At 41.6% G+C, this 288,358-nt stretch overlaps 4 protein-coding genes across 16 annotated transcripts; all 4 read left to right on the top strand.

Moving 5' to 3' along the window:
* Positions 1–74,417: 74,417 nt before the first annotated feature.
* ATP5MC3 (ATP synthase membrane subunit c locus 3) lies at positions 74,418–77,949 on the top strand. 2 transcript variants are annotated; one of them, XM_054207753.1, is made up of 5 exons: positions 74,418–74,552; positions 74,626–74,713; positions 75,686–75,763; positions 76,134–76,327; positions 77,703–77,949. In XM_054207753.1, the coding sequence occupies exons 2-5, from the start codon at positions 74,675–74,677 to the stop codon at positions 77,815–77,817; spliced, it is 426 nt and encodes a 141-aa protein (XP_054063728.1). In that variant the 5' UTR covers positions 74,418–74,552; positions 74,626–74,674; the 3' UTR covers positions 77,818–77,949. The 2 variants fall into 2 exon arrangements, with proteins under 2 accessions (XP_054063728.1, XP_054063729.1); XM_054207754.1 differs by having other exon boundaries at positions 74,510–74,534.
* Positions 77,950–82,094: 4,145 nt separating this feature from the next.
* ATF2 (activating transcription factor 2) lies at positions 82,095–132,423 on the top strand. Of its 11 annotated transcripts, XM_054207748.1 has the most exons (15): positions 82,103–82,207; positions 85,951–85,984; positions 91,826–91,894; positions 92,633–92,702; positions 94,000–94,093; positions 95,052–95,148; positions 96,809–96,927; positions 98,994–99,122; positions 104,985–105,163; positions 105,485–105,599; positions 105,778–105,864; positions 115,159–115,308; positions 117,347–117,553; positions 123,283–123,388; positions 129,752–132,423. In XM_054207748.1, exons 6-15 carry the CDS (start codon positions 95,100–95,102, stop codon positions 129,976–129,978), a joined length of 1,368 nt encoding a protein of 455 aa, XP_054063723.1. In that variant the 5' UTR covers positions 82,103–82,207; positions 85,951–85,984; positions 91,826–91,894; positions 92,633–92,702; positions 94,000–94,093; positions 95,052–95,099; the 3' UTR covers positions 129,979–132,423. The 11 variants fall into 11 exon arrangements, with proteins under 11 accessions (XP_054063725.1, XP_054063718.1, XP_054063722.1 ...); XM_054207741.1 differs by lacking the exon at positions 94,000–94,093; XM_054207742.1 differs by lacking the exons at positions 82,103–82,207; positions 94,000–94,093 and adding an exon at positions 82,303–82,488.
* A 17,403-nt stretch (positions 132,424–149,826) lies between these two features.
* On the top strand, positions 149,827–258,418 carry CHN1 (chimerin 1). Of its 2 annotated transcripts, XM_054209105.1 has the most exons (13): positions 149,827–149,880; positions 174,264–174,302; positions 178,349–178,404; positions 185,790–185,821; positions 186,654–186,767; positions 202,573–202,861; positions 225,182–225,259; positions 238,893–238,977; positions 251,133–251,306; positions 252,017–252,094; positions 253,257–253,394; positions 254,421–254,526; positions 257,495–258,418. In XM_054209105.1, exons 1-13 carry the CDS (start codon positions 149,862–149,864, stop codon positions 257,664–257,666), a joined length of 1,380 nt encoding a protein of 459 aa, XP_054065080.1. In that variant the 5' UTR covers positions 149,827–149,861; the 3' UTR covers positions 257,667–258,418. The 2 variants fall into 2 exon arrangements, with proteins under 2 accessions (XP_054065080.1, XP_054065081.1); XM_054209106.1 differs by lacking the exon at positions 225,182–225,259.
* Positions 258,419–272,740: 14,322 nt separating this feature from the next.
* CHRNA1 (cholinergic receptor nicotinic alpha 1 subunit) lies at positions 272,741–284,569 on the top strand. Its single transcript, XM_054210137.1, has 9 exons — positions 272,741–272,953; positions 274,775–274,920; positions 275,075–275,119; positions 276,009–276,118; positions 276,349–276,544; positions 277,146–277,383; positions 278,534–278,757; positions 280,049–280,288; positions 282,248–284,569. The coding sequence occupies exons 1-9, from the start codon at positions 272,911–272,913 to the stop codon at positions 282,377–282,379; spliced, it is 1,374 nt and encodes a 457-aa protein (XP_054066112.1). The 5' UTR covers positions 272,741–272,910; the 3' UTR covers positions 282,380–284,569.
* Positions 284,570–288,358: the final 3,789 nt, after the last annotated feature.

Genomic DNA, 288,358 nt, shown 5'->3' with positions numbered 1-288,358 from the left:
TGGAAAGCAAACAAAACCTAGTGTCTCCCTTCTCCTCCCTTCCAAACCCACCTCCTCACCCCAGCCCTAGCTTATATAGATAATTCACCTTTACACAAACAACCCAGAAGGCCCAGCAACCAGACACTTTTTTAAATAAAGTGAATAAACTGAATTTGTTGAACAGGGAGGGTATGCACCATTCCCTAGTCCCACTGCTTTCCACTGACCCTACACAGCCATTTTCAGTGACCCAAGCTCAGAAACCAACATCGCTTCTGCTCATCTGAGCTTCCGTTTCTTACAAGGTTAGTTCACACTTAAATATGATGCAGGACTAGGTGAGCAGATACATCGGAGAACATCTCCAGGGACTATATAGAGAGCCCTGGGCCAATAGCCCCAGGTCAACACCCCCGGCCACAGCTGGTGTCTGCCCATCCTCATGCTCACTTTTGCCTGTCCTATTAGAGACCTCATGAGCATGAAGACATTCTCCCTCTGTGAATGCTGTATGCATTTCTTTATGCTTTACCAGGTGTTCTCTGATAGCAAACATCTTGTACCTTTTGCTTGAGGCGGTGTTCGCTCCCTTTGATTCCCTTTCAGCAGAACTCAAGAACCTGCAGGGTCAAGTCCTGTTTTCTTAAATTAGGAGATGTGCTGACTAAACGACGTGACTAACCAGAAGCAGCCAAGAACACATGGCCCAGCTCTTTGTGGTAGAGTGCTGGAAAATTAAATGAAAGGAATGTAAACATTTTATCATCACATCCCACATGAAAAAAGATTTTAAAATGCAACAATTTATGAACTTCTTTTGTGGATCAGAAGGATTTTCAGGCCATCAATATCCATGCTATTGTGCTGTCATTGCCTAGGACTTGTGTGGCCTCCACAGCTTCATGCACTGAATAAGCACTTCCCAATATTTAAAGATCCCCTTTGCCTGTTTGTAATCCCTTTCTTTGTTCTGTTTTATCTGAAAGGCACTGTCTGACTCTTTTTTCCTCCCATCCCAGGCCCTGCTCACGTTTTTAACGAATAAAAACCTGCAGACTGGAGTTGTGATGTCCATATTGCTGCAAGAATCTCCTCTGTGATTTCTGCAAGGTTGCACACAACCCAACTGAACGGGAACCCAAAGTCTGCTGCCAGTGACTTTCCTGAGATCATGGGGAGTGTGAAGGAAGAGAAACATCAAGCTAGATCTTGGCTGCATAATGCCGGCTACTGGAGGAAAGAGAGGGCTGAAATCACAGGTGGCGTAAGAGGTAAGTCAGGGCAAGTGCCTGTATCAGAAACTAGTCTGAATTAAATGATCAAAACCTAAGATAGAATCTGGTACAACAAAAATAGAAACAGAGCAAAGGGTAGGACAAAATGTATTCCTTATTGCATCTCAGCTTCAAATTATCGTTAAACGTGTACGTTAGGCTGAACCTGACCCAACCTGACATGCACCAGATAGTTACACCACGACTTCTGTCACTGCTGGTGACTGGTCCAGCAATAGTGCAGGGCTTGAAAAACCTGGAAGAATGGTAGTTTTTAAAATGTATATATTTGTATTTAAAAAACCCCCTCTCATCATATTCTTCATAAGAATCTAATTATTTCACACAAGAAACATGGAGGATATATGCATATATTTGTACCTATATGTAATACAAAGGTAGTTAACAACACCTACAGCACTACACTTAGCTATTACTTCCTCGGCACATCTTAAACCGAAGCCAACCTGGTGGTTTGTACTATTCTGACATGACATAGCAGAGAACATCCCATCGCAGTACTGGCACTCTTGTCTGCCTTCGCTGAAACCTTGCACGATTGCGCTGCACCAATTACGCTGTCCAGAGGGCCATCACGAGTTTCCCTCGTCAGTTCATGTCCTCCGAATCCTGCCAGGTCACGCTGGCAGGGAACAGAGTGACTCCAGGGAAGTCAGGGCATTGTGCTAGTGATGAATTTGGCCCTTTGTAAAAAGAGACTGGTATCCCTCTTTTCCCTTTATTTCTCTCTCCAGCAGGAAATTTCCATTTCCAATCTAGTGACTCACGCAAGTCTCTTCATCTTTTTAGCTGAAGCTCTCAGATGAAGATGAAGAGCAAAAGCTAAATTCTAGAAAGCAACATAAAGGGGATGCCAGTTATGATTAGGCTAAATTTAATGCACTCTCCCATGTATGTTAATGCTTTATGTACAGCTATACATGCAGCTAAAGGGATTGATAGAAAATAGGCTGAGAAATGGAAGAAAATGAAGTTCACAGAAAAGGCTGTGTTTCCCCAAATGGAAAGCATTTAAAGATTGGGAATTGCCTCTTTCTTATACCCATGTTTCCCTCCCAACTCTATCAGCCAACTTTCTGCTAACCCTCCCTCTGCTTTTAGTTATCAACTTGCTTTTTTTTATCCTGTTCATAGGAAAAAAAAGCATGCAGACAAGAATGGAAAACAGAATTAGATAAATATCTGGTAGTGTTTCATGAGCAGTATATCCTAGAGAGAGCAACAACAATCTAGATAAGGTTCAACTTTTCTTTTTGCTTGCTTTAAGGACAGTTGTTTGGCAGCTCCACACTTCCCATGTATGCTTTTCAGTTTATGTATAAATGTAAACTTCCTCCCCTGAGTATCACCCCGCAAAGAAATAAATAATAAGGGAAAAAAGTTTGGGGGAGAGATTTGTAAATGATAAAAATCGTATGCATCCATAGTAACAAGTTTTGTATAAAGATTTTTAAAGCAGCCTTTTTACTCTCATGCGTAGGAAACGTAAAAAGCGATGATTGCTTTTTTTTCACAACCAGTAACTACACAGATAGATATGCGGGGATAGGGAGGGACAAACAAACCCAAAGATGACAGATCTGTACAGAATGCTGTTAGTATGCCAGATCTTATTACAGAGCAGTGGGAGGCCTTGTACACTACGTACCAGCTCTATGGGGACCTCCATATTTAAAACAAGATGAAAAAAATGTGATTTGAAAAACCCCTCATGGGCAGCCTTCAAAGGCACAGACAGGTTCTGACTGGATTAACATTTATTGACTGTTTAAGCCTGCTTTTTTGCTTCAGGACAGAGATACACGAGTTTAATTGCGGAGGCTGTTCTGCCAACTGATCACCAGAGTGGCAACCAAAGCTTTACTAATCGGTCCTTCATTAAAGAAAAGTCTCTATTACAAAACAAATTAAGCATGCTCTGATCCTAACCTACAGGTCCAATGGCATTACAGCAAAGTTTAAGCTGTTAGAGCACTGAAAAACTTATTAAGGTTTAGCGCTGAGATAGCACTTTTGTATTGATTTTACAATACACAGGTATTATGATTTATGGAGTGCTAGTGTCACTCTAACAAGCTGAAGGACACACAATATCATCTCCAACATCATTAAAATTCAGAAGCCTCTAGAACTAACTCATCAACCACTGTACATTGTCACAGACTATAGAGCTGTATTCCGGTTGGAAAATGCCCTAAGCTTTCCGGACAGTTGTCTTCCTGAATCATTTAATTAGAAAAAAAAAAAGAAAAAAAAAAAAGAAAAAGTATATGTATAAAAAAAAAACCCCAAACTCTGCATACATTTTAAAAATTAACTAATTGCAAATGCCTCTTTCACGTAGCAAAATGGCACTATTATTTAGTATCACCTATAGCAAAATGAGTTTTTCTGCCTTCCGTTGCCTGAATACTGGAGTCCCGCTATTAGGGCTGTTGGAAATAGCTGGTTAATCCAAAAGGAAAGAGGAAGGCTTTGGCGCGCTCAGTGAAAGCCGTGCATTATTTCACCTCGTTCTGTCTCAGGAATGTTTTATTTTACGGAAGTTTGGCTTGTCGTGTCCGTCCCCCCCCCCGCCCCCGCCCCAGACCAAAACCTCCCTCCCAAAGTGCCCGCTCTCGCTTTTTTTTTTCCCCAAGAAAAGACAAAACCCGGCGCTCCCGGCATCGCGCTCCTTTTAAAAACGCGGAGGAAGCGGCGTCCGCTGTCAACGGCCAGGAGGGAGCCCCCCATGCGGCAGCGCCCGCCGGCACCGAGCCCCCCGCCCCGCACGGCGGAGCGGTCCCGGCCCCGGCCCCGGCCCGGCCCCGGCGGTTCCGCGGTGCGCTGGAGACCCCTGTCGGCGGCCGGCAGCAAGGGCGGGCCGGGGGGGGCCGGGGCCGCTCCGCCCGCCGCAGGCAGGAGCCGGGCATCGGGCCGCGGCTGGCAGACAATCCCAAAGGTGAGCCACGCCAAAATACACACCTTTTCTCCTTAAAAATGTTTCGGGTTTTTTTTTTGTTTTGTTTTTTTGCTTGTTTGTTTGGTTTTGGGTGGTTGTTTCTTTTGCCCAGGTGTGTGCCTGCCCTTCCCGTAGCGCAGCAGTCGAGCCTCCGCTGCTGTACCCCGATTCTGAACCGCTACCGCCAAGTTAATGTTTTAATATTTTTACAACGTGCTGAGTAGAGGCACAACTTTGCCTTTCTTCTAGCGATATCTAAGCACAGGAAATCCTCCTCCCGGCATTTTATAACTCAGCTCATTGAACGCGTGCAGATGACAGTAGTGTCTACAGCATGGGAATGGATCTGGGCTAGCTGAAGGAATTTATCTTGGCAAAATCCTGTTTTACTATCCAGCGGTGCGCTAAGTAGTTGCTATTTGTAATTATATCGATAGGAATACTCAAGCCTGCTTCTTCTCCATGTTATTATTCGTGCAGCCCACATGTGGTCATTTACGCCAGCACTACCAAATCGTTTAAAAAAGGAATGTAGGAATGACTGTACAAACCACCTGAGTACCAAACCCATTTGTTTTTAATAAGGTGGTGTAAGATGCCAGGCATTATATAATAAGAATTTCCATTCTTTTGCACCGTGATCAGTGATAGCTGTTATTTCCTACCTCCGTTCATGAAAAGTGTCATATCGTTATTACATTTGCTATACGAATATAATCAAATATAGAAACACGTGTTCCACTGCCGATCTTTTGTGTGCGCAGCTCCCCTTACAAGCTGTGGGAATGTTTCATGTGAAAGGACTTCAAAGTCGGGCGACTGGATAGCTAAAGCTTTTTAGAAAGCAGCCTTATCTGAGTGTCCTAAATTAGCAGAGCCTTGTAATGTGCCCCGTGCTCTGTCTGGCATATACATGTTCATTTTCCTCCCAAATTCTGACACATCTAAATATTTTTTAGCTTTGGGTACACTTGAAAGCGTCGTTTAAAGATGCAAATACTTCCCAAATTATTTTTCTAAATAGAGTTAAACTGTAGCTTACTGATTACTTTTATCTTAAACGACCCTTAGAGCTCTTCAGATTTACCCCTTACACTGATGTGAGTCTTAATTCACCCAGGAGAGCCTCCCCATCTCAAATCGCACTGATGCCCAGCAGAAGTACGTTCAACGTAAACAAGATCAGAATCGGTCCATAACGTGTGAATAGCACTTGGAAGTAACTGAATGAAAACCCCCACAAAAGTATAAGTGAGCGTTTCTGTCTGCTGAGAACTGCAGTACCCTCCTTTTTTGAATCTCTTACAAATCTACGAAAAATCCTGCCAGACTCAAGTGGTCCTGCAAAATGCTACTCCGCTATGTACAGCAGAGTAAAATCTAAAAGAATAAATTATTTTAAGTCTTCTTAAAATTATGACAATGTATCTATCTCACGAGGATTAGATGTTTTCCAAATCAGTGTTAATATGCATTAGTCAATGGCTTATTGGAGTGATTGAAGTTGTTTATATTTTGTTGCTTATATTTTTAATAGCATATTATTTCTAAGGAAGGGAGAAAAGGCTTTTCCTCCCTGTATCACCAAAGACGCCCGATTGCAAAAATTCAATCAACCCTAAAATTAAAATTAGGAGGCCGGATCGGCACGAAAGCAATTGTGTTATAAGTCAGCGTTCAGATGTTATTGATAGAAAAGCTAATGCAATACATTTTCCTCTGTCACACGTTTCTGGCCCAAAGCAATTTGCCAACGAGCTAACCACCTCAGCATAAACACCGGGGAGCCCCCGCTGGGTCCTGGAAATCCCGCTTGTCTGCAAGTGCACAATATACAAGGCAAATCTCCATAAAGCTCGGTGCCACAGTTGAATACAAACACTCCTCAGGTCCTGCTGCGACTTGGCAAACCCCACCGGACAGCTGGAAGCTGGGAGGAAAGGAGCCGCTGCCAGTAACGGGTTACCAGGGATTGGCAGCGCAAAGTTTCCCGCAAACAGACAGTGGCCGACATTAATATTTTGCTGGAGGATATTGACATGATATATAAAATATATATGATGACACACGGTTGCATTTGATATATATTTGACAGGATATAAAGCACAGTGCCTTTCCGATACGATCCGTGTGCTTGGGTTTAGGGATTAAACCCTGAAAAAACAGAGTTTGTCCCAACCTTAGGTATTACCTCACGAAATCAGATATTGCCCTAAATGTCATTTCATTGCGTATCAAAAAGATTTAGCATACTAAGGGTCACGAATGTGTATATCTAACACCTTTGCAGCTGCAGTTTGCCATAGCTCAATTGCATACAGTCACTCTTTCATTTTCTTTCTTGGAACCACTTGCAATGAAGTGCTACCGGCGATCATTGAAAAAAAAAAAGATTGCTCTTTTTATGTAGCTTGAATATACAAAATGGTGCTTATCTGCATTCCAGCGTAAAGAATGCCTGAAAGACAATTCGAAGGTATAAAAGAAACAGCTAAATTAGGGATTGGCGTACTCGATCGTCATTAGTCTAGTGCGAAGAATTTTTAACGTAAAGAAGCTACATTTTCTAACTGTGAATAAAAGCCGGGTGTTCTCTAAGTGTTATAATAAATTAATGCAATATAAACAGGTACACTTATCCTCTAAAGAAGCTTATTAACCAGACTGCTAGTGCTGCAAAATTCAGCATACGGTAAACAATACTTTTTTTTGTTAGAATAATGACATACCGTTTATTCTTTTATACTATGCAGCACTTGGGGACCACATCCATTTACCAAAATAATACCAAATTAGTACTGCAAATATTGAAATCAGACCTTTCAGACTAACCAGTGGCCTAATTTTCTCTTCAATCTGCTCTTAATCTCAATTCATCAATAATACTGCCTTATTATAGGACTTTGACAGCGAGCTAGGGCTTTTGATAAATTATACATCTCAAGCCAGATTTAAAATTTGAAGCTCAAGTGCTAATTATCTGTACAGGCCTAGTTAATAACGAGATTTCTTGTTAAGTATCTGATCACAGCATGGGCATCATTTGTCAAGAACCTCAAGTCTACCTTGGAGACTAGCTCTTCGAATTCTCCCTTGCCTACCATATGTAAAATTGGGATCTTTGTTTCTATAATAACCTTTTATTAGGAAGCTGACATAATGATTAAGTTCGCTGTAGACACATACAATGAGTTAGACAATTACCCTTGCTGCTTTAAACTACTCAGGCTCCTAGCAAGACAAAATAATTAATATTGAATTTTAATTTGATGTGTTCCACATTTAAACCCCAATTTGCAAAGTACACCTGGAAGGCTGCCGCTGTTTCCTTGCAGTTTGTGCTGATGAAATAAAGGCTCCTGCAGCTTGAATGTAAAAGCACAGAAGGCATGATGCACCACAATCACTTCTCAGTGGAGCAAAGAATTTTCGAGCATTAATGGGAAAGGTAATTACCTAGGTCTAACTTTATAGCCTTTTCTCTAATGAAACTATAATCTCCCAGGCCTACATGGTTTAAGCATTTACATGATTTTAACGATTTCACTGCCATAACGGTTGTCACACGTGGTAATTTAGAAACTCGGGGCCTTGAAACAAAGATGCTAATTATATTTCTATATTTTTATTATTAGAAATAAAACCGGACTGTGCAAAGTGACAGAACCATAATAAAAACAACCGTGGGCTGCATTGCCTAAGTGGGAGGAGGTGGTGGTGGTGCGGGGGGGGGGCATATTTGTTTGCAGGAAAAAAGGCGCCCGAGAGGTTTCACAAGTGTACCTGTTAACTGCGCCGTGAGGTTTAATTCCCCTGGGCTTTGGCAGCGGGGAAAAGTGTGCGACAGGCTCCCAGGAGCTTCAGTCACCCCCACGTGAGGCAAAACTCCCATTGTGCCCACTTGTGTAGTCGTTCCCTTATTAAAATACAAACGGTTCTCAGCCATAATCGCCTAAAAGACATGTCACGTAAAGACAGCATCGCCCTTGGAAGGTCCAAGGAAGGAGTCCTGCAGCCCTTCTCCTCTACTGGTCCAGTGCTCTCCTACAAGTGCTACCGCAGCCCTCACGGCAAAGCCTCTGCCACAACTGGCAAGCGCTTTCTCCCGTGTACAGATGAATTCGAGCCCAAACCATGTGGGGAAACGGGCTTATTGCCTGATGGACTGGACGGAGCAGCCATTTGCCGGGCGTATCCCGTTGCGTGGTTCCAGCTTTTCAGAGCGGAGCCTCGCGTGTCTGCTGGGGTGGGACGGGGCTCCCACCCCGCTCACATCATCTGCCCTTCGCAGCGTTTGCAGCCTCCCCACTGCACCTCTCTGCTAGCCTCTGCTTTTACTGCACTGGGCGGTTTGGCTACCACCTCACCTCTACGTCAGACCTGCAGGCTGATTTTACTAACGGCGTCACACCATTAATAAAATCAGCTTTCCCAATGACCTCATCTCCGGGGCTGGGACCCCAGCAAGTGCCCTGCCTTTACTCAGCTCTAGAAGGGCTGGGTGGCTTCCTCCAGCCTTGGCTTTTGTCTATCCTTGAGAACCTCACAGCTCTAAACGAGCTGAAGTCATCGCTGCTACAATTTCCAAGGTAATCTAATTTGATGTTCATCATCACGGCACAGCTTTATGTTCCAAGACCCGCTCGCATCCACTAGCCGTGGGCATCAGGTGCAAAGTTTGGATCCGTACCAAAATATGAACTTTCCAAAAAGGCGAATGTGCTCCTGCCTAATGCAGATACCTTCTGATTATTATCAGCTTACAGAGGACACAAAATGATACATTTAAACAGAAAAATCACAAGCCACTTTGCTGATAGGAAGGTGAATCTCCATCTCATTCAGAGTGTCAGTGGGGAGCCAGAATTTCCGTTCTGTGGAAAATTCAGACGTTTCAGGTTTTTTCAATTCTTTACCGGAATGAAAATCCAGGAAGATTAAAAAAAAAATATCAAGATTATTTCTCTGGCAGCGTCACTCCTGCTGGTCAAAAAAAATAAGACTGTAAGTTGTGTCTCTTGGGTCACAAATTCCAGTGAAAGACAGTGTAAGAAGACATCTAGTAGAACAACCTCAGAGAGGTAAGCTCTGAAAAATCCCCAGGGAGTGACGGGCCTGAAAGATGAAGCCATGGACGAAGAAACATGGACAACTTAATATGGTGACCAAACACAAGATTTCTACTTTGGCCTCTTTGCATTGATAGGAGAAAGACCAGATGAGAGCCTTTCATGAAACTGTATCGATCCTTTTAGCCTGGGGAGGGAAATACCGTTGCCCAGCCTGGCACCAAAGCGAGAAGGAAAGGAGCTGCCAGGCTGGGGAGGGGCGAGGATGTAGTGGTCGGCTGTGGGGGTCTGTGGTTTTTCTTTTTCCCTTTAGGAAAAGGAAGAATTAAAATCACCTCCTCTGCCTCAGCTCAAGGAGGACACTGCAGACCAGAAGGAGCTCACGTGGCATAATAACGTGTGATGATGGCAGGTAAAAGCTTCTTTTATCAAAAGCTTGAACTTATCAGTGTCTGTAGATCAGCACTTACCACTATATATAAATTCAGAAAGATAATTCCCAACCTTTAGGGATTCAAAATCCAAAGGTCCTCTCTGGTCCACTGACAAGGAAAAACCTTTTCGTAACATTTCCACGGTGACTTTTTCAGCGTACCCTAGGTGTTAAAACTGCTTTGGCTTTGTTTGCATCAGCCACAGGGCAGACAGACTAACAAGAGACATGGGCTGGTTACTGCCTGCGCTCTTGTTGGCACTCTTCCATTACGGAAGGTAATTGTCTCGTCTTCTTTGACTAGTGAGCGAGGTACCTGAAGTTTACAACAGGGAAAGGGTACGAAGGGTACAATGGAGGCAGCGGGAGAAACAAAGGTGCGGTGGGTTGTCACCAGTGAAAGCCCGTGGTGTCCCGGTGCAGATCCCAAGGCAGCCAGGAGGTGCTTTGGTACCTCACGGACACGTCTGTGGATCTGCTGCAAATCACCCATGTCCCTGTGCCACAGGCCAGAGCAGCATCTTTCCCAGCTTGTGCTATCCCAGGAAACCCACAGGCACGCGTGCAGACAGACACATTTAATTAAGTTGTCTACTGCTGCGCGCCCTGCGCTCATAACTCACGTCAGGTGTGTCCAGCCAGGCTGTTTATCGCGAGAAGGGTCGCTGTGGCCACAGAGCTTCACAGAGCACAGTACATCCCCGCTCATGGTGTGGTTAGTGTCACTTGCTGTGTGATAGCACAAAATCCCTGTCTCTGGAAAGCAGGGAAGCTGAAGGACCCTCACACGGTGCAAGATTGAGCTACAAACTCCTGTAATTCCAACAAGTTACAGACTCCTGCACTTTCCCCACTGACTTGTTCACACCAGGAAGCATTCACGAGCTATGTTGGTGACCAGAAGACAGGTCTTCTGCACCAATCCCTGTGTTTCCAACTCCTAAACTGGGCTGTATCATTCAAGGGGGGAGCCCTGTTAGTGTCCTCTTCTCTTTGCACTGTGAAGGAATACACCAGGATGCTGGATACTGAGGGAGAAGCCTTGTACCCCAGTTTTAAGGATGTCGGCACTAGGAAAATCAAGTGCTTTATCAGTTTCATCATTAGATGACATTTTATCTGATCAGATTTATTTTTTTTTCATTAGAAAGCATAGAATTGCGGTAATGGGCAGATGTTAGAAAACATGAAATTAGAAGGTGCATTATTAAGATGGTCAGCAGTGACAGGCATCTTCCTTAGCTACTCCGGTATAGCCCTTCGCTAGCGATGTTGCCTAATTAGCCTCTATTGCTTACCCCAGGGAGGGGAAGCCCTGAGAGCTGCCACTCTCCTGCTCCTCCTCTTCAGGATGACAAACAAAAGCAGCCAAAGCGGCTGCTCTGATCCACTGGCTCCTTCAAAGCTGAGGACAGAATGAACCCTTTCTACTGCTTACTCACTCCTGGTTTATGTATAATATAATTTATAATAGATAATATATATATATAATTTCCACTCTAGTCTCTAAAACATCTTGACTACCATTACTACTGAATACTTTAAGCAATAGATTCCTGCCTTTTGAAGATACTTTGGAAACCTCATGCACCATGGCATAAAAAATGATGAAAATTTCTTAGTAGATTCCTGCCTGTGTCTTTCTATAGGTTTTATAGAAAGAAAGAAAAAAAAATGATTCTATTAATATTGGAATTCACAATGGGTTATCTGTATTAGGAAATTTCTAACAAAAAAATTCTCATCAAATTTTGTTCCCATCACAATTAAGAACTTCTTCACAGCCACAGATCTTGCTGAACTGGAAGTCAGAACCAGCGTTTTTTGGCATGTATAAATGATGTAATAATCAGGCTCAAGATGCTAGATGTAAAACAACACTGGGATAAAGTCACTTTTGACTATGTGAAAAAGCAGGAGAATTTCAACACTATGCAGCAATATATAAAATTCACAAATATTTACTAATGCGCTCAGGCAACACAAATCAAACATCCCTTTTTTTCTTTAGACGTACATTGTTTTTATCAGACATCATATTACCATGCAATAAAAAAGCCCAAATCACTTATCAAAAATACTGCCAATGAAAAAATGGGATTGCCACTTTGCTGGTGGTCTTAGCAGATAAAGCAAAATTGCCACTATACATCATCCTTAAAAGAAAGACAATACCAAAGGGGAAGCTGCCAGAAGGTGCCATTTTCAGATGTCAAGATAAGGGATGGACGTGTGAATTAATGCAGGACTTGTTGCATGTTGTCTGTAACAGGCAACCTGGTGCCCTGCTAAAGCAGACAGCGATGCTTGCGCTTGGATGCGTTTCCAGGGTGTATAGCTGAAGGAACCTAAAAGAAAGTTGAGAAAACAAATACTGCGTTTCAGAATATTCCTGGAGGCAACTGCTGTGGGTTCTTGATGGTGCTGTAAGCAGTCCTTTAGGAGCTGTATGGAGAAACAATGCAGAGATTGGATCCTGGGGGGGTGCGGTGGGGGGTGGTATCCATTGGAAAAATCCATTAACCCTAAGGGCATAAATCGAGAAACCACCTTTGGCCTTCCTGGGACAAGGGCTTCTAGGAAAGAATCACTGGTGTCCGTGTTGTGAAAAGGCTGTGTACGTACCGTATTTCTGATAGCGAGGATGGGAGTGCTGGTGCCGTTATGCAGAGCAGCAAGGTTAGTGGGCACTGCAAGAAACGGTGACCGCATCAACAGTAATGCTGAGAACTGCAGTGATTGTAGGGACTGGTGGGTGTTTCATTGGCAAAACAAGTGCCCGCCAGGGCTGGGGTGGGTTTCGGCAAATAAGGAAGCACAGTTTTGGAGCGTTTTTTTTTTGTTGTTTTATGTATAATTGTGGTATGCGTCGAGATTACAAGGAGTGGTTGTCTACAAAACTAGCTGTGCTCTTCGGAGCAAGGAAAGGACCATTGGGAAGCTGTGAAGCAGACTTAGGTTTGCCTGGGCTCGCACGTAACGTCTTTCTGAACCTTTCTGTATGTGGCTAGTGCTTGGGTTTGTTGGACTTAAATACATTAACCAAGACTATCTAAAACCTCAGCTGCGTTTAAGGGTACATTTGCACCTATTATGGACTTCTAAAAATGGATGGGAGTTAATCAATTTCATTTTGACAGGAAAATATGCTTGGCTGAGTGTCTGAGAAATTAAAATTAATATCCTTCTGGCCACTAACTTTTCAAAGAAGTTACTCTCCAGCAACCTAAATCCTCTTGAACATGTGTCGTTCTTAAGCTGAAGAGCGTATCTATACCACCTAGCTTTCCTATGTCCCTACTTCGTTACATTTTCAAGTTGCGGTGTGTTCTTTCACTGCCAGAATTGTATTTCTGGCAAATGTGCAAACCTGCTGCCAGCTGGTCGCCTTGCGCTGGAGCTGCCTCACGGCAGAGCTACCACAACATGGAGTCTCATTAAGTTTTCTGTGTACCTTGTCTGATTTAGACAGATGAAGTGTCCAGAGCAGAGGTATCACGAACAGGATGCCTTGGTACCCTACAGAGCTGCTCATGCACCCTCTGCTGTGTCCTCAGACCACTGCAGAGCCAGCAGGGACAGGTGAGGGTTGCACTGTATAGCTGCAAAATCAGTTCTGCTGTGCTCCTGCCAACATTAAGACATTCCTACAAAGCCCGTATGTGCTAAAAAATAACAAAACAACCCTAAAGAATTAACATCCACTCCCACAAGTGTAAATCCAGAAAACTCCTACTGGGAGTTGGGGGTGAGGGCGTCTGTGTCTATACTGAGATCATAGAATCATAGAACGTGCTGGGTTGGAAGGGACCTCTAAAGGCCACCTAGTCCAACCCCCCTGCAGTAAGCAGGGACATCTTCAACTAGATCAGGTTGCTCAGAGCCTCATCAAGCCTGGCCTTGAACACCTCCAGGGATGGGGCATCCACCAATGGACAGTGGACAGAGATGCCTCTGTCTATACTGAGACAACTGAAAACAGAATTTAAATGTTAGTTGTATTCCTTCACCTGTAACATGACTGCACTTGAGTTGGCCCTAGAGATGGTTTTAAGAAAAGAGTGTTGTAGTGCTAAACATATTTAACTGCTAAATCTTTAACTGAATTTTCACCGGTCATGTACGAAGCCAGAGTAATACCTGAGTTACAGTTCTACTGACTTACACTCTTCACGAATGAAAGAAGGTGAGATGACTTGCTAACTGGTGCGGTAATTAATCTTCAAGAGGGTAGAAGATACAACATTAAATTGGAGCTCGGGTTACAGGGATGAAATCAAATGAACAAGTTCAGTGTCTCTAATATCTTACCACTTATTCCACAAGCTGTCTAAGTACATCAAGAGATTTAATTAATGCTGAGATTCCCTGATCAGTTGCAGAAAAAAGACAAAACAGAGCGTATGGCAAAAGAGTCCTAATCAGGCTGACCTGCTGTGTGGTACCAGCATTATCGGCGTACCCTACATGCACACTGCAGATGTTACACTGTCTCTGCATCAGACTCTGCTGAAACTGAGACCTACGCCACAAGTTCCTGTACTCAGAAGGGCGTTTGGAAGAACCTGAGAAGACCTTAACTGATCAATTTGTCAAGGAGAAAATTTTCACCGTTAAACTTTAAAGGCGAAAAGAGTTTCTGGTGAAACACAAGACTCTCCCAGCGCGTACAAGCTCTTTTTACAAATGAGCCAAGATTTCTGTGCCGCCCACCCACTTCCCCAATATAAACCCCGCCAAGGACAAGCCCTCTGGAGGAACGAGGGAAGCTTGAAACGTCTCCGGGTGGGAAAGGAGGACCTTCTTCCCTTGGCGGCATCTGACTAGATGGACGAGTTTTCCCCCTCGGAGCCAACAGGTCAGCAGAGAGCCGTGCCGCACAGGGTCCCCATCCCTCCTGCCCCAGCTGCGGCTGCCTGAGCACCGCGGGAGAGGCAGGGTCAGGCCTGGCACGGGGCAGCACCTTCAGCTTCTGGTTTAATTACCTGCTCTTTTGACTTCTGCAAAAAGAATAGAAGCATTTTTTTTTTTTTTTTTTTTTTTGAACAGTGCCACATTCAGAGAGAAATCACGGTGTGCTGGGGAGTTTAAGTGGGGCATGGTTTATTTAATTCTCTCTTCTCCACATAGCAGCTGGGCTTTGTAACCCAACTCATTTAGGTAGGAAGCTTGTTTTTATTCCATTAACGTGCAGCATGAATGTCACGAGCCATAGCTGATAGCAGTGACCACTGCCAGAAGGTCATCAACATTTTTATGTTTGTAGATTCACAGTACTCCTTATTATGCCTGCAAAACACATAGCAGTGGATCCGCACAATTTATTCTAGAGCAGAAGCTACTTAATGCTCCGCTATGTTAAAAATGCAAAAGTGGAAAAAACCTGATCTTGCCTCCATCGCTCAGACAGCTGCCGTCACTGGGGAAGGACGGAATTCAGAGGCGGTGACGGTGTTTTCTGATGAGCTATTGGCACATTAGAGACTTACCGTGTTGACCTGGGGAGGAGCACACCTGTTCAGTCAACCCTTGTGCGTGATAACGTATGATAATCGTGCATCAGTGCTTCTGGGGACTCTGTCTTTGCGCCCAGACTGCCGAGAGATCGTGCCATCTATAATGCCCACATGAGTAAGCAGGGTTCTACGTGCTGAATAACGTTGGAGCTTGTTCGTTGCTCGTTTTCACGTGCTCAGATGGGCAAGAAGTTGACAAGGCCTTGATCTAAATTCTCATTGATCTTTTGATTTCAGAAGAGCTGTAACAATCTGCAGCAGCTGAGAATTTGGCCAGCTTGTCTACATCACATTGGTTGTTTAAGGACCAGGCAGAATATTGTTTTTTCTTTAGAGGTTGATAAGTTCAGTCCTCTGAAGAAGCTGTTGACTACCATTAGTAGTGGGTTCATTTGTTCTCTGCTGGACACTGCCAGCCAGCAGGGGTTTAGGCTGTTGTGCAGCTCCCAGCTCAATTATTTCTCAGGGCTCTTTGTTTAATATAATGGGGTCAAATTCAGACTGTAGGTGGCTGATGATTTCTGGTCCAATTTACAATAGCCTGTCTGCAAGCCCACCTTGAATCCAGTTAATCTCTTTTGTGAAATAAAGTGAAAACTCTGCAAAGTGTTCAGTGTTTTGGTCCAATATTTGGTTTTTATTATGTGAGCTGGTTAGCAATTTTTCCTGTTCAGAGTGGCTATGACATATTTATGCAGCTGTGTTGATAGAGGAATTATTTTTATTTCGCATATTGCAATGCACTGCAATGGGAAGTCTTTCTGCTGAAAGATGAAACCAAGAAATGAAAATAGGTTTAGTATTACCAATATCTACCATTAACTGGTTTGTGAACCTCAAGTTTACAACTAATCGAATATTCCTGATCACTGTCAAGAGTGTGATTTGGTCTTTAGGAGGCCACAGTACTCTGGTTTGGCAATATATAGGCATTGCATTGTAGCTGACCAGTTGGCTCTTTAAAGCAGGTATTAAGTTGCCACCTTGGCTGGCTCACAAATACCGAAAAGGACTGTGAGCCTCAACTGCTCCAGCTCAGCCCAGATCTTTAGGGCTGAAAGACCCAACGTCTTCTGGAACATCAACGGTGGGAAGTAGGTGTGATGCTTACCCCAGGGATCGCACAGATCCCTCTGGGGATTCAAGGACCTTTGTGGAATAAACTGCTCCATTTATTTTCATGTGTTATGGGAGGGCTGAAACAAAAGGCCTCAATCTCACACTGTCTAAACAGAGTAGGGATGAGAGTAATTATTTTCTGGATTAATGCTCTAATCCAGACTGTATGGCACAGCAATCCAGAGAACACTTGACATTTCATGATTTTTACCATGAGGCAAATAGGTAAGACCTTAGGAAAGCTTTAGCAATGGTGATCCAGAATGCAGGGTACGCCCCTATTCCTGCTGGGAGATAAAGTGATTCAGCTGGACCTGGTGCAGTATGTTGGAAATCTTAGTCTTGCTCAAACAACAACATCTAACTACAGAGACAATTTATGGCAGATTTTGTGTACCGTCCTAGCGGTAGACGTAACCACGCGCTTGCAAAGACGGAGCAGTAAGGCTTTGCAGTTTTCTGGTATGTAGCACCTTTTCCTCTTCGGCAAGTGTTTTTTGTTCTATAGCAGTCAAAGTAGTAATGACAACCCTGTTCCACAGCAGCATCTGTGTTTAATCTGAACTGTGTGTCACACTACTCCATATTGCATTCACTTCAGTCCAGGCGTGCTTGTTTCTTTGGTGCGTGTGCAGGTCTGAGCACTCGCCATTTATTTTGGGGCAGGAGAAAGCGGCTGGCGTTCTGCTTATATTGCAATTATCTGGTTTTACTCGCTTACAAATAGAGAGGCTTCATTTTAAGCTGTATTAGGAACTTTGCAATTTAGGGATGATTTTCAAATATAAAAAAAACCCAGCAGAGTAAGTGACTTAAAATGTAAACTAATGCAAATATAGAATTCTAAATATATTTGATCTTGTGATAAAGTAAGGTCCATTTGCTGATTCCACAGTTGTTGGAAAAGGATAGAAAAAAATTCCCCTTTGTTTCTCTTTGTAGATAAAGACATAAGTGTCGATGCTTTGCTCATGAGATAAACCTTCTTTGTGGCATTTATGGATGCAACTTGCAAACGGGAAAGGAGGTAAGTAGGAAAAAAAACCCACAAAGCTTACTATTCAGAAGGAAAACGAAAATAGATATTTTATCTTAGAAAGTTATCTCAGTATTGAGTAAATAAAATGTCAAAACTAACTGCAGTCCTGGGTCGGTTTCTGTTCAGTTCTTTCTCAGGAAAATTGAATAAAAAGTTGAAACTGAATAAAGACTATGAGGAACGTGAACGGATTCTCTAAGCTGTCAGAGGGCAGCAAGCTTGGAAAGACACCGGAGAAGTTTCTAGGCGACTCTATATTTAATATTTATATTTTACATGTCTTCATTTCTTATCTGTAGTGTTATCCTTATTCCATATTTCTGAAGTTGTACTTTGAACATTTGTATTTAAGTTCTAAAAACTCTCAGAATTTTGAATAAACAATAAATATTTCCTTCCTTTTTCTTCTCCCTTTTTTTTTTCAGATGAGCATCCTTCTGTTGTCCTTTCCCTCTCTTCCAATTCCAGTTGCTAACGCACAAGTAGTAGAACCCAGTCTTAAGAAAAATTGAGAACCCCGAAGACAAAATACCTGAAAAGCCAAATGTGAATAAAATGCATTGAACTAGCAGTTTGGTTAAGGTTTTGGTGTAGTGTCTTATGTAAATGTTAGTCAATGGAGCATTGGCAAAAGCATAAGATGAGCAGGACGCTGGCTGAACAGCAGATATTTAGCTGAGCTGAATGAGAAATGTATTGGAAAAAGGGTACTGGTTCGAAGGCTGATCAAATCTAAAGAGTTGAAAAAAAGTTTTCATGATTACCTTGACATGAAACAGATGTGTTAATGACCTCTGCAGCTGATGCAAATTTGAAAGGCACTGATGGTTTGGAACAGGTCTGGAATATTATATAGGCAGAACTTAAGGAAAAAAGAAGTTTGAAATTTAACAAAACCGAATGCAACATTAAAAAGAATTCTTGCTGCAATCTGGAATTTCATCAGAAATATCCGATGAAGCGAAAGTCATCCTTTAATCAGCGAGTACGTACAACTCCCAGCCACCAGTGCAATAGATCTGGTAAAGATGTAAACATTTGGGCTCCCTCTAGGTTTCTGCACATTGTTGTATTCCAGGACATAGGTATGCTCCAGGTGTCCAAGGCTTGTCTAGGCTAGTAATAATAAAGCTGAGGAGGATATAGGGTACTGGCTTTGCATATAGCAAAGAGATAAAAACAGAGAGAAAGAAGATTACATTTAAAAATTGATGCCAAATAGAAAAAGACCAATCTCAGGCCAATCTAAAATGTAAATGGAAAATTAGAAGAAGGTGCATCCAACTCACCAGAAACCTGAGATTTAAATAACATTCAAAAGGAAGCAGAGTGCAGGGAACACGTGTGATTTTAAGGTGGATCACTTACAATGACATGACTCTTTGTAGTGTCAGAGACCTGGCTTCAAAGCCCTCTCCAGTGATGTTTTCTTCATTTAAGAGTTTGGCTAAATTGCAGTAGCACCTTTTCCTTGGGTGCATCGTCAGCTCCAATCAGAAATCAAAACTGACCACTACACTCGGTATCCAGAAAAGACTGTCAAAGCCCTCCCATCTGCACATTGTGGTATTAACTTTCTGCAGACTCGCAGTCTCACAAATGCGGTTCTTGAGATATCGGTTATTACCTTTTGGATCCTCTCTTTGCATATCTTTGCAGAGAGAAGAGGGCTTTCCTAACATCTAGACCTCAGCGTATTTTTCATGAATGCTTAGGAAAACTGTCTGCAAGCATGAAATGGTTGAGGAAGAGAGTACACCAGCACTGGGGGAGGAGAATGCATTGCCATTAGGAAGGATGAAGTGTCCCTGTTTTGCTGTTTTTATTGATAGATACCCATGAGCTGCCAGACCCGTACTGCCCGGAGCTGCTCCTGGAAGGCATCTAAGAATGGGACACTGTGGTTTTCAGATTCCAGGGTGGAAGACATTTCCCTGAGATTTCATGTGTTTTCCATTGGTTTCTTTCTAGCTCATTGGAAAAAGTGGCAATGCCAAACAGCTGGGGAAGTTCTCAATGCTCCAGGGCGACTATGGAGATAGTAGACTGCACAAGGTGCCTTCAGCTTACTAAAACCTTCATGCTGCTTAACTGCTGGGTATCCCCTTAAAGGAACAAGCTTGAAAGATTATATATCATCTTTTTTAATTGTCAGTCACTTAAAAAAAAAAAAAAAAAGGCCACTGTCCATCTGAAGCACTTTGTATGCATGAGTCACCCTTCAGGCACCTGGTGGAGATAAACTTCTCAACTGTCAGAAAAAACTGCTGGACCTTTTGGTACAAAAGATCATCCTCTTAAGGATACTTAATGGCTGGGTAGCAGTCTCCTGTGTGAATGTATCCAAGTAATTATAGCTTAAAGTTATACTAATCACCCCTAATAGAGATGGACTGTTCCTCCTGCTGTGTCCCTCACTGCTCCCAGATGAGAACTATCTCAACAATTTGGGATTAGCAAAAACAATCGTTATACTATTAGCTTCATAACTTTATTAACATCACTGATTATGGAACAGATGGATGAATCTTAATCATTCTATAATGGAAGATTAAATAGCTTAAATTATATCAATCATATTTGAGTCTTTACTTAATAAAACAACAATTTAAGTTGGGTCGTCAGTAGAGTTTGACCCCGGGGCCTTCAGATTAGCAGCCAAGACTTCCTCCATTAAAAGAGTAAACCCATTAGCTGCTTGCAGTTGTACACTTATATCTATGTATGCTGGCCATTAAAATATACGATGCATGCTGTGCCAGTGGATTACACATTGAATTTTGAGATTAAGAATTCCTAGGTTCCTTTTGTGCCTCTCAGAAGGAGTTTTGCCCCCTGAACAGAGTAGTCAGTGAGAAACGGGTCAGCTGGTGACAGTGTTCAGTTGGATGTTTTACAGAAAGCTTCTATAAATGTTCAGGTATTAAACGACTTTATAAAAACGTCTGGTTCGGTTATCTTTGGTTCAGAGACGTGTAAGAGCCAAACATGCATATTTGGTGTGTGCACTTTGAGGTCAGGGCAAAAAAGAGAGTTATTGAATTCCTATCCTGTCATTACGAGCAGAATGTAACTACAGTAGAAACTGTGGGGATTGATTACAGTATACTTTTTGTCATCTACTTTCGGTAAACTGCCTCGCTGTAAACAGAAGGTTTTAGAGGTGGTTTTTTTTTTCCCTCTGCATCATTTTTGCTGTGCCACCTGAACCTTAGGTAACCTCAGATAGATACTCTTCATGACCTCCCCTGGGGTCAACGCTGGTTCGCGCTGACCCAGAATCCTAACTGCAGCTTATTAAACCCCTTCATCTGCCACCTTATTAGTCGGCTTATCAGAGACAACACACCAAACTGTACTGAGGGTGGCAAATGGCACTACTGACTGGAGAGGAGATGTAATATTCTCTGAATATCTAATGAAAGGTCCATCGGAGAGTGGTTCATCAAATCTCACGTGAAAAAGAAATCTTCAGTCTTAACTGTAAATTTGAATGCAAGATGTTTACAAGGCCAGCCTTCAGCAAGCTTTAATTTCATGAATGTGTGCAGAGAACTGATCCGTTTGTTTTTGTAGGTAATGTTGGACTAACAGAAAAGGCACAGCTCTCGCTTGACACCGTCAGCTCAGGGCTGCAACTCCAAGCCAGGGGGTGAAGCCTGGTAAGTTAAAGATCAGCCACCGATACGGAGTTTGAGAATACCACCTCCAAAAGCAAAAAGCCCAAGAACACACCGAGGCATGTGTTTGGTGCCAGCTTAGTGGGAACAGAAACGACAAATTCCGCATCAGAAACACTTCCTGTGGCATCATTTGACTCCTTTGGGCGGGGGTGTGGGTGTGTGTTTCTAAAGACAGGCCGGGCTCTAGTTAACTTTGGAAAACTCCCAATAAAAGGTACAATTGCAGAGTAGCTCCATAGCTGTATATGAAGTGTTATAATTCTGCAAACTTTGCAAGCTTGCCCATCAGTCTTCCTCCAAACTTTACACACATACTAAAGATTAAAATTTTATTTGGAGATGTCATTTCACTTTACTGCGAATCAGTACATCAGCTCTTCTATAAGTGCACTCAGTTGCTCCCTGAAGAGGGAGAAACTTAGCAGTGGTATATATATATTTCCTGCTCATTGCACTGTAAAAACCTTTGGAGAACTGATACATTGATTAGCACAAGTCAGAAGTGCATCTTTGTCTTGATCAATACATTTGTGTGCTGTGGACTTGCTAATGGCAAGTGTCAGAGCGCCCACCTGTTCGGAATAATTGCAGGATACAAGCATTAACCTATGGAAAGAGCGCGTTTATTGGGCACATAGAAAAATTTATGATCTTCAACTATACAGCCTGTGCAATAACACTGACTGCCAAGCAGAGAAGAGATAGTTCAGCTGTATTAAAATAGCAGGTAAATCTGGAGTCTGGGGTTTGCTCCAGGTATTTAAAGACCTGAGCAGAGCATAATGAAGGAACAGATGCACCACTTCAAGCCAGTGTGGTGCATGAGTAGCCTCAGAGGAGCGCTGGAAAACAAAATGAAAAAAAGATACAACTCTGATCAAAAATACATATATTTAAAGGTTCAGAAATCACACACACCCGTTTACAGAGACCCTCTGTATGGAGTCTTCGAAGTCTGATACAGAGGCGCTGTAACTAATTCATGTCACTCCCTGAGGATAAGTACTTTTTTATGCTCTTGTAAATTATTTTATTTCTTAAAATAGCTTTTCCAGGTGAACTGAAACACTGAGCGGGTTGCTTTTAAGTACTTGGATACTTCCGACTGGCCGTGTTTTTCATTTTAAGCTCACAAAATGGAGGAGGAGCTGCCCTTTTTTGTTAATCTTCTAAACCAGTAGACATAAAGTTCTCACTTGAGATTGTTAGGTTGACTTGTTGGCAGGCAGGAATTAAATATTTCCCAGGAAAGCACCTAGCCACCACAGTAAGGTTATTCTAAGATAAGCTGCTTTCAGTATTTTCTACTGCTGCTATTCTACACCAAATGGCATATTTCCATATTCAGCAGGTGATAACTATTGTCTGGTGGTTCCACATCTCACTGGGTAGAGGTTATGTCTAACTTCTGGTACTTCAAGGCACAAATCAGCATGACTTTCCAAGCAGAACAGAGGAGACTCAGAACAGCCGAACTGCAGGGAGCCCTGGACCAGACCTGCCCACGTGCCTTTCTTGGAGGAGACAAGAGATGTCTAAACACGTCCCGATGTATGGAGATGGAAAGGGGTTTACTTAGAATCATAAAATCATAGAATAGTTTGGGTTGGAAGGGACCTTTAAAGATCATCTAGTCCAATCCCCCCTGCAATGAGCAGGGACATCTTCAACTAGACCAGGTTGCTCAGAGCCCCAGCCAACCTGACCTTGAATGTTTCCAGGGATGGGGCATCTACCACCCCTCTGGGCAACCTGTTCCAGTATTTCACCACCCTCCTTATCTCTAGTGTAAATCTTTTTTAGTTTTAGTAACCCTCTTTTAGTTTAAAAACATTACCCCTTGTCCTGTCACAACAGGCCCCACTAAAAAGTCTGTCCCCATCTTTCTTATAAGGCCATAATAAGGTCTCCCTGGAGCCTTCTCTTCTCCAGGCTGAACAATCCCAACTCTCCCAGCCTGTCCTCATAGGAGAGGTGCTCCATCCCTCTGATCATTTTTGTGGCCCTCCTCTGGAACCTCTCCAACAGGCCCGTGTCTGGACGCAGTGCTCCAGGTGGGGTCTCACCAGAGCAGAGTAGAGGAACAGAATCACTTCCCTCGATCTGCTGGCCACAGTTTTTCTGATGCAGCCCAGGATGCTCTTGGCTTTCTGGGCTGTGAGCGCACATTGTCGTCTCATGTCCAGCTTTTCATCCACTGGTACCCCTAAGTCCTTCTCAGCAGGGCTGCTCTCAATCCCTTCATCCCTCAGCCTGTGATGATACTTGGGGTTGCTCCAACCTAGGTGCAGGACGCTTCACTTGGCCTTGTTGAATCTCGCAAGGTTCACACAGGCCCACTTGAGCCCGTCCAGGTCCCTCTGGGTGGCATTCCATCCCTCAGGCGTGTCAACCGCACCACTCAGCTTCCAACTTTCAATAAGAGACAGCCTACGTTGGACTGAGCTACCCTGAGTATCCCTAAATATTTCATATGGTTTTAGGGTTGAGTCCTGAAACTCTACAGCTGCCAAAGCTATGGCCAAGGAAACAAATTGCAGGAAACAGTCACCTGAGAAAAGTGCACAGTCAGGTGCCGGTGCCCTGAGCAGATGTCCTGACTTCTCTCAAAAGAGCCTGGCCCAGAAAAGAAGAGTTGCTTGATCTGAACCCAAAATTTTTGTTGCTGCAAGAGGATCTCTTTCCATGTTGGAACAGCTAAACTATTGTTTTTTTCCCAGTCTGTTTAAGACAAAGTGTTTCTGCAGCCCTGTCTCAGAGACCATAATGTTGTGGCTTTCTCCTGGCCCCATCAACTAGATCACTTTATCAGCACAGAGCAGGAAGATCAGGACTTGCATATCAATCTGTGGTTTTAGTGTGATTAGGACTCAGGGCCTCTACTAAGTTTGTCACATGCCTTTATAGGTGAGAAACATGGGTATTTGAGATTGTTCTCTGAAACCGGATGCATTGAGGTTTTCTAGTAGTTCCATGGAGATGATGTAAAAGCCTGGGCTTGGGAGGAACCTTCTTAATTATAGGGTAAGAGCTGCCACCTGGATTCAGACCCAGCACCTTGCTTTATTCCTTGAAATAAGGCCAAATGGGTAACAGTAGCCTAAAAAGCTCGTATAAGAGAAGTTAGTGGGGTGACTGTTCCTCCTGTTAAAGTAAGAAAACAGTGATGAGGAAGTGTAATGCTGAGTTTTTCCTCCTGGGTTTCTGTAGTGCTGAGTTTGCAGAAGAGAGAATGTGCGCTTTCAGGTATCTGGGAAGTGCTTTTAAGTGTTTCTAACACATCTGTTAGAGCCTGAAAATGCTTTAATTACTAAGGACTAAGACTGGTAAGGGTTGGGGTTTTTTGGTTTTTAGCTTCTACTAGTAATCTGATACTCTTTTATGTTCTTAGTAGTTTCCTATAGTCACCCTGAGGTTAGCTGTATAAATAACAGAAACTCACTCACCCTAATGTGTCTGTTAAAAGAATATCAGAGGATGGGGTACTATTGCTGTAACAGAAAATAAATGTAATGCCATTGTTAACAGCATGTAGTGCTCCTGTGATCCGCAGAGGTACAAAAAAGTAAGATGGAGTTTAAGCAATGATTAAAGGCGAACGCTGAATTGATTGAGCAGCAAAGCGACCTCCTTACCCTGTAGTTTTGCTGTTTACATGAAAAATCTTTTAAATACTAGTGTTAATCTAGCTTTGTTTTCACTAGCTGTAGGCTAATGCATTTGTTGTTAAGCAAAAGCCATCCCTTTTGGATGTGGCAAGTGTCTGTACTAATTGAAAAGACCCCTTTGGGACTTGGTCTCCATACAACTGGCTCTCTCGGTAAAATGGAGAGCCCCAGGTTCTGAGGCAGCCTTTAATTAAATGTAAGAATGTTTCGGGAAGGTAGTGATAAGTACCTCGAAGCAACTACATTCTGGACCTCGCCACTGAGCTAGATCAACCCTCTGGTAAGGACCGAAAGGACTTCTTGTGAATCCAAGAGAAACGGCCTAAGGTAAGACGCTGGTGGCACAGGTTCTGGGAGAGCATTTCAGATGCGCTGATTTGTCTGTGGACTTGGTCTGGGGAAATACTCAGCTTTTGTCTTCAGGCTTTCCATAGTAGCATATCTAACACAGAAACCACAATGCTGACTTAGTACGCAGTTGTTAGTATGAAATGCAATCAATTGGATGTTCTGCTTTACAGTAATGACTGTATTTCAGATGGGAACTATGCTGTCTAGGTGGATGCGGGGTCTGTCATGCATCTTCTGTACCTCAGCAGTTGCCACAAACTTATAAAACCCCCTCTGGTTCTGGGGGTAGAAAGCTCTGAGTTGAGAAGGTGGGATTTTAGGTGTGGTGTTTAGTTATAACAGGCCCACCTTTTCATCGGCTAGGAGGAGGTGGCTGTTCAGTTTGTCACATGTGTGTCCTTCCTTCAGTTGCAATTCTCTGGTTCCTTCTACAGTTTAGTCTGTGGGAATGGGAGTCAGGTAGCACCGGGTGAAGACACCAGCAGACCACGCTTGGGAGGCAGCTGGGTATCCAGGGAGAGCTAGCTTAGAATCCAGGCTTGGACAAAGCATGATGTCATACACCACGATGCCCGTTTCATTGGTGTCACCTGTGGGTGATACATGCCCAGGAAGAAGGCAGTTTCCTGCTTGATGAGCATGGGGCGTACAAAAGCCTATTGCAGGTGATGGAACTTCTACACAGGTATCCATACCCTTCACGTTTAGTGTGTTTGCCTGCAGTACTTAGCTGCTCATAGGTACCTGAAGTCAGTGCATGAAATTGGAAGCTGACAATGTACTGTAAACTTGACCTTTTTTCAGCCCGTACCATGCAATAGAATCATCCACTACATCACATCTGCTTGCATTTTCTTACATACCTTTTACAACAAAACCCAAATTACGCTGTAAGGGTGGTTCCTAAGAACCAAGACAACTTTTCAGTGTGCTTTTATTCTTGCTTTTATTCTGTTCACTGTGTGGGTCCGTGCCAGTCTGCTTGATGTTCACCTCCCGAACTGTGTAAGGAATCATTGCCATAGGCATTTTATAGCATTAGAATTTGTTACTCGTAACTTATTCATATTCAGATCTGACCTTTTGGGGACATGCCCCATGTAATAGAATCTTTCGTTACATTGTCTTACATAAAATTTTTACACAGAACCCCAATCCCACTGGATGGATGTTTCCCAAGAACTGGGAGAAGCGCTTAATGAAGGAATCGTTGCCATAGGGGTTTTGCAGAGTTACAGCTGGTTGTTGTTAACGTATTCGGCTTGGAAATTGCCTTTATACTGTACATGCAGATAGGCAAGGTGAAAAAGGGAGATTAAATCTCAGTTAATTTTGGACACCTCTGAAACATTCTTCTTTGGAAACTCAGAGCACGTTTACCTAAGCAAACCTTTGGAAAAACTGAGACTGTGCTTAAAGCACTGTTTGACCATCAGTTATTTAACCTGCACGATACCTCTGAAGGACAGGTCCATAAGCTTAATTTTCATCAATTTATACATGAAAGTAGAAAGAAAGCACTAAATGACTTACTGACAAGAACACAACAAACACATAGCCAAAAAAAAAAATTACAAACTCAAATTTAAACTTGGGGCTTCCTGGCGTGTCCTGTCCTTCTTTTTACAAATCTTTTGACTCAAAAAGTCAAAATGTGTAACACATTTGGAATCTGCATTGTTCCCAAACTGGAAAAAAATGAGAAATGATGATCAGCAATTTGTGTTTTCTCACTGAAAACTTTTTCTTCAATGAGTTACTCGACACACGCTCTGTTGCTGAAACAACCCTCAAACTGAAATGGAATATGCCGTATGCAACTGCCTTAATTGTGAGGCCATTCTCTTCAACATATGTTTGGAAAAATTGAATTCAGACTTTGCAGTAAATGAGCTATTCTCTGAATGTTGCCTACAGCACAGTTCTGCAATGATGCCTTAACATAGGGCATGTCTGTATGAATACATACATACGTAAAAGGTTAAAATTCTTTTCTCAATTTTAAGATGAATTCAGACAATGTTTCACAGCTTTTCTCTGTAATGATATTCTGCAGAACACTCTGAGTAGGAGCGGGAGGAAAATAAAAATACAGGAACTGCCAAATGAACATTTGACTGTCAAATTCAGTAACCTAACTCTGACAGTGGCCAATAATAGATGCTCAAGTGAGAATTGAAAGAAAAAGGACAGAATTAATCCTATCTAAAAAAATTAAGCAGCACGGAGGCTGTTTGTGCCAGATGTTTCCCTGATTAAAACATCAAAGACTGTAAGATGCAAAGGAAAAATTTGGTGTAGTCAACGAGGCTCTTTCTCGAATGTGTACAGAAATAGATGTCATGTGCAAACAGTTTCTCTCTCTCCTGATTTCCATGGGTTTTTAGCTTCTGAGCCTGCAATTGACAGATGCCCAGACTGAACGTGAGCCATGTGGCCTAGATCTGAGGGGGGGCTGCAACAGTTAAAAGTCCAGGGTGCCAAGGTGTTACGAAGTCAGAAGGATGCTCTCGCTTTCCTACCCAACATCACCTACAAGACACAAGGGGTTTATGTTTTCCAGGTCCAGGTAGGTCTGGAAATGCTAGAAGCTTAAAACTAGGAGGGCCACCAGAGGTCTGTGCCCTCTCTCTCACCAGGTGACCTGCTCTGCCAAGGCTAGCAGTAGTTTTTAACATGGATGAGCATACTCTTCCTCAAAGCTGTAGACTAAAGGGGATGGGAGGATTTTGGTTGATAGGTGATGGAGTTGTTAACAAGGTCTTAATAGTTAAATTCTGTTTTGAAAACATTCATCCCCATTCCCATCTCAACTGCTGACTTCTTTCTTTGGTGGCTGGAGCACTTTTTCCATTATATATAGCCATGGCTAACAAGCAAGCATATCTGAGAAGCAGGGGATAGAGTATCCCCTTATATTCTAGCACAGAAAAAGGTCACTTTGAACAAGGGAACCAGTCACCCAAAAGAATACCAGCCCATAGAGACCCTGGGTCGGACACTGGTGGCCATCAGCACCCAGAGGAGCCACGAGAGAGCGGTGACTCCAGAGTCTGCAAATGCATATGCGCTTTAGTCTGGTCATGCAGGACAACTGTCTGCCAAGGAAAACTTCTTTTTCAAGCTAAGATCAGATCCCTTTTAGGTTTGCCTCCTATTATTTTTTTTTTTTCTCCACATAAGGCCTTTTTCAATCTAACCATAGCAAATCCCAAGTAAACTGTTTAGCAAATGGATGATAGTAAATGTTCTCCCAGCTAACCTTGGTCATAGATCCAAACTGGTGTTGCTGTTCACATGGGCAGGATTTCAGGTTGGTGCTGGCTATTGCTGGGAATTTTCCTCTGCCATGTTCCAGCATTAAAGTTTCATGGTTCTGGATTGCGATACTATTTCCATTTCTCCCCAGCACGAGAGAAAATACTAGAATCCTGGCTTGCAATCTGTCTCACTAATGCTTAAACTGGTGTTCGCAGCCCTAAGGGCTTGTAGGCAATTTAATTACATTCATTTCATAATTTCAAGTGATGGTATTTTGTAAACATTTTTAATGTATCATCATTAATATGCTAAGGAAAGAAATCTATTTCTGCCAGGAAAGAGGAAATAAATCTTCACTATCTCTTTGGTCCACTAGTTTACATTTAGAATAGAACACCTTTTCTGAAAAGCTGTTGGAGACATATGCTCCCATTATTATCTCACAGTGATTTATCACTAACTCTAAAATAAACATTATATCCAAGTTACCTGCCTGCTACTGCCCTTACTACGCCATTTCGAAATATCTTAAAGAACCAGCATACGAACGTTTGATGTGGCTTTGTTTGGCTTGGGGTTTTTTTGCCTGCACTCAGTTTTTGTATTGTTGCCACGCTTATTTTTTTCAAATACTTCAATTACTTTCATACAGAAGTAAGAAGGAGAGAAACAAATAAAAACAAAACTGCCAGCTGAAATCCTAGGTAGAGAAGGCAAAGTCCCACACAGAAACCAATACTGAAATGTCCTTATTAGAAGGATGCCGAGTTGAAAAATTTTCACATCCTAGGGGAAAGGGAAAGCTCACTAAAACATACGGTGAGTTATACCCTTAAGGCCGAGAGGATCTTTTCACGTATGTATTTGGGGCTGGGTGAGTCAGCGCAGCCCTCGGTAGCTGGAAACAGGCATAGACCATGGTCTAAGGGGTAATTCTGCTGTCAGCTGCCCGGCATCTCTCTGCTTTTGAAATGGGACATCAGTTCTCCGCTTTCCAGCCATTTTCGCAAGCAACAAATAGCGCTATTTCCTGCAAAGTTGAGAAGAAGGTGTTTTCTTGTATTTGGAAGATCAAGATGATGCAAGGCGTAAGATAAGTGGAACCTGTAGTCCTTTGCCTTAGTGGTGCCTGCCTTGTGGTTAACTCGTCACAGGCTGCACCCGCTTCAGAACGATGCCATTAAATTATGGATATTTACTTATATTTGGGGTAAGAGTCAAGAGTCCCTCTCAGTATAAGGGATCCTATTATGCCATAGCTGTGTAAACCAAGAACAATTAACAGTTCCAAAACAACTTACCTTGAGTTGAGGTTAAGGAAGAGAGCAAGATAAAGAATAGGATGAGGTTGGGGGGAAGTTATACAACGGTCTGGCTATGTTTTAAAAGAAAAAGCTGGCTAGAAACCGCATGAGTACTTCCTGAAGGCTAACATTATTTATTTTGGTTTTCGATGTTTGATCTACATTGCAAATCTTCTCATTCTCACACTCTGTACAGAATTAGAGTTCAATTAAGGAGTTTGGTCATAAGGTGCATCATTGCCCCAACTGGAAAGATGAGGGGAAGGAGGGAGAAAGGTCACTACTCAGCCCTTCATTACTGCACCGTTTTCTCCTTTGTTTCTGGTGATCATTGCTGCAGTAAAATTTGTTAATAGCTATGTGAGGGAAGCTAGCCAAGCTGAGCTATCTCTGCTTTCTCACTAAGAACTCCACCCAGTGTCAGTAATTTTCCCTTGGGCAGTGGATTAATCCTGAACATTTAAGATACTTTTTTCCCTTTTGGAAAGGCTGTTTTAAGGTGCATAAATGTCACTGCGTGAAATTACTAAATCCTGCTCCATTCTGTGCTTCCTGTTTGTTCTGAGGTTGTGCAGTGACAAAACTGTACAGAAATTCTTTCTGGGCTGGTTATTTTAAAAAATAATAAATAATATAATCACCATGAGGTATAAAACTCCACTGAGTGCAGCGGAGACTACTGCTTTAGGGTTATTAGAATAGCACGTCTTGGTTTTAAAGCATTGGGAAGAATTGCTTTTTTACTGTGTTTATAAACTGATGGATGCAAATTCAAAACCTGGAGGATTGCCTATAGATATTTGCCAAATACAGTATAACTGATGCTACGTGGTCCTAGAGCAATGTTGCATCTTACTCTGTGGAAGTAAGCCCTGAGTGGCATATTTATTTACTTCATATGTTTATATTTTTCAACATCATCTCTCTAGTTATTTTTTATCTGGTAGATTTTTAGTATAAAATATAGACACGCATCACAGAATGCCACAGTAGGTTTTCCTGGCAAAAATGCACATATCCTGCTAGAACACAGGGGCTGAGGTTAAAAATAGTTAGCATGTGGCAGTGCAAGATAGGGGTTTGGGACTTTAAGATCCACTCTAATTATTCACTAGACCAGTATGCTTCTGTCGTCTTCACCAGTTCAGAATAACACTTGGAAAAAAAAACAAAACAAAAAACAAGTGACCCTCACTATCATACATAATGTGGCAGCTTAATTGGCAAGAAGAGGGTGAAAAGTAGGCTAGGAAAACCCTTGGAGACTGATGGAGCATATTTCAGTGGCTTCATCAAGGTAATGTTCCCCAGGTGATTGGAGGCAGCAAATATTTCATCAGGAAAAATATAAAGGTGCTTCAACTGCAGAACCCCGAACAAATGATTACAAACGCATTTTTTTAAGAGTCTTTCACATTCTACATATCAAGAGGAAAAGTAGAAGAAAATTATTAACACCCATAAATTATGGTGTCAGTACATCTAAAAATAACTTGCATTTGCAGTGAGGTTTAACTCAAATAGGTTTTCAGTTGTAATATATGTTTGATTTCATCAAAGAAGGGAAGCAGCCAATATGTATTTCTGTGCAGGTTAGCATGTAGCATGCCCTCTTGCAGACAGAAGAGAAATAATACTGAAGTATCCTTAATTGCATGGTCACAGAACCTATCTAGACCCATCAGGCTCACAAAAGCTCACACTTGTTCAATATTCAATTTACAGTCAAATTTTATAAATACCCTTTTAAGTGGAAACAATGTAGCTACTACAAGAAGAATTTCAGATTAAAAAAAATCACAAAGTAAATGAAGACTTTTTTTTTTTTGGTCATGACTTTTTAGATAGCACAGTAAAACTACAAAGAAAGGAATTTCTAGAGTTTCCAGGACAAGTATCCCGGTTCTTTTAGACCCAGATTTAAATAAATAGTCAAAACTTTAAATATCTATTTTAAACAAAATTCATTGTCCTATTATTAGAAGAGGTATGTGTTCCCACAACAATATAAGGTTAATTATTTATATTTTCTCATTAATCTTTTCTGTCAAAAAGACATCATCATGTGATTTTGCTTTTTTAACATTACTAATGTCTACGGTGGCGACTAATGTAAACTACTGTTTTGACCTAACAAAATGCGTTCTGGAAAACTGGAGAATTCTCCTGTCGTTACCTGTGCACATAATGTAGGTTGTTATCACCTAGATTGTTATCATCTAGATTAACTCGGGTACTGCTTCAAAATGACTTAATCATATCTGAAATGGAAATATGCTAGCTAGTTGTTAGTCGCCAGTTAAAATAATTCCTGATGGGCAGTGACTAAAAATATTTGAGGGTAATGGTGTTTGTCCCAGTCTTTCAGACCATGTGTTTGCATCCCAAAATCAGACATCCTCATGTATGCTCTGAGCAGAGGGTGTAGAGTAGCTGAATGGGTCTGGCCTGAGTAGTTTTTGTTTCAAGACAGGTCTACAGAAGATCTGAGCATGGATATCGTCCATGCTACTGGAAGAACAGGAATTTGATTTCGCATCCAGGAAAAAAAATAAAACGGGAGTTTTGTCTGATACTGAACTATAGATACTTATGATCGCCATGCTCAGTACTGAGATACCATCAGGGATATAATATTTGTACCTTGCCAGTTGTCATGCTTCCCCTAATGTCTACAGCTTTGACCTGAAAGAACACAGTGCCATTATAATGGGCCACACACCGTCAGAGATGTCTCTTCCCAGAGTTAATTCTTATGAGAATTTTCAAGGCTGATACGATTTTCATTCCCGAAGCCAATAAATAAATAAAAAGTACAAGGGGATGTTTCAATTACACAAGTCTGTCAGCCTATACAAGGAACGTAACATTTCTTAAACTGACTGCTGTGCTATATGTTAATTAGTCATCACCAGAGAATGAAGGGCTCCATCAGCAGGCAGGTGCACAGGAGATGACGTTAAAGGAATATATATGCACAGATTCTCAAATCTAACCATCTTATTTGCAATCTGTTACTGAGATGGAATTTAGTTAAACGTCTTGAAGATGTACGAAATAGCTTGCGGAGGAGGCACCGGCTCTTAAGTAATTGGCAGCAGCGCTGGCTCATTAGAATAGCCTCTCATCTGACATGCCGAATGTGCCCTGCGTTGAGCTGTTCAATAATCAACAACCAATCGTTCCTCTTTTCACATCACTCAGCATGACAAATCAGTGATATTAACCACACGGGTTAAGGCCAATGCCAGTCATTGTTTACATCACAGGTTAGCCAATTCTCTTTCAATCAATACAATGTCTCTAAAAAGACAATACAAATAGACTGGTGGTGTAGTCTTCATAAAAATCACATGACTTCCCCATGTTTTAAAAAGAAAGCAATAAATTATAGCTGTGCAAAACAAACGGTGGTATGAAACTGGCTATATTTAACGTGAAGAACGTAGGGACCGTGTTGCTGAAAGGAACTGGTCACTGCGTTTGCCAAGACCGGACTTGTAGGAGATACCCAAACCTAGAGTTTCAGAGGAACATGTGATTAAAAAGTCCACGTGGAGGGAGTCCCTTAGCTTTTCTCATTCTGAGTCACTTGTCAGCGGTGTGTTCACGCTAATAATGCCCAAGCCCTTCTTCTAAGTGTTGGGAGTTCAGTGATGAGGAGCCCGGGGCATCCTTTTCTGCATCTGCTACTTCCCCTTGGTCAGCGCTGAAATTTCGGCTGCTGTTGTGCATCTCTTATTCAGTTTGGTTAGGTTCCTCTCGACCTCGCAGCCTTACGTAGTCTTCACCAAGCTGAATAATTTAGATATCTGTGCATGTTATCACCTCTGTGCTTACCCGTGGTCAAAAATCGCTGATAAATAAGGAAAGCAAAACAATAGGGTCTTCAAATAGTACTATTTGCTGCTTTACTGTGCCGCCGTTAGCCATGAGAGGGTCATCCCTCTGTTCTGGCATAGAACAGCACTGGGATTTTCATTCTTTCACTTCCTAACTTCAGGAACAGCATTTCATAGAAATGTAGCAATGAATCAGGGAGTCTAATATTTACTTGGGGACAATTAAATCCCATATTTTCCTTATCACTAATTTGGTAAGCAATAGTGATGGAAATCCACAAAGTACCACAACTATCACAAATTTGAAATGCTGATAATGTGCCCGTGCATGCTAAGCATACCAAGTCCTGCTGAGTCTGTTGGTTTGGAAAGAGCTGCAGGCTGAGCGGAGCAGGGTGATGTGCTCTGAAGGTAGCTGAGAGCACATGAGTCATGATTCTAAAGAAGGAGACTGGAGAAAAGGATAAGGAAAAGTAGTGGGTAATATTAGGTATTTCTTGAGCTCTCTGTTCTTCAACGACGTGTAAGATCTGACAAAGAGACTTTTCTGTCGTTCTGCACATGATGTTTCTGATCTGCCAAGCTACAGTTCTTGTCCCTGTGGCCAAGGACATGGCAACCATTCAGCTTGCCTACTTCAGTCCCTGGCTTTCCCACTGACAGCCAAAGTCCTGCAGTTGGTTACCTCCTGAAATGAGCACCTGCCATCATTTTTTCTCCAGCTTTGTTTTCACTGATAACAGAGCAACACACGAGCAAGGGAGGGCTCCCTGAGTCTGTCTGCAGGCTGAGCAGTAACACAGCTCTGGTGACCTAGTGAGAGTCTCTCACTGCTGCTCCTTGTCTCTCTATTCTCTCCCTTCCCTCCCTTATTTCTCCCCCATTCTGTATAAACATACTAACTTAATTTCAAAAGTTTTGACAACATTGCATTTTGTCTGAATTTTGACTTTATTTCCTGTTTCATTTCTGGCACCCAAAGGTTTTGTTACGCTGCTTTTGGCGCTTTCTTTTACGTAGAAGACAGTAGAAATCTATGCAGCATATTTAAATATCTATTTCTATAGTATGGGCACTGGAGAAATCAGAAGGCAGAACAAGGGACGCTCAAAAGATTCAGTAAATATGCATAGTGGCTGTCGTTCAAAGTATATTTATGCAGACTCCCAGTGGCCTGTCTGGGCATAGCTAGGCTCCCTTGTGCAGCACGCCGCACCACTGTGGGAAAACACAGTGCGGGGGGAAGTTATTTGCTTGTGATGGGAATGACATAATAAATACACCCCGAGATGGTCAGCGCATCTATTACTGTGCCTCGGCGAGCTTGGGCATTTTAAATGTCTAGCCATTTTTCTTTTCTTAACGGCTCATTTTACATACAGTACATCATCGTACTACTGACCTTTTCTCTTCTGACTCGCGCTGATGACATCATGAAAATGACAAGATTAGCGGGAGCGATGGAAATAGGTGCTTATCATTGTACAAATTAGCAAAGAGCTGGCAGCAACAGGAGCAATACGATAGGTTACTACGTCTGCTCTGGTGCAGGCGAGAAGACCACATCCCAGCCATCTAAAATCGTCAATGAGAATTCAGTCGGGGACAAAAGCTCCTGTTTGCCCAGTGTGAGAGCATCCAGATGGAAATGGCTGATTACCATCTAGTAAAACACGGAGTTAAAGGTATTAAAAAGCCTATATTTATCAGTTTCCATAGATAAATGGCACACTTGCTACAAATATCTCATATTTTAAACGTGGAGCTTAGTCATATTTTCTGGGCTGAATTTCAGTAATTACTTCCACATAACGACCTCTCCACTCTTTTTAATTCCCTTACTCAACTTTACAGTCATAACATGCTTTAACTGTATTTCATGGTGGTTTTAAAGTTCTCATAAAAAATACAGGGCTCTTGTACTATCATTTGAAATGCATTGATACTCCTGAGACATTGGCCTTGACTCGGTATAGTAACATTATTAGGCATGTAGCAAAGCTTATTTAGTAGATTCACACCCACGCTTAAAGTTAAGCATGGTCTTAGTACAATACTGAACTGGGGTCTTGGAAACATAACTCTGCATGCTGATTTACTAGGATGGTGCTGTAGAGCGAGTGAAATAGATAAATGTATGTCAGCTAGGTAAGAGATGTGGAAGATCACATAGAAATGAATACTCGTGTAGTCACACTCTGGCTATGATGGGAATAAAAAGGATATTTTGAGTTGTGTTACTTGGGTGATCTGCCAGCCCAACAGACCTCCTCTGGCTTCTATTCTTGCCAATGCCACCCCACAAAAAAAACAAACAAAAAAAAACCCCAAACCTGGATGCTGTTTTCTGTTTACAAATTTGTTTTCTGGGCATTATCAGAAGTTGCAGATAACTATGAAATAGATGAGGTGAGGATTAGACTGCCGTGGGTCATTCCAGGGCCTCTCAGGTGCAGCAGGTGTTGGCACAGTCTTGCGATGACTGTAGGTGAAAAAGGAGATTTCAGTTTTCTTAATAACATTGCAATGTTATTTTTGTGGTGGTTTTCTTATACCTGCTGAGAATGTTTGCTTTTTATCATTCATGAACAGGTGAATGTTTCTGTAAGAAAAGGCTTTTCCTTTATGCTCAAGAATATAGTTTTTATTACTTTGAGACCCAGATTGAGGGAGGAAGTCAGGGCACAATCAAAAGCCCAGGAAAAAACCCATCGCTCTGGGGAGGTCACAACGTAGTAATAAGGCATGTCCTTCAATGATCATCGTGACTTTAAGGGGAATAATGATTTAGGATCATCCTCATTTGCTTTTTCAGAATTTCCTGTAGTATTCTTTTGCCTTGTGTTCTCAGCACTCTGGTAGATCGTGCACGTGGTGTTAGCGAGATTGAATGAGCTGTACTGGATCGTGCTCTATATCTTTATCGTCAGAAAAAGATGGCAGAAAAGCATCTGTTTTTCTGACCGCAGGCATACTTTATCTGTGTGTGCATAGCTGGGGGCTATATGAGATTTCTTTGCTCTGGTGGTTTGGTAATTCCAGTAGCAGGTAGCTTTGGCAGCATTTCATATCCGTAATGGTATCCGTGACTGTCCCTCAGTGAAGCGGATGTGTCCATTTCTATCCATGATCCTTTTATCCTTATTGAATTACTGGAGCACGCTAACGTCAAACATGACTCACACTACAGACTGGGTGATGGCCTTCATACCACTGTGCCGTGCTGTGGTTTTCCTACTGCTTCTAGATCTCCCTGTGGATAGCAAAAGAAATCTATAGGCTCCCTGCCTGGGTTGGCACCTCCCTGGAAAGCAGCTCCACGCAGCTGCTCAAATTAATTGGCATATATGGGAAGGGACGGAGCAAAGGATTTTTGGAGGGACACCGGCTTTAATATAGGGCTCGTCTTTCTCTGCAGTCAGTGAAAAGGGAAAGGTCTCCTCCATATTCAGTTCCTGTTTCTCAAACTATTAAGTGACCGCTCCAGGAGTCTAAATTCCCCTTGAGTTTTCAAACTTTTTTTTAGCAGGCAGCTAAAAAGTAGCCAGCTATGACTACACAAACAACAATGAGTATCAACAGTCTTATTGCAAACAAGACTAGTAAGACCAAACAGGGAATTGCCAAGGATCATCAGAGTACTGTAGTTAAATGCAAAGTAAACCCCAAATCTCCCAGTATATGAAAATGTGACTTTCGGAAAATGTGTCCCGGGTCCACTCCCAACTTTCTGAACTCAGCCAAATTTGCTGTTGGTTAAAGTGCTTAGAAAAGCACACGTGGAAATTTTAATGCAGAGCGCTTTAGCTTTTCATTCTGTATCTGACAGGAGATGCTTCCGTTTGTGTACTTCATCTGTCTTCGGAGAAGTGTGGGTGTGAGTCTCTTCCCATCACAGCCCGTACGGGCAGCCTGACCGGACTCGCTTACCAGGCTGGCGTTAGGCTTTTGGAGATCCCTCACTGTATTTATGTCTTGCAAAGATCCTATTGCATTGTCAGCACTTAACACCAGATAATAATTCTGGAGCCAGACGCTCCCATCACAGGCCACAAGTCACTTCTATTGATTTCAAATACAGCGCTGCTTTTATCTCCACTCCATTCAGGAAAGAGTGTAGTTGGGTCACCCTCACTGTATATATCATTTGAGTAATACAAAAAAAGTAGCGTATTGGAGGAAACTCTTGTACAAAGGCGATGCTGCTTTATACTAATTCCTAGAATGGTGCACATAAAAAGGAGAACAGATTCTTTTCCTTCGAAAGTGAGATAATAATCCCAATGAAACAATAGGGGTATTGTCACTGCCTTAAATATGGGTATGAGGTAATAAATTTTCTTTTTCAATTTGTAAGTCTTTTGAGCAGCTGCTTAATATTTACTAGCTTTCATCAGCACCAAGTACCAATAGTTAAGTCTTAACCTCAAATTAACTGTGTAGAAAATAAACATTTTCAGTGAAGAAGACTGTCTCTAAGAAATCTAGTTTGAGGTTCCTTCCCCACATTCAGAAGAAAGAGAAAAATGTGTATGGAGTTAGCAACAGATACCACACCACCACACGAGTCAGTGAGGCTAAGGGGCAGATTTTGGCTTGCTTTTGAAGCAATCTGAATGACTAAATTGGGGGGGGGGAGGGGAGTAGAAGGAACTTTTATATATATATATATAAAAATATATATATATATATAAATATTTTGCGCAAAAAAAAAAAGTTGTTATTAATGCAGCAGTAGAACCTTAAGTCACAGACAGACATGAGGCATGGCTGCTCGTAGCAGGACCCAGATGCCAAGGTAGAAAAGATACATAATGCTTCCCATAGCAGCATCTGGCTTTTTGGCAGAGTCTACACACTTGGGCATTGATGGCTCTGGATTTGCTTCGTAGTCTTTCGAACAGTTGGATTGCAGTGGCCCTGGGCAAAACTGCAGAACCTCTTCATTTCACACATGAAACAGCACATCATTTCACATAGCATTTCCCTTTTCCTAAATAAATTTCTCACCACCAGATAAGCAAAAATTGAACTACCCGCTCCCTTAATATAAAAATATTTTAATATTGGGGAAAAACCGCAGAATCTTAAACGCTTGCTCTTGTGTTCCTTTTTTTTTTTTTTTTTTTTTTTTGGTGTGTGTGTTGCAGATCAACCACTGATCATGACTGTATACACAGGCTTGGGAAATATCCAATGCAAGTATGCCCAGCCTGCAAATGAGAAAAGGGCCTAAAGTGCATGCATATTCTTGCGTGTCCTTAATGGATGTAAGCTAGTAGTATGTCAAAGTAAAATACATTCTACTGATATATAATGAAGCTCTCTCTTAAAGCAAGTTACGGTAAAGGACAGAATCACTATATTTTCATTCTATACCTTTCACCGAAAGCTTTTACAATTATATTAAATATTAACTCTGTAGAGGTTTAATCCCAAGCCACAGCAGCAGCCTTAAGGTTAATAGTCCTTTTAATTAAAGGATAAGTCAGTTATTGAACACAGAAGCTAATCACAAAAGGATTACCACTGAAAATGAACATAGTCTGTGCAATTAGTCTGATAATTAAGACTTAAGTACTGGACAGAGATCAAAGTGCTTGTAATCTGCAATAAAGTTCCTAGAGTTGTAAGGATTTTCAAAATGTTAGCTCGAGCTTTATTGCACCTTCCATTTATTGTGTACCCATGATAGCAGCAAACACATTTTCCCAATGGATATCAGCACGTATAACTGCAACAGCTGTTACTACATAAGCCTGGTGTTTCTCACAATATGATTACTTTGTCAACGACTACCATAAAAGGTGGCATCTGTATTCATCAAACAGAGTTATCAATAAATGTAAAGCCTTACAACAATTAGAGATCTCCGAGGAAGAACAAACCCAACCAAAAAAAAAATGTCAACTACACTATTTAATTACTAAGATTGTTAATCAATAAAATGCCTTCATAACTTTTAATTAAATTTTTATTTGAACTGGATGTTTAGAGAATCCGATTCTTTGTTTTCGTTTCATTTAACAGTCGCACTACTAAAGTACTGGTGGCATCTGTGAACAGCCATCCTCGGGGGGACACTTCATGTCTGTAATTGCATTTTGTCACCTACAGAGGGTGTTAAGAATCTTGTTAAAAATAAAGGAAATAGTTGGGAGACATCTCACTGTAGCCATTATTATAGTGCAAATTACCAGGTAGAGCAATCCAGAAGCTGTCAGGAAAGGTTAGTAAGAAAGAGTGTCAGGAAATCAACCATTCAGCAATTCATCATGGCCTAACGCTGGCTCTAAAATGAAAGCTTTAAAAAAAGGCATTGTTTTATGAAGTAAGGGACATTATCTTTCTTTTTTTTTTTTTACAGCAGTGAATAAAGATAACAAGGAGAGTGGTTCTCTTATGAAAGATATAAAGACATAATGATGAAAAATGTCGATTATTTTATCACACAAATTTGCAGGCAAGGTAAAAATGAGAGAGAGGTTGTTACAGTTGAAGGAGGCCATTGCTGTATATTACCTCACCTTTATTTTTATATTTATTTTGGAATGTGCAGTCTGATTTTTGCAATCCTCATTCAGGCAAAAAAATGACAGGCTTTCCAGGTCACTAGCCTAGTCCCTAAAGGCTCTGTAAGATGTCATGAGAACAGATAAAATTTGCTTTTCAGGAAGTTTTTACAAGTGCAGTCTTGATGCTGATTGTAGCACGGGTTGCCTTTGTTCTGTTCAGGGATATTGGAAGAGTTTGTTGCCATTTGTCTCACTAGCAAATAAGTGTATTTGCCTCTTCCTTTGACTTTCGGATTTAGCTAGACAGCAAGGATCTTCTGATGTTGACTATCCATGATGATTCTCCACTGCTGTAATGCCCCTCAAGTGGCCATAGCAGTTCTCCGTTACAAACTGCCGTTGTTACGGTGCCCTGTCCGAGAAATGCCATTGCTCTTATTTTGGGTTTTGTTGGTTCACTTTGAAAATCACGGCAAAGCACCGGACACAAAAGTCAGTCTTCTATATAGCAGTTAAAATTGTACTCTCTGGGGCGGATGGGGGGGAGAAAGAAACCAAACAAAATCCCCCTCCAAACCACTAAAAGAATGAATTAGTAAAATGTCAAGAAAGAACAGTTTGCGTAGGATAGTACCATTTTCCTGGTTAATTCTGTCTGGGTGGCGTGGAAGAAGGGAGAGCAGTTTGCTGATGGGAGGGGAGAGTTCCCATAGGTTATGCAAAGAAGAAATAAAGTATACATGTACTACAAATTCAGAGTACTGAGAGGCATAAGGAAGGTATGTTTTATTTCACTGTGTTGTTAAAGGGCCTGAAGAAGGAGACAGATGTAATGAAGAAACCCCTGTGAACCGACAGGTTGCACGTGTAGGTGTCTTCTGGTTCCCGTTCTAGGAATAGATGAACTGTCATCAAACCACCCATCCTACTGCAGGACTTGAACAGCAATTGAAGGGGAAAAGGAGAGCTTTCTGGATCATAGGGGTACCTCGAAAAAATCAAATTTACCAAATTTGACCACTGATAATGAAGACAAAATGAAGTACAAGGGAAGCAACTACAGATTACAAGAGTTACATTAAAATCCTGAAGGAAAGAAAGAGCTTTTAGCTGAATTGGTGGAGAAAGAAATCAAAAGTCAATAACCAATGAAATGTTTTAAATTAGCTGTTGCTTATGCCCTCTCTTTTCTCATTCTGTTGCTGTTGTAACCATGATACCTTCTTGCCCAGCGTAAATGTAAAAATCTGAAACTGCAGTGAATTTTCTAGACAATTTCCTAGAATTTTCTAAACAAATTTTATAAACATCTGAATTGTTAGTCTTTCTTTTTTCTTTTTTCCCCTCAGACCCAACATGTGACTCTGAAATGTGAGAAGATATTTAAAGCATGAAGATAGCAATCTCTCAAAATTTAACTCTCATGTTTTCTTGTGGTTTTGAGGATCTATTTCCTTACATTCAAAATTGTATGAAAAATCAACAGCTGCTTGGCAATTTCTTAGTCCTTTCTCAGAAACAAATCACAGCACCTAGCTAATTTCTGATTTTTTCTATCAAAAAAACATATGCAAAACAATAAAAACATGAAAAAAGTAGTAGAAAATTAATCAAATCCAAAAAGCAAAAATATCAGATCAAACACTTGAACTGCACAAATTAGTTTATTAGGTATCTCCTGACTTAAAGAAGAGTAAATGATTTGAAAGTACCCCTACACTAATGTATACATAAACACACATGTATCTTGGTAGTTCAGGGAAAAATAAGTTTCAGGATCTCCTATTTTAACTCTATTGACATTGGAATATCTATAGACTGCTTTGTGTAGTTTTCTGCAGTTACAACGATGGGGGGGAGGGGGAAGGCAAAATTGCATACCTTGTTTGTAGTTTTGTTTTATTGTTTCTGTCAAACCGAGAAGGCATCGACTCAAAGATCTGAGACTTCAATCCACTTTCTACTGACATGAATGGCAAAATTACCACTCATTTCACTGGTGGAGGACTGGGCTCTTTGCCAACAATTATGTTTTGGTATTTTGGCCAAATCACATTACCACTAACGTTGATGACAATATTTTTATTGACATCTATGGGAGCAGAAGTTTAGGCAAAATACTAGCATTCATTTAATAGCCATGCTTAATATTTCCATTTGCTAAGAGGAAAAAGTAGACAAAGGCATGGTGTAAATGTGCTGTTCAGAGGCCTAGTTTCTTGCCAGCATCGATGCAACTCTAAAATAGCTTTGCAATACATTACTTAAGAAGCGGAAAACCTGGTAGAAAAGAAGGTGACCAAAAATCTGTCCTTGTTCAACATATGAAAATGTCACAAGAACTATCAGTGGCAAGGGATGGCACTGGAGTTAATAAATAGAAGTTAAAAGACAGTTGTCTCAGATTGAGGGTGTCCCATAACTCTAAGTGATACCTGGAAGACCTGTGAAGATAATAAATTGAAATAGTAACAAGCAGAAGGCTGTATAAGAAGGCAGCTTGAAGCATACCACACTTTACTGAAGTCTCTGAAAGCTCTTGGTGTGCTGTACAGCTCTATATAAAATCATGTGAAAGAATAATACAATTATCAATTAATGTAATAGGGTTAAAATTGAATTATTCATGATTAAGTGGCAGAAGGGTTAATTACAAGCACAAACTCACATCAAGTTTGTATTGATGAAAAAGGTTTGCGCTTATATACAGCCTTAATGCAGTGACAAGAGCTAGTCTTCATTTGCAATGTTAGTGATATTTACTCAAGACTTTTCAGAATGGAGCACTCACTTCTCATAGATATAAAAATACCCTTATGAACAGATAATAGCATCAATCACTTTTAGTGTTTGGATGTCAGACATGTATGAAAACCCTGCTAACTACCTTCAGTAAAGAATTTTTAAAATTACTCCTCAAAATATATATACATGTATTTTAATTCACAGGAGGACAGATTAAGAGAACGCTCCTTCCATGACACGTTGGATGAGAATCTGTCTTGTTGCAATGCTAAAAATTCTCAATCCATCAATTAAATGCAGATTCAGGGCACCGTCTCATATTTCCTTGTCAAATAAATTATGTCTTACATCAAAGACCACACAGATTCCTACTTAACAAAACAGGGGTATGTCTGAATGTATCATAAATGTGAAATATGAAAGAGAACAAAATGAGACAGCCAATAAAACGTAAGATTTGTTAGTCAGATAGCATATACCTTAGTGTTACCAGCACTCAGAATTTGTGATTAAGGAAATATTCTTAATTTGTCACTAATTTTCCCCACAGATTGAAACTTTCTTATCATACAAAACAGCAAACATGAAAACAGGAAAAGTAGCAGATGAGATTGTGTTTAAATGTACATGTTTATGTTTTATTATTTAAAAAATTCTCTTTTTTTTCCCTCTCCCATTCTCCTTCCAGTAAAACACTAAGCTGGAAAAGGATACATACTGTCAAAGGACAAAGTTTGAAGATGATATAAAATTATTGAGGGTAGTCAAATCTAAAACCATAAGTAGAATTTGCCTACAGTTTTCATAATAACTGTCTGGGAAATAAAAATTCATGTCATTAAGAGCAAAATAACATGGAGAAATCAGCTCTAAGCAAGCTACTGCTGCTCAAGAAAGAAATCTCAGATTGGGTTGCTTTATGAAAACATGGATTTGGCATTCCTTAGTTTTCATACAGCAAACACTGCCAGGAATAATTTGGAAATAATTTCTAAAGAAAACACTGAACTGATTAGGCCTCTGATGTCCCCACGCCTTAGACACACCTTATTGTTCTGGTCAGAGTATAATAGAAAGTTACAGCAGAATTAGGAAAAGGAAGAACAAAAGGATGATCAGACACAGAGTGGTTCCACGCCAATAATAACTGTACAGGTTGAGACTTTTAAAGTTTTTAAAAGCTACCTTAAAAGATGACCGAAGGAGATCCAATAGCAATCAATGATAATGTGAAGAAAGCAAAGGTTGTTCATATCGCTCGTAGCAGGAAGACTAGGCAGCATACATCAAAACAAGGTGCATTTAAAATAGACAACAAAACCAAACAGAATCACAAGTTCCTTGCTATAGACTCAAAAAGGGATTAAACAATTTTGTAAAATATAACTCCACTGGTGACTAGGAAATACAACAATACAGATGCAATCTCCGTGGACGCACCACATGCCAAATCATATGATGCGTTCCAGGTACCTGCTTCAAACCACTGTCAGAGGTAGCCCAGTAGGATGGGTGGACCTTCAGTCTGACCCAGGATGGAAACATAAGAAGTTTCACTGACAACCCTGATCTTCAAAGAAATGACTGTACAGCGAATGCAGCCCTGAGCTCTAATCAACATAAAAATACACTAATAATGTGCATTTTCCTTCCAAAATGAAAGTTCCTCATTTTGTTTCCGGTTATTAGGATCTCAGGATACTGAAGCAGCTTTTGCAGATGAAGAGTCTAAGAAAACTCTAGCCAAACAAGAGAACCAGCTATGAGGTAAGAATTTTAAGGTAGGTAAGTAATTGGATAATATTTTTTTAGCAGTCTAGGTAATATGCTGTACCTTATGGATGTTGGCTCCTGCCAATAGACATTCACACTGACATTAAAAACAGGTTAGCGTATGCCTTGTTTTCTGATTAAAAAGGAAGTTTCACTGTCTATAACTGATCAACAGTTAATTCAGACACGTTCATAAACATCTTCAAAATCTCTTTTTTTTTTTAGTCTCCGTACGGATAGACAGTCACCAACTCATCATCTGGGACCTCACTCCCTATGTTGATCTGATACCACCTGGCCAAAATGGGATAAAACAGGCAGTAGAAATTCTCTTTGCGATCCATGCATCAAGCCTCTGAGTTCTTGGCAAGGTGGCCTGTTTCTTCAGACTGACGGTTAGCCTGATATAAAATCTTCAGATGAAGATGAATCTGCCATGTGGAAATAGTTCCAGTGTTTAAGTACCCTTTGCACTTTATTCTCACTTTATGCTTTACTGTCTTTTTTCCAGTCATTAGATCTTCCCGTGCTTGTGCCGCTAGCTTAACTGTTTTATAAGTATCAGACATCTTCATCTGTAGACAATTATGGACCATGATCAAGCTATTTTTTAATCCACTGAGGATAAACTAAATAGATTAAGCTTATTACAAATCTCTATGGAATGGTAGGTTCCCACTTCTCAGGGTTGTTTTTCTCAGAGGTTTTCTGATATGTCAACAGACTTCCAAAGGGCATGTACATCCCAGAAACTGCCTCAGAAATAGGTCTGATGCCACGCGTATCACTATTATTACCATCCTCCACATTATTCTCAGTATTTCCATCTACATTTTGAAGAATCACATTCGGTCTTTCTTTGGCGTTCTGAGACAATTTTTCCAGCTGCTTTTCAGCCATGAATTCCAAATCTTCATAGCCCCTACTTTCCAAGGCAGAGTTCTCCATCCTTCTAACAACTGATGCATTGCCCACAGCTCTTCATTATTTCCTTTGTTTCACTTTCCTATTTCTCCTTATACCTAAATAAATATTTATATGGGAAAAAACCCCACCTTCCCACAAATTAAAATAAATCGATATGTGAATATATGATTTTTACCCTTAATCGTTGAAAGGAAGTCACAATATCTGTCTATCTCTACTGCTATAACAACATCTTCCAGTTGAGAAGGAGGTACGATACAAGGAATGTAGCATGAGAAGGAGAAAATACTTCATTTCTTAATTACGCTGTGAACTTTTTCTGCGTTTGACAATTTCCCTCCCAAGAGAAATATTCAGTGTATGACCCGCTGTGCCTAGCTATAGGCGCAAACACAGCATAAATATATTCACAAACATAAATGAAGCATATGAATTCATAGAATCGTAGAATGTGTTGGGTTGGAAGGGATCTTTAAAGGCCATCTAGTCCAACCCCCCTGCAGTAAGCAGGGACATCTTCAACTAGATCAGGTTGCTCAGAGCCTCATCAAGCCTGGCCTTGAATGTCTCCAGAGTTGGGGCAGCCACCACCTCTCTGGGCAACCTGTGCCAGTGTCTCACCACCCTCGTTGTAAAGAACTTCTTCCTAATGTCTGATCTAAACCCACCCTGCTCTAGTTTAAAACCATTGCCCCTCGTCCTATCGCTACATGCCCTTGCAAACAGCCCCTCCACAGCTTTCCTGTAGGCCCCCTTCAGGTACTGGGAGGTCGCTGTAAGGTCTCCCTGGAGCCTTCTCTTCTTCAGGCTGAACTGTAATAATTATGGCAGTGGTGGGAATATAAAGGGGATGGCAGTTCATTACACAGGTTCCCTAACCTGAACTGTTTGAGCGCATGTCCGTGTGATCCTGCAGAATGTAGGCCTCTTTTGGCAACCAGACCTTACTACAAGCTTCATATAAGAAATGGGTGATTTTTTCCCCCCAATCTGAGATCAGACACCAGTGATCAGGCTTTTACAACCTTTCAATAAAGTTATTAAATTAATAGCAGTAATAGCATGCCTCATATTCATGAGAAGGAATGAATGACTCAATCGAGTTGGTTAAATTGTTCAGCTGTGTGCTACATCAGCCTGATATTTTCAATCATATCAAAGTCAAAATTTTTCCTGGGAAAGGCAGCAGTGCACGGTCCTATGTGGCGGAGATGAAAGCGGTGGGGTATATGGGTATGTAACTTGCAATTGAGTTTATGGTATAATGCACATGTACAATTTCAGGAGCTGTCTGTCTGCGGTTTGGTCAGCTGCAGCCTCTTAGGGGAAGGAGGGAGACAGGGTGCCCTTTCACAGAGGCTTCATTTCTGCTCCTTTGCTTTATCTTTAATCTGGAGTTACAATCCTTGGGCTGAGAGCGAGAAGTGTTTTTCTTCTGTGGGGAAAAAGATGAAGGAAATCACAACCACCTTACTGTGATTTAGTGAAAGATCCATCTCATCAGCTGTGAGAGAAGTTGAACTGATAAAGAAGAATACATATAAAAGGAACTTTTCTCCAGCTGTATCAAACATCACTTCAGATAATATCTCCCACGCTCAGCAGATACCAGTAAAGCTCTGAAAGCATTTTCTTTCCCTCTTTCTGCCTGTGTGCCCATTTTTACAAGAGGAAGCATGAAGGTAATCTATTTTATATGCTCTTAACCATTCAGGAAGGATGAAAAGCTGAAAGCCAGGACAAAACCCTCACCGATGGCACCAGGTTTCACCTACCACTCTGTGAAGATCAATATCCCCCGTTCATGAGGCTGTTTGAGACTTTGAGGGTAGAACATACTGTCACAGGGAGACTGCACTGAAGAGGAAATGTCTCTGTATTTTTAATTTTTAAAACAGAATTGTAACCCCTAATTAGCTTTTCCCAATACTCGTTTGCGAAATAGTACAAACCCGTGCGGTACAGAGCCGGGGCAGCAGCAGCGGGGTGAGGGCACCGCACAGCGAGGACAGAGCCGGGCTTTACTGCTCATGGGTAGCTTTAACAAGGGGAAGGTACTTGAGACACACATCTATCTGTAATGGCGACATTTTCACTATGCCATAGCCTCCAACATAAATAACAAGCTTTTGTTTAATTTGTTTTCCCTTTGGGGCCTGTCCTGAGAAAAGAAAGGTACCAAGGTATGGCTGCTCTGCTGGCTCCTTTGGTTTTGCACCAAGGTCAGTGAACCCCTCTTTCTGCCTATACCTTAATTGCTAAATGTCATATTAATGCTAATCATTCCATTAACGTCTTAACTACAGAAACAACAGAGAAATTAGAAAAATAACCCAAATACTTTCACTATTTAATCCCATTTATTCCTTCTCTAACACATATATCTTGGTATGTGGGCTAAGAAGAATGAATTTCCATAAAAATCTTCTGAAATTCTAGCCCAGAACAATCCAAACGGAGGAACCCGACTCATTCACAGATATGACCACAGTCTTCCACAACATATTCTCTTTCTTTCATTTTTTTAAGTTCTCTGAAAACAAGAGCATGAGCCATGAACTCATGAAGCTGAGAAGGGATACCCAACAAAGTGGAAGTAATGCTCTTTCTTGCTCAGTAGGCCTGGATAAAATTATGCTTTTAGGGTTGGAAATCCTTTTTCTGTTTGTTTTTCCTTTTTCAGTCTGTGTTTCATTTCAAAGATTGCAAATGGGGAAAAAAAACATACTATGGTGTTCCCATCATACAATGCTCTGAATTGTTGAATAGCAGTAGTTGGAACCGAGGAGATGGCTGAATTAGTAATTCCCCTTCGGAACTCCTTTGGGAGTGTGTAACATTGCCGGTTTTTTGGATTGGTATGTAGAGTATAACCATGATGGACTGTGATTGTCTGCATTGCTGAAAAATTATTAACATTGTAGGTCCGCAGTGGACTGTCACATTCTTGCATGGATGCAACCAGCAGTGCAAGACATCCATGTGCTCTCATCATCTCTACCAGTGAGTGAGAAACTTAAAATTGGGAAGGGAATGAGGAGTAAAAACTATAGGGCTGAGGATTACCTGAGTATTTGTAAAAGGTGTCCCATTTTTACCCAGAGATCTTAAAGGGACAAGATGGACCTACACAACTCTGAAGAGTGGAGTTCCTCAGGGGTCGGTATGGGGACTGAGGCTGTTTAACATCTTTGTCAGCGACACAGACAGTGGGATCAAGTGCACCCTCAGCAAGTTTGCCGATGACACCAAGCTGTGTAGTGCAGTCGACACACTGGAGGGAAGGGATGCCATCCAGAGGGACCTGGACGGGCTTGAGAGGTGGGCCTGTGTGAACCTCATGAGGTTCAATAAGGCCAGGTGCAAAGTCATGCATGTGGGTCAGGGCAATCCCAAGCACAAATACAGGCTGGGTGGAGAATGGGTTGAGAACAGCCCTGAGGAGAAGGACTTGGGGGTGTTGGTGAATGAGAAGATCAACATGAGCTGTCAATGTGCACTTACAGCCCAGAAGGCCAACCGTATCCTGGACTGCATCAAAAGAAGTGTGGCCAGCAGATCGAGGGAGGTGATTCTGCCCTTCTACTCATCTCTGGTGAGACCCCACCTGGAGTACTGCGTCCAGCTCTGGAGCCCCCAAAAGAAAAGGACATGGACCTGTTGGAGAGAGTCCAGAGGAGGGCCATGAAGATGATCAGTGGGCTGGAGCACCTCTCCTGTGAAGACAGGCTGAGAGAGTTGGGGTTGTTCAGCCTGGAGAAGAGAAGGCTCCAGGGAGACCTTATAGCGGCCTTCCAGTATCTACCATGGTAGGGAGGGACTCTTTACCAGGGAGTGTAGTGACAGGACGAGGGATAACAGTTATAAACTGAAAGAGGGGAGATTTAGATTGGATATTAGGAAGAAATTCTTTACTGTGAGGGTGGTGAGGCACTGGAACACGTTGCCCAGGTAAGTTGTGGCTGCCCCATCCCTGGAGGTGTTCAAGGCCAGGCTGGATGGGGCTTTGAGCAGCCTGGTCTGGTGGGAGGTGTCCCTGCCCAGGGCAGGGGGTTGGAACTAGATGATATTTATGGTCCCTTCCAACCCAAATGATTCTATGATTCAGGGACTATAAGATTTAGATTTCCAAAGCAGCCAAACTTTGTTAATGCCTATCTCTCTTGAAATTCCGTCTCAAGGAAAAGGTGCGGTTTCCATTTCATGGTATCTCTGTTAAGACTATGTAAAAGTTTGCTTGCCTGATTTGATGATGACTGAAATGTGGACATATCTGCAGTCCAGCACAAGTGGAATATTCATTAATAAAATAGGTAAGCACTAATCTGTTTAAATTTTAAGCAGCCACACCAAAAAATATATCACAGCCTACTGCAGTCTACTAAACTAATTGCTTTCTAATTAAATTCTCCACAGCTTGTCTTCGGAAAACTGTCAACAAGCACCCTTCAGTATTTGCTTAAGGCATTTTCTGGTTTTCCTTTAAATGGGATTGAGATTTTAATAAATAAAGTGGGGATTGCTAAGAATAGAAATTGCAAAGCAGTTTTCTCATATTACTCAACCTTGCTGTTACAGAGCTGTTCCTACAATATTTTGTGTTGGTTTGGATTTTTCTGCATATTGACAATTAATGACAACATATCTGCATTACCCGAGTTTAAGATTGTAAGTACTTTGAAATCTATGACGTTTTATCTGTATTGACCGGGAGTGATATTACGTTAAAGAAACTCCGTCACCTGTGGATTCACTGTAGATCACTGTCCCCACAGACACAGAAGCCAGTGAGTCACAAAACTAATAATTAGGACTCCTAGCCGAGGTGAAAAGCTATTGCTTCATGGAACTATTTTCCAATCATCCTCCTTCCAGCTGAGCTGGACTAGTGACACTATAAACTGGCAATTAAAAGACTCAAGTTTAAAAATACCTTCAGCTTCCCAGGTCCCACAATGGCAAAGGTTAAGTGGATTATGTGGAGATAATTCACTCAGCTCCAGGGGGAGGGTGCCGATTGCCTGGGCTGTTGGTTACCTCCCTCTCCCCTCCTCACTTGCTGAAGCAATGATTGTTCCATAGTGTCAACTTTGCCAATGTAAAACAAGGGGGAGAGAAAAAGCCTGGAAAACTTTCCCAATGGACGCTGCAATTACTAATGGGCGCTGACTGGTACTTGCAAACTTTACTTTGATACAGCCTTGAAAACTGAGCCCGGAAGTGGTCACTACTCCTTGGCTAACATCTCAACGCTGCTAAATATTGACCGTTCGTGCAAGTCTTCCAGTAAATGCACCCTGTTTGTTCAAGGGAAAAGAAATATGAACAAGATTGCTGGCCTTCCATGAACGGCTACCCTTCCCTGTGCTCCAACTGAATTAAAACCACCAGTTACACCTCTAGTTGTGTGGCAACACCTACACAGTGTTTCCAATTAGCTTTGTAAGTTTTTAATCAGTGACAAATGCATTTTTGTAAATTCAATTTGCCTTTTATTGCAGCACCTATAAAATGTCTTGCAGCATTCCGGAACTTTGTGAAGGTTTTACTTGCTACTGACATAACGCAGCTGTCGGACCTACAACAAAGGCTAAGGTTTATGAGCAACTTGAATTAGGATGTAGGTTAAGCAATTAAAGTTCAAGGAGGGGGAGGGGGAGATGGCTTTCCAAAATTTGCACTTGCCAATGTGAAAAAGCACACCGAAAACATGCTGCGTACCGGGACGCACAAAACTGAAGTGGTTAAGGAGGCCATACTCGGTTTTAAACTCACTATTTTGAGAGAGTTACATATGTGAAAAGGTCACAGAGATTTCAATAATAAATCTGCACTGCTATTTGTTTTCTTTTTTAATCAAACTCAAATGCATCCTGTTAAAGGGCTGAGTGATTAGATCGTAAATCTGGATGTCCTTGAAGATGATGAAGAAAACGCTTATCTGTAAAGCAATCATCATGCTGCCAGTTCTATCATTTGCACATTTTTACAGGTGCTGGAAAAAATGGTTTAATTTTAAATCATTTGCTTGATTTTTCTAGGTAAGAAAAAAAGAAATCTTGCAGAATTTACAGTTAAAGGAGCAAATGGGTTACTTGTGACATATGGAAATGACCTATTACATCTAATCTTCTGTATCTAAATTCAGGGTATTAAAACAATCAACATTCAGAATAAACATGAATTAATATTTCATCTTAGTGAAACTCGACACTCAGTACATTAACTTCTGCTTCCAGTTATAAGATACAATGCTCTTAAATTCAACAACTCTGAAATTAGTCAGTTTTAATGGGGCCTCAATATAAATTTGCCTGACTAGCTTTTAAAAGTAGAGCCAGTCCAAATAAGGTTACTAACTCCGGTTTTGGAATATTAATGCATGGAAATCCTTATTCTGTGGGGTCCAGACCAGTACATATTGTGCTAGATTTCTCATTTCTTCTTTTTTTGTTATTTTTTATTTTCCTTATATCTTGATCTTTTTGCTTCGTTTGTCAAGTATTTATTCAATACTTTTGGCAGTGTATTTTTCTGTTGTAAGCATGATTGGGATATTGCTGCAACTTCTCCACTGTGCATTTGGGTCTTACAGCTGTTTTGTCACTTTGTCTGAACCCAGATTGTGGACACGGCGATGGCTAACACCAGCAGCGTATTTTGCTATTGCAGTGTGAGAAAGAAGTTGGGAAAGGAATGTCTCTCTGGAACTTTATTCAAACAATGGATGTGGAAAATAAGGTTTTGGATTTATAGACGTTCTTACAAAAGGAATGAGATATGGAGCAATATTTTGAGGTGGGTAAACACGTTTTGTCATTTCTTGAGTGACCTATTTCCACTTTAACTTAAACCCCATCCAGTTAGATTAAACAGACGTTTTGATTTCTGGAGACTTTTGATCCGTGGAAGTTAAGAGCTACAAGATACACCTATCTGGCACTGATGCAAGTGCCAAAATCTGTCTCAGTGGAAGCCAGCACAGAGCACGTTATCTGATGACAGTGGAAGTGTTGCATTATTTACTGCATAGAATGTCCACCCCACAAAGATTAATGTGTTTGTTTAACTTTGTTCTGTCTGGTTAACTGGTTCTAGTCACCGAAGATCCTCATATGCATAGAGTGGAACATCAATCTGTTTTATTTTCAACATATTTTTAAAATTACTCGCTAGATTGTTCACTAGTTGAAAAGGCATTATGGTAAAAGCTTATTGTGCTTTACAAAGGTCTAAAGTTTCTAAATTATATTTTTCCCACAGATCATAGTGAGCAGAGGGTAACAGCATCATTCAATCATATGTATCTAACTTTGCTTCACACAATTTGCTTTAACTGACACTTATAAACATTATTTTTATTTGTTTTGTGGTAGATCCTGCAATCTTTTGCTCATAAACACAAACACTAACTTAAAATGGAGTTCAGTGAGCCAGTTTTGAACTGCATGCAGAGAAGATTAAAAGAAATAGTACAGAATCCTCTCCTGGGAAAGATCAAATGGTGACTAAAATGAAAGCAACCTAAAACTGTAGTGTTTAGCCCAGAGGGGGGAGGGGAATTGGGCATTTAGCTATAATTAACACCTTCTACTTACACTCTCCAGCCTTTCAAATGGATTGTTTTCTATTATGGGTAGTTGCTCAGAAATCTGAAATCACTTTGATTTAAAAAAAAATAGAATCAGAAAAAAACACTATCAACTACTATAGATAAATCTAAAGGTTCGGTCTTCGGGCAATAGTTCTGTAATCTTCAGACATCTATAGTCAGCCATAAAGCCATCAAGCATTAACTACCTATGCAAATACATTATTTCTGTGGGATTATGTGATTGCAGAGAAAATAAAACTTTTCCCTACTTTCTAAGGAACTTGTACTGAGGTTTTCTTGGGCAAGGACTATATTAGTTAATCTGAAGTTTGAGATTAGCAACTTTAACCAGGCTAAATGTCTTAAAGACTCTTGGTGCTATTTCTTCATTCCTCCGTTATTTCAGCCAATGTTGCTTAAAAGCATCTATGTGACATTTTGGACAAAGTCATTGTAGCTCTTCCTTTTTTCGGTTTGTTTTGATAGGTAAAGCACCCAAAGAAACTGAAAAGCTGACAACCTTCTTTACCTGGCTTTCAGAGGCCTTGCTCAGTGTTTTTGGTGTGTTGCAAGATGGAATCTGAAATGCAGCTTATTTTCTCTCCCCCTCTTCTATTATGTATGAACCCTTGTCAGGACATTGCCTACTGATCATTCAATCCCTCAGTTTGGTCCCACAAAGTACTTGTTATTTTCCCTAAACAGCAACAAATGTGTTGCTATTTTGTATCAGCTGATTTAAAGAAAGATATTTCCTGCCTTTATGAACTTTGATTTACATGTTGCTGCTACTACACTCCTTTGGCATTTATAAATTCATATCCTGTGTAGGTTCATATCCTGCCCTTCTAATGCATTGCAGGTTGTTAATGTACTTTTTAAACTGGTGGAGATAAATGTCAGTAGTACATCAGTAAAAATAAATTCTGGTTCTTATGTGTATTAAAGAAAATATAATCCATGTATTCCAAGCTAACAAGCCAGTGGAATTTGCTTCAAAATCTTTCCCTAGCTGCAGAAGTGCCTCAAAATCATCACCTCTCCTTTTACTCTCTCCCACTGTGCTGTACAAGGAACCCGAAAAGCGTGAACAGAGCCCAGATGTATCCTGCGGAGTTCACTGCTCACAGTCAACCTACCCCTCCACGACATACGTGGTGATTCTGATAAATCTGTGCATAAATTGACACACGTAGCCACATAGGATTATAAATGTTTTCTCTGTGTTAGGCCAAGAAGACCTCGAATACCAGGAGTTTTGGAGGGATACGGTGGGTATGGAGATATCAGTTTACCTCTTGATTTCGGTTGTCTGTGGTAGTGCACCAAGTATTCCAGCATGTAAGAAGCGATATGGTATTTAAGAAAGAAGCTAACAAATCTAAAATTATACGACTGGTTCCTTTCTCTGGATGAGATCTACAAGATACGTAGATTTGTTTCCACTTTTTCTTGTTTTGTTCCTAAAGAAAGGCTGTTTTGACTATAAACTTATGTGAAGTAATTCCTTCTTCGGTAGATAAGGTTAATACTTTCTGTCTAACTTGGTCTTTTGTGCCTAAGGGGTGTAACACATATGGTAAGTAACAATAAAATACTGATCTGACTGTACAATTTTATGTAGGGCATGTGTGCCTAAAACCTGAGCAATAAAATTGCCTTTCCTGCTCAGACAGAATTGTATATGCCTGTCATACTTTATTGGTTGTTAAATGGCACATACACTTATGGATCAACAACCAAAAGCAGACAATCTACAGTATCATTACATATTTGTCATTTTCAATGAAAACATAGAGGAGTTTTCTACACTTGGGAAAATTAAGCTATAGGAAAGTAAACGCTCGTGTTGCTTATGAAAACTTAGCATGTAGAAACTTTAACCGTTCAGTATTAGTGTCAAAAAAATGTTTCTGATGTAGCTATGGAGAGGGACACACCTAGGGATCAGAAAACATCGTTGCAGAGCAGTAAATTTTTTAAGAGAAATAGTCGCCTTTTTGAAACGCAGCCAAAAATAGCTTATAGATCCAACAACTCAGACCCATTCTAGTTACATTAGTAAATATCATGGAATTCATTAACATGCGGTGACTAGAGCTACCTGGAAGACAAATAATATTAAAATTACCAAGTTACAATAGTGAGCCACTCACTTGGTTAGCCTTCTGAATTCTGAAATTGCTGGTTCTTTTCCTGTGTGGTAAACAATTCTGGTAAACTATAAAAATGATAAATAATTTTCAAAAGAAATTGGATATAGCAAAATGGGAAAATTGAATGAGTTAAATACACAGCGCAAGTATGCTTCAAATACTCTCAAACAATCCAATAACAAAAACTAATGGCAGTGCTTTTGAATATGAATTATTAATATGAATGCATATGAATTAATCATATCACATGCTGCAAACCAAACTGCACTGCTGTTTTCATGAATTTTGTTTTGAAAAAGTGTGAACATTTAATTAATTAGCCTAAGAATTAGAAGGCATTTTAAGGGTGGTAAACAGAAGACATGATCCAGTTACATTGGTATCCATCTTCTGCCCTTTCTTCAAAGGTGGCTAAAATGACATTTGTTCAACAAAATAAAGCCTTATGACTTTTGCTTAGCCCACAAGGCAGTAGAGCACACTGAATAAGCCATTTGGACACAGTAACATTGACCTTTATCAGAGAAACTTTTGGCCGGGAAAGATAAAAAAGTTTGAGTTCTTTCTTTGCAGGTACTAAAAATGTTTGACCAAGGCACAGCCCCCAAGCAAATAAGAGAGGACCACGCTTACCTGGATACTGGAGAGTGATTTGTCATTATTCTAATGCCACCTGAGGTAAGATTTAATTTTGTCATATTCTTGACACTAATAGCTAAGACTATAGGAGTGACTGTGACATGTAAGCAAACAGAGAGTGGATAAATTAAATGGCTTTTGGTGACTAAGTATAATTTACTTATACAACGCTGTGAACGCTTCAGATGGCATGTGTCCACCTCCCACATGCCAGGCGTTTTAACTGGATCCTTAGCAGGTTATATAGGCTAAGAGTAACTTGTAGTAATGCTTCCTTTCTCCAACAAATAGATGTGTGGTACCACAGAGGCTCTGAGACCCCTCGCTTCCTTTTGTGCAAGACTACCAACAAAATTTTTGATCTTTTCACTGCCTGCAATATGAAGTGTCTATAAGTGCCATTTTCCCCAATTTTACTGCTGCTTTATGTTCATTAGAAATTATGTAATTAAAGTCAGGCTGATGATCATAGTTAGCTTTTTTTCAGTTTTAGACGTCTGTCTTTGAGGTGAACGGAACTGAGATGATCGTGGGCAGGAACTGAACTGCCGTGTTTGTTTTGGCTGTGTTTACACCCATGTAAGGTTTGGAGCAAGAGAGAGTATCTTCCATCACAGGGGCTGATGGGGTTGAAGGAAAAAAGGCTTCAGGTGCACAGCCCCTTCATCAAGTCTAAAATGTCTTTGTTAGGGTGATGTTGGTTGGGTGTATACACTGGCTTAACTCTCAAACTCCTTAATTTTGCTGTTGTGAGAAAATATGGGAGAATAAGCTTAAATCCAAGCTGATATAACATTTTTTGTGCAGCTTTATATTACTTTATACAAAGTGACAACAATATAGGTGTTCATATTTGGTAAATATTATTACTGAAGTGGGTAAAATGTCAGGTAGCCACCTTACATGTTCGCTGGCGTCTTAGGACTCAATTAGGAGTTGTTTAACAGAGGTTCTCTATACTGCTTTACCCCAGCAAAAGCTATAAAGAAAATCTAGAGCTTTGGAGATGAGCTGTATTGCTTTATATCCAATCTTCTCCTACAGGTTTTTTCAACAGTTGTAAAGTTCCATTTTTCTGCTAGATTTGAAGGTTGAATAAGAATATTAAAATATCTGTTAAGGAGAGATTTAATAATTCCAACACTTTTAAATGCTGTCTGCAAGTCAACTGCAACAAATGGTAACTCTGAAATGCGTTCCAACATCTTTCAAAATGTTAGGTTTTGAGTAACTACGGGTTTTGTATTTGAAATGTGTTTTCCCACAGAACTGTGGTTTAAGTTGCAAAATGAGAAACGGAGCCTGCTAAAAAACTTTGGAGCATGCCTTCAGCTTACAAGATGTGATGGCCATGGTCTGTGTAGTCAGGTCTCAGATCTTATTTCAAATACCACTCGCGCGTCCCATGTATTTTTCACAAAGCTGTAAATACGATGCTACTCATTTAATTGGGGGGTAGACAAGAGTTGATTTTGAAGAAAATATGAACATCTGAACGCATTCAAGGATCAGTCCTACCCTCAGATATTTGTCCTCAGTTCCATCTGACAGTGCTAAAAGTTTTGTCTGGGTGTTTGCAGACAGAATTTGGCTGACAGAGGATGTGGAGTGTATCAGTGTAGAAAACGTCCAAGGTTTGTGCAGCTTAGTCACTGGTGCTCCCTCTGCTGGTAGTGAAAGATAAAAACAAAAATACAATCAACAACATTGGATTTATAACTGTTTCATAATACAAATTATAATATTCTCAGTCTATATGTGTAAATTAGCTAATATCCACAATTTCTGTGTAAAACTGAGTTCTGTTTCATCTGGCTGTTCAGTATGGCATAGCTACTGCAATGTCATGTATTTTCAGCGATGATTCTTTTTATAAAGTACCATACTACCTCATGTAAAAGAAAAAAACACTCATTTTGAAGCAACCATTAGATCAAAATCAGGATGCAAACTAGCATCCAGGAGAGTTTATGCCCAAAACTCAGTGAAAGTATGGCCAATACCCTGCTCCCGACTGAAATTGTTCAGGGGTACCGTAAGTGAAACAATAAACAGCTTACTCGGGAGATGTATGTGCATAGTCTTCATATGTTTTCCCATCCAGGACCACACCACGCCTCCTACTAAATCTTTTTTTTTAATACCATGTGAGTGAAAGGTCTTATTTTCATAATATGAATTTGGTAAAGGGCTAAAGCACCGAATTACAGTTTACTGACAATTCTCTGAACGAAAACTCCCAGCCAAGGCAAGTGGATGCAATGCCATATTATTTTAGCATTTAATCTGTGTATGCACCTTCCACTGACTGTTATACAAGTTGTACATGTGCATCTGAAAGAAGAATCTAAGCCTGAATTTAGTGTTTAGCACACAGCCTGTACACACACAGGAAAACACATCACAATCTAAGTTTTGAGCATTCAGAGACAAGGAAGGTATGTTCCCCACTCATTATCCTCTAAACAGAAGAAGTTAAATACCAACCGCCACATGCCCTTAGATCACAAGAAAATGTGTATCTGCTCTTACTTTGTTTTTTATGGATAAGGGAGCTTTCAGGAAAATGTAACAGCGCAGCTAAAACTAAAGCTCTGAGTCTACTTAAGGCACCTAAGTGAAATAGGTTTTTTGGTCTCACATCAGTGCATATTGCAAAAACATTTCAACTCAGTGGATAGTCTCCATTTAAGCTGAGCTTTCTGGGCTGAAGCAATACAGAGATCTACATGACTACATTACTTTCACCTCAAGACATATTTATGGCTGTGATCTCTCAAGGATACACTTGGAAGCAGTGACATGATAACAGGAGTGCTGACTACATGGTTGCATGCAGGTACATAAGGAGCCAGGCTTAGATTAGTGCTCTGAGCTACTAACATTAAAATACAGTTTTCTGACAAATACAGAAAGGCTTTCCAATTACTTGTAATTCTGACATTGGTAGTCCAGCACAAAAACACCAGCAGCAGCAGCAGCGACAGTATTTTTTAGAGGAATACAATGAAAGCTATAGTTGAACTATATTTCCAGGTTCTTGACTTTTCCTCTTATAAGAGAGAGCTACTTTAACCTAATTCCAACGCAATTTCCATGTGGGCAGTGATCCTCCAAGGAAGCACCACATTTTCACAATCACAGAAGAATGGTAGACAGTAAAGAAACAGTAAGTTTAAGTGAGGTTAAACTTTTAGTATAAAGACTAGATGATCTCTAGAGGTCCCTCCCAACTCTGAAAAATTCTGTGATTCTGTGAAATTCCGTGAAAGTTACTTCACATGTTTTTCCAGGAGAAAACATTTATCAACAACAATCCAAGACCACCACCACCCCTATCAGTTTCAAAGTAAAATAATAAAAGCTTGAAGACTGTCAGTTTTCTACACAGTATTTATGAGTGGAATTTAGCGTAATCTTGCTCAATCTGATATCTTGTGTAATAGACAGAGAGACAGGATACTATGGAAGCAATGTTTTCTCTATTGCGCTCTGGACTAAGACACTGCTTTACTGCAATTCCTGTTAGGCAGAGTTTGTATTTTTTGTCAATCCATTGGTTTCTCTCACCAGGCGAGAAATTTCCACAGTGTGTCTAAAAAACCAGGGGAAAAAGCTCCCCAGAGTTCTTCACGTCATGCAGCCTTGCACACCTGAATTAGGTGTCAATCATGTGGGTATTTTTTGTAAATGAATAAATAAAAGCAACTTCTTTTCCTCACCACACCAAACAGTCCACTTCATGTTAGGAGGCCACCTTATCTCTTATCTCTGGAGGTACCTTATCACATCTTACAGGGGAGGCCATAAGTAACTTTGTGGAATTTTCTCCAGTGGACAAAAAAGTGAAGTATTTTAATATAGGAGACAGGATTTTCAAGAGTGTGTAGGGACCTCCCAGACTTCAATGAAAGCTGAATTCCTTGGACTCTTAACCCTTACTGACCTAAAATTAGCATTTTATACAGTTCTTGAACAGCAAAATGACTCATGAGCAAATTGAAGTTTGTGATATACAGAAACGTAACTAACAGAACCCTATTCCAGGACTGGGAGGTACAGGATATTTTGCACTCCAAGAATGATGTTTCTGAAGATGAATCCTTAAGGTTGAAAATGTTCCATCTACAATCCCACTGAGTAACGCTTCCTGAATGAAGTCATGGCGTTACTTCTGGGAATAATTCAGCCCTGGAACTTGGTCATTTTACTATTTTAAATCAGACGAGCCAATATCTTTAACACACTTGTGCTATGACTGCTGTTTACTTGTTTCCGAACCTTTAGTGTTCTGACATTTACTAAATGCCTGTTTGTAGTTACAAACACATTTTATATTTACTCTGTGGGAAGTTATCATTGGAATATATAGGGAAAATAAGATTAAAAACTCAAGGACAAAGACTCCTCTGTAAAGAAATGATTAGTGGTGTGCTATTGGAAAGGGAAGACTGACTGACTCTGTTCTGAGTCGTGCAGAAAGGCTAGCTTGCCGTGGCAGTCCTTCCCGCAGCCTGCTGGGCAGCGAAGCCAGCAGTTATACCTGCTCCATCCACCAAGACAGGTCTTCCCTGCTCACTCAGGCATCCTGCACGGCATCCTACATGCTGGTGGCGCCTATGCCAGGCAGCACTCTTCCTGCACCCTCCTTCTCCGTGGACAAAACAATGGAGGATAATTTCTCACACTGGAAGAAAAACTTGGCTTCCCTCTAGGCAGGCACCTGGGCCAAATTTAGTAATTGCTTTAGAAATCTAGTGATTAAATGCAAGATGATTCTGTTGTACGACATGCAGTTTAATGACTTCAGCTTTTTTCCATGCTGCATGGGTACATTTGGTGAAGATTTTTAAGCACCAACAGCTTCTGCTAAGCATTAAAAATGCAAAGCGTAATATAAGGATAACAGGTGCAAAAGCAGTTCTTTAATGTTCTTATGTGTTCCTCATGAGTTATGTGGATACAATATAATCAAAGGGGGTAAGCTGCCACTTTAATATACCAGTGTAACTTCTAATTATGAACTCTGACAGAAGCAGTGATACAGCTACTCATTTCTCTTTAACATTGTTTCTTATGAAAAGGATGGCTTTGCTTTGCTGTATTTCTCGCAGCTAATACTATAATTTGGGTTTCTGTTTCTCAGAAAATCCTTCTGCATGAAAAACAAATGCAAATGTCCTTCTTATCAGTATTTCTTACTGTTACCACAAGGCAAAAAGATACTAGGTAGCACAGAAGATTAATTGATATTAGACCTGTTAGTCTACTTCCATTTGTAGTTAAAGTATAATTTAGTATTAAGTCCTTTTTTCTTTTTTTCTTTTTTTTTTTTCTTTTAATTCTGCCAGTGTAGTTGGTTTTTTATGATTCAAAGAATGTCTTACTGATAAACAGAGAAATTAATTATGTGATGTCCTTAAGTAGTTATGGACAGCCAAAGGAGGTCCTTCCCATAATTTGACAGCACAACTATATCCGCTGTCCTGTAACAGAAATAGTGCATTTAATGTTACTTATTAAATATGTGTCTTCCCAGACCAACGTCAGCAGTAACGGAGGCAGCGTTTGCCTCGTCCTTGCAGGTATGCATCACGTGTAGTGCTTTGGCCAGTCTGGTTTTCAATGACTGAATCACAGGGGTTTTCCATTGTTTCCAATTTGCAGTAAAGTCCATTGAAGATCCAGTTTCAAATTAAACTGACAGCTCCTCGCTTTCATTATAGTACATCACCGAGCTCCCAAAAAAACACAATTTTGAATAGAAATACCAGGAATCGATTTTTCCATTAGAGTTATGTGTAAACTTGCGTGTTCTTCACAATTTAAGTAATTATTTTATTTATCGTTATGATTTGTCAATTATACTTTCTGTGCTTCCCAGGATTACTACTTTATCTTTAAAAGTTTTGGAATGTTTTTACCAAGTGGACATTTCTGAGGGATGCTTCTGAACTCAGATGCCCCCTAATAAACCATAAAATGAATAGATTAAAAAATAGATCTGATTATTTAGGCAGCACACAATTGTCCCCAGTCCCCTGCAAAAAGTAAAAGCAAGTGTTGGTCCTAAACAATTTGTAACTGAAGTAAAAATGTACAAATGCAGAATGTGGAAGGAGAGCAAAGTTAAGTGACTACTATGTGCACTTTAATGAGATTACTGAGTTAGTTGTTGATTTCTCAGCCTGACTAGTTTCTAAACCATCGATTATCCTTTAAAAAAGATTTCAAGGCTGGAAACAAACACAGAAATAGAAAGAAATTTTCAGCATCACAGAGTAGCCACTAACTCCTTGAAATTCAATGTTGTAGGTGAGAAGGAGCTCAGTAGGATAAAATAAGCTAAAATCTATTATTCAGGAATAAGATTAGAATGTCTTATAACCACTCCTTGTCTGTGAATACTTTAGAAGCTGGTCAAAGAAAAAGAAGTAATCTATTGTTAAAATTGATGGAGAGTACAGACTGATGGAGAATATTCCTGGATGGCTATTACTAGCCTTATTTTTTTTCTAATGCTGTATAGAAATATTTTAAAATATAAATTCTGATAAATGCAATAAAGACATTTTAATGTACATTTCATGATACGTTCTAAGGTTCTAACAACATAAATACATAAGCATACATATGGTTTTCTACTCATCTTGCAGCTCACATGAAAATCACTTTCTAAATTAAAACCAAAACCTCACTTAGGAATTTCACTTTCTTTGAAAACTATTAAGAATACTCCTGAGTCACACCCATAGCTTTCTTCTAGCACAGAGCTATAACGCAAAGAAAGTTTCCTCCACTGTTTAGGGATTGGTTCTCCCTTGAAGCCTGGATAAAATAATTCTGATAGCACCTGAAGGATCAGCAGAGGATAGCGCTTCAATTACAGGCAAGAACCTGGGCCAAAAAGGAGCTCTCCTAATTCTCACAGTGCTCATTACCTTTGGCTTTCTGCCTTAACAACTGGCATATACTACATCAGGTGTATAAATGTTCTGTGTGGTTCTTACATCTTCTCCATGCTTAGACTCACTTGGCAGTGCTCTGCACCTCCTCCTCTGCTGCCTTTTACCTCATGAAATCATTATGTCATTTACTTTATGTAAAGCAGATCCAAACCACTTCTGAATTACAAGTCTTTGCGTGGCACCCTCTTTGCAAAGGTGTGAGTGGCCACACTAGGGGCAAGCAAACAAAATTCTTTGCCCAGAATCAGGATTTCTGAGCTGCAGTTTCCTCCATTTTTATAGTGTGGATGTTTTAACAAAAGTTATAAAAAGTATTTGTAAAAATGACCTTTGTGTCAGTTTGCCAGTGAAAAATATTCCTATCTATAAGGTGCACAGATCTGGAAAAGTCCAGAGGATAAACTCAAGCAACATTCTGGTTTTGCATCTGGCTTATATTAGTCGATAGCATATAATGTGATAGTACAATAGAAGTAAAGAGCGTGTGGAGGGATTCTACTACTCAGTTACCACATCTGTCTCTCTACATTATCATCATTAGAGTATTTAGATGCAATTTATCTCCCTTTCCATTTGAAAGATTCATGTTCCCTCCTATGAACTGGGCATCAGCCCAACCGTGATGGGTTGTGTCCGTAGGGGAACGCCTTCACTTCGACACCTGCTATTAGCCATCATCAGCCCAGCAAGCTCTATTTTGATCGTTTATATGTTTGCAATCTTTATCCAAGCAGGGAAGGAACCGGTGCATGTTTCTCTGATGTGGAAACAAGAGAGGAAACTAGGGGAAAGAAAAAGAAAGCTATGTCTACTTTTCCACAGCTGACAGATTTCACAGCTCAGACATATGGAAATTTAGCAAAGCTGGGCTCTGCTGCCATTTTAATTAAATACAAATAGAGAAGAAGGATGCTGCTGGGGTTAAGGCCATTGGCTAAGGCACAAGAGATCAAGAGTGAGTCACTAGCAACTGCCACAGTCTGACACTGGGCAAATCAACTTCTCTGTGTCCCAGATTTACAAAATAGCTTGTGTATTTAGACTTCATGTTCCTCTGGGCAAGGATTGGCTTTTATTACATTTTTCCCAGCATCCAGTACCCTGAGGCCCTGATCTCAATGAGGTCATCTGGTTATTATCATAATACAAACAGTCCCATCTACATCTCTGCTCTCTGGCCTCGATCTTACCCAAAAAAGTTGCATGTAAAAAGGAACTGAGGAAAAATACCTAGATGAAGCACAGGAAATTTTCCTTTCAGGTCAAAATCTTAAACAAAATATCGTAACTATTTCTGTTACGTTAGGACCAAATCGCTTATCACTAATTAAGGAATAATGGGGAAAAATTGAGCTGAAGCAACTCACTTTGTTGTCCAACTCCCAGGCATTCACGGCAAAATCAAAAAGCACTACGGTAATCAGAGGTTCCGTTAATTGAGTCCCATCACTGTGATTTAAAACAAAAAAAAACAATGGGCAGGGAGTACTGTTGCAGTGCGTACATTGTCATATCTGTTAACTTGTTTTGGAGATGGTTGTTAAAACACGCTTTGGAGGAAGGTACAATGATCTGTATTTTCTCAGTCTTCCACCAGGGAGAATACTGTAGGATGGTCTGCACTTCTGTTAGTCTCATATTACTGGGATGTGTAGGTGGGTGTGATGCCTGCAGTATGCGTAGGCATTCTCACGCGAGCTTTAATCTAGAATCTACCCTGCGCAGGCTGCAATGACACATCCAGTTGCAGTGTACACAGATGTTGGATACAAAAGAAGTCTAATTTGAATCAGGAGATCTGGGTTCTGTTAGTGACTCTGCTATATATTTCCTGTATTGCTCTAGGCAAGGCATTCAGGGCCTGATCCAGCCTCTATTTAATTCCACAGCAAACTTTTCTCTGGCAGCACTATGAGCTGGATTAGACTTCTAGCCTATCACTTTCCCAGGCTCTCCATATTCCTCAATGGTACAATAATACCTACTCACTCCGTAGGTATCTGGTATGGCTTAAACCATTTGCCTCTAAAGTGATTTGCTACTTAAGCACAGCATGAATATGCAATTGAATTAAATTCTTGGTTCAGCAAAGCCCTCAAACCTCTAATAAGCTTCAGTCAAGGAAATGTATACTGGAGAATTTTATATGCTGTGTCATTAGGTGTTGATGTGTAGTCTTAAACATGCAAGAAGGTAAATAACTTCAGTGGAACTTCTTAGGGACCTAACATTAAGTATATGGCAAAGTACCTTGCTCAAGGCTGTATTGTCTTTCATTAGCCATACACATGTCCTTAAAGTTAAGCATCTGCTTAAATGTATTGTTCAATTCATCCCTAACAGCATAATACTCATACGCTTTCTAGCATAGTGTACACAAACATTTGAGTCTAGAAGATACTAAAAATAATCTACATTTGATTATATGAAATGTCCAAATAATGGCTTTTTTCTTTCTAGTATATCTAAAGAAACACAGAAAATGTAAGGTTGTGTAGCCCACGCGAATTTCCAAGAATCTTGGTTACCCTATAACCCTTTACTTTTACATAACATTGAAATCACAATACGGATGTGTATTTTGAAGTAATTGTGTTGGTGGTCCCTTCATGCTTTCTGAACATCTAACAGTTAGCTAAGCAAACACACGTGACTGATTAAAAGAAGAAAGGGAACTATTTTTACAGGGACCATTAAACTTTAACTGCCATCTGGCAGGGAATGATTAGAGAAGATCAAAATTAAGGCAGTCAACACAAATACTGTGTGGATACCTCAGGGAATTAATGTGGATAGAAGACGGTGGACTTGTGGCTATGTTAAGAGACAGACAGAGAAGGAAGTGGTGAACACATCCTTTATGACTGTTGCCCTAATGGCCATGATCATAGCAACAGGAGCAGAGAAAGAAGAAATCAAGAACACCTGGGAATAATCAGACGCTTGCTGTCATAAAAAAGAAAGTTAAAGCATTATACAAGAGCCACACCGTTCTTATTCCCCAACAAGTCAGGAAGGAAATTTTTATTGTGGAGGTGTGTTGAAGTTGGCAGGTAGTTAATATTCAAATTAGCCCACTATCTTTACACAGGCATTTTAAATAGGGTCTGTAATAAATCTTTTAATTGAATGACCTTATGGAACATGGACCTGTGGTTAATCTAACTGAACACTGGATGTCACTATTTATACACACTGTTAGTCATTTTAGAGGCATTAAAAACACAATCCGGCCACAAACTGGAACAATCCAGCCATAGCTTTTTCAAATCAGCTATCTTTAATTATTGGTGTTCTTGAGATAGCAGTTTCAATGAGCCAAAAATTCCAAGCTGTGTAAACAAACACAGGTCACTTTTTACAACTGCTCCACTGCTTGCCCTGCCTATGCTGCCATTAGGTGATCCCTAACAAGAGTACCATGGCTGATTTCATTTTTTATGGGGAAGATTTGAGGTTTGAATAGAGAGATAGTGGACTGGCTGCTCACTACAACATCTCACAGCTGAGACTCTTACCAGGCAGCCAGATTATTGTCTTATAACTGTGCTGTTGTGACTGGTAAGGAACAATCAAAATACAGCTCACCCAAAACCACAACAAGCCCCTACACCAGGCAGCTCCTGGTCTGACTGCACTGGTATAGAACCTTCTTCTCACCCCTCAAAAGCTATTGCTTTGGAAAACTCCTGGTCCCTCAAGCATCTGCCCTGAGGTTTTTCATTCCATGGCACTAATAACATAGAGCTCTTCTGCCACTCTGTTCCCCTTCCATGAGGGATGGGTGATTTCCAAGGAATATAATTATTTTGAGGGAGTACTTTTAGGAGCCAGGGTAATGGAAAAAAAAAGGAGAAAAGAAAAAAAAAAAGAAAAAAAGAGAAGAGTATCTGACTCCAAGTGGTACATAAAACAAATCAGTGCTAAAGGTCCAGAAGGTCAGGTTAGCTGCCAAAAAGACTAAGGACAGAAGACATGTGACAGGAGGTAAAGATTAGGAACAATTGATACAGTAATGTATTGTGAAATGAGACTGGCTATTTTTATTCCTTGAGCTCAACACAGTGTTCTGAAGTTTGACTTTTCAGTAGCATGAGAAGCACATTAAGTATGCTTCAAAGCGTATGAAGTCTTGTCAACTGTACCTGATTTCATAAACTTATGCTAAACAACAACCACAAAAAAATCAGAAATGTACATGTTACTATTCTTTCCTAAGCCCTTTCTAGGCTTATACAGTACAGAGTAATTCTGCCAACACAAGTAATCTGTTCCGTGGGGCAAAACAGGAGTCAAGTGCAGCTATATTAATATGATACTAATGCTATAATATATTAATATAATATTGTGTGTAATATATTATAATATTTATGTATCTTATATAGAGCATTACATATAATACTGAATTTAATAAGCAGTATTACTTTTGCTGTTCATATGTGCCACTTTACAACTGGGTGGGGGCAGAATACGCCTTATGCACAAATCTGTTCAGAATCTGGAAAGCTAAAAGCTGTGATGCAAAAAGGCAACGCTCTATCATTCTCTCCTCAGAATATACCATAGACACAAAGCAATCAAGGGCCACCTGAAAAAGCAGTGCAGCTCTGGTAAACTTCTGCAGTTTGTTGCCCCAGCTTTGATGCAGAAACCTGTTAAGATTGCTCAGAGCATGTAACAGCCTATGGCTCTCTCCTGTTAACAAGGTGCAGAGCATTCATGCTCCACATGCAAAATTCCAAGCACTGAGCCAAACTGAAAGAGAAATACAGTAGACATTTGTTGATTTTTTTATAATGCCCACAAGCATCTACAGATGTGATCGCATGTAATGAAGCATGTGGTCTTAAGCTGCAATTATTTGCAAACAGCAGGATCTCCTGGCAAAAGAGATGGCACTTGCTGTGTTATGAAAGCTGTCCCTCTAAAACCATGTTTGGTTAGCACCTATGCCCTGTTGAAATTGGCATAGATAATTCCAAGTGGGAACAATGCCAGCACGACAGATGGGAGTGAATGCAGGCATGCCAGAGAACCAGTATGTTCATCAAGGCTGAATATTAGGGACAGAGTCCTTTCCAAGAATTTAGAAATGGCAGGCTGTCCGGAGTTTCTGTACTTTAGGTACAGAATATAAGAATGTATGATCTCTTTCTGTAACTATAAGCAAAATTAATTATAGTAATTTAAAAATAGCTCATCTGAGCCATGCAAAGCATGGCAGTAGTCAGCTGAATTAGAACAACTGTTTCTCCGGATTCAGACTGGCACCAGGTCCTAGAGGGCAGAACCTGTGCCCTGGAGTCAAAATGATTCCACAGGTTTTCTGCTAAGTGGTTCAGACTGAAGAGCTTTTGGACGATAATGAATATTCTTCATTTATGCAGTGCCTTTCAGACAGTGATCCCAAAGCAATTTGCAAGTGTAAGAGAATTTAAACTCATAGTTGGAAGGTACGTCATTTACAATTAAGCAAACGAATCCTGCATGTATTAATGGACTATAGTCCCATCTCCCCTCCCACCAGGGATTATAAACTGGAACTATACTCTCTGTGGAGAGGGTGGAGGAAAACAAAATCCTTCTGCCACAATCCTGGCAGACACATGTGTTCCCTGCTTTTTCTCCTTACATGGCACAAATAGCTATACCAGATCAGTTATCCAAAATGCTAATTTAATCTCCAAGCAGGAATTAGTATTTCCTATGTTTTGTGAGCACTGGACAGTTACCTTTCCTACTTCTCTTTTCAGATTGTGAATAGCCAAAATATATTGCCCCAAAAGACTTGCCTAGGAACATTTACATGATTCTGAGAACAGGAAGATCAAAAAAAAAATCAAAAAAAGTAGCTTAGGTACTATTGTTTAAAAACTAAGAATCTGGTGTTGCAATTCCCCTTGCACAAAAAGCCTGTACTTCCAGAAGAGCACACTAGCAAAACATCCCTCCATTTGCGGTTTCTTCAACTTCAGCAATCAAAATTTATGGATACTTCTGGAAACACTGCGTCTAATATGCCAAAGTCTTGGCTGTCTGTGCTGTTCTCTGGACCTGTGGTTTATCAGAAAGTGTGTATCCTACAAAAGGTGTTGAGTTGCCAACATTGCATTCTAACCAGTGCAGCTAATAGCATCAATTTACAGCTGAACTTTGTTTTCTGTTAAAAATATGTTTGATACTATTAGTAGGAATAAAAAGCATTGCTGAATTCATTTTCATTTAATCCAGTGATATTCTATAAACTCGGAATCTATGTGTGTGTTACCGAGTCAACTGACTGACCGTTTCAGGTATCAGCTGTTTTTTGCAACACAGCAAAGAGGAAGCCTGAGCCAGCCTTGGGAAATATGTGAGTCAGCTGAGTAAGACACTGTAGTTAAGTGAGTTTATGTTCTAACGTAATACATGAAGAGGTACTTTCATTCCAAAAGTTCTGAATTTTCCGTGTATTTATAAGAATTACTTTGATTAAGCATCAGTGGATTGTTTTATTAGTGCTTTTCCTCAAAAGTAAATTTCAAAAAAATACTGGGTATGTACATAATAATGATTTTTAAATACAGGAAAGCTCCCCCTGAATGTGGCGATCCTGGCACACACGGTGTAATAGATGTGAAGCATAAAGTGAAACTATTAATGAATCTAATGTTTCCTTTCACTTTGAATTATATTGCAAATACAAATAAACATTACATTAACACATGGAATCAGAATTTTTTAGACAATTTATAATTTTTGCTGACATATAAAATGAACTGGAAAAATACAGGATTACCTTCCACCTTGTGACGTGCTGGGTTTCACAAAAGGGTGGCTGTATTTTTACATATTTACACTGTCATACAGCATCCTGAAGCTAACCAGCAGAACCTGAATGCTGGACAACAGGGCTTGTTATCCAGAGTGAGAGCTGGATATCCAGCTCTACCAGTCTTTTCTGGCAAGGCTGCCCTAGAGCCTTGATCTCACTTTCTACCAGAATCCAGTAGGTACAATGAAAATGAGAACACCTCCTTTCCATGCTGAATTTCTGCTGTAGTAGAATGGTTTTCCTCTTGACAACATCCCATTTCAATGTATAATGGCTATGGTAGTAGTAGACCCTACTATATATAATCATTGTGCCATTTAAAGCGGATCTTAGAGACCCAAAAATTACATGACAAGGATTATAATGATTTTCCATTCAAACCACATCAATGGTCTCAATAGTATTAGCATACTTTCAGAATCTTGCTAAGTATGAAAATGATACGATGCTTGTGGTTACTGCCATCCATTTCTAGGACTCGGGTGTTAAAACAATCAATGGACTGTTGAGCAGTCCTAAATTAGCCCTACTTTGTTAATTGCCTTCAGCTCTCTACTAAAAGCAGCTGTTGAGACTAAAAGAAAACTAATTTTAGGAAAAAATAGCTTGGGTAAGTACTCTGGGGGACAAAGAGCACTCAAGAAGCAGGTTGTCCCTTTCAGCTGTAAAAAAGAAGTTTACAGTGATGAGAAAAAACTTTTATCATCTGCTTTCCTATAAAGCATCAATTCCAATCCAGCCAACTCAGCAATTAAAACACCCAACATAACTTACATCAAGATTTGCCAACTACTAATAATCAATAAGGTAAACAGGTATCAAGAGTGTGTTAGCAAGAGATTTTCTACTTAAAGCAGAGCCATCTAGTAATGGCTTCATTCCTTCTTCACAGAGCTAAATTGGTTTAAATATTCTGAAGCGTATTAATTCTGCTCTATATACCTTCTTTCCACAAGCCATTGCTCCAGTTACCTGAGAGGACCTATGCAGTCCTGAATGGGAAGACTCAACCACACGGTTGAATGGAAGACGCGGGAACGCAAGATGCTCTCTGGATTGAAACACAGCCTGTGTGTAAAACACTGAAAACCCCTGACTTTGTAAATCAATATCAATCAATGCCCTGCAAAGTACATCATAAATTTGGAAGTTCTAGAGAGCTAACTCTGAGGTAATAACACCACTTTACGTTTTAAAGCATTTCACAAATATTAGGACAATCTCAGGAGGCCTTTGATCTGATTTCATCCTTTGGGGCTCTTCCAACAATTAAGGGTTATTGGAATACATTGGTTTTCCAGACACATCTCCTCTTCAAAACAGGTTTTAAAAAAAGACTAGTGTGAGCACATGACATGCTTTGAGGTAATAATCCTCCACTGGGAGATAAAATTTAACCTGAAGGAATAGGTTTCGATCTAGAAGGAGAACTTTTTATTTAGATTTTGGACAATGGGATTCCTCTGACTAGCCAAGATTACTCCTTCAGCAAATATAGAACAGACATTCATCTTTTATAAGTTACTAATAATAAATGCTGAATTCTTACAGACCCTTTGGTGCAAAGCACTCTGGACATACTCATTTATTCAGCATTGTCCAGGATTTTACTTGTTCAGTTGAACCAATCTGCAATTGCCAAAATTCATCTGTACCTGGAGGAAAACCAACCTGTACCTTCCTGGCAGCCATGCCAGTTTACAGGTACTGTGCCCAGTTTGCTTATTACCTGCTTTCTGGATGGAAAACTAAACAGGTATAAAGGCTTGATAGATCTCTTTAAGTCACTGGATAAAATGCCATTTGGATGCAACGTCTGTTCTGCTGATACTCGTGTGTTGTAAGAATCGCAGTCTGATATGTGTAGATAGCAACTCGTTTCAGGGTTGCAAACTGAAACTGCATGTCACTGTTGGACTGAGCCGTTACACGGTGTACCTAGGAAATGAGCCGCTCAGCAGCAGAGATGAAACAGACTGTTGCTTTTCCAAAAATAAGGACAAAATGACTGGGAGCATATTTATGGTTTCAGGGGAAGTTCTTCAGAAGGCTCGGGAAATCTAGGATGATCTCTTTCCTTTCTGGGAAAGGAGAAGGCCACACTAGTGAACCACAGCCAGTGGTCACTTGCTCTTCTTACTGCCCTGATATAAATCTGGCTCAGCAGCTGGGAACTGTGGGAGCGAAGTGGAACAGCTCTTTAGGCACTGCTCAAACAGCTGCACTCTATCTTCTTTGCCAGAAGAAAACTGGGGAGGAAACCTCCTCTGGCAGCCTTGGCTACTGCCCATGTGCAAAACTGGTCCTGTCTGGGAGAGACAGTTGGAAAACTGAGAATCTATTCTAAGAGATTTGGGGAGATTAAGATAAACTTCCAAGTAAAATAGAGTTTTGGAAATGTGATGAACAATCAGAAATCACACTGCTCTTTAGTGCACCAATGTACTTCCTTGGGGACCTAGCAGCAACTAAGCAGATAGGAAATGGCATGAGATTAACAGAAGTCAATTTTTATAAAGAACTGCTTGAATTAAACTGAACTTGGGCCCCAGAGACCAGTAACTGCTCTTCTAACTCCTCCTGAAAGCTACAGCTGAGTTGTGCATGTAAAATACAACATCAGCTGTTGTGCCTTAAAAGCAACAATAAACAAGTGTTTAATGGTGGTTTTGACATTGTTCAGATCAAACAGCTTGCGAATGCATTTTTTGCAAAACATTCCAGGGTGGGAATTATGACAGAAGAGGGCACTTTCTTCGTGGAAGAAGAGGGCTTCCATTTAACATTTTGTTGAATCCATGCGACATTGTGCTGTGCATACACCGGAGTGTAACGTCCGCTTTGATCTCCATTCAGGAGAGCTGTGGGAAGATATGTTTCGTGCCTCCAGGTCCACACCACTAGGTTCCGGAGAAGAAAACATGTTTCTAACTGCTTGCTTCCACCCATGAACAAGTGAATTTCTTTGTTGCAAATGGCCTGTGCTTGCTACACTTCCTAATGGAAGTACACTACTTCAGAAATGGTGTACTTGGTATGTTAGTGTACAGCAACATGTTACATTCCAGTCATTCCACCAGTAGAGCATCCATATTTGCTTTAGGGTTTTATTCATGGTGCTGGAAATATTTGTTACCACAACGGCATGTAGATTGAAAATTTTTTTTAGGTGAAAAGTTCTGCCTAACCACTTAGGGGTTTTGCCATCGACACTTATTTCTTACTTGGTGTTTGTCTCCACTCGACAGGCACTGCAGATCTGCCCGTTCACTCCAATTCCCAAACAATGGGTGTAAGGTGTGAAAGGAAATAAAGAAAACAAAAAAGGAGGCAACTTATAACTTTTGCTGGCCTTTATGGACTCCCTTTTTACTGCTACTAAGACTCCGGACACACCCCAGAATCAAACCATGTTCTCTGTTGGGTTTGAGGCAGCGAGCAGAAAGCTGGGAAACAAACTGTTCTGTTGTCTCTCACCTTAGGAGCTACAATGGGTACAACTCCACTGTACCTAAGACATTGCATTCTAGGTTATAAAAGCAACATTACCAGCTGTGGAAAGTGGCTATTAATCATGTTTGTTAGTGGATGTTCAAGTTACAGATACAGAGTACATCTCAGCTGTGTGGCACCTGCGGTTTAATCGGTGTCAGCAACATCAATAGTCAATGTAAGTTTGCAGGAGGCCAGCAGCTATCTCTTAAGACACTATGTGTGTTCCTATCCCTAAATAAAGTGTATGTATCCTCTTACTGGCCCCTTTGGAGACAGTTTGTGGCACACAGATTATTTTAGAATTTAAACTTATGGCACAGATTGTATCAAATAAAAATTTTGCAAAAACTTAAATATATGTTTCCCAGTGTTTTATCCAAAACCATGGATTTTTCTGCATTTTTCCTAGTTGGCACCAATACTAACAACAGTGATAAACCCCCATTAAAATAATGACCTCCATATCAAGTGAAAAACACTAAAGAACATCTAAGTGATTAAAGCAGGAACCTTGGGAACACATGCTCAGCTCAGTGATGATAATCTTGTTTCGACAAAGCTTGACTAAAAAGGATTTTTTTTTTTTTTTTTTTTTTTACTTGGGTGTGAGCCTGTTCATCATGCGAAAATGACTAATTAAATAGCAGGGACTTTTTGAACACTTGCAAGTGCTCCCGGAGGCCCCATCCCTGGAGGTGTTCAAGGCCAGGCTGGATGGGGCTTTGAGCAACCTGGTCTAGTGGGAGGTGTCCCTGCCCAGGGCAGGGGGTTGGAACTAGATGATCTTTAAGGTACCTTCCAACCCGAACCACTCTATGATTCTTCTGCCTGTGAATCCTGCCCCGCGATTTGGGTACCTTTCTGCGGCGTGTGACCGCCCCGCACCCCGACAGCAGCGGTTGCAGTCAGGCACCACCGTCCCCGGACCGTGCTCTGCCTTTTCCCCGACCAGGCCGGGGACGGGCCGCGGCGGCGTCGCGCCTCCTTCGCGCCGGGCCGAGCTCAGGGGAGCTCGGCCCTGCTCTTTAAACCTCTCCCCGTTAACGGGCTTTCCTCCCTCCACGCTGCCGGGGCGTAGCGGCCTCACACATCCCCTTCGCTCTCAGAGTGCCAGCCGCCACTGCCCCTAAACGCGGGGCTACGACAGCAGCAAAGCCGCCAGGCTGGGTCTGCTGTGTGGTGCTGCGCGGCCCTGGCTAACGGCCCTAACGGTCACACCAACGGCCTCGCCTCACCCCGCCCCTCCGGCTGCCCCGCCCCCGCCCCGCCCGCCGCTGCCCATGGAGCCGGTACAAAGTGACCTTGTCGCCGCGCTCCCGCCCCCTTCCGCCGCGCTGCATCCGGGCGCTCGCCGCCCTCCCCCGCCGCGCCTGCGCAGAGACGCCCCCAGCCCGTCGGCCCTGAGGTGCGGCAGCCGGAGCGGGTGAGTGGCGGCGCCGGCCCTGCCATCCGCCCCCATCGGCGCCTCCCTCACCCTCCTCTCCCTCTCTCCGCAGAGATACCGGATTGTGCCTCCCTCCCCGCCCCGGGACGCCTCCCGCGAAGATGTTCGCCTGCGCCAAGCTCGCCGCCTCGCCCTCCCTGGTGAGTGGGGGCGCAGAGGGCGCCGGGGCCTCCGCGTCCCGGGCTGCAGCGGCGGCGGCGGAGGTCGCGGGGCGCCCCGGGGGTCGGGCGGGCCTCTGGGCCCCGCGGCAGGCCCTTCGGACGAGCGTGTACCGAGGGCTGCCCGCTCGACTGGGAAGGGGGTGGGGGCGAGCTGCGGCAGGGCCCGGTTCTCCTTCCCGCCTCCTTGGCGTAGGCCAGGGCCTTTTGCCAAGGTGAGGGGCCTTCCCACAGCAGCGGAGAAAGGGGAGGGCAGCGCAGCGAAAAAGCTCTCGGGCCTGGTGCGGTCAGCGCCTTGTTGTAGGTCAAACTCCAGCCTGTTGCTTGTCCTGTGCGAGGCTGGGATTTTTTTTTTTGCCCTTGCAGAGACAAGGGTCTGCCCTGCTTCAAAATGTCCTCTGTAGGCTGCAGAACGTCTCATTCTGCACGGTGCGGTTACAGGTTTCCCCTGCAGGAAGAGCTTTGTGCAAGAGCCGATATGACCTTAGGCTGCTGGAAGCCCAAGGACACATGCAGGCCGCTTGTGAAAGAGGATTCATTCATTTATGCCTTGCTAGATTTAAAAGCCTGGGTTATGCCGGTGCATTTAACAACTTTATAATTGATTTTGATGGGTTTTATTTTTTCATTTCAAAATGTACATTACTGCCTGCTGGTCTTTCTGGCTTTTTTTGTCACTGTTTTGCTATGTTTTTTGTCAGTATAACGCATGTACAAGTTCATTGAATGATGGTAGCTATTTGTAATAATGTCTCCTGAAAACAGTGCTATCAAATTACATGGCAGTGTTTGCTTCTGTATCGTTTATTTTATATCCAGCTATGCAAAGATTGCTGTGTTTGATGTAAGACAAATGGCTTAGCAGATAATAGCATTAAAATCTTACAGACTATTGTATGGGGACAGTGGTGATCAAGTGTTGCTTTTTTTATAACTTTTTTTCTCCTCTTGCAGATCCGTGCTGGATCAAGAGTCTTGTACAGACCAATTTCGGCATCTGTGTTGTCTAGGCCAGAAATCAAGAATGGAGAGGTACCTTATAAACAAAATTCTGTATCTTCCTAAATTACCTGGTGAGCCTAAATGTCCTCAACCTAGAGTTCACTTGTACTAACTCAGACATTTATAGTGTAAAACTTGCTTTAAGTCAAACACCTAATAATACTTGTTGCTGTCTTGCTCTTTCCCCTGGGTAGTCTTTCACATTTAATGTTGATTGCTTTCAGGTGGAACAGGTAACATCATGATTTTTTGAACTCTTAGCTACAGTCTCATCGCTTGGAAGAGGAACTAGACATTGGATCTAACACAACTTTTAAAGCTGCAAAATAACACTATCAAAGTGGTCATAAAGAATGATCTATGTCTGAATATAATGCTCTTTCATGTTTTGTTTTCTTAGGGCAACTCAACACTTAATGGGGCCCAAAATACTGTCTCCCGGCTAGCACTTAGAGAATTCCAGACTAGTGCTGTCAGCAGGGACATTGACACTGCTGCCAAATTTATTGGTGCTGGTGCTGCCACAGTAGGCGTGGCTGGTTCTGGTGCTGGTATTGGAACAGTCTTCGGTAGTCTAATCATTGGTTATGCCAGGTAATCAATCTCTCTCTTACTAAATTCTTGAATTGCATGCAGGCCTATCTTGAGACAGCACCCCCCAGATGTAGTAAGGATGATGGCACTGTAGTAAGTTCTGTTAATAATTACTGTTAATGATAGACATGGCTAAATAGAATCATATGAAACTGTAGTATATTCATCAGGATGGCTGTATTGTTAAATTCAGAACTTTGTACACTCTACCTGGAGAAGAGACATGAAAGAAATGCGATCATTAGACTTGGTCAGTGTATCAGTCACTGAAGTCCAATGTTCCAGCATTCAGTTCCAGAACTGAATTAAAGAATCTAGCCTGGATCTTTTCCCCTGTGAGAGGGAAAGAGAGGTCCTAAACAGAAACTGTATGGAAACTGATCATAAGTAATATGAGTTTGTATGCTTTAGGCTTAGTAGTCAGGATTGTTACTTAGAAATGGATGCATGATAAATTTTTCTAACACGTGTAGCTTCGCATCTCATAATATGTAATTACTTTATCAAATGGTAAATTCCCTCTAGAAATCTGAGGGGGGTGAGGCTAGGGATTTTATAGTAGGGATGAACTTCTTGCAGATAGGTTTGCAATGTTCCTGTAATAGGAATAGTTCATATGGAAGAGCAGAACTGATACAGGCACAAAAAAGCTTTACTGAAGGTTTCATGTTCTTCATTACTCTTTCAACCAGTTAAGATGTAAATCTTGTTTCTTAAGAGATTTTTAAGTCCTACTGAAGACAAGGAAGTTCACTTTCCAATTGAAACATGAGTGTTTTCGGTACAAACTAATGCCTCCTTTTTTTGAATTTGGCATGAACATGCCGATAAGAGATTGTAGAACATTATTTCACAGTAGTATGTTGGGGGTGGTTTTTTTTTTCTCTCCCACACACTTCTTGGAGGGATACTTCATTGCATTTTTGCAGCAAACTGCTGTGCATTTCTTTTTTTACTCTGGGTGGTTTCAGTTACTGTATTTTTCTGAGAGCTACTTAAAATGTTATACACAAACTTTGTTGGAATATAATTCTAATGTCACAAATGTGAAATAAATTTATAAAGCATAATGGTGATAGTTTCTGCATGGGAGGATATAGAGAAGTCAAATTCAAAAGCATATATGAATGTGGTCACAAACTGTGCTCATTTGGAAAAGCTGTATACAATCCGCATAACCTGAATCTAGTCTTAATTGTGGAGTCATTTGTCTTCAAGTGAAATCCTTGCTAAAAATTACTTATGATTGGATTTTCCTGTTATGGAATCTGTGGCAGGGAAGTATAAGGTTCCGAATCTGTCAGATGTACTAAACTGTATGAAAAACATCTTAATTGTAAAGATAAAAAGGTCTTATGCCTTCGCTTTCTTTTAGAAATCCTTCTCTGAAGCAGCAGCTGTTCTCATATGCTATCCTGGGATTCGCCCTGTCTGAAGCTATGGGTCTCTTCTGTCTGATGGTTGCTTTCTTGATCCTATTTGCCATGTGAAAGGAGATCTGCCTGTAGTATTGGCATTGGAATGTAACTCTGCATTTTATGGGACTCCCAAAATGTTGGTGTCATGGAAATTGATGCTATTTCCAAAGTCATTTCATTAAAGATAACAACTTTAACTGTCAACCTGTTGCCTGCATTTATTATCTTTCTCACTAGGTTATCTGGAAGACAGCATCTTGTCATTGAGTCACCGTGCATTTCTCCTGACAATGACATATCATGTAGGACCCTTCAAACAGTGACTTCAAGTCAAGCATTTTATTTATTAATGTATATAGGAGTGCCACGTGTTTGTTAAAATTATTGTGGCATATCTTTGAAATATCAAAGGATAGAGAGATGAAATGTGAAAGGCTGTACTGCTGGCCTTGTTCCTTCACTTGTTTCAGACTTATCCAGAGCTGTTTCTGTGTACAATTTTGTTTGGTTTTTGCTTCTCAGGCTAGCTGGCACATAACGTGTTCTGGCACCCCTTGATAGAAGGAGCTAAACACAAATCCATAAGCAGTGATAGGAAGGTTCTCTCTGCATCAGTTTTCAGTTACACTACAAATTTTGGCCACTGTGGCAAAATTTTTCCACTTTCTTCTGAGCAGTGTCACAGTTGAACTAAACTAACTACTGCTTTAGATTGATCGAAGGCATTTAACTGCAGCAGATTGATATTATACACTTAGTTACTGCGTTCTTGGCATCACCTAATTGAAAGGGAGAATTTCCAGCTTCCTAATTTTGTAAAGTCAGCCTTGTATTATTTCCCAAATTCTTTTAAGAGCAGTAGGATCAAAGCATTTTTAATAACAAAATATCTGCAGTATCAAGCTTTGCTTCTCACAGTATCTGTCTTTTAACAAATCTAAATACGTTTAAGGTGTTGTCTACACTTACAGCAACATACTCTGTGCTACCGTATACTAATCTGGTGGGGGGGTTGATAGCATCTCAGATTTTATTCAGAATATTAAATAATAGATCTGATCATTCAACAAATATAAGCTGAACTTTGGAAGATCGTGAGCAAGCTTGTTACAAGCTCTGTCATCTTGCTGTTAAATTAGTAATTACTGAATTAAATGTAGGAAACTTTTTACTGTAAGCTGCCTATCCCTAGGGAAATGGAGAAACGACTAGGCTCTCGGGTCGGTGCAAGGTGCAGGTAAGACCTTTGTTTTTATCTGAATTGAAATACCAAACTACTGTTGGTGTAGTCTAACTTGGACCTAGTGTTAGAAGCTACTTTCTCCGTGTGTTCTTGGAAGAAAATGGTCATTTTCTAAAAAGGATTAAAAGTTGCCATGTAAATCCTTTTGTATATCTGAGGTTTCGGACTGTAGAATATGCAGCATCTTTAAACATTCATCTCTAGCACAATATTAGTAGTGCCTTATATGACTGGGTCTGAAGTGAGGTTTTTGGGGGGTGATGGAGGGGGTAGGAGACATCTTCCATGTGGTTTGTGCTCTCACTGGGTTTGTTTAGGAATTTACTGTAACCCATTCTCATGAGCTATTCTGTTACAGAGCTGACAGACAGTGCATTTGTCCTGGATGAAAGGCAGATAATGATTACTGGAATTCTAGGCTAAAGCTCCTCTGTATTGCTATACTTCTGGTGGGTGAAGAACTTTGTTCTGCTCTTTCAGTACTGTAGAGATCTGTGCAGTCATCTGAGGTGGCAATCCATATTTCCTAATGGCATGGACTAGTCTAGTGGACTAGCTTAATTCAAGCTTTAGATTTCTAGACCACTGGGATTTGGCCAAACAAAGATCTTCAGATGTGTCTTGGTCAAGCCTAGCTCCAGCTCTGTTAATCATACTTACCAATTTTTTTACGTATAAAAAGGTTCTGCTGAGTTAGAAGTGTGCGTTTGGCGTGGAGAGAAGTTCTGATTAAGCTGTTGCTCCATAACCTTAATAAGAAAGCTGCCCGAGTCACCATGAGCTACTTGAATCAGCTTTGAATAACGATTTCTGGATTTACATCCCATCTTTTCCCATGTTTCCTTTTCCCTATGATCAGCCTTGTTTGAAAGGCAGCAGACATCTCAGGTGACCCTGTAAAGCCTGTTTATTTTAGTGGTAGCATTTCCCCAAGCTTGTTACTTTTTGACCTACTCTTAGGGCCAAACCCAAGCAAAATAGCTATTAGGTTATGCCAATCTTGAAAGAATCAGATCTCAGTGTTACAGATGAAGACTAATCAAGGTCTTTCAAAACATGGCAACAAACCTTCGTGCAGGGGATTATCCTCCTTATTGTCTATAAGGGGCTTATGAGCAATGGGCAGATTTTCACATCTGAATGATCACAGGGCATATTGACTCCCTCTCTCTATTGCTCTGTTTTCACTGCTCGTGAAAAACGGAGCTTGGTTTCAGTGGTTACTTGAGCACTTCAACAGCTCAGTCAATTTGAGTGGTCTTACAAAAAATTCTCTGTTTTCCTAAAATACCCATAAAAGAAACAACGATTGTTGTGTAAAAGATAAAATGTTGGGTTTTTTTTTTTTTAGTAATTTTTTGCAGTGATTGGACAGCAGCAAGCTATTTAAATAGAGAACTTTTGATCTTCTGCGTGAGGGCTTACATCAAGAAATTGTTTTCATAGGTCAGAGAAACCAGATACAAAGTTCCATGAGGTGATACTGTAGGTTCACTTCTCTGAAGCCTTTGTCAGTATTTCTGACATGGACTCTGTTGGCCTTAGAGACTGTCAGCTTGGGAAGATTCATGTTGTAGATTCTCCAGATCCAAAGACTGTTCGTGTTTCAGTGTTGAAGATGGAGCCAGAGAGCTTCGTTGTCACAGTCTACTGCTGTCCCAGTAGATCCAACGTCATTCCACTTGTGACAGTGATGTGCACAACAGTGTTACCCTAATGTGTAATGACAAAATGTTTATGTTACCAATTACGTTCTTAAAGTAATGCTGCAGGTAAAAACGATTGATCCTTTCCATCCTGCTGCTTTCCCTTTCTGTTTATATTTTTTGCATGAATCTCAGACTGAGGAAAGGCAAAGAACTTGGAGTTCAGTTCTCTGTTCAGGACTGATGCTGCCGTGTGATGGTAGATGTGAACAATACTTGTTTCCGATATGGCTCTTAGTTGCTCTGTGAAAAAGGAAGGAAGGGAGATTTCTGTTCCTCTCTTGTGGAGCCAGAGGGGGGGAGAGCATCTGTCACCTCGTCATTGGCCAATCCGGCCCAAACTGTGACATTCACGTTTGAGCCCTTTGCAATGTGCTTACAGTAAAGAATAATGCCACCTTTACATAAACTGTATTTTTATGCAGTGTTTTTTATCCCACTGTATCTCAAAGAACTTTGCAGAAGTGCCATACAGTACCCACCCAAACAATTTAGAATAAATGAAACATACTGTATTGTCTTTTGCAAGTACAAGGAAACTTAGACATAATAGAATTTACTGGAACTAATACTTCTTCTTTAGATTTTTTTTTTTCTTATTCATAGTCTCATATTCAGGTCAGTCTCAGAACAAGACAGTTCCAAATGATACACAGGTACAGAACTAAAACCTCATCTGTGATTCAGAGCATGCACTTGCTAAACAGTGTTGCCGTTTATGATCATGATTTTTTTCTTAACTCATCAAAAATGCTAATTTCTTCTGTGTTAAATTTAGGTAAAGATGCTTCCCTTACTTGTACGCTGCTGCAGCATTTTTGATTCAACTGAGCAGAAATATGGCTTCAGGCACACAGCCAGTTCCAGCTGTAAGAGATGTGGTGTGTTGGGAGACTGGGAAACCCCGGGAATACGGCCAGTGTGTGGGTTTGGAGGGCCGATTATTCCAAAACTTTGACGTGACAAGCGCGCCAGGTGCTGTCACTGAGCCTGGCAGCGGTGCAGCCTCTGCCTGCTGCTGCAGAGCCAGCAGTGGGGATGGGCACGAACCCTCCAGTAACAGCAGCTTGACCCAAAGGGACGCGTTGTGGCTCGGCTCCCGCGGTCCAGATGTGGTCCCCGGCTCTGGGCAGCCGTTTAACGGCACTACCGAAGACTCCCGGCCGACCGGGACGCGAGAGCTGCCGTTAGCACCGTACGGGGGTCTACTCGGGAGACAGAGCGTCAGTCGCCCATCCGCGGGCGGACCGAGCAGCGCCTGCTTAGCTACGTCCGCGTCGCGGCGCCGCTCGGCCACACCCAGGCATTTGCCGCTTCCGGCCACACCGTCGTCCCCCCCACCACCGCCCCGCTCGACGTCGTCCAATCCGCGGCGCGCTCCGCCCCGCCCTTCCCGGCCACGTGACCCGCGCCTCCCCGCCGCCCGCGGAGATGTCAGCCGAGCTATCGCGAGAAGTGACGGAAGCCTGTGGGGGACCCGGCCTTTAACGCGCGGTCCGGCCCGCGTTCCCGGGTGAGTTTGTAAACACCAGCGCGGCCCGGCCCGGCCCGGCGGCGGCTCCTCCTCCCTCCGCACCGCGGCGGCGCCCGGGCGGGCGAGCGCACCGGGGGCTTAGGGGAGGGAGCGGCCCCACTCGGCGGTAGGCGGGGGGGATACCCGGGAGGCAGTAACATGGCGCCGCCGCTCCTCTGCACGGCAGCCCCCTCCCCCACCGCGGCCTGCGCCTCCCGCCGCCCCTAGAGCCGGGGCGGGGCGGCCCGGCCGGCGCCGCCGAGACCGTTACCCGCCCGGAGGTAGGGGTCCTGGCGGGCGCCCCGAGGGAGCGGAGCGGGGCGGGGAGGCAGGCGGACGGGTGGGTGGGTGAGTGAAGGGGGCCGCGACTCCCCGCGTCAGGCTGCGGGCTGGCCCGCGGGGGCATCGCCGGTGCCTGCCCTGGGCCCGGCCCACGGCGGCGGGGGGGAGGGCGGGAGGAAGGGGGCAGCCAGGCTCGGCCTTTCCGCCTCAGCTCCGAGCAGGCCTCTCGCTGCATCCATCTTCTGCTCTGAAGGGAGGTCTGGGTCCGTACCCGGTGCCGAGGGGGGTTCGGTGTGTGCGGGGGAGCTGGGCGGGAGGGTGAGGACAGCTTTACCGCACCAGCGGGAGGTGTTGGCCCGCCGGTGGTCTGGCTGTGTTGCTTCTTGACCAGTTGCCCCATTGACTTTGCCGGTTATCGTGTGTTGTGCATCTCGAGTTATCTTAAAAGGTGTCTGAAGCTTTCATGTAAAAAAACACATCACAGGCCCTCAGGCAATGAAGGCTGCATGATATTTTATGCACAAATGCTTTATGCCAGGTGCAACTTGATGTTTGTAGTTGAGGGGTATGTGTGCTGCCATGTTGCTTCTTCAGCCTTATTCTTTCTGCAGCCTTTCTGCATCCCTTTTCTTGAGATGGGATCCATCAGTATGTTTTCATGCCCTGTCCATGCACCCTGTGTCACTCATTTGCTTTATGTTATGTTACTTTCTCCCAGAAACATTTATCTTCAATTAGTAATACTGTCACCTGTTTCCTTGCACTAGAATGAGAAGTTCTAAGAAAGCTGGAAGCTCTGAATCATCCGCTACTTTCCAAATAAAGACCCTGAATATGGCCAAAGTGTAGTTTCCTCTTCCACCTTTTAAAATAATATTTTTGCTTTCTTCTTGTCATATTCTACTCCTGGCAGTGAATGTCATGTCCTAAGCTCTTGCTGAGTGTAAAGCTAGATCGAGTCAATGAAAACAAGTGTTCCTGAAGTTAAGGTCATAGTTCTGCTAGGTCTATGTTAGATGCTAAATTCAGCAGTAGCTTGTAGGATGAGGAGGACTTTTCCTTGTGGTCCTAGTCTTCCATAAGTGTCTAGGCATGATTTTTGCAGCCTTCTGCTGAAACATAAGTCACTGTCTATTAGTGGACATCCAGTTGCAGACCTAATTTCAGAGGGACAAACTATAGTCAATTTAGGTGTTCACTTGAGTTCTCTTAGTGTTCATAATTCTGCATTCCAGAATCAAAATCAGAAAGTTGTCTTATTAAAAAAACAAAACAGTAACTTTGTCAGGGACTGCTCCTTATATAATGCATCAAGAGAAATATGTAATAATAAAAAAAACTTAGTGTGTAAATGGAATGAAGCAGCTTTTTTAAAAAATCCATTATGGGTTTATATTTTAATACTGATATTGCATGCTAATACTTAATCAACTAGTTGAGCCTTAGATCTTCTTCGCAGTGTAGTTGATATTTCTATCCTGATGTGAATTCTAGAAATGTGAACATATTTGGTATGTCTTTCCAGAAACTTCTAGACTATGCAGCATCTAACATAAGGTGCTTTCAGGTCTTAAATTTGATCATACATAATTTTAAAAATAATTTTGGGTTTCATGCTAGTTCTGTTTTGTGACAAAGTGTTGAGCACCCTGAAATACGGTATTCTCTTGAATCTTGTTTAATTAAATTTTGGGTATATCTATTGCCTAAAATTCGCTTTCTGTCATCAGCTACTTTTTTTTTCCCTTCCACTATAAATCAGTTTAAACTTACAAATGCACATTTATATCTCTGAGAAGCTTTACTGTTTTTAAAAGAGCAAACATGATTCAATACTATTAGCTTCTTTTTTAGGATAATGAATAGATGTCAAGTTATCATTGTCCTCCTGCGTAACTTAACTACATTTTTTTCACATCAGTAATGTGCACTCTAAGGAGGCACTGGATATAGTTAGTGGTAGAAATATGAGTCAATATTTACTAACTATGCAATAAATATTATTTTTTCAAATTTATGCTATATTGTTTCTAACTTTGTTCGGTGTCAGTTTCAGTTCAGCCTGAGAACTTTTCCGTTACCTTCAGTTCAGATAGGAACTTCCTTCAGTAAGCTATTCCAAGCAATATAGTGTTTCCCTTTCTAGGAAATGCAAATGGTCATTTATACTATTGCTTACAGGAAAGAAAAAGATTATTCTGTTTTAATGAGCAATGGGAGTCCTGTAGTGGGATATTTATGATATATTTAAAGATTTTTTTTAAAATTAAATTCTTAATTATTGTATTCAATTTTATTCTTCAGGGATGCAATCTGAAAAAATGTAAAAATGAAGCAACTTTTTGTTAAGTTTTTTTTTTTTAATTTGTTGAAGGTAATGTAGCAAAAGGACATTGGATTTCTCGTGTTTGTTAGGTTGACGGGCAACAATACAGTGTTCAAACCTAGGTAAATGATCTGGGGAAGGGAAGTCCTAATATCTCACTAAGCAAATGTGGAAAAGATCAGTGGAATATTAACCCTTGTATATTTCTCCTCTGAGGTTCATTGGCCTTTCACTTATCTGCAAGAGTGGTATTCACACAGCATGAATTTCCAGTAAGTCAAAGAAAGATCAAGGCGCCTCTGAAAAATACTTGAGCCAGGGGATTGACTTAGGAGCTGCCATATTCAGCCAACAGGAAGCGTTAGGCATAAGGACCTTTCTTTATTCCATTAGAGCTCTGCGTTTACCAGAAATGTACCTTTGTGTGGAAAAAGACTGCTCCTTCAGCAAAGCTGAAGTGACTTAATTGCGTTGTTTCTGTACATGTGACTTGTCTGTCCAACTGGATTTCTTGTTCTTATTTGAACTTAAGTCAGCCATCCTCACTTTTCACATCTTTTTCTTCTTGTCCAGATGCTCCCCCCCTTTATTTATAGAATCTTAGACAAATGGAGGAAGGTATGGAATTAACCTTAGACATCAGTTACAAGCAGTTAACTAACAGCATCAGCAAAAAGTGCACAATGTTTGACTTTTTGAAAGAAAAAGTCTTCTCGTTATGGTGCAGGCATTACATTCTTCCTTATTCTTCGCCAGAACTCTCTGAAACAGATCATGTGTCTTTTAGGAAATGGCACAACCACTTTTTTAAGCAGTGAAGAAGGAGCTCCCACTTTCCTGTTTGCCAGTTTTGAGGTTTATAACCTTTAAATATTCTGGACTATGTCTTGAAGTTTTCTTGCAGAATCTACTGAGCTACTTTCTCATGATTCCACTTTCTTTATAAGGAGGAATGCTTTTATTTTTCAAACTTTTTCTCCTCTGTTCTCTTAATTGTGCAGTTTTATTTTTTAGGAATGCTAAATTCTATGGCATTACACAAATACAGTCAGTCAGAACACTTTCGAAAGTGGACTTTAATGGTCAGGTATTAATTACACCACTTCTGCTTCCCCTTTCTTCTTTTGCTTTATAGGAAACTGGAAAAATAGCTGTTCCAGACGCTCCAGGTAAGTGGAGCAATGATTATTTTTATTTTTTTTTTCTTTAAAATACAAATTTTGTGTTTAGTTATTTATGTTACTTCTTAGCAACTGGTGTATTCTACATACTAACTTCTGATTTTTACTGAAAGCAAAACTTGCGAGTCTGCCTCTACAGAAAATTGTGGAAATAAAGACAGGCTCAGATGTGGGAGGTAATTAAAATTTATGCTGTAGGCAAGTATTGAAAGTATAAAAGGTGCCCTGTTCATTTTGATATGTGTCGATTTGTTTGGTTGCGTGAGAAAGCCACCTCTCTTAATTTTGAAGTGTTTAAACTTGGAAAACAAAAATAGCTCCTTTTTTTTCCTCATTTAAAGAAGTATATCTATTAAAATTCTAGTATGGAGCCAAGCAAAACACTGAATTCACCTGTTCAGGTAACCGTTAAGAGGCTGTTGTTCTTTACTGTGGCAACTGCATTCAGTCCACTTGACTTTACTTTGAAAAAGTATGCGGCTTAAGTAGAACTCTTAAAACTGATAAAGACTTTGAAAAATGTTGACCTTTCCCTTTTATCCTTGTTTCCTATTGTAAAATGAAGCTTTAAAGTAAAATCTTAAAAAAAATTATGCCACCTAACGTAATTACACACTACGACGAGATCTACAGAAGAGCTTACTAAGAGTTAATAATTCTGTATACAGTAAGAGTTTGTATCTTGCAGTAAAAAGGGGCACAATCCCAGATCAAATGTAAAGAATAAAAGGAAATGTTGAATAGACATGATCGGTCTTGAGGAAGTACAAACATCCGTTGGAAAATACATAGCTGATACTGTAACTTAATCATTCAGTAATGTACAGACCCAAGGGAGACTAGATGCTGGTGGACTACTATACTTCTGATTTGTCTCAATGGCCTACTTCTCATTTTCTTCAAACCAGAACGTACAGATGTTTCTTGAGCTGGAGCCACATGGGAGTGGTCAGTCTAGCTACAAGACTTGGGTTCGCGTCACATGTAAGCAGTAGTACATAAATAAGCTACTACTGTAGCGGCAAACTGTCAGATTGTCCTCTGCGGGCTGTCCGGTTTAGGGGGGGTGACACACTTGTGAGAATGTCCATCTCCTTGCTTGCTGGCAAGTAGAGGAATGCTGAAATTTAAAAGTTTTGAGGTTTTCTTTTTTTTTGTATGTTTATAGTTGTCCGTCTTTTCTGTGTTCAGTTCAGGCTGTTTTCTTCCACGCTGTTTATGTCAGCCCTGAAATTGCAGGAGGGCAGTCTCTGTATTGCGACAGTGCTTACAATGAGTAATTCCAGGGTTTATGAGCAGGTTAATGCTTAGCGGTCTTTTGGCATACAGCATGCTTGATACGGGTAAACTCTTCAGAGGTTTTAGTCAAAAGTCTGACAAAACTTTACTAGGTATGTGTGAAGAATGATTTATTATTTTCTTCTCAGCAAATTTGGAGAGGTTTTTGCAAGGATTGTCAATACATATACATTGTAAACACCTATTTAAATGTTTAATAGGAAAAAAAAATTGAAACAAGGTGTCAGTTGTGTTTTTGATGCTCCTGTATGTAGGGAACTAAAAGAAAACAGGAGAATTTTTACCAGTAAAATAAGCCAACAAGACACTGCTTAAGTCAGTGTATGATTCTATTCTTTTACAAATTGTCTACATGAAGGTGTTTTAGAAGGTATTTACAGTATGTAGTAATAGTTTCCAGAAAGTGTGCCTAAGGTGATTAATTAAAATCTTATAAAAATATACAGATAGTTGTTGCAGCTATTTTTGTACACATTTAAAAAAAAAATTAGTGTGATGTTTCATAGAAACATCTTTTTTAAACATGCACACTGTCCTAAATATTAGTAAGTTGCACGCAAACCTGTTCTTATTTCTTTGTATTGTATATATTTTAACATGTACACATGCTTTTTAATATATTTTATTGTACTGTTTGCTTTCCAAAAGTGATAAAAGAGGCTTATGACCTTTTAAAAAGCAGTGATGTGAAAGTATTTTACCTTTGCATTGAAAGTATGGAGCAAACACCAAAAAAGTGAGATTACTTTCTGATTTAAGTACCAAAGTTGATTATATTGCTGAGACTATTTAATGGTTTTTCCATGTTGAGCTCTGATCCTGTTTCTCACTGTAACTCAGGAGAGTTCTGTATATGAGTTTCTTTATGCTACTGAAAGGAATTTAGCGTTGGAAGGCTTACAGAAGAAAGTTGCAGTTCAGTGGACTGTAGTAAGAATCATTTCACTGAATTCTTCAGTTTATCTGAAGAGCTAAGTTAAGGCTGGAGTTTCACATCGATTGGAATGCTTCAGGAACCATCTTTTTTTCTGTGGGACAAGGTGTTTGCTGTTGCCTGGGTAACAGTCCAAGGTGGCTATAATTCATCTCTAGCGATTGGGTTAGCAGTTTACATACTTTATTTCTCATTTGGTTGGGCAAGTAACGTATCTGTCAAGATGGCATTTAAGTTGCTATTTTTATTTTCAGGGGAAGAGTATTTTCTAAATTCTTCGTTCTTACTGTGATAATCTGTTTTAGAGCAGTCAGTCTCCAATAATCTTTTGAATCAAATCAGAGTGGCAATCACAAACTTCTTTTCTGAAAATTTGCCTTCTGTGTGTTAGTCTTGTTATTCTTGTCAGCCAAGAACAATCCAGAAGGAACAGAGAAGGCAAAGGATGGGGTTGGTTTGTTTGCTTGTTTTCCCTAGCAGCAACAGTTTTAGTTGTTGGGCTGTAAAGTTAACTATGTTAAGGCTTCTAAAGCTGTCAGAACGTTAGCCAAGTTTGGATTATCTTTTGCGGTTGTTTACCTCTGTTTCTAGCTATGACGTCTTTATGGTATACTTCAAATTTCAGAGTTATCTTGAATTCCTCAGAATTTCATCCACTCATTTTTAATATATTCAACGATGGAGATTCCACACCCCCCGCTGGGCAACCTGTTCCAGTGTTCAGCTGCCCTCACTGTGTGATTTTTATTATTTTTTTCTGTTCTTTTTTTTTTTTTCTCCACCCTTCCCCTTATACTTGCTCATAGCTTTCTTGGCGTGGCTTGTGAATTTTGCATTTCATCCTTTTGTTGTACACTACCCAGAGTCTGGATTTGTCTTCTGTGTAACAATACATTAGATAGTGCAAGACAGCAAGTAGATCCTTCCTTAGCCTTTCTTCTCCATGCTGAGCAAACTTTGCTTCCTGATATTCCTCTTGCATGTGATAGTCCAGCCTACTAACTATTTTGGTGGGGCCCCTGCTGGTTTCTCTCCACTTTGTCATCTGTCTTGAAGGGCTCAAAACTGGGCACAGCAGTCCAGCTGTAGCCTCGTGAGTGCCAGATAAAGAAGAATAATCACTTCCCTTTGTCTGGTTGCTATGCTCTTGCTAATTCAGCCCAGTAGGCTGTTATCTTTCAGTGCTGCAAGTGGTATGATGCTGAATTGTGCTCAGTTTGCTGTCCACCAGCAGTTACAGGTTCCGTCCCAAAGCTGCTTGACAGCGACTTGGCCCTCAGCCTGCACAGTCGCATGGAGTTATTTCATTCTAGGTGCAAGCTTTGCATTTGTCTTTGTAATAGGTAAATACAATCCTTACCAATTTGGCTATACTAACGAACATGAGCCCTTTGTTTTCCCATCCTGTTGGATCCGGTTTCTGTTCAGATTTGTAATGTCTGAAGTCTTGCTGGAATGCATAAGTAAACTTTTTTTTTTAAGTGCACTAAAATTTCAGTGCTTCAAGATACTTTTTTTTTTTTTTTCCTTTTTTCCCCCAGACATTAGCTGGAATTGCTTTACAAGGCGTTACCTCACAAAATTCCTTGTAGCCTGCAGTCAAATAGTATTACAAAGATGAGGAAATGAATTTATCTCCAACTTTTTTCCAGTAAGTTTGCCAGGAGGATGACACATTTTTCTTTTTGACAAGGATTGACTTTTAGTTTGTAAATCGGGCATCCAAAATTCACAGGCGTCACAAACCAAAACATGAAACCAGATAACAGCTTCATATGCGAATATGTGTTTTGGTGATATTCCTTTAAAGGAGAAAATGAACAGACTTGAAAAATTGATCTTCACAGCTTATGACTTAAGAAAATACCAACTATGGATGAAGTAGATTTTATGGCTGATACTATGCACTTTTCAAAGACTGACAACAAGCTATAGTAACAGAGTAGAAAAAATGCCCTACAAGCGCTTTTGTTAATCAAAATATTCATCCTTTGGATTAAAAAAAAAAAAAAACAAACCAGAACTGTTTCTTGCCCCTTCAGACATTTCTGATGTGGATATAACTCTTCTGTTCATAATATATATCCATGTGTGCATATTGTAGCCATGTTAGTTTTGAATGTGCATTTGAAAATAATATGACTGTTGTATAGCTGAACAAGGATAATAAGCTCATGGGATAGCTTTTAAGTGTTTGTTGAAGTTCCGGATAATATAAGGCTATAATACTAACCCTTCATTGATATGCGTCTTATTTTTTTTTACCCTGAAGCCTTAGTCATGAGTATTCAAACTTGCCCATAACCTTGTTAATACTCTGTGTTGGTGACAATACGAAGTTCATAGTTTGAACGGTTCAAGAAATATTTCATCCCTTCAGAAACTTGAGACAGGTTATGAACTCTTTGCAAATAACAGCAGAACAATCTCCATTCGTGATTTGCTTTGGCATCCTTTCTTTGGGACATAAACGTTTCCCTGAGTTGTCAGTGCCAAAGACTCTAAAGTTTCTGGCAGCCATTCAGCTCTTCTTGGCTTGTGGTCTCGGCTCGGTGTCCTCGTTCTGTTGAACGTATATGTTTAGAAGTGACACTTTGGAATCTCCTCCACTCCACCTCTTGCTTTTTTGCTGTTCGGTGCCCATGACCAAGGTCACTGGGGTATCCTTCTTGTCGATGTAATATCCAAAAAAGTCTGTACAGTAGTGTTTTACTGTACAGCCACAGGCAAAAGGATCAGGTAGCATGTTCCCTACGTGTCTCTGAGGTATTAAGCCTTAAATGATTTGCTTATGCTTACTTGATCTGTTTTGTGTGTAGTGCTAAATGGTGTACCAGAAGTATACATTCTTAGGATGGTTAGACAGTTTCAGAAGCATTGCAACTTTTCATGACCAGCCTGTTGGAGGAGAGATGGATTTATTCTGCTTATGATCTTTAATCATAAAGTCATCTTTATTCATCTTTGTTTGCTTCATCAAGCTAAGCAGTGTTCAGAACTAGCATTGTTAGATCTCCATACAAATACTCATATTTAAAGATGAATGTATTTCCTTCAGGGTGAAGCCACAGATGGGTTGAGAGTGCTTGTCGTCTTCTGGCTAATTAGCTAATTTGGTACATTCATTCCCCCCGCCCACCCTGTTACGTGACCTTAAAATGAGGTAACATTAGTGTTGAGAGTAGTTATTCTTTACGATTGGGCTTAGTGATGTGACAACAATATCTTGATTTTATATGTACGTTGTACCAGAACTCTATTATTTTTTGTCGTTGATATCACAGCATCCACATGCTAGTTTTATGCGTTGTCCATCACAGTTTGGTTCAATTCCATCCTTGTTCCTCTTCCACTTCCTGGAGCGGAGCGATGCTGCCTGGCAATGCTCTGTGCTTGCACAATGAAAGAGTAGAAGCACCTCTTTCTGTCTGAGAGAAAGCAAAACTAATTAGAGGATGTATTGAAGTAAACCATTTCTTTAAAAAACTGTCATGTTTCATGGGTCTATAGTGGGTATTGTATCATTTATCTTTCCAAAATCATGTATTATTATGTGTTTAACATACGTAGTAATTACTGTCTTCTTCCAATTACAGTTCATTGCCATGAAAAAGAGGATATGATAGCTTGCCCTATGAAACAGGTTTATACGTGAAATCTGGCAGGTATGTGTATTAGAATGTGCGGTGAGTATGCAAACCAGCACAAAATGCAATTAATATCTATTACTTCTTAAATATTTTTTTATCCTGTTGGTAATGTAGTTGTATAGCTGAAACATTACTTAAAGTACATGGGTTTGTAATTAAATTTGTGACAGTTTACATAAAGGGTTATCTGCTAACTTATCTATAAAGATAAGCTTTAAAGTTTATGGAAAGATTAAGGAATCAACCACTTCTCATCTGTTAGCTCATTAGTATCCTTGACTACTGTGTCTTGTCTGCTGCTTTGTTCTTTTTTTAATTGTGGGTATTGGATCATTATTGCAATGTATTTTTATTTCAGTAACAAGTTGTCTTACTATGTTTGCAGATACTTTTTGCAATTAGTCATGCTACGTACAAATAGAATCACAGAATAGTTTGGTTTGTAAAGGACCTTAAAAGTTCATCTAGTCCAAACCCCTTGCAATAAGCAGGGACATTTTCAACTACATCAGGTAGAATACTTTCTGATTGAGATGTACGTTCAAAACCTACGAAGTTCCTGTTGGGTTTTTTGTACCTTCCTGACAGAGTTTGGAATCCAGGTTCTACTTGAATCCCACATATTTAGATTCTCAGTGTAGCCAGAAGGCAGAAATTCTTGCCAGTGGAATATTAAAATAACCTGTGGATGTTGATGTATTGATAACTCGATGCAATATTTGTAAAATTGGTTCTATTCTCATTTTAATGCAGGTAGCACAACGACCTGTGGAATATGAGTGATGACAAACCCTTTTTATGCACTGCCCCTGGATGTGGCCAGGTAATGGTCTGACTTGAAGTTATTAACATTGATCAAATAAAAGTAAAACAGTGAAATGTGTTTGTAGGGGTTGAAGAAAAGGGGATATATGGTAATTGGTAGAAAGTATCTATGTTTTGCTGAAAAGCAGGTGACAGCAAGAATTCCTCACATTTTGTGTGTTTATTCAGAAAATGTTATCCATAGAAGAAAAAAATAATTAATTTATCCTTTCTGAGCTGAAAACAGTTTCATTTGTTAGCCCTGCTTTATTTTCTTTCATTAAAAGAAAATAAATAAATAAGCATCCCGATTTGTATCAGGTAACCCGTATTTCTCGGAATATTTCAATGGTAGCGGGGAGCTCATTGTGAAACTTGCTTGTCACTAATCTTCACAACTGTGGTGACTGCAAATATTTAACGCATAATTTTTATTTATGTTTATTTTTGTATATAGGAAGATGCTAACAGTATGCATGCCACAAAATATATTTCCAATTCCTGTTGTAGTTTTAATGTATTCTGTTAAATAGCATTAGTAGATATAGAGCTGAATGTGAGCAGAAAAGTATTATTGAGTGTTTTAGCAGATTGTTGCTTAAAAGGAAGCTGTCTTAACCCTTTAATTTAGTAACCTGGAAAATGAATTTGCATTATCTGCTGCATGAGATGGACATCCCTACATTCTTTATATAGAATTTCTTAAACAAGCTGAATTTTTTCATTATATTATTGCACTTGGATTTTGAGTTCAAAATATTTTCATTTTTATTTTGAAAACTTAGCTTTTATGATGAATGGCAGCATTAATGTTATATTAATGGAAAGTTTTGTATTTAAAGCGGGAAAGGACTAAGACTTCTTATTATGTCTAATATGTTCAGAGACATCAAAAGTAACTGACGAGGACTACCTTCTCCTAAGCAACATATTTGTCCCCATCCTATTTGAATCTCATTTCAATGTAAGCTCTGTCAGAAGTGTTTTGGCAACTAAATCTTATAGACCATGCATCCTGGGGCTGTGGCAATCCTTGATTCCAGTGAAGAAGAGAGAAGTTCATGTCCCTGAAAATGGGGAAGGCTTCTCCAGATGCCAGCTTATACCGTAGAATAGAGAGGGAGTCAGGATCTGGAGATCCTGTTCCCTCTGAAGGAGTCTGCCCATCACATAGTGGGGACAGAAAGATGTACTTAAGTCCCTTGGTGTGATAGAACACCAAAGTTTCTGGCTTACGCTGGCACAGGGGCTGTGGAGAGCTGGGCATTTGGAACCCTTGGCAACAGAGTTCTAACCAAAAACCTGGCCTGTATCAGCTTGTCTTTCAGTGATCCTGCATTTTTAATTTCCCTCTGAGCTCGACGCATACGTGTCCTTTCTCACAGAAATATTCTGGGTGACTACTCTGAGGTCAGCAAAGCTTTACATATTGTTTTCTGAGAGATGACACTTGGTGTGTCTCAGTTACGAATATATGTGGAGTGACTTAAATTATTGAAGAATAATCAGAAACATAATTTGGGACTCCAATATTCACAAAGAAGAGTAAGAATTTGAATATTTTGTAAAATGTGTTCTCTTTAGGAAACCTGCATCTTGGGAAACACTTTTTTAGATTATCTCAATTGAAACACTAACTTTACCCACAACTACAGATGCATAGCAAATTTCAAGTTAGTAAAAGTAAGAGTATCTATTTTGCAGCACCTAGCTTGTCTGCTTACTGCTTTTTTTTAATAGAATGTACCCCAATTTGGGGGGGAAGTATGCACAAAACTGGCATACATCTGAAAACTTGAGGTATTTTTAAAATGCTGACAGGTTTAGTTCATTCACAGCTTTTTCAGTTGTCTGACATTGTTCCAGTGTTTCCCATTCTATCTGCCACTTATTTTTATAAAGTCAGGGGCAAGAGCTATACTTTTTTGTTTTTACACTGTTAAATACAGTGAAGTCTGTGATTACAGATCAATTGTCGTTATTGTGGTAATACACGCAATACAGAAATCAAATCGTGGTAATCAATTACTAAACATTCTCAAGATCCATTAGTACAGCGAGCGGCTGTTTGCCAACGGTTGATGATGTCTGCAGTGCTCGGAAGTTTTATCTTGGATTTTTGATGAATGCAGGTACTTATACTATCATTTCCCTGGTATCATTGCTATTTAGTTAGTATGAACATTGTTTGAGTTTTATAATATTTCTGCTTGATGCTGTTGACCAAGGAACAAGATATATCTGTCTACGGGTTGTCTGTTAACGGGGTAATGTCAGTTTTATTTGTTGTAAAAATTATTTTCTGTAGAATTGCATTATTTTATTCACACTCAAAATTACAACTATTTCTTAAAACTTTCTGCTGCAGCGTTTTACCAATGAGGATCATTTGGCTGTCCATAAGCATAAACATGAGATGACACTGAAATTTGGTCCGGCTCGTAATGATAGTGTCATTGTGGCTGGTTGGTATATACTTTTATAACGAGTTTATTTATTCACTTTTCTGCTGGAATGGGCATATATTTTATGTATTTTCTGTACATAATGCATAGACTTACGTTAAGAGAAAATATGAAACGTTTTCTTCGCTATAGTTGTCTGCAACGTGTGCTTAGGCAATATTTTCATACATAATTAGCTTCTGTCAGAATTCGAAGCCAGTATTTTTCTTCATAAGTAACTTTTACTTGGATCTGGTAGATAATCTAAGTATTTTTCAATTATCAATGCTTTAATAATTGATTAAATTATGTAATAAGCATTCAGTAAGAACACACACCAATAAAGGCTACATCTAACAGGATCTGTAACTGGATTAAACTGTATTTAAGTTTTAATTATTCATTGATACTACTAGTCTCAAATTTTAAAATATTACTATTCTTTAAATGGGATAGTAAAAGAAAGAAAAAAAAATTTATTTAATTTTGGCTTAAATTCAAAATACTTCTGCCGTGTTTCCACCTCTGAATTCATGGTATACCCTTGGTCAGTTGTAACTAATTTTTTTGTTTGTCCGGGATCAGAAGTAGTCACCAATTGATGATTGATTGCATTATAAATTTTGAAGTTCTTGAATGAAGATAGCACGTGCTAATTATTCTAAAGTTATAATCAGACTGGGTTTGGGTTTGTTTGTTTTTTTTTTTTTCCAGTGGTGGAGCAGCCTAAATGAACTTCACAAAGGCTTTCAGACATTTTCCAAATTTAATAAGAAGTGGCTAATTTGTTAGGATGAGCAGATAAAAAAATAAATGTTACTTTTAAACCAGCAGTCATACATTTTAAAATTCTAAATGTGATCCTTGGCAATAAGGCAGGGGACCTGTCAAATAATCAGGTGTTTGAGAATGAAACCATGGCAGCGTCTGACTCTTTGCAACCACATGCCAGTGTATGAACTGTTAGTCGTAAATGCCAGCTTACGTTAGTAAGGTGCACGTAATACCACTTTACCATATTTTAAGTGCAGGTAATTTTGTGGCAAATGTGGTTAATTTTGACCTGGTAATAATTGTGAAATAACGGGAATTTATGTAGTACCAAAAACTTTATAGAAAGACTTTTCTGAAACTGCTTCATGCGTAGTCACGCAGATACCAGAAGTCTTATGATTCCAGCTTGACTGTAGAAGCATCATAGGAGTCAATATGATCTTGCGTACAATATCACACTTCCTTTTAGAGTTACACGCACTTGAAAGTCATCACTACTGTTTTCACAATATGAAAAGAAAGAAGCAAACTGGCCTCCTTGTAGGCCTTATCTTTATTTGAAAATAGAGCCTGCTTGCTCACTGAAGTGATCTGCTCTGCTAGACTCCGCACTTGAGAGTAGCTCCCTCTGGTTTCTGGACACAGAAGAAATGCTTTGATACCCTCCCAAAACTCTTCAGGGGCTTACTGGTTTGCCAGCTGCAGTTGCTTGTCTCCAGCAGGTGGAGTATGGCCTCTGGCTGGCCTCCCTGCAAGGCAGAAAGGAGCTGCTGGCAAGGCATAAGAGAGTTCTTAAGCATGTTGCCGCTTTCTGTTTGCTTTTATTCTGAAAAATATTTACGATATGTAGGTTCATAAATGGTATTTTTGAAATAAAATTGTGGGGTTTCTATACGCTTCGTTTCAGATCAGACACCAACACCGACTCGATTCTTGAAGAACTGTGAAGAAGTGGGCTTATTCAATGAATTAGCAAGTCCTTTTGAAAATGAGTTTAAAAAGGCTTCTGAAGATGACATTAAAAAAGTATGTTCAAAAACTTCTTCTCAGAGCTTCTACTTTTTTCATATCAGAGACTCCATTTAAAGAGCAAACTTTGGATTTATGTATTCCCTCCTAAGCTATATCAGTAATCACTTGCCAGCTGCTTATATTTGTTGTATGGACAGAATACAAATCTAAGATTACTCCTCTGAAGATTAGTTTACCTGATTAATTTTACATAGTTAGCGTGGTCAATGGGACACTATGACTTCATCTGAATTTTTAAAGTATCTAGTTTATATCTGTTAAAGTTGATCGTTAGCTTTGAGTGAAATTTCATTAGGCGCTATGAATAAGCAAAAAAATAAATCTGAAAAGTAAAGAGTTTTTGCAGAAAGAAAAAACATTTGTAAGAAACCCCTGTGAAAAGATGATTATGCGAACACTGATTGTTTTGATTAGTTTTAAAATACCGATGTTATTCTAAGAATCAATAGTAATGATATGAGAGTTAAATACTGACTAAATTTAAATAAGTATCAGTAATTTGGTTAATTATATTCACTATGTGTTGAAATCACTTTTGCCTAGACATTATTGATGCCAACCTAAATGTCAACTTTTTTAATGTACAGATTGAAATAATATAAGAAAAATTTGGACTGTATCTTTCTAGCAACTTCATGTTTTTATGAGGAACTTCCCATACATTTAAATGTGTTTTCTTCTATTTATTTCAATACTTTCCAGTCATAACTAATTAGAGGCCCAAACACTTAAACACTTCTGCAAATGAAAAGTTTTGTTCAATTACCCTTTGAGTAATTTTGCTGTTGGTTGATAACCTGGTTGACTTCCACAGGCAGTGATAAAAAAAATACAGTTTTTATACTCCTATATAAAGATTTTGCAGAATTAGTACCTACTTTTTTTTTGTTTCAGTAAAGATTTTGATAGTTGCTTGTGAATAGGATGGATTATTGAGGCTGACAAAGCCTCACCCTTGCTTTGTTACTGCAACTATACCAAATCATGATTGTTTCAATTTTTTTTTTAATTGGTGCATACTAACTGTCCTTAAAACACTACATATGGTAATGCTTATTCTGGATTTACTAATACCTTTTTTCTGTGTAATTCACCACTGCCTTGGAGGAAGCTGTAGGAATTGCAAAATATTTTAAACATTTTGACAATTTCTTTAATTGATACTAGTTTTCCAAGCTGCCTTCTGTGTTTTGAGGAAAAAACAATGTCCTGCCATATCTCTGGTTGATTAGTATACATAAGCAATCGTGGCAAGGGGTGGAAAAATTACCATAATAGCACACTTTCTAGGGCATTGATGGTTTAGTTTTTTTCTGTAGTATTTCCTATTCAGAAGTGGTACGAAAAGGGATTCCACTTTTAAGTCTTTCCTGCCCATTGGTAATGTATTTTGTAGGAGAACTAGGAATTAGATTGAAAAAAGCATTTGGAAGAACGTAAATAGAAGATGAGCTTTGTGGGAAGTTTCTTCCAAAAGTATTTGGGTAGCAGATAGACACGAGTATAGGCTTTCAAATCTGTAGTATTGCTTTAAGTATTTTTGTAACTTAATTTCTGTGTGGCATTTCAGATGTCCTGGTGGATTTTATCTGTGTAGTAATGTAAAACTTGTTTTTTTCAATAATTATTTGCTGTAATAAGTCTGAAATTAATTGTCTGCAGTAGCTTTCTTAATTTGGAAATGTAGTTGGGATTTTGCGCTTTGTGGCATGTGATATAATGCTCTTAACTGTGATTTTTCAGTGTAGCACAGTCGTCCCTCAGCTATAGTCTTCCTGTGACTCTTGAGAAAGGAAAACTTGAGTGTTTTTTAATTCCGAAGAAGAAAATACTTAGTCTGACATCGGTAACACTCTTGTCTTTCAACACCAAAGATTAGTATTCATGTAGATGCTGGAAAAATAGCCTTGACTGGTAATGCATCTGCATCAAGCTCTTCTAAACGTCAACACCTCCCTGTTGTTATAAGGCTGATACTCCTCTTTAGTTGCTTACATTTTTCTTGTGTATTTTAATTTTTTTAGAGATTGAGTAATTTTGTTTTACACTGGTGCTCTTAGATGCCTCTAGATCTGTCTCCTCTGGCAACACCAATTATAAGAAATAAAATTGAAGAACCTTCCGTTGTAGAGACAACTCATCAAGATAGTCCTTTACCTCATCCTGAGTCTACTACCAATGATGAAAAGGTCAGAGCCCTTTTATTTTTATTTTTTTTCTATTTGGAGTTCATTTTTCAGGTATTTTGATGATCTGTATGTTTACTTTACATGATAGCCACACTACTTAACTGGTTGAAAAGAATTTTCATTTGCCATATTCCTGTGGGTATGTACTTAATTTGTTCAATTCCTTACTTAGCTTTGGTCACAGCAATTATTTCTTTGCCTCACACTGGCCGTCCAGTAAAGACAGAAAGAAAATCAAATTCCTGCTATGCTAGAAAGCGCTAAAGGGCCTCTTCTGTTTTATGCATTATCATTCATAAAAAAGCGAAGGAAGTTCAGTTTCTTTGATTGTTATTTTTTTAAATATCGTCAACAGTTTGAGACTCTTCATGTGCATGTCTATATGTTTATCCTATGTTTTACTATAAATTGTTTTGTAGAACAGCAAGGGATGTTCTATAAAAATGTGTAGGGACGAATGGGCTGTCTTTCAAAGCTAAGCACCATGTAATTTTGTTTCAAACTTTATACTTCTTAGGCTATAGCAGTATGTTTAAAAGTGATCTCGGGCATTTGCTTGTTTAGTGCATACTTCAGTACTCATAGAAGACTGAGGTATTGTCTGTCACTAGAAGATGTTGCAGTCGAATCAGTTTTAGAACTATTGCTCTAAAGAAGAAATACATGGTTTAATAGTAATGATAACTTTGATAGTGACTTGCAGTGTTTTCATCACATGGAATTCTCTTGAAGAACACAAAACAAAGTAAAATGAATGACATGAAGTAATTATTTCTATTTCTACACCAATAAATAAAAATACTAAGAGTAGAACATAATAAGCAATACGGTTGCTCTAGTCAATCTTTTTTCTATGTGCATCTTCAGCAGGCAGCCTGCTTTTGAGGGACTTAGCTACCTTACTGCCAAGAATCAGCAGGACTCTTCAGGATCTCAGCGGAATTCAGGTTGGAAGGGACCGCAGGAAGTTCCTGGTCCAACTTCCTCCCCAAAGCAGGGGTTAGCTCTCAGATCAGACCACGTTACTCAGGGCTTTACGCAGTCTGGTCTTGAACCATCTGAGGAGGGAGGGAGGGAGGCTGCGCAGCCTCTCAGTGCAGCCTGCTCCAGTACCAGGCTTTCCTTGTGGCGAAAGTGGGTTTTTTTTGGATGGAGTCTGAACCTCTCTGGTTTTGACTTGCACCCCTTCTCTTATCCTGCCAGCAGGCACCAGTGTGAGAATAACCTGAAGTGTGTGACAGAAACTTAAGAGAGTTTCAATTCAGGTTTGTCTTTACAAAGCTTCACTGAGTTTTATTAGTTAGGAAGGACGAGTAATCATAGGTAATCAAGGCAATCACGTAGTCAAAAATAATAAAAGTAGTTTAAAGGAGTACGTGTAAAGAGCTGCTTAGATTAAGCAAATCATAGTCCAAATCTGAAGTTTTCTTTATTTCACATCTTCTTTATTTCAGAGGTTAGTTTTTTCTCTGCAGATACTTAATTCCAAGTACTCTAATTTTGGCAGGAGATAATATTAATATCTTTATACAGTAGTGGTTCAGTATCTCATTAGCATCATTACAAGTGAAAATTATATCTCAATGCTTGGCAGTACTTATAAACTTGTCTCGCTCATGATGTAATTTCAGTGTTGTCACTGTAACAGTGCTGAAGTGAAAAGCTGCTGCTGCTCAATGCTGTTCTGATGTTTGATTGTAGAGCCAAGCTGAGCAAGGATGAGGGTGCTGCTTGGAGGGTGCTGCTGCTGAATGTGGCCTGCAGAAGTTGAGAAATGTGAGCAGAGTGTTGCTGTTTTCTCAGTTAGATTTTTATATTCTCCATCTATAGCTGTATTGAAGGAGGGAACGTGGTTTTGGTTTGGTTTTTTTTCAGGACATAGCTGTTTTTAAAATATATATGCTGCTGTAACCATTTCACTGGCTGAATGTATTTTAGTAGCCTTAAATGATTACAGCCTGTTAATGTATGTGCAAGACAGTTCTAATTTTCCTTGTAGTTGTCAAAGGAATTTCTTAGAGGCTCTTTAAAAATATTATGCTTAATTCTTTCCTAGTTTTCCAAGAGTTTCTTAAGTTCTATTAGGCTTCAGTAAGAGTTGATACTCTGCTTTGAATAGACCAAGGCACCATTATAAGTATATCAAGGCTTTAAGCCTTAAAATAATAAGCAAATGAAACCTGATTTATTCTCTGAGAGCTTTCAAACTCATTCTAGTTGCAGATTAATAGTACTTTGAAGAGCGAACCTCAACAGTTTCACAAGTTGCTTAGTTGTTGTCAGATAGCTAATTGCCTAACTTAATTATTTTAAAATGAATTGTTTTCTTACAGTAATAATCAATTACAGTATTAGTTCTGGCCATCTATGTTTCTTGTAAAAAGAATTCTGTGTATTCATTGGTGGCATTAGGAAATCATTACGTGATACCTGCAAATAAGCATCTCTGAAAACACTTCTTAAGTAAAATAACTATCTTCTTCTGTAAAATATTTTCCGTATCAGTGGTTTTTAGTTTCAAGAATAAAAGAGTTGGGGAGGTCCTTTCAATAAGTCTCTAATATCTTTGAATAGCCTTAAACTTCTTTCTTGTAAAGGTAAGATCACTTTGATTTAATCTCATGATTGCAAATTCATCTCTGTTTTTCTTGTTCTTTAGCAGAATATATTTACAAACTATTTCAGACAAAATTTATACTTCATTAGTGCAATGCTTTGATGACCAATTAGTACCTTCTATCAAACTGCTGTGCCTATGGTTTTGTTTTTATATGCTAATAAAATGTCAGTTTCCTTTAGATCCTTGAATCTGCAGCTTGTATTATTGCCACATTGCTGCAGTAACTAGCACATGCGTGTATTTTCCAGGGTGTAGCATAAAGCAAGTTAGTGCAGAGAGTAAAGAGGAAGCTGAAAATACTTTGTTTTCAACTGTATAAACACACTTGTCGCTAGGTGTGTTATTCCTTCAATGGTTGAGGATCGTTTCTGATCTTTTAAACAGAGCACAAATGGTGTCTTTAATAACACACAAATAACTGTGTGCATGGGAAGTTTCTATTTTCAGAATGTTACAGATTTACTTCAGATTTTTGTACATTAATCTTCTGACCGTTGCTGAAATCTGGTTTCCATTGAGCGCTTTCTCTAAAAGTTGTGATTTGCCTTTTTCTTAGTAGGGGATCAAGCCAGGGAGAGACCCAGTTTTACAGTCAGTATTTATTTGAACACCGGTTAATTAAGCTGCTGTTATTAATAGCCAATAAGTATTCTCAGAATGCCATAGCTTACTCGTACATGGCTGCAACAACAGTTGGGAGGCCAGTCCCAGCTGCCTGCTCAGAGGTGGACAGTTGTACTGACATCCCAGTGACTTCTAGGGAGGTGTTCGCAACGTGTTTGAGGGCAGGTTGAATGGGGCTTGAGCAACCTGATCTAGTGAAAGATGTCCCTGCCCACGGCAGAAGGGTTGGACTTAGGTGATCTTTAAAGGTCGCTTCCAACTCCAGCCATTCTATGGGGGTCCTTCAAGGGGTCCATTCTTTCGTCAAGTGTATATATAATCCGTTAGTCTTCGTTCGCATGTAGCAGCCCTGTGGTTTTGGATGTTGTCTGGAATGTAGAGCATGTTCATGCTAGCATAGAGATTCAGCTGGTGTTGTGAGTTTATGATTTGTTGCAGATTTGACAGGGACAGTTTTCTCTGGAGCTTATCCATTCTCAGGAGCGCTTCTCTTCTTGGCCTGCTGTATTTTGGTAGCTATTTCTCCATCCACATGCACAGGTACTTACAGAAGCCATACAAACCTACACAAACCCATACAGAAGGGGCTGTTATGGCATTGTTGTTGAGAAGGTGTGAATATCTGGTTAGTTTAGATTTTTATTTTAAAGCTATATATATGGCTTCATGGCTGCTGTTAGCCGGCTGTCTTTTCCCTCCTTTTTATGGAAATTAGAATTACTTTGCCATGGCTATTTATTCTGTGGTGTTCATGTATCTAAGTTTACATTTACGCATATACTTTATATGTGGTTGCCGTGTATGAAGAAGTTTCAGATAAAAGGAAGAACAAGAAAAAGAGCTTACATGTCTGTTGGCTGTTAGGGGCAAACATGGGTGTTCCTGTGTTGGATCCCTACCATGGGAATGGACTTTCTGGTGGCTCCTTGCTCACAGTAACGAGACACGTAAAAGTGGCAAACAGCAGGCAGGAAAGAGTGAAGCTGAAACCAGTGAAGAATGACACAATATTAGTTCCTGAATTGACCATTGCCAAAAGATTATCAGGGCAAGTATTCTCCCCTTATGCCTTCCTCTAATTTCACACAGTCAAGCAGTTCAGCCTGCTTTATGTTTTCCCTATGGCTCTTCTCACTGAGTAAGATGTGTGTAGCTGTTATACCAAATTCCTTATTTGCAAAGGAGTGTTGAATCCTCTCCTAAGAATATATACTAGTCAACTCTTCCCATTTTTTTGTCCTGTTTCTGCAATTCCATACTGGATGTTTTCTTCTTTTGAGTGAATGCTGATCTGTAATTCTAGGTACTGTGCTCAAACATTACAACACTTATAAATACACCAGATTGGTACTAAAGAAAAAATTCTTGCTTTCTTTAATACAGCTCACTATCGTTCTCCAAAAACTCTCATCCACTGTAAATAATCTTTTAGGTCCCTTGGGGAAAAGCCTGAATGAATTAATGAAACCCTCATGATCAATTTAGCCTCTGAGCTTTTGAAGGGAGAAAATTTCATCATCTAAAGTCCTTTCTTTTTTAAAGCCCACTTAGAGTTCTATGAAGTGCTCAGAGGAGCACACACATTTTGCATTGGATGTATAAGACGACGACTGTCTTACTACTTAAAGCTTTGTGGATTAATTTTAGAAACTTAAGCTTAATACAGAGCCTATATGACACAAGTATGAGATGTTCTCTTTGCGTTATGAAGTGGAGCAACTTAAAGTCTGCTGGTTTTAAGAGGTAGTTTCATGTGCCATTGATTGCAGTAGCTAGTGTCAAAAGAATAAATAACTTGGAAAAATGCCGTCTGAAGCTAAATCCTCTCTGAAGCCTGACAATATCAAGGGTTTCCTGGGAGGGAACACGTTGGTTACAGTAAGGAATTTCTAGGTTTTCAGAAACAACAAATTCAAGTACTAATTGATAACGTACTTTACCTGATTGCTAAGCTAAGAACTGTAGTCAGTTCTGTCTACTACTTACTTGCAACTAAGGAAATATAATTTCTGTGTTCAAATAATTTCTTCTGCTTTAGGATACGCATATATTTTGCAAAGCTATGAATGTAACACTCCAAGTATTTTTAACTTAGTAGCACTTTAGTTAAGAGAAGTACATGGGTAAGGGATAAAGGCTTAAAAAAAAAGACAGGTTTTTTTGTTCCTGTTTTACTGAACCATAAAACTCTTGTTTCGCTTGTTTAAGTCTGGAACAATGGACTGAAACTGAAATGTACATAAGGACACCATAAAATGTTTTCCTTATTCAGAGTGTGGGTAGACATGATGGTGCTGATAGCACCATGTGTTTCTTGGCAAAAAAATTAATGTTAATACCTGATGAAACATGAATTATAAGTAATAGTAGCCTTAGCATAAATTGGTCCAGGATTTGTCATAACACTTAAAATCACTGTCGTTGGAACAGTTTCACTTTGATGGTTTAAATGATTTATCCAAAGGGTTTTTTTTAATGCTTTTAATTGTATAACTGACTCTACTTGCATAATAATATAGAAATTCCGATTTGTTCCATCAAACTGTGTTCATTTAACAGTTGGAATTAATGCTCTATACTTGTATTTTACAAACTGATTAGTCTTTCTTTTTCCTCAGGAAGTGTCACTGCAGCAGACAGCACAGCCTACATCAACAATAGTTCGTCCAGCATCGCTACAGGTTCCTAATGTACTGCTTACGAGTTCCGACTCAAGTGTTATTATTCAGCAGGCAATACCATCACCAACATCTAGTACTGTTATTACCCAGGCTCCATCCTCTAACAGACCAATAGTGTAAGTTACATAAATCTTAGTAAAATGTTTTCGTACGGAATTTGAAAATATTTTGTCTTGTTTACTTTCAGTTACTGTTTCTGCAGTTAATGTACAAATTTGAGATGCTTTGGTGTAATGTGGTGCTTTACTACATATGAAACATACAACTGTCACTACATGTGAAATATAATTCCATGTTCTCCACATCACTAAGTTCATGTTTTTGATCTCCAAATAAATGCTACATTACAACTGTAAACAAACCAATTTAAAAATAATGTGTAAACTTGTTCTCTTCTCTGGATAAGTTTTCTTTTATATAGTTCATTCCTTTTTCAGTCCAGTTCCAGGTCCTTTTCCTCTGCTGTTACATCTTCCTAATGGACAAACCATGCCTGTTGCTATTCCTGCATCTATCACAAATTCTAATGTGCATGTCCCTGCTGCAGTTCCAGTAAGTAAGCATGATGCTATATTAATTTGAAAGTGGAGCAGATGTGCATAAGTGCAGCATAGAACATAGTTTTAAGCAGCTTGATAGCTGTTTTGGTTTCAGAGGGTAGTGCTGTCATATGCTCTCTATTATGATAACATACTCAGGTTTTCTTCATTTTTATACTTTATCTGGTCAGCTTGTTAGACCTGTCACCATGGTGCCTAGTATCCCAGGAATCCCAGGGCCTTCCTCCCCACAGCCAGTGCAGTCTGAGGCTAAATTGGTAAGTGAAAAACTCCATTATTCCTCAAGAAGAATAACTTGAGAAATTAATTAAATTCTCTTGCTTTTTAAAACAGCTTTAGTTATCTTTTGTTAGTCTAAATTCTGCAAGTACAAATTTAATAAAAGTAGAAAAATAACAGGTGCGTTTATTTTACAGTGATTTCAAATTCCAGCCTATGTTCTGTTGTTAATGGTAATTTTGATCTTATTTTCAGTCATTCTTTTAAATGAACTAGGTTTTTAACTAAACTCCTTCTTGGTCCTTGTATTGGAGGATAGGAAATGTTAGCTGGAAGAGAGACAAGATTATTAGCATGGTAACAGTGAACATTACCTTCAGAGAAGCAAAATATGTTTCCTCCCAAACGATATGATACTTCTTCAAAAAACTAGGGAAATAAAAAGGGTTTTTTTAATGATGTTTCAGAATCTCAACTGAGTATGGGCCATTTGGCAAGAGGTTTGTAATTAGATATGTGTTACTGACATACTTAAGAAATTGTTGTGTGTGGAGGTTGTTCCGGTTGTGTCAGAGCAGTTTGGGGGTTTGGGGATTATATGGGAAAAACATGAGTGAAACAAGCATAAGAAAGTTTATTTTGGTTTTGTTGTTGGTTTTTTTTTTTTTTAATATTAGGGATCCAGTTATGGTGGTAGTTTGAATTAATCGTCAATTTCTTGAAAATATTTCTGCAACATTAGGTAGTTCCTTCTCTGCTTTTCCTGTCTTGTTCACTTGTTCCAAGTGTTCTAAAATAATAGAAAATCTATTATTAAACAATAATTAACGCATTTATGTATTTACAAGATGCCTCTGTAAACAGTACATGTCTTGTGAAGCAGTGTTCCTCTTCTGACTCTTTGTGCTAAAAAAGAATCAGGAAAAATAGATAAAATATATTTTTGTACATCAGTATTGGTAAGCGGGAAGACGTCCATAACATCCTTTGTTATCTCATTTCTCTTGACCTAAACCTGTGGGCTTTCATTCCTTACCCATTTGCTCTCCTCAAACCACAATATGAACAACAGTGAGTTTGGGAATACAAATTATTCTGCTGTCTGGAGTAATGGCATTCCAGTATAGTGGGCACACTATTAAGCGTATTGCTGAGAGATTTGCTTTTACAAAGCTTTAAAGGGGGGAAAGAAATACATGTATGTGGTGAAGACTTTGATGTCACGTTGGAACAAGCAGTCAGTCAGATGCGAAGAAAAACAAAGATCATTAGACTTAAAATTTAACAGTCTCATTAGGCTTCTCGTTGGAATTTAGCAAATATATGCACTTCAGTGATTGCTTATTTATTTTTTTAAGTGAGACTGTAAAAAGGGTGTTTGCAGTATTTCTTCTTTCCTTTCTTGTCGCTTAATATAAAGCATGAACAGAATTCAAGAATATCAGAATTATGTATATTTCTTATGCTCATTTACTTTTATATAGTGCCTATTCACAAAAATAAAAAACTTAATTTCTTATCACTGCCAAAGTAAAAGCAATTTAATGAGAAACTTCATGTTTATGTAGAAAAGCTTCCGGCAGGAAGACTAACTCACTAGGCCGTGTGATGCATTGTTGGCAGATATATGATGGTTTATCAACTGTAAAGTTCCATTTAATTTTTAAAATTTAAGTCTTTGTGATGCCAAATCCTTTCTTTTTCATGTATCTCTTGAAAATAATTTTATTTGCTACATACTAAATTCTGCAAAGGTATGGTAATCAGGTTTATTTTTCACGTGTGTTCCTGGTAAAGCCAACAGAAGACTTAATATTTAGTTTTGCAGCTACTTGTTTGCTTTTTATTTCATTAATAGTTCACATTTAAAGTTGAAATATAAGTGATTACACTGGAATTTAGTAAGTGAATAGTGTATATTTAATCACAGCACATTTCATCTAGTAACAGTATACTGCGATTTGTGGATTTATTGGTATGTTTAAGTTAGCAGAACACTGGGAGCGCTTTCTGGTCCTTTTGCCCACCATAGCCATGTTTCTGCTTCGTGTTGGGGTGAAGTCTGGCAGCCCAGGATTCTTAGTGTCTTTTGGTCAGAAACCTGGATGAAAGGACGAAGCTGTGATGTTCCCCTCTCAACAACGAAGGCCTAGAGATCTCTGGAATTTTCTTGGCTGTTGCTTTATTTTATTTGTTATTTATTATTTGGAGAATTTTTTTGTTGATCTTTATAGACAGATCTTGCAGTCTAATGGATCTTTTCATGCTGCATTATAAAATGTAGAAATAAGAATGTGTAGCAAGTGTAAAAAAGCATGCTCAAATAGTTTCCTAACACTGCAGCTATACCCCAGATATTAAAGGAAATTCGGTAGTGGATGGGATGCAAAATTTGGAAAGTTAATGTGTTTTTCTGTTTCTCCAAAGGGTTTTGTCATGTATGCTTTTGGCTATCTGAATCTTTCTTTTAGTCAAAGACCGTGTTTTCCTAATATGGTATTTTGCGTTTTCTGTTGTCATATGTATGACAATACTATTGCAAGGTATTCTTCATTGACACAGATCTACCTGTTTCAGAGGTTGAGTATAATTCTCGAACTGTTGGCAGTAACTTTGTCACTTTAAGATGCAATATCCCCAAATTGCTGAATTGTTATCAGATACAGATCTGTCCTGTGTAGAAGGCACAACTCCTTACGTTTTGGATGAAGTACCTGGCACAAGCCAAGGCAGGAACCAGGCACTTCCCTTCGTTTGTGCTTTTTGCCTTTTTTTACGGAGCTCATTCTTGCATGACATTTCAAGGAACTAGTATATTTTAGAGTTTTGTAATAAGAAAAGCATTTTGTGTGCTGATTTCATTCCTCATCTCAATCATTCATTTCTTCTACCTGTTGTGTAGACTTCCTTTTTTTTTTTTTTAAGTGAAGGTGGGAACTAATTTGAGAAAAATCAAATTAGAGATTGTAGTGCCATTATGTCCTAATGCTATAGAGTTTAATTATTTAAATGTGGATTTGCAGAATTTAATTTCTATATTTTTATTGATGTGAAAGTAACATACTTTTCTTCTATTTTGATGAATAGCTGTTGTTGCCTTATGAGTTGTGTATGCCAAATTGTACCTAGAGCATCATATATTTCTTTATATAAAATAATGAATGAACTTTAGTAAAACAAGCTGACATTTTGATTTCTAAGAGCTAAAGCGTAAAATAACTGGCAGAAGACGTCTTTGGTAATGAGCATTGGATGCCTTCTTATAGCACAATTAAATTTTTTCTTCAGCTATCCTAGAAGTCTTAAAATCCTTTAAAGATAAGGGAACTAATATACTTGCTGGGTATTTTTTTTTCCCCACTATGGACAGCTTTTGGAGACTTTTTTTCAGTTCATAAATGGACTCTGTTACGACATTTGAAAGTGTTTTAGATTAGAGCATCCAAGCTTAATGCATAATAATCAGAACTGTGTATTTATTTCTGTATTGATAAAGTTTTCAATCTGAAGTGTCAGACTCCTTCAGCATGGCAGTTTTGGTTTTTCACGTGAAGCAAGTTACCGTTTCTAGCAAGTTTCTAGAACTCTGTTCTTTCTTTACTGAAATGCTCTTTTCTCTGGTTACCATTAAAGTTGCCTGACACTAAATGGTCACCTGAATTCCATAGAGTGACAGTTGGATGTGAGAAGAGGTTCACCAAGTGAAATAGCAGATAGAAAAATGTATACCAACTGCAAAGAATAATGACTGGGAGGGGGAAAAGAAGTTGTAAAAATTGGCTATGCAGTGAGCCAGATCCTTAGGATTGGTGACATTATTGCAAGAGGCTTTCGACTGAAAAAGCAGAAATTTAGTGGAAGACTGTGTTAAGCACAATCTTAGTGTCTGCTTCAGCACTGAAACATACAGTGCTCTATGTGTTTCAGTGCTCTGTGATAATTATGTGAAATTAGACTGCATTTTAATTTTATTGTCCAATATTGAAATTATTGTAGCGAACGTGACCTGTGAAAGGCACTGCTCCTATACTTTTGCACATTCTTGGATCCTTTTTCTCCTGTTGCTAGTAGAACTGAAGGGAAATATGATTAGAGATTTTATTCAGACAAAAGCTGACTTTTACTGCTGTTCTCTTGAAAATATCCTTGTATCTGTACTGAGAACAACATTCAATAAGATTAGAAATAAGTTTCAGATTTCTGTGGCACACTTAGTATAAACTGTCAGTTTTTCTGATGTGACTCCATATTTGTTGTTATGCTAAAGAAACTAACTTCCACAAACTTAAGTAAAATTGAATGCATTAGTCAGTTCTGTGGTATTTTAGAGTCTTAGAAGGAGATGCAACAGCTGTGTGTTGTGGTTTAACCCCAGCCAGCAACTAAGCACCATGCAGCCACTCACTCACTATCCCCTGCTGGGATGGGGGTGAAAATCAGAAGGGTAAAAGTCAGAAAACTTGTGGGTTGAGATAAAGAGAGTTTAATAAGCAAAGCAAAAGCTGCACACACAAGCAAAGCAAAACAAGGAATTCATTCACTGCTTCCCCTCGGCAGGCAGGTGTTCAGCCATCCCCAGGAGAGCAGGGCTCCGTCACGCGTAAGGGTTACTTGGGAAGGCAAATGCCATAACTCTAAACGTGCCCCTCTTCCTCTTTCTTCCTCCAGCTTTTATTGCTGAGCATGATGCCATATGCTGTGGAATATCCCTTTGGTCAGCTGTCCTGGCTGTGTCCCCTCCCAGCTTCTTGGGATCTCCCCGCCTTCTCTTGTTGGCAGACCAGTAGTAGAAGCGGAAAAGTCCTTGACTGCTTAGCAACAACTAAAATATTAGTGTGTTATAGACATTGTTCTCATTCTAAATCCAAAACATGGCACTGTACCAGCTGCTAGTAAGAATATTAACTCTATCCCAGCTGAAACCAGAACACTGTGTTTAAAAATAAATAAAAAAAACCCCAAACAAATTCCTCACTATGATAAGGATGCATGATTCTAAATATTACAGAATTGCTCCTGATCTTTTTTGAGAAGATCTATAATTGTATGCTTTCTGTATATGAAACATGAGCCATGAGTTTCTCCTAGTTGAAAAACATCCTTTTTTTTGAGTGTGTAGCTTGTGGATGCGAACTTAATGTTCAGACTCTTCTGCATGGATTGCAGAAGTTTCTAAAGAACTTGAAAATTGCTTTTAACACTGAGTGTCTCCCTCTGTCTCCTCCTACCCATATAAAACCTTTTGTCACAATCTGAGAAATACCTTGTGCGCAGCGGGCAACCAGTAGGCTTTCTGCAGGAGGTTTCTACTGAGAAGTGACAGAGGGCAGCTTGGCAAATGTTCAGAAACCGACATTAACTTGCTGGAGCCCGGCATGGGACCTTGTGTTCAGCAGAATTCTTCTGACCTGTCTCTCGGCATGCCGAGCTAATCAGCAAACACCTAATGAGCCTACTCTAAAGAAACAGACCCTCTCACAACCTACTTCATTTTCATATGTTCTCTGGGGGTGGAGAGACAAGACTTCATAAGGACTGATGATGCTGCAAAGACCACAATAATGATAATTAACTTGCTGAATTTAGAAGATTATGCTGTTAATTAGTTGCAAAATAAAGATAAGTAATAGAGCAGCAGATGGTAGGATAACACCCAGGAGAAGGAGGGTTATTACTCTGATGAGCTTTTGTGGCAGATATGAAATATGGATCTGAGTTTTTCACAAATTGTTTCTGGAGAATATTATCTTGTTTCTGTGAGCTCTTGATAGAATGATCTAGTTCTACCAAATTTTGACAGATGCAGTGAGGGTTTGTTTTCAAGGATATACATGAACAATAAAACCGTGCTAATAAAGACTTTAAAAGCTATTGAGCTATTTGAAAATACCAATTTTAGTTTGCCTCTAATAACCAAATAATATCAAACAAACCTTGGTTGTCATTAGGTTTCCCCACATAATAATGCTGGTATACATTTATTCTAATATTTGTCTCAGCGTACTTGATTTTTAAAACAGAGATTCTCATTGTCTTCCCTCCTCACAGGAGGCACAACATCCATTACTGTTTCAATGTTAGCATTACAGTAGGGGAAGTTAAGTCCTACTTTGACTGCACATCCATTGTTCCTCATGATAGATCTTTTATAATGTAGGTAGTATTGTGCTATTTCCTTCACTTTCTACTGCCATTTTCAAATTAAATGTAAAATATACAGATTTAATAGCATGAACTTCCTTTCTTTTTAGGTTTACTTTGCAAATATTTCTTTAACACAGAAATGCAGAAGTAGAAAGAATGGAGCTAGACAATAGTAACAGTATGTACACATTAAAAAAAAAACCAACAAACAAATCACCAAACCCTAATTAGTTTTGTTTCATCTCCCAGATCTTCTGAACATGGGCTGTGGCTGTCTTTCGCTAAGGAAACAGATGTGCTAGTGCAACTTTTTCTTTAAGCAGCTAACTTGAAGCAAACACTACAAAGCCTATCTAGGAGTTCATAGACCCTATTGTTTTGGGGTATTTTTGTGGAGGGTGCTTACATCAAGACTTGCTCATGCAGTCATGAGCAGAGTAGATCAGACACCCTGACCGTACGCATACTTGCTATATAAATGTTTATGTTCCACTGCCATGAAAATTAGAGGTTAGCTTGTTGTCACTGAATTTACATATTCACACACTTGAGTTGGATGAAATCTAATCACTTTTACTTCTCATGGCAGTGGAAGAGGAGTAAGTAAGTATATCACAAGTTGCTATGTCTTGGCTGTGTAATTCTTGAGATAGTAACGTTTAAACATCTAGTATGATGGCTTGAAATAAAAGAAAGCTTACCCTTTGAAACCTTAGCAGAAGTTAAAATAGACAAATAACTAATTTGTTACAACTAATTTGTACTGTCGTTACTGTCTTGATTTTGACTCAGAGTTTCTTACGTCCTGCTAAACAGCAAGTTGTGATCCAAGAAATACTTCTAAAGTAATTCAGATAATAAATGAAAATACATTGTGAAAAATCAGATGTTAATAACTTATGGAAAGGATATGGATAAAATTGTCATACTGACATTAAATACTTGCTGCTTTCTTTAAAAACATATTTTTTAAAAAGTTATTTGGAAGTGATGTGTTTAAGGACAAGGATTAGTTAGAATTTTAGAGAGTCGGGGGAGGAAGTCATCTTACCACCCTTTCAGTTGTTGTAATTAGACCGTGGAGTTTGGTTCTGGTAATTTTAGTTAGGCAAACTAAAACACTTAGGCCTAAACTAAAAGACCTAGAAAACACTTAGGCCTTTCTGTGCTTGTTTAGCTGGAAACAGGGACTGACTTTTTTTTTTTGTTAGTTTCTTTTTCCAAGGTGAATTAGGAAAGTGCAAGTTCATTCTTAATTTTGTTTTAATGCTGTAAAAGTGTTAAAACAACTACCTGAGTGCTTAGAATTTTCAGAGTGCTGTACATATTCTAAGAATTACGGGCACATTACCTTAAAAATTTGTGTCCTCCTGCCCTAATGCCTGCAGGTATCCTAAATTTTTGTTGTTAGAGCTGAGCACCAGGGAAATTACTGTAAATTTATGTACTTTTCTGTAAGCACCTTCTTCATTCTGGGAAGCTTACAAAGTTGATCCAAAAGTGAGGTGGGAAACAGAACTTCATTAACACTGAGTTTTGATGTACACTCCAACAGTCCCTTTCTGGGGTAATGTCTGCTTGTTAATTCAGTCTGGAGCAGTCACTACAGAAATCACTGGCTAAAGACTCCTTAATAGCAAACCAGCAGAGGAACATTGGAGTTTCTCAGTTCTCTTTGTAGCCCTCAAATGGGATGTCTGCTGGTGGTGGTTGGATGCTCCAGTCAACTATATGGATTTGATAGTTGATGTAACTTGCCACATTGCAGACCTGAAGATTTTTTGCAGTTCTGATAGAGATAATCTGCAATCTGTTGTTCTAACTGTAGAATAAGATCCAGGAAAGGTAGGAGAGCACTGTCGCTATATTCCAGTGACTTAATTGTTGAGAGACATCTATAGAGAATATCTATATAAATAAGTGCAAAGCCTTCTGCTTATTTTGTGATGGCCAAATGCAGCCTAGCTCTTCAGTGTTTTTAAGACACTTTATTAATATTAGTACTTTGGCAATACTTTGTTCATATTCCAAGATATGATGATACAAGTTATCAGAGTTTTCATAAACTCCTATGTATTAAGTCATTAGTCTGTTCTTAAACTTGTATTGTATTCTCTAAAAATCCAGCGCGCAGTATAAAAATATTCTTTAATGCTATTTTCTAGTAAGGTAGGTTCTTCAGTAAAACTGAAAATTTCATAATAAATTATACAATATTCATGAAATTTTAAGAAAGGATCTGGAATTGCAAGCAGTTGTATCTACTGAAATTTAGTGTGACCCTTTATCACTTAAGAATTTGTTGTAAATAGATTATATTACCCGTTATAGTTTTAAAAGATTTCACCAAAAGTTGAGTGAAATAATTTTCAAGAGGTAGTCAATAAAATGCTTTAAAATACTCTATCAAGTTGTTAGTAACTCTTGGATGTATTACATACAGATGAACTTTGAAGTTACTGTTTTTTATAGTGTCTATGTACAAAGGAAGAACTTCAAACCTTTTAGCAATTTCTTCATGTAAAGTAGCATGCTCTAACAGATACCTTGCATATTTCTATATAAATAAAAGCTAATCTTCATGTGTGATTTCAAGCTTGTTATTATTTTATGCATTATTGAGATGTTTCAGCAAAGACCTTGGCTTTTATCTGATAATTACTCATAGGAAGGATTGTAGAGGTGAGTATTTGTAAAGGCCATGAAAAAGCAGAGTCATAACAAACTGTTGAAAAGTGGAGAGAGAACGCCAGAATTTTTCAAAGGAAAAGTTTGTGTTCTGTTCTTTACCTGTTTTCCATCATGTGTCATTCTTACCTTTCTGATCCATGCCTTGTGCAATACCAGCCTCAGCAACTGCTTGTTCATGGCCTTCCATCATCGCTTTGGGGGCACAGTTCATTATGAAGGAGGCTTTCTGTTTCCTTCTCCATACAGCTAACCATCCTTCTCTTTCTGACATCCTGTGTAAAGCCTCATTGCTATTGTCATGCTTGCAAGAAATTGTCACCTATTATTAGGTATATGCCTACATCACTGTTGAAAGCCAATAAAAACAAACAGCTATTTTAGAGTTGGAGTTCCTATTTCCAAAATGGAAGTAACTACTAATATAAGTAATTACTAACTCCTCAAGTTAGCATGATAGAATATTTCCTTTTTTTTTCTTCTTTTTTTTCTGCTTTCAGAGATTGAAAGCCGCCTTGACCCAGCAGCACCCTCAGGTAACAAATGGAGATACTGCCAAGGGACATCCAAGTGGGTTGGTTAGGACTCAGTCAGAGGAACCACGACCACAATCACTACAACAACCTGCAACTTCAACGACTGAAACACCGGTATGACACAGGGTAGATGTGTACATCCTACCCCCTTCTTTGTTATGCAAAAAAAACCCACAACAAACTTCTTTCCTTTACTCTTGATTTGTAAAATAGAGGTCAACATGTGCTACAGACTCCAAGGCTACATAAACCCAAGATGATAGTTTCAAAATAGGTATTATCTATATGCTCAAATTTAGAATTAAGTCCTCTTGATTTCTGAGTTTAACAGGAAATTCTGTGGTAACTGAAAATCGTACAGCTGGTTATTATATATTTGAAAAAAACAAGTGCTTTTATTTTGTATTTATATTGCATCTATTTAATATTTTATATCATAAACACTCTTCAGAAATGTTTTTAATTGCGTCAGGTGTCATGCTTATGTTAATTTGCTGGAAGCATCTTTTTTTGGGCTGCCACACAGTTTCAGCTGTGTGATTAAGTGGCCTTTGTCATCCCAGGTACCGAAGTGGGGCTCTGAGTTTAGGAATGGTGTTCTGTCCCTTTGGGATGATAGAACAGGGGAATAAAGGATAAGACCTCTTGAGTCAGACTGGAAGTGGGAGTGCTGCTGGAGGAAAGAGATACTTTCCTGGGTGAATCCTGTAGGATTCCTGCTGTTCTGCTAAAAAAACTTGTTGGAATGTGTTTTCAAAATGCTTTTAAAAATCCCTAAGAGTTATTTTCAGAATTCACAGCATAACACCAATTTTATAAAAGCTACATACTTGGCCCAGAATTGGAAGGACCTGCATCTGCAGTGAAAGTGCTCAGGTTTTTAGGCTGACCAGCGAAATCAAATAACGTATCAAAACAAATATATTTGGAGCAAAAAGAGGAAAAAGGTTACCCATTGTAAAATGATCTGCTTGTTAGGGCTGCTGTTCTCCCACACTACCTGATTTTTTTTAAAAGAATATTTTCATAATATCACACAGCAGAACTTTCAAGATTAAGGGCTTGCTGTTTGGTTATTTTGTGGTTACTTTAGTATTAAAAAAAAAAAATGGCAAGTGTTTAATTTCTAAAAGGCTGATTTGAGTTCCCAGGGTTTTTTTATTATTGTTAGCTATTTAGAATTTATGCCAAATAGATATGCTAACTGATATGTGCTAATTTAATTAACACAATTGAAGAGTTTTTAATTTAAAAATAAAACTTTCTTACTGTGCTAGATTGAATGTGCAGGTACACCTGTGTGTGTGTCTTGTAGACAGTTATATTCTGTCTATCCTATCACTTTGAAGTATTTTAAGATCCATTATATTGTTATCATAATTCATTACATCTTTGCCTAGGGTCTGTATACAGCTATGAAAGGAGCATAGCATATAATTTTAAATGTTGAAATATTTTGATCCTGTCATAATATGTGGGTGCATATAAGGGAAGTTCGTATGCAGCGGTGGGGAACACAGCAACAAGTAGGAGATTGCTGTCTGGACATCAGGGATCAGTGAGTATCAGCACTGACAGCATTTGTCAAAAAGTTCCTGTATATTGGGCATAAACAATTGCGTAGTATTTCAGTTGTGACTAGGTTTGTGGGAAGACCATTTGGGAAGGGTCAAAAGTAGAAAATTTATTTCCTTCTAAATGTAACTTGTAAAAGCTGTTTTGGGTGGAAGAGTTTTTTAGTTTACCTCTTGTAAATACTTGTGTTGTCAGAATTGGTAAAAGAATGTCTGAGAGTCCGTCTAAAGAAGTGTTGCCTCCAAGCTTTATTCAGTTGCCAGATGCAAATGGCATGTAAATTTAACTGTGAAGTGAGTGGCTTCCTCCAGTGCAGTTTTAAACCGAAGCTAGTGCCCTGATTAAAATGCTACATCTTAATGTAACATGGTAAGGAGTGTAAATACAGTAAAAAATTTTTAAAACATAGTCGTAGAGTTAAGTGACCTAGCTTTCCACAAAAGAAATGTGTATACCCTGAGTGTACTTAGAGATGTGAATGCTTTGCTCAAGATGTGATGTGTACTTACACTAGTGCTGTAGGTTAAGTCATGAGTAGTATTATACTGGTAACTTCAATACTTTTTACTGTTTTCAGGCATCACCAGCCCAGCCTACGCCACAAACACCAAATACAGGTGGTCGGCGAAGAAGAGCTGCCAATGAAGACCCTGATGAGAAAAGAAGAAAGTTTCTGGAGCGAAACCGGGCTGCCGCTTCCAGGTGCCGACAGAAACGGAAAGTCTGGGTGCAGTCATTGGAGAAAAAAGCCGAGGACCTGAGCTCGCTAAATGGCCAGTTACAGGTATACTTTTTATTTCAAGTAAAAATGAATAAGTTTTTCCATTCTTAGGTAGTGATCCTGGATCAATGGAACTTAAACTTTGCATGAAATCGGAAATTTAAACGGTTTTGTAACTGGTGGCTCAGGTCAGAATTTAAAATCCAGCACTAATTGCATATAGCAATAAAATAAGAATATAAGAGAATACTTAAATTTCAAGAATGTGTAAACTTTAGGATCATACCCTTTTGTCCGTTGTTCCATTTTAAATAACTTTCAGACTGTGATACTAAACAAGGATGACAAGATGCATTGTAATAAAGGCTTATTAGCAAAGTAATGGCCTTACCTTAAAAACATCTTGCTCTTAATAATTTGTATCACAGCCTGAGTTATTTAAATAAGATTTGGTTTGATTTCCTTTGGTTCTTTTTAACTTCACTTTTTTTCCTTTAAAGTGATGTAGTGCTCGTGAAAGGTGCCAGATTGACATCACTGGAAACTGAAGGCCTCTTTTGTCCACAGAACAGGTACAGCGCAGGCAGTGGCAGTGCAAACTTCACCACGCTGCCCTCCCAGTGTGCCTAAACCCTCTAGGGAGGGAACTATGCTGTAAGAGGGTAGTCTAGTGTACGTTGCGAGTCATTTTTCCATCTCATCTGAGGTTGTCAATCTTGGAGAGTTGTCACATGGACACACTTTTCCCCCTGTAGAACAATCCATGACCCTTTCGTTTAAACTGCTGTTAAATGTTAAAGCATGATTTCTTAATGTTTTCCAACAGCGCATGAGAATTGGCCCAAAGTATTGTTTCAAAATGAAAAGTCCAAAAGCTTTGTTTTGAAAATTACAGAAAGGAAAAATGATGTCATTTCCTAAATGAAGCATTCATTTAGAAAATGCAATGGAATTTATTTTGATGTGTTAAAGTTTCACTTCTTGTTCTTTCGTTAGAGCTGTTTGCTGAGTCAAATTCACAAATCTTTTCCTTCCTATTAAAACTCCTCTTTCATGCTGTTTGATAAAGAAAATGTCATAGTTCGACCAACAGGAAAGTAGGGCCTGTTGAGATTACTTCTTATCATGTAATCAAAATCACGCCGTATCTATCAGTTGCCTTCATGTTCATGTCTTTAAAAATACTCAGCATTCCAGACTGTAAAATGTGAGAAATTCCTGCCTAAGCACACAACGTGGAATTGTTTCCTGTGCACCAGCATTAGTCACATTTCTTGCAAGTATATCGTCTTCTCATACCTGTTCAGACTTTAGACGTGCTCCTTTACAGCGAGGACTGTGACTGCATTATATCCATTAATTACAAAATGGTTTGTAGCACTATAGCTTAAATAATCTAAGAAATAAGTGAAGGTAGATCTACAGGAAGGAAAACAAAGAACAAACAAAGTAAAAGTAACTTTTAGCGAAAGTAAATTTTGATATTATATGAACTGCCTTTAAGTTATACATACCAATTTTTATAACCAAAAAATGACGCAAGTACCGTGACCAAAAGATTTCCAGATTTCCAAGAGTTAACTCAGTAAGAGTGAATTCAAGAAAAAGAATTTTCTTATGGTCTGCCAAAAGCAAAACTGTTAGCTGTGAAGAACAGAATGACTTGTAAAGAAAATTGAATGTCAGAGAAATAATTAAATTGCACTTTATGTGAAAACATTAATCAATCCTATATTTCTATAATAATTCTTCACTTGACAGGCTAACACATCTGATCAGCATAGTGGGCAGTAATGACCCATGATTACTTACTTTATATTTAATAGTAAATTTAATAAGTTTGGAGTTTTGCCTTAGTACAGTTTTATGGACTGAGTGTTAGGGTTTAGTAGTTCATATTTTGTTTAATTTCTAAATGACCTGCTTAGCTGAATTTACAGTGTTTCCAAAAGCAGGTTAATACCGAAATGACTACATTGCATTGCTTCATGTAACAATTCTGACTTCTTTCAATGCAGTTAGTAGCTTTCTTGTAAGGTCTGTGTCAGAGCTTACAATATCAATGTCAAGATTTTTAAGACTGGAAACTCTAACAGTACTTAGAGATTTTGAAGAGATTTCCTTGGTTGATGTATATATTTTGTTCTGTAGTTTTCAGCTTTCTGTAGATTAACTTCTGCCTACTTTCTTCTTTTAAATGTTTGAATGTAATTTCATTATGAAGCATTATTTCTCAAATTTTTGCTTAAGGGAAAATTTCCACCTACTACATCACATCAGTAACCTATTTAAGTTGGCTGCCTTTATTATAGGCCCTACTATGTAAGTTTTTTCCAGTGCTTCCAACCTTTTAAAGTTTATTTACTGTTTGTTTTTGTGGACTGTGTTTTCAACTAATGTGTTGACTTGTTTATTCATCTTAAATTTTATATAGTGCATTGTGTTGCCTCTGTGCCTTGCACCACACTGCAGGGTATGGTATGATATATAATGTGTTAAAGAAGTATCGACAGTGTGTCCCCGGTGGCCGCTCAATCGTGTTGCAGGATCAGATGCAAAGTTCATTATATTGTCTGTATTTGGTCCCTGTTGCTTTAATAATCTCAAAGGGCAAAGTATTAGTAGAAGAACGGCCTGTCTTCCTCACGAGTTCATTGCAGGTTTTAAAGGATCAGCAATCAAGTGGTGGTTTGTATTTGTACTAATGCTGCAGAAGCTGCTTTAGGAAGGCTAAATTATGAAAGAAACGCCAGTAAGTAAAGGTCCTTTCCCGTATAGGGGTATCTTGTTGAAGTTGTCCAAAAAGAAACAGGAAAGCAGTGTTTAACTTAGCCACAGACAATCCCCTGTCTCCATAAGTCACGTCTGCCTGTCTCTGATGATAGTTTTGGTAAATACGCCTCACAAATAGTGTCCCACATCTTGCTGAGTAAGGATTAATCTGGTCCCACTCTTACATACGTATTTTGGATCCAGGGAGAAATAGGCAGATACAGAAGAACATACTGTACGCTATGTGGTGTACCTTCGTAAGAATGCAGAAGGGAAAGTATCTCCTCAAAAATGGAGTACAGGTAAAAATAGATATGCTTTCCTCCAGAAACCTGCTTTCTAATGTTAGCACACTTTCAAGTGCGGGAACATAAAAATTCTTCTAGACAGCATGTGAGGTATATTTCATGCTTATTTAAAGAAATGTTGGTGCCTACACTTGACTTGATACCTCATAAATGAAGAGGACCTTTCCAGTGTGAAAACTTGAAATAAGCTTTCCTCATGCCAACTGTTGGAAGTGTTTATCCCATGTGTTTCTTGTTCGCCTGTTTTCAGCGTGTTAACCACATGCTAAATGACTACCACATGTTGACATCTTTTGAATGATATGGAATGACTTGCTATTGTCACATACATAATAAGAAACTACAATGCGTATAGGAGTTGGTTCTAAGAACGTCCCTTTAGAAGTGGTTCTTACTGGTAATAGGTAAATGACCCCCATGGATTGCCTTTCTGTGACATTCCACGCAGACATACTCTATTCTGCTTCAGGAATAATTTGCGCATGGCATATAGCACTGTTGGCACGCAGCGTTTGAGTTAATAACAATGCTAGCTATGTATTCAGTGAGAATTCCTCAACTTGTTTTTTAGTATAAGAATGCTATTCCATTTTATTTTTTTCAAATCTGCTTTACAGTAAGATAGTATATTTGTTTTTTTCTATTTCTGTTAGAGAAATTCTTAGTATTTATCATACAACTGACATTAATCTATAAACTGCATTTTCAAAAGTTTAGAAGTATAAAATTCTTTCTTAAAATACAGGAGATGAAGGTAGACAGTTTCTGAAAAAGTGTTGCCGATTTGATCGTTTATTTTGACAACGTTCCTTTAAACTAACAGAAGTAAGTTTCATATTGTTGGACACTGCTGCTTCTGTAGATTATCACGAAGTGTCTCAAAACTACATCAGCACTCCTCCCCTCCCCCACCCCCAGCTATGTCAATTCTGTGCATCCAGATTTGTGGCTCCTCAGTAAATAACACGGTGAACTAAAAGGAGACTGGGAGCTGGAGGCAGAAATAGTGTGCTTTCTTAACAGCCCAAGGGTTCAGGACATGTAATGCCAGCTGGTAGAGAATTTGTGGGGTTTTCCGTGGGGTTTTTCCCTGCAACCTTTTTTTATTTGCAATCACATTTTTCTTTCATTAGGAACATCCATGAAGTCAGATTTTTGGCTGCCTTTCAGCTCTCGATTTTGTTTTAAATGTAAAGTTTCTAGAAGAGATATTTGATGCAATAAAATAAATGAATAGAAAGGTAGTCCTTAATAGCTTAAGAGGATTTTGCAAGTATAGAGGCTTTTGAAATTTTTTGTCCTCTGAAATTTTTTGTCTTCTAAATGGAGAGAGAGGCTAAAAAGAGGAGCTTTTCTTTAAAAAAATCTGTTATTTTAGTTGCAGTATTTATAAGCTGCTACTTAGTGTAATTAAACCTAATAAATTCTGTTCTTAAAAATTGTTTTCCTTACTTTGGAGTCCTTTTAGTTGTAATTCATCTCTTCTCTGACTGCATAGCCTTATTTCTAGCATGCAAGTAAATAGGTTGACTTTCTCCTGTTTCATTTTCTTCCAAATAATTTTAGTTGCAATCCAATTTTCCTGTGTTTGTTTTTTCTTTAACTTGCTCCCAAATGTGTAAACGTATGCATTTACCAAAAAATTGTCATGTGTGATACATTAAGTTAATGTGCAAAGGTTCTTATAGTTTAAGTTACTTCAAGTACCAATGGGAAGTATTTCTATTTAAAATAACCCATGAAAAGATACGTGGATCACAAAGCATTACAGATAACTTGACTCTGTAGATACGTAAAAATTTTTCTACTATTTAAAGTGAAAATGCCCCTATCAAAATGCCATACCATTTTTAATTTGGATTGTCACGTATAATGCAGTTATGTAGCGCGTCTCATCTGTAGGTATCAAAGTGCTTTACGGGGAAGGTAAGTATCACTGTCCTCCAGTTTACAAATGGGGACATTGAAGCACAAAGAAGTAAAATGACCTTGCTGAAGGTCGCCCAACAGTGGAAAGGCACAGCCTGGAAATGAACCCAGTCACTAGATGCTGCAGGTGCTGTCTCCTATGTTGCACTCCACTTTAGTGACATAAGCTGACATTTCAGGATTTTGCCGCTATTTTTCCCATCAATGATTCCTTCATACAACATGTTTATATATGGTTGCCAAAGAGAAAATTAGTATGGAAATCAATAAACACTAAGCTATTTTCCAGTACGTGAGGTTTTCTTCTTCAAAGTCCGCGTACAGATACAGTCACCAAAAATAATTCTGTATTGGCTGATTTATTTTTTTCAACCTTTTTTAATTTTGGCTGTGGCATCTGTTAAAAGGTAGGTAGTCAAATGTAGGTTTACTCTGAATAGAATTCATCACAAAACCTTGCAGAAGAGTCTTAACAGTAGCTGGATCATGTACATGAGACTACATGTAGACTCTGCGTCTGCAAACTGAAACACATACGTTGTATTTTCAAAAAAAGCATTTCCTAGTTTAAGAAATATCATAAAGTTAGCCAAGTTTCAGCTAATATTTACGTATTCTGAGATAGAAGAAATATATACATTTTTGCAGTACATACCAAATGGAAACTTCCTGTATTTTATCTACCCCTAAATGAACAACTGAAAATCCTATAAAACGTAATACTTACCTTCAAAATTGGTGTAGTTTGAGCCTGGTAAAGTATGTAACTTTCTTCTCCTTTAGAATGAAGTCACCCTGCTGAGAAATGAAGTGGCACAGCTGAAACAGCTTCTTCTGGCTCATAAAGATTGCCCTGTAACCGCCATGCAGAAGAAATCTGGCTATCATAGTGAGTAATGTTCCATTACCTATAGCCTTAGGCTGCATCAATGAAATACTGCCAAAGTGAGCTGAATGAGCATTAAAATTGAGAGGTGCAGTTCTAATATTACATTAAAGATATTTTTTTTAAATCTCGAAGGTTATTGGAAGACAGGAATGAATATGTGATATTTAGAAATATATTTTTAAGTCCTTTCAGTTGAAGTGTTGCATAACATTGAAGGTTTTATGTTGGTTTAATAAATGCATATGATAATTAGCATTTAAGGACTATCGGTTTCTACACCTGCTTTGGAAAATATCATTAAAGTATTAAGAGCACATGATAAACCATTTTTTATACTTTATCTTAGCCAAGTACAGTGAAAGGTCCTTGTGGGTTTTTTCTTCGTCGTAATGAGATTTCAGTAGAGGTAATATAACAGCTGTCCTCATTTACCATAACATCCAGGATCAGTCAAGCCGTTAAAGTAATCAGATGCAGGTTCATGGCTCCTACTGTACAGTGTCTTCTAGATTGTTTTGATTTCCACATTAAGCGACTACTTTTCTATAAACAGGGTATTTTAAAAAGCAGTTCTAATACTGAAGGGAATACTGAGAGTTTGGGTAGCATATTTTTTTTCCCTAATACATATTTTTACTTGAAGTTGCTCATTTGATTTTTCACCCTTCCAGCATTTTAAAGGTTAATTATGCTTTCCTGACTTGTAACTTCCTTTTTGGATATGATACACAGTGCCAGAACCAGCTGCTGCTGCTGCAGAATAAATGGCCAATTTTGTCCATTGTACACAAATTTGTTACAAATAACTGAGCTGGGAATGCATTAGGCAACATTCATAATATATAACCCACAGCTTTCGTTTTTATGATTTAGTGATATTTCAGGATATTTGTAAATGTGAAGATTGTTTCTGCCATATGTAGCCACTTCATTTTAATTTGCCAGTGTCAGTAATTCAGGAGAATAAAGGAACATTTTGTATTGCATGCAAACAGATCCTCAGGTGCTCGCGATAAAACTTAATGGCCACCATCTTTACTTGTAGTCATTGTAAGCAATTTCATCAGAATGGGCAATATTTTTTAATTTAAAAGATTCGGGAGATTTAGCAACTCTCTATTGCCATATATATTTAGAATACTGATTTTGTCAGTTCTGAGCTTATAAATCTTGGTCCTTTGATCTCCAGTCGTTTTGACAAGATGGAAAATAGCATCTTGGAGTAAATTGGAACAGTATAGAAATATGTTTGGGATTTATATTAACAATGATTGCTGCAGGGATGAGGCCATTATGGCTCCCATCTGACAGAACAACATAATTTCATACAGAAGCTACTAGCGGATAACATTATGCATGCAAGGATTTTCAAAAACAAAAAAAAACCCTGTAGGTTTCTTAACTTTTGATGTTTTGAGGATGCGTGTTCCTGAATTGGCATGAAAAATACTTAAACATACGTCTTAAACTGCCAAACTAATTACATGCTAAGGATTTCTTCATTGAAGAATTAACGAATGGCCTGTTTAGTAATACTTAGTCTCTGCCCTCGGTAAAGGATTATAATGTTCGTAATTTACCAAAGAATGCAAAATGAGTAAGAACTAAAATACTAAGCAGTGGAAAAAGCATACATTTGAGGGAAAAAAAAAAAATAGTAAGCAAGGAGCTTACTATTTTTTTAGCACAGCTCACCTAGTTTCTTGAAAAGTCTCTTGAAAGTCGAAGTTCAACGGGAATGATAGTTGTAATGCCAGCCCTCCGAAAGGATTTTGTCCCATTATCTCTGTGTGAATATTGTTAGGAAAGCATGTTGGCTAAGTGACATACCCTCAGTAGATGAGGAAAAGATGAGTGGAAAAATGGTTTCGGTTAATACGTTCATGAAAATGGTGTTCATAGAAAGTATTTTTAAAAAAGCATATTATGTTCATCAAGGAATCTAAGTTGCATTGCTTCAAAAACGTATTGAGGTGTTTAACAGTCTGTGTCTGCAGCAGAAATGGAAGACTCCATTGCTGGACAGAAAGACAGAGCTCCCACGGGGCTGAAGACTGTGCGCTGCTGAGACAGTGCAAGTTTGTACCGCACAGACCGTGTTTTAGCAGCTAAGCCCACAGTTTAATGGGGTTTCATGTATGATGCACTTAAATGGGCACAAATAATCTAGTGCTTTTCAGGGTATTTTGGCACTTACTTTTACATATCTTTTGAGGTCTTTTGGATTTCCCAGGCACATTTTTGTCTTGGGCCAAGTGAAAAGCACGACAGTGCGGATACCCCTGTCTTATTCTAAGACTGTTCTTAGGGTCATGCTTTCCTTATTTAAGAAGTCTTGTGCCTGCTTCAAAAGAGGGTGTCATCAGGATAGAGAAAACAGAAAAAAATGGTTATTGTGCTTTGAGGCAGTATAAATGAATTTCTGTTGCAATGTTGGAGTTTTCAGACAGTTTACACTTAAAATTTTATTTCCCAAAGAAGCATTCTACTGATTCTGAATGCATCTTTAAACATTGGGGCGGGAGCAGGGGAAGAAAAAAGTGCCGTGTATAGGAGAAATCTAAATGCTGTTCACTTATTTTTCATTTTAGCTCTTCTATACCAGATTATTTCTAAGTATTCTGCAATACTCCTGTATTTTTCTCAGCCTTTTTCTGGACTTGGAGCAGGAAAAAGGTGAAACTTGTGAGAAGAAAATCAGAGTTAAAAAAATCAATCTTTGAAAAGAGTGTTTTAGGTATTCATCCATATTTTTCAAAAGGATGTGATAATATTCAAGAACGCTTGTACAAAACTGAATATAAAGGAAGATAAATAGAGGCTGCAATGTAGCTGGTGTTAAATGTGTTTTTTTATGTTCTTTCTCTAGTTAGTTTTAACAAAACAGTAGAAGGTGACTAATCAGTTTCATTTTCCTTGGTTTGAGGCAAAGCTGGGGCAGCCATTAAAAAGCTAAAATGCCTAGGCTTTTTTCTACACTGTTAGCTGCATTAGGATTCTGGTACGTATCAGTTGCACTCTTGAAACCGCAGTCCTGTGCCTGGCAATTCTCTGGTCAACTAAGAAAAAAGAAAAAAATCTGTTGGAATCTAAATATGACTTTCCTGGGTTCTTCTAAAAGCCTTTTGTTCTTTATTCCCCATCTTCAGGCTTAATAAAACAAGTCACCTTTGTAATGAGGTGACTTTAAGTATCTATTGTATTCATTGAGTAGATTTTCTTGTTCGGTTTTAATTCTTATATGGAGTTCTGTATTCAGTTTTTGGCTGCTATTCCTCTAAAGTTAGTGCTGCAGAAGGAATGATTTTGAAGGAAATCTAAATAACTTTTCTTAAGGGTGACAGCTCATTTCTAAATATTACTTTGTAATTATTGCAAGGATTTATGCTTCCAGTCAAACTTGCAACTGTAAACTAGTGTTAGGTTTGTATCTTATATAGTCACCTGTCTGCTGTAAGCTCCCCTCCTCTAGCCCCTGGCACCGGAAAATACCTGAATCGTGTGCTTTTGTCTCTGCAGCACAGTGTGTTTGTTCATCTGCTCAATTATGTGAAAACCTCTAGTCTACATTGGTGATCATAAGTATTCTCATAGCTGTTTCTTCCATTGCATATATGGTCTTCCTGAGCCCATCAATATCAGAAAATCAAGCCTTTCTCACGTTCTTTACCACTGCGATATTATTACAGGCATTTCTTTTGAGTTAACAACATATATGTTAAGGGATACAGAAAATGGAAGATGTTCCGTCCCTGGCTCAAAGATAATGATCTACTTTACTTCCTCTGTATCTCTGGCTTGTGGCATTTAAAACTAGCCCTTTTTCTTGGGGATAAGGAGGATTTGGCCAACAAGGAAATCAGGGATCGGGAAAAGAAGCATAATAGGAAGGCTGAGATTCATAAGAGAATAACAGCTCTGAAGAGGAGCTGTTACAGCAGGGAGACCGTATTCGATACATGTTGTCCCACTCGCTGCCATTTCATTCTGTCTGAGGGGAAGCACATGCCACTCACAATTAGTAATTGAGTATTTTTCAGGAAGTGGCACTAGAGTTTCTGTTTCAAAGTTTGCGTGTGTTACTTCTTACTTATTTTTACATGAGTTCTCGTAGATCTTGCTAGAGGTGTAGCAAAGATTGAATACTGGTGAATAGGGTTAACTGGTTTGGTACTCGTTTGTGTTTTCTGTTCTTGAGTGGGCAAATTCCTAAGGATCACACGTGTCTTTCAGAAGTATTTTCTTCCTCTTTCTGTATACATTTACCCTGTAACCTTAGAATATGTGGTAATTGTCACCCGACCATGCTCAGTATCATCTGCCTCTATCTCCATTAATGCTTGAAAGATCTATTTTTGAAAAAACGGAGTATCTGTAAAATAGTTGTCCTCATGGATAAGAATATTATGATACTTTCAAACAACTGCGTCCGTGTTGTTTTAGCAGAGGTATAAGAGAAATTGCTACCTGGTTCATGTAGACAGTATTTCTTAGAAAGAAATATAGCAGTTTTGCTTGCTTACCCATCCTTTTTGACCATACCATTCTTTTCCAGAAGCGGTCAATAATAAAACTGTTGTTTTCTGGCTTATGAAGAGGAGGGTGTTCTTAGTATGCATGAGGTTGCTTAAAGATCTGTGTTTTGGGGACTTGCTAATTTAATGAATTTTCATACCCATAGCTAGTATGTCGTATAAACCTCAGTACATCATAAACTTCGTGTCATCTTTGTTTGTTCATGCTTAGTGTTCATTTTGGTAGCTGCTATTAGCCTGGTTTTCTATGGAAACTGGGCTGTGATACCCCAGTGGCGTTTCATCTCTTAGCTTTAGTGTCGTCCTTTCCCCTCCCTTCTCTTCCCCCGGGTCACTGGTGAATTTGTAGGCCAATCTCAAGCAACTCTGAAAGGGGTTGCAAAGACCTGTCTGGAGACAATCAAGCTTTGTTCCATTGCTGTGTCACAAGCAATAAATAGTCCATGCTGCTTCTGGCCACGTTTGTGTGTATCTTCTATATCGTTACCTTATACAAGTCAGTAATATTTTTAAAGGGACTTCCAGTATTGCATCTGTATACTGGGTTTAAGTCAGCGCATAAAACCATTGTGAAAAATACTTGAAAACACAAAGTAGCACAAAGTGATACAAAAAAGTTATAAATAAATTTGGTGTTGATACTTCCATTTTTGAGTGAAAAACAGTAGGCTTATTTTCTCTTTTCTATTTAAATTTTTTTTAGTCTTTAACTCAGCTTTTTGCTTCATGGTGTTTGCATAATGCCTTGACTAACTTTTGCAACTCTGGAGAAAAAAAGGATGATTTCAGCGTGACCGGGATGTCTGTGCAAAAAAGATATTTTAAATCATGCTCATTTTGTAAATTCTAGTTCTGCACAATGAGAATTATTTTTCTTTAATCTGTTTACCCTCTGTCATGAGAAAAAATGATGCAACTGTGTGGCTAATTCACTTCAGTTTTGTGGAGAACACCTACCTGAAGTGTTCTTGAAGATATCTTTAAAATCAGTTTTAACAATTTTAAATTTACTGAGAGGTATTTGTATACTAAAGAAGTTACTGAACTTCACTCTGTTAAAATAATGTGGGTTGAAAACTTGTGGAATTATTGTCCGGTTAATATAGTGGTGTAAATAATATTTTTTTCAGATATCATATTCACAATCACAAGGATTAACTACTGAAGGTAGAATTGTTCTTGTTTCATTACTAAGTAAATGCAGGAAATGGCGTGTGTTAAAAATCTAAAGCCCATTCACATAGCACCAAGAGATCCGGTAGCATTTTTAATCTGTAAGTAGTGCTTATAGGAAACTTTAGGAAGAAGTTCTTTACAACGAGGGTGGTGAGACACTGGCACAGGTTGCCCAGAGAGGTGGTGGAGGTCCCATCCCTGGAGACATTCGAGGCCAGGCTTGATGAGGCTCTGAGCAACCTGATCTAGTTGAAGATGTCCCTGCTTACTGCAGGGGGGTTGGACTAGATGGCCTTTAGAGGTCCCTTCCAACCCAACACATGCTATGATTCTGTTCTATGATTCTTACTGACGTGAGCATTCATCGTTAGAATTAGGTGTGGTACCAACCAGCTGATGTATTAGGCAGTAGATCCAACAATTTTTAATCTTGACTTTTGAAGATGTGAAAATGTTTCCTGAATGTTCTGTATTGTGGTCCATATTTTTTTGCTTGCAAAGTAGTATTTTCGTTAAAAAAATAAGATTGTTTTGTAATTTGTGCTGTGCTAAACCATGAATTTTACTTTTTTAGGGTATGATTGGTGTTACCTGGGATGTGTTGGTGTGTGTTCTGGAGGAAAAAAAAAAAATAATAATTTTTCTTCCTCAGCTGCAGATAAAGACGACAGTTCGGAAGACATATCAGTGCCAAGCAGTCCCCACACGGAGGCGATTCAGCACAGTTCTGTCAGCACTTCCAATGGCGTTAGCTCAACTTCCAAGGCAGAAGCCGTGGCCACCTCGGTTCTCACCCAGATGGCGGACCAGAGCACGGAGCCGGTGCTTTCCCAGATCGTCATCGCGCCTCCCTCCCAGTCGCAGCCTTCAGGAAGTTGATTAAAAACTTGCGTTGCTTCAGTTTCTTAGATACACATTTGTGACTTTAAAGGGAAATCAACAAAAGACCAGTCTCCATCTAGGAGAAATTGTAGCTTAAAATTATTCATTTTTAAAAATCCAACTTAAATTTGGCTTTAACAATTGGCAGGTGAAGATGAGACAGAACACCAGTTCTAGTCTCTTTGCAAAAGACTTTTTTTTTTTTTAAGTATTAGTTTAACTAGTTATTTTTTTTGTGCTTAATGTGTAAAGTGTGTGTACAGTACAATGTGGTTTATTTCATTTTTTTAATTTGATATTATTTCAGCAAACATTGGGGTGAATTACTAAAGGTCATCCCCAAGACTGTGATAGTAATATTATGTGTCATTTTTATACCAAAGTTCTGCATAGTCCCTATTGACTTTGTAACGTGAGCAAGGTCATAAAGCACTAGGCAAGAGAAAGACAGTAACAGTAAATTTGCTTTTAGTCTTTTTGCCTTTTTGTTGTTTTGCACATTATGAGAGGAAGAACATTTGGGAGAAAAATGTTTGGGTTGTTTTCTGTATAGCATTTTGGTTGGCTTTTTAACTGTTGGGGTTTTTAATTTGTGTAATAGGGCCAGTACAGTATATGAGATACAGTACTCTTATGCACATACCTATCCTAGATGAGGATCATTACTAAATAGATTTGATTTTTTTATTTTAAATTGATGTCAGGTGGGTTTGGTTTTGGTTTTTTTTTTTCCCTCCAACACTTTTCATTCTGGGGGGAGGAGAGCTTTATTTCTCCAGTCAGAAGAGATATCTATAACTACTCAGTGTTGCTAGGCTGAAACCAGTAAGCATATTGTAAAATACAGGGTTATCAAATACGGAATACTTAGTATTCCAAAGTAGGTTGATATTTTGTGGATTTTTGAGTCGCAGACTGAGGAGTTTACGCATGGTTTTGGATGCCAGAAAAGCCTAAAATCCTTCTTCAGACAACTCAAGACTTTTTTTTGTCATTGTCTTGTATTTGCAAGCTAACTTGTACTTAATTCTTGTGTAAGCACTGTCATCTTTTAGTAGCAAAAATTTTGATACCTTTCTTGTGGGATAAAAAAAAAAAAAAATAATCAGTATCTACCGTATCTTGGAAACAATGTAATTATAATGTGGTGTGTGTGGTGTGTGCGTGAGAATGGTTCAGTAGTTAACGCCAGCAGTCTTTTGCTTGAATGTTTAAAGATGCCTTCAATGTGATGCTGGCTGATAGGTGATTGCAGTTTTAAAATGTTATTTACTGTGCGAACTTGGATAACTAACATTCCATGATGTAGTTTGTTTCTGATGAGATGATTGTAGGTACACTTTTTTCTCACTATCCAATCATCTGTAGGATATTGAGTTTTTTTTAAATGTGCCATTATCTATTTTGATTCTGTACTCATGTTCAAAATACAGTACAATATTTTACAATAGATTAAGTTGTTTAAAAAAAAAAAAAGTAGATGTGTGCTTTCAAGTCGGAAACTTTGTATAATAGCAAAAACAGATGCATAGTAGCAACTGGCAGTAAAGCAGGATTCCATTATGTATATAACAAAGATTTAATGCATTTATAATGGGTTGTGTAGTTCATTTGCTCTTCCTTCTCCACACTATACTCTGTGTTTTTAAGTGTCGGTGCCATCAAGTTTCTATTTGATTCAGTTTTAAATCTAAAAATGTAATTGATCCACGGGAAAACCATAATTTCTACAATATATATACAACCACGCTATAACGAAAACTGGAAAAAGAAGTATCTAAGTCATATATGTATCATTGCAGGGCTTTAAGCATGAAAATAATAGGGATTCTAAATATTTTGTATTTTAAAACTAAGAAAGTTGAGTTGATGACCTCATGTGTTTAAAAGTCTTACTTTCCCAGTTTCAAGATAAAAAGCTGTAACAGTTCTTGAACGTTTCCAGGGTGGTGAAATACAGTGGACCTCTCGTGAGAAGAAAATTAATTGCAAAGGCACAAAATGTGAATTCTGCACGAAAGCTATACAGTCACTTCATTGTAGTTTTGGTGGGCTAGCTAAGGCCTCATGGATTATGCTATAATTTGCTCTCCTAAACACAAAGGCTTTTAAATCATATTTATATAAGTGGAGGGTTTTTTATAACAAATCTGTCGCACTTGTAAAATAAGTCTACATAAGTGTATAGGAGATGTGTAAACAGTTAATGAATTTAACAGTGGGGCTGGAAAAAGAACCATTAAAATCTGTGTTGGGCAAATAGAGAAAAGTTCTTAGTCGTACTACCATGGGTTCTGTTTTGAGACGTATGTCACACTACTTCTGTACTGAGCATTTCGGGTCTTTACATTTGCCATGTTTTCACAAACTGTACCGTTTTTCTTTTATGTGCAGTTTGCATGAGTAAATCATCAAAGAGAATAAAAATCTATCTTTAAGTTATGTTCCTATTTTAATGAAATTATAATTGTTCTAAAAGGCAGCGCTGGCTTCAGACTTATTTCTTCACCCTTGCAATTTATCAGCGTTTTTCTGGAAGTCGTTACCTTAATGTCAAAGTAGTGTTATGTAAATAAGACCACATACCATACGGTTCTTTAGGAAATAGCTTCTGAGGAAGGAGCCTTGTGTCCTTAGTTCCAGGAGCAGATAAAGGGTTGATAAACATCCCTTGTGGGTCCCAGGCGTTGCTCAGCCATTTCTGGTTGCCCTGAGTTCCGCGGCAAAAGTGCTCTGCGTAATCAGAATTTCCAGCTAACTTCCAGATATCTTAATGTACACGAAGCCAGGAAATAACAGGGATGGTTGGATGAACCGCTGGCAGTTGTGTTGTGAAAGGCTGGGGAAAAAAAATACACCCTCACATTGGATTTTTAGACTCTTCTATGAATGTCGGAAACATGGAGTGGCGCGTTCTGTCGTATCATCGTTTGAAAAGCTTGTGACGGAACCCTGATACGGAGGCTTTGGAGGAAACTAAAAAGGTAAAGTCTCTGCGTATTTGCATTTATTGTGTGCGTTGATCAAAGGCAATTAAACTGCACACAACTCGGAGCCCAGTGTGAGGATAACGCCCGAGGCCGCTGTTGCTTCATTGCGTTCTGATTTAGGAGTTATGCCTGTCACTCCAAGGAAAAAAACACGAAGGCTGTATAACAGGGCACGTGGCGGGCGGGAACCAACCCGCTTTTTAATGTCTGCACTGTAAAAAGACCCAGGTTTATATCTAACTATCCAATCCCTGTCAGCTTTTTTCTTTAAAATGCCAGTAGAGGCTGGGCAAAGAAAGAGGTTGCCGTGATGGAACGAGATGACAGAAGTGTTGGATGAGTTGTGATTTCAGCTACCGGAATTACAGAAGTAATTTTGCTGGGAGACAGACACAAACATTTTAATTGGTCATCATAAATGATAATGAGGAGAAAACATAGCGAAATTAAGTGCATCCTAATAAAGTAAGGTAGGTTAAATTGCGCTGAAGGAAACTTCAGCAATGCTTCTTGACATGATTAATATACTCATGACAATGCGTCTAATGAAGGTTGTTTGCATTTATGTGCCGCCTGTTGCTTCCCTCAGTAGAGACATAATTAGAACTGCGCTCATTTACATTGCAGAACAGCCAGCGCGAGATGGGCTTACAGCAGCCTTTTTTCCTTTACGTTCATTTTTAACCGGTGCATCAGCAGGAACAGAGGTATGGTTTATTTAACCCATGTCTTGTATAACACTGTAGGGTAGGTCCAGATGACACTATCATGAAATAATTTGGATTTTCAAAGTTTTATATTCTTTAATAGTAAGTCTCCTGTCCTTTAAATCTTAATTTTAGGTTTTAATGACTTTTTTTTTTTCTTCATGGAATTTAAGATCACGATCTTTCTTGTTCTTTGCTTTCTTCCTCTTCAAAATATTTTTCTCTGAGCCCCTGAAAGCACGTATATATTTAGTGTGGAATTTCTTCTTTTTGCACATTGCTTCCTTTTTGGTTGCGTTAACTGTCCTTTCAATAACTTAGGAAAGGAATTCCTGCACACCGTGTATCTTGTCCTCTTCAGCTAAAATAGATACGAGAAGCTTATGAAATCTTGGCATTTACATCTTCCTAGAACAAGATACATTTCAGAATACATATTTAGGTCTGGAAGGACGTCCTGAATCTCCAGCATGGAGTTTTTAGTGTTGCAAAAAATTTCATGATGGATGTTCTGCAGAGCTCCTGAGTGCGGGTTGTTCGCTGGTGGCTTAATTCTGCGAAGTCCATCTCTCTCCAAAGAGAGTTTCTACCTGCCTGGGTGTGGGGTTAGCTATTGTCTAACTACGGGGCTGCCAACAGACTAACAAGACACGTAAACTTGATCCAATTCGTGTAATTATTTTAAACCTTGCTCAAAGTCTCTCTCCCTCTTCTATTGCCGTTTTTATCATGATGATGTATGTTGTTCCGAGCACTTTTTTTCCCTGTTCATTTTTGAGGAAGGGGAGAGAAGGTTCTTAAAATTTTAAATAAACTACTTAGAATTTTACTTGGGATTGAATACTTAGTCTGAAAAGCGTTGTGAAACGTTTATGCGAGTACATTTGTTGTTTTTAATCCCTATCTAAAGGAGTAGTAGCTTGAGCTGCATAAATCGATTGGAAACGGTTACAAGCATAAAAAGTACCATACGGCTTGAAGCAAAGAAAAGGATTTGTGCTTCTGGGATCTTCTGTTTGCGTCTGCTATTGGTATTAAGAACAGGGGAGGGGGCGGGCAGTGTCTGTAACCGCTCTGGACAGCAGTGATACCCCGGCTTACAATTGCCGAGTTTAAAGGCGAAGCGCGGTGTAGCTTCAGGAGCTCTGGCAGCGGAGGCTGAGGAGACGAGCTTCAGGAATAGATTTGGGAGGAGCGGAATGGCAGGTATAACCAGGTTTTCCTCACGTAGCTCTTGCCCAGGGCGAGCTTAATATATCAAAGTACAAACATGAGCTATTACAACCCCATTGAATACCGTCTGTCCCCAGGTGCATTGAATGCCAGTCTGATGGGTGCGTTCAGCCACCCTAAGACAAAAGTTAAAGGTTGGGGGTTTTTTTTCCATTGCCTAAAAAGTCCCTGCTCTTGTTTCACTGCAAGCTCGTATTGGCATGGTACATAAAGAGTATTTCCCTCCCTTTAACTTGAATCACTTGTTTGAGACCATTAGAGGGCAAAGGGGTTGGCTGCTAGTCAATAGTACAGAGAAGATAGATGTCTTCATTTTAGCTCTGGTACCTCATTCTGTACTTTGGTTATCTTGCATTTCTGGTTTTGAAACCACCTTTGAAACCTTGAAGACACCTGTGCAACCTGCTCTGAGTGACCCTGCTCTGGCAGGGGGTTGGACTAGATGATCTCTGAAGGTCCCTTCCAACCCCTGATGTCCCGTGACTCTGTGAAATACTTTTCCAAGGCACCTTTGCTCCCTCGTACGCCAGCCAGGAGCTTTCCAGCCCTCAGGTTCACCACAGGGGGTGAGGCCTGTTGCTCTTTAGTCAGCCTGAACCGAAAATATTGTCCTTGATAAATCACTGGACTGATGCCTTTTAGAAACTGAATGACTTCAAAAAGCCTACTCATTTGTTTATGCTTAAAAATAAAATGAGAAATTACATCCACGTCCTACATCTAGGATCCTATTCAGGGGAAAAGGGAGACGAGTAAAGAGAGAACATGCCCTCTGCTTTAGCAACAAACAAAATAAATTGCCTTTCTGAATCACAGACTGGCAGGGGTTGGAAGGGATCTCTGGAGATCATCTAGTCCAACCCCCTGCCAGAGCAGGGTCACCCAGAGCAGGTTGCACAGGAACACGTCCAGGTGGGGTTCGAATGTCTCCAGAGATTCCACCACCTCTCTGGGCAGCCTGTGCCAGGGCTCTGCCACCCTCAGAGTAAAGAAGTTCCTCCTCATGTTGAGGTGGAACTCCCTCTGTTCAAGTTTGTGCCCGTTACCCCTTGTCCTGTTGCCGGGCACCACTGAAAAGAGCCTGGCCCCATCCTCCTGACACCCACCCTTTCAGTATTTATAAGCATTGACAAGATCCCCCTCAGTTGTCTTTTTTCCAGACTAAAAAGACCCAAATCCCTCAGCCTTTCTTCATAAGAGAGGTGTTCCAGTCCCCTCATCATCTCGGTGGCCCTTTGCTGTCCCCTCTCCAGCAGTTCCCTGTCCTTCTTGAACCGGGGAGCCCAGAACTGGACACAGTGCTCCAGATGTGGCCTCACCAGGGCAGAGCAGAGGGGGAGGATGACCTCCCTCCACCTGCCGGCCACACTCTTCTTGAATAAATTGAGACAATGAAATGGAGAGGGGGGGCAAAAAGTCCGCACCATTTGCCCGCTATTCCCTCGGAACAAGAAGGTGCTGCATGTCACATCTCAGTTGTGCCAGCCCTTTTCTCTGACACAAAGACGTGTTCCGCGATGATCTATTTCTTCAAAATGTTTACAGTGGTGTTAGAAATGTTTTGTTCTCACTGGAGGTAAGTGGTATAAACATCCTGTTATCCCTGACTGCGTGCTGAGGAAGATACTCTTAAAGGCGATATAATGTATAGTACAGTCATTCCAGTTGTCTATAAAACGCCAACAAACTTTATAGTCAGCGTGCTTATGATTTCAAAACAAGTGAAAGGCTAATATTTCAGTTTTCTTGTTTTCTGTCCTCCCTTTCAGCAGAATTGCTTTACAGGGCTAATGATTTTTGCTGAAAAAATAGATAATCCTTGTAAATGCCAAACAGATGCTGTATATTTCACTGGGTGACAGGAACACTTTGAACACTTGATCATTTGTTGAATATTTAATGAATCTCAAGCTAGTAAGTTCATAATTTATGACTTTCACATATATGTGAATATATAAAAGATTTTTTTATGCCGTCTCTAATGGCTCACCCAAACTTTTTAGAGCTCCGATTCTAGTAGGACTTAAGTCTTTTTTGTTTCTTCTGTAAGTTCTACACCACTCTCTCGAGTGCTGTGTGAGAAGGCTGCTGGCCATAGAGCTTTTAGGGCTCCATTTCCAGCTATGACACAACTGGAATGCTCTTCCCGAGTTGTCAGCATAGTTTTTGTCACTTCTGCCCTTCATAGCGCGCAGCATCGGCTTCCTTGGGATGGAAACACGTTAACGCTGACTTGGATGCTTCCCCCCTGCGCCCTCTTTAAACCATAAGTACCAGTTTGTTATAAACTCCGGCCTTTTCCTTGTTCCAAAGATCTGGCAACATCATTTTGTTTCGGGAAAGAGATGTGTGATCTTTACCTGCTCTTATAATTTCACATCCACTTTAGATTTTTTTGGTGTTGCTTTTCACCGATGGGATAAGGGCACACACCACGGCCCCCTGCTTAATGTAACTGCCCTTCGTAATAGGCCGGGCGTGTTGGTCGGGGTGCATACAATCCTGCGGGCTTGTCTACCTAGAAAACACCACCACTTTGGCCGAGCCAGATTGTGACAAACACAAACTTTTCACGATATTAAAGTTTTGGTTTGCCACATCTATCGATTTATTTCAGTCCCATTCGTGTTGCTGGAGAATACGACTAAGCAAAATTTAAAAAAAAAAAAAAATAATGTGCATACGTATAGCTACTAAATCAATACAAACCCACTTAAAATTTTGCAGTACTACATTTTTTTTTTAAAATATTTGACTTAAACCCAAGCAGCTTTCCTTCAGCAACAATTTCAAAGAAACTTGTGGGTGTTTTATGAAGAGGTGAAGATTAATTTTACCCTAGGGAAGTTGGCTTCCTTCTATAATGAGGCCTCCCCAAGCAAATACGAGAGCAGGATCTGACTTAGCCAGCTGTTAATCACCATCAGTGCTTCTGTCGGTAAATGCCATTTAGCCAAAGAAAACCTGAGTTTTTTCTTCTAACTCGACATTGTGTTTCTTTCTAAGGCCCAAAGTCACCCCTCGGAAGCCGCTGTCACACCTGAAGCCTTACAGTAGCTTAGTCTAAGCAGGGAAGCTTTTTTCCTGAACATTTTCTCAATTTTACTCTTCAGGCGCTCAGAGATGGATGCTATTAGTATTCATGAGGTATTTGAGCGCGGCCATAAGCCTCCACCCCGAAAGATGTGGATAGTTGGTCTAACCTACCAACAGCCGTGCAGCCCCTCGCCCGCAGGTCCCAGCAGCCCCCACCGCCGCTGCCAGCCCAGCCCAGCCCCGTACGAGCCAAGAGACCTTGGTGTGAGACCCAGCCTTCAGGTACCTCGGGTATATATTAAAAAACACTTTGAAAGTGCTGGTATGCGGTTTTGTATAACTCAAAAAGCTTAGTTGTTTTTCAAAGCCCATACCTGGAATACCTTTTGGGTTCTGTCTTTTTTTTTTCTTTCAGAATTCCAGTGGGAAATGAAGTTATGTCAATATTCTGCTTGCTGAATTTTGCTGTATTGAACTGTTAAACAGGCTGCTACGTGCTCAGAGCAGCAGTATTTAGGATGATCTAATGAAAAAAACTTCCTTATAGCCTTGTGTGTAGCTGCATACATGCAAAATTAAATGAAGTGCACTTATTGAAGGTGTTTTGACTTTCTGCAAGTGAGAGTTAACTGCACTCTAGTCTTTTTTTTTAAGGAAAAAAGTTAACAGTTCACTTCTCAGTCTCCCACTTTGCTGCAGAGTAAGGGAAATCCTCTTGCTTCGTTATAATCTGATATTGAGAGGCTTATGGACGTTAAAGAAGGTACCTACGTGTCAGCCCAGGGTGAGCCCAGCAGAACTTCATTGCACCGCTGGGTACCATTCGTCGTACCCTGCAAAGGTTTAGAAAGGAAACGTCGTCTTGTACACCAGAGCTTGTACAAGCTGAAATTAAAGTGAAGTGGCGCAAAGTATTATGAAATTATTTTTTCACAATAATCAAGTTGTAACCGCTCTGTTTCCCAACGGGAATTATTTTTGGTGCTGCAATCTGTATTAAGGGTTTATCCAAAAAATAACACAGGAAATACTATGTACAGTTACTGGAGCAAGGCATTTTTGGCAGGTTTCCACGGCATGCTCAAAGTCCGAACTGGCCTACTTTCGTCTTTCATTTGAAAACGTGGAAAGATTTTTGGGAAGCGCTGACTACAGCTTAAACCCCCCCCTCCTGAGCAGAGGGCTGAAGAGTTAAATAAAGGAGATTTATAAATCTGCAAGTAAAAGTGTCTTGTGTTAGTGATGTCTTGCTTATACAAGACAATGGATAATAAATTATTAACCGAAAGAGGTAAGTAATTCCATTTCCTACTGTTCTTTGCTGCCTGTAACAAGTAATTCGAAACCTGGGAGTCCCTAATTTCTCAGGAACGAAATGCCATCTAGTGGTAACTGCTGATTATCTGGAGCAAATACATTCTTTACATTGATAAAGTTTTTATATTTTTTTTTTCCTGATATTCTACATTTTACGGCACATTAAGCTCTTGAGAGAAGAGGAGGAAAAAAAGAAAAAAAATCAAAACTAAAATTTGGCCTCTAGAATAGACTCCTGAAAAAGTAACTGCCGTGAACTGGCTCCTGGAGCAGCATAACACTTTGCTTGTACAGCAATAACACACAATAAAACGCCCCCTGTAATTATATTTCAATTTATTAATGAATGTAAAGCGGGGATAGGAGACAGCAGTCACCCCGTGCGTGTGACTTGAGCCCACTGACGGAGGCACTCCCGCTTCACAAACACAGCTGACCGAAGAGGGCTCCGCAGTGTTTCGTGTGTCAATGGTTTTTCACACCGTTGTGATAGGGGGTTTTGTTGTTGTTGTTGTTTACGGGTGTGCTTTTTCCATGTGCGATTTGAATTTCTCCATCTGCCGGTCTGTGTTACCCTGTTCCACTGCAAGACGCCCGCAGCAGCGGTCGCCAGGGCTGTAATTAAACCAAGGGTCTCTGACAGGTATTCTGCAGAATCTAATCATCTGCCCTGGCGATGTCGTTATAGAAGTCGATGAAGATGGCCTGGCCGCAGTTTGGTGGGCTGTGAAGGAGTTTGTGAATGGATAAAGAAATCCTTCATTTTGATTCTTGTCTTGTGTGATATTTGAAGTAAACTGCGGCAGACTAAGGAGTCTGATTCAGGAGGGCACCCCCAGCACAGCTCACCAAGAGGGTCACTGGAGAGCTGACGCTGCTGTGGGCTCACTGCTCTTACTGGGATGCCAGCACCGGCACTCCAGCACTCATCCAGCCCTCGGGGACACTGCTGGTCACGTCCCCAGGCCATGGCATCGGGCAACGCCAGCGCAGCTGCAAAGGAAGAGGGAGCAGAACCAGGACTGGAGCAGCACTGGTTTAGGTGGGAGTAAATTGCCATGGAAGCACGTTTAGGTAGGCAGAACAGAGCTTGCGGAGCGCTGGCAAATGCAGTCTGAAAAGCGTCAAGAAATCTGTCTTGTTTGTCCTACCTAAAAATACATGAGGAAATCCCTAGATCTGGGACAGTTTCTTAAATAGCGCTAGAATAGTGCTTTTCTCCAAGTAACAACTGTGGTCTTGCAGGTGTTTGGCTGCATCTGCCTCTCAGGTATCCTGTCAGATACAGCAGGATGCTCTGCAGAGGATATGATTCTTCGCTGTCAGAAGGAAGGTGTTCTGTTGCGTGCACAGGAAAGAAAAGAAACCTGAAGAGCAAACGTCCATGCGATCCAACCTTGGAATAAAGGGGAAAGAACAGTGAAAACAATCTGATCAGTAATGATCCATCCAAACTTTGTGTTTTCTGAAGCTATCAAGCTGAACACAAATGTAAGTCAATCAGTACATAGAGCCTACACAATGTTCTTCATTCCTTCAAAGAACTGGACAGAGCACGGGCAATGTTACTTGTAATTTTTTTATATGGGTAATGTTTATATGCTATAAAAAGGAAACATTTTAATGCTGTATAACATGATAATCTAGATTAATGCTTTTATTTTGACATGCTCAGAGAATAAGCTAATTGGATTTCTTTGTCCCATGTTCCTTTAAAACATGGGACAAAGTTTAAGACACATTCTTCTTAAAATATATATCCATCTGGGAGCAGAAAGGAGAGCAGTTTTCCCTTGGTGGCCCAAAGAAGCTGTTTTTTAAGGACAAGCAGCAACTTGGCAGTAGAAACTTTGCCGCAGCCCCTGCTGAAATGGTGAGGGCTGGGTCCCCCTGCTCAGGCACCACTGTACAGCGTTGGCCCAAGAGCTTTGCTGGGTTGGATCTTTACAACATGTATTTCCTTGACTTACTGGGGTTTAAGGGAAAAAAAAAAAACAAACAAACCTTTTCAGAATCTGCTCCCCTTATCAGTGACTTGTTGCTGCAGATAAACTGAATTCTGACGTTGTCGTGTTTGTACAGGCTGAAAGCATTGGTATCGCATCTCTACTGTGTGTAGAAAACCACTAGGATCTGAATTTTGGGAGGACTAAACCAGGAATTAGTTTCCCATATATCGGATTGGGGACTGCGTGAGTTTACAATTGAAGGCGTGAGGTTGAATTCCAGCTCTGAGGCTGGTGTGGTGACGTGCAAGTCAGAGTGCAAGATCGGTTGTGTGATCTCTGATTTTGTTTAAAATAAAACTGCTGCACGCACAGCTGAAAAGCCACCAAGTCTTAGTAATTGTCTCTGGCATTGTCAATTTAGGACCTGGATATCTGCTAATTTAGTTTTGCTTTCTCGAGGGGCTTTCCACGTGTCTTGGTTAACAATAAGTAAAACATGCGCAACCACAGGACGTACTTATTTTATTATTAAAGGAAGGGAAAATAATACTTTTTTCTTCCTTTCCTCTCCCCTTCTCCCCCAGAAAAAAACAGTGACATCAGGTACAGAAATGAGAAATTTCTCTCTCTGGGGACCACATAATAAGTTATGCTTTTTGGCACAGATAAAAGGGCTCAGAAGGGATCAGCTAATTTTGTCCTCTCATAAGGAATCTTACTGTTGTAAATTTATCGTTCACTAAAACTGTTGTGAGACGGGCAGATCAATTAATGAACAGTGAAAATCTCAAATCCTAATTAAATCCCACTGTTACTTCCAAGATCATCTTATTTCCTCTCCAGGAATACTTGATATAAACAGTTTGTTTAACAGGAAAAGCTATTGATCCCTTCAATAACACTTCAGAATCATTAAGAGGAAAAACTTTAATCTCCTTCAGCTCTTTGAAGTTGCTTTGGTTAATGTCATCTCTTTGCAACCCTGAAGAGCTAATGCTGGTCTGGAAAGGTATTTCCAATGTTATTTGATGCTGCTTTTTGCGCCCTGCTGCTGTTACCTGCTGGCTCACGGCGTTAGCTGGGCTAAGTGCAGTAAAGCGGAAAGGTACCACTACTGTGTGTGCTTCCTCGCTCCGTTTGGAAGGTTTTATAATCGCTCTCAAAAGTTTTCCTGGTGGAAGAAAGCCCACCTTGCTCAGAGATTCGTTGAACTGCAAATTAGCTATCCAGTGCTTCTGCTGTCTCGACACTTTGAGACTTGGACATAAAAGCATCTTCAGGAGATTAAGTTCATTGTACAAAGGCACTTGATAACTAGATTGCATATATTTATACATCAAGGAATTCTCAGAACGTTTCCAAAGTTCACTTCTTATTCATATAGTCCACTTTCTAAACTATCACGTAAAATTCAACTTTGATGCAGTTTGTCTTACCAGGACCTATACACCCGTGTTGATATAAAGCACGTTATTGAGCTTTAAAATACCTTTAAATGTTTCATGTGCTCTAAAACTTGGACATTCTTTTGAAGAACCCTAAGTATCCTAGAAGATGCAACTCTGAGAAGCAAGTTGCGTGAGGTAACTAATACCCTCATTAAAAACATTTTTTTAATTATTTTTGAATGGCTTCAGTAACAGATACATTGGCTTCTCTAATAAGTAGAAATCACTTTTAGGGCCCCGGTATTAGAAAAATTAAATAATTCTGCTAAGAATGTGCAACTTAAGAATGTTGTCTTAAAGCAGTAAAAGAGTAGACAGAGCTTTTCAGCTGGTACTGGGAATAAAACCTGCAAATCAAAGAAGAGCTAGTACAGAAAGAGTCTCTTTTGTGGAGGTTCTATATAACATTTGAGGATTGCAGGTTTGGGTTGCTTATGAGAAGGTTTAATTTCTCTAGCAATTCTTCAAAGCCATCCAGTGGATCTAGAGAGAGGGATCCAGTGGATCTAGAGGAGGATCCGGAAGACTCAATTGATTGCATGAAGAACCACCTCCAATTCTGTGGCACAGCTTATGGCTTGAAGTAAGAGATCATCTGCTCAGGGTTAAAGACATTTTGGAAGTCAGAACTAGAACTATCGTGCAGATTAATTTTTTTGATGGCTAGCTTGTTCTTAGCTTTCTTTTAGTGTTCATAGATTAAATTCTACTCATAACATTTTATTCCTAAGACTATTTTGCCAATGGCTTGCCTTCTGTTTTTTAACTTCCAATTACCAATTTTTTTTTCAAATATATACAAGCACTAATGCCTTAATATGTATTTCTAAGCATGGTGTAAAAAGAAAATATTATGAAAGTTAAATAGAAGCTATAAGCTGCATTTTACAGCCAGTATAAACACACTTGGGTGTTTTATAGCCATCGGTATTATCTCCTTTGACACTTGAGGCTGGTCCCTAGGAGACAGAAAGCAGAAACTTCCTGGAATTTCTTTAATTAGCCTGTTCATTTCACTTAATAAAACAAGCAATCAAAACCATATTGTGTTTCATATGCAGGACTCTCAAAAATATAACTTCGAGTATGTAGTTCTTACATTTGAACAAAAGCGTAAGCCATTTTGAAATTTCCTAAGAATTTAATAATTTTATTAATAACTGATCTTGCATTAGAAGTCTCTGCTGATGGGATATGTTAGTAAGTGTGCACAGGGGAGATAAGGAAGCTCATACAAAGTCTGGTATTAAAGCATATTCAGACCAGCTGCAAATAATCACGCCCCTTTTGCAGTTATAAGCAGTTTGGTCACTCACCTATTTTGATATTGCTTGTTCTAAACATCACCCGGAACCTGTTGCGAGAGGAAAGCTCTGAGTGCCAGCATCAACCCCAACACGCTGAGCACCAGCATTAGGGTGACCAGCACCTTGTCTGCATGCTCGCACCCTCAGGGAGCTCACACCCTCACGGAAGATACGGCTCACTTAGTTTTGGCCAAGTCTAAAAATGTACGTGGTAGTGATTATAAAAGAAATCACTCTGTATTTTCCCTTTCTATATAGTGCACAATTTCCTAATCCTTTTCCAGCCTCCATCCTTAGATTTGTGGGAAACAGTAAGACCAGCCCTTCCTCGGCACAATTGTAGTGCTGGAAGTACCTGTAAACTTCTTTGAAAGAATTAGAGGAGTTTGTCAATGTTTATTAAACAAATAATAAGGTAAAGGTGAAAGCTTGGAGGAAAATAGGAATTGAGGTAGTTCTTGACGTGAAGGACAGGGCAGGATACCTGTCGGAGAACCTGAAAGTAGTCACCTAATTCAGAGCACAAGAAAGCGTACTTCAGATGAATTGAGTCCAGCTTTTTCTGTTCTCCAGCCTACTTATGCCAGCAGTGTTAGAGCTGACATGTCACTGAGGGGGGGCAATGGTGGACATTCTTGGAAAGTGCTGCTGGTTTTATCTGTTGCATGGGAAAAACTGGCGAGGAAGAGTAATTCAGGTGCAGGTTTTCTTTTTAATGGAAATGACATCAAAGATTTTTGTGTGATTTTTCCAAGACACACAGATAGCATCTACTATACCCTATCTACAGTACCTGTTCATTACGTAATTCTCATCACATTTATGCGCATCTCGGAAATCCAATTAAGTGGGAGCCATAATGTAAAAGTCCTTAAGAATTAGTTTAGAAAGGACTTTGCTCAGGAGACATAGGCAAGAGGGAGCTTTTTTCCTTTGATGCAGTTTCACTCAAAAATGGCATGATGTCTCATAACATCAGTCCAAACACAGCTAATTGTTTAGATGTTAAGCAAATAGTTTTAGTTTAGTTTTAAAATTAAGATTTTGCTGCTTCCCCTTAGATCTTGTGGCATTTGCTTCTAGTGTAACCAGAAAAAAAAAATCTAGCTCTAAAGGTTGTCGTTGTCACTTCTGTCTGTTAAACGCTTTTTCACAACCCAGAGAGCCAAAGGCAGGCGCGTTAAGCCCATTTTCCCTTCCACTGATGTGCATCACCTACTGTGTATTAAACCACTCTAAGTTGTTACGGGATATTGTGCAATTCCTGTGATCAGGATAGGATGCCAAATGTGAGCTTATAATGTGGTAGCTGTGATTTAAAACAGAAGGTATGGGGGATCTGTAACACGTATCTCACATTCTTTGGCAATGATTGTCAAATTCAACATGCAAATTCCTCCTAGTAACTGTTACTTTGCTCGTCTATATCCTGCAGATAAAAGGAAAAAACCCAAACAATTATCACCACAACCTACAGACTAGCATAGATTTCAGTAAAACACCGGTTATGTCTGGTTTACAGAGGTTGTTCATGGCTGCTGTACTTGATGCTGGGATTCTGTCTCCCTCTATGCCTGTACAGCCTTGCGTAATATTGCGTTTAAACGACTTTGCCATTAATAATGAACAACAACAGCGTCCGAAAGACAAGCTCAAATGCCAGTTCTCTCATCAAAGGGAGAAAGATTATCTAAAATGCTGGTAATGTGCAATGACAATTCTGGGTTTGGTGACAGGCTTGATGTTACGTTCAAATAGCTGTCATCTATATAAACATTAATTTTAACTAGCAAGCTTGGGAGTCAGTCTTTAAACTTTTTATTGATGACTTTTAAATTAGATAGAAAAATTGAATTTATCTTACTGAGCAAGTGGTAGAAATCTGCCTTGCTGTTTTTCAAGGAGTAAAGGTTCCATTGCAAATAGCATAAACTCAGTAAGGCAGCCGCCCCCCCACTTCCCACCTGCCCCACAAACTCCCAGCAATTACACATTAGAAGCTAAATTAAAGTTTGCACGTGACAAGGCTTCTATGGTGCTGTTTTCCTGCTGCCAAGGGGGTATGTTGCAGGAAGACAGTAACTGTGATAAGATGCTACCCCTATTCATCAGGTAACATCTCACCGTGTCTTCACTTTTACTGTTTCACATTAATACAGGACAGCTTTAATTTATGTGTTTTTTTTTTTCTTCACACAACATTATATTTACTAGCTAGGAAACTTTCTTTACAGTTGTGTATAAATCTTTAAAAATGTCAGTGATTAATTTTAAAAATCTCATTTATCACTGTATGATTAGTGAATTAGTTAAGGTTTCAAGGATAAATGTCAGGTAATTAGGAGCAATTTTGTACCAGACCCTCAGACAAGGTGACGGATCAAAGAAAGGCCTGTGGGGAAAATGGGCCACCGCCCCCGCGGTGCTCAGCACCCAGAGCGAGGGGGCAAAAGGAGAGAGGCCAAAAAAACCAACCCTAAATGCTGGAAACCAAACCCAAATCCCAGTATTGAAATTTTTACATGAAGAATGAAGCAGTAATAACTGGCTGCAGTATTTATGGAGACTTGAGAGACAGGGCAAGAAACTAACTAAAGGACAAAAAGCAGGCCAGAAAATTGCACGTTACACACACACATATATCTATCTTCTGGAGACTTTATTCTTAAAGTACACCTACCAGGTGTAATTATGCTTTTTCTATAGAATGTGATGCTAACGATTTTGAAAAGGAAGGCTTTTCAAGGGCTAAAGTGCCAGGGGAACAAGACACCGAGCTCACCCTTCCTGGCGTTTAAATCAATAGCAAACTACCTTGGTGGCGCAAAACAGGATCCTCTTTTGTGCTCTCCCCTGCAAAAGAGGAACCGCAGGAGCTGGGGTCTCTCCGAAGGAACAGCCCTTCTAGCTTTGTGCTGGTTGCTCCGGAGCATCCCTGTTTCCTCCCCTCGCCCCTGCACAAGGGGACGGTGAGCTCCAGCTCCCTTCTAACGAAATTCCCAGAGTTGTAGTTAAATCATTGTTATTGCTGGTGCGCTAAGATGTGCTGGCCTGATAAGGCACTATGTAATTTTAAGATAATGATGTTGTTAAACAGAAATTGCCATGAGGAGTTTAGGTCCATTCAAAAAGCAGGGTGTGGGGGAAGGGACCTTCACCTAGTGAACTTCGGACTAATTTTTTTCCTGATTCGCACTTTTGATTTCTTCCTGCTGTGTGAAGGCTACCAGCCTCTGTAAAAGCCAGCGTTGCCATCGGGTAAGATGGTACATACAGTGTACGGCCACTCTCCTTGTCACCCCCAGCAGGTTTCTTGTGCCAACACCTGTGAGGGCACATCGGGAGCTCTGGGTACCAGCCTGCCGGTGAAGCCGTTCCAAAAGCTGCGGCTGTTCCCTGCAGGCTGCTGGAGCATGGGCCAAAACATCCTCCCGAACCAAGCACATAATCTAATTAGAAATAATGATTGAGCTCAATTTGGTTTTTGAAAACTCAGATCAGCTGCAGAACTCTTCCTGGCACGGTGAAGTACGACTCTAGTAACTAACTGTGAAACAGCCAACACACTTCCCTAGGTTTTAGCCGTAACTGCATTTAATGCAAAGGCATTATTAGACAATTGAAATGAAGAATCAAATTGCTCAGACTGATCTGAACAACTCTAGTATTGATAATGCCTGTTATGAAAAATAGTGTTACTTTCTCTGGACAGGAAAACATTTCCAATGTAAACATGCAGTTCAGTAGATAGCAACAAAGATTCTGGAGTAGTGGAAGAGTAAAAGCTGGCTATTTAATTGAAGGAAGTTGGAGTGAAAGCTTGCGATTTAATTCCAGGAAATGTAAGGAAAAAAAATCTGTACGAAGATCCAACTTATTTCCAAAAAAGTAAAGCAAAACACTCCACGCACACAAAGCTCAAATCACGTAGGCAGAATGGCAAAGATTTTTTTTTGTGCTGCTTTTTTCCAAACAATTTTTCATCTATTTTTAATCTTCTTTTAGTCTTGCTATTAAAATACTATTTCTCAGTAGTCCCGCTGCTCCATAAACTCCTGCACTTCATACGTGCAAAATGAAAATGTTGTGTAAAATCAGGTCCATCATGCTAGAATTCATTTGGGAAGGAATAAAATGGAGGAAATGATCACTCTGGGATAAAATGTTTATTTTTTTTAACTTTGCACACTAAGCAAAATATATCAACGTAAAAATTCTATGCTTTGAAATATTTTACAGGCATAACAAACCCCCATGTTTTTCTTGTATTAAACAAGATTTAAAGATATTGAAAACTTTCCCACACAATCTTTCTTCCCCTTTTGTTCTCCACAAAAAAAACTAGGTAGAATTCAGAGTATGAAAACCCACGTGCAACTGAATACATGAAACACCCCTTTTTTTTTTTTTTTCAGACAGACCTTTATGTTCTAGCTGCACTGTTGAAAGAAAACGCATTTTATGTACGCGCCGACCCGGAGCTGCCTTCACACAACAGGAACCACTAATTGCAGCGGCTGTAGATGCAGCCTACGGATGTGCTCTTCCTCCTTCAGAGCGTCCTACAGCAAAACCCGTGTGTGGAACACCTAGCACCTTCTGCGGTAGCCACCACAGTGGCCCGAGCGAGGGTGGGACAGGCTGTGTGATGCTCCTAACGCCACCTGCACCATCCGCTTGCCCTGGCCGCTGTCTGCGAAACGTCTGCTGACAGCTGTGGATTTGCACAGCTGTAATGGATTAAATTTGAGTAAACAGTTTGTGTCGATCGTGCCCAGGCTGGATTTGCATCCTCAGAAGATACAGCTTGCATGTGAGAGGTGAAGTAATACTTGCGAGTGAAAAACTACTGTATCCCCAAACAAGGCGGGTGTGATCATCCTGCGTGTGCTGGGCAGAATCTGCTGAGTGCTAACCAACCTCTGCTTTAAATACCCGTTTTCAGGTTAAAAATGCAAACTGTGTAAAATGAGTTACAGCAGGCACAACGCTGCCTCTTCAATTAAACGCTTTTAGCTCTGAAATTTACAGTCCTGGGCAGTGAAAAATGAGGGTGGCTGGGCTGGCTGAAATTTCTTGCACAGAAACATTTTGAGGGGGGGAATTCCCCAGTTTTTGCTCTCTCCGTGCTTGCTGGCGTTTAAGTGGAAATTTTCTTCCCGCTTTGAAAAAAAAAAAAAAAAAAAAAGTCCTCTTTCTCACAAGACCGCCGGCTCCCCTCCCCGTACCGGGTGGGCGCAGCCCTGAAGAGGCTCAGGCCGGCGCTGCCGGGCTGTTTTCCACAGAGAATCTCCTCAGGGGAGAGGGGTCGCCAGGGACGGCCCCGGCGGGTGCCCGAGGGCCGGGCCGGGCCGGGCGCTGTGAGGGGATGGCGGAGGGGTTGGCCAGGGCCGCCGTCCCCTCCGGCGGCCGGGGGAGCCGGGGCGGCCGCCCCGCATGAGGGGACGCCGCTTCCCTTTGTGCCCTCGGCGGGCCGGCCGCGTTGCCATGGGAACCGTCCCGCCGGCTGCGGCGGGAGGAAGGCGGGTCGTGTGGCGGCGCAAGATGGCTCCCCGAGGCGGCGGGCCGCAGCGTGAGCGCGGGCGGGGAGTGGGGGGGAGGCGGGAGCGGGGAGCTCCCCGCCGCTACCGCGCGTCCCCGGTTGTCGTCGTCCCCCCCCCACCTTCTCCTTCTCCTCCTCACCCTGGGCCCTACCCTCCCCTCCGCCGCCCCGCCCCGCGGTCGCCGGTGCCGCCGGGCGCCCCTGACAGCCCGGCGCCCAACTTGTGTTCGCAGGCGCGCCCCGCCGCTGATGCCGGAGCCGCCGCGCCAATGCCAGCCCCGCGCCGGCCGGCTAGCCCCCCCCGCCGCCCCCCGGGCCCGCCCCGCCGCCGCCGCCGCCACCGCTGCCGCGATGGCTCTGACCTTGTTCGGTGAGTAACCGCCGCCTCAGCCCGGCGGGCGCGGGGCTGCCGGCCCCCATTGTCTGCCGCACGGCAGCGCCTGGGCGTGGGCGTCGGGCCCGGAGGGGCTGCCGCAGGGCCGGCGCCCGGCGGGGCGGGGAGGGTGGGGGGGAATAACGCGCCCCGTAGGCAACCCCCGGTACCGGCCGCGGCGTGGGCTCGGGCTGCGAGGAGCGATCGGGGAATAAAAGTTACGGTGCCTCAGCAAGACCCCCCCGCCCCCGGCCGGGTCGCCTGAGGAGAAGAGCGGCCAAGCCGTGAGCTGGCCGGTGAGGGAACCCCCCCCACACACATCCCCCAGCTCTCCTGGGGTACGGGGCTTTTAATTGTCAGTAGCGGTCAGATGCGTGTCTATAATTGTGTTTAATATCCCGAATTCCTGAAAGGAGGGTTTCGGGCGGCTGTGAGTGTTGGTTGGGTTCACAGCTGGAGACGGCGTAGCGGGAACCAGCGTGTGAAAACTGTAGTTTTAACTGTTGAACATGTGGGTTCCCTTAAGTAACGTTATTAAGCTTGCTTATGCTTTAATATGCTTAATTTTACAATAGGGAGGGAAAAAAAAAAAAGAGAATCTACAGACTGCTTCTAGCATCATTAGGTAAATGCAACAATGCAAAGGAAAGCAGAAATTAGCGTGACTAACATCAGTACAGAATTAAGAGGATAATCGGGATACTCTTTCTCCTAAGAAGCTCATGCACTGGGAGTAATTTCTAGTGAATAGGTTTAAGTGATGATAGGAAGTCTATTTGTAGCGTTAAGACTGTGGATTTTACTTCCTGTGTAAACAGATAATTTGTTTTCATTCATCTTGTGGTTCGTGGGCTGGTACAATTTCTTAAAAGACTAAAAACTGTCTCCTGGGTTTTCATAAAATTTGACACCTGTTATGTTATTGTGGCATATTAAGCCTTGTCTGAAAACAAGTTTAGCACATGTTGCAAAATAGTTCTCCGTAGATAAAATCTATGCGGTATTGGATTTAGCTACAGTGCTGTCACCTAAATTTATATTTCCTGCCTGAGTTTTTCAGGATGCAGAAGGTTGTAAATCATAGTTCAAGTGGAGTAAACCGTCTCCGTCATTGTAGGCCTGATCTTGTTACTTGGTTCATGTGAACCCCTGGATTTCAGGAGGAGCCGGTGCAGGTACAGGGGCCCTGCACATTGTTAGTCGCAGGGTGGGCATTAAATTCTTTAATTTAGGAGCACAAGTGAACACAGAGAGTGCTCAAATGGCAGACTGGCTTTTGTAAAATAGCCTATTGTGCATATTACGTTATATCGTTGTAACTTCAGCTTGTTAAGAAAAGGTGTAAGTTGTTACACGGACACTCAAGGTATATATTGTAGTTGTCCTTAACCAAAAACCAAATTTTTAGGCTATTGCAAATACACACTTTTTCCATGGTGGGTAGTTTATGTGTCATTACAATCTTTGGCTGCAAAAATTAAAAATATTTTAATTTCAGCTTTTAAATAAAATGGCATTGCTAAGTCAGGTACCTGGTTTTTTTGAAACTTACATGATTCTTTTTTAATTCACATGTATTCTATCAATGTAATGACATTTTTCTATTAATATAAATTTGCATTACAAAGTGAATTGAATTAAGTGTTTTTGTGTGCTATCACTGTTGTTAGAGTAAGTGACATTGATACATGTAGAAGATAATGAGCAAAGAGAAGATAGAGTGGGCTGCCCTGCTGTGTGTAGGTTTTAAATAATATCTTGCCAAGGGTAAAGCCTCAAGGTTTCACCCTTTTAAGGAAACGCAAAGTGATGATAAAACAATGCAACAAATAAGGCTAATGTGTGTCAACAAATGAATGTGGTGCCTTTTGTAAATGCGAAAGCTTTAGAGTACATCTTAAACTGTGAACGCAAGGGTGGGAGTGGGAGTTGGGGAAATGCAGAAAATGCACAATGTGTTTGCAGATGAGGTTGTGATTAACTTATGGTTGAGTTACAACACCTTAATGCGTTGCTGTGTGTCCTCTGAGCTGAGGTAGCTTGCCACACTGTCTCCTAGCATGTAACAAAGACGGACCACAACATGCTTGCTTTGAACTTCAAGAGCAGCATTCAGCCTCTATCTTGATTTTTGGCAGCCTGTGGATAGTTGCATTTTCAGTTACTGCACCACGGCTGACCCGTAGTAACGCATTAAAAATATAACTCACAAAAGAGTGTTTTTTAATGTATTTCAATGTGAGCCCCTACCAAAGCAACATGAGCAAATCTGGAGAAAGGCAGAATAAATGTGCCAGAATGATTGTATCTGTTTTGAGGGAATAAGCAGCTATAATTGTACTTTTTTAAATTCACACCTATCTTGTAGAACTGTCTTGAGCAAACAGGTGCTGAGGGAGATGTTTGCTTTTGTTCTGCTTAGTCACATAAATTCTAGGTTCAATATTGCTTTTTTTTTTTTTTCTAACCCATAATGGTATATCACACTGAACCAAATTTTACACATTCCAGGGCTGCTTCTAATAGGATGTGCTACAAAGCATGCAAAACTTGAGATAAATTGCCATGTCAGCTTGGGGAGGAAAATCCACCAAGTTTGCTGCGTCCCTTTCAATGAGTGCGTGTGTGTGTGAGCACAGCAAGAAAGAGGAGAGGGATAGGAAATGTCATAACATGCTTTCTCCATGCTCTTGATACTGTTTTATGGCTATTTCGGTGCATAGTCCAAAGACTGTACTAAAAGGGGAGAGGAATAAAGATCCGGGTGATGTTGTTGTGAATTCCGTATTAAAACGGACACGCAGTTATCAGGCAGTTGAAAGGTCAGGTATGTCTTATTTTTTTCTACTTGCCAGAGTGGTCGGGATTTTCCGGTTCCTGTTGGAACAGTAACTCCTTTGCCGCTGTCCTCAAAGCAGCACCACAGAGCACTGGAGCACTAACTGCAGTTTGCACTCTTTGGAAAGTTGGCTGGAGAAAAGATCTTCTGGTGTATCAGCAGCATTTTTCTGCTACAGAAACAGGCTGTTACCCTTGGGCTGTATGTGTCTCCTGGCTTCTTATTCCTTTTCAGTTACAGCTTATTGTCCAGATTATGATGAAACATTAAAGCACAAAGGAGGAAAACATTAAGACTCTTCACTTTCTCAGTCTTAGTTATTTTAAAATTCTTTTCGTCATCTTGTCATGTTCTCCCCGTCATGATCTTCCAAGGTATCCTGTGCTGAGTGTTGGCTGTATGGAAGGTGGTAGGGAGCTGCCCCTGTTCCCAGAGCGCAGTGGTACACCAGCTGATGAGTGTGTGGTGTGGGTTATGAGGGAGAGGAGGTCAGCTGCTCCACAGAGATGGAGAGTAAGAGCAGCCCCTCTTGGAAGCAATCGGAGGTGGGAGAGCATGGAAGTTGTTGACTGGAAACACACTGTTACTTACCAAGCACGCTGGCTACTTCAGGGAAAAGTGTTATCGCAACAGGATTCATAGTTACGCAAAATCATGGTGTCAGAAATGGCCTGTTGTGACCATAGGTGGTCACCCATATGTGACATGGCATTTTGTGATACCAGTAGAAGTAGGGTTTTAACAGTATATTGAGTTTGTGTTGTAGTAGCCAAGCACTTAGAGTCCAGGTTTGATCTAACAGAGGAAAGCAGATCCACATCAGCAGAAGACTGGAAGACAGTCAATATATGAGAAGCAAAAAAGAAAATGCTGCCTGATTCTGTTGTTTGTCACAAATAATAGATGTGATAAATTTGATATCCATATTCGTAAATTGCCTACCAAGAGTTGTCAGGGATTCTAAAAATGTCTTTGTCCACAAAACAGTGCAGATTTTCACACCTGGTCTGTATAAATGTTAGGAACTTGAGTGGATGTCCAATTCTAGTGCTGTTTTTCATCCTACAGGAGATTCACGTTCCCTTACAAAAGGTTGTGGTGATTGCAGGTGTAGCCTCTTTTTTTTTCCTCTCTAACCATTTCTTTCTCCCTGCTGCAGCAGCTGGCATAGCGTATAAGCTGGTGTCTTTTCTCTGCTGTTTCAGCACAAAGTCCAGTGGCTTCATGCCCAGCCTTTGTGAAGCTGGGCTGAAGCCACTTAGAATCATAGAATGGCCAAGGTTGGAAGGGACCTTTCAGATCATCCAGTCCAACCATCAACCTAACACTGACAAAAACCATCACTAAACCATATCTCTAAGCACTGTGTCTACCCATCCTTTAAATACCTCCAGGGATGGTCCCTCAAGCACTTCCCTGGGCAGCCTGTTCCAACGCTTAATAACCCTTTCAGTGTAAAAATTTTTCCGAATATCCAGTCTAAACCTCCCCCGGTGCAACTTCAGGGAGGTTTAGCAGGGAAGCAGCTGAGGATGCCCACTGATTCTGCTCTGCTGAATCCCTGTGAGGGGTAGCAGTTTCGTAGAGACAGGAAGAACAATCAGTTATGTTGCTATGGCTAGACTTCTGAGCGCCCATCTGTTAATACCCTAAGCTGTGAGATCTCACAGTGACACGGCTGAGGTGCGTGCTGTCATTCCACTTGGATGACTCAAGTGTGGGAAAGATAACAAACAATGTAGAGGAAAAAGGAGGGGAAGTGTTAAGTTATCCCATTGCTACTGCTGTTTACTTGTGTCTTTGAATGTCCTGGGAAGTGTATAAAGAAAGTGAGCACTGTACTTGAAAGAAAGATAGTTTTATGTTATGTTTTAGCGCTTATGAGCTGTCCTTATGTTTTATGAATTCCATTTCTGTGCAGCTGTTTGCTCATCAACTCTCTTGTGTGAACAAAGGAAGACATTTCAAAACAGCCAGGAGAGATCTTCATGGACTTACTTGTCATTAGTTATCCATGCTCTTGCTTTCTTGCTCAGAGCGTGGGAATGGATGAAAACTCACCCTCCTGAATATTGGTGGTTAAGAAATGAGAAGTGAAGCAATTCTCTTTTAATCTTTGAAGTGCTTGCACTCTGATGAGTGGCTACAGATGAATGGGACTAGAGACAGAGCTGTAGTCAGCATGACAGATACGGTTATTTAAGGAGATGATGAACAAGGGCGGTTTTTAGAGAAATTTATAGGGAAAATACTAGATGAAAAGAAACAAGCGATACACTGCTACAGGCAGCAAGAATATGACAAAGAAACCAATTATACCTCCATTTCAGGTGTCCATACATTGTTGAAAGAGCACGCAAATATTAATTTGCCCACTTAACAGAATTACTTTCCACAGCTGCAAGCTCTGGTGTCATACTGCATAGAAGTCATTTTCTATGAATCTATTTAGTGCTATGGGTATGAAGCAAACCTTTTGAAATAAGTTCTTCCATACTTGAAGTGCTAATTAACAAATGACTATTTTAAGTTCTATGCATCTGTGATTACTGGTCTCCAGGCAAACTGTACTTACTGTCTTGTAGCTGCTTCGAAAGGTTGGGAATGCTTATGTTGGTACAAGCACATATTTTCTAATGTGGCAGTCTTAAAGAGAGAAATGAAATAAATTCATTGTTCTCTAAATAAGTGTTTTGCTTGTTTAGGGAAGGCTTTTAAATTTTAGAGTGCTTGGTTAGCTTAGTCACAGGTACATAGAAAGTAAATGTTCCTCTTAAAAATGGCTCACAACCAGGTAATGCCTGTGGATTATCTGCAGGCTAGGAAATAATAAAAAATTAATCTGCTTATTTCTTGTCTTATGTGCAGAGCCTTCTAAGAACAGGAGGTAAACAGATCACCTACAATTCAAGTTGTTGTTCTCTGTATTTTTATATGTGGCGCTGAACTACACTTAAAACTTGTGGCTAGCTGTGATGGTAAAAGTTTACTGTCAGAACCCCTTAACTAAGGAGTCAGTTTGTGCCAGAGAAGTGTTTTTGAATCTGTTCCTTAACTGGAGTAGGTAATGGAAGTTTGTTCTTGGAATTGGGGCATTTATAGTAGGGCTTTTGTCATTGCAGGGAGCATAAATGTGGAGTGCTATAGGAATGGTACCTACCACTGATGCTTCTAGGACAAAAAAAATGCATGAAGAACTTCATTGCTCATCTTATGCTCTTGAAGTGGTTTTCAAAGTGAATACATAACCCATGTTGCACTGCCTGTGCTAGATCTTTTTCATCGGTAAAGTAATGAACTCAAAGTGATCTTTATAACTGGGTTACAGGAGGTGCTCTTGAAGTGTTAGCCCTTGCTTAAAATACTTGGGCTTCATTCCATGCCGACTGACACAGGCTAATTTTAAAGATTTAAGCAATTCAGCATCTAGTCACAATAGGAACTTCAAATAGTCTAATTAGAGAAAACAATTTAGGGACGTTAGTACAATGTTTGGGCTTTTTTAACAGGATTTTAAAATGAAGGTGTCGGAAGACACAGAGAAGGCAGAGTTACTGAATGCCTTCTTTTCTTCGGGCTTCACTGATAAAGCCGTCCCTCACACATCCCATACCCTGGAGGCAAGGGGGAAGGTCTGGAGAGAGGAAGATTTTCCCTTAGTTGAGGAGGACCGGGTCAGAGACCACTTGGCCAAGCTGGACATTCATAAATCCATGGGCCCTGACAGGATGCACCCGCGAGTGCTGAGAGAGCTGGCAGATGTTATCGCTAGACCACTCTCCATCGTCTTTGAAAAGTCATGGGGAACAGGAGAGGTGCCTGAGGACTGGAGGAAGGCTAACGTCACTCCAATCTTCAAAAAAGGCAAGAAGGAGGACCCAGGGAACTACAGGCCGGTTAGTCTCACCTCTGTCCCTGGGAAGGTAATGGAGCGACTCATTCTGGATGTCGTCTCCAAACACATAGAGGAACAGGAAGTTATTGGAAGTGGTCAGCATGGATTTACCAAGGGCAAATCATGCCTGACCAATCTGATAGCTTTCTATGATGTTATAACGGGTTGGCTGGATGAGGGGAGAGCCGTAGATGTCATCTACCTTGACCTTAGCAAGGCTTTTGACACTGTCTCCCATAACATCCTCATTAGGAAGCTGAGGAAGTATGGGCTAGACGAGGTGACAGTGAGGTGGATCGAGAGCTGGCTGAGTGACAGAACTCAGAGGGTTGTGATCAGCGGCACAGAGTCCAGTTGGAGGCCTGTAACGAGTGGTGTCCCTCAGGGGTCAATACTTGGACCAATTTTGTTCAATATATTCATTAATGACCTAGATGAGGGGACAGAGTGTATCCTCAGCGAGTTTGCTGATGATACCAAGCTGGGAGGGGTGGCCGACACTCCAGAGGGCCGTGCTGCCATCCAGCGTGACCTGGACAGGCTGGAGAGCTGGGCAGAGAAGAACCTAATGAGGTTCAACAAAAGCAAGTGTAGGGTCCTGCACCTGGGAAGGAAGAATGCCAAACACCAGTATATGTTAGGGGCGGACATGCTGGGAAGCAGCTCTGAGGAGAAGGACCTGGGGGTCCTGGTAGACAGCAAATTATCCATGTGCCCTTGTCGCCAAGAAGGCCAATGGCATCCTGGGCTGCATAGGGAAGACTGTGGCCAGTAGGTCGAGGGAGGTCATTCTCCCCCTCTACTCTGCACTGGTGAGGCCACAACTGGAGTACTGTGTCCAGTTTTGGGCTCCCCAGTTCAAGAGGGACAGGGAACTACTGGAGTGAGTCCAGCGTAGGGCAACCAAGATGATTATGGGACTGGAGCACCTCCCTTATGAGGAAAGGCTGAAAGAGCTGGGACTCTTTAGCCTGGAGAAGAGAAGGTTGAGGGGGGACCTGATTAATGTTTACAAGTATCTAAAGGGTGGGTTTAAGGAGGACGGAGCCAGGCTCTTTTCAATGGTTCCCAGCGACAGGACAAGGGGCAATGGGCACAAGCTAGAACATAGGAAGTTCCGTTCAAATACACGGAAAAACTTCTTTACAGTGAGGGTGACAGAGCACTGGAACAGGCTGCCCAGGGAGGTTGTGGAGTCCCCTTCTCTGGAGATTTTCAAGACCCGCCTGGATGCAGCCCTGAGAGATGTGGTTTAGGCAGTCCTGCTCTAGCAGGGGAGTTGGACTAGATGATCTCTAGAGGTCCCTTCCAACTCTGAAGATTCCGTGATTCCGTGAAGGTGATTTGTTAAAAATGGAAACCGTGTTAGAGAGAACTCAATCATCTGACTCCCATTCAGGTATCTGGGAGGGAAAGTGTCCAAGTGCTGAGAATCCTAAGATTATTTTCTCCTAGGTGCTGTGCTAACCTAACCTAATTTATAGAACCTAATGAAGCAGATAAGGAGAGCAACCTTGAAGAGGTTTTGCTGGCAATGCAATCTCAAGAAAAAATCGAAAGGAAAACCTGCATCGGAACTGGGAAAAGAAGATGGATCTATTAACTAGTAAATTGGTATCAATTGATCAAAATATCAGAGAAGTGGCACTAACACTTATAAACGAGGATGAAAAAAATTCAGTCAGGGATTCTCAGCGCTTAGAAGTGTGCTTCATGCAGTGGCTGGTATAAAATTGTGTTTTCTATTAATTATGAATATTGTATAAGATACCAGAAGTTTGAGGATTGTTGCTGAAACTGGAAAGGGCAGGTCCAGTTGTGTGCACAAGTAATTAATTAAGATGAGGTTTTGTAATTTTCTCCAAAGAGACTTTCTTGCGATATCATCAGCTCAGGCACACCACTGAACGATGACATCCCTTTCCTCTTTGGCATCAAGTGACCTGCTAGGAAGCAGAGACAGTCTGCATAGCATGGAATCTCACCCAACAGTGTTAAAGTGAAATACACTCTGGATCTGAGGATCCAGGAAGAGTTCCCAGGCTTTGCTGATGCACGCTTCATGTCAACCAAGGACTGATGTTTTAGGTGTAAATCTGGGTTTTCTTCTATTTGTTTTAGACTCAGCTGATCCTTTCTGCCTTGTTGGATTTGGGGACTTTATTCTCTTACTAACTCTCTCCAAGAGTTCTTGGTTTTTTTAGACATACTGAAAGATTTCTGTGTGACAGAAAGCATGTCTTGGTGTCAAGAAAATAATGTGTTTACATACAACGGCAGTACCATATTTATGACTTAAATACCACTTTAATCAGTAAACTCAAAGCATAAACTTAATACAAGCCTTTTGGAAGGCTGTGTTATTTTTGCCAAAGAAAAGCACGTTAATCTGGATCTTCCAAGGGTGCAGGCATAGGTAACTGCTCTGTGCAGTCTGACAGTTAACTGTGCGTTGTTAGATGGTTCTTTTTCCTTCTTTTGAACTTGAGGCTGAGCCGCAGCATCTGAGGCTATTCAGCTGCTCCACCTTGTGGACAGAGATCGTACAGTTCTGCAGAGGCGTGTCTTCGGGTGAAATGGAACAGAACAGACCCAAGGCCTGGCCCAAGGGCAGTTTTGTAGTTACTAACAGAATATGAGATGCTTCCTGCTCCCTCGTAAAATCACGAACTGGCTTGGCTGTGATTTCAGTGGGGTGGATTGTATTTGCCTTGTATGTCTTCATAAATGACAGCAGAAAATTAAAAACCCTCTAGATTTTCCTTTTTTGAGTCTGTCTTGAAAGAAGGAAAAGTGTCATTTAAAGTCACTGAAATATTTGGCCTTCTAAAGCACCTAACAATACTGCTAGGACTTTGTGATTGCATGGCATCTGGGCCTCAAGCACCCTCTCTGGCCAGACACAAGAAGATGCTGGGAAGAGTTCCTGCAGTTCTCCATGGTGTTCCCAAGGGTTTACCTGTATGGTGGAGAGGTGGGTCAATGTCCCGGTTCTCGTCAGGGAGAGGAGGGTTGATCACACCCAGCTGGGAAGCCAGGAATATTTGCTGTGTGTGCAGCAGCCTCTGTGAACGTGAAAGAGCCGATTGACATATGACATTTCCAGCACTCAAAATATTTGTTCATCTTCTTCGTAGTTACTGGAAAATGTGCTTGTAAAACCCTGTTTATTCCCATGTAAGTCTGATTTCCATGATATACTTTGATACATTCATCCCCAAATTTATTTTTGTGACTTTGTTAGCCATTCTGTTACAAGCATCGTGGAGAGACTGTCAGCCTGCTTAGCTTTTGGTGAAAATTTTGTTTAATGCTGATAGGATGTGATAATGTGGTCTGCTTTTTCACATGACCAAATCTGAGTCCCCTGGGAGAATGCATTAGGAAAACTGCATCCTCTGGTTGTGCGCCACTGTCGAAGTTGCAAGCTAGACCTTGCTGCTCGCAGTAGCTGTGCTTTTGGTCTCGGTCATTTCTGTGGGGAAGCCCACAGTCATGTCCATCTTCAGTGCAGGTGGCAGGATCTGGCTCTGTTGAACGCATGCCGTGGTTGGGGATGGATGTTCCTGATGCTGATGGGAGGTGGTGGTTCCCTCTCCACTGCACTCCTCCCCATCTCCCTCACCTTCCTTTGTTGCAAGAGCAGCTGCTTATAGGTAGCTTTGCCATTTAAGAAGCTGAAATAAAAAACATAGTTTCTGACCTTGATCAGAAACTGAATGTCCTGGGGCAGCATGCTTGTGGGAAATTCCTACTCCAAAAGTAAAGGTAAAACACTATTTCCTAAATACTGGAATTGTTTTGTTGCCCACTGCATGGTGCTGTGCTACAGTGGCCAGCAGAGCCACAACTGCAATCACTTAAATTATATAGCAAGTACAATACAGCATCATGTACAAAGTCTTTGAGCACTGCTGCGGCAATGGAGAAGGAAGTATAAAATTATTCCTCGTGCAGAGTAAATGTGGGACTGTGAAAAACAGAATGATAGTACAGCTCTGAAAAACAAACCAAGAGCTTTAGTGCAGTACCAAACCGTTCCTTGCTCTTGCGTTGGCCAGGTACAAGTCAGCCTCCTCAATGCTGAATTAGTATCTGATATGTATACAATCCAGAGCAGTCTATAAAAGTTGCTGATAATTATTTCGTAGGGCTAGTCTTCCATACTTTTTCCTCTGTGCTTTATGGTTTCCATATGAATCTGGACACAACACTTCAGTGCGATCTTGAATCATTTTTCATTTAAAAAAAAAAAAACCCCAACCCAAAAAAACACAACTCACAAAAAAAACCCCAAACAGGATGTAGCTCTTCCTTACCTCTGCCTTACTGGCTGAACATGCACACATGGGTATATCCTTCCAATAAAGGAAGCATGGTTTTGACACAGCAATTAATTTTACTGATTTCCTTTTCAGACTTTTCAAAGAGTACATTTATAAATGGGACTTGAAAGTTTTGGAAGAAATCTTCACTGGTTTAATAGAGGCAGAGAAGCATTTAAAAATAAAATAGTGATTCTTCCTCCTGGTGAGAAAACATTCAAAAACTGTGTTGCATATTATTTCAATGATCAAATTTATATGGTAAAGGAATTACGTCAGGTACATTTTTATTGAGAAATAATATTTGTAGTGTAACAAGATAAATATTTGCAAGTATGTAAAGGAAAATTACCAACACACACCCCTCCTCCCCCCCACCCCCACCCCCCCCCCACCCCCCCCCGAAAAAAAACAAACCAGAAAAACAAAGTTGTTTGCAGCAGTGAGCTCATGTGCGTATGGCTGTGTTGTTGCTTTATTGTGGTTCTCGGGGAGCTCCTGGCTTCACTGCGTATCTGCCAGCTTCCACATGGTGTCAAAGCAAGCTGTGGTCACAGCCCCCTCCCAGCGCCCCTGCCTGCCCCTTGGTGGCAGAGCAGCAAGTGTATCAGTAACTCGATGGAGCATCTCTTATTCCTTAGCTTTTATTGAAACTGTACTGTATATGAAGATACCTTCCACCCCGATCCACCTCCGACTGCATCAGACCAAAGCAAGATGATTGTTTTGCCCTAACTTGCTCTTCTGCAGGTTCAGAATTTGCAGGAGGTGAAAACGTAGCCCCAGTGTCACTGCCACCCCGAAGTATGGTGAGCCCTGGGATGAGACAGAGTATGCTGCGCTCCTGGGACGGTAACTCAGGGGGATGCCATGAGATGAGGGAGTTGCAGACTGCTCTGTCTGAGGGAGAGCTCACAGAGGTTAACTCGGCTGCTAAGCTTGTTTTTTTCCACTTAGTAGAAAGGCCTGTGAGAAGCAGGAAGAGCTTTTTTCTGCTTCTTAAATGCTTTGTTGATGGGATAGCCCTGCTGTTAGTCATGAGTTTTAACTGTAAAAACTCTTCCTTTTTTGGAAGGCATCTCGCTTCTCCCATTGCCGTGCAAGAACAGCCGTGGAAGACATAGGTGGGGCTTGCCGTATCTCAGAACTGTATTAGCATCTACCCAGATTTCTGTATGGAAATCCTGTGTATCGCAATCTCTGACAATTGCTTGCAGCGTTCTGTCTCCCCACAGTCCCAATCAATCCACGTAGGTAGGCCAGGACCATTTTTAAACTATAAACTGGATTTTTGATCTGTCACATGCTACAGCTCTCCACGTGTCTGTCTGTATGTGTTTTCCCATGCTGCCACTTGCCATGATGGGGTTCTTTTTATAAAGTCAAAGTAGTGCTCAAGACACCAAAAAAGCTGTTACCCAAAGAGGCAGTGCTGGCTGGGGGGTTATTGGGTTGGCAAGACTTGGGAATAGAGACACTGATCTCTGATCTGTAGGATGACTTCATCTACGTGGGTCTCTGCTGCTCTTGCCAGCAGCTGTTCCTATTTTCTGTTTAGACGTGACGTTCTGTAGGACAAAGTCTGCTTTTCGCTTGTGGACATTCTCACAGGGTCTCAGTTCCAGTAAGGATGCATCAATATCCCAGAAATGCAGCTAATAATTGTTGAAAACCTCCTGTTTAACATGGTGCCACGATAGAGTGAGAGGTAATAAACCTGGGTTTCCATTATTTGCGGACCGATTTGCCTGTGGAAAAAAGGAGAAATAACTTCAAAACAGAGACAAGAAAACCATCTGAATTAATTTCCTGGCTTGGGGGGGGGGGGAAGTATGGAGTTACCCAGAAAAGTACTTGGAGGTTATGCCCGAGCATCGATCGTATTGAGCTTTCTGGCCAGCTCTCCTGTTCCTACTGGGCAGTGACAAACCTTTGTGCTCAGCTCTCCTCCCATCAGCCTGTTCCCAGCTCCCCCGCCTGCACAGCTCTGTTTTCATCCTCCCAAAATGAAGGGACAAATGGTGGGTCCATGCAGAAAACCTCTCAGTGTTTGCAGAGCTGCTAAACGACCTTCAAGATGATCGTTCGGCTGTTGCTCCAGCCCCACAATGTGCTGGGTGGCGCAGGAGTGGACCCAGAGCACAGCTTCACCACGGGCTGGACCTTGCACCTACTCTCTCTCCTTTCTCTGGTTTCTGCCTAGTGCAGCAGATGAACTTGCAGAGGAGGAAAAGAGTTACGAAAAAGATGGTTTTAATTCTATGAACAGGGAGAGGCTGGTGGGTAATTATCTTTTGCCATAGTTCTTTGGCTGCAGTTACAATAGTGAGACAAGGAATTGCCAAAAAGGAATGTGAAGTTTTTAGCTTTTCTTCCTGGAGCATCCTTCTTTGGACTATTGGAGGCCTCTTGGATGTTTTATATGAGAACAGGAAGAGGTAAGGAATGACACTTGGAGCTTTCATACTGGGGAAGAGCTCTCAGCAACTGAAGAATGACTTTTGGAGTAAAAACTTAATTGCAATTCAAGAAAAGACATCCCACCACATTGTGTCCATTTCCCTTTCTCTGACCCTGCCAATAATGTTTTTTAGGAGTTTCCTTCATGACACTATAAAAAACGATCCTGATTCCAGGCAAGGGTACTTTACTTGGTAGTCTGTCCTCCTCCTCCCAACCACGAGTGTTGATGTATTGCATCTGTTCTGGAAATAAGGACGTAAATACAAGCCATATTTTTGCATGAGCAATGGCGTGTGTTATTGATGACTGTTTTAGAAAATGAAAAGTCTGTTTGTAATAAGAATCGTAATAGCTTTGTTATAACTCTGATGGGCTAAGAATTTAAATGGGTCAAGTTTGGGGAAGGAGAAGCAACAGCATCTATTAGACCATCTGACACAGTTAGAGAGATACGTGCTTTGGAACATGTGAGTCCGTCTTGAGGCCAGTTATAACAGCAGTCAGAAATCAGATCTGCTCTTAATTTTCTCCAGGTGACTCTGATTTTTGCCTGGGCTGCTAATGGGGGGTTTGGTTTTGTTTTGTTTTTCCCCCAGGAGGCTCATGAATGCACAGCAGCTATCTTGGTCTAAAATGCAAGGGAGGACAAGCTCTCAGCAGATTTTTACCAATGGGTAGGGAAGCAGGGTCAGTGTTGTGCTCTTTTGTTGTGGTTCAGCTTTTGGTAAAGCCCCAACACTATTTAAAAGTCTGTTTTAGAGCAGGAAAGTGAATGTATGTTCATTATCTCAGTGCTGCGTATGGAAAAAAAAATTCAAAGCAGCCAAGCGAACAGTGATAAAACATGCCTCCCCCTTCAGCAAATTAGGGCATTATGCAATGGATGGAGGGGTTGTATTTCAAAAGTGCCCGAAAGCTCATCCTTTAGTTAGGGTCTCTTCTGCTCAACCTTGAGCAGACTGACTTCTACGCAGGGGAGGGGATTAATTTACAGCTAGAAGACACTTTTATATCATATCGTATTGGTTTTTTTCATTATTAGGGTGACTGCTCAGAATATTTGTGTAATCGAGCTCCAATCAATATTCCCTGTTAGATATGTTAGAGAAATCAAGACAAAGACATATTTTTGTGAATGCCTTGAGGCACTGGCTGTAACGGTTGTCACTGACTTGAAGTTACGGTAAAACTGATGTGCCCTTGTTGGTATTATTAATGTTTGGAAGAAGTAAAACAAGTGATGGGAAATGAGCTCAGTCTCTGTGCAGGCAGACTTTTAAAATTGCACACAAAGAAGGATTTGTGGAAACAAAAAATAGGAAAGGAAATGTCCAAGGGTAAATGTTTTCTCCTACATTACCCTTTGCTATGGTCGGAATGAGAGCAATGTAAGAGCAATAGCCTCGGCAGGTATTTCTGCAGGCTTTCAAGCAAACTTCACTGACCATGTTGGAAACAGCGTCTCCAATGAGAACCAGTCTGGAGTTAATCCAGGGAAGTTTGATTACAGTGTTCAAGTTTGTGTTAACCTGATGCTACTCTGAATTGCTTCAAGACTTTACTGTACTGATACAGAAGATACTTGGACAAATTATCTGTCAAATCTAAAAGATGCAGTTCATCCAATAAAGGCATATTTCTGTCAATTTTGAACTTGTAAAATTAACTCGCAAAAAGACTGTTGAAATAAGCCTTAAGGAGGGTGGGAAAATACCTAACTCATTGATCCAGCACTTTGGGGATGCAGCCAGCCACAGACAGTTTTGCCACAATGAGTTTAAAAAAAATAATTGACAAGCTGTTTTTCTTTGAAATGCATAAATTAAAGAGGCATATTTGATTTTGAGAACATTTTCAGTTGGAAGGTGTTTATTGTGTAAACCAGACATTGTGGGATACCTTTGAGTTTGTAGAGGTCCTATAGCGAGATAAATCAGAGGGTGACAGAGAGCTGGTGCCTGGCTGTTGCTGTACTTACAGGTAACCTGCAGAGCCATGTCAGGTGGCGTTTCCCATCATGTCTGTCTTTTCTCGGGAAGCGAAGACAGTGTTCCCAGAAATGCTGAAAACTGGCTGCAGCGTGTTGTCTGGGTGCTGTGATACCCTGCTGGGAAGGAAAGCAACATTAAATTCTGTCTTTGTTAAATGCCCACAAGGTGGCACTTGTTATCTTTTTACCTCTCTGAGGTCTAAATTTTTATGCTTGCAGCAACACTAAGAAATAATTTTAGAGGTTTTGAAACTTTTCTTAAACATAAGCTAACTGTGCTTTCATGGGAGGGGTATTTCCCACCCCTCCATTAAACTACAGCCAAGAGAAAGAGAGCAATAGCTGTGTTTGGCTTGTGATCATGGCACATGTGAAAATTCCAGCTTAAAATTAAAAAATAGTTTTAATTTTTTTTTGTTATAAAGGATTTTTAAAATGTTTATTTGTCACCACTCGTGCAGTCAGATGACACTATTTATCTGGCAAAGATGAGGAAAAATGAGTACTTGCTTCCCTTACTTGGATTAAATGAAAATCTAGAAACAGATCATTTGCAACCTGGCCTAATCACTTAGAAGATAAGTTCATTTAACAGCAGCAGTCCCTGTGATAGGCAAAATATTACTCATTAAAATTTTTCCGTCATTCATAAAGAGGCAGTAATAGTAGATCTGCTAATAAAGGGCATTGAACTCTAGCTGTTGTCGGTGGGTCTTTTATTCAACCCCATTAGAAGCATTCCCACAGAATTTATTGTTGCCAGATCAGAGGTTTGTGGAGACCAGGATGCTAGTGTGATCTCTTTCCTCTCTCCCCCTCGAAACTGGTGAAATTATTCAGTGCATGCCCTTCTTTAAGCCCTTTCACTTTTGCCGAGAGTGCTTTCTTGTCTCCCACTTGGTCATACCACAGAAATGGCAGTAGCCCTTGTCATTTTCTGGGCTGTTGTTCACACTTGCTTTCTCTTAATCATTTTTACTCCACTAATAATTAGAAATGTAATTATACTTGTTTGGAGTGGTATAGGCAAAACCATGTGAGGACGAAAGGTCCTCCCGTAATAACATTTGTCCCATTAAAAAATTCCTGGGTCACAGTGTATGCGATGTAGTGGCATCCTGTAGTTTTCCTGATGCTTTCATTACCAGTGCCTGTTTTCACTGGTTTGTATCTTTCCCTTAGATTGCATTGTACTCTTGTTCTCCTCCCAGGTGCGAATGCCTTTGGAAAATGTGAAGAAAATAAATTCATCTGCTTTTGTTTTCTTGCTTAAGTCAGTCAAATACAGTTTAATTTTAAAAATCTAAAGCAGCCTGGGTGCATGGGGTTTTATGGACATGAAGGAGTGTAGCTACCTTGCGCCAAAGGTCAAGGCAACAGAGTAAACCTTTGCATACGGGGAGTTGTCGCTGGTGACTGTGCCCTCTGCCCACAGGCTTGAGCGTGTCCCTGTAGGTGGATGGCTTTAGCGGTGGAGTGACTTTCTTGTGTGCCAGCTTCTCCAGGGCTGGCCTGGAAACAGTTGGATGCGGTTGAGCTGGCTATTTGTCAAACACACATATAGAATATATGTTCCTTTTCTGGGTTAGATGAAGGTGGCCCGTCCACCTAGTCATAGTCAGTAGTTGGTATCACCCAGAGATGCGTCATGTTATCATAATCACTACAAGATCCCAATTCATCCCACCTTTTACCTCCCCCAACATAAATTTATTAAAAACAGCTATAATCGGGTCGTTACAAGTCACAGCTGGCATAATCAGGTCAATATTTGTATACTTGCTTGTAAGCTGTGCATTCTGTCAAATCCGAATCAATACCCATGTGCAATTCTTAGTGCAAGTACATAGAATTACTGCTTTTAGATAATCCAGCCCCTCCAAGTGCCCTCATCCCGGTTCCTGTAGGGTAGTTACCCTGGATCTTCTCCATAAGTGCCCATCAGCAGGAGGATCTTTTCCGGTCACTAGGACAGACGTTGGCAGCAATCGAGTTACTGTTCATGGGTGTTCTGGCCCCTCCAGCGGTCCTTTCTCTGTGTCCCATGGGATGTACATCCCGAATCTTCTCCATTAGTGCCTGACAGCTGGAAAATCTTTTCCATTCACCAGGATAGGTGCTGGTGGCGACTGTGGCTCTTGATGAGGGGCCACCCCCTCACCCCCCATCTCTGAGCCATTAATGTCACAGTCCATGTGAGGGTTGTCCTAAGTCAGGCGCCCACGCTCAAGAGCTGTCCCAGCTGTGCCCAACTTTAAACCTCGTGGTCCGAGGCCCCAGGCAATGATCCACCAATCATATTGCCAGTGTTTGTAACCTCTGTCTGTCACTTGCTGTCCCCTGGCAGGAGGCAAAGTGGGTAAGCTGGCAGTAGCTCCTTTCCACCTAGAGGCCATTCGCCTCTGTGATCAGCCTGCAATGGTGTCTGCCTGCTTGAGGAAGAGCCTTGATATGTCTTAAAAAGTTTTCAAAGCTCTTTTTTCTTTTTTTTTCTTAATTGAAAGGAAATTGTGTGCCAAGAGTAACATTAAAGTGGCATCAAAGACTCAATAACGGTCTAGAAGTATCAGTCATCATATACAGAGTGTCATAGGGTATATTGCATATTCGGGAATCGGGAGAAAATGTGGCGCTCGGTGCCTGTTCTCAGCCCTGCGGGGATCTTCCCATAAACAAAGGAAATTCTGTGACGCCCTAGTTGTGAAACCTCACATGTTTTCCACTCGGGCCCAGACCACACGTGTCAACAGGTTCTTGTCATTAATGTCTTTGTTTTTAGGGACTAATAAAGTGACATTACTTTTGGATTAACATTATTTATTCAGTCACTTTTAAAGCCCAACATTTTTTGTAACACAACAATATAATAGTTTTTATTTAAGAGACAGGGAATATACCAAAAAGTTGCCTGAGATCTCTAAAAAAGCATGGTGTAAGCCCATGTGAGGTATTTGAGTCAGAACTAATTTGTTACCCCAGTGCTGTGGAAAGGCAAAGACAAGACAAGACTGAGCCAGAGGATCGTTTCCCTGTTTATATTCATGCGGAGGAACGAAATGCTGAAGAAGTGTTTGTTCCTAAGAAAACATTTCATGCAAGGCAAGAAAGGCTGACCACGGCTTGCTTTCCTGTTTGCTGAGCACCAGCTGAAATGAACTTCTCACCAGCCTCTGGCAGCAGTGTGCGTGGTACCCTGCTTGCCAGGGCAGGGCTGGGTTGGTTTCTGCAGGACCTCATGTGACGGGCAGGTAGCAACGCACGGCACTTCTTGCTCTTTGCATCAGGGCTCTGGCTCTGCCCAACACCCTATTACAGATCGTCATTTAACTTACCGCCTGCTGATGGCAGAGGCATAGCGGAGGGGTGGAGAGAGGCTTTGTGGAAAGAAATGTGGATTCCTAGGTCTCTCCTAGGAGTGACAAAGGACCTTTGCTGTGTGCCCTTCCTTCTTCAGTACACATGCAATGGACCGGGATATTTTGGCCGTTCTCTGCACCCTCTGCCCTGCCGCTCCCTCTCCTGGAGCCACCTGCCACCACCTTCACCTCCTCCTGCTGCCGGGAGCATGGGGGCTTCTGCAGAATGCGTCCAGCGCTGCTGGGTGCTGCCACAGTCAGCGATCAGCTTCTCATACTTACCCTGAAACCATAGTATTGTAGCCCATCTGTTTTACTACCGCTGCCCAGGGCGGTGGCAGTATTCATCCTTTAATTACCTTAATGCTGTTTGAGTTTTATTTTGGTTGGAGTGCATAAAAGCCCTAAGTGCTAGGGTCTGCTTGGCTGCTTCTTAAAATGCTTCATGGTGGCTTAAACTTAGTTTCTGAAATGCTATTGGCACTTGCACTCTGAAAAACAGAGATGAAACAACATTTTCTGTTTAACTGCGCTGTTTTTGTGCCTTGAGAATCTCACCAGCAAATAAATTATGGCTTTATTTCTGTAAGTCAAGTGATTTTTATTTGCATCCTTTGGGCATAGAGAAGGTGCTAATAAGGAAGATTTTGAGGCTGAGGAAGAATTTTCTAGAAGTTGTTTTTTGGGCACAAAAAGGAGTCTGTTGTATGGGTCAGCAAACGGCCACATCCGCTCCTCCTGCATCTCTCCAGGAGTTAAATTTTGATACATGCTGCTGCCAAACAAAGCAAGATTAGCATCTCAAAACACATGTTAACACTTACTGGTTAGTGCCTAGGCTGTAGCTTACAGAAGAACATTTTATACTTTCTTGCGTCTTTTCATATTTATCACTTAGACCGTTCTTTGGTCCTGGATGATTTCAGAAAACATGAAATTAAACTTTCTTCTCCTGATCGTGTTGATGTTTGGTGTGCATGGCTGAGAACTGGCCTCTTCCACAAGGTTCACCACCTGAGGTCTCACCTGTGTTCAATAGGGATATTGCCAAATGAAATCAAAGTCTGGGGCAAGAGCTGCTGCGTCAGCAGATAGTTGATTATTTCCTCCCAGACAGTGTTAAACTCATCTCCAGCGTGATGTTACAGATCACCATGCTGCAGGGAGTGACATACAGTAAAAGACAAATAAAACTGAATTCTCTACAGGAAACTTCACGATAAGTCCTAAATTGCTTTATGGGGTTACCATACGTTGTTAAGCTGCTGCTGCTCTACCCTAGAGCCGGCTGATCTTCAGTGGGGAGAGGGAAAGAACCATTTCAAGCAGAGGTAAACATTTTTATTCTTTCTATAAAAGGAATACACAGAGACAAGCAGTCTAAACAGTTTGAGGCTATAGTAACAGTTTTCACATCTACAGTTAAAATGTACACTCTGAAAGAACTACAGTTGTCCAGATTTATATAAGGGATAAAATGGAAATGGGTAAGAAAGAAGGAAAATAATGAAGGAAAACACTATGTTGTAATGTGACAATTAGTCACATTTGCATTTATGGAAAAATCCGAGATGTTCTCATAGCATTTGTGTCTGTATATGAACTTCTCCTAAATGGCTGTATGATTTTCTATTCCAGAAGCACTTTTTTGTGCAAGCATGTATTTCTGATGATGACTGTCTGCTTTTCACTTCTTAATTGCAGATGGTTCACACCCAAGATGCATAGTTTCCTTTTTCTTTCATTAATTTCTGTGCTTAAAGGAGGGTATGCTGGGCCCAGAAAGCAATGGTCCTGCCCCACTGTGACATTTCTGAAAGTGCTAAGGATTATTTAAGAAATTGGGATGGCTTCTGTCCTTGAGCATTGGAGAGAGAGAGACGGGCTGGCAAACCGTTGCCCTTGGAGAAGCTGAGAGACAGAGAACCTGTCACGTAGGGTACTCAAGAAATGTAGGTCCACGTAGGTCCGTGCCTAACTAGAAGCACCAGCTGTTATGGGTCTATGATAAGATGCTTGCTTTGAAGATGAGTTTGATTTTGCTATTGGTTCAGGAGCAAAAACTGATTCCACAGGGTAAAGGACTGTAAACGTATCTTCATGTGTCCTGCAGCATTGCTTCCTCCCACCCCTTTACCTTGCATATCACTTTGGGTCTCAGTGGGATTTCAAGCAATGCATCAACTTAAGATATTCTTACTCTTTTCTTTACACATGCATACATATTTATACTATGATAGGGCTATTTAGGAGCTTAAAAGTACAGTTTTGTGCATACATCTGTTTCTTTTCTAATCTGTTTCAGGCTGAAAAATTATTAGATACCAGTATGGATTCAGGGTAGAGAATTTGAAGTCCCATTATATTATGTAAACATAAAACTTATACCCTTCTAATCAGAGCAAAATCCTGAAGAACTGAAAAACTGTCATTGCTTGAGATAGTGGGATATTATCAAAACGCCTTCACTTTTAAAGGTTAGGAAGACTATTCAGCACCAGCATCTGTGAGTTTGAAACTGGGCTGAGTTCGAAAAGTGGCAATGTATGTACACGGCCAGTGTGCCTGATGGAAGATGTGCTTGCTGATGAGAGCGCCTTCATGCTGGCAAAAGGCTCCCCAGTGTTGGTAGGATCAGCTTATGCATTTCTGTTTTCTGTAGTGCTCCAGACCTTTGGAGAAGAGCAGCTTTAAGCTGAATTGCGTCTCACTTAAGGCAGAAAATACAGTTAAGATAAAACATGATGCACAGCTTGTAGAAAATGATTTTATTTTATCATGGAAACATTTAGCAGAGCTGAGATACTGTGCTGATGGGAGCTGTACAAAATCTGAGAACTGACAGCATAGAGTTTATTGCGTTAATTAGAATGTGGTACAGTGTTAGTGAGAAAATGTATTTTGAGTTTAGCATTTTCTGTGGTTTTTTTATCATGCCTTAAAGTGCTTTTTGGGTACTTCAGATGCCTAATTGGAGATGCTGTATGTGGAAGCCTGTGCTATCTGAAAATCAAGCCCTTTTCCTAATAGTGCATTTCAAAATACTGATGATGTGTTAAATGGGACCACATTGATTAATCTTTAAAAACAGATAACTAACACACTGGTCTGATGTTTATGCTCATTCTGTTTTATCTTTCTGTAGTGGAGTGGTTTTAGCAGTAGAAACGTTCTTGCACAGAAACAAGCACTACAGACCCACTGCTGTACCGTTATTACTGCGCTGTACTTGCTGCTACAGTATTTTATATCAGATACCTTTTTTTTATTATTATTATTTTTTAAATCACAATAGAAATGACCTTTTGTTTTTTCATTACCTCATGTGGGATGGCCGGAGGGTATTCTCACACTGTAAAGGCAGTAAAGCTCACCGACAGATTTTCTAACAAAATCCTTGTGCACAGCTGCATAACATAAATCACGCCTTGCAATTTCTGAATGTTAAATGTTTGTTGTATGAAAGTTACTGCTGTTCTTGCCTGACTTTAACAAGGCTTGAGGTTTTTTGTTTGGCACAAATATTGTTGCTTTTCAGTTTTAGAATCATGCTGCCCTTAGTTGTAACAATTACATGGCTTGAGCGCGAGCAAGTATAGGTTAGACTGCCAAGATATTTGTATTTTCGTAACAGTCAGCTCATATTTTACAAATGCAGTGTGTGTTGTCCTTTCCTTAAATTATTTATTTGTAAATTCAACTGGTGCATATATTGCCAAAAACCAGACTGCAGCAAAAGAAAATTCATCTAGTGAGCTGAGAGTTTGTCTAAACCCGTTATTTTTACTTGCAAGTAAAAAAAAGGGCAAGTTTTGCCCTTTTTCCATGTGACATGGCAGTGCTAAGGATCGCATTACAACGCTTCTGGAATGAATCGACTTGCACTGCCTTAATTAAAGGTATCAAAGTAGGCATGAATAACCACAGCTGCATTTGTTGCTGCTGATTTTCTTTCACTGCCGTAGTACAGCGCAGGCTGCTGAAGGTCTCTGTGCAGATCGGAGGTGCTCTGGCTGATCCCCAGGATGTGGTAGCGCATCTGCAGGACTTTCCAAAGATCAAACCCCATCATATGCTGGGGGATGGCAGTTTGACTAATTGCTGCCTTAATAATAAAGTCATAATGAATTGTATTTATAAGCCCCACTACCACTGAGATAGTCCGTGAGGACTGCACGTTCTTCATGTGTAGCCCTAAAATACAGGGTAAAAACCTGAGCAAAATGATAGCTCAGGCAGGGCAGAGAGCGTGCTGGGAGGGTCCGGGCAAGTCTGTGCCAATTAAACTGGAAAATATCTCATTCCGCTGAGCTCTAATTTAGAGATACTTTGACGTGACTGCAGGTGGGAGAGATGGGCTAAAGCAAGTATCTGAAGTACATGGATTGCTTATTCTAAGGGGAGGAAAAACAAAATCCTTTCTTAGCTTCAGGCTCAGTTTTGGAGACCTTAAGGACTCTCAAGCGGAGATGTCACTCAGGCCAAAATTCAAGGAACAAGTTCCCAGATTGCTTGATCTTTACATAACCTCATAATATAACCTAGAAATTAGGGTTTTGTTGGATGCAGCAGGCAGTCCCAGTGAGCAGACGATTGCAACCAGAGCTCAGAAATGAATGCTGCAGTGAGAAGAGGCTGCAGACAGCAAGGCTGGCTGCGTGGTTGTCTCAACTTGTGACCCTGTTGGTGTGATGAGTACTGAGTAACTCCCACCAGCTCGGAGGCAGATAAGCACAGCATCTCGCAGAAAGCCTCGGTACCTCGCAGCATCAGAACTGAAGCTGGTCAGAGTGGTGAAACCGTGGATCAGACACAAAGTTTGCAACAGAGCCCTGAGCTTAAAATATCAGATCAGTTGTCAGCAAGTTGTAAGGGTGACAGAAAACCCTGGGATGTTCGTATTTTTTTATTGTTTTATTTGAGAATTAAAATTTGAGATTAGAAATATGGTGGTACTTTTAATACATACTGACTGCTTCCAAGCACAGCTTGTACTCAGTATGAAAAAAAACCCTCCTTCTTTTCAAAATCTTTCATAGTATTTACATACTCTGATTTTATTTTAGGAGTTGTTAATTGCTATCCAGAAGACGAAAAAGCTAATGGCAGGAATAAATTGGATGAAAACGGATTTATCAGTGTATAAATTGAGATTAACAAATAGTTCTGATGTAATTTAAAAGGGAACTCATGGATATATATGAAGTAAAATAACATGCATTCCCCTTCCCCCCTGCCCCAGTAGTCTGGCTTCTGATGTGCATGTTTGTCATTTTGCAATTGTGTTTCTATAGTTTTTATTCTAGCTGGCTAAAGAAAATACCTTTTCATATTTTCAGTTTAAGTAAAGAGGGGGAACTTTTAAAAGGTTGTTCTATACCCTGATAGTAAAAAATTATTTTAGAACGTAGGTGCAATATTCATCTTAATAAATACGTAAGTGCTTCTGCAGGGTTATTTCTCTGTTAGAATGTTTCCAACACAACATTAAGATTTGTCATTTTTCTTTCAGATACTGATGAATACAGACCACCTGTTTGGAAATCTTACTGTAAGTATCTCAACAGATTATTTTATTTTTTTTTCCAAGTCAGAGCTCAAAATGTTTCAGTTGGGTGTTTTAAAAGGCTCATTGTTCTTTTCATTAGAATTTGAGTTTAAGAAGCATCAAGGGGTTCATTACTATTTAGAGACAGGTGCAGGTGTTTATCCTCAAGGACAAGTGAATGCAGATTATTTGGAGGAGTAGATTCTCCGCACCTTACTCACATAAGTGGTCCCACTCCAGCTTATATATTGGTTTGGCTGCCTAAACCGGGGCTTACATAAACTCCATTTGTGCCTTAAAGCTGGTATCACTTGCAAACTTTTAGGGTTCCTGTGCTCTAGTACTTTGCATCACTAGAGTTGAGACTTGAGCTGGTTAGAAAAAAATCAAAATAAGTAGTTTTCCCCCAGAATTTGCTGATGTAGTAAAACGAGGCTGTTTGTTTGGCCCGGTGTGACAAATCACAAGCAGGTTTTTTGAAGCCCTGACTAGAAGGGTCTGGTTTCCTACCAATCTGCCTGCTTGGGCTCTGCAGCTCTTTGGCGTGCGTGCCCTAGCTCAGAGGCAGGTGTGCAGGGCAGTATTCCAGGCGCATTGCCCTGAGACTGAGATCAGTGTGCCACTCCCTTGGGAATTTCACAACCTGCTGGTTTTCATTCCTAATTAAAAAAAAAAAAAAAAAACCAACCCAAACCAAAAAACTTAATTTTTTTAAATACAAAAAAATTTAATGTAAAGTAATGACCTGTTGTTTGGCAGTGCTGATGGACATTTGGGAAGACTGAAGAGAACACGTGAGACAAATGGCAGCACAGCAAAGCAGTGTAGCTTCCCGCTGTGTCTCACCTCTAAATTCTGGTTCTTTGTAGACAGAAAAGCCAGAGTGCGAGACGTTTTGAGACTTGAGGAAACATAGCAGGAAAGAAGAGTCTTCTGTTAAAAGCAGATTTTGAAAACAGAATGTTTGTGTGTTTAACACAGTTAACAGTTTAGGGATGTCAAACCTACATTTGCATTTTCTTTTGTATCTATTCCCAAGGCTTGGCGTCTTCTGGCTGGCTAAAGGGATTTGCTCACACAACATTGCACATGATTAAAATGTTGCTCTCTAAAGGTTGGGAAGATTTAGCACCCAAGAAAATGTAGTTATTTCAAAAAGGCCTCCATCCTGCAGTGAGAAATCTTTACAATCGGAGATTTTGGGTTGGTCTTAAAGTTTTGGCGAAAACCAGCGTTAGGAAGAGAGTAAGTGTAAGAGGGCAGATTAAAGTATTTTTGTCAGCTAAAGTATTTATCGTAGAATTAAATGAGCACTAGAAAACAGCTTTTCTGCCACCTATACCAGTATTCTGTTAATGGCTCACAGAGGCTGTCCCTGCTATTGCCAACCTGACGCATCACAGTTAGGCCTTAAAACTCATAAATCAGCCTTCATGTTTGTGTCTGGTTTCCAATTTTTGAGTTGTTAAGGTGATCATGATTACACAGTCAAGATCTTCTATGCAATATGAGCATTAGATGACTTCTGTAAATGAGAGCATCTCATAAGAAATTTCAAAGAGCTTAGGCTGTAAGGATATAGTCAGATATTGTGAAATTTGTAGTAAAAATTATGGCAAAACTGCAAACACCCTAACAGTTTAGGAATGTCAGGGTCTCTTAAAATACAGTTATGTTAATTGAAGAAAACAGAAAGGCAACAAGTCTAAAAAAAAAGTCTGAAGACTTTTAATTTGTCCGTCTTGAGTGTTTTCTTTAGATGAATGACTTGAATGGTTTTTAATAATTGCCAACATATACAATTGCTGTCATGTAATTGAGACGGCTGAGCCCTTGCTCTGCTTGTGAATCTGGTGGCAAGGCCTGTCTGTGCCTTTTGAATCATCATTTATTATACCAGTAGCTTGTCATATGCCAAGTCAGCCACTTAAAATTAAAGAATTTGCACACAGAATGATTTGAGCAAGTTTTTTTCTTGCAGCAGAAGGCTACAGGATAAAACTGAGACGCTTCGCTCCTTGGTATTAAACATCATTAGTCATGACTGCCATACTTCTTGCTGAGATCTGTGTATTTTGCACCGGGTTGCAAGCATTGGCAGTGAATCACAGCTCTGTACCTTCTGTGAACTTGGGGAACACTGCCTCTTTGTTCGGTTTATTCCATGCCATAATCTATAACAGGAGGGCCCAACCTCCGCAATACTGGAGCTTCGTTGGCGGCTTGCCGGGAGCTGAAGGCTTGGGCACGTTCAAATGTGTGTGCACCCACTGTCCTACACTGTCATGGTTCCCTGTAGTAAACCCTTCCCGTGGATCAAACCACCCGGTCATGGGGTTTGATTCTATTTTTGCCTCATGAGGGATGAAGAGGGATGTCTTGTTTGACTTCCCTGACAATACTTACAGCAAGGAAACTGTTGTTGAGCAGTTTGAATTGCATACATCGATTACAGGAGGAGGAAAAGGCATCCTGTTTTGTAACTTAACTAGTCTACCTGCTGTGCTTCTGACTGGGAGAAGAGGAATTTCCTTCCAGAAAATCTTTTCAGCCTGGCTTGAAGTAAGGTGGGAAACAGTTCTCAGTTTTTAGCCAGTTTCTGCAGAGCATGCTGATTGTGAGTCTCCACTGCTCCTCTGTGAAATTCAGAGAAATATGTATTTACTCTGTGATTTTAAATTTTTTTTTTTTTCCTTTGATCTTGACTACAGTTCTCAGAATTAGATATAGACAAGGCCCGGTGCCATCAAACACAACTTTTACAATAAAAGCAAGGGAATCTGTGTGCCGGGCAAATAAATGGTCATGCTGTGCTTGAAATGAAAATTGCTGTTTTATATACTGGTGTGCTGTTTTTCATCGCTTGCAAAAATCATTTTTGTGATACCACTACAGAATGGTAGGAATTGATTTTAGTAACACCAGGAAAAAACATTAGATTTTGTGTTTGGAACAACGGGAGTGATTTTTTCCAATTTGTCTTATGATTGCCATATCATCGGGCATCTTGCCATTTTCTCCATTCCCGTGTAACTTAGCGCATAAATACAGCATTTGTCAGTGGAAAGAACTTGTGATCAAACGAGTCAAATCTCATTGGGTAAATCAATGTATAGTCTTATTACCTGAAGAAGGTGACGGCACATGCTGTTAGACCATGGTGTTAGTACTAATGATTGAAAGATAATTTAATTTTAAAAGATTACAATTCCAAATGTCCATTTTATCATTTCTAGAGTACTATTCAAGCCCTAACTCAGTGTTGACAGCCTTATTGCAAAGGTGGCTTGTGAACCAAACTCTTTTTGGGGTAGAAGTTGAAAGTCATTCCTTTGGTATTATGTCAGAAAGTCTGCACGTTAATACCATTAAATTTACAGCTGGCTTCTAAAATTTATTCTGGCTTGATGAGGCTTATTTAAAAAAAAAAAAAAAAAGGAAAAAAAGGGGTTGGGGGGGAGAGATATTAGTAAGTGTATGTCATAATTGGGCCTTAACTGTTTTACCCTGCTACTCAATTCCTGATGTCTTTACATCTGCAAATGCAAAGGCCACTTTTTTCTTTGTTCAGAAAGGTCATCACTGAGCAGTGGCAAAAGCAGAAGGTTTGATTCTGCAAATTTCTGAATGATTCTTGTAAAGTCTTGATGTATTTCAGGTGACTGAGTGTGTGCCCAGTGTGGTAGGATGGGACTCCATCTGCTTACTGAAAAAGTCCGACAGCAGCCTGATTTGACATATAATAAAATTTAATTTGCATTTATCGTTATTCCTTTTTTGATCTGCTTGATGGAAACTTCCCTGGTCTTAACTCAGTGACTCCCTAGTACTCGATCAATTAATTGTAAAGATGATCAATAATCCCAGTTTGGGAGCAACATTCTTTTTTCTGACACTTGTAATTAATTTGTGAGACCTTGATATATGTATCCTCGCATTAAATCTTGCAGAACATTGTTTTTTTTTTAAACAGCAAATTTTAATGTTAAAATGCCTAATTTGTACAATGATTCTGTATTAATCAGAATTTAACTTCTGCCTTCTCTCAGTGTATCAGTTGCAACAGGAAGCTCCCCATCCTAGAAGGATAACCTGCACTCGTGAGGTGGGTATTACAAAGTCTTATAGAGTCCAGTAATTCCAAGTCTATCCTTACTGTTGTCCAACCCAAACAATGGTTCCTTGGGAGACCTGGCGCAGTGATTAGAGTAAGTAGCCTTGGGGGCAGTGGTACCCGGAAATCCGTTTGGTCTAAAAATCAAATTAAAAAGCATTTTGAGTATGATGAGAATCATTTACTGGTTTTTGATTCTTAGATAAATGGGAACATTAATTTTCTTCTCCTTTTTGGGTCAGAAATTCACAGAAGCAAAAGCAGAGCTGTATAGGGAAACTGTACACCTGCGCACGCATCGCTGCTAGATGTATGCAGTAAATCAACAGAGGGAAGACAGAAACCTCCCCTCATGCTGTTATTCGAGTTGCAATACTTAAGACTATTGAATACTAGTAGCTAAGCTATGCAGAGCCCCAGCTTTTAAGGATCCAAACAGTAATAACGGGATCCTGTTGATACACAGTGATGCAGAAGCACCTGCTGTTGGGGTCAGTTGTGGAGGCAGAGCCCGGATTGCCAGCGTGCCCTGAGCTGCCGTCCAGCGGAGCAGCACCTCTCCAGAGCTGCGCTGCTGGAGGGTTTAACTGATACCAAACATCCCTGCCAGCAGGATTTTACTCATAACTGCATCTCTCTTGCAGCTTCAGTTAGGAACCTGGGAAACATTAATTTCCATTTCAAAAATGCTAGGCTTGACTTGTTAAGGAGTATTACAAAACACAGCTCTTACTGAATAACCACTGAAAGTTATTACGCTGCTGGAATAAAACTTAAGCATTTTTATCATGCGCCAAGAGAAGGAAATTAATCTTTGAAATATGTTAGTCATTTTGACATGGTATTAAATACAGGGGGACATAGCACTGTCAGGAACATTAATAGCTCACACAAGGAGGATTACTTTACAGAACTAAACAGGCGTTTCTCTGTCATCTTTTCAAATGTCCAATTGTGATTCTATGAAGTAGTCTGTCAGTTTTTAAGATAAAAAGTAGAGATTTAACAAAAGTGAAATACTACATTGAATGGAAGCACTCTTATTTTCCTTTGCTAATTTGATATATTTTTATTTTTATAAAAGGTATAGCTATAGCTGATTGCACTTAACCAAGACATAGCTATAGAAAAGAACAATACATGAATTTTACAAGAAGCAGAGTAGCAAAAAGTTTGTTTCTACTGTTAATGTGGGTCCAAGCAGGGGTATTCTTGTTAAGGTTGTTGTGCATATTATCTTACGTACATCAGATAAGGTGGGATGGAGATTTGAAGGGCAAGATCTATAGAACATAAGATCTGAACTGTGAAGAAATGGGAGGTTTTCCAGTTTTTTATTACCATTGCTACAGTATTGGAAAGGTTCTTTTCTATTTTGTGTGTTGAAAGGGTTGATGATAGGGTTTGATAGGGTATGATGATGAAAGGGTATGATAGGTTTTTTCGTTACATTAATATAAAAATAGCTGAAGTCTTGCAGGAGCTTAGTCTTTTGGTACAGGTTTGTGACTGTACAGAGTGCTTGCCTGGATAGGATGAAGTATTTTATTCCCTGTCTCCAATGGCTTGTGTTTATTGTTGTTAAGTGCTGTCGAATAGTTCCTTTTTTCATCTTCATCTCAAAAGTATTTCACTGGTGGAAGAAGTGCTAGTATGTGTGTTGGTATATGTATGTATGCATATTGTAAAACGTATGCGGGATTTTTGGTAGCCTTCTGACACCATTCATTGAGGTCCTGTTGTTATGCCTATACAATCACTGTAGTCTTTTATTTGCTGAGTCCTATTTTGGAGCCCTGCTATTGTTCACTCACGTAGTGACAGACTTAGCGTATGCTCATAAAGTTGCCTGGCTCTTGCGGTGATGAGCGACAACCCTTCAGTTTCTTCAGTTAGATGCTTTGAGAGCCTCAGTTGTGAATGTTTTAATTCTTACAGAATTAGAAACTTCATTTTTCTGTAAACCTTTTGGTTTCTTTAAAATACCAAAAAACAAACCACAAACATAAACCCAAAAAAACCCATAATAGAAATGTAAGGAGTGGGACATGACCAGCACAGTTAAGGAAATCTTACAGCAGATAACATGATGATAGTAACTGTTTTGCATGTTGACTGCACAACGCTTACATACCCTGTAAACTGATAAAGGGGTCCAGCATATTCAATAAGACCTGTTGGCATTATAATCCCATCCTAGTCTGACTGTAGAGAAGTGCTTTGGGGTCTTTTTGCCCTGGGTGATCAGAAGTCACAAGCAAATTTTATACCAAGTTCTTCATGGTATTTCTTAGAATATACTATAGAATAGCCTATCCAGTCACATAAGCAGAGGTATAAATGTGTATTCAGTATCTGAGAATTAAAAATGTCTCCTGCCTCTCAAGTGCTGGAAATCCTTCAGCTATTGATCAGATCCAGATTGCCGCCTTTTTAGAGTCAAATAAGGGACCTGCTCTTGCCAGCCAAATATAAAAGCATCTCTGTAAAGCTTCTTTAAATAAGAATCCCACTGACTGCTCTAATTTTCTCATCCTCGTTATCACTGAATTTTAATACTGTTAATTATAAAATTTTATTAGCTAATATACAGGCGGCAAATCGAAAAGTTGGACTGTTCTAGAGAGGAAAATTTGCTGTGGATGGTGTCCTGCGTGAACTAATCATCCGAGCTGCTTGGAGCGTATCTGAGCTTCCTGCATCCCTGCATAGAGAGGTCCTCCTGGTCTGATTCTAGAAACAGGTAGTCTCTTAGTGCCAATGGGGGATTGGCCAAAGTACCACAAGCAGTCAGAACACTCTGCTAAGTCCTGCCATTGCTGAAGAAAGAAATGCAACACATTAGTGTCTGTAATATCGTATTTCTATGAATTTATTCCAAAACAAGATCAGAACATATGACAAACTTCCAGTAAGTGTTAAAAGTTGCCCTGTGCCAGAGGGAACAAAAAAAGGAGAGAGATATTCTGTGTTTTAAAATACCTTCATCCCAGCCCTTGAACTGCAGAGTAAACCATGGTGTGTCTGCAGCATGAACGCTGTTGTAGAAACTGAGAAATAAAATCTGCGGTTTTTAGAAACTAGTGAGAATTGAGCTAAATAAAATAGAGCTATGAAAGAATCAGTCAGTTTGCAGGTATTTAGCTGGAGAACAGAACATATTAAATACACATTTTCTCATTAAAGAGTCCATTTACCAAAAAAAAAGCTCTTTGAAGCTTATTTTTACCTAATAAAGTTAAAATTGAAAGAATACATTATCAGTGCGCATTTTCCTACTTCTGCATTAATTCGTTATAATGCAGAGAAGTGTTTTTCATTACAAGTATTGAACAATTTATGCAGCTGAGCCAGATTTGAAGTGAAAATATATTCAGCGAGCAGTAACTTGTTTAACCTTTCTCTCTGGTCTCAGCCTCTCCCGCTAGCGTTGAGCTTTGTGATCTGCTCTTTCTCAGCTGGGTTTCTATTAGCAGCCATGCGTGAGTCCGTGGAGAGCAGAATCTTTTGCTAAGTGGTTGAATTATTCAGCTGTATAAACAAATTCATAAATATTAGGAAGAGAATTTTGGTCCAGAGAACATCAAAGAGGTCAGTGGGAGGTAACAACATGTAATTTGGTAAGGTATTAGCACGTAAATTGCTCCTCTTGCCTTACTGTATTCCACCTGTTGACATAAGCAAGAGTGATGATAAGGGGAAAAAGCACTTGTTAAAGAATAATTGGAAATCACACGGTAAAAAAAAAAAAACACCTTTTATTTAAGGTGCAAAGGCACGTGTTGTACAAGTGCTGATGCTGAGAGGTATATTCAACAGAATGACCTACTTAATATGAACTGCTTCTCAAATCCAGAGAATCCGAGTTTCTGCTCTGTTACACCAGTTTCGTATTAGAGCAACACACAGATGAGCGGAGTTACACTGAGGTAAAAAGAGCACTGCAATCATTTGGCATTTTTTTATTGTGAAGGTGTAACAGAGCCAAGGTTTTCAACACTGCATGAGGTTCATTTGTAAAGTTGATGATTCCATTACATTTTAAGGATGTTTGACTTCTGCATGCGGCTTACATCCAAATTGTAATGTTGTTTGTGCAATTAATATTGTATTACCTCCCTGGAATTTGTATTTGTTGGGCATATAATCTTTTATATACACACATGTGCACGTGCGCATGCAGGCGTATGTAGGACATCCTTGACTGCTATTGAAGGCACTCCACAATAAATTTTAAATAATTATGTACAGGAAAAAAATCAAACAGACAAATGATGGAGATAATTAAAATCACTGACCTTTTTCCATCCTGTTATGAGGCTTCATCCTAATTCAGTGCCAGTAGTTAAGAAGCCTGTTAAACAGCATCTCTATGTATCCCTGTGAAAATGGCCTCTCTGAGTAGTCACAAAACACAGCGTAGACTGGGCATATATAACGTATATCCTTGTTAAAGCTGTTCTTAAAGATGGCTTTATCTGTATGATATTCACACAGTATGACTTCCCAGCTTTCGTAGTAACTAAGCTCTTTTCCAAAGGAATGGCTACGGTAAGGCACTTGCCAAGTCTGCCCCATTTATCTGTTCATAAACTTGTTTTCATTGGCTTCGCACCTTGGTTTGAAAAAATCAGAAACAAAGCAGTGATGGATACGTCACTGACCTTTGTGTTCCTTGCAGGTATCATAGCGAGACTTGAACCTTTCTTGTGTGTGGCCTCTGCATCAGTGCTATACAAATAAGCCCATTGAAAACAAATATCTCACAATTATTTTTTTCTTTTTTTTTTCTAAGTTAGAAGCAGTTTTTAAAACTGTGCCAAACACAGGCTAAACAAACATTAGGAATGTTTGGAACAGCAATAGGAAATTTTTCCCATAAATAAAAAGTCCTGAGAAGTCAAAAGACTTAGCATTCAGCTGGTCTTCACTGGATATAGAAAAAATGAAGTAGCTAAGGCTGCCTTTACTCATGCTCAATGATACTTTGATCCAAAAATACTACCAAATCAGAAAGAAACTCTGCAGAGGATAATTACAATGTGTTTTCAGCTAACAGCTTTAGTTAAAATGACCGTTTTCTTGCTACTGCTTTGATTTTATTTAAAAATGTATTTCCTTTCTTAGGTGGGTTTTAGTTCCGGTCCAGGAGGATGTTTTAGTTTTGTCTCCTTAAAGCCGACTGTGTGTGAAAGTTCCGCTAATGAAGCTTCTGAACGGAACTCTTTTGGCTTTCGGTGCTCACGTGCAGCTGGAGGATACGTGGGTGCCTGTGTGTGTCTGTAGCCCAGCTGGTTCTGAGGGAATGAGAAGGCCCCTGCTGAGTTCTTGAAGGAGCTCCCTTAGAGTCTAAATGTACACATGCGATCTAGATATCAGAAAACCCTAACATCGTAAATTTAAAAAGTTACAAAAAAAACCCAGAACACCAAAACCCCGGCAGTAGAACTCGGTGAATTAAGGTTCCTTTGTATTTTTGTATTTATGTACAGGAAAAAAAATCAAACAGACAAATGATGGAGATAATTAAAATCACTGGCCACTTATACAAGCAAACAGTGGTACACATCAACGTTTACACTGAAGTTTTTGTGAGTTGGTGAAAGTGATCAGTAGAGGCTCAATGTTAACAGAAGCGGTTATTTCCCTCTTTAACTCATCACCCACCGAGAAGAACTGCAAACCCAGCTACAATTGCCTGGCAGTCCAGCGGAGCTTTTCTCTGATGCTTTGCTCCAGTCACCTGCCAGTTCTCAGTTTCAAATGTTTGCACACAGAGTATAATATTATAATTTGTTTTAGGATTTGCAAGTACTCTGAAGATGCCCTGTCACATTACTAATCCATTTCTGAAATGGAATGCTTTTGCCTGTAGAAATTTTCCAGTTCTGTCATATAAATTCACTGTATTCACAGAGATAAATATAAAATCTCAATAGACAGGCAACAAAACCGTATTCATGACAGGATTCTTTTTTTAACAACTGCCTGAGACTAGTGTCTTGTCTGGAGGGTTTTAGTTAGGAATTGTTGCAAGTTCCTATAATACCAGCAATAAAATGTTTTCACTTTTTCTCCATTCATGTTGTTATCTTCCTATTGAAGAAGTAGCCTACATTTAAAATATGTAAGACTTTTTTTCTTTTTCGAAATGATGCAGTCATTTCAGGCCCTTTGAAAACAGTTACCACACCGGTCAACTCTTGTTTGCTGTTAGGTAGGAAAAGGAAGTCTTTTAGAACATTATAAATCTTTCCAGTGATGGAACAATTTTTCAAAAGTGATGAACCATCACAATAGCTTTATACTTGCTGGGAATGTGGAAGAGTTATTATTAGGCTGTACACTAGGATGTAATTTTTGTTGGTTTGGACATCTGAAATCTTTATACTCCACTGAGATAACTGGGGAGAAGTGCTAATTTTAATAGGCTTTTTTTCTGAAAAGATGGAAAAAAGAAACTGAAGTGTCAGTTTACTGTGAGTATTTTGTGTTTTATTATAGGTGGATCGTTTCATACTCTTGTACTTCAGGTTGTAGAACTGTTGACTTTTGCTCCCCAAAGAGTTTCCTCCTTTAAATTTAGCGAGGAGGGATGATCCGGTGGTTCAGATTATCGAGCTGATTTCTGGGAGCTCTGCAGTTCCTCACTTGTCTGTAAACTTCCTGGACAATCGCAGATGAGTTACTTCACCCGAGATACTTAGCAGGCAGATTGTGTTCTCACACCCTTGCATGTTGTGTGCATTTACACTGCATGGTCTCTGGAGCTCGGATGGGCTGGTGTCACGCAGCATATCTAGTGTTGGGGTCTTTTTGGTGATACCACAGATCACACAGTTTAGTCAAGTCCAGAAGCGCAAGATTTAGGCGCTTGACCATTTAATCTACCACTTGCCCTTGCTCGGAGCGGGTACGGCAGTGGTTTAATTTCTCACAGCACTGGCACAAACAGCTCTGTGATGGAAGGTAACTTGTAAATTTAAGAGTTTTATAGGTGTTCCACTGTATTAGTGCACGTAACAATACAGTACGCTTACACCCATTAAATGAATCTTTTGTTTCCCCTTTTTGGCTGTTTGTACAAGCAATATTTAATGCTAACAGTTTGTATTAGCAGAGCCCTGAGGATGACGTGATCCACGCAGCTCATTCTTTCTCACTCCATTTTAAGCCGTTCAGAAGTGCAATGTTTCCTGAAGGTCTGCTTTTGGTTTCCCTATATTCCATCCACAGGGGAAATCCTGGGATAGTAGATTATTGTCTGTACTTTTACATTACATCTCTTCCTATTTTCAATACTACATTATGAACAGTATGCTTACTGTATGGGTTCCCTTGTTAAGAAACATTACAATTTCTGTTGTTTCTTCTAGGTAGAGAACAGACCCAAATATTATGGAAGAGAGTAAGTAACATACATCTCTGAAAGCGGTTTATCCAGACACGTTGGTTGATAATAGTTACAGAAAAGGTTGCAAGTGCTTGCTCTGGGCCTTTGTTTCTTTCTGTGTGGCTTGCTCATCATCAGATTATTATCACAGCGTCATCGCTTTCATCTGCCTAAAGTTACAGCTGTGTTTTCTGGTGGATATGGATATCACTGAGCACTTTCAAGGGGTTGTCTCTTTCTACCCCCACCTTCAGTTGGCTTTTACAAAAGATGTTTGTGTGCAGGAAAAAAAAAGATATCACAAATGCAATATAAGTGTACAGTATATATGTGCCTTCTATTTCAGACCACTAAGGCAAAGATGGTTAGGTTTAGTGTGGGGAAACAAAGCAGATCTTACTTGTGTTTCTTTTGGAAAAAGATATGTAGTAGTGCTAGGTTATTACACCAGTAACTACTGAGATTATATGCAGTCCCCAAGATTTTAGCAAATAGCCATAATATCCCTGAATGCTGCAAAATGTTGGATCGCATGCCACTGGCACAAAAGATGTGAAGCCATCAGGAGAAAATGGATTTATTTCTACATATTAAATTGATTGATGCAGATTTAAAAAGCAATAAACTTGTTTCATAGATTTTGTTTCATAGAAGCTTTTCTAAACCATTTAAAGTGACTTCAAATGTGGGCAGAAAGGGAGATGAATTTAAGCTGTAGGTTCCTGCAAATCTGTGATTTTTATATTTGTTTCTTTTTTAATTACTGTGGTTGGTAGTTTTTAAAAGAAGAGGAAAAGGTGATTTAAAAGTGAAAAGACCCGTGTTTCAAGAAGTCTTTGTTCCTTAGATTCCATGGGATGATCTCAAGGGAGGAAGCTGACCAATTATTAAGTGTTGCAGAGGGAAGCTATCTCATTCGTGAAAGCCAACGGCAACCTGGAACCTACACTTTGGCATTAAGGTTGGTAATTAATATTTCATTTTAAAATTTATAAAATATTCAAAAGATTGTACTGTGTTGTTGACCTTAGTGCTTAAACTTCCTTGTGATGGTTTTAATTTTTTTAAAAATTATGGTCTGCATTTAATGAACTGGTACTTTTTTACTGTAGTTACAGATTTGGTATCTTTAACCTTCCCTAACCCCTTCTGAAGTGCTAACATTCCTTATTCTTTGCACCACCAGGACAACAGCAATTGTATTTTTGCTGGTGGTGCTTCGTTTTGCTGTTCTCCCACTATGTTCCAGACATGACCCCACGTAGACACTGGGAGAGCAGGCAGTCAAGAAATAAAAGGCATCTTACTAGTTCACGTGACTACTGTGTGGGTTACTTACTAGCTAGCTAGCTGTTGCTGAAGAGCAATTAATTCTCTCTAGTCCCTCTGTGGAATGGCCAGTAAATCACGAGGTTTTTTTATCTGAACGCCTGTTAGCTAACAATGTTTGCAGATCTGTTTCCTCACCTTGCAGAAGTCGTAGCAAGTGGATCAGATATAAATAAAAAACTGAAATAAAAATAACTATTTAAACTATATATAACTAATAAAAAGTTTTAAATAGTTCAATTGCTCTTAAGGTAATGGAGGTTATTTTGGCCTGGGCTGTACACCTAAGTACTGAGATGGGAGATGGTGATTATTAGCACTGTTTTAAATCTAAGTGGAATAGAAAAACATTGAAGGAGAAGATGCTGTTACTGAAAGTTTTATATGGGTAAAACAAGATTACGATTATATATAATTATTTATACGATTATATATACAATTATGAAATAATAGGTTGTGATGAATTAGTTTTCTTTCTCGGGGGTGGGGGGGAAGGTATATTTTACTGAGATACTTGTTTCTCTAGTAATAAGATTCCAAATAGAAACGTTATTGACATTTACACTGGTTTGCATTAAGAGAGTAAATAAATTGGTGTTGCTTATTAGGGTCTAATATTCCATTTCATCTACTTCTGCTCTTGCAATAGTCATTTAAAGCTAAAAAGAAAACAGTTGTTGTAACACCTACTCAGAACTCCTGCCCCTTGCTTTGGATGGTGCAGAAGGCACAGGGCTGTGAACAATGAAGCTGCTGAACATCTTGCAGGATGTGTTGATACAGCGTGTTTGACAAATGCTCCTCCAGTCCAGCAAGTCAAAAAATGGGTCTTTTCTAGGTTTAATGGTTTCTCTTTCAAACTGGAAAACCTCTCTGAAAGCAATAAAATCTGTTTTTATACCCGATAAAAAAGAGAATGGATAGCTGTTGGTGATCAATTTGGGAGTCAGTCTCAAATGACAGCAAAGCTGTTATCATTGATTTATTTTGAGGAAATTCAGCATTAGCAAAACACCTCAGAATCTGAAACTGCAGCATGTTGCAGCCATTTCGTTATGTTTAAGCGCTTGTGTGGCTGACTTGTGTATTAAGGGCAGTGATCTCCCTGGCTGCTTTCCATCCCACAGCAAGTGATGCTGTGTTGTCTTGCTGTTGGCCTTTGAAGTATACGAATGAGAGTCTTTGCTCTCATACCTTAGATGAAAGTTCTCTGTGAACTGAGCGCTGTGTCTTCCACACGTGGGAATTTTACCACTAGGATTTCTTTTTCTCTCTACTAGAAGTATAACAGGAATCTGCATTTCCATTGACTGGAGGCAGAGTTTTGCTCAGTTTCCATTTTTCCTCTCCTTGCAATTATATATGCAGAATGTACCCATTAGCCAATATTCCCACTGAGCGTGTTGCTGACATTGTAGCGTCTTTTAAAGACCAGGCAATTTCTGCGGTTGGTCTGCTCATCATGACTCTGAGAAATTTGCTGTGATTGCCATGATGAGTTTATGTAATTTTACTGTAATTTACAGCATTTTTGAGACCAGCATTTCCGTTTGTGTCGCTACACTGCCCGACAGCAAAGGCAACTCTGTCTGTACCTTAGTTAATGCCAGTAGGCATTTCAGAATGTCATCTCCATGGCCAGAAATGGAGCTTGTCAGTAGGATGGTATGTATGGGCAAAACCTTTCCAAGTTTGATGGAAGACTTTTGACTTCAGGGTCTCCAGTTTCACCCTTACTTTGCTAGCTGTGTGAATCAATGTGATCTTTTCATAGTGGGCTTAAATGCCACTCCGTCATTCAAGCAGTCATGTTACTTTTAAGATCGCTTCTGTATGATTTTTGCCTTTCCTTATTTGCCTTTGTTTTACCCCTTATAAGCTTTGGGAGGAACACCAAACAGGTTTCACAGCATTTTACAAAGTTAACCCAGCAATGCTGAAGAGGTGCTCTAATCCTGCAATAAATAGAATAGTGACTATACATAAAATGGAATATTCATGTTTTCTGATTGTTTTTCAGGGATGCTTTGGAAAATGAATGGAAAATATTGAGTAAAATTTAGATGCTTGATGGTACCCATTGTCTCTTGACTTAAATACTTGGTTCCCTCTGTATTTCTGTGTATCTACTTAATCTGTCTCTCACTGTGTATACTTGTTGCCTGACTTGTCTGTCTTTGACAGTCTGTCAGTTGTGATTAGGACAACCTGGAAACAACCTATGAAGTGTGATTGCATCATAAAATCCCAATTCATTGAGACCTAAGTGTCTTGTGGAAACATTGGGTAGGATCAGCTGCTGTTGAGAGTGAGACAGGGCTGTTTCCTGGCTTGTAGTTGCCGGTTTTTCTGCTGGCGGGCAGGCAGTTCAGTAACACAGGCGGCTCAGCACACCCAGCTCTGGCAGATGTCTTCTTCCTGCGTTTGTGTCACTGTGCCTGGGAACCCTGAAAAACCCCGCGCACCCAGTCGTGAAGAGCAGTTTAGTGAAACAGGATCCTAACCCCTTCTGTGGCAAGGTACGATGTCTCTGTAATGAAATCTTTCCAGTCTTATTTCTGCAATGGAAAAAACAAGATTTTTGTGCCTTGTCCTGAGGAACCAAACCAGCCGGCTCCTCAAATCATCAAGGAATAATTTGAATGCTACCTTTGATTCCACCAGCTATTGCGGCTGATGTCTAAAATCTCCATGGTATGTTCATACCAGCCATTAGTGAAGTTGTTTTGAACTTAGTTCCAATTGTAGTTCTGTTTTTTCTAATATTTTGGTTTAGTGTTACTAAATTAAGTAAAGGCTCTGCATCCTCGGAATTCAAAAAGGAAGATATCCTGCCATTTGTTGTTTGGTTTATTTATTTTATATTACAGTTTATTTAATCAACTTCAACATCTGTTATTTGCTGTGTAGGTAAAGTTTTAGGCATAGTTAAATTGGGAGTTAGAAAAAACGCTAAAAAAACTTTTGGCTACAAAGCAAGCTAGGTGTTAGAGGGATAAAGGTAGAACTCAGAATCCTTACTATGACTGCCCAAACGTTGTATTTGTGAATCATCCTCTATGCTGCAAATCTCATTGAGATTAATGAACCTGAGCTCAACTTTGTAAAGTGAGTATTTATCTTCTTCTGGTATTATTAAAAGAAGATCACCTCACAGAGGGCTATGTTATAGGAACTTTGTAAAGTGAGTATTTGTCTTCTTCTGGAATTATTAAAGAAGATCACCTCACAGAGGGCTATATTATAAGGGAAAAAAAACGGCGTTCTCTCTTGTTCTGTCTCTGTCCTCATTGCTCATTCCGATCTAGACTGTACGTATAATGGGCATCTTCCAGAGATGCTCGGGTTGTCTTTGCTCTGCACTGAAGATTTCCATTTGTTAAAAAAAACTTGGTCTTTCCAGAAGATAAAGAATAAACTAGTAATACCACAAATCATAACTCCTTTGTAGGCAGACAGAATCTACAGTTATAAAAACATATTTTTGTGAAATCTGGAACAGATTGGACAATCACACCAAGCAACAGCCCTCAGCAACAGCCAAAATGTACAGAATGCAAATGCTGTTGGTGCATGAAGGTTCTGTTATGGACCATTCTGCTCCTAACACAGCTCTTCTGCATCTCACTTCTTTTTAAGTTACTCTAAGGGATGCCCTAAGTCATCATAAAATGGGCAGATCTGGGTAATTGTTTGCAAAGAGCTTCTCCCTGGTTATCTGTCTCTGTTAATGTATTAGCACGTTCTCTGACTATGAATGCACTGGGTCAAATAAAAGGACCAGTTCGTAGTCCATTCTGGTATCCACTCTTTAGTAGCCATTAATAGCAGAAATTGAAAGAAAAGCGTAAGAGCAAGATGAACATGTAGTAGTTGTTCCATGGTGTGTTCTCCCAGCCTCTGCAAATTTGTGGTTCAGGGATTTCTGAGCAGGATTGTTATCTTTGCTACTTTTTCAGGCTTTTGATGGAGAGATTTTTGATGTTTGTCTAGTGGCTTTCTGAGCATATTTTTGAACCCTCGTAGACTTTACTGTCTCCAATTGTAGCATGAGTTCCATGCCCTAACTAGGTTTTATGGGAAGCAGCATCCCTTTTTTGAAGATGCCAATTTTATTGGATGCTCCCTAGATTTTGTATTATAAAAAACAACAAACAGTTGATCTCCACTTAACCTTTTCCATGCCACTCATGTCACCCTTGCTGTTCTCCTTACAGGTTGACGTGTCCTAGGCTATGCATTCAGGTTTTGTAGTGAAGCTGTTCCATACCTTTCATTGTCTCTATCATCTTTCTCTGTGCCTTTCTCTTTCTCTGTGACAGTCTTTTGGAGACGAGGGGACGAGGACTGCACATCCTGTTCAAGATGAAGTGGGCCATGAAGTTTTCTTTCTTTGTTCTGTAAACCCTTCTAAATGAATTTTTGACCACTGTGGAGCATTAGGCTCCGATGCTTTTATAGAGCTACCTTTAGTAGGTCTAAAGATCTTGTTCGTGAGCTGTGATAGCTACAGACGCAGCCTGGCACCTATTTAATGATCAAATATAGGACAGGGCAAATAGTATCTTTTGCAGGCTTAACCGAGGCAGTCAAATATTCTTAGTGCAATACTGTGGAATAGTTAACTGGGTTCAAAGTGAAGATTTTGAATATTTCTTCTTCTTTAATAAGGTAGAAAAAGTGATTCTTACCCAAAAAAACTTTTCAGTTATTAAGGTTGCCGGTGAGTTACAGTAAAATCTGCTTTCCACTTACATAAGAAGCTGTATTTTGATCATCTTCTGATGAGCTATTTTTGCCTACTTTCACCCATTATTGTGCAATTAATTTGCATCATGACTTTTTAAGACCAGCTACCTTTTAAATCTAAATTTGCAACAAGAGCGGTTTTGTTTTCAGGAAACAAATTTCTCAGAATTTGTAACAGAGGTAGAAGTATGTTTTTAGGGAAAAAGAAAATGATAATTTAAATGGTTTATTAAGTGTGTGAGTTTGGTTAAATATTCAGAGCCGTCCTTCAAATAAAATTGCTGTTCAGAGCCTAAGAAGGCCTGGGAAATTGTATCAGTTCAGACATTGGATAAAAGAGAATGAAGCACGAACACAAATGAGAGCAGCAAATCAGCACCCTACTACTATATTTAATGCCTGTACTTAATCATGGATGTGGTTTCTCAAAGCTTATTTTAAAAAAAAAGAACAGTAGTATTCACCAATGTTTACTAATTAATTAAGCAGAGGATGCCACTGAGATTTTTTTGCAACCCTAAGGAATGAAAAAAATTACAAGAGAAAATTATTGTAGGTATGTATGTATGTCCATACATATCAGCCAGTCTCTGTGACAATAAAAATACATAAAATACATTGTAATGTTAATTAGATGTTCCAAACAGATGACGAGAACTGAAAATTCCTAATTAATTCCTGGAGGTATTAGATCTGCTTTATAAATTTGGCGAAAGACTAGTACAGGCCTTAATTCTAGGACCTACAGCAAATGACAGTAACAATAAGACATGGTTCGCAATGTAGCCTTTTGTGGTTGAGAGCTTGTTTAATAATTAGGATGAGGATAAAGAGGAAATGGGTAGAGATTGTACTAGTGGTAGGCGTTGAAGTGTGATGGTACTGCATGTTCTTTTGAGCAGATATCTGCTTTAGCACGTTTAGTTGGTTACCATGGTTTCCCTTCCTGCAAATTCTATTGTTGTGATACTGAGAATGAATTGAAATAAGGCTCTGCAGCATGATTAAAAAAAAAAAAAAGTAATAATGTTAGCCGTGACTATGAGTCATGTTTTCTTTATGTTTGGGGGTTAGGGCACATTCAAGATTATATGGCATTGGGAGAGAATTCTTGAGTCAAAATAAATGTCAAATATTAGTAATCCTTCATGTTTTTGACCAACTGCATGTATTGTGCAAGGAATTGATACATATGTTCCCTCTCCCTAAATTATGATATTGCGTTAAGAAACTAGCCACTGATATTTTAAAAGGAGACATAATTGGCAGGCTATTAAAACATAATGCTGCAAATGAACCTTTTTAATTTCAGAGGCCAATTGCTTTGGTAGCCGAATGATGTTCATTTTCAGTGGGTTCTTTTGGGACACGTGTAGTGCTCTTCCAGAACATGCGTTGATTGCCCTGGGATTACTTACACGTGTCAAATTCAACATTTGCAAAAGGCTTCTCGAATTCGGAGGTTAAAACTGTGCATCTGCATTCTGCTGGAAAGCAGACCATTTTAAAGACTAAACGTTGCATATCTCTCCACCTGTGTGGTTTTTACCTGATTTATAACTCTATGCCAGGCACTCATTGGCAGTAGCAAGGGCTGAGTTCAGTTCTGAGAAGCCTTTCTAAAATATTTACACAATATTCCTTGGTCACCAGCTGAGAAACCTGGGAAACTCCATATACGCCTGTGTGTGCAGACACGCGCACATGCACCACCTTTAAAGCTTAGCTGGGTTAAATACAATTGCTCCAAAATGTGGTCAAACATACGTGTGGGATAAATATGTTTCAGCCTGACCCATTTTGATCAGTTTTCTTTATTCTGCATGAAATGGCAAAAGAGTTCTCCTTCCTCTGTGGCCAGCCGAGGAGGCACTTGGGGACGGACTCTTCCTTCTCCCACAGGCTCAGCCTGTCACACTTCCATAGGCGCAGAATTCAGGCGAGTTTCAAAAATTGGCCACTCAGGTATCTGCGGCTTATTTTAGATGAAAGAAACAGTTCATGCTTAAAGCTATTTTAATAAGCTAACACAACAGGTATGCCAGCTAATATGCTGGGCCTTTTTTTTTTTTTCTCCTTGTGAAGAGCCAAATATTTCTTTTATGAAGGCTTACATTCTGCTGAAACTAAAGCTGTCATCTTGTTGGCTGGGTACATCACATGAGCTAGTGCTAGCCCCAGGGGAAAGTGTGCTGATAAATTTTGGAGCTCGCGTTTCAGCTCCAAAGTAAAACAATTGGACCTCTATTTAAATGATCTTCCACGTAAAAGAAGTTTCTTTTCCTACATAAAATTTCATACTAAATAATACACTCTGTTACTTTGTCAATAACGTGGAAGGTTCAGCTACCAGTAAATGGCATAGGTGTCCTGCATGTCATCTGCCTTACGTAAGTGCACCTGGGCAGTGCTGAGATGGCTTCGCTTAAGTATTTAGAATAATAATAAATAGCTACTAACCTTAATGAGTAATTAACTGGCTACCTAGGTCCTCCCACAGACTAGAATGCTTTTTTCCTTATGGTTCACGTCTTCTCGCTGTGTTCCTGTTCTCCTTCCCTCCTCTTCCCATCTGTTGTTGTTGTCAGCTCTGTTTTCTTTTGGCTGGGGTGTCTAATTTATCTTTGGCAATTCAGTTTGCTGCAGTCTTTCTCCTGCTCGTGTAAGTTCAACACTTCTCAGAGGAACATTCTCTGCTTTGGTGGTGGTGTGAACTTTTTGGTAACTTGTCCAAGAGCTGTCTGTGCTCAGTGCATATAGCTCATGTTCATTTTATGCCGCATCCTTCACCTCTGACTGTAGCTCCTGCTGCGCCACAAAGATCTACTGTCATCTGGTGCACAGTGGAGCCATTGGGCTCGTGAGGCACTGCGGTGGAGCTCAGAAGATCTGGGCTCACTTCTTGGCTTCACATATGACTCGGCTCGAGGCTTTTAAGTTTTCCGTGCCTCATTTCTCCATTAGAGAGGATATTTTCTTTCCCATGTTATCTCACGTACTGGTTCAGTACAAAAGTCTAGGATCTCTTAAAAATGACCCAGACAAACTGCAAGTTGTAGCCCATCTCTCAGACTAGCCCCAGTCACAGCTCCTGAGCAGGAATTTGTGTTGTAGGGTGCTATTTTTATGGTGTATAATGTCAGCCTGGGTTGAAGCTTTTAGGTATTGTTGGAGTTGAAGTAGTAAAAAGTCAAATTGTAATGGAATCAGTCGATAATTAAACTGTGTATACGTGTACATAGCATACATTGTGCTCTCCTCTTCTCCCCTATCAAAAGGATACATATCTTTTGTGTCCTCTGCAGTTTCAACTGGAATGCCTTTTTGCTCTATTGCTTTCAGCAAATGCTAGTTAGAAATGTATCTTAAAGTTGGTCCTCTTGGTTGGCCTCTTCTTTTGTATGCTTTTGAAATACGCATTTATAAATTTTTGTGTTTGGAGAAACAACTTTTTTCCTGTACTTCATCAATAAGCAAAAGGTCCTTCAGCTGTAGATACTGTGGATGCTTTATAAATATGTTTTCAAAATAATACCCAATAGCCTCATACTGTTGTTTAATCTCATAATTGTTTTCAACAAAACATTTATGAATTATTCAAACGCTAGAACAACTGACAGCAATAGATGTTTTCTGTCCCAGTTTTCCTCTTCCTTCTCTCTCTTTTATAGTTGTTGTAGCTCAGCTGAGTTAGGTATAGCTCCTTCTGATTTGATGGCTGCTAGGAAGCAAGAGTCAAGCTAATATTTTTTTTTTCTTTTATAACTTGAGATGAGTAAATGAACTCTTAACAGTTTAAGTAATAAACTGGTATCTGTCCTGTGTACTGCTTCACTTGCACGAAGGAAGAAACTGTATTCCAGAAAACCAGAATATAGTAATAGAAAAGCTATTGATCTTTATCGATCAGCTGTTAGTAGCCCCAAAAATTCTAACAGTGCATGTTGCATATTTCATTTTGCATTATTATGCTTGTTTGTTGTTAAGGAATGCAGCTTTGAGGAAAAAGTGTTTTAGAGAGCAGGATGAGTATGTTTGCAAATCTCACTGCGAAAAAGCAGTGAGTGATTACTAGAAGATCAGAGGTAGAATACATTGAGAAAACAACTTAAGTAGCAAATTGTGTAATAGCTTTAAGTAAGTTAAGTAAACTTGCATTGTAAGGTTAGGATTAACAGTGGCTTAAGGCAAATCAGATTTGCCAAAATCTCTCTGGAAGAGAAATCTTGCTGTAGTTATTTTTAATCTAAGGCAATTTTTTAAATTTTTTTTTAAATAGAAATTTAGAGACCTTGAACGACAACCTGGAGAGTGTACATCCAAAGACAAAACAAAAACAGGAACAACAAACAATGTTTCTCCACTCTGCTCTCCAAAACCCATTTTTGCACTTGCGAAGCTATTTTATGATAAGGATATTTCTTTGGGTTTTCACTTGATGTCTACCTCTCGGGTTTGCTTGATATACTGAATTGAAATATGCATATTGTCTGAGTAAGATAAATTAAGACCAAGTTGCTTTTAGAGTGAGAAAACCTATAGAAGCAAAAAAGAAATGTGACAGTCATGAGTAACTTAAACCCTTGTAGGAAAAGCTGCTCTAAGTGAAACAAAAATGACCATGTTTGAGCATGATGCTATGGCAGTTCTCTCTCCGTAGTATGTGATTGCAGTGGAATTTCCATTACAGATCTGATGTTGTCCTACTTCTAAATTTACCCGAAAAACAATAACATGAATATTGTTACATATAAGCAGAGTAAAATGTGCACACACATTTTGAAGTTTGCTGAGCAGACCCTGGTAAGCGTTGATACCTTTGCTTAGAAGAATTAAACCAGAGTTCTGCTTTGAAGTAATACGAAATCTCTCAGTAGCATGAAGTCACACTGTAAAATTAACTCTTGGAGAACACTTCTTCAAAATTTTTGGTAAAGAAACATAACTATTTGCTTGATACGAAAATAGGAAAGTTACTAACATTCCTGCTAATAACATTGCCAGAAGGCATGTTGACACAGGTTTCCAAATACTGCTTTCATTTAAAGAGAAGATACCAGGCTTTTACTGCTTTCCCATGTGTGTATAGACTTCAAATGTGTCTTAATGACTAACCACTGTGAGCCTTTTCCCAGGAGGCATGGAGGTTTCATTGGGTAGAAAAAGCAGTACAACGTTGCCCAAAACATTGTTAATTGATGCTGATTCAATCATCAAATCAATTCTATATTTTTATATATATAAAAAAAATATATAAAAAGTTCAAATGGAATAGGGCACACTAAGCAGAGCACTAAGAAGAGGTAATACATCTGTACCAGAGCTTCTCAGAACCAAACAGATTATTTTCAAATGATCTATCACTGATCAAGAACATTAAGAGTGATCTTAAGCATTAAGTGATCCTACTGCATTTTAATAGCATACATGGTCCTCGATCAGCTGACATTTGTTCAGAGTGTAAGATGGTGAAAATCAGCTGTTAAAAGTAAAGACATTGAGACAAAATAAGACTTTTCTTATTATTTTGTTAGATTTATTTGTGAAACACACCATTACAGGTACCAAGGGCTGATAACACTTTCAGTCTTCCTTGTTTCCAGCAGCTGTTACCTACTGCCGATGCCCCAGAGCAGTTGTCTCTCTCTCACTTGTGTTGTCCCTGGCAGTCCCCATGATCCCCAGGAAAGTGATGTTGCTCTGGTCCTCGCTGCCTGCTGTTTGCACAATACAGTTTTCCTCTTGGACAAGGAAGTCTGGGCAGTGATGCAGGTAAAGAGTCTTCAGTCTCAATTGAGACAGACTGCTGGAGGCTGTTCTGAAGGATACAGCACCAGCTCTGGGTTGTTTTTTTTTCTTGATTCCGATTAGACAGAAGTGAGTTGAAGGCTGCATTGGCATGGGGTCAACGCGTTCCAGTTCCAGCTCTGGGATTGGTTTTCTGTTCTGAAGGATGCCATGCTTTGTCCATGCTAAACTAAACTATCATGCATTCCGCCAGTGCAATGGGTCTCATCAGGTTTTAGGGATAGCTTTATACCTAAGTAATGTTCATTCAGCAATAGTCAGGCAGGCGGCCAGTGCTGTCCTTCCAAATGGCACCGGAAAACTCTCTGTAGTGACTGTACTCTGCCACCTTTCTCAGCCATGTCAGGCAATGAGGATTTTTTGTCTCCGCTTGGATAAAATGCACCTTTACTTTCAATCCCTAATGCATTTGATTTCATTTACACGTATTGTGTTGCTGTAGACTACTGCTGAGGTTTTGGAGATGACGCTGTTTGTCAGGCAGGTTCTCTGGGAAGATGGTAAGTTCCACAATTCCCAGGCTGTCCCAAGAAATGTTGTTGGCAATAAATAAATAAATAAAAACCAACAACCCAAAAGTAGTTGCTCTCAGGAGTTGGAGACCTTCAGGGATAACTGTGTACAAGAGGTTCTGGCTGCATGCAAGACTTGTTTCTTTGACAAGGAAACGTGCCAAAAGAGGATCTGTGGGATTATTTGTTTTCTTTCACATGAACACAGCATGATTAGGAGATAGTCCTGATTGCAAGATTGCTTATGCTTCTGTGGCTTTTTATGGAGTGTCAAGCCTCTAGTCTGAAGTGTTGGTTGAGAGTTTTCAGAAGTTAGAGCTGAAATTCTGGCACGTAATTTTAAGTGAGACTTCTACCTTCTGGCCGCAAAGCATGTTAAGACACTTTTTCTCCAAGGGAAAATTAAGTCCATGTGACCTTCAGGCACATGTATAGAACTTTGGATTTCCCAGCTCAGTGTATGAAGATGCTTGAAACTAGTAAGGACACAAGTAGCCCTGAGGGGTGTTCACTTTGTGGTCTGGTTGCAGCTACACATTTTAAATAATGCCTTTGTCTGGATACTCTTCTCATCATGAAACAGCCTGTGAAAGAGGTGAATAGCTACTGTACGATTGTGTATGTGGACTGTTAAATCCATCTTCTGAGATGGTAAGAAAGTGCGGATGGGCTCTCGGTCGTTCACCACTTCTTTTTGTTTCACCAGTGAATGCTGCATACAGAGTAGGTGGCTGCCTCTGAAGCCCGTCTCTCTCATGCTATGATACCTAATTCAGCTCCTCGGTCCTTTATTACTAGCCACATTTGCTCTACCATTTAATCCATTTTCCCACGTTGTTATCTGCTCTGCCCCACTGGCAACCAAAGGGACTAGACAGAGTGATTGCTTTTCAGACAACTTGGAATAAAAAAAGTCTTTTTTCTGTAGTCCTGCTGCTTGCAAACAAATGCACAATGGACACAGTGAGACTGTTTGACATGTCAGAGGTCTATTTCTTTTTCTTGGAAAAACATCTAATGTTCCCCCTGTTTAAACCAAAAGAGAACATACATTATCTGTGTCCTGCTTTCTATTTCTTAAACAAAAAGCAGCTGGTACTAGCGCTCGCCTTTAGGAAGAGACCATCAGGAAGTTGCAATATCAAATCTTGGCTCTACTTAGTTGCCACGGTGATGTATAATTAACCAGGCTGCAGTAATGTTATAGAAAGTAAACATAGGGAAATATTCTTGCTAATGGAAAAGTTTAAACCATAGTTTTAAGTAAGACTGAAGGGACTGAAGGTTACATTTTAATTTATCATTTGCAATTGGACGTGTATGTTTGCATTTATATTGTGATTTTATGAAAATGGTATCATTGTGGGGTCAGGAAGAAATTTAAATGAGTTTGAAAGAAATAAAACAGGATTCTGAGACACGTTCTTGGTGGTGCAGTCTTTGTAAGAGATTGGCATTTCATTGGTTTGTGGGGATTTGGGGTGGGGTTTTTTCCTCTTTGTTGCCAATAGGATTCTATTTGAAAAACAACACATTTCCCCACAACATATCCGATAAGAAATTAATAGAGAGAGAAAAGTTTGATTTAGAACAAATAGAAAATCAGATAAAGGCAAACCATTTAATGTTGACCTCGTGCAGCTGAGAAGCAAGCACCTTTTCCAAGTTGTTGTGACGCTGATGCAGAGTAATTTGTTTGTCTAAATACCTTTCTTTAAGTGGTAATTGTTAAATTATCGTAATGTATTTTAAACCGAGAAAGCTGAATGTACCTTTGGATGGCCATGCATGCCAAAAGGAATCAATGTGCAGTTCCTCGGATCCATACAGGAGGAAGTTTCCGTCTGTTAGTGAGGTTTATGAGAGAGACGAGTTTGGGTGTGGAGGGCTGTTAAAGAATTAAAACTGCGGAACGTTGTCTATGAGATACTCATATGCTGAAATGTGGGTCAGGAGCCGCGGGATAAAGATTATGTACTTTTGGGAATCCTATGCCTTGTAGCATCTCTCAAAGACACATTTTACGGGCAGCAGCCTGAACAGATGTACAGCGTAGGGGCTGCTCAGTACGACACAGCTGGGGTAGAACCATGCACCTACTGACCCTGATGGGAAGAGGAGTAATCTTTTGAGAACTTTTATTTGTTCTCTGCATTTGGCCGTCTTGTTCTTCAGAACTTTGTTTTAGACTCTGAAGGATGTTACTAGAATCGAGACACCATGTGTACTTAGTAATAGGCCCTGAGAAGCTTTTCTGTGCCTTATCTTCTCTTGATAAGATTAGTGTAATACTTTCTCTTCTAGAAAGCTAAGAGCAACAAGTGACCTCCAGCTTGTTTAAAACTCTGCTATAAGTAGTGTCAGAGCATATGTTACTGATTAGAGCAGCAGTTCACCTGCTACGTCTCCTAATAAAAATAATTCTATTGCATACTGTCATTTAAGGCCTGTTATTCTTCACCTTCCAACTTGTTCTGTCCTCCTGTCAAATTTGAACATCGCAGCGCTTGTATGTACTCCACGTGCGTTATCCCACTGACTCGAGCCGGAGACAGTGAAGGTTGCTCACTTTGGCGCTGCAAAGTGCTGAGCACTCTTGGCCGGCGTTGACTTCTCTGATGGTGGAGGGGGATACACGAGCAGCACATCTCATGGTCAAAGCTTGTTCACCATGTACTATGCTGAGTAGACAGATGCTTTGAAGAATGAGCCTGAGCATGTTCCTACCCCTTCTGCTGTAACTTGGGATATTATCTTTCTACTTCCTGAGAGACTTTTATTGACTCGGAATTGCATCCTGTGATGAAATTAGCATTGGGTAAAAATGTATTTTTTTCTGTCATTTTGTGATTTCTTGCTTTTGAGTTTAATTCAGTGAACTTTTAGTTTGCGTGGCATAAAAATGCGCATAGAAGTACCAATTCCTTTCCAGACAAATGCCCAGGTAGTTCCTACGCATTGTGTCCTCTTTTCTTACTGAGCAGGATGCAGATTCCTGAGGGCCCCCTCACATTTGAGCGTTGTGTAAAAATAGCAGCTCCTGAAGTTACAGTCACTGTCAGGTTATTGATAGGGGGATGGGAAGGTTTGGCATTTTGATTCAGAACACAAGAAAAAAAAAACACATCAAAGAATAAGTGGTTTTGCCCATATTTGCAAGAAGAGTGCAATATTTCACCCGAGGCAAGGTCTAAAATTATGCTTTCCCCTGTTTGGCAAGGCCCCATTGAAAAGGAGCCACTTCAGCAAAGCACCAGTGTTTACCTTGTTCCTTAACATCTCCTGCGAAGCATTGGATTGTAAAATGAAAGCAATCCATCCTTTCAGATTTAGTTTTTAATATCTATTTGGCAGATCTGACCTCACGAGGGGGCCCAATACCCCGAGCAGCCGCCCTTGCTGCTGTCTGAGCAAGGAGTAACACCGGAGTGAGCTGTGAAAGCAGCTTCTTGCCTCCATCTTCTCCGCAGGAGAACAACCTGGCTGTTGCCAAGTGCAAACACTGGTGTGTTTTCATATGTTTCGATTGCTTTCAGGCAGAAAATTATTGCAGATTCAAAGCAGAGTTTTTTAAAATATGCTAATATTCAGGTAAAATTGGCATACTTACGGTTGCTAAGAGGCTGTATCGAAATCCTATTCCACCCCGACTGCATAATTGCTAGCATCAGATAGTTTACGCGTTATGTATCCTGTATGTTACAAAGATTTGCTTGAAGCTCAGGACTTAACAAGCATAACACAGAAGGACTTTTGTACAAAGCTGGAAGAGTTAGTCCTTGGCCTTTGGCCAGGAATAAAGAATGCTTGCCCTTGTGCCATTTTGTCCTGTGCTGCTCCAGTTCTGGCAGCGGTTCTGCTTCAGTGTAATTGTTGGCACTGAAGCTCAGCTGAACCCTGAATGGCCTCTTCCTGCAAGCAAGCAGGGGCGCAGAGGTCCGAGACGGCATCAAAACTCCGTATTGATCAACTGTAATAGAGGATTCTATTATGAGAACTCTTCATATCAGAGCCAAGTAAATTGACTACGGCGATGCAGTAGTAAAGTGCTAAAAAAAGCCATAAAGAGTGTGAAGTAATTTTCAGTTTTTCCACGGGATAATGGAGGGGCTAAAAGAATAAGGGAACAAACAGCTCCTTCTGGGACAGTCACTGTTTTGGCTATCTGTCTGCGGTTGTTGTTGATCTCTCCTTCCTATCTGTGCTAAGTAGTAGTTGAGTTTTTCATTCTCGTCTGGACCAGACACAGAGCATAGTCACAGCTTTAAGTGATAAAGTGTTTTTTTATTGTTTGCAAAGGCTTGCTTACTCTTCTTTATTCTGCTTACTGTTCTTTAAAAAAACAACTTTCCCATTTCATTGAGGCAGATTTGGAAGTCAAACCAGAAACTTCAGACTCTACTACGATGGAAAGCACTTTGTTGGGGAGAAACGTTTTGAGTCCATCCATGACCTGGTGACAGATGGATTGATTACTCTTTATATTGAAACGAAGGCAGCTGAATACATTGCCAAGATGACAATAAATCCAATTTATGAACACATAGGATATACAACTTTAAACAGAGAGCCAGCACACAAAAAACATATGCCAACCCTGAGAGATGAACATGATGGCAAAGAGTCTACAGGAGAGGATGAGGTAGCAGAAAAGAGGGTAAGCAACTGTTAACCCACACTCTTTTTTCTGTTAGACTTTTTATTTTGTACTTTTCACCCTCCCCCTCGACTATAAAGTGCTACAGGTATCTGTAGATATTTAGTCTACATATTTATTTTCAGTATTGCATTAATAGTAATATTTAAACTGGTTATAGGGGGTTTTAATGGTAATTTTCGCATATTGCAAGTTTCTATGATTTGGAGCTTAGTTATTTATCATTGTGAGGTCCTTTCTTCAGGTATTTTCGCAGTAATAGATGTTACCATTAAGCTACTCCTTTACTTCAAACGGGCTAACAATATTTTATCTTAAATTTGTTTACAGTGTCTAAACCAACTGCCCTTCGGTCAAAAATTATATTTCTTAATATATTGAGTGTTCCCCAAACAAATGCATTCCATAATCTATTCAGCAGTCTGCATACAATGACGGTAAAGTTGTCCACATTATAAATAAGCCTGTTCATTAAGATGATAAAATGTTAAAACATTTCACTTGGCTAAGTTCAGCCTGTCAGAAGCCGACAGAGCTATTTTTGGCCTCAGCCAGACTTACGAAGGATTGCTCTCTTCAGAGAGTTGCAGTATCAGCTGAGAACTAACTGCGTCCTGGATTATAAAAGAAAAACGAACAACAAAGAAATCTTAGAACCGGTGAAAATAGAAATATTAAAAGAGGTTGGGAATGTATCAGGCAGACAAAACAGCTGCCTGAAACTTCATTTGTGTGACAGAGATTAAACCTGAAAAGAAAACATAATGTAAATTCCGTCATGTTAAACTAAATACTTTATTTATTGAAAAGCAGACATATGAAAGACCTTTTAAATTGTATTATTACATATGTGTAGGTGTTAATGCATGTATAATAGTCTGATATGCTCCCCTATTTCACAAATTTCAGAATGATGTTAGGAGTATCTAATAGGCTTATAGGGGTTAGAAAAAATGCTAACCTCAGTTGGGATCATCATTTGCCTTTCCAGTCAGAATTATGTCTGTGATTTCAGTTTTTCTTGAGGTGGAGGAAAGGTCTCACTGACAATTTCCAATATACATGACTACTATAGTGAAGCTAAGCTCCATACAGAGTCCACGGAGAGAGGAAGCTCATAGCTCTGGTCCTTCAAATCCTTCTCCAGCAGAGTCTGTCATCCTGCACTGCTTTTGCTGAGAGATGAAGAACCCAACTTAGCTTAAAGTATGAGTCTTCACTGTTATCAGATCATTTTGACAAAAAAAATACTGCTGGGGATATTGATGCTAGCTGACCATGTTAAATATCCAATTTCTTGCCTGTTAGGTACCAGTAGTTGAGGGGTGACTTATCAGTTACAGTTCCTGACAGCCACTGACTTGCAGCGTGCTGTTTCAAAAGGATTTTTTTTGCATGTTATCACAGAGAGTTCATTATAATGCAAAGCCTGGTGGAAAATCTTCTGTAAGAGTTCTGGAAGTCACCGCTTTCGGTTCCTTTGGTAAAGTTAACTCTTCCTGCATTTAACATCTTACAAGTGATAACAGAACTCTGTTGTGTCCCAACGTTTTTTAGACTGACGAAAAGTTTTCACAGTAAAGGGATTTCAATTATTATTATTGAAGAATGATGTTTTTTCCGTGGATCACATGGTGTTATGTCAGACTCATCAACAGGGTACGCCTATTGGAATATTTTTCATGAAATAGTTCAAGAACTATGAAATATTTCTCAGAGGTTGAAATCTTAGGTGAAAAATCTTTAGAGAGGTTAGTCAAGTAATTGCAGCATCCCACCCCATTTGTCTGTAATTTATAAGCAACTAAAGTGGCTTCGTCTGCAACATAGTTCGACAGCAATGGTGTTGACTGGCTGAAGCCCAGCTTTTGAACCTTTTCTCTTTATTTGTCTTGGAAACATGTTGATGTGGACACAGCGAGGCACACAGACATCGCAGTACAGTTAAACGTGGAGATTTCAGTTTAATTTTCAAGTCATTATCCAGTTGTGATTACTACCTGTGGCTGCGCGGGGAAGGCCCGGTGTGATCCTTTTTACTGTGGAGTGGTGCAGAGGTCTTCACTGGTGCACAACATCTTCGCTGCTTTTACACCTCTCAGGGCCTTTGCTGGAAGATGACACAGGGCGTCTTGAGTGTCACTTCACCCAGCAAATCTCCAAGGGGAATAAGGCATTCAACCCCATGACCAACACCTCATCCCAGTAGCAACCTCAGCATTTGGAACAAGCCCCAGCGTCAGCTAATGCTTGCCAGATCCTTTCTCCCCCCTCTGTTAGCCACAGGATGCGGGGAGGATGGGAAGGGGGAGAGATACGGTGGTGGCCTCGCTGAATGTCGCATGGGGAGTGGTGGCTATGTACAGTGTAGGAGTGGTGGGGAGAGGAGACCTCAGAGGGCTTACCCAAGTGTCTGCCACCACCGCCTGGGGGACTCGACGACTTGCACACCCACTAAAGCTGTCACCTTGACAGCCTGGGAGAACTGTTTCAGGTTCAGCGGGGTGAACGTAATGGACTAGCTGGAGGACTGTGCAGGTGGGTGACTGAATCCCATCTGGTGGTTAATTTTATAGAAAAAACATTGAAATCACGAGATACATACTTGTTCGACAAATAATTTGCATTTAAAGCATGAGTACTGGATGACAGGAAATATTTCTCTGGCTTTTTTTGAAAACCTACCTACTATAAAAATTTAAGAGGCTAGCACGAGAAACAGGAGAGATTCAAGACCCGCCTGGATGCAGCCCTGAGGGATGTGCTTTAGGCAACCCTGCTCTAGCAGGGGAGTTGGACTAGATGATCTCTAGAGGTCCCTTCCAACTCTGAAGATGCCGTGATTCCGTGATTCCGTAAATATCCGCGTAAACAGAAGAGCCAATTTCTCTGCTAGTTTATAGGCTTTCTTTGGTAAAATAATAATAATGCAATAAGGAAAATATACACATCCTCTACTAAATTGCTCGGAAGATCATTTTACCCTTTTTGTATAGGCTTCTGCTTCTTATTGAAATTTACTTGAAAACTTCAATTAATAATAATGTAGTATTTACCTTATTATGAAGCATTTAACCATGATATAAGGAAGCTTTCTTATCAGACACTTACAAATAGGACAAGTAGTTTTTCCTTATCTTCAGTGGGAGGGATGGCAGTGATTCCTGTTGTCCAGTATAAAGAGAATATCACTGAATTGATATTGACAGTTCTAACAAAGAACACAAAGGAAATTGTCCAAAATGCACAAGAAAAAAAACCATTGTCTTATGATCCAAACAGCCAAATCTGCGTGCTACAACATTAGCCCCATGGTGAGGATGAAAATTTCTGCAGGGTACCGTATTTGGCAATTAATGCATCTTTATCAGTTTTATACTGTAGCCACACAGCTTCTCCCTGTGCTGTGTGCTTCCTGTTCTGTAAAGAGAGGAAGAAGTCTGGGTCTTGAACATGGATCATCCTGAGCCAAAATACATTCCTAGATTTGCAGACTCTGACGCTGTTCAGATCCGAATCTAAACTTTGTGCCTGCGACTGTTGCTGAATCCTGTGTGGGTGGCGTATGAAAGATAAATCCTTCAGAAGAAGGAAAGGAGAGACACAGACTCTGACTTGGGAACAGCTGGTGGGAATGTAGTTGCGCTTTCTGCCATGAAGTCAAGTGGAGGAAATTGGGCAGCCAGAGAGCACACCTCAAACTTGAGAATGGAATATTAAAGAGCACTTCATCTAGCCTTCAGTTTGGTGTGGGGCAGCAGAAGGGAACGCCACAGATTTGTGTTAGATGCCTCCCAGCATGCACTGATAATACTTTATTTGTTCCCCACTCTTTTTAGCAATTAATTTGTAGTAGAAGAATTCAGCATGCGTTGGGTGACTTGTCACATGCAATGCATTAAAACTGAGCCTCAGTAAAGGGGAAGGATTTAAAGACCGTGAAAGATGAAAAGACAGAAATTATGCAATCATTAGATGAGGATTGTAGGACACAAATCACAATACTCCGAAGTACTGAGTCCTGCAAGAGACCATATTGTGGCGTGATTTAAGATGCAGTTTTTAATAGGAAAAGCATAAGAATATAATCCACTGCGCAGCGTGTGCTTCGCTGATTATGAGAAGGAGTATAACTGCTTACCATATACAAGTATATATTAAAAATTAAAATTAAAATTCCCGGTTAATGATTTATGATTTTCATAACCTATGAAAGAAACTAATAAATAGAGATAACTGGAGGAGTGCGGATTGAAAACAGGAGAGTGCTTGTCATGCTCGAATGCCCTGAATAGATGCATTAGCTGCTGTGCTAAAAAGGTAACGCTGGTTCCCAAAACAGTCTGCAGATTGTTCGGAACTCAATTGTGCAGCCATCGTGGTCTGTGTGTTAAGAGAGGGCTAAGATTCATTTGAAAGAAGGCTTCCCATGTGGATTCAGTCTGTATGGCCTAGCGTGGAAGTGGAAATAATACCCAGTATCACAAGATTTACTATTCCTCCCGTGCCTTGAATACTGATGGATCTCTGTACGTTCCCCACTCTCAAAGATAATTATGGCCTTGGAGCAGATGACTTGATTCAGTTAAATACCTTATGAAAATGGTAGCTCTCAGAAATTAATAAATACCTAGATACATATATCAAAGCCGTTCTCAAAAGCCCTACAAAACTTGATTTTATTTTCATTTTGACATGCTTTTGAGATATTAATGTAAGAAGCTATATGAGTGATTTAGTCAAGATTTAATATTTGTTAAGAGAATATGAAATAATCGGTTATGAGTTATCCCGTCTTTCAGAATGAAATGCTGAGGTTAATGTTAGGATAGTAACTGAATCACATCTATTCATGTTTACTTTGGTGATAAGTGCTATTTCTTCAAGAAACTTCTGTGGCTGCATATCAATTAAAGACCCCTTCTAGACTGTACTATATTCAGTTCAGTTCCTACAGACAGAAAGAACTAAGAGCAGGTTTGTGGCAGCAGTCACCCAACAAAAGCACTCTTTTGTTCTATTTTTAATGACCTTAGTGGTGATACCATTTTTTCCTCCATAGTGATGAAGGCTGATTGTCTGCAACCCTGTGCAAGGAGATCTGGAAATGTAAATCTGTGTCATTTTAGTGGGAAACAAGCTTTTAAGCCTGCCTCTGAAGGTAACCCAGATCACAAAGTTAATTGCAGTGTCTGTGTACATTTCTAACGGATTCATAACGGCTTCCGCATCCAGAATCAAGGGTCATACTTACGGGCGTTTGCAGAGGGACCAGTCTCACTTTCCAACCTTGAACTGACACTGATATTTTCCTTAATGACACTACTGCTTTTCTGCTTCTGCTCTCAGTCAAATCTGTTAGTGAGATCTGCTTTAAACCTTCCTTCACCAAAGTTTATTTTATCTTCAGTGCAAGGACATCAGAAAATGTAGCCGAGGGAGTTAGAGTAGGCTGTTGTAGAAGCATAAGGCCCCTTAGCAAGGTCTGTGATGGAGGAAGACAGCTTTGAACAGCACTTTGGTGCCTAGGAATGCCAATGCTGGGACCGATAGGAACTAAGAAGAAGATGTTGTCTTAATAATCAGGGAGGAAATTGTGCTTTGAGAGTGAAGCAATCTTGATGCTGGACGTTGTATGTTTCCATTTACTTGAATTAACTTATTTTTATTAGAAAAGATGGGTGTTTAATGTATAAAACTCTAGACAAGCCATACCTATAACAAGGATAGCAGCAAAGCAATAATGTTTTTAAAAATACAACTAATAAATGTTTACCTTAAAGTACATTTAAAGACACAGGAGACTGAGCACTGAAGAATCCCATGGGTTAACTTGAGGAGATTGTCAACTCTTTTCTCACAAATGTTCCTTTCCAGTCCCTGCGCGGGTGTCCATGACAATCACTCTGTAAGTTTAATGTAATTTATAAATAAAACATAACTCTGCGGAAGGCAAAAACTTCTATTTATTTTTTCTGGGTTTAGCCCATCTTTCAGCAGACTTCAAAGCACAGACAACTTTGTCAATACCAAGAAAATTCCTAGCAGGATGAAAGACAAGCCTGCGTCTTAGCTAGCTGCTCCGGTGTATCCGCAACATCGTACTCTGCAGATTGCCCCGGCCTCAGTCGTCTTCATCTTCCCTTTCTGTCCACTAGCATTTATGGTGGTAGGGATCTAGTGCCATATATGTCATTATATATGGCACATACGGTTCAAGCTAAGACTGCAAATGGTTATGATGCCCTTTTATAAGCGTATGCATTTTTAACTTAACTGTTCATAAACTAATAATAATAAACTAATGTTTATTAAGATCCACGAAAGGCGAGCAAATCGCACGTGCTGTCCAGTGTGCAGACATCAGCGCAAAGAAAATTCTTTTCTCCAAACTGCAGGGTGCTTTTTCTACTCATAATCACTGAGAGTAACTTAAGCCCTTATTTATGTTCAGTGTGGCAGTAAAATTGATACACTAAAAAGATTATATAAACTGGTCTTGTTTTAAGATTCAGAGCTTACAAATGAAGCATAAACTTTGCTAATTTAGTTTCCAGATCACAGAATATCTAGTTTTTCTCTTTTTGGTATCTTGTGCTCATAAAGGATAAACTAGCAAGCCAGATTTGTTTTTTAAGGGTTTCTCACTGGACCTGTAGCTCAGCTCCAGTGCTAAACATGGTCCCATAACTCTCCTGTTTTTCCCAGGCCAAATTCTTTCTTCTCTCCTTGCCAGCTCTGGTCGGTGCTCAGCTGTGCTCCATTAGTTCCTGTGGGTTACACATGGCATCCCAGCTGATTCCAGTTAGCCTCGCAGGACCTCACCTGCCTGCCTCTGTGTGTGTGCGCACACCTGTGCCTCCAAAGCACATTCATTTAATGCTCACACAATAATGTGTGGGGTTAATGTGAAATTAAAGTCGCATGCTTGTGGTGGTAGCCTGATTGCATATTGCTGGTCTGGCATTACAAGGTTCAAAACAAATAAGGCTCCACGAACTTCAGACGGTGAGGGATGGCTTAGGTCAGGTTGCATTTCAAATGCACGGTGCGCCTCCCATCATGGTGCTTCTCCTGTAGACAGGTTTCCCCCGTTTTGTAGGTGAGCACGGTTGAGGATCAGCATCGGCATCCCTCTTCAGCCTTTTGTCATGGGTACAAGTCATTGACTGCTCACTGAGATGACTTTTCACATTACTTTCTGCTTTTTCATGTAAGTGTGGCTCTTCTATGGTCTGACAAAGACAGAGTCTCCAGAAAGTCCGGTGTCTAGTTATACTGAGACAGGCGGCTGCCATGTGAAATCGCGATGGGGGTGGTTTCTGGTCTCTCAGACTCGCAGACCAGCGAAAGTGTGGGGAGTAATTACCCTGAGTGTATACCCTGCGCCTGATCGAGCCTTTGTAAAATGAATAGTGTACATAACTGTTAAAAAGGCTGTAAAGCAGTACAGTTGCTGTGCAATTAAATCTGAAGAATACTGGTTGTGTTGTTACTGATAAAACGAAACCATTAGCAATGAATGAGCTATTATTCTTTTCCTGTATTTCTCAGTGTTGTGAGGTAAGTCAGGGTGAAGCCCTCACCAGCAGTTCTTTTCAGGCTTTCTAATGCTTGGTGGTTTGGATCTGGTTACGTTTTTAATGCCCTTCAAAAAGCATACTGGATAACCTTAGCTTCTCTTATGTGTACTGGCAGAAGTTTCCTTCCTTTTTAACTGGGATGGGATAGGCTAGTGCAGGGATCTCAAGGAGGAAGGAAGGAATCTCCCTTAGCTTTTGAAGAGCCAAAGAGGATCAGTTGCTTTGGGCACTCTTCAGAGGGAGAGAAATTTTTCCCATCCTGGTGGACACAGAAATACAGAGGTCCGGCTCAGCTCCTGGTGAGCAATGGAGAGCTGTCATGGCTTTGGTCCTAACACGCTGTAGGAGTCTGCTCTTAACTTCCCTATGGGCCTTACACTTGAGGTTTCCAAAAAGGCTGCCTAGATGTATAGTGGGGAAGCCTCATAGCCATATATAAGGAAAATATAATCTTTTTTTCTTTTTTTTTTATTCTTAAAAAGTGCTTTCCCTTCTCACAACTGAATAATCCACGCAGTGGCCACGGAAAGGAGAAGGTGGGTCTCTTTCAGAGCAGTCTCTAAAGCAGGCGTGTAATTGTCATTTATTGCTTAGGCAAAGAGCTTTCTGGACGGTGAGGGACTGCAGTGGGTTGCTAGCTGGCAGCTCCCTCGTTTGTTGTTCTCTTTCCTTAGCTGTGTGAGTTTTGGGTCTTTTTTTTTTTTTTAACTCCTCCTCCCATCTGGCATCTCCTAATTATTTTCTATTACTAATCACTTCTCCAGGAAACAGGCTGGACTGTTGAATTAAGAGCCCTGTAAAAGGATAATTTTGTTATTTACAAGTTTCTTACCTCACTTAGACTTTATAATGTGACACTGTATAGCCGGTGATAATCACCTTGGGCTATGATTGTGTCTAATCTCATAAACTAGGCAGGGTCAGGTCTGGTCACTAGTCGAACATGAGAGGCCCAAGGAAAAACGGGAGCTGCGGGAAGCGGGGTTGGTAGCCCCTCTGGCTGTGAAATAATATCCGACATGTCTTGTGTTTTATACCCTCTGCAACGCTGTGTAGCCTGCGTAAATCTGTGCTAAGAGTGTGACTACCAGGGATTTTCCCCACTTACCTCTATCGTTATTCAGATAAGCTACTTCTTCTCCTTACTGTTTGCGGGGGGGGGGGGCACAGATTTAGATGAGAGGGGGAAAAGCATTTTCCATTGGTCACTGTTTACATGCTCACAAGTATAAATACATGTCATTTGGCTTCTGGACAAAGATGGAAAGGACATGGAGCTGTGGCGATCTGGTGTGTTGCCCCCCCCCCCCCCCCCGATTCGGTTAGAGAATCCCTTGATAGGCAGGCACATCTGCTCCACTAATAATTGCCCATTCATAAGTGGTTACCAAACCCTTAAGACCCATGAAGAGCAAAATGCTTGTTTGAGAAGTGGTAGCAGAAAGAGTAGTTCGAGGTGCCTAAATGAAGTACGAGACTGTGAAAGAAAAAAAAGAACCACCATTTATCATGGGGTTAATGCTGCAGAAGCTGATCTCTTCTAGCCCTTGTTTTTTCCTTTTAATCTTTCACAAGAAAAAAAGGTACTTTCAGATAAAACTTCTTATGCTTAGTTTTCGTCTCTAGTTGAATGTTCTTCTTTTCTGAATTTGAACGAAGGAAGGAGAGCAGTTTTGTTACTAAGCTCAATAAACTGCTTGCTCTTATTACTTCAAACCTGTCACACTTGTCATCAGCGAAGACAGCAACTCTTGACAGTTTTGCAAAGTCTTCCTTTGATCATTAACTCTTAGAACATAAAACTTTTCCGTATTTAACCTTTTTTTTTCTGCATGGCGTCAACAGTTAGAAACAGCATCGTTTCTGGCGTTCACCGTTCCTACAGTCGTAATGTTTAAGGAAGGTGAGAATCATCACGCTGAAAAATCTGATTCTCAGTTGATGAACGGTCGTTGCTCTAATCCTCGTCATCTTAGTATTGATATTCTTCACATCCATACAGCTTCCAAGATAACTACGGGATGGTGTGTTTCTAATAGTGAAGTTCCTAGTATAATGCACTTGGACTGTATTGCTTTTTAGTGGGGATTATTATTATTGCGTTTGGTTAGAGCTAAAGCATTTTGAAATAGTTTGCCTAAGGAACATTAGAGCTAGTATCCCAAAGTATAATATCCTCTATTAAACCTTAGTGATGTGTGTATGTGATTTAGTAAATTTATTTTATCTTTTCCAATTTGTGAATTAGATTAGTGCCACTTAGAGGCAAGCAGCTTTTTCCCCTTCCTGAGAGGAGTGGAGGAATACTGTGAACATAGGAAAGGCTGTATTCCCAATCTCCATTCTGCATGTAATGGTGAAATGTTTTAAAAGCTCTGTGCTTTATATCATGTATCAAATAGTTTATTGGTTGGAGATTTCTAATGATTTTACACTGCTGGAAATGTCTCGAAGCATTTACCAAAGTTAACGATGGTGAATTACATTTGCATTCAGGCATTTCTGTGAATTGGCTGATGATTAGAGTAATGATGTGTTTAACACGAATGCACAAAAATTGCAGAAAGTATTGCGCGTTGTTATCTTTCGCAGAATTTGAAGTGCTCAGTCTCTTAAGTGACAGCTTCTCATTCCCTCCAGCCTCCAGATCCTTGCTAGCATTTGTCGCAGCGCTGCAGCCGGGTGCCTGGAAGCTGCCTGTCACCTTTGTCACACGCTGGAGTTTGCAAGGCAGACTCACTGCTCAGGAAGTGGATAATGCTGGGAACTTACTGGATAATTATTTTTGTTTTATGGGCCTTATGGGTTAATTCTTGTGGGCCATTTTTATTGTTGAAAATTCAAACAACCTTAGCGTTAGAAACCTTGAGCAGTGTCACTTAAAGTGCTGGTTGATGGTGGCAGTACAGATGAAAAATTGCCCTGTAAGACAAGATTAAAAACGTGACTTAAGTTAGAAAAAAAGCAGTTGTGCTGGATTAACATTTTGTTCATTGCCAATGAATTTAAGAAATGGAACCAAATCCCAAACTTAGTCTTTCAGCTTTGACGTGCCCTACACGCAAAATAAGAGCTTCGTACCAAAGCCTCTGAAATCCCAAATGTCAGATCTTTGAGTTACTGATTGGGACCTAGGACTGGTGTATTTCAACTGAAAATAGACATCAACTAAACATTATATTGCAAGAAACCACAGACTTGCTGGAAAACAAAACGATCTAGTTGAAGATGTCCCTGCTTACTGCAGGGGGGTTGGACTAGATGACCTTTAAAGGTCCCTTCCAACACAACACATTCTATTCTATTCTATTCTATTCTATTCTATTCTATTCTATTCTATTCTATTCTATTCTATTCTATTCTATTCTATTCTATTCTATTCTATTAACAAAACACCCCAAAGGCCCTCCTGTGTAAGAGAAGTTGTATAACCTGTCCACATGCCAATGCCTGCCTCTCCCCAAAAAGGTAAATAATCTACATAGCCCAAATTTATGATGGGGGAGTTGCATTGCCCACCCCATTTTGAATCATTCAAAATTACTCAGTTTTCAAATGAAGACATTATTTAAATTTGTTTCAAAGATGCTGGGTTTGACCATTTGAAACGATGGTTTCTTGAGTGCCCTTCTCAAGAATTTTTAGCAGTTATAGTTTCCTCTAGGGAAATGGGATGCTTCCTGCCCTTACATGAAAATGTTCATGGCAGAGGCATTTTAAAATGTTAATTAGGAAACTAAGAGGGAATAAATAGGGAAGATGAACCATATGTGGAAAAGGAGAAATAAGAAAATGGGAACGTTGGTCAACAGAATGTAAAATGAGCTTTTTCTGAGAATGTGATCAGGGATTAGAAGATTTTACGGGTGGCAATAAACTGATAATTTGATAATAACTGATAATTTGACTTTGGGAGCAGAGGATAATCCCACTGCCAATTCCACTCTGCTTTCATTCATTGCAGGTTTCAAATCAGTCCTGATTTAAATAGAGATTTATGCAAGGATAGTGGGAGCCTACATGAGAGACTCATTTGAAGGATGATCAGCCTACCTCGTTTTCTGAATCTGCTTAATTGCATTGTGTAAAATGGATGTGGACCTTGACCCACAGCGCTGGGGCACCTCTGCCCATGGACGCACACGCACCTAGAAAACTGGGAATGGGAGTCTGCAAGGAGCTGATGGACTGCGATGACTCTGTGCTAATTACACACATTTTGTAATTTTTCTGCAGTTAAGTGGTCCATAAGCGGGTTTTCACCGTTATAGATTTTGCAAGTATGTCCGTGTCACAACTCTAGTATTCCTTCAGGTTAAAAATTGTTTTCTCCTTGATTCGTGGGGCCGAGTTAAGGGATAATTAAGGAAGGATTAGGAGACTTTGCACTCTTAGTCTTATTTATGCTAAATAAGTATGATTATGGACTGAAAGTGTGTTGAAGAAAGAAACTGTGGCAGTACATGTATCATAGCAACATAGCTTATTCAGGAAGAAGTGGATAGATTCAAAATAGAGCGCGTGCCAAAGGAGCAGGTGTAGTCTGAAATACAAAGAGTGTTTGGAAATTAATGAGCTGCAGTTTTCAATTATAACATACATTGAATTACTCTAAATTGAATTACTGTGTAGAACAAAAAAAGGCTAATATTAGATGCATTAGACTGCCAGAAAAGACTAACGTGAAATGAATATTATACATCAGGTAAGAAAATATTAATGAGACATAAAAAGAAATTTCCATACTGCTTGCCCATGCTATACCAGTAGCAAAAGCTCCTATTCCATGAGGAATAAATGAAAAAAAGCCTAATAAATATGATAATAGAAAGACTTTGCGGATTACATGATTGTCACTATCCCTAAGTGTATACATTTTCAGCTACAAAAAGATAGAGGCTCATTGTAAAAACTGCTTTTATCAATATGATTCTTAAATGGATAAAAGAAGTGTTGTAAATTATTTATTTCATAAAGTTTGGCCGCTGTCAACATTTCCTTGCTAGGATACAGGTAAGGTTCCTCATCAAAGGGTATGGTTAAGCTTTTTGATGGGCCTTCTCTTTTTTTCTTTTTTAATTTTTATTTTTCCTTTTATTTGAGGAAGTCCTTATAACTGTGGGTCAGATGAGAAATAAACTATCACCAGTCCCTCGCGGTTTCAGAAGATTAGTCTAACAGCCTGTTTTCTCATATGATACTGAAGTGTAGTATATTAGTAACAAAGGGCATTTGCCAAAAGAGGGGCATTCATGCAGCTGCGGATTTGCATTCTATTTTGACTGTTATCACTCCTATAGTGCACCTTGTCTTGTGGCATTTATAAAAGACTTTTAAGGTCCGTTTGGAATACAGTCTGCCTTGACGTGTCACAAGTCAAGAGGCTTTTGCTGGAGCGACTCCTCACTGCGATGAACATCGGTTGTGTGTCAGTCACAGTGGCACGGCTCTCCGCAGGCCAGTGAGGAGACACACCACAGGCCAGGGAAGGGAAGAAGACACGATGCTGTTAGCTGAAACAGAAAATGATGACGAGATGGAGAAGCTGCTGAGGAGCAGCCTCTGCATGTTGCTGGGCAGCGTGAGGCTTGCTCCCTTAGGCAGAGCTCCTTGCTCCATCAGCTCCTCACAGGGGGAACGGTTTCACGAAGGGTAACGGTTTTAACTGAAAGAGGGCAGATTCAGATTGGATATTAGGAAGAAATTCTTTACTCTGAGGGTGGTGAGGCACTGGAACAGGTTGCCCAGGGAAGCTGTGGCTGCCCCATCCCTGGAGGTGTCAAGGCCAGGCTGGATGGGGCTTTGGGCAACCTGGTCTAGTGGGAGGTGTCCCTGCCCATGGCAGGGGGGTTGGAACTAGATGATCTTTAAGGTACCTTCCAACCCGAACCATTCTGTGATTCTATAGCTGCAAGACAGACCTGTCTAGCCCCGATTTAGCAATGCGTAACGGTGTAAAAGTTAAACTATGTGAGCAGTCCTCCCAGTCTCTCTGCTCCCGCCTTTCCTGGGGAGAGGAGTGCCTGGCATAGGCGGCTGCTGTAACTCACTGTTTAGCTTACCACCTCCATGGCCCAGGCTCCTGGCAGGAGGAGAGGAAGATAGGATGGACCAAAACCAAAGCTATAAAGGATGGAAGGGTGGATGGAAAGGACCAAAAGCAAAGCTGTAAAGGACAGCTTCGTCTGAAGGATTTACTGGAGACAAATTCTGGTGTTTCAGGAGGCTGCTGTCTTTGCTCATGAACTGTCTTGAACCCTTTGCCTGGGGAACAGTGATGCGGCCAGCCCCCTGAGGCAGGGAGGTGGCATCTTCTGTGCTCTACCAGCTTTTCATCCTCTTCTGAACTTAACCAAGTTTGGCTGGGGCTTGACCCCCTTTTAATGCAGCTTGTTTCTCCAAGGAAAGAAGGGGGTTGTGGTAACGAGCTCCTGCAAAGGAAGGAGAGAATTGCTGAGGCTGATACCTCAGCTTGAACTCATGGTCATGGGGAACTGCCTTCCTCAACGCAGTCAGAGTTAGGAGTGAAAGGAGGTCGTTTCTTAGCTTTCTGGGTAGCTTTTGTCATGGTGTTTGATTGGCACATCCTGCCTCTAGCGTCACACAGCTTGGTAGCAGCTCTGCTTTTGTCGAGCAGTCATATCTTGCCCTTGCAAGCAGGCTGGTAGTCTCTGTTTATAAGGGAAGGGCTGGAGCAGTTGGTTATTTTATTACCCGGGGCCATAGGGATGTCCTGCGTTGGTGTCTGTAGGGTGGCTTACCTGTGGCTTTGGCCAGCTCAGGACCAGACCAGGACAAGGCAGGAGCACCAGGAGGATGGCAGGACTGTGCCGTCTTGCCCAGAACACAGCCCTGTGAGGAAGCATGTTATTATTTATACAGCATAGACGAAGACGTAGCTATTGCTTGTAAAACCCAGCTTAGCACCATTATTAATTACAACATCCACATCCCTGACAGTGTGCATTCCCACATGGCCACCCCTGTGGTGGCATTTGTACCTACGGAGCGTGAAGGAAATCCCCAGAATTACCTCCGCTCCTTCAGGGGACACAGCGGGCCAGTTGCTGACCTGACTAAAAGCTACGTCGCTCGATGTGAGCAAAGTCTTCCAGAAACTTCTTACTGCGCAATTTTTAGTTTGTTTTGCCATGGCTAGGTCAGTGGTTATATACCCAGATAGCCCCCTCCCTCAGAAAAGAAATGTGCTGTTTGCCACTGAAAAGTGCCTTGCTTTTGTGCCACTACCCAGAACAGCAAACGTTAATTGTTTTTGCCTTGTCAGTTATCGAAAGAGAGGGATAGTCGCAGTGGATGCTTTTTGCCAGCGCGCGGTTTCGACTTGTCGTTTGCAAAGGCTCATGTTGGTAACCGCCAGGAGCGAATCCACAACGCGTCGTGCCACTAGGAACAAACTAAGCCAGCTGACCTAGAGCCGAACCAGCTGCGGTGACCGGTAGGTTATAGGACTAAAGCTGCAGATAAGTGCAGATAAGTGACTTTTCTCTTGGCTTCCCCTAAGATCTCTTTGCTTTTTTTATGAGTATGCTCCCTTGTTATGAAAACAAGGGTACTTCAGGGTATTTCTGGGAAGCACATCAGTGCGATCATAAAATCTTCCCAAATAATGCTAGTACACTCTAATTGTATTGCGCACTACAGTACCAAATGACCTCACTTTTTATGCAGTGATTTGTAGCAGCAATATTGGGCAGAATTTTTTCCATATTCTTTTTCCATAACTTTGATTTAGATTATTTTTTTTTAATTTAACAATCATACTTTAAACCAAGCCAACACTTTGGCTGATTTTGTTTAATTAAGGTTTTAATTTAAAAAAAAAAAAATTAAATTAAAAACTTCTTTTTAAATTCTCGGTATAAAAATGTTCACTACCCGCTGGGGAAATCACATACACTTTTATCAGAATAAAAATTGAAAAATGTAAAATAAATATAAAATAAATATAGAAATATAATAAAAATATAATAGCCATTTCTTTAGCTTCTGCAAGAAGCGTTTCACTGTGAGGTGGGGGGTGGGAAGGTCTGATTTAATTAGAAGCCAGTCCATTTGGAAAATTTTCTTATAAAAAATGGAACTTTTCCCAGCAGTAAGTTTTCATCGTTCAACCACGTGTTAAACCCCAACTGCCCTGTGGGTAGCTGCGGACTCAAAGCGGGGTTGTGTGTTGCCTGAGGATCCCGGTGTACTTTGAGCATTGTGTGAGCCCGATGCTGTCCGTGTGCCAGGTGAATGTGGCTGTGTTGGAATGGCGGCAAGAGAAGTCTTACCCTGGTGGCTGAGACCTGCGTGATGGTCCTTCCCATCCAGCTCCTGAAATATCAACCTTTGGGTTGAACTTGGAATAGCGTTCCTACCCTCCGCTCTCATCGTCTGTCTGTGGGCAGAGGCTATGCCTGGCATCAGCCTGTCTACAAGCAAAGAAAATGAAATGAAAACAGCCTATCACCAAGTCTAAATAAAAAGTAACATTTTGGGCTCCCCTTGCCCCCCCTTGGAACAATTCGGTGAAAGATATGACTGGGAAAATTACAATTTAGTATGGAACAAGCCTCCACCAAGAACTGCATTGAGGAAACTGGGCTCAGTTTCACAATTTGACTGATTAGCTTTTGAAAATCATGTACTGAGCCCATAAAATACGCTCATAAAGCGTTTGGGCAAGGAAGGATTTTTCTGAGCGTATACATTTGGCTAAGTTAGCAATACAGTGAAACAGAACACAGCAAAATATACAGTGGCTAACCGCATAGCAACCCAAATGTCTTGTTTCTGTAGATACGTACAATAGGGCATCATCTTTGATTTTTTAAAAAAATGCATGCAATATAACTGCTTGTTATTATTATTATTAAAATACATTCCTTAGAGGGAAGGGATCATAAGTCTGAAACAATAAAGGCATATTTAGTCATAATAACATGGAAATGCCATATGAGAATGAAAAGCCTGCAGTGCCTTCGCGAGACTGAAGAAAACACGATACTGTGTTTGAGAGAGGAGCCAGGCGGCCGTGAAACTAAACACTGCATCGTTTGGAAATGCACGTGGGGTTCAGGAGGTCTCATCAAGTCTAATCTGGGCATTTTAGGACTTGTTGAGTTTAACCTGACTCTTGAATTTTCCGTTTTGTTGGTTTGGCTTTTTTTTTTTTCTGAGGTGGTTTTGGTTTATTCCTCAACAAATGGGAAATGCATCGATTTGCCTTTTTAGAAGGATAATTTGGCCGACGTTGACTGAATTGTGTGACTGCACTAAACTTACATAATGTGTCTGTCAGAGAGTGACTAACTGGAATTTACTGCAAGCCATGGAGGACTTTCACATCAATTCTGTGGAGTCTTTGTAATAAGACTTACTGGTTGTGAGATTAGCACTAGAAAATAGGCGTACATTATCCAGCTAACACCGAGAGCAAATAGTGCTCAAGAAAACAGCTGTTTCTCCCGCACCCTGAAGGACTGCTCCAGGGGGAAGTAAGGAAAGCGGAGTCCCGGTAGGACCTAGGCTGAACCACTTTTATAGTTGAGGTTCTACAACAAATGAGAACATTTGAAATAGCAAATTACAGTCTTTTTTTTTGTCTTTTTTTTTTTTTTCCCCTTTAGTCCCTATGTACAATGTAGAACCTCTAAACAGATGTCTTGCTTTAAAGGTTGTCACGTTGCTGGGTTTGGGTTTTTAGTGCTCATTTAAGTGACTAAAATGTACAGGACCGAGAGGCTGCTCCAGTGGTGGGCTCTGCTGAGAGGTCGCTCAGCTATGACTTCCAGTCATGCCATTTTCAGTTCACCTCACTCCTGTGAAACCACGTCCTTAGATTAAAGTTAAAAAAGACAGCCCTGCAGTTTCCTCCCTCCTGGAGTCTTACAGAATCACAGAATGGCAGGGGCTGGAAGGGACCTCTGGAGATCACCTAGTCCAACCCCCTGCCAGAGCAGGGTCACCCAGAGCAGGTTGCACAGGAACGCATCCAGGTGGGTTTGGAATGTCTCCAGAGACAGAGACTCCACCACCTCTCTGGGCAGCCTGTGCCAGGGCTCTGCCACCCTTAGAGTAAAGAAGTTCCTCCTCATGTTGAGGTGGAGCTTCCTATGTTCAAGTTTGTGCCCGTTACCCCTTGTCCTGTCACTGGGCACCACTGAAAAGAGCCTGGCCCCATCCTCCTGACACCCACCCTTTCAGCATGTGTAAGTGTTGATAAGATCCCCCTCAGTTGTCTTTTTTCCAGACTAAAAAGACCCAAATCCCTCAGCCTTTCTTCATAAGAGAGGTGTTCCAGTCCCCTCATCATCTCGGTGGCCCTTTGCTGTCCCCTCTCCAGCAGTTCCCTGTCCTTCTTGAACCGGGGAGCCCAGAACTGGACACAGTGCTCCAGATACAGCCTCACCAGAGCAGAGCAGAGGGGGAGGATGACCTCCCTCCACTTGCCGGCCACACTCTGCACAGCATATTGCTCCCTACACATGCGATGATTGCAAATGTCTGTCACAAACAACTAACAAAAAAATAAAATCAATACGTTACTTAGAAAGTATTTTCCTCCTCAGATGTCTACCTCTTTTTCATCTGGTATGTAGCAGACTATCTAATAATTGTCCCCATTAAGGATGCCTTCAGACAGCATAAGTTTTAAAGATAACTGTTGGGAAATGAAAGGGCTGTGGAGAGGAGACACAGTTGGCAGGTGGGAGCGCAGGAGCCACTGATGGAGAGCAGGCAGTGAATCGAGAGTAGGCCAAGGGTGTAAAAAGAAGAGCAGGACCTGCAGGCTGCTAGGCATGGACCCCCTGGTCCATGAATTCACACCTGGAGGTGTTCAAGGCCAGGCTGGATGGGGCTTTGAGCAGCCTGGTCTGGTGGAAGGTGTCCCTGCCCATGGCAGCGGGGTTGGAACTAGATGATCTTTAAGGTCCCTTCCAACCCGAACCATTCTATGGTGAATGCGTGTATGCATTGTAGAATTATGTCATCTGAAAGCAGTTGTATGATTTTTAATTGCAGCATTACTTTATGATAGGGAAATATATGTAAAAAATAGATAACAAAGATAGATTGTTCATAATTTTTCAGTTGCTAGCTTTATGGCTTTAACTTTCTTTCAGTCAAGGTTTGTGGTGTGCACAACTACAGTGCATATGGCACATGTGACGGGCTGTAGGTGAGCCTAGTATTCCTGTATTTGTAAACAGCCGAAAATGCTTCGCACTGAACAATGGGAAGCTGATTTATGTAAAACCAATAAGCAGTCTGAGTTAGGTTACTGTAACACAAAGTAATGTTGGAATTAAAATTCATAATCTTACAACTGCTTTCCAGATTATAATGCGTTTTCATAATTACAGCCATGAGATAGGACCTCTCCCTGTTGGGTAGTTTTGCTTACCTTTTTATTGACATTCTTAAGATCTAATTTTCCAGAATCCAGAGATCAGTTTCTACTAATGCGACTCTGAAGTGCAATTGAAAATAAATCAGTTCTTCAGAATTAGGAAAAAGGAGGCTGATAATTAAGAAATAACTATGTCAAAAACCAAATATGCGCTCTACCAACGACTGAAAGGAAAATTCAGAATGCTTTATCTTGCTTCTTAAGTGGAATTATACAAAATAATAGGGGTTGATCCAGATAGCAAAGGTACTCTTGAAAAACGCTGGGCTATTTATTTCCAACAAATTCAATTTTCAAAGAGTTTAGAGTCCCTGGTGAGGCTGTATCTGGAGCACTGTGTCCAGTTCTGGGCTCCCCGGTTCAAGAAGGACAGGGAACTGCTGGAGAGGGGACAGCAAAGGGCCACCAAGATGATGAGGGGACCGGAGCACCTCTCTTATGAAGAAAGGCTGAGGGATTTGGGTCCTTTTAGTCTGGAAAAAAGATGACTGAGGGGGATCTTATCAACGCTTATAAATACTGAAAGGGTGGGTGTCAGGAGGATGGGGCCAGGCTCTTTTCAGTGGTGCCCAGTGACAGGACAAGGGGTAACAGGCACAAACTTGAACAGAGGGAGTTCCATCTCAACATGAGGAGGAACTTCCTTACTCTGAGGGTGTCAGAGCCCTGGCACAGGTGGTGGAGTCTCTGTCTCTGGAGACATTCAAACCCCGCCTGGACGTGTTCCTGTGCCACCTGCTCTGGGTGACCCTGCTCTGGCAGGGGGTTGGACTAGGTGATCTCCAGAGGTCCCTTCCAACCCCTGCCATTCTGTGATTCTGTGAGCCTACGTTTCCTGAACTCTACAATTTGCTTACTGAATGTGTTGTCACTTAAAAGCTGTTTGGTGAGGATGACTCCTGTGGGGCAGGTTTTAGGTCCACTGTGTTCCGTGGGGACTTTTATGTCATGTAGTCCTTGGGAATGAAATGGTGAAGTGGCTTTAGCTAGAAAGGAAGGAGAGAATGAGGTTGAAAGCCTGTCTGCTTCCTCCTCCCCTGAGTCCCTACTATTCTCACACTTCACGTAGATGAGGTGGTCAGTTTTTGCCTTCTCTTACTCCTCACCTCCTTTTTCTTGGTCTCCTGTTGCCGTGGAGTGTTACACTTAGAAGGACGTGCAGAAAAATGCGAGAGGGGCATTTATTCACCTCCAGCAGAAACGAGTCGTTAAAAGCAAGACAGGCGGATTGAGGTAGAGGTTGGAAAAGTGTTTCTCAGTAGGATGGATCAACCAGCCTCCTGTCTGTATTGAAACTGGGAGCTGAGCCAGCTACTCCTAAGGCCCCTGTATGAGCTGCTAATGCCCGACAGCTTCATCCTGTGTAATCCATAGCCAGTGTTTCGATTATTAGCTATTAACTTGCATTGCAGATTCGCGGCTGGTGAAGCACGTACGTTGATCCTTAACCTCTGCAACCTGACCCTATGCTGAAACCCAGCTGATTTTTAAAACCCGTAGAAAAGGTTTTGGTGGCCACGCAAGGGAACGGAGGAGGGGCTCGCGGTGAGCGTTACTCTCGGCTGTACTGGCAGGATCGAGCTGAATGGTAACGCTGTGATCCAGCTGCAAAACACACACCAATTCCACCCAGAAGACTGCGACAAACTGTGGTTGTTACTGAGTCATGAGAGTTAAAAATACCTTTGCTGCAGAAGGGAGAGCGGTTATGGTGCTGCAGGGGAGGGAGGGCTGTGTCCTGGCCAGCAGCGCAGGCAGGCTGTGCCGGAGGGAAGCTCTTCTTGTGCCCTAAATACCGGGACAGCGGTCAGCCCCAGGGTGTAAATCACTGCCACGCTAAGTCAGAATAAAGGTCCGTTTTTGCAGTCTCTGTCAAAGACTGTTCACAAATGCTTGGAGAGCACTGGAAGAAAAAGGGCAGGAGTTGGGTGGCCATCATGGTGTCCCCTCCTGGCCGTCAGTGAGCAGATGAAGGGAGCCCCCCTGAGCTGCGCTGCCTGGGCGAGCAGCTTTGGGTGGATACGGCATGGGCTGCCCCGGTCCTTTGTGAGCCCAGGACACTTTGGCTCTGCGGCAGAGCGTTAATGTTGCTGGTGTGAAATACTTGTTCCCTTTGGCTTGTGTGAGGGGTAGCGAGGACCACATTGTCCTGCGCACGTTTCATGGTCAGTCGCATCAGTCCAAACAGCAGGTTTCCGTCTGATTGAAGAATAATATGTTTTATAATATGTTCGTAAACCCCTAATGAGAGGCACCACAGAATTAAGGGCTTAGGTCTTTGGTTGAAAGGGTGGTGAACTTTTTTTGGTAGCATTTATGTTCACATCACTACCAGAAGAGGCTGATGGGAGTTTGTCGAGCCTCTTTTTACATGAAAGGCGTTGAAAAATGTAATTTTAAAGGAAGAGTGATGAGCGTCAAGGGTTGCGTTAACTCCTTACCTCCAGGCGCCCGGCCCGCGTCAGACGGGGGGGGTCGGGGACGGCCGCTTTCTGTGGCGTCCCCCGGGGCTGCAGTTGTCCGTGCGCACCTGAGGATGCCCCGACACCCCGCGAAGGGGCGAAGCGATGCCGTTTTGCGGCGGTGCGTGACTCATCCCTGGCTCTCAGCCCTCCCGCTGCTACCTCTCCCGCAGCCCAGACGGGGAGGGGGAGCGGCGCTGCCCGCCTCGACGGGGCTTCATTGGCTGCGGACGCGGCGAGGAGGAGGAGGAGGAGGAGGAGGAGGAGGAGGAAGGGGGGGGTGTCCGCGGAGCCGCCCACGGGGCGGTGCCGGCGCCGAGCGGAGTCGCCCCCCGCAGCGGGCAGCGGGACGGGAGGAGGGCGCGGAGGCGCAGCCCCGCCGCCGGGCGCTGATGGAGGGAGAGGCCGCGGGCTGCTCCCCCGCTTGCCGCACATGCCCGGCCCGCCGGTCGCCCACCGGCAAGCCTGACCCGCCTTCCCCTCCCCGTCCCGGCTGGAAGGGGAGCCCGCCTCGGCGAGTTAGCCCCGCGGTGAACGAGTGCCCTGCCATGGCCGCGCCGCCCGCCCCAGCGGTTTAGGTTCCCGAAATGGTCTTTTGGGGTTTTTCAAACCGAGTCTGATACACACACAAGGGCGCGGATCGGTGCTGGGGAGGGGGCTGTTCCTCCTTCCCTTCGGCTCCAACATGCCGTCCAAAGAGTCCTGGTCAGGGCACAAAGCGAATAGGTCTGCGGTGCACAACTCGAAGCAGGAGGGCCGTCAACAAGATTTATTGATAGCAGCCTTGGGGATGAAACTGGGTTCTCAGAAGTCGTCCGTGACAATCTGGCAACCCCTTAAACTCTTTGCTTATTCGCAGTTGACGTCGCTTGTCAGGAGAGCAACGCTGAAAGAAAACGAACATGTTCCAAAATACGAGAAGATTCATAACTTCAAGGTAAGACCCTATGCTACTTATTTATTTTTAATGCGCAGGGACTATAGTTCTTATTTTAAAATGGGTCCGGTATTGCAAGGAAATAATATATATGCAGACTGTGACTTTTTGGGAACTTAAATGCTTCAGTTAAATCTCATTGCTGGTTAAATCAATTAGACATCTTTAGACCATATCAGCAGAAGAATGAGGATTTTGTTGTTGTCTGCGTGTCTGCATGTATTTGTTTCAATAATATTTGCCGTATCTAGGTTCCCTCTTTTATTTAGAATCGGTTTACATCAAGAGGTGAGAAAAACTGGCAAAGTTTTCTTTCCATTCAAATGAATGTAGTTCAGCTCCGCTTATGATAATGCGATAGAGAAAAATCTTTTAGATCTGCGATTAGAGGATTAAACTGATCTTATCTGAGTCTGTCGCTGGTAAATAGCTTTGGAGGTAAGAAGCATGTTCTGCTGCATCTGGATTGAGCAGATGGTCTGCATTTCCCTTAGTTTCTGCCTTTTCTCCTGTATTAATGAATTGAGTGTGTTGAAAGCAGCATGGCTTATACCATGGGGCTATTGGAGCTGCTGGCGTTAGCAACTGCCTTGTGTTTTAATAAAATTTACTTGGTCTTCTATGTAGCTTCTAATTATCGTTTTCATTATTTTAAATAAGCGATGCTTTTTGGTAGGAGACACACACGTCAATACAACATGGGCATGTTTTGTGTCTGTATCGTTAATAAGCGTCCAGTAAGGATTTAGTAAATGAACCTTTTGGCAGTCAAATGCATTACATAATAGGCAGGCTGTGTTTGTAAGACTAAGTGAATTGGTGTTACACTGAATTCCTGTAGATGACAGTACAAACTTCATATATAGTACCTGAAGCCCAGATTTTGTCTTTAATGTGTGGGTTTTTTCCCCCGTTCAGCTTTTGCTTGTATTTCTTTTAGGAGAAGGGGAAATCAGTAATGTAATACTGGCATCTGATGATATAAGCATCTGTTAATTGTCTCTTATTTTCAGTTTTGATTTCCATCACACGCCTGTGCATGTACACATGTGTGCACATATGTGTATTTACCTATCGTCCATGTGATTCTATTTAAACCACCTTCTGGCTTTTGAGTTCAGATAATCACTAAAATTAGAAACTTTATATGATCAGGATGTTTTGTTTGACTTGAGTTCTTCAATAAAGCATGATTTTGAAAACCATGTACAAAATGTTCTATAAAAAAGTGTGTAATATGAACGCTTGGCATAAAATAATCCTGCTGGCTGTCAGTTAAATGCAGAGCATTTTTTCACAGGCTCCTGAGGTCTCCTACAGATCTGAAATGTCTTGCAACTTTCATTTGTTCCTTGAAGTTTGAAGACAATTCTTGCAGATAGCGATTTTCCATGTACTACAGTGTATGTAGGATAATACGTATTTAATTTTGCGCTCATTTGTATTCCTTAGTTGCTTTCTTCTGACAGCCTGAAACACATCTGTTTTGAAAATAATCCGGTAACCTGATTTTCATTGCGTTGGGTTTGTTTATTTGTTTTTCTTCCAGAAATTTGTTTCTGGAAAATTTGAAAGCTGTGAGTTTTCCAGTCTTTTTTCAAAAACAAATTACGCGTCTGATCCAAGGTCATAGGTACAGCACAAACTTTCCACACAGATTGTTTTCTTTATGATAGTTGTACTGTAGTTCCTTTATTCATACAGTTGCTAGAAAAATATACCTTGAGAGGTAACTCTTTTCTGAAGTCAGTGAAATGGAGTCACCTTACGCAGATAATTGTTGCTATAAAAAAGTAGAAGGGAACAAACCCCTCACCCCGTAAAGGGTGCACGGCACCCAACCTGCCCGCTGAAGGAATGCTGCTGGCGTTCGCAAGCTCTAAATGCGGCCACTGTCCCATTTTTCTAAAAAAATAACCTTACGCTCTTCATAATTCTTGTGTTACGGATCTGAAATGAGTGGCCATCCTTAGCTCATGCGCTTCTCTCCTTTATCGTCCCTTGCATCTGTCAAGTTTTGCTTCTCGCGTGTGTAGACGTCATCATTTAAAATCTCTACAGAAGTCTCCTAGGTTGCCTGCCAAGCGGCAAATGTGCCACCCATGTGGGAAGGAAGGAAATGTCAGTCCCAGAGTCTTCAAGCTAGACTTTTGAAACAAGACAAGAAAAAAACAACCCAGAAATGAAATAAATTTATATAGTCTTCTAACCAACAGCGACTGCTGTCCCCAGAGGCTCCACTGGCAAAAAGGAGGGCGCAGGCTGCCCTGTACCTCCGCAGCTAATCTTCTCTTCGTTATACAGGCAACGAGGCAACAGATAGGGACCGCTGGCCCTTTGCCAGCTGCTTCTTTGATCGGGCACATCACTAGTCACAGAAATGAAGGGGTCTCAGATATCCCTTTATACTGGAAATGCTGTAACATCCCAGCAGAGGGAGGAGAAGTGGAGAGTCATTAATGCGCAACAACCAGCAGTGTCATCTTGGAGAAGGGAAGAAGACAGCAGCAGCCGCTCTGGAGACGGGCTGGGGCTAGCAGATGCCCGAGGGGCTTGGCCACAGGTTGGGAGACCCCCGTTCTCCCTCCGCTCCTCCACCTCCTGTCCCTGTGGGGTGGGTAGATGGGGATGCAAGTGGAGTTTGAACCCTCGGAGTCTGTTGCCTCCAGCAGAGCTCAAGTCGAGGAGCGTGGTGGCAGAGGAGCAGTGTAGCGATGGTCCGCACAGGAGTGCAGATGCCTAGGGAAGGGGTGAACACAAAAGCTGCTTTTAACTCTTAAATCATCAAGAGGCCTCCTGAATAAGTCTGTTAAGCTATGTTTCACTCCAAGGGTCGTTCGAAAGAAGAATGTGAAGACAGCCCTGCTAGGAGTGCTGACACGGCTGGGTTTTTGAAAGGTGTTTGATCTTATTTAAATCTGCTGGAATGTGAGTCGTCTCCTGCCTGAAGGGAGCAGGCTGGCCAGCTGGGGCGACCGGGAGCTCTGTGGGCAGAACTGGCTGCTGATGGTCTCCAGCTCCGTAATATTCTCCCAACTGGGGAGGTCTGGTCTCTCACGAGCACATCTCAAATGCAAATACAGAGTGGCTGAATTCTCTTAAATTACTCTCCATAAGTAAAGAAAGGGATGATGATTTTTAAATGTCAGGTCTGACTGAGTTTTTAATGCCCATTCCTCAGGATGAGAGCTAGGTATTAAAAATAGTTGTATTTTTTTAAGCATATTTGAGCTTTTTTTATGTATAGAAAGTTTTCAATTAATATTTCTGTGTTCTCTAGAAATCTAATATAAAAGATTCATTTTCTGTTAATTCAAATCTATCAGCTGAGAGACATCTACATTGTTTGACACAGCATTTTATTTAGCTCGAATTGAATAACAGGGTTTGAAGGTGAGCTAGGACTGGGTGTGTGACTTGATTGGGTCTGTCTATTTGCATATTTGATTTCTTTTGCTTTTCCTCCATATACTCCGCTTTTCTGAAATCCAGCACGCAGAATGAGATCCCCTGTAAAGAGAATCATCAGACCAAATCAGGACAGTCACTTCACCATCCTCAAAATTTCAGCTCCGCCTTCTTTCACGGAAAGGCTTTTCCTCCCGTTCGGTTTCTTACCCATTATGGGGAAGAAATGTCCCCACACTCTCTAGTACACACGTATCTAAACGGACACGTGTGTGTGATGGTTATCAAGTTCATACTTCCCCCCAGAGTAGATGAACAATAGCATCTTCTATTTGGAAGCTCTGAGAGATCTGTGGGATGCTCTTTGAAGTGCTGACGAGGATCTCAGCTGAAGCCAGTGGTGTTACTTTCGTACAAAAAGAAGCTTTACCAGAGGAGAAAGTTCTGTAACAGTTCACAGAAGTGGACAGAGTAAATTGATTCCTAATCGTTCCCATAAATTTATTCTACAGCTGGATGCTACCAGTAAGAATGCTTTTTTCTGTCCTTTATAAATCTCATATTTGCTTATCTTGTCCCTAAAATGCAGACATTGTGATAGCTTGTAAATTAAAATACAATTTCTTACCTAGCCGATACCCGATTCATTCAGTGATTTTAGGGGGAGGAAGCAGCTGGGCGCCTCCTGGGCAGGTGAGTGAAGGAGGAGCTTCAGGCAACAGCAAGAACCTCAGATTTGAGGGGAAAAGGGGCCTGCGGCAAGGTGCAATGGGGATTGAAATGTTCTGGGTTGGTTACTGAGAGGAGGATTGGGGGAGCTCTGGGTTGGGATGTGTGAGGTGGGCTTTAAGCCAAAGGACTTACACAGCAGGGGAAACCTAGTTGGGTTTAAGGTTACCCCATTTTCTGTCTCCGATGAGGCAGTTTTTATTAGGGTACTGAACACGCAGGATTCCCCTTGCTCAGTCCTCCGGACTTTCCCTCTCTGCATCTCCTCATGTCTCCATCTCCCCCCTACATCCCATAGTTTTTTGCTGTTAAAAAAAAACCAACAAAACAAAACCAAAGCACACCACAGTTATGCCTAATGAGATAACCTTCTGCTCTGAGTCCATCCCTACCTGATGTGGAACATCTTCTGCACCTCCTCCCCACCTGGTGCTGTGCTTTGGACTTGGGCACTGACCTGGATCCTTTGCCTGCTGTTTGTGTGGGGTTGGAGAAAACAGGAAAACCGTGCTTGAAAAATGGTAATGGCAAGGAGGGCAGTCATGGAAGAGGAGCATTAGCTGGGAGTTACAGGATGATAGCTTAAAAGGAAGAGGAAAGGGAAAATTTGAGATTAACAGCAAGAAATCTCCTGGGCAGTGAAACTTGTTAGTCAGTGCAATAACCTCCCCATCACTCAGCAAATTTAAAATAAGCCTGGACAAAACACCTTAAAGGTCTTTACTCCCCTCCAGCTTCATGTGACTCATGGGCCCTGGGGAATTTTTAGCTCCCTTGGCTGGTTATAAGTATTCCTTCAGACACCTCTGGCTCCTGATGGCTTGAGCCAGTGGAGCGCTCTGCAGGTGTTTCGTAACTGCCGATAGTCCAAGGCATATAACCACCCTTCTGCCCAGATCAGTGCTGTGGTGCTTCAGTGAAGCAAGAAGGTGTCCGTGCCTGTCAGAGCTGGACTGAAATCTGTATTTCCATGCATCGTTTTCCCTAGGATATTGTCTCATTTCTCTCTTGCTCTTCACAAAATAGATATGTCCTCCAAAGACTATTTTTTGCTGTCTTTCCGTGCGGTATTTGGTACTGTCATGCTGTTTCTTAGTTACTGTCTTACTAATGCCTGAGACGGCACAGTCAATTAATTGTAATAAATAACAGTTGTGGGTTGCTTGATGAATCGGTGAACATTCAGAACATAATTCCCTTTCATGCCAACACTCCTTCCAGAGAGGCGAGACGTTTTTCCACGGTTGCATAAGCCAAGTCAGCGGAGATGCTGATGAGTCTTGTTTGTTGAGATTCCTCATCTCCCTCCTCGACTTGAAGCAACATCCCGCCTTTCTCTTTGAGGATGACCCATTTGAAAGGCTGAGCGGGGAGCTCCAGAGCAGAGACAATGTACTTTTCCAGAAATAACTGGAGGTAGAACATAGCCTTAAACATGCACAAAAAACGGAAGGCTCAGGTGAGAACCAGTTTCTACTGGAAAGGCTTTGCCAATGTAGACAGATTCAAGCATCGCTTTAATGGAGAAACTGCTGATTTTAACAAGGGTTACTCTGCCAGTGAAATTTGTACTACTTCTCTGAAACAAATAAGCTGACCTGGCCCTTGCCCAGATTTTACAGGTGTAATTGCATCTGTGCTGGGTGTCTTGCTCGTGTAAAAAGTCATTGCAAATCGCTTCCATGCCAAATCTTATTTTTCTGACAAGAGCTGCTCAGCAAAGCCGTGCCTAAACCCTGGGAACAGGGAGATGGAAAGTGCAGAAGAAATGCTGTAAAAGGACCAGAAACTGTAACAAACTCTTACTATATTAAGCAGAGCCATTTTTCTGTGACTTGTAACATGAACTCGTTTCTATTTCTGATCTGAAAACTGGGGCAGATGCCGATTTGGGGTCTGGCCCTGCTGAAAAGAGGATGCTGATTTGTTATTAGGTACGGACCTGGCACTGAACGTGTTTTCAAAACATTTTGAAGTGAGTCACGGCACTCAGATGAATATTCAGAAAGAGAGCTGGGTGCCTCTAGCACAGTCCCCAGGGAGAGTCTCTCTGCGTTCTCACAGATAAGAAAACCTCAGGAAATTTGATGTTTCTTTTAGACTCCTAGCACTTGAGGGAAGAAAATGTTCAAAGGCAGGGAAAATATCTGGAGAACAAAACTGGAGGAAAAACTTCCGCAAAACTTCTGAGAAGATCTCATCAGCTCTATGTTGTTGCTTCTGAAACTCATAGTGTATTATAAGTCAGTTCAAGCCAGAAAAGCTTTTAGCCATTGATGGATTTTAGTCTCCTACGGTATTTATTTAATGTTACTTTTACTTTTTTGGAAAAGCCAGGGCTTTTCCAAAGCATATTCCAAATAGCACAATATTATTTAACCCTTTCTGGTTTCTTTGTGCTAGTCCCTGAATTCAAGCTTTGCCTCTGTTTATTAAAAAAAAAAAAAAAAAAAGCCTTTTTTTCCTAAATCCTTAATTTACTGGAGTTGTAATTCCTTCCCACCACACCAGTAGTTTTATTAATCCCCAAGTGTGGATCCTGCCAGTCTTCCATGTGCACAGCCGCCAGAACAGACCAGCTCGTGTCTGTGGTGAAGCTAGGAAGCGCTCTGCTGGGGAGGCTGGGGAGTTTGCCTCGTGGAGCACATAGCGCACGTCACGCTCTCTCATAATCAACAGCTTTTCCTCAAAATTAGCCTTACCATCATAGCAAAAGCATTTCTGTAGGAATCTCTTTGGGTTTTATAGTCTATTTACATCATTACATATATTCTGTTTACATGATTACATATGGCTTATATAGTATCTATATATATGCAATTTTCAGTCTAAGGATTTTATTCAATTTTCACCTCTAGTTTCAGAATTTTTAGCATGGACACAGGTATTAAGTAACTTGGACCTGGAATAAAATGGACAATGTTCCAGTTTCTAGATATGTGGGGCTTGGACTAGAGGACCCTAAAAGGTCCCTTCCAACCCAACACATTCTATGATTCTACATCCATTTAAAGAAAATCTGCTATTCCATCCTGAAAGAAAGGTGGCAGTTTTCATTGAATTTACAAGCAAAAAAAAAAAAAAAGCCAACAACAACCAACAACCTGCTACTCTCCAGTTTTTCGCTTTGGCTCTGGTAGAGCATGACCTAACCGCAATTTCCAGCTGTTCCCATCTCTGCTGACATGATCAGCGCAAACCAGAAAGTAAACAAGACATGACAGCACTTCTGGCTCCAAGTGGAGGAGGACCTGGAGGAGGGTTTGCCTGCTCAGCATTCGTGTCAGTGTACCCACTGGCGATAACGATGCTATTTATACTGCACACTGTGAACCATGCAGTGTTCAGCATCTCTCCTCTCAAGAGCTGCTGGACAAAGTCGTCGGGGTGATCCCAGACTGGCTCCCCACGTTAGCACCCCAGCTGGTCTAGGCAAAGTCAGCTCTCGTTTTGTGTTCCAATGGTCTCATTTACTGTTGTTTCTGTGACAACCTTTGCATGGAAGCAATTATCGTGCAGATACAGCTCTGCTGTGTGGGTTGTCATGGCAGTCTTTTCACTTCTCAGATTACTCATCGGCAGCAATATTTGCCTCACAGGGGGAATATCATGTACTGGAATATTGGGAGTGCTTGAGACCCTTGTTTTAGAGGCAGTACCTAATCATTGTAATATATGCAATGATTAAATTGAAGCGTTGCCCAAACTGATAGTGGAGTCAATCGACTTTCTCACTGGTTTCTGTTCCCTTCACATCCAGGCAATCTCTGCCTGGACCAGGGATGGGTGAAAAGGGCAAGCCTGTTGGGTGCCAGCATGGGTACGCTTGGTGCCTGATAAAATCAACTGTGGCAGGGAAGACAGACATTAATAATATAGGCTGAGTTCATCGTTTTAATTGAGACTTACGATGTCTCCTGTATCCAATTAAAAGCTTAGTAGAGTCCCAACAGGCAGAATCAGTTGATGGATTTGCAAATCAGCTAGGACCACTGAGCTGACAGCCTGCATCAGCAGTGTCCCGTCATCCTTGGGAATTTGTTTGAAAGACAGTATAGCCAGCAGAACTGTGCCCTTGGAGCACCACACAGCGCAAATGTTGGATGTGTGCCATTTATTCAGTCCTCGGTTGACCTGGTCTTCTCCCCCAGCACCAACAAGGCTTCTGCCCAGAGCGTAGGACTTTGGTAGCCCGAGAAGGTAGATCAGAAATGGTTTTTGCCATCCTTTTTCAAGTTGATGTATTTCATCCCAACACAGATGGCAATGTCTGGATTTTGCCGAAACCCGTTATTCTCACCAGCCGTTCAGCGTGGAAAGTCATGGAAGAAACTGCGCTGCTCTGTACGGAGCAGGGGTCCTGATGGAGCAGGCATTCGAGGAGACCACGGCAGCACCCTTTTAACAGGGAAGGCTTTTTTTGGACGTCACAAAGACTTTGGTTTTCTGTGCTCGGTGCTGATTTTTGCATATCCATCGTTTGTCAGATCCAGCCTTGCTTTCTTCCCAGCAGTGGCTTTGCTAAAGCTCTGCCGATGCGTCGTGTTCTTTCGCATCATGTTTGCACAGCACTTTTTGCTGATATTTCCTTATTCTCTTCCTCCCTGCCTTGACAAGTGATATAATGTAAGTCTCCCAGTTACGAATACTAATTAGCTGCTGGCTCATTCTTGGTTTTCAGATAGCAATCAAGGCTAGCTGAACAACTGCCTAGTAAAAACCAAAAGCGTAAAAAATAAGTGGAGTTACGAGATAGATGGGTAACTAACTTCAACAGTGACCTTTATAGAGCCTGAGAAATAATGGTGGGAGATCTGCTTGAGGAGTTCACAGCTTGTGGTATAATCTGTTGTCAGAGCCACTTTTTCTGTTTGGTTCTCCGAAAACTTTGTCTCTTTTTCTAAGAAATAGTTTAATTGAATGCAAAACAAAAATAAAGGAAATTCTGTAACACTTATTCATCACAGGAGTTAAGCTATTTTTCCCTGCGTATAAGAAAATGTCTTTCAAGCCTAAGCAAAAAGCTGTCCTCCTACGTAAAATCACAGTAGTTAGATGTTTATTATACCTTGCTGGTGTTGCAGGAGAGTTCAAAGTAGAAATGGCTAGGTGTAAGCCCAATGTGAGGTTCTCCTCTTACCGCAGACTTGCAAGACAGCTTAGTAATAGGATTTTATCCAGTTTTTGAAGCACGTATTTTGCTTTAAAATTATCTAGATTTTTCTTTTAAATTGAGTATTTCCCCTGGAGTTTTACAAATAAAGATTAGAACTGGTTTATCTTCCTCTTCCCCGCTCACCCATTTTCCACATTCTTAAAAACATCGCTCACAGTTGAAGCCTTACAGAAAGAGAGAGAAAAAGATTTTTGGGGTGGGAGTGAGAATGAAGGGTTGGGAGATATAAAGCCACAGTTGGCAATCCTGCTCTCTCACATTTTATAAGACAGTAAAATCTGCATATGGCAGATGCTCTTTTTATAAGGGGAAAGAAACCCCTTGTAATTTAAGTCAGGATCTCTGGGATTCTGCTGGGTGTGTTTTCAGAAATTTTTTCTGGAAAGCATGTTTTAGTTCTGAAAACAAGCAAGTTGCTTGGCAGGTTTTTAGAATGGGGAATTAAATATAAAAATCAGAGTGCTGTATTAAAGAGTGTCATGTAATAAGTGCAGTATTGTTTGCAGGTGCTGGCTCTTGAACTAGCGAAGGGATGCAAACGTGTTTCTTTTTAGTGTGCTGCCAGGTCCTGCTCTGCGGCATGAAACGGGACCAGAGGCTCTTCTGACCTCAGAAGACCAATTTTTCGCTATTTTCTGGCACCGCTTACTGTGTCTGATTTCATTTCCAGAGGTGGTGCATACTCAGACCAGCACAGGGTTTTAGATGTCCAGTTCCACTCCGTGGCAGTGGGAAGATTAACACCCCGGTACCACTGAGCTCTGGGAGAGGACAGCACTGCTTAGAAACCCCAAAAGAAGCTCCAGAGCCGATCCCGTGGGGTCGTGCACACCAGGGACGGAAGGACAGTATGGCCTTTGGGCCTCCTAATTGATGTTGCCAGAGAAGCTCCCTATTACGTGTCAGAGAAAGGATGAAGCAAGGTAGAGCACGGAACATAGAAAAACCTACTCTCAGCTTTTAATTTGTTTTGCGTTTGCAGTCAGAATAACGTATAAGAAAGTAATTTTGATGGGGCGGCGTAAAGCTGAGCAGGCTCTGGATAGATCTTCTGACAGAACTTAATTTCTTACCCGATGATATGGAAAGGCATTTCAGTATTTGGATGGGAGGAGAGAACAGTCCTAATGATGCTGAGACAATGATCCTGCAGGGGAAGGTCAATCTTGATCTTGTGAAGGGTGACCAGTACACACAATGTTGGTGGGGAAGAGGAAAGTCTGCTTTGTCCTTGTCGTTTTTAAGTTGATGAGTCGTGTAAACTTCTCCGAGGGGTGAGCTGAGAGCCAGGAGGATGCCAGGGGAACTGGCTGTAGTAGAAAGGTGATTTTTTTGTGTGTCTAGGTCAATAATTGTTACTAGAAACATAACTAGAACTGAACTCATAAAATATTGGTAATAATAAAATAAAAAAAATAAAAATGAAGGGAGGCAAAACGTTGGAGCGGCAGATTTGGGATGTGGTAGACCCTGTAGAAGAGTTCCCAGGGAGAGTTCAGAGGAAGTGGAAATGCGCAGACCATGGTGGGGAGCAGGAGGCCAAGAAGGAGGGATGTTCACCGCTGAAACAGCAGCCAGTTAGGGGCTGAGCACCTGAGGTTTGGTGAGTATCAGCACTGGAGACGGCCCTGGAGAGGCCAGGATGGGACCCCAGCGCCCAGGGAAAGCATTAGAAATGCTTCAGCAGGTGGCACGTTCAGTGAATTTGATTAACTGAAATCAGCAAGCAGAGAGGCACAGGATAGTGTCACTCTTTTTATTTAGCGAGAAATATTAATGTGGTGGAATTTGTTCTTGTTCTGCTTAAAGAAAGAAGTTAAAATGTCAGCATTTCAAGGAACAAAACAAAATCTTCCTTCCTTTACAATCAGAAATACTAAAAAACAAAAAAAAAATTTAAAAAATCTCTTATAAAACTCAAAAGGACTCTGAAAAAAGATTCTTTTTTTGCTCAACCTTTTGCACTGTTTTTTGGTTTGGTTTGGTTTCTTTCTTCAATTTTCCTCAACAGAAATTTTGACAAATATTTTTTAATAAAGGGTTTGGGGTGAATGTTCATTTTACAAAAAAAAAAAAAAAAAAGAAGGTGACTGAAAGGAAGCTTCCCCCCCCCCCAAAAAAAGTTCTGTTAGTCCTGCAGGCATTAAAGCACAGCGTTTTGCTTGAGGATTTTAGAATGTGCTTGTTCTGGGAAGGGAACGCTGCCAAAGCCCTGGAAAAAAACACAAGGGCTGAGGAAGAAAGCCAAGAGGATGTGGGTAGTGCAGGTGGATAACGGAGGGGAAGGTGTGAAAAATCTCTTTGTGGTGAGAGCAGGGGGGGTAGAAAATGGAGGTGACAGCTGCCGAGAGCCTTGCCATCGCTCGCTTTGTAGAAGTCAGGTGGAGCTGCAGGGAGAAGGGGGCTCGTGGAGCACATCACACCTTCCAAAGGTGCGTGAGAGAGGGTGCGGGGGGCAGCTTCGCACCATTAGGTGGTGGAGTCTCCGTCTCTGGAGACATTCAAACCTGCCTGGACGCGTTCCTGTGCCACCTGCTCTGGGTGACACTGCTCTGGCAGGGGGTTGGACCAGATGATCTCCAGAGGTCCCTTCCAGCCCCTGCCACTCTGTGATTCTGTGATCACACTTCCTTCAGAGATGCTCGGCAGTGTAGGGATGGTGGTTATAAGCCTAGCCTGGCACAGGCACGCACCTGAGTTACTCTGTGAACTCAAAAGTAACTTTGCAAACTAACACAGCCATCTACCTCACCGCTGCCTCGTGGGCAGCAAACACCCAGGAGGCCACAGACCTCCCCCGAGCCAAAACTGCGACGTGGTCTCAACTGCTGGGTGCTGCTCTGCGTTGTCACGCCATTGCGGTCACTGTCACCTGGGAGCCAGCCGCTGGTTAAATCAGTGGCGCGGGGGATGCTCGCCACCTCCGTCAGGACCACTTGGCGTTTTGCTGTTTATATCCAGAGCCCTGTGCAGATGTCGGGCACGTGTGTTTCAACCAGCTCCTCCTCTCTTCTGCTCCACACTCATCCGAGCAGGCAGGGCACGTGCGGGAAGCTGCTGCCTGCTCTCATACCCGCTCCGTAGCTCCGGAGAACCGAGTGACTTAAGCCTAAAGCATTTTTACTACGTTTCACTGCAAATTTCATTTCTTTATGATCGGTGGTTACTGATTTTTTTTGTCAGCCTGTCTATTCTAAGTAGAGGCTGGAAGGCTTTTGCGCTGGCTGAGGAAGTAATGATTTTCTCTGCAAAGAATCCTGTGGTTTCCTACCGCAGGAACTTTATCAGAATAACATCAGAAGCAGCTAATGGTGGCTGCAGGATTTGTAACAAGCATGTGAGCCGGGATTGAAAGCAGCATTGGGCTGGGTTTTTTTCCTTCCTTAGCTTTGAATTTTTTCCTGGTTCGGTGGATTCTTGTTTCCGTTTACTAGGTTCGTTTGGATTTTCAATATGTAGCATTAGTCTGAAAAGAATAATTTCCTTTTAGAGTTATTCTAGACTGGAAAGCCCCTAAGTGCGTTTGCAGTATTTCAGTGTAGCACTGGTATTTTTGCCTGGCAGGACTCCCTCTGCCTGGGGCGAAATCCTGTAGCCCCCTCCATGTTTCACACGGTACCTTATGGAGAGGGGAGGGCAAAGCAGAAGACGTTTTGAATTGAGAGGTGGACTCTCGCACGGTCGCTGCAAAAGCCTCACCTCGTGGCTAAAATCCTCCTCAGACAGAGGGATGCCAAGGGGCAGGAGAAGGGCTGCGACCTGCCACTGCTCCTCTGCCCCACACGGTCTGGGAGCAGCCCCCCTCCAGAGCTGTTTCTGCTGCTCCGGACACTCGGGATGGAGAGCTCCCATTTCCCATCAGTCCACAAGGGTCTTGGCAGTTAAATCACAGAATGGTTTAGATTGGAAGGGACCTTAAAGACCATCTAGTTCCAACCCCCTGCCCTGGGCAGGGACACCTCCCACTAGACCAGGCTGCCCAAAGCCCCATCCAGCCTGGCCTTGAACACTTCCAGGGATGGGGCAGCCACAACCTCCCTGGGCAACCTGTTCCAGTGCCTCACCATCCTCACATTAAAGAATGTCTTCCTAATATCTAATCTAAATCTACCCTTTTTCAGTTTGAAACCGTTACCCCTCATCCTATCATTAAATCTTTCTTAGCCTTTCTTTCCTGCAGCGATGAAGGGAACCTTCCAGTGACTGCACGTGGTGCCTTCAAAGAAGGGGAATTCTGCCTCGTTTAGACACATTGATATTGATGGCAGTGAAACAGTTGGGTCATTTTCTGTAATTTTTCTTTCTGCTGTTGTCTTGCAGGTGCACACGTTCCGGGGCCCGCACTGGTGTGAGTACTGCGCCAACTTCATGTGGGGCCTCATCGCTCAGGGAGTCAAATGTGCAGGTAACAGTCGTTCGGTCTTCTTTTCCTAAGGTGGTCCTAATGTTGTAGCTATTTAAGGTGCTGCCTCCTCCACTGTTAACGCTGCCTGGCAAAGGTCTGATCTGACCCCTGTTAAAATCTAAGAAGGGACTGCGTCTGCTTTGCTGCTGATGGTTTCAGGTACCGCAGTGATGCCGAGCACCTCTTGGGCACACACAGAGGGGAAATGATAATCATCATCAAGGGATTTATTTCCCCACCACCACCACCTGCGGAATGGAGGAGACAACAGGTGGATGTGTCGTTAGCTTTATTTCTTTTATAACCCTTGTATGTATTGGTAGGTGTGAGAAACTCACTGAGGGTCTCAATGTGCGAGGTGGGCAAGCAGCAAATTCCACGTGGCTGCTGTGAAACGGGCGTTGAGGTTCATTTTCTGTGGAAGCCAGCAGATTCCCGGTCCGCCCTAGGCCCTAAGTCATGTCTCCTACTTGCAAACTTAAAAGAAAATAAGGAAAGGGGGTGATGAATAAGGGACGCGTACCAAAATGTTACATCAACATCCAGGTGCCGGTCGAAATGTATTACACGCATGTGTGTCACTGCAGGCATTTCTGGGATGAAGCCTCTCTGAAGTAAAGCAGTTTGACAGTTTTATTGGTATGATTCTTCTGAAAAGAAAGGACAGTCAGCTTTTTTTCAAAGGCAAAAAAAAAAAGGGATCAAAGTGATCAAAATAGTTTACTGAATTTAAAAAGTATTTGATGGCATTCTGGCAAGCAACCACTTTTATAAAAATGGTGCAAAGAAATGATGTATGAAGACCGGCATATGTTGCCCTGGAAACTGAATTTTCAAGCTAATTTAAGAAAATCTGCTCTGTCTAAAGCTTTCTGAAATCTTGTCTTAAGCAAGTAAGAGGGCTTTTTATCGCAGAGCTGCAAAATAATGTAAAACTTAAAGTAATTCATAGCCAAATGTGATTAACATATTTTAAAATCTTTCCCCTGTAATTACTTGAATGCAATATTCTGTCGTTATCAATAGACTTTGCACTGTCCAGGATGTGTTTGAGAATGCAGCCCTGTTTTAAGTAATGATTATGTAAAACTGGCATTTCCTTTCTCGGTATTTTCCCCCTACTAAGTATTTAGGGTTGCAGCCGCATCCTTCACTTATGAATGAAGATTGTTGGATTTTTACTGCTGATGATTTTGCACAGGGTGTACAGTGCTAAAAAGGAGGAAGAAAGATGAGGCCTGATTTTGTTCTTGACTTGTTTTCTGATTAGTCATTTTTTGATGACACGTGAGCCAGTAAGTGTGCCATCTTCCTTCCTCGCCTGAAGCAGATTCCTCAGTTTGGGCATTTAGGAGAAATATCAGGTATTTTTCAGATTTATGTTCAGTAGCTTTGATCCAGGAAATCAATAAAAATTAACAGTGTGAGGGCTCACAATGCTGCATGGCACTATGGAATGAACAAATAATATTGCTTTTAGAATTAAACCCGAAGTGCTTATGATTTTATACTGCCTCTTTTTTCTTTTTTTTTTTTAACTGAAGTAGAGCTGATTTTCTGGTTTTATGCAGATTTTTCTAAATGGTGAGTTTCCAAAAGCTTCCAAAGTCTGGTTTTCTGTCCTCCTTATGAGGATGGTAGTAAGTATTGCGTATCTCCTTTTTTTCCTCCTTGCAGTGTAGAGGAACATATGTGTATTAGATGACTTCATAGGTTCAGAAACTATAATTAGGGCTTTCTATCTTGTGTAAGGTTTCATATCGGTGTTGGTAGCTTCCAGTAATTTCGATGATCTTATTTATATTTTAAAATCCCACATTGTACGACCATGCTTGCCGAAGCATCAGCAAGGGGTAGGGGGAGGCTGAGGATTTTCTGGCCGTGCTCGAGGTCTTTGGGCACCACCAGGCGAGCCGCTGATGTGCAGCATCATCAGCCAGGGCACACGGAGGAGCAGGCGAGGAGCCGTGTGGTGGCGAGGCTGCCAAGTGGTGCTCCAGCGGTTGGGCTTAGGTGACCTTTAAAGGTCCCTTTCAACCCAACACATTCTATGATTCCTCAGCCTGGCAAGCCTGGTTGCTGGGGTTGAGGAGCAGGAGAGTTGGGCTTTCTCCAAGGGCATGGGTTGCAGCCGACCCACCTCGCTTGTCCTCCCCTCACCGCAAGGCTAGCTTTTAGCTATGAGCCAACCTCAGCCACGGCTGACAGAGAACTAGGGGCTCCCCAGATGATAGGACGAGGGGTAATGGTTTCAAACTGATGGAGGGGAGATTTAGATTGGATATCAGGAAGAAATTCTTTACTCTGAGGGTGGTGACGCACTGGAACAGGTTGCCCAGGGAGGTTGTGGATGCTCCATCCCTGGAGGTGTTCAAGGCCAGGCTGGATGGGGCTTTGAGCAGCTTGGTCTGGTGAAAAGTGTCCCTGCCCATGGAGCTGGAACTCAATGAACTTTAAGGTGCCTTCCAACCCAAACCATTCTATGATTCTATGATTTTATTCTCATAAATTTCATAGGAATCAGTGGCTGGCTAGAGGAGAGGGACTCCAGGCAGAGCCCTATGGAGGTGGAGATGGCAGGACAGGCTCAGCAGCTCTCCAGTCTGTCTTGTCTGTGCCTCACCTTCCGCAGTGTCTACCTGGTCCTGTCAGCTGAGGCTGTCCAAGCCATCAGAGCGAGAAGCTCTGCAGCTCTGGCTGTATGGGAGGAAAGCCGGAGGTGCACAGATACATAGTGAGGACCTGTGTCATGAGCGTTAACACTCTAGTGTGGAAGAGCTCAGGCTTCAGTGCCATGAGTTTGGCTGAGTTTACAGGGGTCTTAAGATGTTGGGGGTTTTGGTTTTTTGTTCTGTTTTTTTAAAAAAATTAATCATTTTGCTTCTGAACTGAGCCATTTTAATATGGAAACAATGAGGCACAGTAAACAAGGAGCCACATGAGGCCATTGCTTTTCAGAGTGGGTTCGTACCTAAAAAAAAATGACAGCTTTTAGCAGGAGGCATCCCACTTGCATTCAAATGGGGTTCAATGCCACTCCAGGGAAAGCCACAAAGTCTGTTTGGTGGCCTGTATAATCATTTTATTGAAAATACCTATGAGCAAAACTGCACTGATCATATGTAATTTTATACTTTTTAAAGCATTTGCTTTTTATAGCAAACAGTTGCACATCTCAAGAGGGCTCTATTTGCTGTACAGAAGTGATAAGTTTAATGAATACAAATGGATTGCTGCATGGGCTACTCTCAACTATTTTAAATCCTCTACTCTGCAGAAGCACAAAAACATGCGAGAAGGGAAGTGTGGGACAGTCCAAGACTGAACGACAAAGATAAATGTCACCCATTGCAGAAAAGAGGAGGAGGAGCCAGAGGGAAAAGTGCAGCTTATTTCTAATGGCTGATAGATTAGTTTATGTTACACAAACTAAGCCAATCCTTTGAAAAATAATAAACCAGAAGCAAACATTCATAGCAGTGCACATGCCATAGCAACCAGCAAGGATGCCTTAGCAACTTGACCTGCCTTGACTCATGCTTTGTTGCAGCCTGGCGTGACTAAATGTGTCCCTCTCTGCCAAAATACAGCCTCGAGGGCGTTCAGTATCTTGTCAGGTACAGTCCTGTATGATTAACCCCTGGAAGATGGGTTGTCCTTAGCTTACCCTTGGTGGGGTTTTATGGCAGACGAAGGAGGAGGAGTACGTCTTTTCCTTCAGCAAAGACGAGAGGTGAATGTAGGCACCGTGTTTGCCACCCAGAGGCTGGCTACTGGCTGAAGTAAGATGTTGGCTGTCATCTTGACTACAAAGGTTTGGGGATTTATGCAAGCCACTGAACATGGGAAGGCTTTATTATCTTCCAAAATTAAGACTTAGGGTGATGTCCAGGGTTTGGATCCTGAAGGAAAAGAACTGGTGGACTTAGTTTGACTTCTGCTGGAGGTATGTCCATCAGAACAGGAATAATTTCTTTTTCATTAAATGTTATTCTCTCAAATTTGATCTTTATTTCATCAACTTCTTTAAAGTCCAGTTTGGTTCCTTAGATGAATCCCTTTATCAGGCATCTGCCCTACTGCCCCGGAGGGTCATGCTTCCAATTTTTGCATCCTAGCCACAGGCCCTTAAAATTTTTGTGAGATGAAGACTCATCTGTATGCAAGGAATCTGCCTTTTCTGACGGCATGCTCCGTCTCCAGCATGCTTTCCTGCAGGCTTTTGCCATAAGTAGAAATGACTGAAGAAGTGTTTGAAATTATAATGCCACCAGCTTGTGTAAACACTGAAGCTCAGCAGAAGCTAATGAAGACATAAGAGTTTACCCCTGCTCAAAATCCAATGCATGAACTTAAAACAAAAAGTATTCTTAATTACATTTCTCCTATGTAAGGCTCCCCTATGCTCGCAGGGCTCATCCCATTGCCCAGAATGCGTTCGGGAGAGAAATTATAACGATATCCAAAGAAAATTTGCAGATAAGCGGCAGGGAGTTCATTTTATGAATGATGCAAGCACATAACACCCGGTAGCATTAACGGAGAATAGTGTGTGTGTTCTCAGAGACTCGAGCATGGCATTAATGTCGCTGTTAGTGTACTACCCAAGCAGACTTGTAGACCTGTCAAGCTGCTGCGTGTGTCCTGTCCCCCTCCCCAGCCCGTCAGAACTGTTTGAGTTGCTGGATCATCTGCTCCTTCCTCTGTACCCTTTTGCTTGTTGTTCTTCATGAGTAAGTGATTTAATCAGATTTTTTTGGAGCCGGCTGATTTAAGAGCATTAATTGGCTTATCTTAAAGGAAAGATGATTTCTGTAATAAAGACTGTATTTCAGTAGATGCTTTTGATATGGTTTTGGGCTGCTTCTTGTAACCCCAGGCAGCACCGCCCTCTGAGACTGTATGTGAAGCACCGTTTCTGCTGCAGTGGTAGATCTGAGATATCTCAGCCTGCCACCCGTGTGGCAGTTGCCTGTCTTTTGTTTCCCTTGGAGTAGGTACCTTCTCCCTGAAGAACTGAGAGAAATAATCTTGCAGCCGAACTATCAGCGTGGGGGCAATCGGCTGCCCCTGGCTGAGCCCAGGCAATATTGCTGCCAGCCCTGACCGCAGTAAGCCCCAGGAGTTCATTTTCAGAAAAGTTCAAGTGCAGTCTCAGAGCAGGATTGTTTTGTGAATTGCTGCTTAAGTGTTTAATTTCCCTGTTTCATCCGTTTTCTTCCCCAGCAATTGAAAAACGTACAACTGCCCCATTTCCTTTGCTGTTTTGTTTTGCCTCACTATTAAATCCCTTGCGTTGGACGGCCCTGTGTTGCTCCACTGGTGTGTAAGGATGAAGGAGACCACAAAGGAGCCTGCCCATCCTCGGGGATTAGTTGTGCGGCCACAGTGCTCGTGCTTTTAGTGCCTGGAAGAACGGCTGATGCTCTTGTGACAGTAACTCAGCAAAGGGGAAGGCAAAGCGTGCTCATCGTCTTGTCCGCTCTCGAGGTATTTTGCGTGCCTCGGTCATGATAAGGTCCCGTTCTGCCCACGCCTGTACCTTAAAAACACATCCGAACTTCTTCTGAGGTGTGCGCCCAGATTCTGCACAGACAGTCAGCCCGAAAGGGGGACAAGAGCAAAGCAAAGCCACAGAGGTCAGGGCTGTGTCAAGGGTACCGTTTGGAGAGCAGTCCCTGCCCACCTGAGGCAGGTGGTGATGCTCTTGGAGGAGACACACGCTGCCTGACAGGCTGTTCCACCAGCTCAGGATCCGGTGGTGTTCCTGCGAGGAATGAGCTCCAGAATTTTGAAATGCTAATCAGGCAGCGGAGCCTTGCTTCAGAGCCGTTCCCATGGGGAAGCTATTCTGGAACTATATATTCTTGAAACTGTTAGTCCTAAAAGCGGCTTTATCTCCAAGCCCACGCAGACCTGGAAGCCTTGAGCAAGCCAGTGGCCCATCAGGAGAGCTGTCGAGGAGGTAGGCAGGTGTCATGGCAGGAAGCCGGGAAGGTTTTTGAACAAACTGTCTGTGATCTTTCAAAACTCCCGTAAAATCAAACCATCGCCACCAAACGTGTTCTGCTGGAAGAACATTTCACCTGCGTTTTCCAGCCAGCTTTTGGAGGCACAGATACATGTATTCTTTTGATTTGGGATAAGGGGGGATTTGCTTGTTGGATGGGCTTTTTTTCTTTTTATTTCAGAAGCCCTGATTTTTCTGTAGTATTTGGTAATTTTGTAGCCAAGTAACTACCTGCCCTCTAGAAATTCCTTCCTAAAGAATAATGTCCCCTATAGTGCATGATATAGTAGTATGGATGATAGCAGGTTTGGGGGAGCATACACATATGTTTGGAAGCAATTTTTGCCATGGCGCTGCTTAATAAAGTGGCTTAAGATGCTGGTGGGACCAACGATGGTCCCAGATGTGCATTGCACATCAGCAAATGGCACGTGCGTAAGGCAGTGTAGCAGCTCCGGGGTTGCCACCTGGGCTAGACCAGCTCTGCCGAGGAGGAGAAAGAGGGCAGACCTTCGTAGCATCCCCCTGCCTTGTGCTTGGAAGCACAAAGCGGGGCCAGTGGGATCGCTACGTTCACATGCTTGTTCACACACGCTGCACTCAAGGGAACAGAAAACATTGCTTCCTCTGCCACAGAAAAGAGTGTTAAATTATTAAAGGAAAGCTACTAGCTCATGGTTGATTTATGAGAGCAAATTCCTTTATAACCTTTTCACCCTTGCTAAAGTAATGATGCCAATACTTTGTGCTTGAGTAGAGCCCAGCATCTCCGTATGTCGGCTTTCTGAAGGCGGGGGTGTTACCCCGGCAGGTGGGTACCGCATGGACCTGCCCGAGGCAACGCAGCTCCGCGCTTCCCTCCCACCCTTACCATAAACCTCCCGAGAGTCTTCCAGAACTTTTTGCAGACAATGTAAATCTACCTTTTAGCTCTTAAAGCTGCTCCTCAGGGTGACAAAATGCATAAATTTTCCGTGGGATAATTCAAAAAGATAATTAGAGTGATGTATGTAGCATACGGTATCGTTCCAATGGAGCATGATCAGAGGCCATGTTAGCTGGTAAATCATAAAGCAAAAGAAACCTAAAACTGACTAAAATCAAATCAGCAGTATAACAGAAAGTGACAGCTAAGTGTTTTTTAGTCTCTGCAAATATTTATAATGTGTGCTCATGGGGCGGTATTAAGGAGCATATATCTTTTGGCTCTGCTCATGCATTAATATGAACACGTTATTTGTTCTTTCAGCCCAGTGGACTAACACCAGTATTAGCTGTTTCTAAAACATTACCAAAACTTTTTCTAGGTATCATAGGAAGGTATTGTCAAGCTAGTTTTAAATTTAAGACCTGTCATAAAAGTAATGTCACAGCCCACCTGAACTCCTAGATCAATACCCTATTAAAGTCAGGGCAGCTTATCACAGATTTTTAAACCTGTCATCTAAAATTAATCTTTTTTTTTCTTTCTTTTTCCCTTAAACTTCCAAATTTCCTATCAACTCTTGAATTTACAAGTACGTTTTTTTGGGGTCACGTTTGATATATTTGAAGAGTGGCCACGGTTCGATAGCACTGTAAAAAGTCCCTGTATGCGTGACTTACAGTTCTAGTCCTGACAGATCACCTCTGTGTAAGGTGAAATGCTGATGAGCTGTAGTCCGCAGAAGTTTTCCTATTGACCTGCGAGGCTTCATGACTGCATCTTCTAAAGCTGACCTGCATTATTGCAGGATTTATCAGCAGATACGATGCTTTAGGAGGATTTTTCTTTAGCTCCTCTTCAATTTGTGTAGCCGGCCAGCAGATAAGCTCTGATGAACTTCAGTAAGAAATGGATAAGGCTCCTGGTTACTTTAGATCCGGAGTAAAGCTGCTAACGCCAACTTAGCTATTCTGGATTTATTTTGATATAACCAAGAGTAAATAGACCCTAAATTTGAAATCAAATTAATCCTCTTGGTCTTAATGAACCCAGCCCAATCATGAAGCTTGTGTGTGGACAAGGCGAGCAGTCCTAAAGCTTCACCACGTGGCAGCACGCAGAGATTCAGGACTCGGCTTTCCTGTTCCTTCCCAGTTTATTCTATAATAACGGGTTTCGAAGCTTTCATGAAGCATCTGCAACGAGAACAGAGGGCATTTTTATTTAATAATATGCAATTTGCAGCATAATTCCTGTCTTCCAGTACGAACAAGCAAGCTGAGTATAGAGTAGAAGGCTGGCGCGTTCCCAGTGGTCAGTGGAGAAGGCGGCTGACCTCCTGCCCGGGCGCCTTTGACCTTGTTGGAGTTACCAAGACAGACAGTCATCCTTCATCCATGCGTGACTCTGGTTATCAGCTGAACCAGAGACTAGTGGCTGACACGTGCCTTTCACGAAGTACTGTTAGCTCAGGAGAGGGGCCCACCTGGTAGGAAGCACAGTGCCGGTGAGTTTCAGCTTCTTTAGTGGAAAAAAATCCAATTTTTCTCTTGCAAATTCACTGAAATCTTCTAGAAGTATATATTGATGCAGAACTGGTGAAGTGAGGGGCTCTCCTACGCTTACTTAAGAGGTAAAGAGCCTTGATGGTTAGGAGGATACCACACAGCCCGGTAATATTGAACATAGTGCATTTTCTAAGCCTTAAGCATCTGAAATATTTCTAGGTTTTAAATGTTTCTCAGGAGTGTTTGTAAGCCCTTAAGCAGTGGACGAGTGTATAAAGTCTAGTCAAATGCAAAGGGAGAACAAACGAGAGAGGAGGAAAATTGACTTTTGCATTTGTAATTATTTTTCTGGTATTAATGAGGTCAGATCCAAAGCCCGTTTGATTCTATGGGATTAGCAATAACAGTTATTTTCAGAAGCAAGGCTTTCACACTGAAAACATCTCTGTAAGGTAGCTATTTTAATGCAGTGAAACTTTCTTCTATGTAAGTATAATTAGGATGATCTCAGTGAATGCAATAATTGTTTCAAGTCAAGTATAAGATACTTGGAAGCATGTTTTTCCTTTTTTTCTATATTTTAATCTTAATTATCCTTGGATTCCCAGAAACATTACTCTGAGGTGTATTGCTGTCTGTGTGAAGCAGCTAATTTGCACTCAGAAAATTGCTAGTGAGTCCTCAGGAGCCGGACGCTGCCATTCCGGTCTCGTAGGCATCATTTTTGGCAAGACATTCTAGACCGTTTGACGCATGTTGGAATAGGTGCTTCTTACAGCAGTTGTAGGAATGCTATATATAATAATTATATATTACTGGAAAATTATTGGAAAGTTAGGGTTTTGAAATAAAGGAAATAAAGAATTAAGATTTCCTATGTGGTCTTAATGTGCTTCCCTTCTGTGTGTGCATTAAGATGTTGCCTCTCATTATTTGACCACTTACTATTTTTACTCCACAGCGTCATCCTTATTCTGGAAGCATCTATTCAGTATTTTGTCTTCTTGTTGTTAGTGTAGCCATTGGTTTTCTTAATAGCACAGTATCCAAATCTTAGACCAAAGACAAGTAATTTCTCCTCTGTATTTCTCCAAACGTCTAATGAATTTGTTTCTACAAGGCCCGGAGGAGGCAAGACCAGCTTCTCCTTCCCATCTTACAGCTGAAGCACTGAGACGCCAAGGGATTCATGATCTTTAAGGTCCCCTCCAACCTGAACCATTCTGTGATTCAGGTCACACGTTTCCGGTGAATTTGGATTCCCTGCTTCAAGCGCAGAGGGACTGGATTTCTCAAAGTTCAGGCAAACCGTAGCGCTGGTGATAGATGTGTAAAGCATAGGTGGAGCTCCCCTTCCCCCGCTCAGAGTGTCTTCGTTCCACACCCCAGACCCACAGGCAGGCTAGGGGCCATGCACGAGGAGGTTGTCTCACCATGCACCTTCCAACTGGGGGTCTCAGAGCACTTGGGTAAATGTGGGGTTTAAATACGTGGTCAGGGGAAGGCAAGTGCTTTGGCAGTTACTATTTCAGAGGCAACCGAGCAACCAAACTGAACTTCTCCGCGCCAGGAGAGGGCTGGGGGTCGAAGCAAGCGACCAAGGCTGGGCAGGCTGGTGGCCATGGTAGCCCCGCCGATGCTGCTCGTTTGCAGGGGGCCGGCTGCCGCCCTGCCTGGCTTTTCCCAGGGTGGGGTTGGCCATGCCAAATCACAGCCAGGTGGGAAATTCAGCATTTGCAGCTCCATCGTGTGCGTTAACCGTTCCTCACGAGGAAGGGAGTCGCTCCTGCACAGAAATAGCTAACGAGAATTCTAATCAGCCATTTCATCGGGATCCGTGCGCGTTTTGACTGATCGAAGGTGACATGCCGAACTTTAATTGCAACCAGAGATTGGATGTTTTACAGAGGATCCTAAGCGACAAAGCTGGATGCTTTACAGGCCTGCTCAGTAAACAAAGTGCTTTTAGCAGCAGTCTGCAGCTGACTTAGTGGAAATTAAACTTAGCGATGAAGTCTGGTTTACCGTTTTGGAAACAACAAAGTCAAATAATCTATGGAGTGTTAATGAAAATACAAGTATTGGCAAAATCTGCGGGAATGAAATACAAAGGGAATCTATATAGACAGATACTCAGTACTGCAGTGGGAGAGGAAAGTACAGATTTTCATCAAGGCATCGTTCCTTCAAGTTCCTACATCCCTTAATTCTGCAGAAATCCAGGGGACTCCGTATGGCAGTGGAGCAACGTAGAGAAACGCTTGCAGAAGGGGAGCCTCGGTGCATACCGAGCGCGTGTCAGAGCATGGCAAACGCCCTGACGGCGAAGGGCCACCTTTCTTGCCGGTTGGCTAGTTCTTCGCAAACACCTGTGAGTCTCCGTTGCAAAACAGGAGGAATGGCAGTGAAAATGGAGTCACCGGGGGCTGCCCTGGGCCCCGGGCAGTGCGGGAGCCTGCCTGCTGGTGTTAACTGCAGCGTGTGCTTAGCTTAAAGGGGACTGTATTGCTCTTCCCATCTTCACTGTATAACTGGTGATGCTTTCCAAGATATATTTTTTCCCCCAAACCCCGAGTATTATGGTTTTGAATGGTTTGGAGCAGAACAAACATTTTTCTCTAAGTTGATTTCAATTAAGTTTCACTTAAACTAAATCTCATTCTCAGTATGTTTACAGTAAAGCTGTGGAGTTGTTTGTTTGTTTTTAAAAAAAACCACAAACAAATTTTCCCTAAGTCCTTTTTAAAGTAAACAGAATTGTTTTGGTGCCTGCCAATGCTTTGTTTCGGAAACACCCTGTGAAACGGCATCGGAATTGCAGCTGCTGTGACTTCGCGAAGTCCTTTGTACACTGCTCGGTAGCAAGAAGCCACCGACCAGCTTGGTGACCCCTGTGTCTACTTTTCAGCTCCCCTCCGAGCTGGGAAACGGACCCTGTCACTAGTGGTGCTACGCACTGGCTGCCACATCTGGCAAGAGCGTTGGGATCCCTCACGTTCAGACCTTGGGCCAAGATGGGCTGCAGAGGGGTCGTGGCCTTCTGAGACCCAGTCCCCACCTTCGTCTCAGCCAGGAGGTGTCTCATGCCACAGTCCGACACTACACTACATTACAACTGTGTTAGGAAATTCACAGCAACTTGGGAAGGAAGTTTAGATCGTGATAGCAAAATACAGAACAGTGGTGAGGAACATAATTGACCCTTAGATCCTGGTTCAAAAAAACATATGGGAAGTTTGTCACTTTGTGTTAAATCTTCCAGGGATAGAAGAAATGTCTTGGGTAGAAAAATCTGTCTTACTTCAAGTCTGTCCCTGCCTCGTGCATTTGACGGTTAAGAGGTCTCCACAGAAGTAATAGAGCAGGGTGAGTTTAGATTAGGCATTAGGAAGAAGTTCTTTACAACGAGGGTGATGAAACACTGGCACAGGTTGCCCAGAGAGGTGGTGGAGGCCCCATCCCTGGAGACATTCGAGGCCAGGCTTGATGAGGCTCTGAGCGACCTGATCTAGTTGAAGATGTCCCTGCTCACTGCAGGGGGGTTGGACTAGGTGGCCTTTAGAGGTCCCTTCCAAGCCAGCACGTTCTATGATTTTAGTAGTTGCCAGATGAGGTCAGATCCTGCAGGAGCCATGCGTACTCCGCAGTACTGACCTTGGGATACACGCTTTCACCAAACACCAGCCTAATTGTCTTCTCGTTTTTCTCTCAGATTGTGGTTTAAATGTGCACAAGCAGTGTTCCAAGATGGTCCCAAATGACTGCAAGCCAGACCTGAAGCATGTCAAAAAAGTGTACAGCTGTGACCTTACGACGCTAGTAAAAGCACACTTCACCAAGAGACCAATGGTAGTAGACATGTGCATTAGGGAAATTGAATCCAGAGGTAAGGCGTAGTTAATGGACTTCGGTCGCTTTACTGATAATCCGTTTAGATTGATCTGGGTCATCTGGGTTTCTGCTGAATGTATGATTGCTCCAAACAGATTTGCACGAGGCATTTTATGACTGCCAATTACCCTGCACAGCTAATATTCTACTTTGCATTATTTGATGGTTCATAGCCATTTGTAATTTTTATAGATTCTGCCAGAAATCGCTTAATGGACGATTACTGCTTTATAGTTATATATTGGCACCTATCTTTGCAGTAATATTTTTATTTAAAAAATTAAGTGAATGTGCTAAAAAAAGGCGGTTAGTATTGAAGAGTTTCCTCTTGCTAGTTCCCTTAGCCCACACTGAGCATCCTCTTCTAGAATTAGAGTATTTGTTTTCTTTCTGAAATAATGACTGAACATCAAGTATGCTAATCTCGGTTATTTTTAAATTGGTCGTAATTGGTTTACTATGTTTCTTCAGCTCTGAAATCATTTGTATAAACATCATTTAGTGCTGATATGACAAGGCAGCTGATGCAAGGGTCAGGGTTAAAAGGCCAGGATAAGATATCGTTCTGAAAGAAAAGCCTGATAAGGCTTTTAAACCATGCCTGCTTTTTCTGCCTTAGATGAAGCACCTGGCAAAGGAAGAACTGGGTGGAAAGAAACTGTAAAATTAAGACTAATTTTAATCTTGTTAAAACGTTCGTTGCAGGTCTTAATTCCGAAGGACTGTACAGAGTCTCAGGATTTAGTGATCTTATTGAAGATGTCAAAATGGCATTTGACAGAGGTACGGTCTTTCCTGCGTGCCGGCTGTATTAAATATACAGGATTTTTCTGTGCCGTTCCTGTCTCGTCTCATGCTCTGCTGCATCAGTGCGCTGGAGGAGTCCGGCGGCTCTGCCGGCAGAAGGGGAGTCTCCCCATCAGAAAAAGCCTTATCAGCTTCACTTTGGCCTTTATCACCAAAATCTCCTTTTCTCCTTCCATCAGTATCTGTGCCTCGGTAATGATGTGCGTAGGAAAGGACGAAGCTTTCTGAACTACTGCCCTAGTTTGCGGGAAAAACTACGCTCAGGGGGATGGGGGAGGGATAGAGGGCAAGCGGTGAAGCGCCTTAAGAGGGCTGTGCAACTTAAATCCATCTTTCTGGATGAAAGCTCCAAAATAATAAGATGAATACAATAGCGCAAACCAAGTTTGAATTACTACAGTCTAAAAGAAGGTCAGTGAGAACAAACTCTTCTCTCTGAGAAAAGGCAGTGGGAAAATTAAAGGCTTTCCAGCTGCAGTCCCGCTATCCCAGTAGAAATGAAGGCCAAAAATCCGTGCTGGAAACTCTCTCTCCTGTTTTTCCGGAGGACTGGACCTATTCAGACAACATCTGCCTCCTCTGCAGCGTTAGCAGGGTGGGGGTGCGCTGGAGAAGCCAAGTTCTGGATCTGTGTCCGCCGCGGTCAGGAGTAGGTAGTACGCTGTGGCTAAATGGTGAACACGTGTTTTTCCTATAAAATGAGGGGGCTGTGGACCAAGTTGGTTTTCTTTCTTTTACGTTTTTTCCCCGGACTCCCCTGATTTCTCATTCAGTGCTGACAAACGTGTTGTTTGGCAACGCAGTGTGTTCAGAAATAGCTAAACTTCCACACGTTTCTACAAGATAGATACTGCTAGATCAGGCAGCGGGCTTTTTTCCCCCCCCAAAAAAAACTGTATTTTTTTGTAATCATTTGAAACGAAGAAAGGATAGGTTTCTTTATAAAATGCTCGAGGTTTTCACCCCGAAACGATGAACTTCCCAGACCAGTAATTCTGTTTTCCTTATAAAAGCCAAAATCTGTAGTTGTGTCCCTTTTAATAATGTTTGCTTAAGCAAGTTATTATTTTTCTTATGAATTCTGTTCTACATCTGTTTACGCTTCCAAGGCTTTAATGTCAGTGTCTTCTCCACACAGATGGGGAAAAAGCTGATATTTCTGTGAATATGTATGAAGATATCAATATTATCACTGGTGCACTTAAACTGTACTTCAGGGATTTGCCAATTCCGCTCATCACGTATGATGCCTACCCAAAGTTTATAGAGTCTGCAAGTAAGTATGACATGTTTTCCTCCTAGTTTTCATTCTCATCCCTTCCTTCTCCTTTTTTTTGCAGTACTTGCCTATTGATTTACTAGCTGTCCCATCAGCCCTTACCCTGCGTGCCCTATTTAGTAAGGATTGCAGGAGGAAATATGCACTGCACGTTACGGGGTGCTACGTGACCATGGACACATTTTTCTTTGCCTTTGTCACCAGGAATGCTTCCTTTTCATCACACGTGATGGATTACGTTGCTTTTTATGTCTTGCATGAATCCCTAGTACTTGCCTGTAACATTTAAAGTCAGTTGGGTTTGTGTTGCCAGAAAGAAGGTGATTTATGAAAACGTTTAGAAATAAGATAATAAGCCATTTGTTTCCAGAGGCGTCCATTCGGAGTGTTTTTAGAAGCTGATAAGCGCTCGTCCTAAGGCCACCTTCGAGGGTGACCTTGCAGACGGCGAGTCTGCAAGCTCAGGGGTTAAGCCCAGCTGGAACATCTCTCCCAAGCATCCTGGCTGCCTGGAGCATCTCTGCGATGTAGCAGTCACACCAGGCACACCTGGAAAGGTGTGAGGGGGCCATGGGTAGAAAACACAGGCCAGATGCCGGGCTTATCGCTCCTCCGGAGAAGGCTTTTTTCCAAGTAGTACGGACACAGCCAAAGATGCTGATGGCAAAGTTCCCAGTACCTTCTGCTGTCCCAGGGCTGCACCTGTAGATTGTTTGTGCAAAACCACTCCGGTCCGTAAGGATTACGAAGGGATTTATTTTTTTTTAGTAGGCTGCAGGGAATCTTTTGGCGGAGTTTTCTTTTTTGGGGAGTTTTCTTTGTCCAGAACCAGTCACATCCCAACTGTGCTCCGAGCACTTCTCTCGACAGGCAAATCTTCCACTACGAGGTTTGGATAGGTCCTGGAAATCAGTAATCCAGCAGAGCTGTGAGACCCTGTCCCCTCTGCAGGCCACCAGTGTTGTCTTTCTGTGTGTGAATTCTGGCTGTACGTGTGGTGACAGTTGAACGTCTGCGTTTCAGAAACCACCGATCCGGATGAACAGCTGGAAATTCTCCATGAGGCGCTGAAACTGCTGCCACCTGCACACTGTGAAACGCTACGGTATCTCATGGCACATCTGAAGAGGTAGGGGGACTAGCTGGAGAGAACGCTAAGCCAAACTCATTTTTAGCAAAGTCCGTGTTGGGACCTGCGAAGAACTCCGGGCAAGGTCCACCAAATTCTGGAGACAGACTGTGGCAGGGAATGACAGTCTGCACAACAGCAAATACCCAAACACTGGTTTTTATCCCACTTACAGCACTCGGAAAGTGCTTGAAAAGAAATAAGTAGAAAACCCACAGTTTTGAAGCACAAAAGTCATCTGCCTAACAAATTTGCACTATATCTAGGGTTACAGTGAATATTTATGGTAAAAAAGCCTTTAGTCCCTCTGGGAGTAATAAATCACTCCCTGGGCAAGGAACTAACTCAGCTTAATGGCTACAGACTGGTATCTTTTTCTGCTGAGTCTCGTCTCCCCTGGTCATCCCTGACACCCTAAAAAAGATGGCACATACCAGGCTTGAGCTGCTGCCAATTAGGCACAGTGTTAATTGGCCCTCACTCACCTGGTAAGCTCTGCCAGTCATTCAGCGTGGAGCCCCTCGTTCCACCCGCCACCTTCTCGGAACCGTAGGAGCCTAAATCCTGTCTGAAGTTTCCCCTTCTCCCTGGGATAAGGTTGAAGTTGGTCAGTCGGCTGAAAAATTGTTAGAGAGGGGCCGACGGATGAATATCCCGTACAACAGCCCAGGTTCTCTTTCTTTCAGGAAAGCAGGGGAAAAAATCAACGTGGCGTGTTAGGGTACCCATTTTAGTTTCTCAAGTAACTTGAACTTATTGTCAATATATAAGAATCATTCCCTTTCCTTAGAAAAATACTTTATTTTAAGCTCCCTTCTGCTTTTTTCCTTCGATAGTTCTTCTACGAGTAGGAATATGTTGGCTCTGTGGAGTGCCTCGGGCAAAATTCAGCTACAGGGTTTCTGCCTGGTTTGCCCATTTATTTCAATGACATTTCTAATGGACGTTTTAGAACAGACGCAGGGATGAAAGACTCAGGAACAAAAAACCCACCCACCTTACTGCTTGTGAAGTGTGAAGTTGATTTTTTCTTACCCTGTTCTTACCTTTTCTTACCTCCAGTTTCTTCAACTGGAGTAGCTGCTGCTGCGCCAGTTAGCAAGATGCTTTTTCAGATGGTGTTCCTGGTGTAGGTGAACGATAAGGGAGAAGGGGGACAAAAATTCACTCACTTTTAAACTTCCTTTTAATGCATTTGCTAAAAAGAGCTGCGGTGCTCGGCAGGCTGTTGTCTTGCTGCTGAGTTCAGGTAATCAGACACAGCTCCCTTATCGGGAATAATTACAAACACAAATAACTACAAGGCACAGCAGCTTGGAAACATCCATCTGACTTGTTTCAAAATAAAAAATTAAGGCAGAAGGGAAAAAAAGGAAGAAAAACCTTGAATTTCTTTTATATATACACCAAAGCTTGGAAAGATCAGTCTGACTTGTTTCAAAATAAAAAAAATCAAGGCAGAAGGGGAAAAAACGGAAGAAAAATCTTGAATTTTTTTTATATATACACCAAAGGATTTATGCAATGCAAGATGCCGCAGTGGTGGAAAGAAAAATAATTTACCCAGATTCTTTCAGTTGCTGTACCTGGATTCTTAGTCATTTCTGAGAATCCTTAGGGATTCTTTAAACCATAGCGTGTATTAAAACATGTGCGTAATCTAACTCTGTTTCCTTGAGCGAGGCAGTTCACCGGGATAAACCGAGGCAGAAGCTCGGGCTTCGAGGCACGTCTGTGTCTGCTGCATCCGTGGCGGTGGGCAGCAGCCATGGGCCACGCCGTGTCGGGATCCCCGGGGCAGGGTGTCCTCCATCCCGCCACCACCGTGCGGGACCCAGTGTTGCCCGTGCTGAGGCAGGGCAGCGCGGGAGACCACAACCTGAAGAAACACCATCCCATGACCCTGGAGACCATCGCGGTTGGGCAGCAGTGACCCTTCTGGCATTTGCTGAGCAGAGGTGTTTCTGCAATAGCCCCGGCGGAGGATGCCTCTCCCGTACGCATAATTTTTGGGCAAATTACGTTTCTGGAGGTGGCCTGCGAACCTGCCCGCAGCTTTGAACGGGTCAGATTCCTGTGGAGCAGCAAAACGTGGCCTCCCCGCCTCCTCCTCCTCCTCTGCAGATGGGGACCAGGCGGCGGGAGGCGTCCCTGAGCCGGGGGCTCGGCTGCTCGGCAGCTGCTGAGGTCCCCAGAAGAGGGAAGGGTGGCAGGGGGCCTGTCAGAGCCCAGGTTTAATGACCTGCTTGGGCCGCCGTGCAAATGAGGTTACAGTGAGAGCCTGGTGCTTTCAAAGCCGTCCCAAAGTGATGATTCACTTTTTTTTTTTTTTTTTAGTACACACCACAGGACGTAATTTGTCTTGAAGAGGAACCAGGCGTCCATCCGGGGCAGGGTTAGCCTGTAGTGCCTGGAGGCAGGGAATTCACGTGGGATGTGCTTCCCCGCCATGGCTGTCGTATGCCTGAGAGAGAGGGGAGCAGTGTGACCATGTGGGGTCATGCCACCAGGGGAACCTGGGCTGAATCCCACCTGGCTGGGCACAACGGCACGTCTCTAGTGGCCACAAAACTGCTCATGTACTAACAAACACCCTCTGCTCCCCATAGGAACGGCCTCCGAATGCTGCCGCTCTAAAGAGCGAAAGCAAAATTGTTCTGATGTGTCTGAATTCACCCCTTGTCCCCTTCCCTCGCCGCGGAGTTCCAGCCCCTCCTGCAAGTAAACGTGGGCCGTGTGCGTGGTGGGAGGACGGAGACATCAGATTCACTGCAAACATCGTTTGCACTCACTAATGAGGGTCCCACCCGACGCCTCCCAGTGTGTCCTGCTGGAAACAGCAGCCTCTGCTAGGCTTCGGGGGGAGGCACACATTTCTTTTCCCGTCCACTTCCCCCGGTTTTCAAGCAGAGGCAAGCATAGTTTGGCACCGCAGGAATGCGAAAAACACTGTCCTTATTTTTCACAGAGTAACGCTCCATGAAAAGGAAAATCTGATGAGTGCAGAGAATCTGGGCATAGTTTTTGGACCAACTCTCATGAGAGCGCCAGAACTGGACGCGATGGCTGCGTTGAATGACATCCGTTATCAGAGACTTGTGGTGGAGATGCTTATAAAAAATGAAGACATTTTATTTTGAATATTTTGGGGGTTTTGTAATAAAAAAGGAAGCAACAGTGTTCTATGGATGAAGGAATATTTTAAAGTAATTTAATGGCTCTTGTCACTGAATTCCATATCTGCTAGAGCTTTCGATGTATTCAGGATAAAAATGAAGGAACTCTTTGTCGTTTCTGTAGTGCCATTCAGCTGATGTTGAAAAAGGTTAACACATACTTTCCAGTACTAGTAATCCTGGGTGTTTATCATGTTAAAATAAAAAAAATAAATAAAAAAGGCTGAAGCTATTGCATGATTTGCTCCCTGTTCTCCCTGTTCTGGTGAGACTCATTCCATGAAGAAAACAACTGAACTGGTGCGGCATCTTTGTTCTGGATAGTTTGTGGTTGTAATTCAGCATGTTTCTCCGTGTAAACCTGTTGTGAATTTGCTTTTATGTTCTATGTAATTGGTTTCTGATACTAAAAAGAAAGCCGACTTACCGTGAAATGGAGCCTCTGGCAGTTTATTGACGTTTCATATCATTCTCTGCCACTTCGGGGGCTGATTTCTCCTTGGGTTTCTTTCAGGTTTTTTTCATCATATAGTAATTTGTTTTTAACGGGAACAAAATGTGTACTTTAAATGTTACTTTAAGTAATTCTCCATGATGTTTATGGTGGTTGCAGTGAAATCTGCAATGCTGCGCAGTGTTCCTTTATTATTATTGCTATTTCAATTGTAATTTTGTATTTTTATCTGGCATGCATATATTAATTTATTAAATTTTGCTTTTAGAACTCTAACATTAAGCTATTTATTTTTACTTAATGAACATATTTCAAAAATACTGGGGTTTTTTCATTTTTTAAATTGTCACTTGAACGCTGAGCAACCTCTGACTTAAAAAGAAGCGAGTTAGACTTTTACCGGTTTTGACAAGACCATTCTGATCTAAATCCTTTGGAGCCTGACACTTCGCTGAGGTTCCCACAAACCTCTCTGTAGTTTGAAAATTTCTTTCTTCGTTATCCAAGATGCCTCTCAAGAATGCTTCAGGACTCTTAACCGAACCCAAACAGTGTTGTAAAGGCAGCTGCTGTTCCATATTTTTTATATATATATATATATATTTATATCTGTAGTTACCTGTGAACGAACTGGAGCTGCAGTTTACCGTTACACGGTTGTAGCTGCCCAGAGTAGATGGATCCAGCACTGAATTCCGAACGCAAATACACCAAGAACACTTGGACCTGCCCTGCAAACCTTTCTTAGCTGCCTCCTGGGGTTCAACTGTGATGCCACGTGAAAGGAAACTGCCCAAAACTTATAAACAATTTCTCTGTTCGCTCCGATAAAGCGATGCGTAAAAAAAACCACTTGTCGTCAGCCTGGCTGCGGCCCCCCTGGTGGAGACACTCCATGCGTTGATGCTCTGACCCCAGGAGTGTGGCAGAACCGCCCATCCCAATGGAGTGCCTGTCCTTGGGTAGGTGCATGTGGAGTTTCACGCTGGTTTGCAGTCCTTGCGAGTGTTCACTTCTCCATTTCTACAGTTTCTGACCACAGAAAAAGGTGTAGCTAGCGAGTTTGGTTTGGCATTATGAGTAATTCCTGGCTCTAAACGCTCCTGGTGGGGTTTCTTGGGGCGCTGCCGCCTCCGGGAGCGGCAGACAAGGCAGCAGCGTTGCTTGTGACCAAACGGTGTCTCCGTGTCACCCACCTGGCTCTCGTTCTCCACTGCTCTGTGCATGGGAAAATACAAACATCAGAGAAGATCGATGGCAAACGGCACATCGATTCGATTCAAAACTTTCGAGGAATGCTTTGGAGCCTAATTATCTTGATGAAGAGTGGAAAAGTCTAATTATCAAGGAAAGCAGAACCCCCTGGCACAAGGCAGAGTGGAGGAGCCGGGGGGTAAACGGGGATGGAAAAGAGGTGCCAGATGAAACAGCAGGTCCTGGAGAAGTGTTGGAGCTGCCCTCAGGGGGGCAAGGGCGGGCAAAAGGGCCAGCTTGAAGGGCTGGCAATAAAAGCAGGGAAAAAGGAGTAAGCGAGTGTGGGACCTGCAGGGAAGAAAGGCATAATGAGGTGCGAGGATCAGGGAGATGCTTTGGTTGGGCACCAGCCCCAAAGGGGAGCAGCCAGGTGAGGCTGCTGGGGCAGCAGGGAGGTTTTGCCCTTTCCCTCCTCTCAGGCAGACAACACCATCCCGAGGAGGAGGAATAATCCCCCGGCAATTGCGAGCAGCTGTGCTGCCCTCCCGTCAGCAGCACGGAGCCTCCCTGCGTCCCACCCCTTCCCTCGTGTCCCAGCCAAGAGAGGAGAGGGGAGGAGAAGGCAGCTCTCTCCGGCAGCTCCTCTGGAAGTGGGGAACGAAGGACTCCAGGAAGGAGAAGGTGCACGCTGGTAAGCTCGGTGAGTGCTGCTCCGGGCTGGGGGGCTGCTGGGGAGGCAGAGCAGGGGGAGGATTTAAGAGAATCTATCATCCTTTTCTTCTCCCTCTCCCTCTATTTTTTAACCTTCTGTAGCACTAAAAGTTACTTCTAGCTGTAATTTGTGTATTAATTCGTGCACATTATCACTTTATTTATCCTGATGAACTGATGCAGCCGGAAAACTGTGTATCTCCGACCACAGCGTTACCCCTGCCCCCTAGCCCAAGAGCAATGGCCCATGTGCTCCCCAGCCACGTCTGCCTCGTGCTCTCCAGCAGCCGCGTGTGTTCATGGATACCTTGCTCCAAGCCAGTGCCTAAACATACCGCGTTTCCCCCCGCCGCCTCAGCAGCACACGATGCATTTCCTCGCTCCCCTGTTGCCTGACGGCCTTGTGCATCCCGGTGCTCAGCCCATCCATCGCTCCCGCCCTCCCTTCCAGGGTGCCTGGCAGGGACCCTGTGGCTCTGGCTGACCCTGTCTCTGCAGTCAGCTCCCTGCTGTGGCACTCTCCCATGGTTCTACTCCTAACGTCATCATGCCTGTCATCAGGAGATAGGGTTTTTTCTAAATAATGGTGGCAAGGTGTTTGCATTCCTTGTTACGTGCTTGTCCCTGACACCTAATGCCACCACAGCTAGCCGTGGCAAAAGCATCCTTTTCTCAAAGCACCTGGCAGGAGCTGACAGGGGACGCGGCCGGAGGAGGACATGGCTCTGCCTCGGCCGCCCTGGCTGTGGCGGTGGCACTGGTGTCCTTCGGCAGCGCGGGTGAGCCAGAGGAGCACTCGGCTTAACTCAGCAAAAGGCATCTGCTGTTCCCCATTGCTGCGCAAGCACACCTGAACCAGGTAGTCAAAGTCCCACTTCTAAAGCAGATCGTAGTAAATAGGAGTAATTAGGATAATTAAGTCATCCCCTTGTGTGATATATCCAACTCCTCCGTCTCCATGGAGCGCAGGTGGGTGCTGCTGACAGTGACGGCTGCTCTCCCTGCTGCACCGATGCTTTCGACTGCCTTTAGAATCGATGATGAAAGGTGCAAAGCTGGATCAGAGTCAGAGGGGGGGGGGGAAAAATCCCCAAAACAGCAAGCCTAGATTCTTTCTGGGGATAGTCAACTCCTGCGATACAGGCAGGGCAAACAGGGTTTGTGAGCTCCTACCAGGCACCGGTCTCCTGCTGGAGATGCCTTTTCTCCAGCAAAGTTTAACAAGTGACTTATGACGGTGGAAGTTCCTGCAGGAAAGGAGAAAACCTGAACGAGGACCCACTGCTGAGAGAAGGGCAGTGGGTTTGCTGCCCAACTGAAAAAAATAAAAATAGCAAACAAAAAACCCCCAAATCCCCCAAAACCCCCAGCTCAAGAAGCATAGTTTCTCTTTAACGCCTGCACGCCCCATCCCCTGGGAGCTCCCTAATGAGTTACGGGAGCTGGGAGGTCAGGCAGCCGAGTCCCTGCCGGAATAAGTGCGATTTATTCTGTCCCGATCTCAAATTCTGATGAGATACGAAGGCAACTGCCCATGAAGTGACGATAAAACTTCAGAGTATGTTTAACGCCAGATAATCTCTGTTATTCAAATAATTAAGGCTGGCAGTGTCTGATAACCGCGCTGCCCACCCGACACGTGCAACCCTTGGAGTCAAACACCCGGGTTGTGTGTTGCGTTGGGAATGTGAGATGGAGGTCAATGAAATACTTGCCTGACTTTGAATCCCTGGAATCTGTATCCATTGGCTCTTTTTTTTTTTTTTTTAATCTCTTTAACTTAATCATGATTTTCTATTAAGTATGTAGGCAAAACCCTTCATTTTACTCTTGTTTTTGTTACTGTGCTAACGAAACTCTGGTCTTTCCTGAGTGGTAACCGTTAAAGCAGGTAGCGCAGAAATAAGCGTTGTCTTTGCAGTAAATTTGATGTTTCTTCTTGCTAACCAGGATGATAATTTGCTTGGGCATATAAGCAATTGTGTGATTTAAGCTACATTTATTCAAATTTTTAATTAAATGCAAAAAACTAGTATTTTTAGTATTTACGTTAGTTAGATGACAACACAATAAATAACATAGGCCTATAGAAACTAAAGGTTATGTGAGTTGATTTGTTCTCTAAACGAATTGATTTCCGCCATGAATGCATGTTATCTCCAGTTCAGGAGTTGACCTTACTGTCTCCAGTGCCACAGGCTGCGTGTCTGCAGCACAGCGTGGGGCTGGGCAGACACCGGGGCCATCTCGCTGGCAGCATCTCGTCAAAAGACAGTTGGCCACAGTGGGGGGGAAAAAAAAAAAAGGGAAAGAAGGGATTAAACAGAGAAAAACCTTCTTCCTCAGACTTCTAAGGGAGAAATGAGGGGCACTGGCAGGAAGTACAAGTTGGTCGCAGTCAAGGAACTTGCACAGAGCATCATAGAATTGTTTTGGTTGGAAGAGACCTTTTAAGATCATCAAGTCCAACCGTTAACCTAGCACTGCCAAAACCATCACTAAACCCTATCTCCAAGCACTGTGTCTGCCCGGCTTTTAAATACATTCAGGGATGGTGCCTCACCCACTTCCCTGGGCAGCCTGTTCCAGTGCTTGGTAACCCTTTCTGTGAAGAAATTCTTCCTAATATCCAGTCTAAACCTCCCCTGGCGCAACTTGAGGCCGTTTCCGCTTGTCCTGTCGCCTGTTCCTTGGGAGAAGAGACCTACCCCCACCTCTCTACACCTTCCTTTATGAGGTTGTATGTATGAGCGAAAGCAAGTCTTAAACGTGGCTAAAGGAAAGCAAAACTATTAAAAATTATGGAGGTAGTGAATAACTGTTAAAAATGCATGTCTAGTGAAAGTTAAATGTCAGAACTATTGGGGAAAAAAAGATATTCAGGACAGTGCTTGGGGCCATCATTAGGAGCTTTAGCATGACAAAGTGGGGAGAAAGAAAGAAAAAAAAAAAAAAATCTTGTGGCAATTTCAGGAAAGCATCCCGGTGGTGAATTAGCTCAGCAGCTTAGCACAGGGCTACTTGACCTCTTACCAGCCGGGCCGCAACTGCAGCTCGGTGGGAAAGATGTCCCAGCTCCCTGCCGGAGGGATGCGTCGGCATACCCGGCTCAGACTGGGGTGAGGGAAGCGAGTTGCCTTCTCAAACAAGAATGTGAACTTCTGCTCAGGCCAGACCAGCTAACAGGGTGGAAAAACCTGTTATTTGTGATTTTATGCAATACCAAATTTCTCCTGCCCTTCCCCTTCCGTCGGCAAAGGAAGAAGCAAAGGCTTCTAAAAGGCATAGATGATATCCTTCCTCTGTTCCTGACCTAATTTTTGCATGCTGATGAATGTTCTGCAATGTTTTTATTATAGCTATAATTATATTGCAATAAGGCGGGGGGGGACACCCAACATTTAGAGAACCTAGCAATCAAAGATTTCTTTTTTAGTCATGCAAAATTACTGCTTAGCAACTGCACATCGGCCCTCAGAAGCTTTATGTAATGTGAGAGAAGGAGGGTTAGGAGATGTGTCGTGGATTAAAGGGAATGCTGAGCAAACCGTGTACGGGAAGAGTGTCGTCTGCTGCGGCAGGAGCGTGAGTAGCCGGCAGAGGACACGTGTGGGAGAGCAGGGCGAGAGAAGCTGGGTGCGGGGCTTGTCATTGCACCCCCAGCTGACCCTCCCCAGCATCCCCTCTCTGCGCACCCGGTTGGTTGGCCCTGTGGGCTCTGCATCCAACAGAGCCCGAGGAGCCCGGGCTGATGTGCCAAGAGGAAGAAGCCTTTCGTTGAGTGATCCAGCTCTTCAGTTCTTCAGCATGCTCTTCCTCTGCCTGTGGCCATGGGTGTTTCAGGTTATACCCTTGCGTGGACTGATTGTTCTTTCACGCTGGCCTGATTTGCTCTCTATGTGGTCTGGGCCGCACCACAGGGATGATCTTCTTGATGCCACCTTCTATATCTCAATTTGGACAGCACAATCCATGAACTTCTCTAATGTCTGTTGCTGGTTTTGTGGTCAGAGGACCGTTTTTTCTTATCTGATCCCTCCCAAGAGAGACGTCAATAAGCTGCTCAAGGAATTTGTTTAAAAGCTTTTAGTTGGGTATCCTTTCCTATTTCTCATTTTGTCTCAAGGACGTACGTAGCTCCTTGTATTACTCAGGTCGTTATCGCTATTCTGCCTCAGTGGATTGGAGCAAACGGTTCTCAGGCCTCTGGGAGCTTTTGATTAATGTATTTCCTGAGGCAATTAGGCATTGTTTTGAAAAATATATTTGGCAGCCAGCCAGGATTCATTTTCAAGCACTGTCGCCTGTAATTTTTGTTTCTTGCATTCAAACTCGAGGTTTGATAGTAAACCTATTTTCTTTTTGCCTCTTTTTTCCATGCCTTATCACTAACTGTGTCGGTAATGCAAATAGGATTGTCCTAAATAGTCAAATTACTCTTTTTGTAGATTACTATTCATAAGGTGGTGTATCCTAAAGCTTACTTGAAGGATCGCTCAGTAAACCCAGAAGGACTTAGCACAGCACGACGCTGTTGCTCACTGCTCATCTCCAGCCCTACTCTGTTCTCAAAAGGGAGATTCCTTTAATTGCTTTTTTTCCTTTTACCCCAGTTCATGTTCTCCAGCATTGTGATGCTGGACATACATTATTCATACCATGCTGTAACTCTCACATGACATCTTCCAGTAAACTACTGGAATCTGGGTGCACTGAGATTGCTGCAAGGTGGGATACGCACCACCAACGTGGTGGACTACAAGGCGCTTCACAAAAAAAGAGGTTTGAAGCCCGGGTGAGCACCTTTATTGGAAGCAGGCAGAAGCCAATAATCAAATACATGTGGAGGAGCCGTAGCATCCGTCGCAAGCTGCTCCCTAGGTGAGTTGCAATGACGCTTGGAAATCCCTTCCTCACAGAAAACTGTGAACTCCTCCTGGAAGTAGTTCCCCAGCCCACACACCATCTTGACTTTCAGAGAAAAGGCATCATTTCCAAGTGTGTTATGATACAGTGGATACATTGTTTTTCAATCTTGTTTAAAAAACAAAAAAACCCCAAACAAACAAACAAAAAAACCAACAAAAAAAACCCTAAAAAAACACCACCATAGTCCATGGGCAGCTCAACCTTAATGATTTCAGATATGGTGTGATGCTGAGTCTCTACAGCTCCTTCGTGCCCCACCACTGGAGGGAGAGTTGTGGTCTGCCCACGGCTTACTTCGAAGTTCTCTTTCCGCAGTGTAAATCAAGAAGGGTTGGTCTGAAGTTACAGCAAAGAAGCGACGGGGCATTGCCTGCTGGGGTATCGGCAGTGGAGGAGGCTAAAGGAGGAGTTGGAGGTCCTGCTGTGGAAAGTGTGGGTTGGCTTGTTCTGTGTCCACCCTTGGGTTGGAGATCTCTCCCAGCACTAGGAGGGATCTGACATTCTCCTTCTCTTGCGCTGGTGGGAGGAAAACCCCCACTGATGTTCCCTTTTCCATCTGCAGCTCTCATACCGGGTTTAGCCTCGCTCTAAGCCATCACGTCAGTTTGTTAACAGCATTGATTAAGAACAGAAAACAAACCTGCCAGTGCACCTACACCCGAGTCTCCTTCTGTTCAGAGTAACTTGAACAGTGAGCTCAACACCTTGCTAACCCCCATTGCCCCCCCACTGCTGTGTGTGCTTACCAAGACGTTCCCCCAGATCTCGGGTGAGGTGTGTTGGACCCCTGTCAAATCCCAAATACGGGTGAGCAGGGAAAGCTGGAGTTTGGCTTTGTGTGCAATCCCGAGTACAAAGCTAGTGCGGGCTGTCACAGGAGTGGGAACCACCTCCCGGCTTCTGCCCGGCCTTTGGTCCCACCAGAGGGTGGGGTGCCTCACCGCTGCAAGCCCCCACCCCTGCTGCGGGGACCCACAGCCCCCACGTGCTGCAAAATATACTCCCAAAGTGGGGGGTTTTTTAATAGTTTTTAGTTAGCATGCTGAAGGTGTTTCTTGAGTTGAGGGCACGTTTTTGTTCTCCTGTTTTGTCCGTGACAAACTCAAGCTTGTAAGTTCCCTGTTGTCCATCACAAGAGGAGTGTGGCAAAGGTCTCACCGCCTGCCAAGGAGGCAAAACAAACTCCGTGTGACAGGTGAGAGCTACACACCAGGAACCGGAGAAGTTGGTATTTTCCATTAATTGCCAGCAAAATGCTGCACGTGTGCTGGCAAAGATCCCAATGTAAGCAATAAAAGTGCATATTTTGGCATGAGGTCAGTCCTGGGTAAAGCACGCATCAAATCCAAGCGTGTCACGTGCAGGAGCAGGAACCTGTCCCTGGGAGCTGATGGACAGCACGGGTAGAGGACGGTGTTTCCTGCTCTAAAACACTGCGCTGGCTCAGCCAGCACACCGAGGTAAATGTTGACTTTTTCAAGGCGACCACTGCAGCTGCAGGTGAGAAGGATGCTTTGCAGAGATCCCCTGCTAAGTGTTTTCTGGGATCGGGGAGGGGAAGCGCTGCGCGCGAAGGGAGAGCGAGCTCTGCCGCTTGGCCTAGTTGCAGAATTAAAAACAAAATAAGCTCGTTGCTGCGTGTTTATCCCGCTAATACCAGTAATGAGAGAATCTGCACCTCAAAGCTAGATATCCCAGGGCTCTCGTGGGGTAACAGAGGCGTCCGCAGGGTCACAGAGGTTTACCCCAGTTGCACTTAGGGTGCAGGTGTGATGTGGGATGATGTAGCATGCCTGCCTCTCGCCACGGTGCGAGCACACCACGGGAAGCAGGTGAGGTCCAGAGGATGTTTTTGCTCTCATCCCGTAGCCAGGGCTCTGTGGGGAATGTGCCATGGGGTGCTCCATGTTCCAGAGCCAATTGCTTTTGTATTTGGGAGTGATGACATTGCGAAAGGGTTGTAGTCAATTATCTCCTTATGCCAGCAATCGGAGAAGAGCCTGTGTCAGTTAAGAGCTAAGATGTGATTTATGTGATTTCTGTATTTTATTTTTTTCCCCCTGTGAACGGGATAAGTGAAGCAGCTAACCATTGCAGCAGCTTTTAAGCACCAAAACATACTTCCCTCATTGCCAGTTCTTCTGTCCGCTGGCCAGTAGTGGAGCTCTCCCCAGAATGTCTTCAGGAAAACTTTGGGTTACAGAATACTGGCCAAAATGTGTCAGACCTCATAGAGCTGAACAGGTGGCTTGCTTTTATGTAAAGCTGAAATTGAACAGTCTGCACTGCAATTACTCCAATGGAGAATCATCTGCATTTGAAAACATGTATGTGTGTTTAAACGTGTAAATGTGAGCCTCCAGAGATATACTTCAGGCTATATGCTCTCTGTGGTCCCACTCATGAAAGCCACCGTATGAAACGAGGTAAGGGCATGATATGATATACAGGCATTTCCAGTGCCAGGGTCTACTTTCTGCACTTGTAGTAACTCAACTATACGCTTACAAAAGCAAATCAACATCAGAATATGTACCCAAAGTATAATGTGATGATATAACGACATGTCCAGCTGCTGGCACTTCCAGGAGAGTACTTGGAAGCCCAACAGTTGCTTAGACATTGCCTTGGATGTCTCCACTATCAGGACGCGGCAGAGCTGGCAGTGCCCACCTGGGTCCCCGCTTTGACACCCAGGCCGCTGTCCCCGGCCAGTTTTGTTGTCAGACTTGTGCCCCACAGGGTTTTTCTGCCTCTGCAGAGAGAAAACTTCTGGCTGCAGACGAAGGTCAGAGCAAACTGCAAGAACGGCTTTGCAGCTGCTGAACCTGCGCTGGGCTTGACACCAGCTAGTGGCAGTCGTACGAATACGTTTACATCTAGTGAAGCCTGGGTGTGTTTTCTACCTCCCGAACCGAGTCTGTGCGGTCATATGCTGCTTAGACTTGGCATTGGTGGAATAGCGCTTCTGGGCACAGGGATGAGGGCGTTCCTGGTTCAATTAGGGAATAACAGTTCAGATCAAATTGCTCTTTTCCCCTCTTTTAGTATCTTTAGGACAAATCTCTTACCTGGGTGGTTTTTTTCTGTAGCAACAGATAGTAGTGGTGGTCTGTACCAGGCTGAGTGCATTTTCCAGCTGGTGATTTGTGCTGCTGGGAAAGGGCAGAGTTTTCAGCAACTTTAATACAGGTGTCATCTAACTACAAGTATAAGTGAGATTTTCCTGGCCGCAGAAACAGCGTATCTGAGGAGTCCTGCTGTGCAGGAAAGTCTTTGTGAGGGGATGGACCCGCAAAGCTGTCCCTTTGCTGTCCTAGCTGCTCTAGCGTGGCTCATGCAAGCTGCCGTGCTGACAGAGCAGCCCACAAGAGCAGGGCAGAGCAAACATCACGTCTAATGGACTTGTCCTCTTTCGCTGTCTTGTTTGGCTCTCCAGCGTGACTCATCTTGGTCCCGGAGATAAGCCCTAGTCCTCTGACAGAAGCCCTAGAAGCCGCCTTGTCAGGGATGATAGCTGGGAATGAATTTACCGCTGCTTTATTCAGCAACTTTATTCAGCTCCAGGGCTGGGTTCCTGGAATTTCCGTAACAGAAAGGCAGTGTGAAGCTGCAACCCTCTTACCGATTGCTCTGACGCTTGGTGCTGGTCAGCTTGTGCCTGTCACCTCAGTCGATTGTATTTGCAGTTATTTCTGGTCTCCGCTCTCGCTGCCGCACATGCCTTGCTCCAGCTGGGTAGACGGGCATCTGTTGCCAGTGTCGTTTTCATGTGAGCAGCTTGGCCGTGAGGATTGATGCCCCTTTGAAAGGGAGCAGCGTTTCTCCTCACCTGCAATAGGTTAACACTTGTGCCACTGATTTAACTATGTATTTTGTGATTGTGGTTTCTCCACTTGACTGTAGGCCTTTTCCTTGCTTTTCTTTCCAGACTCAAGTCCTTTTTTTTTCAGAAGCATCCTTCTAATTAGATAAATGTGCACCATGTCTATGCTATAATATGTAAACTCTGTAACTGTAGAGGTTAAGATCACCACTTTAGAGTGAGTTCTTGATATTTTTGGTTCATTTGGCATGTGTAATAGGAAACAAAGAAAAGAGATGCTGAAAAGAAATTTGCTACAAACATCCAGGAGGAAAAAAATATGTTTGCAGGATGGCTGAGGTGTGTCTCAGTATGGAAAACTGCAACTTTGAATTTCTTGATTTGTGGGTTGAAATCCTGTCTCTCGATGCGTACTAATGCGTATATTAATGTTCCTGGCTTAGCATATTCTTGTGGGCACTGGAACGAGCAGGGGAAGTCCGGTTCGTTGGCATCTCAAGGCTGAAATGAATTCCTTGAATGCATTTCTTCTTGACAATATTTACTCCCTCTGTTTTGCTCTTGCAAGCGATTGTTTGCGATAGTGCTCTCTCAAATGCCCGCCGTGTGCCCGCCGCATCTTTCTTAGCAATCTGTTGCCATCTGGTGGCAACAGCGTTGAGTCGCCAGACTGGTGCGAGATGGCTTCCAGCGGGAAATGTGTGCCGTACTGTCTATAACTAGGGGCAATCTGGTAACAAACACATGGCAAATTCACAAATCGCTTGTCTAACCATCTGCCTTCTCTTACCCAGTTCTGCCATAATCTACTGTCACCAGCAATGCCATTTCTTCTGATACCAAAATACATTTTAAAAGGCATATTCTGCATTTGGGAGCTAAAAAAGCCCAAATGGACACTGCTATTATTTTTCAGGTTTTGTGCTTTGATTTCCCTGATGTAATATCTACCTCTTATCTATTCTTTTTATTAATTTCCCTTCTGTTTTCCCCGTGCAGGCCCTGCAGCCTTTGGAGCCCCCTGCTCTTTCCACTTGGGTGTTGCATTTATTGCATTGCAGTTCTGTGACAAAGATTTGGGTGAAAATCCTGTGTTCCTCACTCTGTCGAAAGCATTAGGTATTCTGCTCACTTGTAATGTAATGCGGCCGTATGATACCACCCTGCCAAAAAGACTTATCTGCAGTAGCATTTGTTCACGGCTGACTTCTTTTGGGCTGGAGTGGGCAGCACTTGTTCCTGGTACATGAGTGGAAGGAGCGATGCCCTAAATTCAGCGAGCGGTGAGTTCTGCTTCTTTCCAGTTGAGATGAATGAGAGCTGGTCTGCCAGGTTAGCATGGTAGGAAGTGGGTTTGTGTGGCACAGGGCGGGCTCAAAACCCAATCCAGAAAGCTTGGAGTTGAGGTAGATGTGAAAAGGGTTTTTCTGTGTGGGAATACAACATTTGTCCAAAAAACCTCTGAATACCTGGAAGGCAAAAAAAAAATAAAAATACCCTTCTTACCAATGGATCAGCTTCAGGCACTTGGTGTAACTCATCCCCTCCCCTTGCTTTTTCACCTTGGCCATAATGGGTGACATGCCCCTGTTAACAACAAACAGCATTCACTTTTCTGTCCATATTTAACCACAGCAGCTCGGGTTTCCTTGATTTTTTTTGGAGAGGGAAACCGCCTTGTGTCTCTGCCAGTGAACATTCCCTGCAGCCAGGCTGTCGCTCCCCAAAGGCCTTGTCCAAATCCCTGCTCCTGCCTCTTCCAGCCCGAGCTCTGCCTTCCAGCCAGCCTGGTGGAGCTGGCTCCTGGGTCGGGGGCTGCTCTCAGCTCAGCCCAGCTGCAAGAGAAATAACCCACGCAAAGGCTGCAGACCTTTGGGGGTTCCTACAAGTTCTGCATCCTGCTGATTCCAAGCAGCCAGACTTTTTTTTTTTTTTTGCGGGGTGGACACCCAGAAACTTATGTTACCCAAGAGCTATAATTTGCCGAAGATTGTGGCGACACTCTCCTACATCTGTTTTGGGAGCAAACCTGCCAGCCCTGCCTTGGGTGGGCAGGAATGCTTTGAGAGACCCTGAGAGGATCCGGAGGGGCATCGTTAGCATTCCTGCAATGCCTCCGTGCAATTGTATCTCTGCTGGGCACGTCAGCTGCCCGGCCCGGGATAAAGGTTGGAAGCAGCCAGACGCTTGTTTGAAATCAGATACCTGCAACAATGGGAGCTGCTGGCCGAGGCACAGGCCAGGGACAAGGCCAGAGTTATGGAGATGGCGAGTTTTTACTGGAGGATAAATGTAAGCGCAGAGGCTGAATGCTGAGTTAGTGGAGGAGGGGGAGTGATTTAAAAGAAAAAAATAAAATAATAATGAAGGTATCCTGTAAGAAACACCAAACCAGCTGGCAGACAGCACAAAGGATATCCAGAAGAAATAGAAGGTACGTCTGGTGTCACCCAGAGGCAAAGCTAAAAAATGTTTTTGTAGGGAATGTTTTCTGGAAAAGAAGTTTGGAGCAGTGTGTAAGAATGGTTGTGGCAGGGCACCTACTGCAAAGTCCCGTCTCCAAAGAGCAGGCGCTAGGGAAAAGCGCAAGAACGGCTTAAGCATTAGGCAGTATTTCCCCAGGACACTACCTCAGCCTCCTGGGACTTGTGACTCTGGGACTTCTTCTGTGACAGACTTCTTGGGGAGGTGAGGGGGTGGCATTTAATAATATGGAATTAATTTATCAAACTAGTTTTTCTGAATACACACGAACTTCTGGCAGCCAGACGCTCCTGTGGCACCGAGTTCCACTGCAGGCGTACTGCGCGGGGTGTCCTGGCTAAGCCTGCCAACTCTAAGTTTCCCTTGATACCCTCCACTCTTTTGCACAGGGAGTCAATCCGAATCTGCCTTCTCCAGACCATTTTGGATTTTACAGACCCTACCAAAGCTCTTTCTCTCTCTGGCTTCTTTTCCAGACTGAAGGTTCATACTATCTATCCGTTCCAGGCACGGAAGCCAGTTTGTAGCTTGGATGTCATTGTCATTTTCTCCTGGCCCTTTTTCAAGTCTCCTTTTGAAACCAGAGGACCAGAACTGCAAAGAGCACTCAGGATGTCATGGATTTATAGTGGCATCTTCCCTGTTTGCTTTGTCTCCTTTGCTAGGAACTGATGGACTTGCTTTTCTCACGCTGCTGAGCACGTCGCAGAACCTTCTATCTCAAGATTTTGTTCCTGAGTGATACCGGTGAGCTCAGAGGAGGTCATCATATACATATAAAAAAGTTCTTCACAGTTGGTTGTTCTTTTTGCTAGCCTGAATAACTGAGTATTATTACCAAATACCTCACTCTTCATCCCTTTTCCAGGTGATTTATGACAATAATGAGCAAGCACTAGCATTCCTACCATTTGCCTTTCACTGCTCCATAAGTCTATAGGTATCTGTGGGAGGGTTTTCCCTCTTACTTCAGGTTACTTTGGTTAGTTAACAGTTTTCAACAGGGGGTGGCTCCACAGAATACCCAGGAGATTCAGGAGATGGATCTTTCTTGAACATGTTTGTTCACTTCTTCAAAGTTTTCTGATCCCTCTGTGAAGCAAAGGGAGCAGTCTCATCCCAGCACACAGTCTGTACGCTGCTGAGTGCATCAGAAATAAATGACTGCGATCTGTTTTCCCTCAGAGAAACAAAATCCCAAATCTGGCGAGTTGCTCTGGTCACAAAGGGTGACATGCAGTTCTGGGTCTCCAGCTCAGGAAGTTTCTGAGATCTCACCGAGATGCTCACTTACTCTACAGATAATCCTTTCCTTTAGATGTTTATTTTTTTTTTTAAGTCACAAATTACATCATCACTTAGAAAAAAAATGACCTTCTGTAAACTGCAGAAGATACTTGACTGGTGAAACACATTGTGCTCCCATTTCCAGCCCGGCGGTGCAGTGGCCCTCAGCTGTCATTCCCAAAAACAGGTGCTGGAAATCAATACCTCGGTGGTTATATTTCACCGGCACCCTGGCAGGAGGCAGCACAATCCTCCTCTGAAGAGACGTTAAAGGTGCTTTGTGTGTGTCTCCGTCTGTATGACTGCAGCAAGAAGGAGCTGGGATGATGACGGTCCATCGCATACTCCTCCTCCTCCTCTCCGCAGGTAAAGGTGGTCCAGCCATCGCCTTGAATGGGGGTCGGGTCCCTCTGGAGGATGCAGGACCAGGGCTTTGCGTATGTGTTGGTACAAGCGAATGTGTGTTCTGGGAGCAGCCTGTCCTGCTGAGAAGCATTTATGAACGCACCAGACTGTTTAAATGAGAGCTTTGGGGTGCATCGGTAACAGCTCAGATATTTGTCATTTCAGACATCAGATATTTGGAAGTGAGAAGCTTTTGTGTTTGTTTTTCTCTCTGTCAGCTTTCTGCCACGTCCCCATTTACTCTAGTGCTACCTGTATTTCAAAATGTGTGAAAGGATCTAGTAAACATGGCTTGAAATGTAAGAATTCGTTACAAGGAATTTCAGTAAGTTGTGGGACTACTGACAAGGAAGCAGAATTGATTTGTGGCCGCATGTGTTGTATCAGGATAATTCTTTTAAAACTGTCCCTTAAAAGAGTAACTGTGATCCTAAAAACTTCTCTAACAAACTTGAGCAGTATGCTAAATTCCTACCAAGCCACACCAGAAGGTAGCAATGCAAAGGATTTTAATTGGTTAATAAAGCATAGCAAAGAGCTGGACTTCTATCTAATGCTGTGATCATAACTTAAAAATTGAAAGAGGAGTCCTGCCCCGCCCCCGGTGCCCTGGCAGGGGGAGCAAGCAGGGCTTTTCGGGGGCCACAGCTTTTCCCAGTGGCATCCAAGTGTCTTCATATCATCTCATGGCAGGACAAGGCCGAGACAGAATCCTTGGCATCTCAGCTCAACTACGCAAAAGGAGCTGATGAAACGGCAGTTAGGAAACCAGGGGAAATACTTGCTTAGGTCGGAGTCAGCAGCAAAACTCTTGTTGAGTTCAATGGCCGGGGATTCAAACTGGGAGAGGGGAAGGCAAGGGTGGGATCTGCCAAAAATGCTTGTGGTGAGGCTCAGCTGTTCTGTTCCCTCTCAGTACCTTTAAGAAGGAGTACATACAAAAATATCCCCAAGCCCCCCTTCCATTTGCTTTACTCCCCTGTACCGGTGTCTGAGCACAGTTCTGCAGCAGGCTATCTGGAAACAGGGTTCATCTGGCTTTCTGTGAGGTGGGAGTCTGAGCCCTCGCCCCTTGGGAATAGGATGCGCTGCTAAAGCCACACTGAAACAAAGCTGCTACCTGCCATTTTCACCCGCAATGCTCTTCCAAGGGCTCTTTGGTGTAGCACCCCTGAGTCACGCTGAGCAGTGTGTGGGCAGAGCTCTCCAAGGACAGGCTGAGACCTTCCCTGAGGAGAGGGAAACACAGGAGAGCACTGTGAATGGTTTCCTTCTCGCTCACCATGAGCACAATTCCCATCATGGAGTGGAGCTCTTGCCCTGCAAAGACTTCAGATGCAAGGGCTCGATGACTGTTGTGCTTGGCCCTGTCCTTTAATGTTACTGTTACAGGCAAGTCCTGACCTGACCAAGGTGAAGACCCCATTAAAAGTCTCTGATTATGGGTATTCTCTGCGCTTAACTGTCCACAGTTATTACGTGTAAGTACAGTTGCAGGTTGGAAAAGCCTGGAGGAGATTCCTAATGCTCAGTCTGATGTCTGCAATCATGGCTATTTGTTTTTGTTCATCTCCTGGTTGGAGGCTGTTGTTGACTTACTCCTAAGCTGACCTCCGGATCAGATAGGTAGTTACCCCTGCTGACGGTATTTCCAATGCGCGCCTGAAATGAGGAGTCACACAGAGGACTCGGCCACCACCAGCAGCTTGCTGTTGACAGTATGTCCTTCACACCCATCTCAGCCTGTTCCATCTCACTGATGCCACCCCCACTGCTCTGCAGCTGGTCTGGCCCTGTGCTACGAAGACGAGACTCGCCTCGTCGAGGACTTGTTCAGGGACTACAACAAGGTGGTGCGCCCAGTGGAGGACCATCGGGATGCCGTTGTCGTCACTGTTGGGCTGCAGCTCATTCAGCTTATTAGTGTGGTACGGTATGAACATGTGGTACACATTGAATTGCTGACTTACGTGATAGTGCCAAACGGTGTCATTTTTCTAAAGCAACAATTTTTCTCCTTTAATCCTGATGTTTGCTGCTACTGCCTTCTTTTCTTTCTTCTTTTTTTTTTTTTATTTTAAGGATGAAGTAAATCAGATTGTGACAACCAACGTACGCCTGAAACAGGTAACTCGAAATATTACTGACCATTTCATCCAGTTCAAATAAATGCTGTGGACACAGCCAGGAATTAAGGACAGGGAACTGCTGGAGAGGGGGCAGCAAAGGGCTACCGAGATGATGAGGGGACTGGAGCACCTCTCTTATGAAGAAAGGCTGAGGGATTTGGGTCTTTTCAGTCTGGAAAAAAGATGACTGAGGGGGATCTTATCAACGCTTATAAATACTGAAAGGGTGGGTGTCAGGAGGATGGGGACAGGCTCTTTTCAGTGGTGCCTGGCAACAGGACAAGGGGTAACAGGCACAAACTTGAACAGAGGAAGCTCCAACTAAACATGAGGAGGAACTTCTTTCCTTTGAGGGTGGCAGAGCCCTGGCACAGGCTGCCCAGAGAGGTGGTGGAGTCTCTGTCTCTGGAGACATTCAAACCCCGCCTGGACGTGTTCCTGTGCAACCTGCTCTGGGTGACCCTGCTCTGGCAGGGGGTTGGACTAGGTGATCTCCAGAGGTCCCTTCCAACCCCTGCCACTCTGTGATTCTGTGACTCTGTTATATTTTCGGGGGGAACTCGGAGAGGTGTGTCAGCCAGCAGAGCACTTCTTCTTTCTGGGGTCTCAAGAATAAAATGTGCTAGACACTAAGAGCCTTAAGAAAAGCATTTTGTATTGTATTTCAAACAGTAGACTTCTGGTATATTTCTCTTGTATGTTGTTCTTAATATTTTTTTATAAGCTTCTTAAACCAAAATTTAAGTTAATGTAAAAAATTAGCCGGGGGTCCCACTATCTTGCTTGCATGTGCCAAAGCAAGGGAGGTGCATGTTTCTAGAAAGTACCAAACCTGCCCCAAGAAGTGCTGGAAGGGGCTCTCAGTGGCTGAAATCTTCCCTCTTTAGCAATGGACAGACGTCAACCTCAAGTGGAATCCAGAGGACTATGGTGGCGTGAAACAAATCCGCATCCCCTCGGACGATATCTGGAGGCCGGACCTTGTTCTTTACAACAAGTAAGGGGTGCCAGCTGCCCAGGGAGGGAGCGGTAGCTCTGCCCCGTGGCACCACCGTGGTGGGGCTGGTTCCCCACGACATCTGGGCCAGTGGGTAGCGTGCCTCAGAGCTGGCCTCTCCAGGAGCAGGCACAGTGGGGACCGGTCGATCCACAGCCAAAAGAAATTCTTTTGTGACGACGTTATTTGTGCTGCCCATACTGCTGTTGATATCCTTGTTCTTTTTGCAGCGCAGACGGTGATTTTGCCATCGTTAAATACACCAAAGTCCTTCTGGAGCACACAGGGCTGATCACCTGGGCACCACCAGCTATTTTTAAAAGTTACTGTGAAATTATAGTCACATACTTCCCGTTTGACCAGCAGAACTGCAGTATGAAGTTGGGAACTTGGACGTATGATGGTACAGTGGTTGTTATTAACCCGGTAAGCAAGGAGTTTGTAATTGGGAAAAATAATAGAGACCATGATATGTTTTCAGGGAAATCTTCTCTTTAGAATGGAATATAACCTTGTTTTGACTGGAAAATAAGCAGGCACTACCTGTAAAATACAAAAGACCTATTTGTAGATCTAACACAAAATTTCCTGGTTTGGCTTCTACAATTCTGCATACACAGATTCCTGCCTGTCCTGCAACAGCTTCACACCACTCCTTATGGTGCTGCCTGTTTACTTTTGTTTATTTTCTTCTTTTTTTGGAGGGAGTGGGGGGCGAGGTGTGTGTTTTTTCTCTGCTCGTGATTTTCCAAGGACTCTTTCCCTGTCCCCTCAGGTATGTCTCTGCAAGTATTTAATCAATCTTTCTCTTTAGTCAACTATCCCTGACTGTTTCAGTAAAATATTTAGTTGAAAGCTGTGTAGAGGATGATATTCTAAGGCAAAATAACATAGACAAGAGTGTTTTGCTTGCAAAAAATGCATGAAGTGCCTGAGTTATTAGGAATCCTGTTCCTGAGCGACTGCCAAGTTTTGATTTTGTTCAGAAAGTCTAATATTAAGAATTTGTATCTTTTTTTGCTGTCAGGAGAGTGATCGTCCAGATCTGAGTAACTTCATGGAGAGTGGGGAGTGGGTGATGAAGGACTACCGTGGCTGGAAGCACTGGGTTTACTACACTTGCTGCCCTGACACCCCCTACCTGGACATCACCTACCACTTCCTCATGCAGCGCCTGCCCCTCTACTTCATCATGAACGTCATCATTCCCTGCCTGCTCTTCTCCTTTCTGACTGGATTTGTTTTTTACCTGCCCACAGATTCAGGTATGTAAATTTACTTGTTCTACTGCCGAAGAAATTCTAACAAGTTTCTAACGAGCTCTTCTAACAAGTTTCTGGGAAATTCTCAGTATTTGAAATCACCAGCCAACTTGAAGGGCAGCGCTTACTAAAATTGGACATTTCTGCTCAAAATAATGGCTCTAAGCATTCTGCAAATAAAGGGTGAGTGCTGAAAGCTAAAATTGTTGATATAAATAAATTGGGCTGATTTTCCACAGAAATCGCGGATTGACTATCCAGTTAACTTCTGCTAAACGAAGATTTAGCTAGTCAGCTTCTACGTTTTGCCATAGGTAGGTGGTTGGTGTGTTAGTACATCACACAGTAAGTGAGCACAGGGGTGACTGAGGCCCTTCTGCACCGTGTCAGAGCAGAGAGCTGGTTATCTGCTCACGCACATCACCTCCGGGGACACAGAGTAATCCTGGCCTGTTCTGGCCTCCTTTGTCTCTGCTGAGCCGCTCTTGCTCCCTGCAACCATTTCCTCGGCTTCGTTCATTTTATCTTGTGTCAGCTTTTTATACTGCTGAATTTCACGGAGCCCCTTCTATGAAATACTTCATGTATTATTTTTTTTTTCAGTGGAAAACTTTATAGAAAGTTGAACTGAGTAGAAAAAAAGATGTGTGAATCATGTTTTGTGGTTCAGTTTTGACATCCTGCGTACTGGAAGATCTCAAATTGCAACTGACCTCGGCTGTCAGATGTGATTTTTTTATATTTTTTTTTTTTGTCTGCCCAGTCAGCCCAGCACAAGCCTGCCAGAGAGTGAGGCAAGCGAACCCCCAGGAGGCTGTGGAGCAAGCCTTAATCAGGTGTACGCACTTCATCATTCAAAATGCACAGCCCGTGAAGTGCTCCCGGGCAAGTAAGCTTTCCATATCCATCACCCATACCTCAGCCCAGTCGTAGCTGGTGATTCCCACCTTGATGCTGGAGCTGATGCTGCGTCAGGCTCTCGTGTTCAGCCAGCCTAGTTACTGCTTTGGATGCCGGGAGAGATGATAGCACTCCAGATGCACGCTTGTGTGAAGAGCCATCCTCCACATCCTGTCTTCTCAAAGTACTCTCTGTACTGAATGATAGGAGCAGCAATGGCATTATCATTTTTTTATTATTTTTTGCATGGCAGGTGAGAAAATGACTCTCAGCATCTCTGTCCTGCTGTCTCTGACTGTGTTCCTGCTGGTCATCGTGGAGCTGATTCCCTCCACCTCCAGCGCGGTGCCCCTGATAGGCAAATACATGTTGTTTACAATGGTGTTTGTCATCGCTTCAATCATCATCACGGTCATCGTCATCAACACCCACCACCGCTCCCCCAGCACTCACACCATGCCGCACTGGGTCAGGAAGGTGAGCTCTACGGCTTTGCGTGTTTCCTGGTTTCCACCGAGCACTCCATATTTTACTGGCAGGCTTTCCAATAAAAGTCAACAAGAATTGGGGAAGTAAATGCATCACGTTAAATCTCTCTAGGCACAAGAGCCCGTGTTTACTACTTAGCTGTGCATAAAGTCATCAAGACTGCTGAAGTGTGCCTTTAAGTAAGAGAATTGTCCACTGGGGTAGAGTCGTGCAGGGAGCAGATGAGGCAAAACACAGGCAGCTGAAGGTGGAGGGAAAATAAAATGTCCAGCTGGACTCAAATTACATTTCCTAGTCTAATTCTCCACCTGACTGGAAAGCACTGCTGCCTGCCAGTGGCCAAGCTGGCCAGCCCGTGTGAGTGCAGGGTACAAGGGCTGTTGGGGATACCTGCGTTCAACATCCCATTTTGCAAAAGGCAGTTTAGCAAAAGCTATGATCTTCCCTGTGCTTTTCCAGTGAATGCAGTTGCTCTGCAGTCCTTGGGAAGCAAGGAGATCCTTGCACAGTAGTCTAAATGGTAACCACAAGATGTAGAAAAAATTGGATATCTGTCATTACAAGTTCTTTGCCAGGGAGATGGTACCAAAGAGGATCCATTCGGTTATTCTTGCCCTTTTTTTAAGCCTGCCTGGGTTCATATTAAAACTTGACACGAATAGGAGATTGTTCTGTGTATTTCTAATAATACTTTTAAGCTTACAGCTTACATCAAATTCACTTGGCAGCAAAAACAATCCCCGCAGAAGGGAGATTTCAGCAGGCAAACACTGCCGTGTGCTTAAAATTGCTCTGGCAGCAAGCCTTTGTTACTCTGAAGGAAACTATTGTAAACCTTATATGCAGGTATAGCAAACAATTGTAATAGCAAAGTCAAACGTCAGTAGCCAAAAGAGACACTTTGTAGTCCATTCTTCAAGCCGCATTCGTAGGCAATATGTTCCAAATTAGACGAGGTTGGTAGAGGTCTGTCAGCTCCCGCCAGCTGAGGGTCTGCTCTGGGACCTCGCACCCCCCTTTGTGTGTAGATGGGGGAAATGGGAGGGAAATGGTTTCCAGAAAACGGGCCTGCGGGTGACTCCATCTGCGCTGGGACATAAGGCTGACAAAAGCCCCAGTGTGGCGGAGGCTGTGACATATTCCGGGAGGGAATGTGTAGCTGATCCAGGGCGGGAAGTGATTTGGGACTGGAGAGGCTCGCCTTTGTTCCGTGCACAGCTGCATCTGCAACGCAGCCCTGCAGCCCAGCAACTGTCGTCTGCTCCCCCTTTGCTTTCAGGTCTTTATCGACACAATCCCAAACATCATGTTTTTCTCTACGATGAAACGACCGTCCAGGGATAGGCAAGAGAAAAATATTTTTGCAGAAGATATCGATATTTCTGAAATTTCTGGGAAGGCAGGTTCTGTGCCTGTCAACTTCTACTCCCCGCTTACCAAAAATCCAGATGTGAAAAATGCTATAGAGGGAATCAAATACATTGCGGAAACGATGAAATCGGACCAAGAAGCCAGTAATGTAAGGCATTTTTTGTGCATGATTCATTTCTTGCTTTTTATATTGCTTCATCTTATTTTTTTGGCAAAATATCCCCACCTCACAAGAACACTCCAAGCCCTGGTTTGGCTTTAGCAGGGGACAGTCTCCTCCCCTTGATGCAGGCAACGAGGAGGGACAGATAATTGTTGCAGACGGCAATTGAATCTTGCCCCCTCCCCCCCCCCCGCCCAGAAAAAAGAGAAAGGGGAAAAAGAAAAAGCGTCAGTGCTAAGGTTTTCTAAATGTGGTGCGTGAAGCTGTAGAGACAGAGGGTCTGTGAGCAGCAAAGTAGTTTCAAGAACCGTAAGCAAGTTCCAAAACACATTCCTCCTCTCTCCCACTCAGGCATCTTCCCCCTGCGGTAAGCAAGCTCCTGTCGCTTTCGAAAAGCCAGGAAGCAAGCCAAACTCCAAAAAAGCTAGTAGTTTTATCTGAGAAGCATCAAATGTAACTCACAAATGATAATTTCAATTTCGACAAGGTTTTGTTTTATTCCTGAATGCTACAAGTGGTCCCTGCAAGTGAAGCACATCATGAGCTAACTCTGATGACCGACTTTTTCCACGTTGCAAGCCAAAGGAAGGATAAATGCGTGTAGAGTCACATATGGCAGTGTTCCCCAGGAAAACCTAGCTCGGCCTTCTTCTTGCACATTCAATGCAATTAACCCCCTCTTTTATTTTAGTTATCACAGCTCCCATGGCTTTTGCAAGGGTAATTCGGTCCTGGTGCTTCGCCTTTCTAAATCATCGTAGACCTTTCCTCTTGGGCCGCAGGCTACCCTGAGGTCGCGGAGAGAGTTCTCCGGGACAATAATTTGGCCATCCTCTTGAAAAGGAGGTGCCTCCTTCCCACGAGCAGGATTTACACCACGGTGTTTGTTCCTGTCACCAAATTCCTGGAGCAAGTGGAATGGCTCTGGCTGCGGTCTCACGTTCCCCGTGACCCCTGTGCCCCTCTGCAGATAAAGTGTTGCCTTCAGCAGGGCTGGCGTGGCTTCAGCGCCTCTGGGATACACTTCCTCCTCTGCTTACAAGGAGGGTCTTCAGGTTACCGGCAAGTGCTCCCTTCGGAAGTGGAGCCCAGCTGCTGGTGTCATCTGGGCACCACTGATACCACTTCCAGGGGGTTTCAGAAGTCAAGTTCCCCGAATAAACTGAAGGTTGTGGCTTCTGAAGGCTGCCACTTCGTTGCATTCACTTACTCACTTATGAACAACCTCAAACCAGCATTGATTATCAGTGTCCTCTAGATATTATACAACAGTCTCTTCTACTTGTGGGGCAACTAAGGCAAAAGTAGAGGGTGTCTTAGGCCAGTACGTGTCACTCCATAAGGCAGAGTTACAAGGTGGAAATCCTGAGCCCTGCTGCCGTTAGCACCTCTGCTCGCTTTTACGGTCCTGGGTTCCCACCAAAACATCCATTGAAAACACAGTCACAGGGTTCACAGTGTCCCACAACTGGAAAAAAGTAAGGGAGCTACGGAGAAGGTTTTCCTAGACCTTAGAGTGATATGAGGCACGGAAAGCAGGGCCTAGAGTTAAACTAACAGTAATTCCTTAGGTACCCCGAGAGAATGAAAAAGCAGTAGAAAACCAGTTGGGTGAAAATAAGTGTTTTGCTTTCAAAATTTTAAAGTCTCATTCAAAAGCAACCATTTGACTAAAGATTAAGCTTTTCAACATTTCTTTTTAACAAAATTGTTCACCGAATTGCCAGGGTTTGTAAACAGTTTAGTCCTGAAACTTGCATTTCTAGGTAGCTTAGGCTTTCTCAACCTCTGACCTGCTTTTGAGAAGAAAATGAGTATTTTTTGCATAATAATAGTGGAACTTAAGGAATAGCCTTTCCCTTGTTCAAGACAGTAAATTACAAGAATGCCCATAACAAACATGACTCTGCAGAGGTTTTACCATCTCCTTTGTTTCTTTCCCAGGCTGCAGAAGAGTGGAAGTTTGTCGCGATGGTGGTTGATCATCTTCTCCTTGGCATATTTATGCTAGTTTGTATTATAGGAACATTAGCTGTATTCGCTGGTCGCCTTATCGAATTAAATCAGCAAGGATGAACATCAACTGGAAACTATTTGCTACCCTGGTTAGCATCTGAAAGCATCTTAACCATCAAAACCTGGCCAGCCTCCGAAAAGTTTCACAGGCAGGAATCGGTCCTTGCTGGGAAAGAGCAGGAATAATAAAACATAAGGCTCCATTCTTAGCACTTCTGAGCTGCTGCTTGGTGGTATTTCATTGCCAACAAGAAACACTTGCGTTACTGGTAGACTGAATGGCTGTCAGCCAGGTTTTGATCTGTTTTACCATTTATTAAAAATGTTAATGTATTAATAAGACTGTCTGACTTCGTAACCCAGAGATACAATTCCAGTGAAATCAATAGCAGTGTAATGAGCTTTAGCCAAGCTGTAAATCTGTATTCAAGCTGGTTTCAATATCTGTTCTGTGGTTTTTGTACTGGCAGTCGCAAACAACTCCTCTTGTAACACCAGACGTAACCAGCAGAAATATCTCAAACTCCAAGGTGAAGCACTTGATTTTCATGCACAAATCTGAAACAACTGCCTGTCACACATGACTCTACCTGTAGAAACTCTTGATGTAGCAAGAGGAGGGACTGTTCTTTACTGTGGGAAGGATCCAGCCTCAGCCAGTTAGGTCCCACAGGTATTTTTTGCTGTCAAGTCCCATGATAAAGGACTTTGAGAGGAGGATTTTTTGGCCTGTTTTATCACTGAGCCCTGCTCTGTGACCGTCAGGCATCCCAGTGGCTACGTTGCAGTCGCTGCCCTCTTCTTTTTAACTGCCAATACCCATTATAAGGAGCCCCACATTCATTACGTATTAATGCTCAGGATTTTCAGTTGTCAACAGAGGTGTTCTGCACTGGCATCCTAAGGAAAAAGTTTAGGCCAGAGGGGAAAGGATGGTATCCATAGGATAACCTCTGTACTCCGTTATTCTGCTCCTGGAAGGTTGGTTTCCACTCTCCATTTTGAGTGATGCCTAATGCGGGGGCAGCTTCAAATTTGCGGGTGCTCGGTATCACATCTTAAATACAATTATTTCTGTTCACCGAAAACTGTCCCCTGCCCTGCTGAATAGGCCATGAGCATTAAAGCCAGACACAGCATCACCAAGATCATTCCTGGAGCAATGTGGATCTCAGTTCTACTTCTGTATGACAAAGTCACAGGACACCTCCTCCTCTGAGCAGCACAAATAATCACCCAAACTTTATTCAAATGTTGAGCAGCAGCTCGCTCTAGTGGCTAAAACAAAGTAGTGCCGCTTTTGGCCAAAGACCTTTGGGTTTCAGTAAATATTCTACATAAGCAACAAGCCCATGTGTGTTTCAATAATGCAGCGTGGAAATACTAGCAGTGCTGCCTATTTTTCTCAAAAAAAAAAAAAATAAGGAGAGGTGGAGCAACAGATACAAGTTACTCATCTTTCCCAGCTGGTTGTCCGAGCCAATAGGACTGCTTTGTTAACAGCTGTAAATAATTTGCTATGAGTTTAATAAAATAATTTGTATTATGGTACTGCGCTACAGGAGTGTGTCATGTCTGCAGAGAACAGGCATTTGAAATGCTCTATAGGGAAAATTAGGCACTTGTGCAATAATTTCATCATTGCGTAGTGTTTGCTGGGTAATGTTTTGGTGAGCTGCAGTCCTAAGCAAAGCAAACGGTTTGTCTGGGGCAATCGATCACTTGTAACACTCTGCTCAGCTCTCACGGTTTAGATGATGGTAATCTTTGCCCCGCTGGATGATCATTAACCCTGTAAACGGTTGCCTGAAGATGTATGCTGGGCGAAACCTCTGCTGACAGATGGAGTGCTTGCTGCAGCTCTGTTTATCTTCAGCCTAAGTTTTCAGCTCTCAGCCCTTGGAGAGAGTCACGCATTTCCCCGGCTCAGGATGAGCTGAGCTGCAGCCTAACAGTGCCTGGGACTTAATTTGGGAGACTGTGATTGGCACTAAAATTGACAGACCAGTTCTCTTAAAGCAGCATGTGGTTGAATCTTAGCATTAAAAATAAACATCAAGTAACAAGATTCGTGGTGAGCATCCACAGTGTCTTTGTGTAGCTTCCCCAGCTTCCTGAAGACAGATCTGAGTCTTGGCCTCCAAATTCCACCTATTTGTGTTGCGGGGTGCTTGTGTGCACACATGCCTGCTCGCTTCTCCAGCTCTCCTCATACACAGCTAGCTACCAGGCTGCAGTGCTTTTCTTCCACTTCCTCAGGAAAAAAAAATAAATTGAAATTATTTATTTGAAAATTTTCATTTGTGATAGTTTGATCTGTCTAACGGGCACAGCAAATCTTCTGCCTTCCTATCGCTCTGAGTCTTGATGAACTACTCACGTCTCAAAAAATGTGACACGAGGCAAAAATAAATGCTAACAATTTCCCTTCTTAGGTTGCAGAATCCGGGCATCGTACTCTGACTCTCCAAACAGATGGTCTTTCAAACATCAATCGGCACACTTCAGGAGACAGTTGATCTGCATTTTTTTATTTGCTTTGCTTTGAACACTCAGACTATCCCAGTCTTTATTCTGTGTTCCTAGCTCACCTTTGTGGCACATTTTTCTGACATACCACCAACATTCTCTGTTACCAGTATCCATCTACTGAAAGAGAGTACCCTTACCTATGTACAGACTAGTCCTGCTCATCTGCTACTGTCCTTTTGACACATCAGCACATCTGTACACCTGCTAAAATACCAGCTTTGGAGGTGGTAAATATGCTCAGTCACTGTCAAAGCTAATTTGCTGTCACTGTGTAAGTATGTATTGTCTAACGATTTCTCATTCACAGCCCTGTAGTCTCTCCCTGCAATCTTAACACTGAACTCTCCTCTCTCCTTCATGGGTAGCACCAGAGGCCCCGGGGAGGTGGCCCTGTATGGATAATGCTCCTGCAACCGGCACGTGCATCTCCACCACCTGGTTGCCTTCAACAGGCACATTTCGGCTCTGAGCTTCAACTAACAATTCTGATTTTAAGCAAAACAAGAAAGAGGCCTCACACTTTCACTGTTAACTTTCTCTAATACATGTTAAAAAAGTAATGAAATGCAAATACCATGGTGCTGAAGTAAGCAGACCTCATTTAAATGCCGGCAGACCAGGGGCCTCTGGGTGAGAAGGCGCCGCTTTGACAGTGAAGGCTCTCCAAGCAGTTAATGTGTCCCTCTTTTAGCTGCCATCACCTTGCTACTAAAGCTGCTTTTGTTCACTTTGAGCTTGTTGATAACACCCTATTTATGTCCTTAATAGAATGGCTCTCTGGAACATCTCCGTCTTCTTCCATCTGATTCCAATTTTTAAACAATTTGGCAATTAACTTTCCCCTTCCCATCCCCTTATCTGACCTTCAGTTACTTTCTGCTGTGCCATGGATATTTTACTCCCCGAGATGCGGTCATCCGCAGATCTCTCTTCCTTATGGCACTCGTGCCATTCAGGAGACCTGACCCTTCTGAGGGGTTTATTTGAATTTTTAAAAGTCCATTACCTTGTACCAGCTCCAAGGGAGCAATTTCACCTCTGTGTGAGTCTGGAATCAGAACAGGCTGCTGCTCTCTGACATCACCAGGCAGATGAGCTAAATTTGCTGGCCTTATTCTGTCTATTTAGGCAGTTGCACTCGGCTTTGTAAAACATAGTTGAATTGATGAACAGAGCGAGAAGAAAAATTACATTCACTGAACTCTAAACGCTTGATCATGAGCTTGCGTGTGTCAGGTGTCATCACTCATCTGCAACTTGTGCTTGGGCCTTGAAGCTGCCTCCAGTTTGGGAGTTTTTAAGAAATCAGATTATTGTTTCAGACAATTTAAGTACTCATTTTGTTCTCCAGGATGTAAGTTGCTGCTGGTCTCCTTGCTGTGGCCGTCTCCCCGGAGATGTGTGAAAGCAGCCCAAGTTTCATCAGCGTGCTGACCCAGCGGTTCCTGTTTCCATAGCTGAAGCAAACCGCAGTGGGCAGGGACAGCAAGACGAAAGAGTCTGTGGAACACAGGACCCACAAAGCGCATAAACATTGTGCTGCTATTGGAGAAGGGAAGCACATTACCCGCCTGAAAAGTTTGTCTTCTGGTATGGCGGCATGCGAGGTGTTGCCTTTAAAGTCACCAATAGTTTAGCACATCAGATATGCTTTTGACTTTGAACGCTTTTAGAGGGTTGCCGTGCTTGGATCCAGTTGCAAGACCTCATGTTTTTGTATGTTTACTAGTGCTAGATAAAGTCTAGCAGGGCCTTCATGCCCCCTAGGCATGCTCCTGCTTGTAAATTCCCTCCCTCTTTTTCTTCCTGAAAAATCGTGAAGTTGGTACAAAGTCTCCCAAGCTCCTCTCAGATGAATGTTGTGCAGACACTGGCTTCTGACAAAGCTCTGGAGTACTTTTTCCCTTTCTGGAAATCAAATCCCAACTACAGACGGGGCAATCACTCATTGCTTTGCAAAAGATTCTCTAAAACAAACATAAAATGGCCAAGGTTGGAAGGGACCTTTCAGATCATCCAGTCCAATCATCAACTTAACTCTGACAAAAACCATCACTAAACCCTATCTCTAAGCACTGTGTCTGCCCGGCTTTTAAATACCTCCAGGGATGGTGCCTCAACCACTTCCCTGGGCAGCCTGTTCCAATGCTTAATAACCCTTTCAGTGTCACAATTTTTCCTAATATCCAGTCCCTCATAAAGTATGAAAGACTGGCCAATTGGAAAACAGCCAACCTGCAAGCCACCGTTCCCATGCTCGTGCCGAGAGCCCTGCTGAGTTCCATTAGCTGTAGGTGGGTTATTTACAACAAGGACAGAGCAATCTCACTTGTTACCATGCGACAGGCTGGACTGACCAGCAGGCAAGAGTCCAAAGCAGTTTGTAGGCTACTGCAGTGCGGTGATGATGATGGGTCACTCGGTGGATTCCCCATAGAGGGGGAACTCTTCCCTAGCAAGGGTCGTCATTGTTTCCTGTCATCCCAACACAGACCTCCCACTGCAGCACATCTTCCTGACTTCCAACAGACAAGCAGATCTGTATCGGTGTTTGTTATTTATCCCATATGGAGCCTGGAATAAACACACCACATGGTATTTCTCCAGTACGTAGTCAAGAGGAAGCTGTTTGCCTCTACGTGACTTTTCAGCTAACCAATGACCTAAATGCGGTATGCCGTGCTTAGGAACCTCATGTGGATTTGTGACCCTCTTTAGGGAGCTTTAGGTCTGTAAAGACAGTAAACACAGATTACCTGCAGTTTTTCCATTTGTGAGCTCCGTAACTTTTGCTTTCAAGCTAATCTAGGCTGTGTGCGTGCAATCAGAAGACAGTAGAGAGAAAATATTGTACCTGTTTCTGTGTCCATCTTGTAATGTTCTGAGCATGCAATGACACAGAAACAGAGAAATGACCTACATAAAAGCCTGGCAAGTTTTGAAACCTTACGCTGAAGGCAAATCAGTAACGCCATTGCTCTTGGGACAGTGTGTCTCAACATAATGCTGTGTCTTTGGGCAACTGGTGGTGTCATGCTTAAAACATGAAAGTTGTAGCAAGTTAGCTCAGCACACAGGCTACTCAGCTGGGACGTGTTGCTACAAGTGAATCAAGAACATATTTAAGTTCTTCAGGAAACCTGTCCCTAACATTTGTATAGTTTAGACAACAGTGTTATGTAGCTGCTGGGCTGGACCATGTTCATGCATGGAGTAAACACAAAAACATCCAAATACCTCAAAAATGTGAAATCCTAGAGACAAAAGCATGTGGGATCAATGTATCAGCTCAAATAGGTGCTCGGGACACAGCTCTCACCCTTCAAAACTTGCTCCTATTTTCCCAAGCTACTCTGTTACATATACTTCAGGCATTTTTCCATGCAAGACCTCAGCGCTGGACCCAAAAACATTAACAGAAGTTTTGTTTCTAGAAAACAGTCAAGCTGAGAAGGAAAAGGAAGCAGAATCTATTGCTTGTCTGGCAAAGTGATCTCTGCGTGAGTT

This window comes from Rissa tridactyla, chromosome 7 (genome assembly GCF_028500815.1).
Source record: "Rissa tridactyla isolate bRisTri1 chromosome 7, bRisTri1.patW.cur.20221130, whole genome shotgun sequence".
NCBI classification, from domain to species: Eukaryota; Metazoa; Chordata; class Aves; order Charadriiformes; family Laridae; genus Rissa; species Rissa tridactyla.
Note: the sequence above shows the minus strand (reverse complement) of the source record. Positions and strands in the feature narration are given on the sequence as shown.

What these genes read in the sequence shown, in the direction of transcription:
- CHRNA1 (XM_054210137.1), top strand. Translation starts at nt 272,911, where the DNA reads ATGATGACGGTCCATCGCATACTCCTCCTCCTCCTCTCCGCAG. An exon ending in TTACCTGCCCACAGATTCAG is followed by an intron (nt 277,384 to 278,533) that starts GTATGTAAATTT and finishes TTTGCATGGCAG; the next exon opens with GTGAGAAAATGACTCTCAGC. An exon ending in CGGACCAAGAAGCCAGTAAT is followed by an intron (nt 280,289 to 282,247) that starts GTAAGGCATTTT and finishes TTTCTTTCCCAG; the next exon opens with GCTGCAGAAGAGTGGAAGTT.
- ATP5MC3 (XM_054207753.1), top strand. Translation starts at nt 74,675, where the DNA reads ATGTTCGCCTGCGCCAAGCTCGCCGCCTCGCCCTCCCTG. An exon ending in TCGCCGCCTCGCCCTCCCTG is followed by an intron (nt 74,714 to 75,685) that starts GTGAGTGGGGGC and finishes CTCCTCTTGCAG; the next exon opens with ATCCGTGCTGGATCAAGAGT. An exon ending in CTAATCATTGGTTATGCCAG is followed by an intron (nt 76,328 to 77,702) that starts GTAATCAATCTC and finishes GCTTTCTTTTAG; the next exon opens with AAATCCTTCTCTGAAGCAGC.
- ATF2 (XM_054207743.1), top strand. Translation starts at nt 92,655, where the DNA reads ATGAGTGATGACAAACCCTTTTTATGCACTGCCCCTGGATGTGGCCAG. An exon ending in CTGAAGATGACATTAAAAAA is followed by an intron (nt 96,928 to 98,993) that starts GTATGTTCAAAA and finishes TGGTGCTCTTAG; the next exon opens with ATGCCTCTAGATCTGTCTCC. An exon ending in TCCTCTAACAGACCAATAGT is followed by an intron (nt 105,164 to 105,484) that starts GTAAGTTACATA and finishes TTCCTTTTTCAG; the next exon opens with TCCAGTTCCAGGTCCTTTTC.
- CHN1 (XM_054209105.1), top strand. An exon ending in CCCAAATATTATGGAAGAGA is followed by an intron (nt 185,822 to 186,653) that starts GTAAGTAACATA and finishes TTTGTTCCTTAG; the next exon opens with ATTCCATGGGATGATCTCAA. An exon ending in ACCTACACTTTGGCATTAAG is followed by an intron (nt 186,768 to 202,572) that starts GTTGGTAATTAA and finishes TCATTGAGGCAG; the next exon opens with ATTTGGAAGTCAAACCAGAA.